Genomic DNA, 255,000 nt, shown 5'->3' with positions numbered 1-255,000 from the left:
ACACACACACACACAGACACACACACACACATGCCACCATAAATAGATAGAAATATGTGCAAACAGAAAACTGCAAAAATAAGTATGACATGCAGAATCCCATATCTATATCCAGCACAATGTGTACAAGTGCTGAAAGGTGCAATATATACACCTGTTACTATTTTTGTCTTTTAACATATTTGCTTTTGTATGAATGTATCTGCAAATGTAAGATTCAGGTCTGAAGAGTGATCATAAGATCCTTTCCATCCTTTTACTTTTCATATTGCCACTCAAATCTTAAATATGGTTGTTTAAGTTATGGTGCAAATACAGTATATCTGATGTAAGCTAACGCGTCCATTGCTAGAATCTGTAGAATCAGACTGGAATTCAGTGCAAAAAAAAAACGAAAAGAGAGGAATCCAACAAATAACCGTATATACAATTGCACATTGCGAATGAATTGAGTGCTAAAGGTGTAGTGTGTTGTATTTAGTGACATCTAGTGGTGAGGTTACAGATTGCAACCAACTGAATATCCTCCTCCTACCTTCCCCTCACCCCTCCCTTGCCAACAATATAGGCGGAGATACGGTGGCCTGAACTGGCCTTCAAGATAGCCAGTAGCTGCTTCTAAAATATCGTTGTCTACAACAGAATCTAGTAGCCAAGGGTCAAGTGAAAAGGTTTTTCAATATATCTATACACTTAAATAAGTTATTTAACATGTTCAACTACTACAGGTCATGGCTCACAAGTTATTAGTGATTATGACTATTGAACAACTATCTGAAATTAGAAATGCAACCTCTGTAGAGTCATTTATTATGGGCTGCTGAATCAACATGGCGGTCTCCATGGAAGGGTTCCTGGTCCCTAGATATTAAAGACCCATTCTAAGGTAACCAAAACACAATGCTTACTGTTTTAATGGGATTAAAACTACTTTAACACATACTTATGTGTAATAAATTCAGTTCCTGCTCAATCTGTTGCGCTAGATGCAACTTAATGCTACACACACTCTTAAACTTAAGGGGAAATCGAGTTGGAACATTTGAATGGTCAGTCAGACTAAATGGTTGAATACTTTTGACATACATTTGAATAGATGGCCTCAATAGAGCCTTCTTAAAACCTCCTATTCCATAGATAACAGATGAATGTGCGTCTTGAAGTATGTGCAGAAATGTACGGCAGGTTATTGTGGGTTCTTCGAATTAAAATTGTATTTAAGCGGCTGTAAACATTCTCTGTTCTTCTCAACCGATTGCGTAGTTTTAGTCATGAAATCAGACGTGCTTGTTTATGATTATTAATACAGGTTAATCCATAGTCTCTCTTATTTTATTAACAAGCGAAGATGTTCTAATTCTCATATTTTATGATGATAATTCCTTACCGTGAAACAGAAAGCAAAATAAATTGGTTCATGGTTGAAAATAAAAGATTCAGACTTGCGTGTTTGTGTGTGAGTGTGTGTGCATATGTGAGTGCAGTAGTGCATGCGTGCGCACGCACTGGATAGTATGATTAATAGTTTTTTTAAGTGTTATAAAGCACATTTATTAATTCTCTCATATCCAGAGCCCTCCGGCTATAACCAGTGTGTGTGTGTGTGTGTGTGTGTGTGTGTGTGTGTGTGTGTGTGTGTGTGTGTGTGTGTGTGTGTGTGTGTGTGTGTGCCTGAGTGAAAGTGAGAGAGGGAGAGGGGGAGAGAGAGAGAGAGAGAGAGAGAGAGAGAGAGAGAGAGAGAGAGAGAGAGAGAGAGAGAGAGAGAGAGAGAGAGAGAGAGAGAGAGAGAGAGAGAGAGAGAGAGAGAGAGAGAGAGAGAGAGAGAGAGAGAGAGGAGAGAGAGAGAGGAGAGAGAGAGAGAGAGAGAGAGAGAGAGAGAGAGAGGGAGAGAGGGAGGGAGAGAGAGATACACAGAGAGAGAGAGAGAGAGAGAGAGAGAGAGAGAGAGAGAGAGAGAGAGAGAGAGAGAGATACACAGAGAGAGAGAGAGAGGACATCCACCTTACTGAAGGAGGAGCTATGCCTCTGGCCTATGGCCTGCGACTATCATTCACACATATATCCTATCCCCCTCTCTTCCTCACAACCCCCCCCCCCCCCCCCCCCACACACACACACATCAGGGGCGGGTTATGGCGGCAGTGATGTGTCACTGGGTAGATAATGGCCAGCTAACAGGTCAGAGGGGCGGTCCAGGGCATTAGGGGACTGGTGGAAGTGGGTGAGGCAGCACTTTGGCTGATTGGTTAATGCCCTGTGGGATCTAGCGAGGGGAGGGGTCACTGAGACATGACATCATATCGTCTCAAGAGGGTCAAAAGAGGAACGGGGGAAGAAAATGAGAGACAGGCACTGAAAAGAGAAAGCGAGAGGCTGCAGCAGCTATTGGCTTCCTTGAAGTCCTCCAGGTAGGTGCGCCTTCTCAAGAACACCTCTTCCCCCCGGGGGTATAAAGCGTTTCCTTTGGTTGCTGGGGTTCCATTTGAAGTGAGCCTGTGAAGCCCTGGTGTTACATTTTCTTGGATGAATATGAGTCATATGAGCTGAATGAATATATGTCTATATCTATTGATTTATATCTCAAAGAACTGTTGAATTACTGAAAATTATACTGTAGAATTGATTGTATAATTTTATTCAACCTTTTATTTCGACTACTAAAGTGGAACCATACTGATACTAGGAAGAATCAAGGAGAGGAAAGTAGGAGAGACAGAAGTCTGATGGCTGTCTTACTGTCTTTCCATGGTTCCAGTCTGCTTCGGGTCTGTCTTTCTGTCTTTCCATGGTTCCAGTCTGCTTACCGTCTGTCTGTCTTTCCATGGTTACAGTCTGCTTACCGTCTGTCTGTCTTTCCATGGTTACAGTCTGCTTACTGTCTGTCTGTCCGTCCCTCTCCCACCTCTTTATCGTTTACTTTTGGATAAATTAGTTCTATGAACCAATCCGTTGACTTCCTCAGAGCAGTGGGCTGCCTCACACTTAACTGCTACACTTGATTGTGTCGTGATTAAAACCCACAATCCAATACTCATACAAATTACGAGAGGTCGAGAAGGACTAGGTTTGAATGATCAAGGCTTTATTGTCACCGCAGAGACTAACAACATCACCTGAGTTGGTTTGCAAAGAACTCTCGAACAATCTCGGAGCCCCGCGTTATGTCCTAGATTAGTGACCTCCCCTAAGATGTCCTTGGCCAATCACAATGCTCTAAACTACGGGCCCTCGGACGTTCACGCCCACGATATCCAAGATACATTTCATATAGCAATAAAAGCATTACGTACAAAGGTTTACATATTAAATATTAGTTACATTAAGTTACATATTATGCATTAGTTACATGAAGTTACATATTATGCATTAGTTACATGAAGTTACATATTATGCATTAGTTACATGAAGTTACATATTATGCATTAGTTACATGATGAAGTTACATATTATACATTAGTTATATGAAGTGAGGTCCTTCATTAAAATCCATTCATCGCCTTGTTTATTAACCTGATCTTAAATCACCATGACTTACCACATGGGTTTAGGACAGGGGTTCTCAAAGTTTGACAGCTGAGGGCCGATTTAGGAACCCAAAATTTGACTGAGGGGAACACCGTCAGCATCCTGGTGGTGAAAAAAAACATTGCACTGTGGACCTCTGGGAGTGAGGTCAAGTGGGGTCTAAATCACGAAACTGAGGTTCATCCTTTCAAAGTAATGTACAGTCCGATTTATTAATTTTTTTACTTACATCTGTATGTCATTGCGGGCCGCCAGGAATGTTTCTGCGGGCCGCCATTGGCCCGCGGGCCGCACTTTGAGAACCAATGGTTTAAGAGATGAGCCCTGTGAAAGCAATATTCATTTAAACAGTAACATATGTATTTGTAATAGTTAACAATGCCACTTTATTTGTCTGTGGTATACAATCATAATCCTAAAGTGTCTGATTTTAACCTCGCAAAGGATTATCTTAACTCTAATTTAAGCCTACAGAATATACATTCTAAACCTTCAGACGAGGAACCAGAGGACGGCGTTTCCTCCCACCGTGACGTCAGCCAGCTGTCCTTGAGGGGCCACTTATATGTAAACGAGGGACACAACTTTTGTAACTTTTTGTAAGTACTGACCAAGGAAAGCCAGGTAATATCAAGTGTTCAACATTTGGCTCCATTGTAAAGATATTTACCTTATATTCTTGTAGACCCTCATTACTTTCTACCACAATTGTTACCATAGGGTTAAGGTTGTACCCTGAGGAGACCCACATTAACTCAGGGGAACGGGCAACAACAGAGAAAGAGCCCAGAGGAAGGGCCTTGACTCTCAACCTCCTGTCCTGGTGGCAGTGGTGAGTCCAGCCGCTCTCTGATTCTACCTCAAGGTGGTATTCAGAAGGAAACAAGATATTGGATAGGGAAATTACACACCACAAATTCACAACTGAAGGTAAGAGGAAAAGGGGAAAAGCAATGTGGTATCCAGATGTAAGCCAATCAGTGAGACCCCTTGAAAAAGCACAAATGTTACCTTAAATATCATTCAGCCCCAAGGTTCACTACTGGTTCTATGACACAATCATTGTCAACGTTTCAATGCATGACCAACACTTTTTCAAGTAAAAGCAGCGTTTTACAATGCCTTGTGGGTTTTGGCCAAAAAAAATGGAAAGAGTCAGAAAGACCTGCTGATGTATAGCATAGGGTTTTAAAGTAATAACATATGGAGCAGCTAATGCATTAAATGATGATGATGATGATTGTTACATGGGTACACAATATCAAAGCTGTCATGCATATTGGTAATAAAGTGTTTATCAATTGTTATTTCCAGTCTTTTCTCCAACTCCCAAGGTGCCAAAGCGAAGACCTCCCGGGACCTGTTTATGAAGTTATGAGCCAGGAAGAGGCTTCACAATGTACCATGATGTATTGTTTATTTATTTTCTAATTTTCTAAGGTTGGTCTACCTTGGTGGGCAGCAGGGCAAGATGTTGCTATTTTGGATTGATTGAGTGAAGGACATAAAACCAAGAATAAATCTGCTGGATTATTTTTCTACCCAAAGACTCATCCTCATTAAACCCTCCAACCACATTATTCAGGCAACTCACAGCTGTATAGATGCACACCTCTCAAATTCAACTGCAAAGGAAGCTCGCTTACTTTTGTGGAAAATGGTGTTCTCAAAAAGTTGATGCCATCTGGAATCCACACAACACATTTGTGGTATGTAAAATGCGTTACGCGTCAGAAATGTGTTTCCAAGCCTGTTAAGAACACGAATGCACATACACACACACACACACACACACACACACACACACACACACACACACACACACACACACACACACACACACACACAGACACACACACACACACGCACACACACACACACACACACACACACACACACACACACACACACACACACACACACACGCGCACACAGACACACACACACACACACACACACACACACACACACACACACACACACACACACACACACACGCGCACACAGACACACACTGAGACCTAGTATATACATTATAGTAACATACAAGTATATATAATATAATAGCATACAAGTATATTAGTAGATAGTCTACTAGTATATACATTATTGTAGTTTATATAGTATTGTAGTATATGAGGAAATAGTATACTATTATATATAGTATACTAGTATACAGTATACTATTATATACAGTATCGTAGTATATATAGCATATTAGTATAACGTTTACTAGTATATATAGTATACTAGTATATATAGTATTGTAGTATATATATATTATTGTACTATAGAATAGTATTATGTGGTATACTAGCATATATAGCATACTAGTATATATAGTACTAGTATACATTATACTAGTATTTACAGTACAGTAGTATATATAGTATACTAGAATATACAGTACACTAGTATTTACATTACAGTAGTATATATACAGTAGTATACTAGAATATATAGTACACTAGTATATACAGTATAGTAGCATAATAGTATACTAGTAAAAATGGTGTACTAGTATACAGAGCACCCCGACTCTGGTACTCTCTCCCCCAACCTGTCCGCGACTCTCCCTCGCTTCCCAAACCTACCTCTTTACCCAGGCCTGTGACCCCCCCCGCCATTACCCGCCCTTACCCCTGTCTGCCATCACACTCCACCGTGCTTCTGTTCTCCGTTGGGCTGTCCTCTGCTTGTCCCCCTGATTGTCATCGCCCTCTTCGTGTTTCATGGGAGCATCTCTAGGTCACTGAAAAGCGCTATAGGCAATGAATGAATTATTATTGATTAATTAGTTTACAAGTATATATAGTATGGTAGTATATACAGTATAGTAGTATATATAGTTTAATATAATGCATAGTATACTAGCATATGTAGCATGGTAGCATATGTAGTATGGTAGTACATATAGTATGGTTGTATATATAGTATACTAGTATGTATAGTATACTATATGATATAGTAGTTTACATAGTATAGTTATATATATATTATGGTAGTATATATAGTATAGTAGTGCATAGTATACTAGAATATCTATTATAGTAGTATATATAGTACAGAAGTATATAGTAAAGTAGTATGCATAGAATATTAGTGCATATAGAATAGTAGTTTAAGCATAGTAGTATATAGTGGCACCGTCACACGGAGCTCTAACCCTCTGGAGGCTGGAGGCTGTAGATGATCGTATACACCTGGTGAAAAGGAGGATGCTGAAAATTCAGGGAAGTCATTCCTTTCTTCACCTTAACCCTGCCTGTCAATTCATTCTTTTTAAGAAATGTAATGCACACAGTTGGCGAAATACAATACAATACAATACAATACAATACAACTTTATTTATCCCACTAGGGGCAATTTGTTTGAGCAGCTTGCATACAGACACAGTAACATACAAACAACAAATACACATATAAATGATCCCTCAACAAATCTTAGGATTTTACCAACAAGAAATACATGTGTGTACGTGTGTGTGTGTTGATGAATCTGTGCACACACATCAGTGTGTGTGTGTGTGTGTGTGTGTGTGTGTGTGTGTGTGTGTGTGTGTGTGTGTGTGTGTGTGTGTGTGTGTGTTTGTGTGTGTGTTGATGAATCTGTGCACACACATCGGTGTGTGTGTGTGTGTGTGTGCGTGTGCGTGTGCGTGTGTGTGTGTGTGTGTGTGTGTGTTTGTGTGTGTGTGTTGATGAATCTGTGCACACACATCGGTGTGTGTGTGTGTGTGTGTGTGTGTGTGTGTGTGTGTGTGTGTGTGTGTGTGTGTGTGTTGATGAATCTGTGCACACACATCGGTGTGTGTGTGTGTGTGTGTGTGTGTGTGTGTGTGTGTGTGTGTGTGTGTGTTTGTGTGTGTGCGTGTGCGTGCGCGTGTGTTTGGATGACCTCCAGCGACCTCTAGGTGAAGAAACGCAGTCTTTGCCTCCCAGCTGCAGCTCAGCAGCCTCTCCTCTCCCGGGGGACGTTGGCCAGCAGAGACAGCTTAAATCCCAAGAGCCATCCCTCTCCAGCACTCTCTCCTCTCACTCGCACTCTCTCCCTCCACTCTCTCTCTCTTGGTCAAGTAAAACGTTTGTCAAGATGATTTTAAATATATCTATTTTATATCAGTCTTTATGAGGAAAGTGTATCGATAGTATATATATATTATTTTTTTAATATATATGTTTAGAGAGAGAGAGAGAGAGAGAGAGAGAGAGAGAGAGAGAGAGAGAGAGAGAGAGAGAGAGAGAGAGAGAGAGAAAATATAAATCAAAATAAAATACAACAATCAAATATATATTAATGTATATTATTGTTGCGTGTTCTTTCGTAAATATAGAATCTTTCATAATAGTAAAGTGGTCAGACGTACATAAGGTTTGTGTGCCACCTTGTGGCTGTTAGACGCAATAGGGCCAACATTGTTTTGTTCTATTGGAACCCCCTTGAACAAGATAATGTTAATGTTGTAATACAATTCCTTCTAGTGGAGTGTGTGTGTGTGTGTGTGTGTGTGTGTGTGTGTGTGTGTGTGTGTGTGTGTGTGTGTGTGTGTGTGTGTGTGTGTGTGTGTGTGTGTGTGTGTGTGTGTGTGTGTGCGTGCGTGCGTGCGTGCGTGTGTGTGTGTGTGTGTGTGTGTGTGCGTGTGATTGTGTGTGTGTGTGTGTGTGTGTGTGTGTGTGTGTGGTACAGGGTAAGGCTGCCTTAATCATCACCACACACAGAGGTCTCGGACACTGGAACATCCGCTCTGTGAAGAACTAACTATGCTATAAACCATTTCAAACAATGCATACAAGATGCCCAGTAAAAGCTACCAGGGTGGAGTGTGCCAGCCACGCTCCTATTGTGCAAACATGTCGCCCAATAAAGAAAATGTTCCTTTCACTTTCGGTTTCATCCATTCCAGTTATTGTTTTCTATTGAATTGGTTCTAGATTGTTTTCCTCTGGTCAATTATTATGGATTCCTAATGCTATGGAATAATGTAACTTTAGAAGTGTTTAATAATTAGATTCCCATGTAGTGCATATGAGTGAGTGATCCTTTGGAAAGTACTTCAGTAAAATCGACCTCAATTCGATTCAATTCAATTTTATTTGTATAGCCCTTAATCACCATTACAGTCTCAAAGGGCTTAACAGGCTAAATATTTATGACACCTCGGCCCTCAGTCTCTCTAGTGAGAAAGTAAAATATTTAACTCATCAATGCTCCTCACAGCCGAGGAGATCAAGTGAGTTTAAGCTGCCTAATTGGTTCCAGGGCTATTTGCTCTCTAAACAGCTCTGATTGCTTGATACAGCAATTTGGTTGGAGGGCTATGTGGGTATAAAAAAAAGTGCTACCATATGTGTTTGGTAGCGTATTTAATCTGTAGACTAATTGCCTCTGTCAAACGGTGCTCCCACAACAGAATCACCTTATTTTACACCACCACTCGCCCCACCCCATGTACATTGTAAGAATATGGGGAGCGTCTTTGGATACTGTATTATAACGTCTTTATTGGAGATTACAGGGGTACAGTATGTGTATTTTACACCAATACTCGGTAGCAGTGGCAGACTCGGGGGGGGGGCAGGGGGGGCAACCGCACCCCCCCGTGCCTTCATGGTTGAAAAAGTGCCCTCAAGAGTGGCGAATACGAGAGAAAGTGCCTTATTGGCTGCCCTTTAGATGTGAAAAAAATTATTGGGTGCCCTCTGGTGCCCCTTCATACAATAAATGATGATGACGATGAGCCCTCTAGAACAAGACAATTCGATAACGTGCCTCAATGAGTGCCCTCTTAATGCCCTTACAGTGCCTCCATGGCTGAAAAAAAAGTGCCCTCTAGAGTGTTGAATACGAGATAAAGTGCCGATGCATCATAGCTTTTTGCACGCTGGTTGCGCCCCATGTTGTGCAGAATGTGCCCTTTTTATTTTTACACATTCATACCGCTCACATGCACCGCCGGAACGGTATTGAACTCTTGCGGGACAATTACATCATATACATTATCTGAAGTTGGACCTTTGAACTGTGAACTCACTCACATCTATGCTGGAAAGAAACAAAGAACTTTGAAATAGAATCCTGATTGTATTGTTGTATTGCTATTGCTATGGTTGAATTGATTTGTAATTGTATATTGCAGAGTGTATAGCAAGCGTGAGTAAGAGTGTGATTCGGCATTAGGCCACCAATATTGAATGGGTATACTGTAATAGTTATTTGAGTAAATATTAGGATTAGGTCCACTGAATTGTTTTTATCTATTTATTATATTTAATATTAGTCAATATCTTATTTAATACTGAAACGTTTTTATATTATATTTAATATATTTAATTATTGTTTTTATCAATTTCATCTCATCTCATTTTCTTCCGCTTATCCGGGGTCGGGTCGCGGGGGGAGCAGCTCAAGCAGGGGGCCCCAGACTTCCCTTTCCCGGGCCACATTGACCAACTCTGACGGGGGGATCCCGAGGCGTTCCCTGGCCAGTGTTGAGATATAATCTCTCCACCTAGTCCTGGGTCTTCCCCGAGGTCTCCTCCCCACTGGACGTGCCTGAAACACCTCCCAAGGAAGGCGCCCAGTGGGCATCCTTACCAGATGCCCGAACCACCTCAGCTGACTCCTTTCTAAGTAAAGGAGCAGCGGCTCTAATCCGAGTTCCTCACGGATGGCTGAGCTTCTCACCCTATCCCTAAGGGAGACGCCAACCACCCTTCTGAGAAAACTCATCTCGGCCGCTTGTACCCGCGATCTCGTCCTTTCGGTCATCACCCAGCCCTCATGACCATAGGTGAGGATAGGAACGAAGATCGACCGGTAGATCGAGAGCTTTGCCTTGCGGCTCAGCTCTCTTTTCGTTACAACGGTGCGGTAAAGCAAACGCAATACCGCCCCCGCTGCTCCGATTCTCCGGCCAATCTCACGTTCCATAGTACCCTCACTCGCGAAACAGACCCCGAGGTACTTGAACTCCTTCACTTGGGCTAAGGACTCATTTCCTACCCGGAGTAAGCAATCCATCGGTTTCCTGCTAAGAGTCATGGCCTCAGATTTAGCGGTGCTGATCCTCATCCCAGCCGCTTCACACTCGGCCGCCAGCCGATCCAGTGAGTGCTGAAGGTCACAGGCCGATGATCCCATGAGGACCACATCATCTGCAAAAAGCAGTGACGAGATCCTCAGACCACCGAACTGCAACCCCTCCCCACCACGACTACGCCTCGATATCCTGTCCATGTATATCACAAACAGGATTGGTGACAAGGCGCAGCCCTGGCGGAGCCCAGCACCCACCGAGAACGAAACTGACTGGCTGCCGAGGACGCGAACACAGCTCTCGCTTTGGGAGTACAGGGATTGGATGGCCCTGAGGATAGGCCCCCTTATCCCATACTCCCGCAGCACCTCCCACAGTTTCTCCCGGGGGACCCGGTCATACGCCTTCTCCAGATCCACAAAACACATGTAGACCGGATGGGCATACTCCCAGGCCCCCTCCAGGATCCTTGCGAGAGTGAAGAGCTGGTCCGTAGTTCCACGTCCGGGGCGAAAACCGCATTGTTCCTCTTCAATCTGAGGTTCGACGATCGGCCGAACCCTCCTTTCCAGCACCTTGGAGTAGACTTTACCAGGGAGGCTGAGAAGTGTGATACCCTGGTAATTGGCACACACTCTCTGGTCCCCCTTTTTGAACAGGGGAACCACCACCCCGGTTTGCCACTCCTTTGGCACTGTACCCGACTCCCACGCGATGTTGAATAGGCGTGTCAACCATGACAGCCCCTCAACACCCAGAGCCTTTAGGATTTCTGGCTGGATCTCATCAATCCCTGGGGCTTTGCCACTGCGGAGATGTTTGACTACCTCAGTGACCTCCACCAGGGAAATTGACGACGAAACACCATCAACCTCGAGCTCTGCCTCCAACATAGAGGGCGTGTTATTCGGATTCAGGAGTTCCTCAAAGTGTTCCTTCCAACGTCCGACGACCTCCTCAGTTGAGGTCAACAGAGTCCCATCCTTACTGTACACAGCTTGGACGGTTCCCCGTTTCCCCCTCCTGAGGTGCCGGATAGTCTTCCAGAAACACTTTGGTGCCGACCGAAAGTCCTTCTCCATGGCCTCTCCGAACTTCTCCCACACCCGCTGCTTAGCCTCCGACACGGCATTAGCTGCAGCCCTTCGGGCCTGTCGGTACCCTGCAACCAAGTCAGGAGTCCTCCAGGATATCATATCCCGGAAGGCCTCCTTCTTCAATCGGACGGCTTCCCTGACCACCGGTGTCCACCACGGTGTCCGAGGGTTACCGCCCCTTGAGGAGCCTAAGACCCTGAGGCCACAGCTAGCCACCGCAGCTTCAGCAATGGAGGCTTTGAACACCGCCCACTCCGGCTCAATGCCCCCAACCTCCACAGGAATGCTAGAAAAACTCCGCCGGAGGTGTGAGTTGAAGATACCTAGGACGGGGGCCTCCTCCAGACGTTCCCAGTTCACCCGCACTACGCGTTTGGGCTTACCAGGTCTATCCGGAAATTTCCCCCATTCCCTGATCCAACTCACAACCAGATGGTGGTCGGTTGACAGTTCCGCCCCTCTCTTTACCCGAGTGTCCAAAACATGCGGCCTCAGATCAGATGACACGATCACAAAATCGATCATTGATCTTCGGCCTAGGGTACTCTGGTACCAGGTACACTTATGAGCACCCTTATGTTCGAACATGGTGTTTGTTATGGATAATCCATGACTAGCACAGAAGTCCAATAACAAACGACCGCTCGGGTTTAGATCAGGGAGGCCGTTCCTCCCCACCACGCCTCTCCAGGTGTCTCCATCGTTGCCCACGTGGGCGTTGAAGTCACCCAGCAGAACTACGGAGTCCCCTACTGGAGCCCCATACAGGACTCCATTCAGGGTCTCCAAGAAGGCCGAGTACTCTGAGCTGCTGTTTGGTGCATACGCACAAACAACAGTCAGAGTTTTCCCCCCTACAACCCTTAGGCGCAGGGAGGCGACCCTCTCGTCTACCGGGGTAAACTCCAACACCGCGGCGCTCAGCCGGGGATTTATGAGTATCCCCACACCCGCCCGGCGCCTCACGCCCTTGGCAACTCCGGAGAAGAATAGAGTCCAACCCTTATCCAGGAGTACGGTACCAGAGCTGAGACTGTGCGTGGAGGTAAGCCCCACCAGATCTAACTGATAGCGCTCCACCTCCCTCACAAGCTCCGGTTCCTTTCCCCACAGCGAGGTGACGTTCCACGTCCCCAGAGCCAGCTTCTGCCGCCCGGGTCTGGTCCGTCGAGACCCCTGACCTTCGCTGCCACCCATGTGGCTGCGCACCCGACCCCAACGGGTCTTCCCACAGGTGGTGGGCCCATGAGATGAAGAGAGGGGGGGTGCCACGTAGTTTGTTCGGGCTTTGCCCGACCGGGCTCCGTGGCAAACCCGGCCACCAGTTTTTATCAATTTATTTTATTTAATAAGAAGAACAAATTCCCTGTGAACAGCCTTTTGATTCAGTCAACAATAGTATATCAAGTCAAAGAAGTGTCAAGTCACCGCACACTGGTATAAGCTGATTAGCTGATTTATTTTATTTGAACGACGCGTTTCGCTGTTGCTTCGTCAGGTTCACTCTTCAAATTCACATGACACCGACAGGTGATATAGGTGATTTACAGGGTCAGATGACCTCACCAATTACATTTACATTTAGGGCATTGAGCAGATTAGCGCAAGACACCACCAAATCAACACTCCAATCCCACATACAATACAGTAAAAGGCTCACACATCACAAATAAAAAATTTCACATATAATACATAACACATCCAAGGTTCACATATCAATAACAATGTTTAAAATTAAGCACATATACGTTGAAGCTTTCACAAGGATAGGCTATACTTAAATATCATGGCCACATATCATAAATAACAATGTGCAAATGAAGATGCTCAAACACCAGGAGATTTAAACTTTCACAAGAATCCTGTGATTCATTGAGGCCATTGGGTTCCACTGTGTTTAAGTAATTTATCCAGTAGGCCTCTCACTTTAAAACTTTTTTAATCAAGTTGCCCCCTTGTGGGCTGGGTAGCACTCACTCAATGCCAATGAATTATAGGGAGGTTGCTGGTCTATGGCTATTTTTTTTTTTGTAATGTCTGGCAATGGCATACTCCATATTGCCTTTTCTTATTGCCCCTTTATGTTCTGCAATTCTCAGTTTTAAATTCCGTTTGGTTTGACCGATGTATATCAACCCACACGGGCATTTAAGCACGTATACCACATGTGTCGATAGACCATTAATGAATTATTGTGTGTGGGTGACTAAGTGTTTTTGTGTCAAATGTATGGGTACAATGTGCACATTTCCCAAATCTATAATTTCCGTACACTTGTTGAGCAAGCCAATTAGTCTTTGGGGTTTCCATGTATGTAGAGCTCACCACCATATCCCTAATATTCTTTCCTCTTTTAAAACATAAGCAAGGTTTTAGTGATGATACATGATTAAGACTTGGGTCACATCCTAACTTTCCAATGCTTATTGACAATTTGTTTGACCTGCTTTGGTGCAGTGGAGTATTGAGACACAAAAGTCACTCTACTTTCTGAGTGTTTAGGTGTAGGGTTTAGTAGTCATTTTCTGTCTCTTTTGTAGGCCTTTTCAACTGCTTGGTCAATTATTGTTTCCTCATACCCCCTTTGTCTTAAACGTTGGGACATTTCATGTACTTTAATTGCATAATCTTTTTTATTGCTATCCTTCTTAGTCTGACAAACTTACCATGAAAAAGAACATGAAATTAAAGTAGATGAAATGTCCCAACGTTTGAGACAAAGAGAGTATGATTAACCCATCAACCCCGTATTGCTAAGCGACGTCAACGTCATTGGCGAACCTATTTCTCCTCTGATCAAGACTATCAATGGTTACAAATAAATTGTGAAAAGACACAACTTGTGAAGTTATTTTTTCGATTTGGCAAGTCGTGTAATAAGCGGGATAATGCCTCAGGTCCTGTCGGGGCTTATTTTCCCGATAATGACTATAAATATTATCCCTTACTTAACGTCAATATTACTTTAGTTGTAATTAAAATATTATGCTTAAGAGACCAGAGACCCCTCAGAGACCCCACAGATAGGCTATTTGAGTTTGCTGCTTTCATGGGAGCCAGACCTCTCTCTATGGGAGCTTAGCTCCCACTGGCTCCCACCTAACTCGATTCTGGGAATTTCAAGACCGAATCGACCGCGTCTGCGTGTTTGGGGATGTTGGATGTTATAGGTAGACCTAACCCCTTCACTGGCACAAAACATTCTTGAGAGGAAAATAAATGAAATAAAATATATGTGCGTTCTCTGTAAGAAACCATGGCCTGTGCTTCATGCAACTGCCATTAAAAATATTCCTCCTGAAACTGATGACATTTTTGTGTTTCTGGATGTGCCTTTTCACGGATTCTCCTTTCCCCATGTCATAGTTAAATCACTAGTCCATGTTCTCGATTTTCTTTTGCCTAGCTTTCAGATTGTTTCATATTCTTTCTTTCAGGAGTACCCCCTGCAGTAGTCAAAGTCAAAGTAACCCCATAAGAACCACAGGTCTATCTTATCCATGTTTCACGAAGGAATAGTCACTTGAAGTCTTTAGACTTATGTTGAAAACGCAACCTCATCTATAGCAAGATACTTCTGGGCTGTCTGGCTTTGCAAAGGGATGAAGCTATGCGATGCGGGGGGCACCATATCGCCATGGGAACTTAATATTGACTAACTAACCAACCCAGCAACTCAGAAGAAGATCGCCCTCTGTCGGCTCCCTCTTTTATTACAGCACTTGTTACTTCTTTGTTTTCGCCCGGAAACATCGTGCGGACAAGTTGTGGCTAACTTCCTGTTTTCATAATCCACTTGTGGAGCAGTATAACAGATGGTGAGGCAAAGTCGGCAAGGGGTTAAAATGTGATCAACGGACGCGTGTGGAAACCAAATTAATCGTGTTTGCAAAAAAGAAAATATAACATGTCTGGGTTTAGGGAAGCGGTGTTTGTCGGCACATCTATCGCACTTACAGGCGGACTTGGTTATGTAATATGGACGTACCTGAGCTCGGGATACAAGCAGCCGAGACAAAAGGAAGATCCCGGTCTTCAAACGTCAAAGCCTGAAGCAGTAGACTCCATTGCCAAAACAGAACCCTCCACTGTGACTGCAGAGGCAGGGCAAGCCCAGAAAACTTCGGTACCCGAGGTACAGTATGCATGTCCTGTGGTGTTGTAGAATAGCACACCTCCTTGACTACGATTGACGCTCTCCTTTTCTGTGCGTCGACTTCTCTTGCTCCATTCTTATTGCAGCATTTTTTAATTTTTGTGACCAATTCATTTTTGAACTGAAAACAACATGCATGTGATTTGGACAACATACTTAAAGCAGGCATGAACAATATGCTCAATGTACATCAAATAAGGTGATACATGGATGCATGCATGCATACTTTTATCTGCTTGTACTGTGTATGTCATTGTGTGCTACTGCTAAACAAATGCCTTTTTATCACAAACTCTATAAATTAAATCTTATTTCTACAGACCTTAATCACAGTTATTCTAAAACCCTCATATTGAGACCCATACGAGGGTTAATAACAGACTAAGTAATAAACATTGAATCATTTTTAAATAATTGAGTTAAGAAAAATAAACGTTGTCTATGGTGATGATGTGCTGGCCGGTTAGCATTCTGGTAACCATGAGGGGAGTACAGTCACAGACTCAGTCACCACAAAAAATCAGGCATCCAGTCAGTCACCGCAAAAGACCAGTCGCAGTCGCCACAACACGCAAAAAAAAAAACGGAATTCTGAATGGAAAAGATGCAAGATAGAACAAATGGCCAAAAACAAAGGGAGTGATTAGCAAGAAAATAGCAGAGCAAAATAGTAAAGTAAATAATGCCGTACCATGCCTCCTTGAGTTCATCAGTCTTTTCTATTTCCCTCACTCAGTCCAAACCGGGCCAGAAGGCTAGCAACCAGGTCCTGGTACTGGGACTGGACGGGTCCGGGAAGACCAGCCTGCTCCACTGCTTCTCCACGGGCGGTCTGGAACAGGACGTGGTGCCCACCGAGGGCTTCAACGCCGTCTCCATCAACCGAGAAGACCTGCAGATCGAGTTCCTCGAGAGTAAAGCTCCACTCTGAACTCATGAAATTATATATGTAAATAGATGGACTCTGACTTCCTTTATGATTGTATTGTCCTCCAGGGAGGAAGTTAGGAACAGCAGATAAAAATACACAACAAAGCATCAATGCCTGTAGTTATCAGGAGTGGTATCATTATGTTTTCCTCATTCTTCTATGACTCCAATAAGTTGACAGCTCCAAGACGTTTTTGTTCAGAGAACGTATTGCTACAAACATTTCATGAATTAATGCTTCCGATATGAATAAATGACATTTCAACGAGGACCTTTCACCGACGCTTTTCCTGCAAAAACGTGCAGCCAAAAAAAATTGCAAACTCTGCAATTCGCATCTCTCCCTCTCTTCTAGCCCGTGCGTAAAGCACAGCTTATGGCGGTCGATATTGTTCTGCACACAATCCATTTCAGGCGGACTAGTCCCCTTAAGACGGTTCCCTCCCCCACATTTTGTCAACAGAACGATATATGGCATAGTTGGATAATTATATATATATATGTGTGTGTGTGTGTGTTTGTGTGTGTGTATATATATATATATATATATATATATATTACACACACACACACACATAAACACTTCTCAAAGAAGTCAACGACTTTATGAGTGATTAGTAGAATTGTTCCGGGGCATAAGTGCTGATGAATCTTTTTGTGACGCTGGGACATTTCCGTTGTGCAGTCGGAGGGAAGGAGAACTTGCGTCCCTACTGGCAGAAGTACCTGGGCAGGGCGGCGGTGCTGGTGTTCGTGGTGGACTCATCCCGGCGCGACCTCTTCCCCACGGCCAAGACACACCTGCACGAGCTGGTGGCCCGAGACCCGCTGCTGCCCCTAGTGGTGCTGGCCAACAAACAGGTGAGAGGAGGGGGGGGGGGGGGGGGGTTCAAATAAAGGTCAGTGAAGAGCAGGTATGGTCAGGCTGATCTGTCCACGATCTGGTTGGACGATGCCAGTGTGATGTCACTGTAGGGGTTGCTGATGGAACGGCCGATCGACTTCGCACCCGTTCTTCCTCATGTCCCCGAGGCAAAACCCCCCCGGCTCGGGTCTCTGACCGGCTGGTGGGGTCCCCCCTCTCGTGCACAGGACCTGGCGGGGGCGTGCAGCATCACAGACCTCCACGAGGCCCTGGAGCTGTGCCGGGTCGGGGACCAGCGGAAGATGTTCCTCATCGGGACGTACGTCCAGAAGGGCGAGGTGGAGCTGAACTCCGGGGCCGAGGACGCGCGCGACCTCATCTTCCAGATGGTCTGTGGGGTGTGATGACGGCGACGGCGGATTGGTACCGGGATTTTGTCCTAAGGGCGCCGTTTGCGATTGTGTGTTTCTTTCGTTGCTTTGTTATCCGCAGTTTATTTTGCACTGGTTAGTTTGTGGTCTTTTGTGTCAGTGGTTTTTCGCCCAGGTGACTCAGGCTGTGGCATTTCAATTTAAAACATGACCGTGTTTTTATACATGGAATCAGATGAGACACAATCAAAGACCGGCACATACAAACACCAATGTTCTTGTTTTAAACTACTTGACTGTATTTGCGTTTGTTTTGTTTTTTACGAGTGTTTATGATGGTAGTTCAGGGTTTGGTAGATGTGTACTACTTCACCTCTTTGCGGTTTCTATGCTTTCTGGCAGACCGAACCAGGTAAAATTGCTTCACTATTGACCTTGTAAAGTAATTTTGCTCTGGGAAAAGTGTGTCATTGTCACCAGAGGTTTATTATTACTTTATTTATAAAAGGCATCGCAAATATTTTGGGGAAAAATAATTTGACTGACTTCTTTATAATTTGAGCTGAACATGTGGATTGTGGATAAGAGAGCTTTTATTGTAAAACACTCAACAGTAGCGGCGCCAAAGAATTATGATTGTGGGAGCTAAAGGGGGGAGGGGGGTAGATTGTTTATAGCAGGTGCTAATATATTTTGAGGCAAACAAATAATGCTAAAAACTACAATACGATACGAAAGCACCAATCAAATCACAAACAGCAACGGTCATCATTTACAAATGAAAAATATGACTTCATAGTCAGAATTGTTACATATAGGGCAGTCCGATATCTTCATGTATATATGTTAGATTGTTGTGGCGATCACGGCCGTGGTCGCCAAGTGCCGCAAAGGATCCTGGGAGTTGTGTGTGGTGTGTTCACATAAAGGCAACTCGCAGGGTCGTTCAGAGTGGGGGCCACGAGAGTTGCAAACTCCTGTAACTTGGGCACCCGTATGGTCATTCCCGTGCTGCTCCCCACATTACTTAAAAACGTTCATATTTTCGTCACAAAATTACTGAGGTTTTTTGGAGGGGTGGGTTTGAGGGGTTCAGCCTTTATAAGGGGGAGCTTATTTTTTTACAGTACTATCCATTTAGATGTGTCTTAGATACAGCCCTCCTCAGTCTATGGCAGTTTGAAATGAGAAACTACATTTTCTGTATTTTTATAGCAAAACATAGTTGAGCCAAAGTTACAGACTTTATATGGTTTACTCACCAACTAGAAAAGGTCATATTGAGTGTCACGTTTTTAAACAGGTGTTTCTACTTATTGTGTCTTTTCAATTCTTATCATTCGCATTTGAAATGATCATATTTGTAAAATGAAAATGGCTTTTATTTTGGTAAGATTGAGGTTAAACACAAGGTCAGCCTTTATAAATGCATATCTTTCTCATATACCAGCTTTGTAAATGTCAGGATTTTGATTGTTGTGGTATAATTTCATTGAATATATTTTAAAAAAAAAAGTGTAGACCCCAATGTTATGTATAAATCCCAAACAAACTTTAAAGAACAAATCAACTGTATAACTTTAACGGTTTAAATTATCAACCCACAGTTTTAGCATATCAGTAATGTATTTTTTTACTAAAATAAAAGGCTGAAGACACTAGGTTGAATGTGTTGTATGTATTCTAACCTTACAGTATAGTCGCAACTCGTCCACCTCCGCCTGTTCCAACTGTTAGGGCCTGTACGTTTGAAGTTCAAGTAGGCCATTTTGAGTAACCAAACAAAGATATCCCAGCCCTGACTTCAGGTCTCCCTCCAATCAGTCCCCTTGTAGAGCGCATCAATCACTATTTGAACAGCTCTGGTTACCCAAGTAAATGTCCCATTCATTTTTTTTTTTTTCATTGACATTTCAGAAAATCGTTAAAAAAGCGTTTTAAGCCTGTAACCTGGTCAATCATCAATCTGGTTAGTCATGACCATTCAACATTTGATCCGGGCAAAATAAAAAATGGAAAACGGAAAAAAGGCAAAGGTACAACTTGTACCTTTGTTCTTGTAGGCCTACAGTCTTTTACCATACAAAACTACGTTGGACGCAGCTGGTCCCTACTGCAGGCAGTAATTTGGAGAAAAAGAAATCCATCTGTGAGTGCTTCAACCTCTGCGAAACTGGCTTGAAGATAGTTGATGGATAAATGGTGAAATTCCCAGAATAACTTCAGTGTTAAAGGAACACAAAGGAAGGTGGAATTTTGTTGAAGGAGGGCTGGAGCAGCGAGCAAAGCTAATCACAGACATCCTCCAAGGAATGACATGCCTCTCTTCACTCCTCTCAAATTTCTATAGAAGAAATAACAATATAATCTGAATGATTGTTTATACATTTAAATGTCTTCTTTAATACGCAGGTGAATCAAAAGGCCAGACAAACTGTGTCTGATCCTGTTCATCCCCTTTTCAACAAATTCAGCCCCCGAGACGCAGAGCAGCTAAAGCAACCCAGAACGTCTACAAAGTATTTTATACCAGATCCATTAACATTTCCATGTCTGTTGTTGCTGTCCGTACTGTGGATGCTGTGTTGTGTACTGTGGATTATTCTATTGAATTTATTGTGATTTACTTATTTTAACTAGCCTGAGAAAATACATTTCCAAATTTGTAGACGTGGTGTGGAGTAGTAGTTATGTAGGACTTCTTGAAATATTAGTAGCCTATAATGATTCTAATAGGCCTACTATCATACAGCCTAATTTAATTAGACTAATATCTAGATGCTAATTGGCACATTAGTCATATTTTTGTCATAGAATCGCTCCCTTCTATAAAAAACATCCACTTGTACACCCAACCCGACATGGACGTGTAACTTGAGTTATCACTTCCCGTCCGACCAGTGGTGAGGGAAGAGGTCGGGAGTCTGTGAGACGCAGCGAGTGGCTTGGGTTTCCGACTCGACTCACGGGTCTACGCCGAGGGATTAGTTACCTCAGGCCGACGTTACTCTGACGCTGACAGAAGTATCAGTTGTCGACACCAGTTTCTGTCAGCTCGCTTCTCCACTTGAGTCAACATGGTGTCTGCGTCTGGCAATGGTAAGTGTTTTCTTTAAGAGCCGATTGGTCACTTTTTTCTAAGAGGAAGCAACAAATGTTTCCATCTGTTTTTTTAGGGATGCAAGGAACATTCTCACCTTCAAACAGGTAAACATCTTTGTGTGTGTGGCTTTAACCTTACATCTGATTTGCAAATAAATAATCATGAACTTGTAAATAATCAGCGGTTCCATAGTTAGTGTTGTTTGTTTAATGGCTGTAGTATATTATTCTGTGTCCTAGAATCTTGGAGTTGGCCTGCCACAAATGTTCCAAAACAGTTTTTGTTACAACACCTTGGTACGTATATCTAAAAAAGAAACTATTTATCTTGTCTGATAACAATACATTTTGAATCATATTGGAAAAGAACAGGTAGACAATCAAATATGTCTTTGTTTGTTGTTTTTGCCATTTCATATGACTCCCTAAAATATTACAAAATAAGCCTATATTGGAATGGTGTTTAGGTCTGAGTACTAGTAGTGGTAGAAATACATTATTTTTTTAGCAATTGGTGTGAACCCCTTGTGTGAACGGATGTCTGGCGTCACGTACACAGATTTCAGCAAAACAATCTGAATAGTACGAGGGGAACAGAAGGACCATTCTTCTGATAAAGGAGAATTACCCTGTAAATGAATACTTTGTTTTTCTTTCTGTTTCTGTAATAAAAACGGTTCATTTTATTGGCCAGTGAGAAGCTCACCTGGGGAAACCAGGAGCCGATATGGCCTATCTGTCGCTCTTCACTGACCGCGCTTCCTTCCAGAAGAACACAACGCTTGGCCCGGCCGAAGAGAGATCTCACAGCAGGGGGCCCCGACTACAACAGGTAACCCCCCAGTAACCCACACACGCTATTATTGATGAGCTATTAGCGAACCGTGACTCAGCACCTTTTTGTGGACCTCGGCCCGCTGGTCCAAGACGTCCCGAATTGGCAATGCCACGCCCAGCTACAGATCAGCTAAGGTTCCTACATTGTAACTACAAACAACAATAACATTTTGGTCGGGTGTTTGACTCCCAAACAAAAGGTGCGGGGTTTGATCCCCAGTGTCAACAGCTTAACCGGGAGGCGTTCCTGAGCAAGCTCACACATTCCTGCTCATAAATGACATGTATCTGAATTCATCGTTAGTTGCTTTGGATTAAAAAAAAGTCAGTTGTAAATTTTTTTTTTGAAATGTGGTCACTGGTCACCATATGTACATCCCCATCTCCTGTGCTTCCATCTGCACAGGAAGAGACCTCGACTGATAGATGAGCCTATTCCTGGATGGAAAATTAAAAGCGCAGCAGCACACAACATAATTGAATCAGAATGGCAAACTGGAAGCATTACTCCTTAAACAGTGCTTTAATTTGTGTCTCCATAATAATAATAATAATGATATTAATAAATATAACCGCAAGTGGTGATTAACGGGGTCCGAGCAAAATTAAAAGTCAAGGACACACTGATGGAAGATATATAAATATAACATAATTGTCATATTTAAGGAAAGATGCTCCACTTATAAACCTGAACTGCAGCCACATTCACATGGTCAAAATGTCTATTGATAAGCACACACCATCAAGAAAACTCCAAGCACACATTTCACAAGAGAATTAAGGGCGTTCTTAAAATAGCACAAATTTGAAAATGTGCACTTTTAATGGTATCCACCTAATGATAGCCATATGGTAGTTATACAATAACAAAATGGTCATATAGGCCAAATAGATTGAGACTGGACGTTTGGCTTTTCTATGAAATTGTGGGAAAAGTAAACATTTTTAGAGCAGAAGACAAGGGTGAAAAAGATGCATCTGATTTTAGAGAGTAATATTCTGAAAGAATTTTGAGTCCAGGTCGATCTGTTGAAGAGAAATAAGCCTAATTTATGATATTTTACAATAGCGCCACCTTTGGGTGCAGTACCCAAAGGTGCTTCGCTGCTCAGACCCCGAATAATGTCTAACTCCTCTCTCCCTCCTCCTGGATACATGAACGCCATCTTTACGACAACTTCATCTCAGGCATGATGTCTTCTGTTCCAATGCACACTCACACACGTGTCACTAACGCAAGTGTGTGTGTGTGTGTGTGTGTGTGTGTGTGTGTGTGTGTGTGTCCGTCCTGCAGAAGAGAGGAAGGGAGCTTCTGGAGGAAGACTCCCCCACTATGTCCTTCCTCCAAGAGGTCCCAGGCTGAGCTGGTCACCCGTCTGTCAGCCCGTCGCCCGCGGCTCAACACCTCCGAGGAGCCAGGGTAACCACGCGCTTACCAGTCCGGGACCCTAACCCAACCACGTCTAGCAAACCGTCAGGCCCAACTACAGCCAGATAACCTCAAGCTATTGGATTATTTACAGGACCGTGGTCCGGTTTTTGTGCCTTGAATGTGAGCTGGATCCGGTTCATTGCAATAGATAGGTTGGTAGTCATTCATGTAGTCAGCTAATTTATCATTTGGCAAAACAAGGGAAAACTCAAGGGAAAACTGGTCTGTGTGTGTGTGTGTGTGTGTGTGTGTGTGTGTGTGTGTGTGTGTGTGTGTGTGTGCGTGTGCGTGCGTGCGTATCCTGCTGTTGTGGACAGACGACAAGCTGTTCAAGCTGTTGAAAAAACCACCATGGGCTTGCTCTCTTCCTTTCCTTAATGTATGCACACAAAAATTCAGAAAAAAGGAAGTTAAAGTAGCACAGAAAACAAAGACCTCTTGTTAGGGCTGATAGGTTACAAAGTGTGGTCAATACAATATACATGTTACATCTGAATGGTTAAATCCACAATCAGACGACCCCTTCAGAGGTGAGGGGGGGTTGGGTTGTTGGTGATAGTGTTGTATGTATTGTCAAATGTATTGCTTCTGGTTTACGATTTTTCTTTAATCTGTGTTCTGATTGGTCCAGCACACTTTACGGCCACACCCCGGAATGCGGGCCCACCTGTCCTGTGTGGCACGTGGACCTCCGGATCAGAAACCCCAAACTGTCCCCCCGCCTCCTGGAACTCTCCAGGCCCAAGACCAGCCACCTTCACGTCCAGAGCAAGAGGCAGCTGGGGGCCCCAAACGCACAGGTAGGCCCCTAGACCACAGGTAGGGCCCTAGACCACAGGTAGGGCCCCTAGACCACAGGTAGGGCCCCTAGACCACAGGTAGGCCCCGAGACCACAGGTAGGCCCCTAGACCACAGGTAGACCCCTAGACCACAGGTAGGCCCCTAGACCACAGGTAGGGCCCCTAGACCACAGGTAGGCCCCGAGACCACAGGTAGGGCCCCTAGACCACAGGTAGGCCCCTAGACCACAGGTAGGGCTCTCTAACACAGGTAGGCCCCTAGACCACAGGTAGGGCTCTCTAACACAGGTAGGCCCCTATGACAGGTTTGGACCCTAGTAGACAGATAGGGTTACATAAAACCAGCTGTAAGTTAGATCAGAGTTAGATCACAATCACTGAGTTATCGGACAAAGTAAGGAGTGAGTGAATAAAGCGAGCACTTAATTATATCTCAGCTTTTCGGCTTAGCTCAGGAGGTAGAGCGTCTTGTAACCGAAAGGTTGCTAGTTCGATCCCCAGCTCCTCCTAGCTGAGTGTCGATGTGTCCCTGAGCAAGACACTTCACCCTAACTGCTCCTGACGAGCTGGCTGTCGCCTTGCATGGTTGACTCTGCCGTCGGTGTGTCAATGTGTGTATTAACCGATGTAAGTCGCTTTGGATAAAAGCGTCTGCTAAATGCCCTGATTGTAATACCTTAAAGGTTTAAAATATTTGTTTTGAGGGTGACAATTTAATTTCTCCTTCCCGCCCCATATTTGATTCTCCAAACAAACTGTTGTGCACTGATGGCCCTCGATGCATGAAGCTTGATTTGAGTGGCCCTTGTCCCCCAGGTCTGGGAGAAGGGGACCCCAGAGACCTCCAGAGCACGGACCAAGTCCCCCCGGCTGGAGCATCTGTCTCTGCCCCGGCTGAGGCGCAGCCAGGTCTGCTACCAGCCAGGCCCACCCGAGGAGCCCATCCGCACGGTAAGAGACCTGGTGTGGACGTTACTTATCTCTAGTCACTCGTTCATTTACCCAGAATACCTTGAACATATCTTTTTTTTTGGGAGAGCTCTGTATGCTTTTTGGCTGATGATTTTAATCATTTTATGTTATGGTTTTATGTATAGGCCTATACTTTTTTTTTAAACATACTTTTTGTTGTTATGGAGCCTTTCTGTTAAGCACTTTTAAATGTTATGCAACATTTCTTGTGTTAAGGGGCTATATAACCTACTTACTTACAGTCACAAGATTAATTTGTAATTAATAAGTATAATTTATTATAGAACTCAGAGCATTATCTGTTATACTTTAGTATTATGTCTCTGTTCCAAACTATATATACTGCAGTATTGTGTGTAGTTATTGTAGTATGTGAATTCACTGGATTATCTGTATACACTGTATCATTATATCTTTAACATTTTCTGGGTATACTGTAGTATTATGTGTAATTGCTGTAGTATTATCTTTCTATGCTCTAGTCCTTTGCATAATGCTTCAGTATAATCTTGATATACTGTAGCATTGTGTATATACTGTAGTATTATGTATAATGGATGGTGTTGTCCACCAGGTTTCCATGGCAGCACGGAGGGCTAAAGCTTCCCCTCGCATCGAGCGGCTGGCGACGCCCAAGCAACTCTCTGACGGGTACGCCCCCCCTCCATGAACACCCCTGGAGTCCAGATACCCGGCCTGACCCCCACGTACACAAACCTAGCCCCAAGGCTACATGTCAAGTAGCTGATTAGTAAACCAAAATACAGTGTTTGTTATGCTGAGGCAATGTTTTTTTTTGTCTTTGGGTTTGATAATTATCTTTCTGGTCACTTATATTGATTATCTGTGAACTGCAGACCGAAGCAATACAAATGATTCCTGTTCCTGTTCGAAAGATAGTTTTCAAGCATTAAGCTTCTACCGGGAGTAAACCGGATATGTAGCAAGCACTTAGTCTCTAGCCATATAAACGGGGTTCCCCGCACTCAAACGGCCGCTATATAACAATTAGGGCTTTTAAAATTAGTGTGCGATATTAACGCGGTAACGCAATCTTAGTTTAATTTGATTTATAAAAATGTATGCGTTAATGCACATTCTCTTTTTTTCCTTCTTTTTTGGTTCCACTTTAATTTGAATAACACGTAAGTGACTGCCTGATTACAATTTCCAAATTTGTGGTGTTATTTATTTGAATTTAACTACATTTGTAGTAACTGTTGGTTTACAATTCCCAAATCGGTGGTTTTCCGTAAATTTCATATTCAACCCACAGTGAGTCAATAAAACTCCCTCAGGATCACTTGGTCCATTTTTAGCTTATTAAATACATTTGGTATGAATGATAATAATCTAAGTTAACTGACCAATACTATGCGTTTATTCCCTATTTAAAACGCTAATAGACTGGTTGAAGTCGTAAAAAACGGTGGGTGTGAGGCAGGTAAGAAATTAAACTGATACTGAAAAAAGTATAAATGCTATATAAATGCTTTTTGATTGAAGATACAAGTGTGTTCATTTGTTAAAAGTTTTAATGAAGGTTAACGGTTAAAAAATGAAGTAACAAAGTCTGAAGTAGTTGAAATGGCGTGCACGTAGACCCAAGGTGATGCGACAGCACCTGCCCTTTGACCCCTGCTCCAATCAAGTGTCTGTCTCTATAGCTCTGGCCTGCATTAATGGATACATTTTGTAGCTTTTAAAGCTTTTAGCTTTTTATAGCTGCAAGGAGTACAGGGTTCAACCGTTCAAAGCGGGATGTTTTTGGCGGGTGATGAGCCGCGGTGGCAGTCAAAAAGTCGAAGTCAGCTTTAAGGTCAATTAAAACAAATGTACAAGACAAATAGAAGAACCAACACTGTGTTAGTCTCTGACCCGCAGTGCATTAAGCATGAAATAAAATTGGTCAACGAAATAAAATAAGATAAGTAATATTTACAATAATAAATTCAAAAAGGTCTGTTTAGTGCAGAAGAAGAGCAGAGGGTTCAGGGATCATGGGGGCAGATGGGAGGGGGTTTCACATCCCAGAGTCCGTGGGGGCAGAGGGGAAGGAAGGAGGGAAAGAGAGGGGAGAGAGTTGAGCTTCCGAACAGCCTGTTGGGGAAAACAAATGGATCCCAGTCTGGTGGAGCCGGCGAGGAGGAGGGCTCCCGTCTCCCAGGTGGCTGGAGGCGGTGTAGGGGTGTGAGGGCTGGCTGGCGTCACCCACAATGCTGGTGGCTTTGCGGCCGAGTTGGGTTCCGTCGATTTCCAGGAGGGAGGGGAGTAGGACACCGATGATCTGACCGGTATCATCGATAATATTACTTATCTTATTTTATTTCACTGGGCGCTGCAGGGTCTCGACGTTGGATGCAGTGCAGTCCGTATTATTCAGTTTGCAGTTGGCACTATTTCACAATCTGTCTTTTCTTCCCACATAATTGTAAACCAAGCAGCAGGGCCACACTAAGTTTGCTCAAGGAATCATCAGGCGGCCTGTTCATATTTACAGGACCTTCACGAGACCTTTCAAAGATTACAATCTAAAAGGACGTAGAGGGGATGGTGGAGATCTGATCTATTCATGGCATACCAAGACATAAGGCGAAACAGTACCCTGCTGATGAACCCAATCTGGGATTCAATTTAGCGATCAATGACCTGGGATTACCGAGTAGGGTAGACAGTTAGTTGAGGGAGGAAAGGAAAGAGAAAGGAAGGAAGGAAAGAGGAATGAAGGATGAATAGATTGATTGATGGGTGAATTGGCTCCTGGGAGGAAGATAAGGAAGGAAAGAAGAAACACAGAAGGTTAGATTGAGGGAATACTGAAGGAAGGAATGAGGGAGGGAAGTAAAATAATGAATGGAACGGAGGGAAGAAGGTCAGAAATAAGGTTAATGAAGGAAAGGACTTGAGGGTTCCCTCTCATCTTTTTCAAACAGACGCCCAACGTATATCCTTAACTTCTCTGACTCTCAGGCATCATTAATTGAAATCAATGAATTCATTAAATATGAGTCACTTCGACCTCTCCCAAAGTTATGGGATAAGTTAACTTTATTCTTTCTTGCCAGGAACTTGTCCAGGACACGTGGTCCGGGAAGTGGACCACCACAGTAGCTGTGAAACATCCAGAGGGACAGATTTCTCTCTGTCACACAGAGTCTGCCTAGCAACACACAATACAAGCCTCCATTCACAGTCCACACTTTGGCCCGGCGCTCTGATTGGCTCCAACACAGAGCGCACAGACGAGCCTTGTTCCTCACTTCAACCGGAGAGACGTTGAATGAAGACACTTGTAATTCACTGACTTCTGTCTGTGTGAGGCTCACATACGCCGGCATGCAGGCAAGCATCACATTAACACACACACACACACACACACACACACACACACACACACACACACACACACACACACACACACACACACACACACACACACACACACATACATACAATATTATTTCTAGAATGTGTACATACATTTGTGTGTGTGTGTGTGTGTGTGTGTGTAAATATATATATAAATATATGTAGGTGGGGGTGGTGACGGGGATAGTGACGATCATAGTGGGGGTTGGGCCACTGCTGTTCAAAGAGCTGGGAGTTCCATTTAATGGACAGACAGGATGTTGAAACTATGGCAGGCATGAAAACAGCTTTCTGTGTCAACACGCTGGTTTACTGCGGAACCCGGCAGGGACAGGGCTATCATCTGCTCCCAACAGAGAGTTCGGTAACCGTGGGTGTGTGTTTGTGTTTGTGTGTGTGTTTCCCACTCTAAGCAAACGTTTATAGAACAATAAACAATTATTCTCTTTTTCTCAGGGGAGGAGGAAAATGCCCATTGGCCCAAAAACCCAAGACTATGAGTTCTGTTTATTATTCCTATTTATTCTGATAATGGAGCTAATCAATTTTCTTAATTTATTTGAATTAGTCAAGAAAATTGTATTAGTATAGCAATTAGTCAGTTACAGTCTCAACAAGCTTAACTTCATTATGGAACTCCCCCTGACCCTGAGTCCACCAGTGTAAGCCACCAGACACACAGATTCATATCTATGCACACAAAAAAACACACACATACACAACCACACACACACACACACACACACACACACACACACACACAGTATGTCCAACCCTTCCCGCCATTGTGACCAACATCCGGTCTATATTTTTCGGCCCATTCAGACGTATCTTCAGAGTAACAAGGCAAAAGACAGTCCTTTTCGACGTAGAATAATAAGAATAATATTAATCATGTTTATTAATGTCAGCAAATAAGGTATTTATGTGTTGGCAACGAAAAACAACTAAGACAACTAAAGCACACTTCACATTCCCGTAAGCTAAAATAGCTTCATAGATATGGAGACAGGAGGGGAGGTGAAAGGGGAGGAGGAAGAGGAGGAGGAGGAGGAGGAGGAGGGGGGGGGGGAGTAGGACGAGGAGGAGGAGGGGGGGGGAGTAGGACGAGGAGGAGGAGGACGAGGACGAGGAGCAGGAGGGGGAGAGGGGGAGGAGGAGGAGGAGGAGGAGGGGAGTAGGACGAGGAGGAGGAGGAGGAGGGGGGGAGGAGGAGGAGGAGGAGGAGGGGAGGAGGAGGAGGGGGTGAGGAGGAGGAGGAGGAGGGGGGGGGAGGAGGAGGGGAGGGGGAGGAGGAGAAGGAGGAGAGAGGAGAAGGAGGAGAAGGAGGAGGAGGAGGGGAGGAGGAGGAGGAGGGGGGGGAGGAGGAGGACGAGAAGAGGAGGAGGAAGAGGAGGAGGAGAGGAGGAAGAGGAGGAGGAGAGGAGGAGCAGGAGGAGGAGGACGAGAAGAGGAGGAGGAGGGGGAGGAGGAGGGGGAGGAGGAGGAGGAGGGGGGACTAGTCTCAGAGCGTCGGTTCTCCTGCAGCAGGTCTACGAGGAGCTGATTGGTGCTGACCAGGTCCTCGCGGTTCTCTAACCCCGTCCCCTTCGGACAGCCACACCCTCGCCCCCTCAGTCGTTTACGGAGCCCAGCTCCGCCGGCAGTCCCTCGGCTTGGCGCCACAGAGCATTACGCCACCGGAACCATTTCTACAATAGAGAGAACATTTGAATATGTTGATTCATAGAGATTCATCAAAGTAAAAGTGACAATTAAAAATACATTGTTATCAGATGGGTTTATTCTTTGTAGACGGTGGTGACGCTCAGGTTACGAGGATTTTGTCTCCCAAATCATCCTACTAGTCTAAACCCGGGTGCACGGGGCGTGTCCCCATCGTTTGCTTCGTCTTTGTTTTGATCCGCTGGGGGCGGAGATCTGTAAGCGTGTAATTGGCCGACAGTGAAAACTAACTCAAAAAAGCACTAGTAAATTCAACTTCTGCTGCAGGCGCTGTGAAGAAAAGCCTTTATCAGAAAGAACCTCCTGTCCCGGACACCAATGTTCCTAAAAAGTGTCATAAAGGTTTGAAATAAACACTTGGAAGACACTTTTTTAGCGATGACAATGTATGAGGATATGGTCATCTTAGTCCTGGCACGGTTCAAAGACAGATACCAAAACCTGAGTGAGGTCATTGTTTTTAGCAGCGACCATATCCGACGGCCGTGACATCTATATTCCTGAGAACCAGCTCAGGTGGGGCAGCTCAGCTGTTTTGTCAGCGCTGGACTTTTGTAAACATCCATAGAGAGAGAGAGAGAGAGATACTACCAGACCTGGAGGCAGCAGAGAACTCGAGACCCACAAGGTTCTGTTTATTCATGATGTCACTGTGACCCGAACTCAACACAACATTGCAGCGGTCTAACATCATGCTACACAGCGACGTCCAAACGGATGACACAAGCGTCTTGTTGTATTTTGTGGGTCCCTCCCTGAATCGCCACAACGACGGTAACAGAGGTGACATCGTACCCCCAAACTGCCGGACTGCAGGTCCATCCACTGAATGACAGACTGACCGACTAGCCGGCTGACTGAATTGCTGATTGACTGACTGGCTGGCTGTCCAAATGACTGACGGTGGGGTTTTGGCAGGAGCATCCGAGCAGTCTGTGTTTTTAAGCAGTGGAAAATGAAGTGATTTCTTTCAGTGAAGAAACGGATTCTGAACTTTGGACCCCAGGATCAAAACACTGCGCCCCATTCTGTGGTTTATTCTGTGGTTCGGTCTGGTTCAGTATTGCCTCATATCTTCCCTGCATAATGCAGTTCTAAACACATTGCTCTTGTTAATCGGTTCTGCATAATGATTTGATACATATCTTATTGCTGGAGATTAGAGAGGGAGAGAGGGAGAGAGGGAGAGAGAGAGAGAGAGAGAGAGAGAGAGAGAGAGAGAGAGAGAGAGAGAGAGAGAGAGAGAGAGAGAGAGAGAGAGAGAGAGAGAGAGAGAGAGAGATTTTCACTCTTTAACAAACAGTATCTATATGAAACATAACAAAACATGATGACAGCGGGTGTGTTTGTGTGTGTCACGTAAATTAACGGATGTGAACTATCCCTACTTCTCACGCACCGCAACATGGGTGACAAATGTGGGTAGGGAAAAGTGACAAAACCAATTGCGAGTTACACGAAATATTCTAATTTGATCGAGAGAGAGGGGTTTGAGGGCAGCCAAACCAATATTCTACATTCAGATTATGTTTTGAGTAAAACAACAACAATGATTATGTTATCAATTTGCCTCATGTTTTTTTTTTTACGATTTTTATTAACATTAGGATTCTATTGAGGTAAGGGAGAGAGAGCAGCAGGTATAACTGGTTTGTTGGTGAAACCAGCTTAGGGCCTATTGGTTTGTTATATTAATATTAATAATACGTCTCTCTCACGCTCTCTCTTGCCATTCCTTTCTGTCTGTCTGTCTGTCTGTCTCTCTCTCAGCAACCAGAAGATGAATTTGCAAGTCAAATGTTTAGCTTACTTTTCGTGATGTAATCTCATCGCAACAGTTCAGCGATGCTTCTGGGCAAGTCGGGGCAGATAAAGCCTAACCAGCGATCAAGCTGAAAATAGCCAACCAGAGGTTTAACTAGATGGTTGGCCTGATTGGTTGGCCTTTACACATGAAATATTAAAATCATAAAATCACCATTCTTAAAGATGCGCAAATAAGTCGTTTTTCCTCTGCATGTCGTTCACACATGACGAAAACAACACTGGTTCAATCCAACATAATTCACAATATATGTCCAGGATAGACAATCTGGAAAAAAGTTTATTAATTTAATGAAGTAAAATTTGTTTCCTAACAAGTGGCTCCCCATTTCTAAGTGTTAATCATTTGTCTCGGGGCTGCCAGGGCATTCTTGCAAGCTTGACTTCCTTCGACGTCTTGTCTCTTAACATTTACAGACATCTGCCACCTCTGTACATCCAGTAGGGTATTTTTCGATATGCACGCTTCCGTTTAGCGCCGAACTGCAGAATGGGTCAAGTAGAGGTGAAGTGGTGATAAAGCGTGACAATTGTAGCTGCACATCTGCTTTCAAACAGGCGTCGTCTGTTTACAAAGGGCAAAAATAATTTCCAACTTTCCTACGATTCAGAATACCACAGATAAGGAGAGATGGTTTGGAGAGTTCATCACCAGAGCGAACAATTAACTTGTTAACCCATCATTTGTATAGTAGGGCCGACACTAAAACGAGGATGCGGTCCTGTCTCTAGTTTTAAAACGGCTCATTTCAGGCTACAGCTGATAATTGCAACAGGTTTCGTCAGTTGAGACTTTGTAGCTTCACGTAAGAAGCTACAAAGTTATTGTCTCTGCTCACACATGGCCAAAAAATGCTCCTCTTGAATTGACAAAAATGGACTACATTTATCATCATGTGTGTGTAGATCTTTCGCCACATTGTTTCCCCTATTAGCCTCATTTGGGAATGGATAGTGCAGGCGGAAAACAGCCCAGCCTTGAAAACGATTGTAGGCTATTCCAAAAGTATGGACAATTAATTGTAGGCCTACGCACATTGATCAGTTCAATATTAGGCTAACCGCGAATCAAGTAGCCCACATCTGATGACCACATGGTGTGTTAATACACAGATGATGTCATTGTCTTATCTGGGGTCCAGCAGGTTAATGACGTGGAGATTCCAGTGGCAGGTCTGGTATAGGTTTAAAAAAGTTGAACTTGTGGGGGGGTTAATGAATAGTGGAGGCGCGTTGATCCAGAATGAAACTGATATCGCACAGCAAGTGGCCAAAATCCACACACGCAGGATCGATCATGCGAGGACGTTTGATAAAGCTGTTTAGTGAGACCAAAGTCGGTGGTTAAAGCCGAGAGCATCCAATCAGATACTCACTTGCGTCTCCTCCTCCGTTAATCCACACTCGGCTGCGATCAACATGAACGTTGTCTCGTCGGGATGTCTACTGACTGTAGCAAAATTATGCTCCAAGATCCGGATCTGATCATCTGCCAACTGCATACTTTCAATCGTCCGAGATGCCATGTCTATCTTCAAAATAATCGACCCGAGATGAACGTTGGTCGCTGCTGTCAGGAGAGCGATGCAGTGCTGGGCGGCGGAGTTCCCGAGTGAGAAAATAGTTTATAACATCAGCTGGTGAACTGAACTCTTACACGCCTGGGTGGGAATGAGAACCTCTCAGCTCCGTGTGAATGTTATCCTGCTGTCTACACAGAGAGGAGGAGGAGGAGGAGAGCGAGCGAGCGAGCGAGCGAGAGAGCGAGAGAAGCCTTCCTCCTTCAAGTAGGCTTTACACTCATACACGAGTTGACTTGGACAATGTAAACTTCTCGTCGTAGGAGATTAAGCCGACTTTATGCTCGAATTATAATATTTCGTGTAACTCGCAATTGGTTTAGTCACTTTTTCCTACACACTTTCGTCACCCATGTTACGGTGCGTGATAACTGAGGGTTCACACCCATTTACGTGTGACACACGCACACACACACACACACACACACACACACACACACACACACACACACACACACACACACACACACACACACACACACACACACACACACACACACACACACACACACACACACACACCCCCAGGTGTCATATCTCTCTCTCTCTCTCTCTCTCTCTCTCTCTCTCTCTCTCTCTCTCTCTCTCTCTCTCTCTCTCTCTCTCTCTCTCTCTCTCTCTCTCTCTCTCTCTCTCTCTCTCTCTCTCTCTCGAACTGAGTCACCATGACAACATCTTACCCCCCCACACACCCTGAGTCGATGCCTCATTTTCCGCGACCTTGAACCCAACCCCTAGATATGAGTTGTACTTCCAAAACAAAGATTTTCTGTGTTTACTGTAGAAATAAACAACGATATATCTGCCTTTAACATGATTTATGTTTGTTAACTTCATGTAGAGGTTGACTGTAATCTACACTTAACATTTATAGGTTAAAAGACAATAAAAAGGAATGTGTGATTCTAACAATAAAACATTTGAGTTAATTAGATGTAACCCATTAACAACATAACATATGTCTAATATATATCTTCTCTGCGTGTTATTGGTTCTTGTGCTGAATGACCAAGAGCATTTTATAATTAACACTTCAACGCTTCACTTCATAATCAAAGAGGCGTTTGTCTCCTAAAGTGTAGCTGATGAGCCAAAATTGACCAGATTGAGTTCCTTTCAACCATAGGTGTATCCAGACGATCAGGTCATCTTTATCCCTCCAATGAGAATAGTTACTGAGGTGCTGCGGACCGGCAGGTTAATACTGCCACCAGTTTGGTGCAGGTGTTGTGTTCAAACCCTCTGTCACTGCTTTAATCTAGAATACTTTGTGTTGCTTCTACCTAAATTTGCGGGACTCAAAGCTGGTTATTCTTTCCATCCACCAGCATAGCGCCAGTGGTTTAGGTGGCCAATTCTTTCAAGCAGGCGTTCTTCGTTGCAACTCGAGCTCATTACACTGTCATTTTAACAATGACGTAAATGTACACTATGCATTTGCGTCCGCACCTTAGCTAGCCTTTTCTGTTATATGCGTCTGTTGTTTCAGGTTGTGGACGGTCCTGTCCTGTCTATTATTACTTCTTTAATGAAGCAGCTCGTCCATGTCCAACTCCTTTGTACCTGACCCGGGACTCCTGTTTGATTGTTTCTCTCATTCTGATGAATCAGGGGTCAGTTTGGAAGGCGAGCGTCCGTGGCCCGTAGCCACATACAGATGCTTTGTGTATCCAAAACTCCCAGAATCCTCTAGTAAACAAACAGAGAGACTGCTGAGTCAACACACGCACACACACATGCACGGATGCAGATACAAAGCATCTGTTTACATCAGACACAAAAAAGCCAGCGAGGGAGAAGGAACACTTATTATTTATTTGTTTATTCAATTTTGTATATTTAACAATGTTAGCATTATTATTTCCTTCTATGTCTGAATTACTTATCTGCTCTGGCATTGTAAATGCTTTTGTCCATGAAATTGTATTTGTTCATTAGTTAATTTTACTTTCGATTCTTTTCGGTTCTTATTTTCTGTTCAATTCAATCTTATCTCTTATAATCCCTCGATCTAAACATAGAGTTGCTGCATGTGGATCTAGGTAGGAAGGATCCGACGGCATTACAACTGTACCTGACGGGTTGGTCATGTGACTTCCATCATTTCTTTACAAGCTGTATGAGGTTGACATTACGACACTCTGTAATGTGGAAAAACCTGTGTGGGTCGTTTCACACATAATTACAGACAGAGGAGACCCACAAGAGGACGCACACACACACACACACACACACACACACACACACACACACACACACACACACACACACACACACACACACCCACACACACACACACACACACACACACACACACACACCCACACCCACACACACACACAAAGATCACCTGACCTCTCCCTCCCACATACACATCGCATGCACATAAACTTCTGATAAACTTTGCTTGACGCTGTGTGTGTGTGTGTGTGTGTGTGTGTGTGTGTGTGTGTGTGTGTGTGTGTGTGTGTGTGTGTGTGTGTGTGTGTGTGTGTGTGTGTGTGTGTGTGTGTGTGTGTGTGTGTGTGAGTGAGTAAGACGCCAACGACATATGTGTATGATTGTGTTTGTATCGTAGCTTGTTGAGCAACAGACAAGACCAACAAGACCTCAAAAAGCCATTTAAAGACCGGTTAATCTGTCAGAACATTCCAGGATGGAATGCCAACATGTGGAGTGTTCAGAGGCATTGTCCTGGATCGTAGCTAGGGGAGAGTTTGGACAGAGGTGGACCATTCCTCCTCTAAGGCGATCCAGGCATCGGCAAGGCATGAAACTAACTGTGTTGAATTCAAAAAATGAATAGAAACGTCTGAGTACTACAAAAAAAAAATAACAAGCTGCAATATTGAGTAATCTAACGATTAAGCACTTCTCAAGCAATTCTCGTCGGTCAAAGCACCTTTACATTTTGCCCCTGCATTGAAATTCCAATTCATATACACACACGGGCACAGGCACAGACACGCACACACACCCCAGCGGGAGTACAACCGTACGAGGTAGCAACCAGCTTGACGGGACCAGATAGGAGGTTGTGTTCCTCGACCACGTTATGCCCCATTTCCACTGCAGTTAGTTTTCCAAGGGTTCCTCTAGTCCTCGAGGGCCAATAGAGACACACCCCGACTGAGCTCCATCCTCGCCCACAACACGCTGAAGACAAAGCCTGGCGTCTGAGTCACCTGGCCAGGGGCTATTCACTCATACTTAGAGCCATCGTTCCTACCGCTGCACTCCTCTGAGCCTCAGCTTTCATACGGCATATCGTTTGTGTATGCCGTGACGGCCTGCCGTGAATAAGATTGTTTAAGCATTGTTGTTAGCATGTATCTTCTACCGGGATAGTAAACCGCATATGTAGCAAGCACCTAGCCATATAAACGGGGGTCACCACAGACAAACGCCCGTTATATAACAATCATATTTTCAATAGGTTAATCATTTTAGCACCAGTAACAAGAAATAACGTAACCGTTTAAGCTTGACATTGTGTTTCTAGGTTAAATATTGACGTTGTTTGGGCTCTGCGACGTCCGCAATGGTTAGCTTTTGTGATAGCCATGCTCGGTGGCGAAGAAGCGGTCTTATGTGTCGATTTGGTTTTTTTGTGTCGAGGTAGTGGAAGTGTCAGAGAATGGGACTTCTATTATAAAAATATATATCAAAAAACTTGTTGCTTTATTCTACAATGTTGTCAAGTGTGTGTCAAGATGGCGAGCTTGATATTATTAACTTTAGCACTACAGGTGCTGAGCCACATAATGGCCAACGTGGGCCAGTGCTACTATGATTGACAGCTGGCCCACCCTATCAGAAGTGCCCGGCATTAACTTGAAATTCAAGGAACGAAAAAATAGCCCATATTATAATGTGATACAAAATTGTGCGAGATGAATTTTGTTCCAATTAAGTATCATTATCTTACCAATATTTACAGAAATGCTATTTTGTTGTGTCCACAATCGCTGGAATTTCAAGCGAATTCTGTTATGCATGATCGCCTGAGTCTGAAAGAGGCTTCCCCTTGTGACCGCCATGTTTCTGTTCTGCTGATTCATCCTTAACCATGGCCAGTCTCTACTTGTTGTGGAAGTACCGAGACGTCAGGGAAACCAACGCGGTCGTTTAGGATTCATAACATCATCCGTGTTCACTCCGGGAGATCTCTTTCTCCTCCATGTCGCGGTACGATCAGGACATCAGGAAGTCAAGGCCAAAGTTCCTTTCCCTCAATTCCTTCTCAACCATGGATGCGTGCATGTCGTGCCTTAAATTCCCCCCGGGGATGAATATTTATCATTTATCAAAGAAGCCTATAATCATTTGCCATTAATCGTCTGATCTGCGATGTCATTACGATGTAAAATATATATTAAAAAAAATTGATTGAACCCCTTCCATGCTGGAACTGGATGACTACAGCCCTGTTTGGAGAACATTTGCTGAACTTACATATGCCTGAGCCAGACTGAAGTCTCTTTTCCCATTTAAAGGTTAGACTCAGACACTGGGGAATGAAACCAAGAACCTCATGGCTGGGAGTCGAACACCCAAGGCACAAGCCTGTCCTGCCCTTTGTGATGGAACCCTGGCTGTTGAACTAAGCTTCTCGTCCTGGCTGTCGCTGAGTTGAAATGAAGTATTTGAGATGCTAGAAGCACAAACCCGCTGAGCGTCACTCCTAAAGTCTCCACCTGGTCAGAGACCGCTGCTAACACCGAGCTATGGGCCTTGGCCACCCAGTGCTAGTCCTAGTTCTATAGACTAGCTTGGGGATGTATGCAATCACTCCCCCATCCAGCAATTTACTTTCTGGATGTGGGAAGTGAATGCATTCAGATTCCCACATGAATACCCCCACTCAGCTAGTTCAGCTTGCATTAGTAAATGGCTTTGGTGTATTTCCTTGAACAGGAAATGCTAAAACGTGTACTTTGGCCAGCTACGGAAGTCTAGACTTAGAGCTAATGTCTATTTCCAGAAATACTTCAAGGACCCCACCAACCACAAGCAGTCTGAGCAGGAGTTTGAGCAGCTATGTTGTGGGTAGTAGGAAAGGAAGGAAGCGTTAAGTAACCGTCCTTTTGCATCCGTATGACGTCAAACAATGGCATCCGCTTCAGAAGGGATGTACTCGGAACAGAGAACAGGGAGCCGCGGGCCTATCACAACAGTCCTCGCTGAAACGCCGCCGCTGTTTTGACGGACAGCCGTTAAGGGAGCAGGAAGCTCCGCTGGACTCCATAAACCAGACCTATGAAAGCCGGGCTTTGTCTTCCCTCAGCGGCGGCAAAAACAATCAACTGACATTGACTGATTTATTTGTTGGATGTTTACGTGTCATGTTGGATGAAATCAATGGCTTGCCTTACAAACATGTATTAACTGTACATCCCTTTATGTTATAATAATAATCTCCAACTTAATCTTTAAAACCGATGAGGCTACGAGAGAACAAGGAAATATGCAGTGTAAGAGCTCAATTAAACAGCCTACTTTAAAACCCACAGGATAATACAATAACAGACTGACTACCGAGCAGCCATGGGAGTTAGCCAATAGGCTCATTGCCTGCAGTCTGTTTACCAGCTGTTCAGCCAATGGCAACACTTCATTTTCCCTCCCATTTGAAGTGGCTCCACATGTGTTTTAACTTCAGCGTTGCAGAAGCTGGAAGAGAGGCGCCCGACCCACACACACACACACACACACACACACACACACACACACACACACACACACACACACACACACACACACACACACACACACACACACACACACATTCTCTCCCTCTGACGGTTGAAAACAGGAGTGGGTGGGGTCGGATGGCAAACGTATTTACAGAAAGCAACACACTATGTCTCTCCATGCCTTGCATGACGGAGGCATGCAAAGACAACCGCAGGAAGCGCACATGAGGGAACAAAACAGCCTGATGTATTCATGCATTGTGTTAAGTGAGATTTACGTTTGCGGTAGCACAGAAAAAAAAAATAGAAAGGAGAGCTATTCACCGTGGATATGTGAGGTAGAGTAGGGTTTTAAACCAGCCACTGAGGTTTGAACCCCAATGCGTAATTAAAGTTCCTGGAAGAGGATAGGGGTCTGCTTTAGGAAGTCATAACACCACAACCACATGAAACCGAGCCTCGTCTGGCGCTTTTGTAGCGGGGTTAGAGGTTTCTGAATCTGGGCTGGTTTAGTCTGATCCCAGAAAGGAGAAACACAAGTTCCTTTTCTGGCAGGGAGCTAGATTCTTTCCCTTCACCAACTACAAGAGTAATTATTCCTCTGTTTTCACTGTCAACCCCAAAAATCAGTAGGATATCAATCGCAGGGGTTCAAAAAAGTTTTGGTATGTATTTTTTTATTATCATGGAATGTATACTATATAGAGAGAACAAGGACTACTGAAACAAAGAATTTTCTACTGCAGTATAGTTCTTTGCTAGCCTGTAGCGCTATGCTGTTAGCCTAGCAAGCTCCACCAACTAACACCCTGGAAACTGGAAATATTAGATTTCTATGATGCATAAAAAATTTCAACCCGGTATTATCACGCGACCTCATGCTCATGAAAATGACTCGATTGAATCGTGTCCCAGAGCACGATTGTCAGTCTTTTTTCGTGCTACACAGGACGAAATGTAAACCCATAGCAACCACGATAGCAACCTTGACAGTCACATGACGTGGACGCAGACCCGTTGAAAAGAATTAGCCCAAAAAACGTAGGCATGTCACATGTTATACTACATTCTGGTGCGAGACGTGGGTGTAAGGGACGTGGTTAGGTTCAGTTCTGCTACAAAAATCGGAAAAATCAGGTTGTTGTTGTTTTGATGTATCCATAACTAAAGGGTTGACTTCCCCCCCCCCCCCCCCCACACACACGCACACCTTCTGAGAATCTCCAGATTGAAATGCATTGGTTTAATTGTTGTTTAATTGTTCTCTGACTTTTCTCTGAAAAGTCAGAGAAACGCTCCCAATCAAAATGCATGGGTTTTCGGGCTAATTCTGTGTGTTATTCCATTGAGGTGAGTGTGTATGTATGCATATATGAATATATAAACTGTACCGACAGCGAAATGTAAACGTGTGTGTGTTTCATAGTCTATTGAGGTGAGTGTGTGTGTGGGATTGTGAGTCCAGTGAGTTGTGTTTGTGTGTTAGTCCAGTGTGTGCATGCATTGGGGTATGAGTTAAGGTGGGTTTGTATTGAGGATCGTGTGTGTAGGGTCTGGTAACACTCTGCTAAATTCTGCTAACCTTGTCATTCTGATACCAATTGGCCACTCTGCACTCTGGCCAGCTGTACTTTACTGACTTGCTCAGGCAGCACTGTAGACCAATTTCTGTGGAAGGTCAACCAAATGATCCCAGATATATAGCCTTACACAGTTTGGAGGCTGAAGCATATATACATCCCCCTAGTGGCCGTATCGGTTTGATCGGTGGCTAAACCTTCTAGAATCTTGGTGGAAAACATGGCAACTGGATGTAAATGTATTCTAAATGCTACCTGCATGGTGAAATAGATTCATTACTAAAAACTATTCATAGTGTAGTCATGGCTTCCAAACATTCTAGAGGGATGTCACATACAGTTGATCATTATGGCTGCTAGGTGAATAGGGTCTATTGATGTGAGACTGTATATATGCTTTATGCGAGTAAGAGACCTACTGAATAGTGGCTATGGTGTTCGAATCCCAGCCAAAAGGTATTGGTATGAATGCCAATGCGGTCTAACTGATGCCACTTACCAGCACCTGCTAAATGACATTTTAATTAAAAAAAAGCACTGCAAGACACCTTGGATTAAAGCATCTGCTAAATGAATAAAATAGTAAAGATACTCACAGCCGGAGAGAGAGAGAGAGAGAGAGAGAGAGAGAGAGAGAGAGAGAGAGAGAGAGAGAGAGAGAGAGAGAGAGAGAGAGAGAGAGAGAGAGAGAGAGAGAGAGAGAATTGAGTATTGGAGAACATCTTGCATACTTCTGTACACACAATTTTGGATATGTTGAAAGTGGGCAAAAGTTCACAGAACGAATCCCACATCCACACCCCACTACATGTTTACCAGCATAGCCTACGATCGATTCACCTCAACCTTTACTATAAAGAGCAGACAACAAGCTGCTAGTCTAGGCCCAGGCTTGTTGAGGGCGAGGCTACCAGAGGCTAAACTAGGCACGTGCTACCAGAGACTAGTCTGTGCCCAGTCTAGTAGAGGCTGCTGTAGGCTTGTCTAGGCAAAGGCAACGTGAAGCTAGTCAAAGCAGACTAGTGCAGGTGACTAGAAGCTAGTATAGGCCAAGGATACCAGGGGCTAGTCTAGGCTAAGATTACCAGAGGATTATTCAGGCCCAGGCTAGTAGAAGTTAGTCTAGGCCCAGGCTACCCATGCATCTATTCTCACTGGGAGTAGAAGCTATCTACTTATGGAGAATAGCCCTAGCACTGTATTGTGACAATTTGTTTAAAGACTGGACGCCTCAGTGCAGAGTAAAATGGCTACTCCTTTAAATAACTGAAATGTGAGAACTACATGCATAAAGCCATACTGAGAGGTCAGAGGTATTTAAGTGAAAGGGAATGAGGTTGAGACAACTATGCACCGGACATGTGTCGCGTCATTAATGTTCATGTGTGACTTCACTTTATTGGCAAACCCAACCCTTTTTCCAGCTTGTAAAGTTGAATTTGGAAAAACTCGAACTTGAAATTCCATTGCTTCTGAAATGTAATGCAGCAAAACAAATAGGCCTGACAACAAATCCCAAATATGACTAAAATAAACCCAAGACATCCCACAAACATGGGCCTAATATCTGCAAAAATGTCAGGAATGTGCTAATGTAACCCTCCTCCTCCTCCTCCTCCTCCTCCTCCTCCTTCTCCTCCTCCTCCTCCTTCTCCTCCTCCTTCTCCTCCTCCTCGCGGGGGCAGCAGCTCAAGCCGGGGGCCGCAGACTTCCCTTCTTCCGGGAAACATTGACCAGCTCTGACGGGGGGATCCCGAAGCGTGCTCCGGCCAGTATTAAGATCCTAATCTCTCCACCTAGTCCTGGGTCTTCCCCGGGTCTCCTCCCCCCCCCCCCCCCCCCCCCCTCCGAGGTACTTGAACTCCTTCACTTGGCCTAAGGACTCATTTCCTACCCGGAGTAGGCAATCCACTGGTTTCCTGCTAAGAGTAATGGCCTCGGAATTAACCGTGCCGATCCTCATCCCAGCCGCTTCGCACTCGGCTGCAGGCCGATCCAGTGCCATCATGACCACATCATCTGCAAGAAGCAGTGATGAGATCCTCCGACCAGCGGACTGCAACCCCCCCCACCATGACGACTACGCCTAGGTGACAAAGCGACAGGCCAACACCCACCGGGAACCAAACGGACTTGCTGCGGAGAACACGAACACAGCTCTTGCTTTGGGAGTACAGAGATTGGATGGCCCTGAGGAGCGATCCCCTCACCCCATAGTCCCGGAAAACCATCCCAGTTTCTCCGGGGATACCGGTCACAGGCCTTCTCCAGATCCACAAAACACCTGCAGACCTGATGGGCGTTCTCCAAGGCTCCCTCCAGGATCCTTGCAAGAGCGAAAGGCTGGTCCATATTTCAGGGACTATTTCTCTTTCTTGATTTTTCATTGGGGTCTTGGTGAACCATTCTGAGTCCGGCCCCTCACCTGAGACCACTCGGCCATGGGCGACCCTGCCAGGAGCACAAGGCTACAGGCAACACAGCCCTTACGTTCACAGGGACACGCAAACCTCTCCACCACGATAAGGTGATGGTACCAGGAGAGCACTTCATTTAACAAGAAAGGTTCCCACTGCAGACTTAATAAGTTTAAATTACAAATCAACAAAAATATAGAATTTTTTTTTAGAATTTTGTATAAGGCCAATTAGGGCATCAATAAAGGAATCCGTCAAGTAATTAATTTCTCTCTTTTATTTATTAAGCTTATTTCATAAATTATCTCACATAAAAGTTCCTTTTCGATAGTTACAAAGTGGGCTTTTTTATGTAGCGCCTGGAAAAATAAACAAAAGACAAAACAAATGAAGGTTGACTGAAGGTCGCGGGAAAAGCAGATTGATCCCAATAAAAAGTTAGCTTAGCAGCCGTGTGTCAACGTCATGCTAGCAGCAAATAAAAACAGTTACATAAACGGGGGTTGTTCTTAAAAGCACATGCTAAAAATATTACTGTAGAAGGAATGCTAACTTTAATTCTCCAGTGTATTCAAAACAACAAATTCAAACAAGGAAAAGGAGGGAAAAAGTACTTACAAATAAAAAGGTGAACAGTTCTAGCTACAAGGGAGGCTCAACAAAACAAAACAAAACTCAAATTGTTGGGAATGGCATTTCTTGTTGCTTGGCTCTCCCGGTTACTGCCGGGATTAGCATGAATAGCAACATGAGGCTAACGGTAGCTGAGAAACAGCAAACTGGTGGAGGAGTTTTGACACTGCGCCTAGGAAACAATCGGATCTAACTAGATCCAATCCGTTCTGGGCCAGGCGTACTGGTTCCTTGCCTGGTGTTCTACGTTTCCCTCTCCAGCATCGTCACGCCACCTCCTTGCTGACCACTTAGAGCAGAGGACATCATCCATCCATTTGTGATTCTCAAAAGGGGTAACCCACAGTGTTTCGACACCCACCGCCGACAGCATTATTGGCCAGGGTTGTGACGTTGGTATGCATGGCTGGCGGCTGCTTCTCTCTGTGGTCCCAAGGAGGGGGCAAAATCTTGATCCCATTCTTCGTCCTGTTCCAGGGGGCCGGGACTTCCTGTCTTCACCAGGAGGACCTACTTGGACATCTGCTGCAGGAGATTCTGGAGGAACTCGTGGTACGACAGGCCCATCTCCGAGCGGTCCTCCACCATGTTCTGGAAGAAGTCTAACTTAGCAGAAGTGTCCTCCCTACAGAGACACAAACACACCAGGCATTACAGGGAGACTAGCTTAGATGGGTCTCATTCATCATGGCAACATGGTTGGTCTGAACCAATGGTTCCCAAACTTTGTACCGTCATATACTCCCCGTGACAATTTACATCCTACCGAGATCCCCCAGGTACATGGATAGCTCACAAACAAGTTTTTGTTCTTAATTCTGCTGCATAAACAAAAGCGAACACGCGTGTACGTACTGTGGCGTCCGGCCCCCAGAACAATAGGGTTCAGTTATTGAAGGCTGGTACATTCCTAATCGCTTGCTGCCGGCCATGCCCATACATGGTCGTCTTCCTCTGCCACCAAGCGGCGAGGTTCCTGCTCCAGCTGCTCCTCGTTTGGATAACGAGGGGACGGCGGTTAAAAGGCAACAGCACGCCGCTGAAGGCCTGTGCCACAGCAGGGAGCCCTACAGAGAGCACGCTGGCCTCGAGCGACGACGTTGGAAGAGAGGCGTACGTAGTAGGAGACGACGGGGGCATCCACTCGCTTGGCTTTCTTTTTGCCCCCTCATCCAGAGGAGGTTGCCTTCACCGTTTGGACTACATTTGCTGTCGTTTTGACCCCTTTTCCCTGGGAGGATTAATAAAACCTTGTGGACTTCATTCCTTCGGTTCTGGAGCTTGTTAATCATCCGGTTTAGCCACGTGAGCACCGCCCGTCCCGGGGGTGTGCCACAGTACACATGTACAGGGGGAAATAATTAGCTTGGTTTTGTTTATCAATGACCAAGAGCAAGCCGTGCAGATCTAGACCGAGTGCTGTCACACCGGATTGCATTCTTTTATTTTTGGGTACTGAGCCTTCAGTCAGCCACAGCCCTGTCTGGGAAGGTAATCGCTGATTCATTTAGCGAACCCCCGAGATCAATCCACGTACCCCCCTGGGGGAAAGGGTACCCCACCTTGACAGCCGTTGGTCTAGACAAATTATCCAGATTCCGTAATGTACCAAGTTAACCAATAGATGGTTCTAAGTATTAGCATATTATTTATCAAAAATGTCCTGCTATTTGCTGCAATTTTAGCCCAGATTAGCTACACACCAGGCCGCCATAAGATTACACTGCTAGCATGCTAGTCAACGTTAGTAAAGCCCGAGACCGTCAGAATGAAAGTCTGCAGCGCTGCAGTGCAGATTGCGGTGTTGTTGCACAATAACAACAACAGCAGTTAAAATGCGGTCGCTATCCGTCAAACCGAGTCCATCCTAACAATGTCACGCGACCCGGCTGCAGATTTTCACATTCCAGGTCCTGGCAGCTAAACGCTAATTGGGGGCACTTAGCTCCCCGTCTGTACACCAGTGCTCCACAAAGGCTGGGCTGTGTTCTCTCTCTCTAGCTTTGGGTCGGGACCTCAAGTGGGTTGTCCTGTCGTCATTTGGTTCTGCATGTGCCTTCATCAAAAGCAATTACAAATTCTTTGTATTGTAAAAGCTCCCCAGGTATATGAACAGACCAATTATCACCTAAGGATTTGGGTACATTTGTATATTATCTAAGCTCTAAATTAAGTAATTACAAGAAAGCTATGCTAAAAGGTTACCTTTTTAGTACCTCTAAATTAATCAAGACTTTAATTAATTTAGAAATGTAAAAGTATCGTCTCCTGGTCTGACAGGAAGGGATTATAGTCCCTAAACTAGATTATCCAAACATCTATTGATGTCACCGGCAGCAGTGGACGAAGTCAAAACGATCCGTGGTTTTTTTCTGACAAAACAGATCGGTCGGGGACGTCAGGTTTTGTTTTACAGTTCATTACATTTCAGAAAGAGCAGACCGCCGTTTGTGACTCACTCCCAAATAAAACAGCCCCCACAGACAGGAAAGCCAACCGAGCTGCTCCAGTGACTCCTAGCCTAGAAGGTTCTGGGTCCCACTCCCACTCCCACGTGCACCGTCCACCACCTCTTTCAGCAAGAGGCAAAGTGTAAGTCGTTCCGGATAAAGCGTATGATTGATGACCACAGAGAACCTCGCAGCGTAGAGGAGCGATGTCGAGGGGCACGCGGGTCTCACCTGACGACGTAGAACAGGCAGCTGAACGCCCGGTTGTCCTGAAGCCAATCGAGGAACGCCCTCACCCTCTCCGAGAGCTTGGTCTCCAGCTCCGGGATGTCCGTCTGAGATTCAGGAGAAACTAACCTTATTCATACAGCGCTTAGCGTGCAAAATAGTACCGACAGAGAGCTTTACAAAGGAATTAACACAACTTAAACTGAAAATGTACAAGTAAGTGATTATAAGAAAGCTATAAATTAGGTAATTACAAGAAAGCTATGCTAAAAGGTTACCTTTTTGCAAAGTACCTCGAAATTAATCAAGACTTTCATTAATTTAGAAATGTAAAAGTATCGTCTCTTGGTCTGACAGGAAGGGATTACAGTCCCTAAACGCCGTCTCAGTAGGATGAAGGACGACAGCGCTCAACGTATCCTACTTATTGCTAGAAACAAGAGGTCCGGATCCCTGGAGGAAACTCATCCAGAGCCAGGCTCTGGGCTCTGCGGTCGAAGGAGGAACAGGCACCAGGGCTGGCATGGTAACTACGGAGGTGGTTTAGGTTCCCAGCCCGTGGACCCAGATATGTTGTTACTATGCATGACCTTCTTACTTTCCCACCACGGTTAGGGGGGAGGGAGAGGGGGGGGTTTTGGTGGGGAATTTAAAACAGCTATTCCAGCGGGGTAAATAGGAGAAGAGAAGATAGGTGGAGGGAAGAGGATGCAGGGTTTGAGAAGGATGAGGAGAGATGTTGAGGCGGAGGCGTTCTAGAGGCCCGGGGAGGTCAAAGTTTAGGGGTACTCACCATATTAGGAGGTATGGAGGCATAGTTGGGACACCCCAGGACATCTCTGATGAATATCTCATTCACACACTTCCCGACCCAAAGGTACAACACCTGCAGAGAGACAAGAGAGGGAGCGCGTCAGAATGAAGGCATGTGCGACAGAATGCCCCGTCACCCGGGTTGAGCCATCAACTTAAACCGAATCGTTTGGAGGCTGGCGATGTTATGGGTCAGTCTTTCGCTCTACTGGACCAGTCCCTCCCACCCCATTGTTTGATAGCCTGGGATTCCAAAGCTGCTGATAACAGGTCACAGGTTACCTATAACGGGCAATTTGAGTCAATATTGACATCTTATAGTATTAATTAAATTGATCCGGTTCCAAATCTCGACTTTAAAGTAAATTGAAAACAGGATATCACCCACTATCACTTTAAACAAAAAAAAAAAATGTTTTTGGTTCTTTTTGGCGTTGCTTTGACATCAGTGGGGGGGGGGGGGTGTCTTACGCTGCCACAGTCCAGTAGGAAGGCTCCGTCTCGGCTCAGCCTCTCCGCTGAGAGGTGTTGCAGGCGGGGCTGGGGGACCACCGTGTCGTTGAGGTGCAGGGACCCCTGCAGAGAGGAGGGGGCACAGCGCCGTTAACCCCTGAGCACGACCAGGCTGACACTGTTCACCGTCTAGCTCCCGTCTGAACAGCGGGGGGCCGACGGCGAGCGTTAAGGAGCCGGTGGGGTTAGGGGGGCTGCTCACCGACGCCTAGAGGTAGACCAGGACATCGGGGAGCGAACTGAAACCAAACCACCCCTAGATCTCCTAAACTATAATCACTATAATAACCTTTATTGTGCATTAATCGTAGGGGTCTGAGGCGGTGGGGGTGTGGAAGGCGGGCGGTACCTGGTCAGAGATGGTGTCCATGCGGTACATGTCGGGGTAAACCATGCGCATCATCTGCTGCAGCGGCTGGGTCTTGAACTCACACATGGCGAAGACGCGCTCGTCCAGACGCGTGCTGGTGCCAGTCCGCAGCGCTTTCTGTTGGCAGACACAGACTCAGTGTCTCTCCCTCTGTCTGCCTCTCTCCATCTCTTCCTCCTCTCTCTCTCTCTCTCTCTCTCTCTCTCTCTCTCTCTCTCTCTCTCTCTCTCTCTCTCTCTCTCTCTCCCTGCCCCTCTCTCCCTCCCCCACTCGCTCTCTCTCTCTCTCTCTCTCTCTCCCTGCCCCCCTCTCTCTCTCTCTCTCTCTCTCTCTCTCTCTCTCTCTCTCTCTCTCTCTCTCTCTCTCTCTCTCTCTCTCTCTCTCTCTCTCTCTCTCTCTCTCTCTGTCTCCCTCCCCCACTCGCTCTCTCTCTCTCTCTCCCTCCCTCTCCCCCTCTCTCTCTCTCTCTCTCTCCCTCTCTCTCTCTCCCTCCCTCTCCCCCTCTCTCTCTCCCTCTCTCTCTCTCTCTCTCTCTCTCCCTCCCTCTCCCCCTCTCTCTCCCTCTCTCTCCCTCCCCCTCCCTCTCTCCCTCTCATAACGGGAGCTTTTAACGGCAGCTGTTTCAAAAAGGGAGAAGTGTGTTTTACTGAATCCACAGCAGTGAAGAAAAACGAGTCTGCCGTTAGAAAACACAGACACACCCTGAGTAAACTGAATACACACGTATGGACAACGCGGCTTATGGACCGTATGACCGAAACATAAATATGTGTGAGTTTCCAGTTATGGGTGTGGTGTACTTTGTGAGTGTGTGGTTAAGTTTAGGGTGCGGTTCATTGGCTTAAGAGGTACAAATGTCTAAAAATAAATATATTGTGGCTTATTGTATGCAGATATATATCTAATGCCGCTTTTCCACTGCATGGTACCGACTCGACTCGACTCGACTCGACTCGACTCGACTCAGCTCGCATTTTTTGCGTTTCCACCGCGAAAACATGGTATCTGGTACCTGAAGTGGCTGCTTTTTCTAGTACCGCCTCGCTCTAGGTTCCAAGCGAGCTGAGCCGATGCTAAAAGGTGACGTCGGCAGACGGCCGGCGACTGATTGGCCAGAGAGTGTGACGAAGTCACGAGAGCGACATGGCAACCATGCTGGTAACAGCCATAGCAGCGCCGCAGCCAACATATTCCACTTCTTCAACATGCCAGCTAATAATACGAACACGAATACCATCGCATCGATGTCCTCCATTGTTGTTATGTGGGTTCTGTCCATGTGTGGGTTGCGTAGGTCTTGTTTGCGTCGCGTACAAAAATACGTCACGGCCCTTTCGCGCAGCCGACCCCGCCCACGTCCAGGACGTACTATTTGCGGTGGAAAAGGACCCGTGCTGCTACCGTGTCGAGTCGTGTCGAGTCGTGTCGTGTCGAGTCGAGCTACATGTGCGGTGGAAAAGCGGCATAAAAGGCCCGTGCAGCATCAGCACCTGTTTGAGCAGGGCCAGGATGTAGAGGGGGAAGAGGCGCAGGTTGTCGGGGGCGATGAGCCCGTGCTGCTGCAGGGTGGACACCGTGTTGCGGTACACGCCCAGGCCGTCCACCACCGCGTTGAGCAGGGCGTCGCGGGCGTCCCCCAGACTGGACGACACGGAGCGGTCGATGGCTGGAGGAAGACAATGACACCAGACCACCGTCATGACCAGGGCTAAAGGTATAGTTTAGTACAGGTTATGAAATAGCCTTTGGGTTGGGAGACATTGCTGGCTTAGGAGTTGCAAATATTGATATATTTGATGCTCATGTCTTTGAAGGGTAAAGGGCCCTTAAATAGAATAAGAACGGACTGCCTAATGATCCGTATCAATGAGCAAACAGATACTAACTACTTGAATTTCAGATGGTATAGAATTAACCACGTCAAAACATCGATTTTTAAAACACAATAGTGAGGATAACAAATGCTCCAATGAAAATGTTAACTATGTTCCAGGCGTCTGTAAATAATAAATTGAATGATTCAGTTTCACAGACTGTCACAACCAATTCCATTCAGACTGACCCATGTTGGCCAGCAGGCAGGTTATGGCCTGGACATCAGCCCCAGCGAAGACGTCACTCAGCTGGCTGACTACTGGCAGACACAGAGTGTGCACCCGGATCCGCCTCTTGCCTGCACACAGTAGGGGGAGAATCACGTTGGTTTGCAGTATGTACATGCATGAGTTTTAATTTATGTGGTTGTGTTGAATAATTAAGGAATGAATTAATAAATGAATGAAATGAATGCATGTAGTATGCGTACATTGGTGTATGTATCTGTATATTTGTGTATGCATCTATGGGCGTTGGGGATTTGAATAACTCCATTTGTCATGGTTGAATAATCAGTGGGTGGTATGAACGGATAATCGATTATTCGAATGTGTGCCGACATTCACAAAGGCAGCCATGGATCATCGGCAAGAAATCACTTTATCTTAAACGCAAAAAAAAAAAACTATCTGCTAAGAAGTTCCAGTCAAATTGTCTGTTCAGCCTACAAAACGAGAGCAGGTAAATTGTGAAAAATTAATTCAACTGTAATCAGACAACGCGGTTACATGCTATAGACCCTAGAGTATCTGTGGTATAAAGGCTGGGACGAATTACACATAACGTTAGTTCTCTGGCTCATTGCTGAGCAAACTAGAATACCTCCCGTTGCCAAGTCGTAGCTAATGTCCGTCCTATTTACTGGAGGAGTGAACAACGTTTCCGTTGCATAAGAACCTTACGGGAGGGTAGTGATTGTTCCAGGTATCAGTCAAACCCTCAGGCGTTACCAGGGTAACTAAGTTATGGCTTGTGAAGAACTTGAAAATATAAATGAATGGTCTTAATTTATTTTCTTTGGCAAGTGACCGTGGTTTAAGCGGGATAATGCCCTTCAAGGTGACCATTATCAGGAATCAGTGGACTTCGTGGAGGCAACCGTTATCGTCGTCCATTAATTCCTCATAATGGACAACTCGTTAGTTCCGTCCGTTAATTCTTGTTTATTTGAACGGGAAAAAAAGGTTACCGGTCCAAATGTTAAAAATCGGCTTTGACCCTCGGGAACGAATAACCGAATAATCTAATATTCTGACCCATCCCTTATGGGCATGTATCGAGCGTGTATTCTTGTGTACCCCTAAAGGTGTTCAGCAGTGCAGCCTGGGTATGTGTATCTAAACGTGTGTATCTAACATGGTGTGTTGGCGGTGTACCTTTGCTGGAGGTGTACAGCAGGGCAGCCTGGAAGCAGGCCAGCGAGGAGTCGACCAGGGAGTCGTCGATGGACATCTGGACGGCGAAGGCAGAGTCCGGGTTCACGTTGGCCAGGGAGAGCAGGTCTGTGGAGCGCACGAAGAAGTTCCCGTGGAACGTGTGGATGGACAAGCCTGAGGAGGAGAAAGGTTGTTAGAGATCAACGAGCGCTTTTAAACCAGTGCGTTTAGACACAAACTAATAATCTATCTTAATCTGGTACGTTCAGTCACGTAAACAATAGGCCTATCCCCAACTGAGAATTTAAACTAGCGCCAATCCATCCAGACTATTGGATGTTTCCGCTATGCCGTTCGCACAATTTACACATTATACTTCTTATCTACAGTTTTAAAGTTCTATTGATTGGAGACATTTTGAAACGCAAGACGTATGACGATCTATCGACAGAAGGGATGCAGCCTGATGGCTTTGCTAGGAAGCACACTCCTTCTCAGCAGGTGGACACCACAGAACACACTAGGAAGGCTGTTTGGGGCTTTACTTTGCAACGTCGGATCACTGTCATCGCTGAAACCCTACACAGCCTCCAGTCTGAAACCATCTGTTCAGAATGCATCTTGGCCCGTGAAATGAAATGACTGAATATAGCAGATTGCCTAATTTATAAATGTTATATACTTGCATGATTCTAGCACTTTCTGGGTTTTATTTTTATGGTTTAATGCACTTGTAAGCATTCTTAGTTTCTTTGGACAAAAGGATCAGCAAAATAAATGTAATACAGAGTGTTGGACATATCTGTTGATTGTCCAAATCTTTCAAATTACAAAAAAAAGATTTTCACACTAAATATATTTTTTTTTATTGAGGCTTATTTTAATTAAACACCACCGCAGTGCTATGTCGTTTTAAATTTCATCTAGATATTGACATCAAGGTGTTCCTGCTCATAACTGTAAAAACACTGAGAAGCCAGCCGGTGAACGCTGGCAAACCAGCCGGTAAACGCTGGTAAACTAACCTATAATAGTTTCAACAACAATGAAACATCGGGAGACTATAATAAAGATGAAACCTGGGGAGACTAATAATGGGGAGACTAAGGACAATGAAACCTGGGGCTGTGCCTCGGACCTCGAGTTACAATCCCACAGCTAGTGTGAGACGTAATGTGAGGTGATGCGGAAGGAACATATATTTTAGACAAATGTATCTGCAACACAATACATAGACGTCTTTAAAATAACGTTTTTTTTTATGTTTCAAACAAATAATCGTACACGTTGCACATCTAAGGGAATTGGTTTATTCCGACGGCATAATGTGGTAGAGAAGCGTATGGCGTTGCCTTCCAATATACCGGCCCAGCCCATGACCGTTCCGAGGGGGATTGCATTTTCAAAGCAGGTTAGCCAAGCAACAGCTTTTCAATGCCTCAATACATAATCAATAGGCAGCGTCAGACAGAAAGATAAACAGACGGGCTTTTTCTGATTAAAAAAATACACTGAATCCAAACTACCAGCCTCCGACCTTTCACCCCTTGACCCCTGACCCCGGGTACCTTTGGTGCAGCGTATCCTCATGACGGCCTCGAAGCCGATCTTGCGGCTGAGGTAGCGGTCCAGGTCCTTCCGGAACTTGTCCCGCTGGGCGGGGTTGTGCACGTGGTGGTAAGACGGGTAGTAGAAGATACTGCCCGCCGAGTACTTGGACACGCACGCTGCGGAGGGCAAGAGAAGAGGAGATAACATTAGGACATGGTTTAGTCAAAGTAAAGGCTGCTTTCAGGCCATTCCAGTTATAAAAGGTAGAAAAGAGTTCATAACAAGGGGTAACGCTTTTATTAAGGTCCTTGTAACAAGCCTTCGTTAATAGGTAATAAGAACATTGTATGCTTATTAACATTGCTTTTTGTTAAGACGATCTATAAGTATTAATAACATAGTAAACATGTTTATCATGAGCTTATAAGACTCTTTGAAGCACGTTTAAGAAACTTGTTAACTACTTATTGATAATAAAAGTTAGGAAAAAAAAAAGGCAGCCCTTCGGGTGACAGCGCCTCCTACAGGCCGATTGCATCGCTCGACGTTAACCGGAAATTACTTTCTAAAATACTGTCTGGAGGCTCCAAGACCCATTGCGTCGTAGTTCTTGCAATAATATATAAGGAGGCTCCTAAATCGTATACAGAATAGTTCAGACCAAAGCTAAGCACGCAGAATGAAGCAGTACTCGTAGTGAGTCTGACGGTGCACCTTTAAGACAGTGAGAACATACGTTGAGACGGTAAGAGATACACGGTGTGTGTGCGTGTGTCTCACCCAGGGTGGCCAGGTCAGCGTACTGGGAGCTGAGCAGGAAGAGGTCCACGGCGATCTGCTGCCCGGAGCAGTCCAGGGCCAACTTCTTATAGAAGTCAGTAGCTGGTCCGAGGTGCTGAACCCCCTGAACACACAGAGGTAAGACACTGAGGTGAACGCAGCATCTTAACCCTCTAAACTACGCTTAGCCGACTATCTGTATCTTGACAGTGGAGAGCAAAGGGTATAGAGTGTGTAAAGCTGGCGGCTATACGCGTTTACATCCCCTTTCACTCATGCAACCCATGCCAACCCATGCCAGAAACAGCCTAGGGGCAAGGCCGGTACCGTAACGCCAGCGAACCCGTTCCGCTTATTCCCCTGTATAAGCCGCAACGTTACTGGGAAAATTGCCGGCACATTCGCGTGCGAACAAATGCTGCACGACGTGGGGTAGTCTGGCCTCTGTCGGGGTACCTTGCTGGAGGAGCGCTGGTTGGGGTCCTCTCTGGACGGCAGCAGCCCGGCCCCGAGGGAGGGCAGCTGGGTCTGGAAGACGGAGATGCGCCCCCCCGTGGGGGACATGAGCTGGTGGGCCGCCTGCAGCGCGGGGCCCAGCGCGCTGTGGGTCACCCGGCTGTCCCTGAACATGGAGGGCAAGGCGCCCAGCAGGTCCTTCACCAGCTGGGGGGGGGGGGGAAGAAGAAGAGGCGAGGAAGAGGAGGAGATGAGGAGGAGATGAGGACCAATAGGAAGAGGTTGAGGAGAGAAAGGAGGAGGGGGGGGAAGGATGAGGAGAGCTATGAGTAATGCATCAAAGTAAGCATGAAATAAGCTTCTATGACAAGTATGTATACTTGTCATAAGTATACTTTATAGGTGTGTATGCGCTCCGCGCGCACACACTTATAAAGTAGAAGCGCGTTTTCACCAAAATTACCCACAACTTTTGGTCCCAGATATTTGAAGGGCCATAAAGGTTTGTCTGTGTTTCCACCGCTCTCTAAAGACCCGTGAAGATTGGGCAAATTAGGGTCATTTTACATCAGGCACATAACGGATAAAGGACATGGATAAGACAGACATGAGAGAAAAATCTGACCAACAAAAAAGAAATGGTCCCCCCCATTGAAACGCATATCCAAAAATGTTGTAGTTCCTGGGTAAAGTTTCTGTGGCATAACATAGAACCATGCATTAATCACAAAACACCCATCTTAATACGTGTTGCGACAGTACGGTGCAGTGATCATGATTGACAACACGAATTGATACGGCATGTATTGACTGATAAACAAGTCGATTGTGTCCGCAGTCTGCACCTCCAAGCTGTCCTTCAGGTTCACCATGAGGCTGTCGTGAGACGGAATGAAGATATCTGCAACATTAAAAAACATATAGACAAAATCAACACACGTCCAATCCGAGTTCCCTCACTGCGAATATAGTAGGTGGAACAGCAGCAGAGAAGGAAGGCATAACAGTGGCCATAACAAATAGGAAACAAGAGATTTTTAGGGTCTTTGTGGTTCTGGGTGAGGCCCGAGATTTTGAGACTTTAATTCAATAAAAGTTTTGACTTTGTTTTTGTTCTGCAGCAGACATCTGGTGTTCAACGCCCCCTGGCGTTGTAGAGGTGAAGGTTTGGGGAAGAGGATATATGGGATCAAGCAGTTCTACTATGTCATGGCAGATCGTCTAGGGGGCGACAGCATAGAGCCTGGGCCAGAAAGTAACGAATTAGCTGCGCCTGGTTACATTTAAGGAGGAGGAGAAACTAATAACCTTGAGTGGCTGAGGCTTTGAGAAGTGGATTTAATACGTTTATTCCTGCAGCAGCCAGGCTTACAAGGGGTTGATTTGAAACCTTTGACAAATTACCTTTGTTTTCTAGCAAAGATTTTTAACCTAGATTTGGAGTTGGCTATAAAATCGGACATTATTAATCTGAAGTTCGATTTTTGAGGTCATGTGGTCGTACCGTCAATGTCTGAGACCACCAGCATCTGGGGCTGGGAGAGACCCTGCTGCAGGTTGTAGAAGTGGACCGTGCTGTCGAACGTCAGGAAGCCCACCCGCATGCGCGTGTCTCCTGGCAACCTGGCGCCAAACACACACAAAAATGTAACTCACACCTAAAACATATTGGGAAAAATGTCCTTTGAAAAACTCCAGCCACTGATTTCCAGAACCACCGAGTGGCATTGGACAGTAAGTACGTCAATCAAACGGTCGTACTGCACTCCCCCTCCCCTTCCCTGGCTTCCCGCGCGTGACCCCTTCGTGCACGTACTCAAAGCTCGGTAGCTACTGGAGCTAGCTAACTAGCTCATCGACATTTGGACCTAGCACTAGAAGACAACCCTAAACTCCAACCTAGCTAGCCTGTCTCGCTCTCGTGTTCGCGCTCGTGCGTGATTGCGCGTCCAACTACTTGGAATGGTAGGACCATTTGAGTTGTGTATTTTCAAAATCTGCTGGCGTTTCGCAAATCCCATACCCAACCTTTAAGTGTACACTGTGTTATTGAGTCTACACAGACACGAAGCAAAAGTAAGCAAACAATCAACCACGATGAGAGCTCGCCTGCCCTCAGACTTTAGATATGATTCTAAAGACTGATTTGTGTGTCTAGTCTATGGATAAATCTAAAATGTTAAAATCAAAGCAAGACTATTGGATCGAGGTCACAGGAAACTCTTCTACATAGTGATGTCCCAATACCACTTTTTCACTTCCGATATGGCAGTTTTACTCTTGGCATCTTATCTGATCGTAAACTTGACACTCACTTATCCAGGTTGTCGAGCAGGGAGTCGCAGAAGTGCTGGAGGTAGCCGGCCTCCACGGCGTTGTGAGACACGTCCAGCACAAACAGGTAGACGGCAGGCTGGGGGGGACGCAGCTGGGACACACAGAACCAGAGCAGCGTCACATTGTGCTGAACACATTAAACAAGATTAAGATTGACCGCATTAGGTGTGCACACAAAGAAACTGATGTGACGGCCCTGAGCAGTCCTGCTTCTGCTGGCCTCTGTTCTCCTTCCAGGGAGGCTGACTGCCTGGCCCCTCCAACCTCATTGAGGGGTCCAATGTGGGCTCGCTCTCTCCCACCTGATAGGCTTCTGCCTGCCTGGGGCCCAACTGGGTTCGTTTGGGCTTTGGGTTCCGTTCCTCTAGCTTTTGTTGCTTAGTCTTAGTTTGGCTTAACGTTTTGTTTCATATCACTCAAACACCTCGGTACTACAGATTTATTGTTTTCAGTTGTTTAAAGTGAGTTATTAAATACATTTAGCTGCCATTGAACAGTCTGTGTGGACCTCCCTTCTTGGTTGTGCTCTTAAACGAGCGAAACACAACAGACTTTACGCAACGTGACATAACGTAACGTTGAAGAGCCAGTTCAACGTTAGTTTCTTTTTTTAAATGGAGATTTGTCCTATATGATCGTCAACATAGTAATCTATGAAAAAGTCCCACATTTTTAGAAAATGTCTATTTTCCAAAATGTTTATGTCGACGTGTGTAGCACCAAATTATGTGTCAACACCGGGTCACATTAAGATCTTATGAAATCTGACCACGTAGAATCAGATAAAGACATGAAAACATGAAATCAGATTAAACCAATGCATGTCTCTGTGTATGCACAAACACTTTGGAATAGAACCAATGCACAAATGTAAGCATGTTTACTGGATGTTCACAATACGTACATGCTATCTACTGGACAACCTACACCTTGACACAATCACTCCAACACAGCTATTAAAAAGAGGAGAGGAAAGAGAGCAGAATCAGAGCGGTGAAGAGAACAGGAAAGAGGAAAGAGGCGCGGAAAGTGAGGTGACGAGAAAGGAGAAGAGAGGAGAGGAGACAGGAGAGGAGAGGGTACCAACCATGTAGTCTGAAGAGGCGATGAACTCCACCGTGGCGTTCTGAACCTCTGGTCTCTTGTGGGGTTCACCATAAGACCTGGTCACCGGGTTATACATGAACTCATCTGGGACTGGAGAGAGGGAGAGGGGAGATTTATCTTTAGAGATCATCCATCGCAGAGATTTTTATTATTAGTATTTACAATATTAATAATCAATATGGAAAGCGAATGGGGCAAAAACGCTAAAAATCAACCACTCCAAAACGTAACACCTGAGAGTTGTCTAATTAATTTTTGCATAGTAAAGGACGGAGGTGTGCAAAATGTTTGGTACCGCTCTGACCACAGGGGGCACTATAACCGTGCTCTTACCATCATTGACCCGGTAACAAAGGTTACATTTCCACCGCCGCTGGTCCAGAAACGACACAAAGGGATTGATGTACGTCCGACACGACCGGCAGCGCACGATGGTGTTCGACGTGATCACCGGCAACTGCTGCGAGAGAGAGCAAAGGTCATGCGATTCATGATTTTAAGATTCAGTTTTAACACATTGCTCCATATACATTTATTCAACATTTAGTATTTTCGTGGATTCAATAGTTTTCTACCTCAAATAAAAGATGCAGACAATTTGGTAGAACTCCAGGGAACATAGTCTTAGCCGTCTTCTTTGAAAAGAAAAAACCCTAGGGCAGGGGTCACCAACCTTTCCAACATGCAGTGCCAGTTTGACATTTTCTCGTTAATGAGTGTGCCTTAAGCAACAATATATTAAATATTAAGCTGAATTATGACACAGCGAACAAAAACATTTCCAGAAGACCTGGAATTGTATAATGTTTTTTTTGGTTGTTATATTTGCAACATGGGATTACAAATTTTAATTACATATGTCCCATCTTAAAACACCACTTTCAGAAACTCATTAAAAAACATATTTGCACTGTGAGAAAAGTAAAATACGAGGATATATGAGAATGTTGGAACCATCCACATCATATCTTTAAGACATGTACAGCTTTGCAAAACCATGCATACAGGCCACTTGCAACAATATTTTAAATATCTTCTTCTCTATTACTCACAACATAGGTTTAGGCTACATACTATTAATTGATCCCATTTCAGAACACTGCTTCAGTAACTCATTTAAACATATTTGCACTGGGAGTAAATGCCCCCATAAAGTGCAAAATAAAGTGCAAAAAACAGAATAAAGTGCAAAAAAATAAAAAATCGGTAGAAACAACAATGCTGCTGCATTGTTTTTTTTTCTCAAGTGTGCCAATGATTATGCTGCCAGGTGCCAGTGGTGGCACGCGTGCCTAGGATTGCCGACCGTTGCTCCAGGGCAAACCTCACAGTGCGCTGCACCAGTTTGACTTTGACTGGCAGACTCGTGCAGGTGCAAATTTCCTTTCTTTTTTACTTTCTGGAGAATCATATTTAATCCTTTGTTTACTAGTTATGCATATTTGTCTACATTGTACCTTGATGTGTTTGTATTTACTTTATGTTCTATCCTTACATTGCACTTTTCATCAGAACACTCACAGAGAACGACCCTCTTGGCCAGGTCATTCTCGTAAAAGAGATTTTAACCTCAATGAACTTCCACCTGGTTAAATAAAAGATTGACGATGATGTTTTCCCCCAGAGGTTAATAAAGTGCCCAGAGTCTGAACCCAGTCTTAGGTATAATGTGTTGGGTCTCCCCTGTGGCTCCGGGATGCACGGGTGTGGGACCAGGTCCAGGTCCGGTCTTACCTGCAGGTCTCTGAAGGGGTGGAGCAGTAGACCCAGGGGGAGGCGGGCCTTGTTGAGCAGGGCCTGGGTCTGGGGGATGCTGCTCAGCGTGCAGCGGAAGGTCCTGGGAGTGGAGAGGAGGGTCAAGGGTTAAAGAACCCCTCAGGAGGTCATCACCCAGCTCAAAGGTACTGGGAGTGGAGAGGAGGGTCAAGGGTTAAAGAACCCTTCAGGAGGTCATCACCCAGCTCAAAGGTACTGGGAGAGGAGAGGAGGGTCAAGGGTTAAAGAACCCCTCAGGAGGTCATCACCCAGCTCAAAGGTACTGGGAGTGGAGAGGAGGGTCAAGGGTTAAAGAACCCCTCAGGAGGTCATCACCCAGCTCAAAGGTACTGGGAGAGGAGAGGAGGGTCAAGGGTTAAAGAACCCCTCAGGAGGTCATCACCCAGCTCAAAGGTACTGGGAGAGGAGAGGAGGGTCAAGGGTTAAAGAACCCCTCAGGAGGTCATCACCCAGCTCAAAGGTACTGGGAGAGGAGAGGAGGGTCAAGGGTTAAAGAACCCCTCAGGAGGTCATCACCCAGCTCAAAGGTACTGGGAGAGGAGAGGAGGGTCAAGGGTTAAAGAACCCCTCAGGAGGTCATCACCCAGCACAAAGGTACTGGGAGTGGAGAGGAGGGTCAAGGGTTAAAGAACCCTTCAGGAGGTCATCACCCAGCTCAAAGGTACTGGGAGAGGAGAGGAGGGTCAAGGGTTAAAGAACCCCTCAGGAGGTCATCACCCAGCTCAAAGGTACTGGGAGAGGAGGGTCAAGGGTTAAAGAACCCCTCAGGAGGTCATCACCCAGCTCAAAGGTACTGGGAGAGGAGAGGAGGGTCAAGGGTTAAAGAACCCCTCAGGAGGTCATCACCCAGCTCAAAGGTACTGGGAGAGGAGAGGAGGGTCAAGGGTTAAAGAACCCCTCAGGAGGTCATCACCCAGCTCAAAGGTACTGGGAGAGGAGAGGAGGGTCAAGGGTTAAAGAACCCCTCAGGAGGTCATCACCCAGCTCAAAGGTCCTGGGAGAGGAGAGGAGGGTCAAGGGTTAAAGAACCCCTCAGGAGGTCATCACCCAGCTCAAAGGTACTGGGAGAGGAGAGGGTCAAGGGTTAAAGAACCCCTCAGGAGGTCATCACCCAGCTCAAAGGTACTGGGAGAGGAGAGGAGGGTCAAGGGTTAAAGAACCCCTCAGGAGGTCATCACCCAGCTCAAAGGTACTGGAAGAGGAGAGGAGGGTCAAGGGTTAAAGAACCCCTCAGGAGGTCATCACCCAGCTCAAAGGTACTGGGAGAGGAGAGGAGGGTCAAGGGTTAAAGAACCCCTCAGGAGGTCATCACCCAGCTCAAAGGTACTGGGAGAGGAGAGGAGGGTCAAGGGTTAAAGAACCCCTCAGGAGGTCATCACCCAGCTCAAAGGTACTGGGAGAGGAGAGGAGGGTCAAGGGTTAAAGAACCCCTCAGGAGGTCATCACCCAGCTCAAAGGTACTGGGTGCTATCCTCAATGTCCACACTCTACCTTAGGGCTGGGCGATTCATCAAAATTCGATCTCGATTTCGATTTTAGCGTCAAACGATCACAAAATTAACATAATCGAGTTTTCAATAATTATTATTTTCTTTTTATAGGAAGTGCAGAACAGCTGGATACATATCTGTACATTATTTTAGATTTGAACATTTTCTTTTGGACCATTTTGTGCACTTTTTTAAGGGGAAATTTCTAAGTTCTCAGTTACAAAATGTTTTTGAGAGAGACACGCTGAATAAACAAACTCCCAAAATAATCGTCTGAATAATCGTGAATTCAATATTGACCAAAATAATCGTGATTATGATTTTTTCCATAATCGAGCAGCCCTACTCTACCTGTAGGCGTCCTTAAAGAAGTTGCCCCAAACCCTTACCTGCACCTTTATGACATGCATGTATGGCTTCGGGTATGCACTACAACGTATGCGTAAAATAGAAAAACTAAGGTAACACAATGTCCATTTCATATTTAGTAAGTGAACACATGGTAACGCCCTGGTAGTAGTCAGAAACCTCCCATGGACATCAACGTCAGGGATGTTTCAGACTAATGTCGGCCATCGCCTTTGAACCGTGCTTTGTCCCGCTGAACGGCTCTGGCCGTGCCGTGGAGGGCGCAGTACTCACTGAGGGCTGCAGTTGACCTTCCTCAGGTCCGGGCTGAGGTTGGGCTCCGGGGCCTCCAGGGGCCGATCAGGAAGCACGGAGTGCTCATGAAGCAGGTTGACCGGCATCAGGGCCTCCAGCTCCAGCTCCGGCACACCGCTGAGGCCGCCCAGGGCCGCCGACAGGGTGGACATGTTGGGGAAGGGCTAGGGGACGAGAGGGACCCAACCAGGTCAGGGACAATCGTGGTGTAAACACTAAAAACTAACACACACCAATATATGCTTTGTAACATGTAAAAAGAGTGCATTTTTATATTTAATTGTGATAAATAAGATTAACAACATATTAGCAGGGGGAAATACATCACTAATATACGCTTTGCAAGTGGCATTTAGTAATTTGAGGTGTTCCAAAGCTTGTAGTGAAATGATTCACACAATACACCCGTCGCTCTGATCATCAGAACATATACCATATTCAGCTAAGGGCCCGTGTCCACGCAGCGCAAGTGTCTTTTTTCAATCGCTCCAAAAGACAAGCTCCTAATTTAAGACCACTCCACCTTTTTCGTGCGGCCACTCTCAGAGCTTAGGGTGGAAACTATCTAAACTTTGAGAGCCGTTGGTGTCTTCACTGCCGCTCCTTTTTCCCAGGCAGCCAATAATATATTAGACGGGCTCGTCGCCCTTGTAAACAAGGAAATGAAGGATATGTAAAACATAGATTACAAAGAGGTAACCACACGACGCTAGTCTGTCATCCAACGGCGGCGAGTGATGTGATGTTATGTTCTCACCCGGGCGGGGGTGGACTCACCTGAGCGTACTGCTGGGGCTGCTGCTGCCCGTACAGATCATGGGAGGGGGAGGAGTCACCGTGGGAGGCTGGGCCCTGCTGATAGGCTGGCTGCATGCCAGGGTAACCATAGTTATTGTAGGGGGGGCTGTGATTGGGCATGTCACCGGAGGGGGCTATCGAGTCTGGATGAGGGCCCAAGAGAGAAACAACAGAAGAAATAATTGATGTTTATTACGTGGATTCTGAAATGTAGAGAAACTGTGTAACAGTACGACGATAAGTAGTTTATATGAATGTAACAGTGGTGAGTGTACCTGGATAACTGCCCCCCTCCAGACAGTCGAAGTTGTTGGGAACAGGAGAGGCACTGCCTGTAGTAGAGGAGGACGTATCGCCTCCTAAGCGAGCGAGAGAGATGGTCCATCAGAGAGGACGGCGAAACGGAGAGAAAAGAAGGAACTTGAACGACCCGAATAATAACATTGTGAAGATGAGGTTTTACAACACATTGACAGAGAATGACGGTAGATTAATGTAAGCATTTAGCACGAGGCTAACTAACTAGTGTGTGCCAGGCGAGAAATAACCTTTGACCTAGTGGAATAAAAAGCTAAAACGATGGTGCAAACACACAGAGCAATAACTCAATGAACTAAGGCAGCGTAATCATCTCAGAGCGAATTGGCTGGGTCATGGTACAATCCTATCCTGCTAATCCCATTGGTACCTGGGTCCAGGATGATCTGGGAGGGACAGGGGGACGCGGAATTATCAAATCCTACCATGGCCACGCCAATATCCCGAAAACACACGCCTGCCACTATTTCTGATCACACGTCACCCCTATCTTTGATTCTACAGTCTATAGACGACCACACTTTTACTGGCTTGATATTACCTGCTATGGTTGGGGTTAGGGTTAGGGGTGGGGTTAGGATTGTTTTGTGACGCTCTCGAATGCTCACAGCGAGGGTACCGTAGAGTTCTAAAGCAGTTGAGTTGAGTTGCATGCAAGCCGGCCAATCACAGACAGAGTAGGGCGGGTCTTGGCGTGGCCGCAGTAGGATTCGGATATACGCCGGGGAGACAGGGTTAAAGATGAGGGACCTACTTATCTCTTCCCCTTTTACCTCCCATTTTATGGAGACACAAACACACAAACAGTCTTGGGGCTTAAACAAACTTAATCTGAGATGTGAAAGGAACTGGGTACCGAGAGAAATCACCGGGGAACAATGCTATTTACAGCGTAGCGCTTTGGGAGTTGGAAACAACATGCCAGCTCTGAACAGGATAGCCCCAACGGGACTCAGAGCATCTTGCTCTGGGGAGCGGGACAGGGCTAAGACGAGCACATCTATTGTTACATCAGATGCTAATTAAGAGTCAACTACCAGGGGGGGATTCTGCCATGGGTGACAAAAACAGCCTAAGGCTACGTTTACATGATGACGGTCTGAACAGAAGTCGCAAAAGTGGCATCGCGTCTTCACTTTTGATTCCGCGTTTAGACAAGCGTTTTCGGGGGGGACATCTGCGTGCATACGGTGACACAAAAGTGTGTGGATTTCGATATGGTATGCATGTCAGGTGGCTAGGTGGTGCTGTGATACACTATCACACAGCACCGCCATGTCTGAGCGCATGCGTAGAATCTTCCTTCTTCTCTTATCTGCGCCGCGAAAACCAAAACATGATTACAGATCCTTCTCTGTTCGTAGAATAACTATGTTCATATCCTGTACATTTCGTGGAAAGACTCCTGTAAGATTATTAGAGCTGCCAGAGCAGCTTGTCGGTCCGACGCATGGAAATAATCCAACATGTTTGTTTATTTCCTTGTACTGGCACATGTATGTGACGTAAACGCGTACGCAACGTGAGCAGATCTGAGCAGAGTTTTGCGTCTTGGCAGTGTAGACGGAAACGCTACGGCGGAGCGTATTCAAGTTTTCCCCTCTGGAGGGTGGTTTCAGATTTTTGCGTTTTCAGGCCCAAAAACACCGTCACCGTCTAAACGAAAGGCTCTTCCAATAAAATATTTGGTCGTTTTTACCCGCAAGCGTCCTCGTGTAAACATGGCCTTAGTAGGATATGGAGGGGGAGGGGAGAAGGAGGTTTGAAAGCTACAGCAGACCTGCTTCCTCATCCTCATCTTCATCGTCGTCCTCCTCCTCCTCAGAGCTGGAATCTGAGGGACCTGTAGCAGGGCTGGGTTCACATGCCAGGCTCCCGCTTCTGTTAGCATCATAGCCATAGTGCATTCCTGTTGGGAGGAGGGGTACAACAGTCAAGGTTAGAGGGCAGGAGAGACGCGACCAGCTGTAGTCGTGTGTGTGTGTGTGTGTGTGTGTGTGTGTGTGTGTGTGTGTGTGTGTGTGTGTGTGTGTGTCGTTAGTCCCTTTGGTTCAAAGTGTCAGTCTAACGACTAAATCTATCTAATCCACAGACTTTTTAATCACTTAAGGTAAAAAAGGTCTGTCCCACAGCCATCCACTAGCAAGTAAAAGCCGTCATTAGAACCAGACAATCATCACAACATCACTAAGGGTATGTGTCAAGGCCTCCCACTGCTATACTCAACACACCAACATTTGCATCTTGGTTGGTGGTGGAAGCAGGTTTTCCCAGTCAACATCTTTTGCCAGAGAAGAAAGAAAATAATTAAAAAAACTCTGTTTAAATGATACATAAAAGCCTGTCAGTGATATTCAGACCTACTATATGAAGCAGTGCTAACAGTAAGAAAAAACCCAATCGCAACCATTAGAATTTTGAATGTGAAATTACAATTAAAATAAAAAATAAAAAAAGTAATGTACAATAATTTCAGTGTCAGGCGCATTTGTGGCACATCTCGCATTCAACTACGCTCAAACACAACAGTACTTTTTTTTTTTAATTACAGTATTTAAAATTCCAGCTAAAAGAGCATTCACTGGCTCTTTAAATTGACAAGCTAACCTTATCTACCGCATAATTACTTCTATGAAACAGGCTGCTTACAGAGTGGAAGTGGAGCTAGCAGTTTGCGCGAGCAAACGAGCGGCACGAGAAGGTCTAGCAGCATCAGCGGAGTTGAGCAGACAGAGGGCGAAGTCATGGCCCACTCTACTCTGCCTCACATCTGCTAGTACTCGTTGATACCTTGGATGACAGATCAACAATAACGTCCGTCCGTCTGTTCCCCAAAAGTTTGATGGAAGATGAGTTCAAATCAGGGTGAACGTGGTGATTTAATTAATTTAGCTTTAAGTAATATCTAGCAATCATGTTGCTGGCGGTGTGGATTTGCATGGACCTGTAGACGTGCGGTACATAGAAGGGGTCTATACTGGAAAAAACCTGACCAGTGGAACCACAACAAACATGTAAAGCTGACATTAATCTTTGATCAAGAAGAGGATTGATGACTAAAACGATAGCATCGTCTTCCCATCGTCAGTATCCCTCCTTGGCCAAAAGCAAACTCTGCCAGCACTTTCCCGTAGCCGGTGGGAAGACTGGCCAAAATACCCTGTCCAGACACCAACGTCCTTAGAAAAAGTGTTTATAAAAGGTTTAAAATGTTTAGACTGGCCACTGTAAGAATAGATATGCTCAAACCCTTCTCCTGAATACTCTCGCACATTCAAACTAGTTCATCTTCACAAGAATATGTAACAAAACAAGAAATACTGCATTACTCCAACCGTCTGGTTTCAAGGCCAAGGCACTGTGAAAGAAGTTCAGCTATACCATTTATTAACTTCTCGATCCACGAACAGAAATAGGCTAGCAATACCATTCAGTTTGACCTTACAGCGTTACAGAGTTGAACCTCTTGCTTTACCTTGCTGGTGCCTCGGGGAGGAGTGGGCTGAGGTGGTGGTGGGTCCCGACGGGGGTCTGTCTCCGTCTGCCGTCATGTTACCGTAGGGGACCCCTTGGTAGGGGTCATAGAGGGCAGCTGCGTGGTTGTTTTGGTCATAGTGACGTTGGTGCGACGTGGGTTGGTCTGCTAAAGACGTAGAATCACAAACTACCGTAAGTCAATCAAATTATTAGGTTACGAAATTGTTCCAAGTCTTAATTTAGTCTTAACTTTAACAAGACGCTTTTATTCAAAGTGAATTGCAAAGAATTTTGAAACACGTAATAAGTAAGCCAGTGCGGGTGAGGGTATCTGGTTCTAGCACACCTACAGATGGGGTTCATACATCGGGCTTCAAACACAGAACCCGCTCTTCTAAGAGCCCTCCAACAGTCAAACACCCTTACCATCGACCGTTGACCTTGGGTGTCTTGAAAGGCGCCTCTAAATTAAATGTATTATTATTATTATTATTTACCACTAAGAGTATCCAATATGACGCAAATCTAAATCAACACCATGGCTACCGTCAGAACAACCCCCAACGATGCACCTGGGTTCAGGCGTTCAAGGGGTAGTATTCACCTGGGTGATGCGCCGTCCCGTTGTAAGCTGGGGACGTCTGATTGGTGGTCGGCGCCCCGCAGAACTGCTGCACTGCTGTCGTGGAGAACGCGGGGGGCAGCGAGCTAGTGTCGGCTGGCGCCTGGGGATGCTGATGTAGCGGCGCCCCCACCAGCGTGGGCACAACCCCGGGAGGCTGGCAGGGAGACTGGGACGACCGCAGGGTGCCATACTGGCTGCTGCCCGGGGCCGAGGGGTACGATACAATCGGGTAGAGGGGAGCTCCCACGCCGTTGACTGGTGGCTGATTGGTCTGCTGTCGCTGTTGTTGTTGTTGTTGTTGTTGTTGTTGATGGGGCAGTTGATGCTGCAGTTGCTGTGCTTGGGGGGCGTGGTACGTCTGCTGTCCGTAGTACGCGTCAGGTGTGCAGTACAGGGCCTGCTGAGGTGGTGGGTCGTACAGAGCGTTCGTAGGCAGCGCGGGGATGCACTGCTGGGCAGCAGCAGCAGATGGATGGGGCGGTCGGACGGCTGGGGGTGCTACAGTTGGCGGTGGGTGGTGTTGAGGGAGGTGGGGTTGGAGGTGCTGGTTGTTTTGCTGGTGAAAGTAGTTGGTAGTGTGGCCAGTGTTAGTGAGGGCTTTGGAGGGAGGGGGTCCGCTGTGAGTTTGATGCAGGGGTGGGTGCGGATACGGACTGGTCGGTGGGTACATAGCCGGGTATGACTGCTCCGTACCTGAGGAATAACAAATGGAAAGACTCAGTTATCCTATGGGGGTCTACATACAAAACATATCCAAGGAAATCTAAAGCCCTCTAACTTTATTCACATTTCGCAAATGCAAACATGCATGGGAAACAAGATCTAAAAAAGTGCATCAAATAACCGTAAACTGAATGACAGAAATGCAAATGAAGCAATCAAATGACAGAAGATGGCATCGTTATGTATTCCATCGGGTAAAAATTATAATGAGCTCAAATAATGACAATAGTATTACCATCACACTGAAGGCACGGGTTATGTCATAAATAAAACACATAAGCGGAGTGAAGGGATGCTAACTAACGCTACATTAAGAGAAGCTATGTTAGTAATACTGTAATAAACGCAATAACAAAACAGACATAGAAAATGTCTGATGTGAGTGCTATGTTAACCAACATATAATGAGAACCATAATCGCATGATGCGCAGTGTGTCAAGGCACCTTGCAGGCTAACAATTAGGCTAGCTACATCATCTATGCCTGACCGGAGCTAGCACGCATTAAGCCCGCTAGCAAGCAATTAAGATGCTATCTGGCATTAGTTTCTTTTAACGCTAAACAGAGCTTTAATGCTATGCTAACGTTAGCAAAGCATTAAAGCTCCGTGTGAGTGTATACTTCTGCCAAAGGCTGTCTTCCTGAATTCATAACAAAATATTGGATGTATTGTATTATATCAATAACCGTTATATCATACAACCAGGACTTGGAAACATATAGCAAGACAATTCACAAAGGAACAAAACAATATTTGTGGATGAAAAACTGGTCAATTTAAAGTTATTTAGCTTATCAGCTAATCGCTATCAAGGCGGCCTGGTTTACCATTCCGGTAAGCGGGCGCAGCGGCGGCTGAGCTCGGCGTTGAGTTCTGGTTGTAGCCGGCGGAGGTGGAGGTGTTCCGGTTCGTAAAACCCGGAGCAGACATAACGCTCGGTGCTCCTTTCCTTATGGCCGCAGGGGTGAATACGAATACATGAGAAACTGCTAAATAATTATTGATTCTCCACAAAAATAATCCGGTTGTCGATGTGTGGGAGTCTTGATTCTGGGGTTATCCTCTTATCGGAAGCGGCTCCGGCTGTGGGCTTGCCCCGGTTGAGGATGATGATGGACTCTTCTTCTCGCTGGGATCCAAGTTGTTGTCACTCCCCCCTGCGGATCTTACAATAGCTTGCCAAATAGGGCTTTAAAGTACTTATTTTTGAGCTGTTTAAATGCCTTCAAAGGGTAAATTATCTTTTATTTGTACCCAAACTTAATGACTAAGTTAAACATCAACTAAAGGGATGAGGATATAGAGTAAATTGTCCATCTTTATTTTTCTTTTGGTTTAGGCTATTTGTCACTAAATAATTAATTCTTGTCTCCCATGTTGTGGGAATATCCTTTGAAGCGGTTTATGAAGTTAGCAGAATAGTTGTTCTCACCAAGCAGGGAGAACAAATGTTTATGCATTTGTGTATTTTAGAATTTCACATATTGTACAATAAAGCTTTCATTTTTACTGCCATCATCACCAAACAGTATGGACTTCATCGCGATGCCCGAGCCCTAGATTGTGTCATAAATGTTTTTTCCAAGAAAAAACAAAATAATGATTTAATGTTTATGTTCAAATGAATAACAGTGCAAAAAAATAGGATTATGTTAGTTAAGTCACATTTTCCCAATTAACCACAGAGACAATTTCATAGTTTCATGAGCAAAGGTTGTTTATTAAATGTGTGTAGTCAATGTAATAACAATAATAATAAATTTCTTCATAGACCTCAAAAAAAAATATTATGCAGTTCAGATTTGTAATTTGGCATTTTCTTTTTCTATTTTTGTTTGTTTCGGTCCACATGACCCACAGTCTCGGATCATTTTGCTCGCTCGCTGGTGAGCAATGCCCTGATGGTGACGACCTCCTCCTCATAGCGCATCCTGGGGAATTCTGGGCCGTCGGTCGGTGCACTCACACTTCTCCTTGAGCACGGCGGGACCTATTGCGCAAGACTCCTCCCCCTTTGGCGGGACCTTGCTCTGGCACGCGGAGCAGCAGGCCGTGCGCCCCACGCCCCTGCATGCTGGGCAGGACAAGACCAGCTGGCAGCAGAACCGGGTGGCACACAGCTGGTACTGGTCCCATGGAGCGCCGCAGTACCTGCACTCTGGACACGGGGCAGAAACATGGAGGGAGAGGGGATTCATGTCACAACACTGGCCGAAAGGCCTGCTTTATGGAAGAGACGGGATCAGAAACTTGCGATTGACGTTGATAAGGTTATACATACCAACATAAAGCTATGAATAAAGCTATCTATTTAAGATCCATAAAATAAATCTATGCAAAATATCTATTGAAGGACATCAAACAGGTGCCAATACATTTATCTACTTATACATAATATCCCATTGTAAAGTACTTAAGTACTTAATAAAAAAATGTCCTTCCCGATACCGATTACGACACCTGAATTTGGGTATCGGCCGATACAGAGTAAAAAAAAATGTGGGGATATACTGTACATTATTACAGCTGTATACTACTAACGTATGGATATACCGTTACAGCATCTAGCATTGCAACTACTAATAGTTCTTATTGAAGTGTTCTCTTACGATGACAGGAATGTATAGTCGGTTCACATACTGTCAATTTTTTTTACTAATTGTAAGTAGCTTTGGATAAAAGCCTCTGCATTTTACCGAGTATCGGAGCCATTTACGATCCTGGAAGGTATTGGAACAAGTCTATTTCTTTCAAACTAGGTTTTTGGGATCGGTGATATGATACAACACACAACATATTGTAGCTTTTCAGATATTTTCCTCGACCCTACGAACACTACAGGGTTCTCAGTACAGCCCTCATGTCCTCACTGACCTGAGAGGATGTCAGCGTTGGAAGAAATAGCGTATCTTCCGTCGAAGACAAACAGCTTTCCTCGATAGAAGCCGTCCGGGAAGCGCTCCAGATACTTGTGGATGCCTCCTTTTAGCTGGTAAACCTCTTTACACACTTCCTGAACATACCACAAGACAAACAACATCTTCTGCTATAAACAGAAGCAGCCAGAATATATTTTCTCCAGCAGTAATAATAATAAATAATAATTTGAATAATACTCAAATGAAAGCAAAAAAATGTGGGAAAAAGCCTTTATTTTACCACCTCATGTGATGTTTATTATCATTATTACAAGCCATTTTTAAATCTTCTCTCTAGTGAAAGGAGAAGAGAGCGTGCCCATCCAGATCTATGATAGATAGAGTAACCTAACATTTGGAACAGTCCACTGTGTAGGTACATCTACATTTCAAATGAGCTTATAAAGGATAATAAACATCCCAGCTGCTCGTTAAAAGAGCGCCTTCTTAACACGAGTGCACGTACCTTGGAGAGGAGATATGCGGAAGCCCTCTCACAGCGGATACCCCCGGTGCAATACATCAGGACCTTCTTGTCCCGGAACAGGTCCAGGTTCTGGTCAACGTATTCTGGGAAGTAACTGAACTTCCGGATGTTGGGAGCCAGGCATTGACTGAACTGGCCCTAGGATTAGAAGGAAGTGAAAACAGATCATTTATTACTAGTACTACTCCTATTATTACTCTTTTTTTCAATTCTGTAATTTGGGATCCATTTCTTTTCATTCTTTTCTTCCCTTTACGACTGGGAAACATAACTTTAGCCTAACTGTACTAATTCAGTTAATTGTTATAGATTTGCAGAAAAAGGATGTGTGAACAAAGATGTAACACACACACCATATCCAGTGGAGACAGAAGAAACAGGAAAACTTTGTCATTAACAGAATATAAAAGAGCTGAGACGTTACGTACGATTTTGCTCTCATAGAAGTTTCGACAGTCGAGGAGCACGGTGTCCTGAGAAGACTCTCCTTCAGAGAGGAGCGATTCTACTTCCTGGTGGAACTCCTCGGGGTTCAGATGAGTTCCTGACAGACACAAACATCCACTCTGGGACACTTTATTTTAATCATAAAGGGTAGGTTTTTATTTAAGCCCATCTGAGAAAAACTGCGTGTCTTGTTCAAATAATAATATACACATTAAGGAGACAAATAGACAAAAAATGATAGGAGTGCCTTCACCAATCAAACACATCCAGGTAAGACAATTAACTCTCAACACCCCTGACCTTAAAGTCACAATGTGGAACATTTAAACTAGCTCGTAACTTAAAATAACCTGGATATATCTGTCATCAATACTGATCGATGGTTGTCAATGTCAATATTATCAATTAAATCACATCCTAAAACTTATATATTCTAAAAATAAAAAAAGCTGGCCTTGTGTATATCTCTCTTTATTTTCAGGAATCTTACTATTGTCACTCAAACAAATAGTAATAGTAAGATTCCAGTTAGAGTTGAACCCAGTTAGAGTGAACAAAACCAAACCATCAAGACTACTTGTATATAGGGCCTATCATTTGTTGCTACACCCCTGCTTGGAATATTTGGATTTCTTAACTATAAAAGGACACACAACGATACTGTGGTACCGTTATTTGCATAAGGATTGTTGCCAGTGATATTAGCATGAGGCTACCTGCCAGCTGATAGGAGATGACATCGGGGTGGACTCCCATGGGAACAATCTCCTCGTATACCCCCACCCTTAGGTCTGAGAAACACTCTGCTCCACCATCACTAGACTGGAGAGCCCACACACACACACACACACACACACACACACACACACACACACACACACACACACACACACACACACACACACACACACACACACACACACACACACACACACACACACACACACACACAAACTCTCTGTTTATCGTCCATATAAAAAGAGTGTTTCTAATGATTCCAGAATTGCTAATAATATAAATAAACACTACTGGGAGAAAACACAAGACTCTTTGGATCAGAGATGCTCCGATATAAATATATATAAATACACACACATACTGACAGTTTTCTGCAAATTAGATGAAAGCTTTTGGATCTTTAATCATAGTGAACGTTAAAGTATGATGGATCCAATCGATAATCATACGGTCATAGAAACCATAACTATCCTTTTTTAATATTGTATTACATTATTTGATTATTTGACAATTACGACATAACATCAGGCTAATCAATTATGATATGTTGTAAAGTGATTATAAATCAACGATCAGTCAATGTCTGATTGTGAACCAAGCCTCACCATGCTGTCTGAGCTGTGACTGCATTGGTTTTGGGATCTCCATCTCACCTTAAAGTCGTCCTCTTCCATTGAGTTGAAAAGCGCATGGGCGCACATGGTCTTAATGTAGATGTCAGTTGCCAAGACGCTCCCACCAACTGTTCCGTTAATGCCTTCCGTCGACACCCGTACCTGAAAAATAAAAATAAATGACAATATGATAAATATATACAGCCGTTACCTTGATGTATATCAATAAAGCTTCATTTTAATTGCAAATTGCAAAACTCCAAAACAAAGTGCTTAACAAGGGAAAACGCATAATTTTTTTTTTTCTTCTATTTAATCAGAAGATTTTTTTTTCACTTACTATTTTGACAATTAGGCAATTTTGACAATTTTCCCACAGCCTGCGTTCCCACATTTCTAAGACTTCTTATTACTAAGATTTTCTCAAAATGAAACCCTATGGTCCCACATTTCTAGGACATTTTCAAAATTAGGTCGTGTTCCTTATATTTCCTTTCAATCTTGCCCTAACCTCCCACAAGATTTTTGGGATTATAGTAAATTAATGATTAATTTTTTCCACAATATTTGGTGAAAAGCAAAGCAGACAGGGTTAGGGTTAGGGCTAACCCTAGCTCAATTCCGACAAGATGTTGTGGCTCAAGCGGGGCAGGATCCAACGGTGCCAGTGAAATGTGGGAACATAGAGCTGTGAGAATATAGGGCTGTGAGAATATAGGAACGCTCCCGACGGATTGTGATGTCGTCCATTCATCTGCCAAAACAGAGGCCAAGAGACCCTAAACATTGCCAAACTGTAGGTCTTGTTCCTCACCTGATAGGAACGATGAGGAGTAGGAAGTAGTTCTACGTATTTACCTTGCCAGTTAGATGAAGCTTCTCACACAGAGCCTTTTGCCAGGCGCAGATGTTGTACGGGTCGTCCACCCGAAAGTAACGGTAATAGAGGAGGACTTTACCAGGGCCCCTGACGAGCAGATGGATGTTACAACAACATACATACTCTAAATTGCACAACACAGAAAGAGAGTAAAGTAAAAGCATGATTGTTACTTTTGAAGCTCTTCCAGTGTTAGGTAACTAGTATCAGGCAGCCATGAAGAGATTTCCACTGCTTCTTGATTGTGATCTCTGGGAAGCGGTCTTTCGCATTTTTTATCCTCCAGCTGGCTCAACAAACGCTGAAATGTAACCTCTGTGAGCTGTTGGACTTCGTTTTCGTGGGTTCTGGCCACATGCTTATGAACAGAAGATGGTTCCCAGAAGGTTTGATCACAACAGTACCAAACTGGTTGTGAGATCGAATCCCCAATACTGGCATTTCGTTTTGACGTCACATATGACGAAAAAGCCTGCAAAAACACATACTTTATTAATCTGGAAGTATGGAAACCTGCGTCTCTGATTGCGTTTTGATTTACTCACTTGTCTTCTGCAGAAGGTGTTCAACTTTCTAAGTGTGGTAGAAAGTTGGGGCTTCTCTTGTCTTGATTCATTCCGTGTGAATGTTTCCAATTCTAAATCAGCGAAAAATTCGTCTGAGGCCATCAGACACTTTTAATAGCACCAAATCTCCTATTTAAAATACTATTGTTTTAATGTAATACACAGGTTCTGTCAGCTTGGCAGGTTACGCGCTACCTGTTGGATATATACACTCGTTTCAGAAGTATATTTTCTGTGATTCATAAAAATACTCATCAAGACAAAACTATGCGGAATCGGTAAATAAAATCTTGATGTTTAGTTTTAGAAAGCCAGCAATCCCCTGCATCTGTATGAACATCGGAAGACAAAATACGGCGGACCGGCAGCTACAGCCGCCTGACCCCCCGCTACACCGGATGTGCATCACTTGAATTCGACCGCTATTATTTTCTGCAACGGCGACTGAAACATCTAGAAGCCTTAAAAGTTGGTTACGCATTTTGCAAATTATTCCCTTTTGCACCAGTCGCTCAAAATCTGTTAGCATAACGGCATTAGGAAAATGTCAAGGAGACGACACAGTGACGAGAGTGATGGTAAGTAGATGTTAGTACACCATTTGATTTGATGCTGGGCTAAACAGCGGTGGCTAGCTAGCGTGCAAACGCTAAGCATTGAATGGTAGCAGCGTAGCATGTGTGCTATATTTAGCAAATCCAAATATTGGAAGAAGCCGTGGAAATTTCAAATCGTCCCATATAATGCGCACGTGTTGGGTCTATTGCATGCTTCCTGTTATTGACTGAACTTGACTGACAGCATTTAGCCTTATCTCCAGTGACTTAGCCTAGCCGCTAGCCTGTGGCAAAGCCGTGTGGATAACCATGGGGGTGTGACTCAAACAATGATGCGAGTGGTACCGTTTTAATTAAAAGTTAATGTCATAGGCAAGTGGAATTTATATATCCATCGGCCTTATTTTGATCACTGAAAGCAACGAATATACATTTGAAGTGGAGACAAGCGGCTAAGAAGACATTCTTTCTTAGTCTTATCTGAATGTATTTAATGTTGATATTAGGGCTGCAACAACGAATCGATAAAAATCGATTACTATAAGCGTTGGCTACGAATTTGGTCATCGATTCGTTGAGTCGCGCGATTAATACGTCACTCGTAGGCGCGGCACTGTTTACAGCCAGCCGCCGACAGTTTCATGGTTCATGTACACCCACAGCGAGCTTTAGTCTGAGCGACCACAGCTTGTATTTTGGTCATATCTTAACATCAGACTGTAGGCCTACATAAAAGTGTTGTACCTTCACTGTCTTTGGGTTAAAAAAAAAACTCCTTCAACTCAGTATCCGTCTAGTCCAACCAAAAACTCTTGACAGCTGCTGCTGCAGACGGGCTCGGAGTCGGCACCGCGTGCATCTACAGTCATTCAATGCAGCGGTAGTGATAATACAACCGGACGGTGTAGAAAGTCCCGTCAGTTAAAAATAGTGATCCAGTTTTTAAATCCATGTTAAAATCGGCAGGATATAGAGCTAGTTAGCTTAAAAAAAAGTAGCAAATAGTGTCAAATGTGATGTGTTCAGGTCGGCTCAGTAATATGATTGATGTGTTCAAATGCACAAAAGAAAATTGAGATTTTGGTGAAAACTTGTTTTCCCAGCAATATAAAAGATAGTAAAGATGGAATTATCACCTGTTTAACGTCCTATCTTGAGCTATGATCATCTTATCAGCAATTAAAGCAATAATAGTTATATTTCAACAAAATAATAGGTAAAGGAGTCTCGAATATGGCATCAATATCAATAAAAATTAACGATCGCCTGTCAGAGAGAAACTAAGATGATTTCATTTATTTTTAACCGTTAGTATTTACCAGTTAAAGATCTTATCGGTTAACCATGGACCTCCCCTATATACTGTGTATATATCTATTTATATAAATGTATATCATCCCAGTTATGTTTTTTTATTTCTTTTCATTTAATATTAGTTTTAATAGTTCCGGGACGTTGGAGCAATAACCTGGTGTTTTTACACTTCAGTCTGCACTGTGAATTTAAAGTAATGTTCATTTTTTTAATAAAAATGCGGCAATTACAAATGTTTCTTTTTTTTATCAGATTCATCGATTAATCTATCATTAAAATAATCGTTAGTTGATATAGCTTTCCCACCTCGTTTCTATATAGTATTACTTAAAGCAGTTTTCTTATTTTATACATTTTATGTGCTCGAACGATTCTTGCACCATTTTGGACAGGGATGTCCCGATGCCACTTTACATCTGACTGATACAGCAGCTTTGGCTTATTTCCGTTACCGATTGTTCTGCCCTCTACCCCCAGCGCTGTGCCAGGGTCGACAGATAGTTAAACTCCTTTCCAACAAACCATGCAGACGCCACTTTCCAGTTCACTCTTATGGTGTGACTGTCTGTGATGAAGTAGGGTAAAACAATGTTTTCAATGGCTAACTTGTAGCTAGAGAAGTACCACAGAGAAGACGAGTGCGAAGCACCTTGCTTGATCCAGTGTATAACGGTAATGGATGGTAGATCAGATGGCATCAGTGAACCATTAAAAAAACGAATGTTCTATTACATTTATGAGCACAGGGGAAACATACATGTAACAGGACACCGATATCAGTCCGTTACACGGGAAAATAAACCTCCAGAAACCCCAAATCCCGGCTGGACAGTTGACTCGTTGCCCACACTGCATAAGATTCGTGACCATGGTGCCTCAGTGGCAATGTTTTTAAAAAAATGTATGAGTTTTGCGGAGACTGGTGAGCGATTCTGCGGTCCTGACATCGGCAGGGAGCTCGTTCCACCACTGAGGTCCCAAAACAGAGAAAGTTAAAATGTAGTTCAAATGACTCCGTAGTCCGCACGCAATTGGATAGTCCTTCAACCAATCAGATTAACGATCCGGATGACGTATTATGCCGATTGACGGAGAAAATACCGTGACCATTTAAGTTTAGCATTGTGTTTCTGGGTTAAATATTGACATTGTTAGGCTCCGAAACGTCCGTAATGGTTTAGTTTTTTCTGAGTTTTGCCGATCACAAAAGCTGTGATCCACTCTAGCCCAAGCTAGCGCACGTGACGTCAACACGCTCTAGCCTCAACAGAAGACCAATTGAAAATATAGAAAGCAAATTTTTTATTTCGGCTGTTGCACTTTTTTCTTCTTCAGGGTTGAAATGTTTGCCACTTACATTTAATTAAGCCAAGTGTTAAACAGGTAGCTTAATGCAATGGCTCTCATGCGAATGCCACTAATTGGCCTCTCGTTTTTATCGATGACTGGCTGCGGGCATCAGATCATATATTTTTCTCCTCTCCAATATCCGATCCAGCGTACTGTGTCATTATCTGCCCGATGCCGCGGTTCGGATCGGGACATCCTAAATTTTGGTTATATTTTTATTGTTCAATGTATATGCCAATTTTTGTCCATACATTGTTCAATGTATGGCCAACAAATGGTGGCTATGAACAATATTGCACCCTCTACGGTCATTCTCCTTATGTTTGGATGTCTTTTGTTACACAAAAAAAATCATGTTTGTCGTGCATGAACTTTTTGTCAACAATTCTGTGAAGTGTTCAATCACTTCAGAAAACTTTGAACATTGAAGGCCTTTGATTCGTTGACCGAATGTTGAAGTATCTTTTTGTACTGTCAACCAAAGGCATGCCGGTACAAAGAGGATTACCCAAGCTGTCCATAGAGGTGCAATATTGCTGAGTTAGCGCCATTAAATACAAACAACTTTATGGTTTGTATTTTCAGGTATAGGGGACTCCATGGTGGGAATTGTGACTAAAATGTGTAATGTCTAGTAATGTGAATTGGTCTATTGTTGCTGCTTGCAGCTGGCCACTCGTTCTCACATGGGAGAGTACATTTCACGTCAAGTTATTGCTCTTTTAAACGGATACTCCTGATAATGTCACCGTTCTAAGTTTGATTTGGTTCCGCCTCATTATCAATCTCCTCGCCCCTTCATGTAGGAGGCCAGGCCCACAAGAGGAGGAGAACATCGGAGCCCACTGAGATTGAAGACCGCCTGGAGTCGTTGATATGTCGTGTGGGAGAGAAGGTATTTCCCGATATGTGACCCAACGCTCTCTACAGTAATGCTGGGTCACTGGGTCACACAGTGATCCCGTTAAAAACAGTGATTTACAATATGTTTTGCCTGCTGTGATGCATCTTTTGCCCATTATCCTCATTGCTGGCCCTGCTTTGACACGCATGCTAGAGGCAAAATTTCCAATACAGAACAAGACTGCTGGTGACATGTTTTACAGCACATGACTAACTAGAAACATGTATTTTACAGGTGTGTTCGTCCTTTTATAGGACGATCAGATACGTATCTAGATACATGTGCTACATACGATACAGGGATGTTGTATTTTAACATGGAACGATTAGATGTTCCTAAGATCCGGTGCGTTTTGATCAGATATGATTCAATCCGATAGATGCGGTTAATATTCGTTCAATGTTTCTATTAATTAAAATAAGCCTTCTATGAAAGAGCCATTGCCTCCTTTCAAATAGATATATGGTATAGTAAGTAAGTAAGTAAGTAACACTTATTTATAAGGCACATTTAAAAACAGTTTTCACTGGCCAAAGTGCCGTACATGGTGCAAAAAAGGCATGTAAAAGAACACATACCACATACATAGACAGTACATGAAAACATAAAACTAACAACAGATCACAAAAGGGGACGAAAGGCCAGGGAGAAGAGGTGTGTTTTGAGCCTAGAATTTAAGATGGTGACGGAAGGATTGAAGGCGGCAGTTCGTTCCAAAAAGATTTATTGACAGATGACGGATTATTCGATTCTCTTTAAGGCCATGCACGTTCGGATAAGTGACACGGTGCGTTCGAGTAGCAAAACTGGTATGAATCCGATCTCGCTGTCCCATGTAAACGCACTGAAGGTTGCCGTGTCTGATGTGCGGGTCCCCCCCTCCCACAGAGCACCTCCTCCCTGGAGAGCAACCTGGAGGGGCTGGCGGGCGTCCTGGAGGCGGACCTCCCCAACTACAAGAACAAGATCCTGCGCATCTTGTGTGCTGTGTACGTTCGTGAAATGGCTTTTTATGAGTGCTTTGAATGCATCTCATTCATATTCTTTCCGTAGTTTAACTTGTAGTTCATTCATAAAAAAAATTGTTTTGTCAATTCCGTGTTCCCTTTCCTTCAAAGTCGTAGTCCTTATATTGGACTGATCCTATATATTTGTGTTCCAGTGCTCGAACCCTACCAGAGAAGCTGTCTGTGTATACTACGCTAGTGGGCCTCCTCAACGCGAGGAACTACAACTTTGGCGGCGAGTTTGTGGAAGCCATGATCAGACAACTCAAGGAAACGTTGAAAAACAATTTCTACAATGAAGCACTTTACCTGGTCAGTTGTGTGTGTCACGGGGAGCATCACTGGTTACTCCCGAAAGTATCGAAGTACACGAAGTACATTGTGCCGACATGTATCGAACATGTCGGCACAAAGTATTTCAGCAAACACCTACCTGTAGGCATTATTCTGCTGAATGCCCTAACCCCTTTCTGCTACTTAATGTAAAACATCTTGGATGGACGAGTTGAATACATATGAACTAATGTCTGTGTAATTGTTTGTATTCATATTTTGTAGCTACTTGATATTATCCTTTGATTGTAGCGTTGAATCCAATTGTCTGTTAAAATGTTAACGTCTATTCTCAGGTGCGTTTTCTGTCCGACCTGGTGAACTGTCATGTGATCGCGGCTCCCTCCATGGTGGCCATGTTTGAGAACTTCATCAGCGTGACGCAGGAGGACGACGTCCCTCAGGTAGAGCAGGGGCGCATACGTACCGAGGACAGAGTGATGGGTGCTGTGTTTAGGAAGCGGCCATCCAAAGCCATTTGAGACTTTCTTTCACATTCTTTCATGTTGAAAGAATGTGACTCTTCCAGAGTTAAACTTTATTTTGGCAGGATAGTCTAGTCGTGAGGGGGTTTGACTCAAAGCCAAAATGTTCTGGGTTCAATCCTGATGTTTGCATTTCTGTTGGCCTAAAACCCATCTCTGGCTGTTCAAAACGTAAGAACTTAAAGGTGTCCGACATAGACGTTAGTGCTTTAGGCTCCTCCCCTCCTGCAGTATAAAGGTTGTTCTGTGGGACCCTTTTGTGTTCTCAGGTGCGGTCGGATTGGTTCGTGCACGTTGTTCTTTCCTGTCTGCCCTGGGTGGGGAAGGAGCTCTACGAGAAGAAGGACGTCGAGATGGACCGCCTCCTCAGCCAGATCGAAGGATACCTCAAGTACGGTCCTTCGAGTGTTTTTAAAACGACCAACTTGAAATTAGAATGTAAAGACGACCTCACATGAAAGGCTTTGTTTCAAAGTGTGTCTGTAAGAAGTGATTTGAGGGAGGGTGTTGGAGCCTGGCCACGGCCTCATGGTTGTTTCCTCTGCAGGAGGCGGTCAAAGACCCACCTGCCCATGCTCCAGGTGTGGACGGCAGAGAAGCCCCACCCCCAGGAGGAGGTGAGGGAACACACGGCTCCTCCACCTGTCCCACGTCCATGTTGACCTGTCCCACGTCCATGTTGATCTGTCCCACGTCCATGTTGACCTGTCCCACGTCCATGTTGACCTGTCCCACGTCCATGCTGATCTGTCCCATGTCCATGTTGATCTGTCCCACGTCCATGTTGATCTGTCCCACGTCCATGCTGATCTGTCCCACGTCCATGTTGATCTGTCCCACGTCCATGCTGATCTGTCCCATGTCCACAGCCGATCAAGTGTCGTCCTCTCTTTTGTTGAAATCGTACCTTCTGTGATAAAGGTTTTTACTGTCATTTTAAGTAAATGTCCTGATGTGTTACCCTAGTTAAGACGACAATTCAGTTGATATTCAGGTGTAGAAGAGGATACATTTCCATACTTTATTAATCCCATGGGGAATTTAATGTTTATTAAAACTCGGATTATGAACTCTGCATGTTGTGATCCCGTCGTGCCAGGAGCAGCTGGCTGCCATGCAGTGCAGTGCCCCCTAGTGGTTTGATGACGAACCGTTTGGTTCGCTGTACGACTGAAGTCTGATTTGACCCTGGCTCTTCCAGTACCTGGACTGTCTGTGGGCCCAGATCCAGAAGCTGAAGAAGGATCGCTGGCAGGAACGCCACATCCTGCGGCCCTACATCGCCTTCGACAGCGTCCTGTGTGAGGCGCTGCAGCACAACCTGCCCCCCTTTACCCCGCCGGGGCACCTGCCCGACACCCAGTACCCCATGCCCCGGGTCATCTTCCGCATGTTTGACTACACGGATGCCCCAGAGGTAGGAGACAATAGCCCCCCTCGGCTCAATGTTGCGTGTTTGCTTATAGTGTCCTCGCTGTGCACGTGGGAAGGCCCTCAAATTACGGCCTTTCACATCCTCTCATATACACAAACTATGTATAATATACATCACATATCAAACCACCTCACTGTGATCACATCTCCTCAAAGAGGCCAAATACCATCACCAGCAAACTTTTCTTCTAGTTACAACAAATTATGTCTTCCCTTTGTTATTCTTGTCATCAAAGTTGTGTTTGATTCCACGAAACCACTAGCAAGTGATGGTCTACTCATTTAAAAAAATTGCTTTAGCTAATGGAGGGTTTCACAGGAAATCTGTAAATTGCCTTAAATTAGGACGGGTCTTTATCTCCCTCTGGTGGCAGTATGGTGCAATGGTTTGATATAGGGGTCAACGTTAAACAATAGGTACTCACGATATTCACCTGTTTGTGTCTCATCATGTTGATATTGTACTTTATGCATCGGCTTGGATCAGATTAATTGCTTTTATTTTTAGGCTTTAGGGCTTTTGGTCAATTGTTTGGTTACAGACCTGCACATTGGTCAAATCCATGGTGCTACTTTCATAAAGACGTTATCCATTATTTTCGATGGGCGAGGGACATTAGCAGACCAATTAGTTTGTATATGTGATTAATAGGCTATATTGTTTTAGAAATGAAATATGAATGTAATACTCAACACTCCGCACCTTGTGATATAATAATTGTGTGCTATAATGGAGGATACAGACTTGTAGGACTGGAGGTGAAACTCTGTCTGGCACGTTGCTCTGTGGCTCGTCTGGTGTGAACCGCTTAACATTGAAGCTCTGCTGTAACGGAGTCTAAGAGTGGATCTGAAACCCCACTGACCTCCTTCAAACAGTACTTATTTAGAGTCGAGTAGGAAGTTAATCATGAGATAAGGGGACGTATTTTTAAAAAGAAAATCCCATCGATGGGTCGCAGAGTTGGTTGTGTGAGTGTATTAATCAGAAATGCCTCGATACTGCCTCTGTGGTCTGTTAGTGAACAGGGCAGTGGAGTGAGAGCACTGTGGGTTGAGAAAATGAACTGATGCTAGACAGCAATCAATTCTACACTCACCATTTAAGCATAGGTAGTAAGTACACCACAAGATCACATGTACTGTTCAATAGTTACGCTAGCTTTCTGAATCAAATGTCCTCAATGAAAGTGTTTTACCTTTGACTCACTCCCTGAACCCGTCTTGGTGCCCAGGGTCCAGTGATGCCCGGGAGCCACTCCGTGGAGCGCTTTGTGATCGAGGAGAACCTGCACAACATCATCAAGTCTCACTGGAGGGAGAGGAAGTCATGGTGGGACTCCCTGACTCAGAGCTGTGTATATGCTCACAGAAATACCTTTTGTAGCATGCTCAGTTCAGTGATAAGACTGTATACTTTTGGGGTTTTGAAGTATGATTACATGCCAGATGTAGCTCCTCACATTAGTAATTGTTGCAAAGAATTGATTGTGGGTTTTTGGGGGTATATTGACATTGGATATTATATTTAATGACAAACAGGTTCGGCTCTGTCCTAACCAAACATAAATAAAATATAGTGGATGTTGAATATTAACTCAAATACTTTTCTGAGTTGTGATTGGTCGATGTAACTTCATAAACGTTGCCTTCTTTCTCCCCTCAGTGCGGCTCAGTTACTCAGCTACCCTGGGAAGAACAAGATCCCTCTGAACTACCACATCGTGGAGGTACGCTGGTCTCCATCACGACCGTGACCTAAGGGATACTGCGGCCTTAAGATACAGATTGAATTATCCATCGCACAAAACTTTGGGCGGAATTACAGGAAGAATGAATAAGAATATACTAGTTGTGTCTGCTTTACATTTGATAAGTCACCACCCCCCACCCCTCCCTCAGGTGATCTTTGGAGAGCTGTTCCAGCTTCCCTGCGCCCCCCACCTGGACGTCATGTACACCACGCTGCTCATTGAGCTCTGCAAGCTGCAACCTGGATCTCTGCCTCAAGTCGTATCCTCGCTCCATTCTGACGGGGAAGGGTTCGCACGGGGAGAGGGCTAGATAACGGCGGATGGGAATTCATTCATCCCAGACGGGAAACTTGGGAATCTTATTCAGTTTACTATAGAAATGGTGGACAACTAGGGAACGACAAAGGAAAAGTTAGCATTACTCAAATATAATGTTAATACAATCATTTATAAATGGCAAAGTAAAGTAATCCCAATTGATGACTTGTGGAGTATATAGCTTTTGTAGGCAAGCTGATCAGTTAAGCTTCAGCGTAACCTACCGAGTTGCTAGATAAATAGCCATTCAGTCCTGTTATGTCTGATGTTAATATAAATGTAAGGTCCCCTATGGGTACTTCTGGGTGTCTTCTCTGACGTTTGACCTTGACAGTTTCCTTCCAGCTGGCCCAAGCCACTGAGATGCTGTACATGAGACTGGACACCATGAACACCACCTGCATAGATAGGTGAGGCCTGGCTTTAAACATGAGGTTAAAGGATTTCAAATTGGCTTTTTTTCGCATGGAGGAGGCTGTGCGACCTTTGCTCATATCAATGAATTTGTTTTTCAGACTGATCAACTGGTTTTCGCACCATTTGAGTAACTTCCAATTCCGATGGAGCTGGGACGACTGGTAATCAATACGTTTAATGAATACCAGAGTTATAATGTTTAGAACTCTACAGGCGTTGATAATCATGTAGTGTGTGTGTATAAGGGCTCTAGGGATAAATGAGTTGCTCTTGAATCTGCTCACCCGTTCCCCTCTTTAGGGCAGACTGTTTGACGCTGGATGCGGAGAAACCCAAACCAAAGTTTGTCAAGGAAGTTCTTGAGAAGAGCATGAGGTAAGGAAGCATTAGGAGACTTTTTATTGCCTTTTCATTCAAATTGTTCTGGTATAACTGATCTGACTATTTAGTCATGTAGCAGACCCTTTTTACCAAATGCTACTTGAAGTGTAATTCAGACGAAAATGGAGCCGAGGGTCTTTTCGAATTCAGGACCCTTGTTCTCGTTGATCAACCAGTGTAGGGCTTGCCCGGTGCCACGCTTACAGCCCAAGTGGCTTACATTGCATTGGGGTCTGTGTCTTACCAGTAGCTCCGTGTTTACAGGAAGTCCATACAAGTCGAATAGCGAATGCTTCGGAGTTCAGTTCAAGGAGGAAAGTTGTGGAATTTATAATTCCATGGAAAAGTCCCATGTTAAACTCCAATAATTGTTCTTGCACAACTTGTTTATTACATGCAACCGATTGTTATGCTCTCGACAGCATAACAATCCAGCTATGCCACAACGGCTGGAAACAACCTATTACTGTGCGCTCCCAAGTTAATGGCGTCCGTAAATAATATTATTTACGGACGCCATTAACGTTGGAGCGCACATAACAGGCGGCAACAAATGTAGCTTAAAGGATATTTTGCCTGTAACTTGCACATGCAGCTCCATTAATTTCCGTGTCAACTCTCGCTAGATATTGTCACAAACAGCCAAGTATCAAGAGGGGAGATTGTTGAGTTAAATGAGTTGGCGCCTCTATTATATTATTGACGGTAGCCATTTACGTGGTCGAGCAGTGATGTGGTGTTTCCAGCCGTTTTGGCGAAGCTGGATTGTAACGCTGTCGAGAGCTTAGATTAAATGGATTAAACAGGTTGTAGAAGAACAATTATTGGAGTTTAACAAGCATATCCATGGAATTATAAATTCCAACCCTTGAACTAAACTCCGGTGCATTCGGTAATCTACTTCCTGTAAACATGGACCTACTGGTAAGACTTGTAAAACCGACTTTTTAAATAAACTTCCTATACACTAAGTCGTTGATTCATTGTTTTATGTGAAGGGACCCTAGGCTTATTTTATGTTTTCATGCCGACAAAGACCCTGGGTTCAATTGTCGCTGGAATTACACCAAAGCTAATTCAGATAGAGGTCATTAAGGAGCAGCTATGGGGACAGACATGTACGTCGTTCTCTAGTAGGACAGCAGGTATTCAGGGGATCTGGTGCATTGAACCCGTAAGCTTTCAGCTGAGAGACAAAACCCCGTAGCCTTCCAGCGGCTGCCAGTGACTAATAAAGCGCAAGGCGGTGTTCCGTGAGGTCCTCATATTGCTTTGTGTCGTGCAGGCTGTCCTACCACCAGAGGATAGTGGACATCGTCCCCGCGGGTTTCACGCCCCTAATCCCGGCCGAGCCATCCTTCTTCTACAAATACGGAGAGGAGTCTGGCGGTAAGCTGAACGCACCCCTTGAATAGCAAACTAGCGCTTAAAGCCCAACTATACATTGAAATGAATGCAGAAAAAAGTGTGAGCTTGGTGTGTGTCTTAAGATATCAAATCCAACGCCCAGACTCTGTCTATGTCTCTCAATCTGTCTCTGTCTGTCTGGCGTAGCTTCGTTACCGGGATACCAAACCTCCGTCACCGTGGGCAACGCCATCAAGAACCGGGCGTCCAACGAGGAGATCCTGGCGATCCTGAAGGACATGCCCAAACCCAACCAGGAGGAGGACGACGGTGAGCCAGTTATATCAGATCCCTGCAAACCCTTTCACCGATGGGGAACTCATGTTGACCTAGGCTACGTGTCACTTCCTCTCTTTTTAAACCCACGCCCAATGCAGAAAAACACCCATGCAAATGTGCATTTATTCTAAGAGAATATCATGTGTTCTTGAGGTTTGTGGTCCTATCTTTTTCCGGAACCCCATCCACAAAGCCAAACAGTGATTGCTGAAACAGCATCTAATGGTCAATGGTCCGTTTGTCCTTCTGTGTACTGATTTCTGTGTTTTCTTCTCCCTCTCTCTCTGCCGTGGTGGTTCGTCTAGACGAGGGTGAGAGCTTCAACCCTCTGAAAACGGAGGTGTTTTTGCAGACGCTGCTCCACTTGGCCGCCAAGTCCTTCAGCCACTCCTTCAGTGCCCTCGCCAAGTAGGTCGACCGTCGAGTGACCAAACTACTCAGAGACTAAAGTAGGATGCTAACGGCCTTCTTCAGAAAACTTTCAGAGCCACTCTCTAGACGAGCATTGAATCGATGTTTAATGAGAACATGAACACGGGAGGATTTACCGGAATCCGACAAAGGGCTTCTGTACATTTATTATGTTGGTTACACTGGTCATAGAGAGTTGGTGAATCCTTTATATTTAAGTATGTTACTATGTATATATTGTAACTACGTTATTTCTTTCGGCGTCAAAACTGCTCTTAGGTTGGGCCTGTTCTCTGTTGGATATTGGTTCCACCAGGCTGCGGTCTAACGCGTGTCGTGGTTCTGCCCTCCAGGTTCCATGAGATTCTGAAGGTGCTGACTGATAGCGATGAGGGGAAGTTACACATCCTCAGGGTGGTGTATGAGGTGTGGCGGAACCATCCCCAGGTACTGACCCGGTGCATGTCGTGTTTCACCTGCCATGTTGTCTGCAAGAACCGCCTGTTCTTCTTCCGTCTCCCCTCCCCACTCCACGTGAATGTGCTTTTTCACTTCCTGCTCTGTTCCAGATGATCTCGGTGCTGGTAGACAAGATGATCCGCACCCAGATCGTGGACTGTGCTGCAGTCGCCAACTGGCTCTTCTCCCAAGACATGGCCCACGAATTCACCAGGTAGGCCACGCCATTTAACCCTTTAACATGGCCCACGAATTCACCAGGTAGGCCACGCCATTTAACCCTTTAACATGGCCCACGAATTCACCAGGTAGGCCACGCCATTTAACCCTTTAACATGGCCCACGAATTCACCAGGTAGGCCACGCCATTTAACCCTTTAACATGGCCCACGAATTCACCAGGTAGGCCACGCCATTTAAGCCTTTAACATGGCCCACGAATTCACCAGGTAGGCCACGCCATTTAACACTTTAACATGGCCCACGAATTCACCAGGTAGGCCACGCCATTTAACCCTTTAACATGGCCCACGAATTCACCAGGTAGGCCACGCCATTTAACACTTTAACAGACATGGCCCACGAATTCACCAGGTAGGCCACGCCATTTAAGCCTTTAACATGGCCCACGAATTCACCAGGTAGGCCACGCCATTTAACCCTTTAACATGGCCCACGAATTCACCAGGTAGGCCACGCCATTTAACACTTTAACATGGCCCACGAATTCACCAGGTAGGCCACGCCATTTAACCCTTTAACATGGCCCACGAATTCACCAGGTAGGCCACGCCATTTAACACTTTAACAGACATGGCCCACGAATTCACCAGGTAGGCCACGCCATTTAACACTTTAACAGACATGGCCCACGAATTCACCAGGTAGGCCACGCCATTTAACACTTTAACAGACATGGCCCACGAATTCACCAGGTAGGCCACGCCATTTAACACTTTAACAGACATGGCCCACGAATTCACCAGGTAGGCCACGCCATTTAACACTTTAACAGACATGGCCCACGAATTCACCAGGTAGGCCACGCCATTTAACACTTTAACAGACATGGCCCACGAATTCACCAGGTAGGCCACGCCATTTAACCCTTTAACAGACATGGCCCACGAATTCACCAGGTAGGCCACGCCATTTAACACTTTAACAGACATGGCCCACGAATTCACCAGGTAGGCCACGCCATTTAACACTTTAACAGACATGGCCCACGAATTCACCAGGTAGGCCACGCCATTTAACACTTTAACAGACATGGCCCACAAATTCACCAGGTAGGCCACGCCATTTAACACTTTAACATGGAAAATATCTACAAGGTGTTGTAGCATAAAATATAATGCAAAAACAAGCTTTTTGAAAGCTTTGCACGTTTTTACCTTTTTAATGTTTTCTTTATGTACTTTGTCAATATGATTAGGTGAGTGCTGCATGCAGCGCTCACCCTATTTTTCTTCTTAGGTTTTATTCTGTCTTTATTATTCTCTACAAACTTTGGGACCTATCTCCTTCCACAATTATTCACCTACACACCCACACTTTAAAAATGTTCAGCGCCATAAGAAAGCTCAGACTCTAAGGAGTCCAAACGAATAAGCCTCATCGTTTGGTGCTTTTATTTCAATGAACTGGGTGTGATGGAATCAGGTGTTGGCTTTTCCTTCTTCAGCTTCCATACCGTAGTCGGGAAGCACTGGGATATATTTTATTCTCCAGGGTAGGAGAGTCCCTGTGGTTCCGGAGCAAAACCCCATCAGTTCACTCGTAACAAGAACATGGACCAAACTCTACGTGCTAACACGTAGAATTGGGTCTTCTTAAGATGATAGTTCTAAAACGTTATTTGCTTCAATGGCCTACCCTACGTTGTTGCTCTACCTTCAGGTTCTACATCTGGGAGATCCTGCACTCGACCATCCGCAAGATGAACAAACACGTCCAGAAGATCCAGAAGGAGCTCGAGGAGGTCAAAGCCCGGCTGGACAAGCAGCAGAACAAGAAGGTTGGGAAGGCAGCCATGTTGGTGGATTATGTTGGTGGTTATCCTGGTTGAGTTACAGTGACATTCATGGTCGCATTGTTCTTCTGGATTTAAAAGCGGCCGTAGCTTCTGAAAGAATGTACAGTATACATCAGGGCGAAGCACGGCCTGCTTTGTCTTTCTTGCTGTTTTTTGGTTAATTTATGAAAGATTAGTTAAGGAGGTTTGCATTGTGTATATATGTACAGTATCTCACAAAAGTGAGTACGCTCGTAAATATTTTATTAAATCTATTCATGGGTCAACACTGAAGAAATGACACTTTGATGCAATGTAAAGTAGTCAGTGTACAGCTTGTATTGTACTGTCCCTTCAGAATATGGTGGATGTTGGAGACCTTCCGTTTCAGGACGCTCAATAGGGTTTAGGTCTGGAGGCATGTTCAGCCAGTCCATCACCTTTACCCTCAGCTTCTTCAGCAAGGCAGGGGTGGTCTTGGAGGTGTGTTTGGGGTCGTTATCTGCCTCTGAGCGTGCTGAGCGTCACACCCGGAGGTTGTCTCTGTGGCGTGGAAGAGGGTTCCAGTGTGACGGGTGTACTCGCGTTTGTGCGACACTGTATAACGCGCGTCGATGCATTTAGAGTAACCGACACAAGCGCCGATGTCGCTCCACGCGTCGTCCGTCCCTCTCAGAGCTCTAATGGTGCGTGCTTCTGTCTTACCAGCGGGACAGCGGGGATGAAGAGGACATGGAGAAGAACAGCGAGGACGAGGAGGGGCAGCTGGAGGAGCAGATCGAGAGGCTTCAGGAGAAGGTGGAGTCGGCCCAGAGCGAACAGAAGAACCTCTTCCTCGTCATATTCCAGGTAGCTAGCCCCACCCAAACACCCCCGTTCACCGTGACGTCCCTCAGCCCTACCCCCACCAACCCAGTCAGACCCCCGGTGTTTTAAAAGTATTCTAAAAGCGTGCGGATTTCAGTTTTGTTCAGAAAGTACATTGATGCATATGGTCTCAAAGTGCGCTGATTTAAGTGCAGTGTGCTCCCTGTGTGCATGTCGTTGTGTAGCGCTTCATCATGATGCTGACGGAGCACCTGGTCCGCTGTGAGACGGGCAGCGTGGACATCAACACGCCCTGGTACAAGACGTGCACCGAGAGACTGCAGCAGATCTTCCTCATGGTAACACCAACACACCACCACTATGTAGCTCGACAAAATGGAACTACCCCGATGTATTTAGACCGGGGATGTGAATATCTACCTTTTTTTTTTTTCATGGTCTAATAATCAGAGGGTAGTACGAACGAATAATCATATATTCAACATTCACAAAGGCATCCATGGATCATTGGCCTTAAATCACTTCATATCTTAGATAATATATGGCTGGGCAAAGATTAAAAGTTTAATCGCATAGTATTGGTGAATTAACTTGTGATGAATCACACTTTTAAAATTATATTTTAAATCCACTCCAATTGAGGTTGAATGAGATTATCAAATGGAATGACAGATAATCATTCATACCAAATGTAATTGAATGTAAGTGGAACTAAAATCAAAAAAGATTTCTGATGCGAATGTTGACATTCTCTGGGCATTTTGTATTAATCGCGTTAAAGTAAGTAATTTACGCGTCAACTTGCCCTGACATAATATTTATGCTTGTTTATATAGTTTTTCCTGTGTGTGATTAAGAATAAAAAAAACTAGAAAATGCATTTTCTTGCAGAAAATGTGATGCTGTGGTGCAAAGTGAAGCTGAATATATGTTTTAATAAAGCCACAGTAAACGGCGTAAAGACATGTGGCATCGAATGGCTTGAATCAAGTGAAACAATTGAACAGAAAAATAGTTAAACAAATTGTGTGTGTGTGTGTGTGTGTGTGTGTGTGTGTGTGTGTGTGTGTGTGTGTGTGTGTGTGTGTGTGTGTGTGTGTGTGTGTGTGTGTGTGTGTGTGTGTGTGTGTGTGTGTGTGTGTGTGTGTAAGCTCACAAAATGATGAGGCTTGGAGTCACAGCTTTCATATGACAATATATCTTCTGTAGATGGCATCATTTAAAAAAAGAAATGTTAAGCATTGTTGTTGGCATTAAGCTTCTACCAGAAGTACTGGATATGTTGGTTGCCCTATAAACGGGGGTCCCTACACAAACGGCCGATATATAACAATCATACTTCCAATCGATTTTAATAGTTTTAGTGCCAGTGAAACAAGAAATGTAGAACCAGTGGATAAAAGACTTTCACCGTGGATTCAGTTGGTTAATGACTGTAATCAGCTGATACGGGTCGAGTACTGATCTGTGGTCTCTCCCGTCATCAGCACCACGTGACCATCCAGCCCTACGTAGGGACCCTGGAGAACCTGTTGTTCACAGCCGAGCTGGACCCACACATCCTGGCCGTGTACCAGCAGTTCTGTGCCCTGCAGCTCTGAGGCGCACCACACACACACCAGCTCTTGCATCAAGATTCTCATCATAACATTTGATTTTTATTTTTATACTTTGTTTGCTATGGAGTAGCTGACTGCATAGTAGCCTGTTGTTTAGGACATTTTCTTTGAAAGAGTACAAACAGGAAATGTGAAAAAGCGATTTTTCTGTAGTGTTTTAGTTTTTGGTCCCTTTGTTTCTTTTTACCATATACTCTTAGTCCTGTGAGTGTTTTAACCCGTCGCTCACTGAGCCTGACTGACAAAGGAGATGGCTTTAGATTGACTCAAAACCCTCTACTTTTTATATGTATTTTATGTAAACTGGGAAAATATTAAAGCTCTTTGGAGTCTTCACATGACTTTTTTTATGTGTTTGACTGCTATCCTGCACATTGCAGAACACACACTTTCTCTACTATACAGATTAATCCTGCTACTGATAGGTAGATATTTTTTGCAGTTCTTTCATAGCAGCATAAATTGCGGGGGATTTTTTTTATTTTTTTATAATGTTAAAGTAATAAGGTTCAAACGGATTCATATGTTGATTCTGTGGTCCTAAATCCACAAGAAATCCTTATACATTGTGATTTGTCTTTAAACATTGCTACTTTGATGCATCTGTGCGATTTTAGAGTTAAGAGGGCAGGAAAGAGTGAAAGCAAGGAAAACATTTTCAGTAGAAATAGAAATAAACCAGGGGCCTCATTAATCAACCATGAGTAGAAAAGGCTCTAAATTCTCTCTGAAATTTAGTTTGTGCAAAAGCAAGTACAAAATTATCATCAAACGTGTGCAAGGCAACCGTTCGCACATCAGTAAGTAATCAGTCTTGATACATTCCAACTGTTCTTAAAGGAGAACTCCGGCGATTTTTAACCCCGTTATTGTTTTCCTCAGGGCCGGGTTGGGCCATGTTGTGGGAAGCTAAAAAACGGACAAATTAATTCAACCAGGGCAGATATCTGCACTGGCTGCCGGTGCTACGGAATAGCTATAACGCTAACCTATGGGGGCAAGCTCTTTATCCGCTTTTGGGGCTTCTAAACACATTCAGAAAACCATTCCAAGACCCTTTGTAACACGAGTTGGTTCCTTACGAGACACAACCGTGCTCGTTTAACTCAAATAGTGTGGCGAAATATATATATATATATGTATATCAGAACGGATGCGCTCCCAGCACTAGACATTGGCTGTGTATCCACGCGCATTGTTCCGCTATCGGCAAGTAAAGGCTTTCTGGATATGTAATCTGCGGTGAGTGTTTACATACAAAAACAAAGTATATACTGTTTCGCCACACTTTGAGTTCAATTATTGAATAAGGAGCCAATAATTCGATTTTCTTGAGTGTCATGTAAACGCACTGACTCATTGCGTTTACATGACGGTCAAGAAAATCAAATTGTCAAATTAGTTTAAGCTATGGAATAGTCTTATGTGGAATCACAAGGTATGATAAGACATGGAAATGTATAAAAAAGTAGCAATGATGAAATGTAATCTTTCACAATATTTTGATTTCTTTATTCATTAAGATAAAAATAACATAGTATGACATTTAAACAGTATGATAGGATACTATTTTTTATTTTCCCTATAAGGGCATGACACTCAATCAACCAAGAGTACAAAGTTATCCGAGTATTTGTCCTACTACAGCCATCATAGGAGTACAGTATCGAGATTAGAAAGAGTTTTCATTTGACAATGTACAGAGTAGTAGTACAATGCCACATTAAACAACTATCAATGTGAGGTTGAAACAGTTTGGTCCTAATTGCAGTATAGTGATGACACAAGAGGGAAGAGTTTTAAATGGCCTGTAACTAATCACACCTGGTGGAGGAATATGCTCTTTGATGATATATGACATGACATTGATGGTACATGATCCATGGTAATATTCACTTCCAAGTGTACTTCTTTTTGTAATTATATTACTTTATTTAGTTATAAATTAGCCAGAGTTAGCTGCAAATGCTAATTTCCATCTGTTGGCCCAAGCCAGGTCATAAAAAGCACCCTAAAATACAAAAAACGATAAAAGATCAAATTGTAATTTAAATTAAATACATAAACCAACCCTCAAACAGACGCAGACATTGTACACCTCACACTACACCCTCCACATATTTAGCAACACACAGTAAGGATACAGTATGAATACAGAAAGAAAATAATGGAAATTATATTCATGGATTTAAGCCTTTGGTCTATGGTTTTATACCAACATTTTGGGTTTGTTTTTCAAAGTTGTATGCTCGTTACATTCCCTTATTTCATTGGGCTGACTCTTCCAATAATTGTTGGGTCTGATTGAGATGGCTGTGTGTCCAATCTGGCTTCGTCTTTACTGTACTATGCAGTCCCCTCTGATGGTTGCTCTGGTTACTCTATTGCCCTTATCCGTTTTATGAACTGGCACAGTGGTGGTGGAGCAAGCTCACCAAGTACCTTAAAGATGAGACAGGCATCCGAGAAATTATATACGATATAGACAAAGGCCCTCCTGTCTGGTAAACAGGCAGATTTCCCAATTCAATCTTTTAATATTAAGTGGTTTGGGATGTGTGAATTCTGCAACCTGGTCTCACAGGAATCCGTGAAATGACTACGGACGAATAACTTGAAATCCGTGGACACATCACGGAAACACGCCGATTTCCGTGATGTGGCCACGGAATTCGCTCCAATGCAAGTTAATGACGCTGATGTTCCGTGGCTCACACACGGATCCCCGTTTCAACGAGCGAAACACTTAAATTGTCCTTGTGTGCACGGAACACAGATTCCCGTTTCAATCTGTGTGTGTGCTCCCGTTTCAATCTGTGTGTGCCACATTTGACCACAGCGGGGGCTTAACTCAAAATCCGTGGTGGTCTGACGGAATCACTTCAATTGTCCGTGATGTGGCCACGGAATTTGCTCCAATGCAAGTAAATGACACTGTTATTCCGTGGCTCACACACGGATATCGGCGTGTTTCCGTGATGTGGCCACGGATTTCGAGTTAAGCGTCCGACCGTAGTCATTTCACGGATTCCTGTGAGACCAAGTTGGAATTCTGCTATTAGCATAAAAAAATAGAAAATTAGAATTCTTGACCTGTTAAAAGTTTCATAGAAAATAAGAAAAACACTTGAAATAACATGTTCATAGGAATGAAGCACACAACACATCATACAGGAGCCGTACATACAGCCAGAAGATGACATAACAGTAGATTTACTATCAGAGAGATAGAAAACAAATCTTCCTCTGCCATTGACCTTCATGTCCCATTGCCTCATCCCAGATGTACCAAACTGTTCTGTTCATGGGAAAACAGTTACATTATTATACATTATTCAGGGACAGTTCAGATTATGTACCATTTAAGACTTCTTGGATTTCTGTTGTACATCATCTCATGTTCTGACAGTAGTTGAAGACGGGTGCAGGGATGAAGACGTGATCCGAGGTAAGGATGAATTGCGCAAAATGTGCCTCAGGTGAAGAAGGAGAAGTCCAGACAACGCACCACAGGCACTGCACCTGGCTGATAAAAACAAGCTTCTGGCCTCATTTTAGCGAATTATCCTCCTTGATGCAATTTGGTTGGTTCGGAACCCTAAAACTGAATAGATTTAAACCAATACTCATACACTTGGCAGGAAGTCAGTCCCTGAAGGCCCATTTAAAAGAACTATGTACTATCAGTTGAACAACTTCAAGTAAAATCATATACAGTGTATTTACTTGGCTTTGGCGTTTCAAAGTGGCATGAAGAAACAAACCTTCTTGGTCCACGTTCTTGGTCTTTGTTCCGTGTATTTTCTCCAGTCCTAGAACCTTTGTCCCTGTGCTGCTCATGGCTCCGACAGTCCACAGCCGTAGTTCTCTGATTCTTAAAGTTTCACTGTGGCTCTTGGTCACAAAGTTGGCTGGTCTTTCCCTGGATCTAGTTCTTCATTTTCTTTTGTCCCAATGCTGGGTTCTAGTGTTCCCTGACACACGGCCTGGCTAATGGTGTCTATGCAGTCCGCCTTGAAGCTGGGCCGGCCACTCTGGGCTGCCTTGGCCTCAGCCAGGATCCTGCGGTACGGGGAGTTGAAGATGATGATGAAGAGGCAGCTCAGCGCTGCAAACACACCTGCCATCACCAGAACAGACACTGCCAAGAGAGAAAGACATTGGGGTATTGTCATAGCCTGGCATTGCGAGACGACTTGCAAACTGAAACTAGAAAATGCGTTTCCTGCAGAAAATGCAGTCAGTGCTGTTTTAGTGAAGCCACATAGTTTAAGACGTAAAATGTGGAATGGCTTAAATGAAGTGAAAAGATTGGAACAGAGTTCAAACGTCTAAATCAACATGGTCTCACAGGAATCCGTGAAATGACTACGGTCGGACGCTTAACTCGAAATCCGTGGCCACATCACGGAAACACGCCGATAACCGTGTGTGAGCCACGGAATATATTTACTTGCATATTTACATATTTACTTGCATTGGAGCAAATTCCGTGGCCACATCACAGACAATTTAAGTGATTCCGTCAGACCACCACGGATTTTGAGTTAAGCCCCCGCTGTGGTCAAATGTGGCACACACAGATTGAAACGGGAATCTGTGTGTGTGCCACGGAATATCATTGTCATTTACTTGCATTGGAGCAACTTCCGTGGACACAAGGACAATTTAAGTGTTTCAGTGAGACCACCCCGGGTTTTGAGTTAAGCGTTATTCGTCCGTAGTCATTTCACGGATTCCTGTGAGACCAGGTTGGTCTAAATGGAGTAAATGAATGGTTGGAAACACATTAAATGAAGAGTTAGTGATAAAGTTTGAATACATTTTTGTGTGTGCGTGTGCGTGTACGGAAGTAAAGATCCCAGAAAGAGCTTCTGGGTTTAAACGCCCAGAATCTTTGGGCTGGACTCGTAGACAGCATCCTTATCCCCTTCGATGCAAGTGAATTGGATAAAAGGGCCTGCTGAATGACTGAACAGTAAACTAGTGAATGATCCGTACCCCTCCAGCTGAGTGCGGGGTCTCCCCCGATAGAGCAGGTGGAGAAGGGGGAGTCCGCCAGAGGCCTGGTCAACGCCTGCAGTGCCACCATCAGGACGACTGACTGCACCTGTCTGCAAACAGAATGAGGAGAGTGAGCCGGTCGCTACTAGAATCTTCTTTTTTTTTTGCTGCTTTTTATGCACGGTAGAGTGGCCGTTTGTGCACGGTACCCTGATATGAAGATGAGGCCCGTGGACGTGGCCTCGCCGACCGGATAGGTGCACTCCACACACAGCTCCATGGCAATGGGGTAGATCGCGAAACCAAACAGACCGAAGAGGGAGCAGGCAGCCGCCACAGCCACTTCCTGCTGACGCATCTGAGAGACCTGAGAGACGGAAAGGTAGAGAGAGACAGACGGGGAGAGAGAGAGACAAAGACAGACTTAAAGTGCTTTGCTCTCTCCAATGACCTGAGATTAACCACTACTAATCCACCTAAATGTAACTATCTTCGGTTGAATATACCTGAGCTTAACCATCTCCAACTTAATAAACTTCAACCTAACCGCCTCTAATCGACTACCTAAACCCTTTCCAATCCATCCGCTGACCACTGGAATACGCCACAAAACGTTGTTTGCATCCCACTTGTATGACACGTCAATGCCCGGCAGTTGACACGCAGTGACAACAGAGACCGACTCACCACAGCGAAGGCGATGCAGGCCAGCGCGCTGAGCGCCATGTTGACCTTGGTGACCTCCGTGAACATCTTGGTCTTGTCCACAAAAAGGCCCAGGACCCCCGCGCCGACCACACCGAACACGATGAAGAGAGAACCGCACAGCCCTGCGAAGAACTGCCACACACACACCACGGCGCGTCTACAGGTCAGGCTTCAAAATAAGAGCTTGCCTCCCTGGAACTAAAACATCTCCATTCATGCCCCACACATTGTGTTTTTATAGTTCAGGCTTGGAAATAAGAGTTAGCCTCTTTGGGACTTCATCGTTTTCACGTTGGCAATTGGCTTGATTTGCATATCTGAAAGAGTGTGGTAGTATCGTTGACGCAGGGCTTTGGAATAATGAATGCTGCCATCAAATCTGGCAGATAAAAAGGAAATCTAGCCTACGATATATTTAGATTCACCAAGTGCTAGAATTGGTCTGTAACCTTGCACATCTTATTATAATAATCATTACGTCAACATTTTATGAATACAAAAAGAGGTGCATTTTCTGTTTATTTCAAGGTGTCACGACAAACATCATCTGGTAATGACATCCAGGTTATTATTATTATTATTATTATTATTATAAGACAACCCAAACATGAAAACTTGTCAAAAACCGAATAACTCCATATAGTCACACGGTCACTTTACCACTTTCGGCATCAAAGCAGTTTATGCGTGGGTGTTTCGTCAAGTTGTAGCCAATGCATCAAATCCAAATGGTCTGACCGTATGGGTTGAGATTTGAAAGTTGTTCATCATCACAAATGGTGCATGCATAACAAGTTCCATGCATATTGAGCCTTCCTAGTGGCAACGGCAGACTGATGAAATGCTGAACTTCCAGGCCTTGTTATAGCGCCACCTGTGTGTTATTCTGTCCCATCTTTTGATTCCCTTACAAATTGCCCGAGTTCTACAAGCCTGCCCATTTTTATAACCATAAAGAGCCAGAGATTTAGGTTCAAAATAATAATAATATTAACGATTACAATAGGGTTCCTACGTTTTTCGTAGGACCCCTAATAATAATAACGAAATAATAATAATATATAATAATAATAATAATAATAATAATAATAATAATAACGAAATAATACTAAATAATAATAACGAAATAATAATAATATATAATAATAAATAATAATAATAATAATAACGAAATCTTAATCCGTTCTCGCCTTTTAAAAGGTCTTTTCCATATTCCTGAGGACACATCATAATGGGCTTTGAAGCGTTCTTACGTTGCTGTAGCCACGCACGCACAGGATCTGTTCCAGCAGGGAGGAGAAGCAGGTAAAGACGGCGATACCACAGCCGAAGCACACCAACAGTACTAGGTAGGGCCGGTTTCTCAATAGCTGGGAGAAAACAGAGCAGACAGAGATCAGAGAACCACAGTGACCTCAAGGACATGTAGGGTCAGTTCCCTGGTAGTAGGGTCAGTTAAAGAACAATAAAGACTTTAAGTAGACTTACTGCCAAATTCCTGCCTTCTTTTCGCTTGCTTCCGTCAATCTTTTGGTCCGTTCATAGGTTGTCTATATAACCTATAATCGCCTGCCTGCCTGCCTACGTTTAGGTCTTTATTTTTCATTTGTCCCTCCATTTCTCTTCTGCTGTACCTCTCTGTTTCTCTCTTTACAAGTTTGAGGCTCTGCCTGTCTCTATACCTCTCTCTCTATCCATCCGTCCGTCTCGATACAAGTCTGTCTCTCTATCCGTCTATCTCTCCACTTACCTGTTTGAGGTTCTGTATGAGAGGTCCTGAGTAGTGTTTACCAGTTGGAGGTCCTTTCTGGAGGGTTCTGAGGTGTGTTTACCAGTTGGAGGTCCTGTCTGGAGGGTTCTGAGGTGTGTTTACCAGTTGGAGGTCCTGTCTGACAGGTTCTGAGGTGTTTACCAGTTTGAGGCGCTGTTTGAAGGGTTCTGAGGTGTGTTTACCAGTTGGAGGCCCTGGAGGAATGGTTTGGAGGCATGCTTACCAGTTTGAGGCCCTGGATGAAAGGCTCAGAGGTGGAAGACTCTGCGCTGGCAGAGGGGGGCGTAGGGGGTCCACTACTCCTTAAACCCACAGTTGCCAGGAAACAGACCAGGCATGCTGGGATAGCATACACCAGCATCTAGGGGAGAAATAATAATGAATGTACGATGGCGAACGATGGTCATCATTGCATAGTTAATCATCATGCCCTGCCACTATGTCCAATATTTTTTTAATCCTTGCTAGAGTAAATTCTTAAACAGGAGTGTATTGCCATAGGGTTTGTTGGCGCTTAAGTAAGAGTGGACCAGTTGTAGGTTTATTAGTTAAAAGTTAAATGTCTCCAACTTTATTGTCATCAAGTATTGTTCTCCACACTCTTATACACTAGAACATATTGGTACCGGGTGTATTGGTACATACCTTGGTACCAATACTGTCAACTGGGTAACTCACCAGAAGAGGGATTCTGTCGTTGGTAGTGACAATCAAAGGTGAGAGAATGTTAGCAAACAGCAGCCCGACAGGATTGGCTGAAAAGGGAACCAGGGGGAACAAGATTGGCGGAAATGGTGACTGTGTCTCAAAATATCTCTCACGTTCGGTCCGATTTCACTTCCCTTTTTTTTGTGCCGCAATAAAGATCTAAGTATTTTAGTACAACAGAGAGGAAATAGAAGGCCTTGTTATGGAAATTTGAGCTGCTAAATTCTGCTGACTTAAGGGATGATTATGGTTCCACGTCGACGCAACGCAAGGGGGTTTAGGGACCCCTTACGTCCTTACGGACCCTCCTTGCGTCCACTGCAAGGGCCTGACGTGCACCTCCCAAATATTGTAACATTGTTGTTACAGCATGGGCTGTGATTGGTCCGCCATCTCACACCTGACGCAGAACCAAAACAGGTTCACGACTGCGTCAAAGCGTTTGCGTGGTCCTTGTGTTGCATTGACCTGGAACCATAATCACTCCTATAATCAAATGCATGTGAACACATAGATGATTCTGTTATATAGTGGCATGGTAGGCCAAACCAGATAGTACACTTTACTTGAGACTCCCTTTCCATTTAATACACTAAGTACTGTTCTTTAAAAGGGATGGAATTGTTTTTTGCTATTGTGATATCGGTCCATATATTTCGGATAGGCTAATCCTTACACCATTCTAAAGAAAGACTAAAAGACGTAATCATTTACACATGGAGGCGATCATGTTGGCAGTGGCCCGTTGGTTCTCCGAGAACCAAAGGGCGGCCATCTTGGTGGGCGCGAAGATGACCAGGGGCTGAGCGATGGCGCAGAGCGTCTGTCCCGACATCACCAGGGGGTACGGGTCGCTCAGACCCAGGCTCTCAAAGGTGCCGAACAACCTCAACAGCGCCCCGAGCATGTTGAGCCATGAGCCAAGGATCAGCTGTATACACAGTGGTCACATCACAGGCGTTACAAGCACTCATACTATTGATTCATCCAGACGAAAACCAACAGGTTTGTAAAGACCAACACCATAGGTCTGTCGGGACTCACACACTCACGTGGGCTGCTTGGGTCGGCTAAGCTCAGGAGGCAGAGCAGTTGCCTTGTAACCGAAAGGTTGCTAGTTCGATCCCCAGCTCTATCTATCTGAGTGTTGACGTGTCCCTGAGCAAGACACTTAACCCTAACTGCTCCTGACGAGCTGGCTGTCGCCTTGCATGGTTGACTCTGCCGTCGGTGTGTCAATGTGTGTATTAACTGATGTAAGTCGAGTTGGATAAAAGCGTCTGCTAAATGCCCTGATTGTAATTGTAAACACACAACGAGCTTGTAAGGATAACTCCCACCACGGTGGATCAAGACTAAAACAACTGGTTTGTAAGGACTCACGCTACAGATTTAATATGACTCACACCACAGGTTGTTAAAGATTAACCTCCACAGGTGGAAAAAAGGGGAAAAGTGTAGCAGGTAGAGTGTTCAGTGTTCTCCCAGCCAAACCTGGGTTCCGGGTTTGATCCCCAATGTCCCATCCTTGAGCAAGGTGCCCTAACTACATACTCTTTAAGGAGATGTTGGTGTTGAGGCCAGGTGGGCTCAGTCCAGCTACACATCATGCATCGGAAATGCCCTTTGTTTTTACCGTGATGCGCAGGCCCAGGCTGTCTATCATCCAGGTGGTCCCGAAGCTGAGGGGGATGGCCACCACCATGTAGACCAGGGACAGCCAGTTGACCTGGTCCAGAGTGGCATGCAGGTACTGGGCGGACTGGTCGGCAACCGGGGCGAAGGTCAGCCATAGCTGGTAGAAAAGAGGAGAGTGTTTCAGCGAGTCAAACCGAGCGGTAAATGTTCTACTAATCAGTGTGTGGGTGTGTGTGTTGGTGCCTAAATGTTTCTCTCGGGATAAAGAGAATATATTGCAGCCGGTTACAATATTCAACAGTTTTAAAGCCTTTATCCCGAGAGAAACATTTGAGAGTATTGTTGGAAAGGCTAGCGTGACCCACCGAACTGATGGCGACATACGAAGAATGTGTGTCACATGACTCTGGCTTGAAAACAGCATACAAAGCTCCCCTACAATAGCTTCATACCCCAAAATAGATATATCCACACCACTTGAGATGCAGCGACATGGAACCGGAGGAGCGTGTGAAAGAACAATGTGTGTGAAATAAAGAGTAGACGATGATATCATGAAGTAACCGTCTACAAATGTAGCATGCCTTTGGAAGATACATTGATCTCAACACATCTTCAGAAGTAAGGTTTAGACATTCGAGTTGGCCTGGTTTAGGGATTCAATTCTACATTAACACAATATTTAAAGAAGATTTTCTCATTTCGATCCCAAACTAACAAATAGAATAGTGGAACTCTGAATAGATTCAAAATCAGGTTATGGGCGGTTGAACTGCACAACGTGTATGTGATAGTGACACACACAGTTATTTTGCTGAAATTCGGGGGCCATATGAAAGAATTGATTGTGTACAGGAATAATTCTCGATCGGCTTCGACGCCGAGACAGAATGCGACCACTGTCCGCACCCAGACGACGTTTTACCTCTGCTCCATCCGAAATACACAAGCGGGGCTTTATTACTGTAAACCCTCAATCGTGTTAAACATTTACACTTCTTCCTGGTTTTTTAAAGTTTAACTTTTGTTCTGCATATGAAGCAGTCGTATTTGATGTAATATAATGCAATATAGGCCAAGACCATTTACCATCGAAGATTATTAAATGTTTTGACATATTGTGAAAGTCATGTCCAAGTTTTGGCGATGGATTTAAAGTGCATCATATCATTGTATTCTACATAGTTGCATCACTTTGAATGTAAAATGCAACAAAATGTAGTAGTTTGATGTGTGTGTTTTGACGCACTCGAGGTTAACGCACACACCGCAGACTAGTAACTTGTAAAATATTGACAAAATAAGTAGGCCTACTACACCTTTAATTACACCTAAAGTGTTAACCAACTTGCCGTAGCCCTACAACGAGTTTACCTGTCAGAATAAGAGAGCAGAAACCTGTCAAGCGCAAGGATTCTTTTATAACATTTTCTTTGAGCTTTGATAAGCATGTAATACCTTCACTTTGTTGTTAAAAATAATAACATGTCTTAACCCTTAAACAATTTACTAAATCTAAATCTTTCTTTATTGTTGTCTAGTACAGTAGCCCACATAGCCTATGCAAGTTTATCGTCCATTCTAGGCCTATTGTATTGTATCGCGTAATAGTATTGCATGGCATTGTAATGTATTGACTTGCCTTTGCATATTAATTTTTCTAATACTCCCGGATTTAAAGTCGTGGATAAAAAAGAATTGTCATGTATTGTAGAATATAATATAGGCCTACATACAGTTATTGTCAAGCTTGGCAGATCCTTCGTTATTCTGATTCATTGCCATATTTTTGAAAGGCTTACTTACTGCAGCGTTTGAACTGTTGAGAAGACACAACACCAACAGAACGAACCATCGTCTCTTGTATACTTTAAATATCGACCTTGTTATCAGCTCTCTTGTAGGCTTAATGTTACCAGAGACATTGTCGTTTGGGTCGTTCAGAAATTCTCCTTCATAGTCCATGATTCCGCTCCTTACATAGGAAAAAACAATAGCGAAGCAGTCGATCTTCGGGTAGCTAAAGACACACCGTAGGACAATGGAAACTTGAAAGCGATCATTGCAAATAGGTTTTCTTTTTCACAGCACTGTTGGTTTTTGTTTTGGAGTCCGCCTCTGGACAACTTGTCGGGTGGGTATGGTAGAACTCGTTCGACCACAACATCCGAGGGTAATTTTCCCATCCAAGGGTCCGAACGTACAGTGGGAGGTACGTCCATCCGCTGCTAACAAATCAGGGATCCAAACAGTACAGCGGGAGGTATCTCTCTCCATTACCAACCAATCCGTAACCCGAATAGTACAGGCGGCGGCGTCACTAAGACGTAGCCTGTACATTCGGACTCTTGGATGGTGTGTGAAGCTATGAAGCCGGTATGACGGCTTCCCAGATGGGAGAGGCATGGGTCTGTCCAGGAATATTAACCCCTTCCCCTTTAAGTTTTTTCAACTGTTGATCATTTTAGTCCTTAACAACTAACTCAGAACAAATGACTAGTGTGTTTCAAGCAAATCGATACTTTATTTTTCCTATAGGCCTATTATTTCCAATGATTTAGCTCGTCTGTATAAACTAAATTGCCTTGGCCTAATGATATATCCCAGACACTGTAATATGCCACATTCTGGTCTGATTAGAACATCTGTGGCTGTTTGGTTGAATCTTGGTTTTTTAGAAACAATACATCCATCAAACACATTTTTATCTCGCAGTGTGAACAGTCTCTCAGATGGATGAATGAATGAGACTCCATAAACACAGTCATGTTGGGCTGATGCACTCATTCACACACCTCCCCCTCCACCTCCAACGCGCATGCTCCGTACCGCTCCATGAGTGCTGTTTCGGCCTCTTTCGGGACTGGCCGTACATTTTCGCCTCTTTGTTTTACTGATAGTGGATTTAACTCGGATTCGACCCAATATCCAGCGGGCTGTACTGTACCCAAACAGGTTAGTTGCTTTAACTTACCACGGTATTTGTACGTGCCCGCTATATTTCCTCTATCGGTGATTTATGGCCGTGTTAGGCATTGTTCCTCTTCATTTTGCGTGTGTTTTCCGCTGGCTTGTAGGAGCATGATATACGTGCTGGGTTATGTGCCAGAGTGGTGGGTGTATGGCGGCGCCGGGCCCTTCAGTTGTACACCGGGATTCTTTTCGGAGGAAAAGTGCATTATAAGCGGCTTTGTTACTGGTCGTGATCCACGAGGCTCCACGGTACCAGAGAAACGGCTCCCATGGTCGTCTCGCCGCCTGTCTGTCATAAATAATGATTCTGTTCTTCTGGGGGCGACACAGCAGCTCCTTCCAGTCGTCTGGAAGGTTCTTGAGGGGGGGGAGAGAAAAAACACGGTCCACCATTAGCATAACCCCATTCTTCTGGCGTGCAAAGTTCAGGGGCTTGCTTACTGCCAAGAGGGGGTCTTTGGTCTGCTCAAATCGGGAGGGGGAACACAAAGTTGGTGCATATTTTAGGGTGGATGTCGCCCTTCGGCAGACTGCAGCAAGCCGTGACACAGTAAGCAAGGGGAATGTAGGCTACATACCCAGCCAACAAGTATGTTCCTCTTTGATAAATGTGTTTGCGTTGGGAGACCGTAATTATGAGCGAGGTGCAGGACAACATTTCAACTGTATTTTAAACGATGGGCAATCAAATGTGGCACGAGTGTTGGAACAAGAGTGCGAAACATCCACTTCCATGTCTGCAGTCTGCCTGCACGCTTCTCAAGATGCATGCAACTTTTCTTTGTAAGCAGCACCTGGCTCCCGTCTGCAGACTTAAGATCACTTGATGGCAACTCGGATACTTTGTATTCGTGTTCTGTAAAATGTATTTCAAATCATAAACATTTTTACTCAAGTGGCATACACGGGCAGCATCCAGGTGAACCTAACAACAACAATGTCTGTGAATAAACGTATGCAATGTCTGCTAGTCTGTATAAGTCCCCTTCCGAATATATTAATTTGTCTCGCATGGCTTTCTAACATCAGTCTGCCAAGCAGAGTTCCCTGTACTGTTTTAAATTAAGTGTGGAAAAAACTCCTTAGTTGGGCTCATCATCTGTGTGTTATGAGGTGCGTTATAAGGTGTAAAGGCTCTGTCAACATGAGGCTCGGGTTGTTCAATATAGGAGTGAAACTGTGGTTAATGATGCGAAAGGAACAATTTATTCCACCCCCCCACCCCCCCTTATCTGTCTTTTTTTTTTTTTTTTTTCGTGTTTTCCACTTCACCAGCCTGGTAGGTTCATATTAAGGACAGAGTGGTTTGTAGCAACAGCTAGCTTGGTTTAGCTTCATTCAAGAAATCGTATGAATGCCACCAGGGAAATAATAACAAGTTAATGTCGATATTTGTTTCTCTCTTCCAGCAAGTCCAGTTTGTTTCAAATTGGCTGGTAAGTTTAGCTGTTACAACACTTAAAACCAACCGCTTTGACTAAATGGAGATTAATATTGAAAGAGCGTGAATGATTCTGCAGAGAATCAGTTTGGCATCCAAGTCCAATTGGTGTTGTATATGTTTGTGACAAGCGTTTCCCTCCGGTTCACAAGCCCATTGTTTTCTCAGAAGTTTCAGAAATTTTAATCAAGGCCATACCTTGATTAATACCATAAGGCCATACCTTTTTTTTTTTTTGTAATTGAGCTTTAAACTTTACATTTCTATTCTCAGGCCCCATTGTGGAAGCTGTTTATTCAATTATATTCATTTCTTTCATACGAATACCTGGAAGACGTTTACAATTTGCTGCCTCCTGAACACCTCTTGTCAAAGTATTGACATTTAATAATGGATGGTTAAGGACATTATATATCGCTTCAACATACTGTAATGTTGGTGTAGGACTGCATTACACTACTGTAAGAAGTATTTAATTTCAGTCATGTTAGATTGGAAGTATTGTATACAGTACTGTTATGTAACAGATATGATATTTATCAATTATTGAATGCATCACACTTAAATTCTATTATGCTAAAGAGTAGGCATATATCATTAAGCATGTAATATGTATCGCTTTTTGACTTTGGTTTCAGATACAGCCTCATTGTATTCACAATTACAAAGCATTGGCAGTATTGGATAGTTGCCCTACTATCGATCTACTCGACTATCGAGTCCATTGGCCTTATTCTCCTATAGCGGTCATCTTCTGGGGAAGGAAACTGAATGTGTACATTTCGCATTCAGTTCCCACCACCCAGTTAGTGTTTTGAAGCTAACTATTGTGTAGTAGTTTTTGTGTTTTCGGGCACCCAAAAACGCTGGATCATTCTGGACCGCCGGCCCAAACGCACAAGACTTATGCGTTTTCACCAAAAAATCGGTTCCGTTTGGACGGGACCTGATAGTCAGTTGAACCAAGCTTGCTGTCAATTCATGGCTGATACTCTGGGCTCTTTTAGTTCCGTCCCCTGCCAGTAAGGATATAAGGATATATTATTTTATTGCATGTATTCAGTTGTCACAGTACAAAGATTTTGACCGCGATAGGATACGTGCCTAAATCTCTATACCATGGCAAACAAAATCAGGAGCGCAGGCCTACACAATGGTGTATTGAGTAGTTTGTGTTCAGTCACTGCTACTACTATTTAGAGCACTACTAGCTTCATCACCGTGAAGTGCAATACCATTTTAGTTTATGTGCTTTCTTGTTTTTTGATCATGAATGTTTTTTATAACATTTAATTAGATTATGTAAATAATAGGTAATAAGGCTCATTCTTCTTAATTCACCGGTACTAATAAAATGGGGTACTTTCGAAAGGGCAGGATATTGTGATATGGTTCCAGTATTGGAATACCCTGCACCAATAATTGCATGGAATATCGAACTGGCGTGAACTTTTTTTGTGTTTCATCATCATCATGATCTTGTAAAAGAGCCTCATATATTTTGTAGAATGCAATATGCAAACTGCAAAGACAATTTTTTAATGTTATTTCTTTGGTGGATTTGTTAACTGGAGATCAGCAAGATTCGTATTTATTTTTCTTTTACAATTCAATAGTTAATTAAAGATGTTAAATCAATTCATGCATCAATTCATCTCGACATATAGGCCTGGCCTAAAAGAAAGAGCAGTTTATATGTTGACTGCTTCCAATGTTGTATTGGTCATAACATAGAATAATTTATTGCTTGTGTTTAGTGAATAATACAGAACATATGGAACTTTAAAAAACTTTGGAAAAATGTTATACTAAATCGCAATCACAATACTGAGCAAAATAATCGCAATAAGATTATTTCCCCAATCTTTCAGCACTAATATGAACTTGTTTACTGTAATCCATCAAAATCAAAAGGTCACTTTTTTGTAGAGAACCCCAGATAGATCCTCAAGTATCGTGAACATCAAGCAGGGCTGGATAAGTGAATGTTAAGTTCCATATGATTGTATATAATTCCATATTTTCCACGAGTAGCCATCATTAATAGCGTTAGCCAGTGTAGCACAGCGGATCACAGCGGATCATGCTAATGCTGTTTGTTTTGTGGCCTTATCGTAAAGAACTCGCTACCAGGTGGGCTTCTGAAACGGTTTGACTCGCTTTGAAACACACACACAGACTAACTAACACACTCGCACTCAAGCAAACATTTTATTACAGCAGAGAACAAAGGACGGGAGGAATGCCTTTTTAGTTTTCAGAATCTCGCGTTTCCATCCTTCGGTTCGGTGGTGGCTCGGTCCGCATATATTGGCGTTAGCCCTGCCAAAAGTCGGGCATGGTCCCCAAATAAGCGCGCTGAGCCACTCCTATTTTCGGTACCCCTCCGTTGGTTACCAAGCAGTCTGAAAGGGTGACGAAAGGGTGGAGCTCACCACGCCGTCCTTTGACTGCTCGACAGAATCCTCACGTCCGTGCGACTGGGATTAAAAACAAACTATTTCTGGACAACGGCGAAAGCCTCATTTATTGAAGTAAATGTCCCGCAAACGTTTGGCGTTCTTCTTGGACGTCCTCCAATCGTTTCTCTTTGTTTAATTTGTCACGTTCTTCCTTTTCCTGGAACGTATTAGCAGGCTACACTGAAGAACTGCAGAAGTTACCTTTGCTGTTGGGAATTAATTACCATTGAGCTCTTTCAAAGGATTTTGTGTTAAGTGTGTGTGTGTGTGTGTGGGCGGGTGTGTGTGTGTGTGTGTACCTGTGGCATGGAGGTGGTTCTTGCAGGCGGAAACGGGGGGGAGACTGAAAGCCGGACAGGGAAACCTCCTTCACCATGGGAGAGGGCATGAGGGCCACAGTGGGCCAGGAGCTCAATAAGGATGACGCTCCTCTAGGAAAAGGGACATACCGTGTCAGATGTACTGTGTTAGGTACATATGTACTGTGTTTTAAGAGATAATGTATTACTAACTTGATATTATGAACATGATCGAGCACAGCAGTAAACATCTGATTCAGCGACAAGGTCAAACCAATAGTGTATTAGTCATAAGATGATATGGAATGTTCTGGCATCACAGCAGAAAGCACAGGACAGTGTAAAATGGCAATACGTAAATACGGAGCATATCAATATGTATTTTAAATTTGATATATTTAGGACCCACGTTTTGGATGAGACCTAACGCCACGGTCCTGACTCCCTGTGGTCACACACGATCCTATGTCCCTCATCGGAAGAGCAAGGGTGCTCAGCTCACCCAGGTGACGTGCTCCCGTTATCGCCCTATCCTCCCGCGGTCTCTAGTTTGACAGTTTGACTCCTCACCTCTCCACTGTGACAGCCAGTGTGTGATAGGGCTTTGACTCCGAACTTCAATCAAAATTCGAATGAATATTAGGCAGCCCTTAATATTCGAACCTGTTATGGGCAGGCCAAGAGGGAGAGACGTCGGAGAACCCGACAGTCTATTCATAATATTGTAATGACCACGGAAGAGGCAGTGAATGAAGTATTGATTAGACAGCGATTTATTAGAAACCTAATAAATCGTTGGAACACGCAAGACCGGTAACCATAGCAACGCCGGTAAACAAACCTCGCGAAGCCCAATCCAGGTCTTACTGAAGGCATTGAATGGTCAAAATATTATTAATAAATATTTGAATATTAATATTAATAAACAAACAAACTTCGAATATGATTTTTGGGCAAAAGTCAAAGCCCTAGTGTGTGATGGGCATGCATCGCCCAGGTGGGGGATACCCACTGGTCAGTGGATGGACAGTGGTGTCCCCCATCAGACACCATTTCAATTGTGAAGTGCTTTGAGAACCTTGATTTATAATAATGATGAAATCAGATGGGCCGTTGCTTCAGCTTCTGCTCTGTGGATGAACACTTCCTTTTTAAAAGGGAGCAGTGAGAGTGTAGAAGCTAAATTATTTAATGGATAAGGTTGAAGTGAATAAGTGGCCCAGAGATAGCAGTTAAAGAATCCTAAACTGACCCACGTACAGGAAGGGAAAACGTATGCAACCCAACACGGGTTGTTGAAGAATCAAAGCTCCACTTGAACTTGGGTCTTTACTGATTTCACAGTGGCAACATTTTTGTACTGCCCATGAGCATGTCACCGAACTGCTCCGTACTCCAAACTCTTGATAGTTAGGTTAAAGGTCCTATCGCCACCAGGTGTGAGTGTGATTAGCCTTACAAGCCGTTTTGAAAATCTGGCCCTTATGACATCACAAGTGGGCATGACCACCTAGGTGTGTGCCGGATAACGGCTAGTAAGGCTAATCACACTCACACCTGGTGGCGTGTCATGGGACCTTTTAAAATGAACCAGTGTTAGACTACCCAGTCCTGAAGTAAGGATATGCCTCTTTTCCACCGACAGTACCAGCTCAACTCGCCACGACTTAACGTGGCACGACTTGGTTTGGTTCCAGGTGTGTTAACATCTAGAATAAAGTTCCTCCTCAACGTGGGCGGGTCGTCATAGCACGCATGCGCGAAACTGCAGTGACGTTAGGGCTGGGCTATTAATCAAATTTTGATCGCAACTTCGATTTTAGCTTCTAACAATCAGAAAATTAACATAATCGACTTGGACACGATATAGATAACAGCTGGACACGTATCTGCATATCATTTTAGATTGGAACATTTTCTTTTTGACCATTTTGTGTATTCTTTTTAGGCGAAGTTTCAAAGTTCTCAGTTAGAACGTTTTTTTGTGGAGAGACATGGTGAATAAATGCACGTTTTCAAACTCAAAAATAATCGTTTGAATAATCTTGATTTCAATATTGACCAAATAATTGTGATTATGATTTTCCCAAACAGACAGGGCTACACACTGGATATTCTCCACCACTGTCACGGTCCACGGCGTGTTCTTGCTCGCTGATCCTGCCGTGTTCAATAAGCATTCACTATTGTTGACTGAAAGCTGATGCTAGTATTTAAAGATGCCGGGTGTCGGGTTAGGGTCAGGCTCATCATGTCTCGTCCGGTGGCGTCACTCTCTGGCCAATCAGTGGTCCCTAACCCAGGCTTTGAGCGCAATATACCTTGCTAACCCACAAATCGAGGCTCGTAGTGCAGGGCACTGGACTGTATGTTGTATAGAGCACGGAGGCTTGATTTGCGTCCTCCGCCTCGTCTTCTTGTTTTGGTGGAGAGACAGTGCCCCATATAGGCCTCAAATATATACTACAGCGTTTATACAGCTATATGCGTTTTCCATCATTACGGAAAAAAATCCTGAAACGCTGCCAAGGAAAACGGGGGAAAAGAGTGTTTTCATCAGTGTGGACAGGGCAACACATCCGGATGGTTTCGGATTTCAGGACTTTATAATGTGAGTGTCGAAATGCCCAGCATGTTGGGATGGCAACTATTTCAAGAAGTAGAATAACTAGTAGTTATTCTAGTGAGTGAGTGAGTGTCGTAGAGCATCTTCTTCCCCACTGAAGCACAATGACAGCTGTGGTATCTTTTATAAGCTGATTATTATTATTATATTTTTTTGAGTAAAATTCTGCAGTGTTTGACCAAACAACGGACAAGGCGCGTGGGAAGGTATATTGGCGCGGTGGGCTTCGGTCAGATGGCGAATGTTATGTTAATGTTAATGTTTGTTCACTTAAGGGCTCTTTATGGTTCCAGGATGACGCAACTCAAGGGGGTTACGGACCCCTTACGTCCTTGCAGACCCTCCTAGCGTCCACCACAAGGGCCGGACGTGCACCTCCCCAAAAATTTTAAATTTGCGTCGAGGCCACAAAGCCGCAAGTGCCGTGATTGGTCCGCTAACCACATCATTTCCGGCAACACACTTTGTTTGTAAAAAATCAATGGCAAAACATGTAACTTTTGCCTTCATAGCCGTAACCTTTGTCTTTACTTGCTAGTATCCATAAAAAAATGTGTTTTGTGTTCGGTCATCATAGACTTGGACAGAATGGACAACGACGACCAACTAACTACCTATCTTCTGTTTTTGTTGCACAATGTTTGAGTCGTAGTCAGCTGTTAAGTTGCTAGAATCCATACCATATCAAGATCAAAACTTCTAGTTGTAGACCAAGTGATTGTGATTTGTCAAGTAACGGCATGCACAGACAAAGACCAACTATTTGTTCTCTTTTTACCACGGACATGCATAGCCACACGTAAACCAGAGTCATAAAGGTTCACGAATACGTCGGAGCAACTGCGTGGTCATTGCGTTGCAAATAAACAAGGAGAGGATAATTTAAATAAAGTGAATTTATTGCATAAGAAATTCAGAACTTTGCAAAACATGGCACATCATGAACACAGTAGAGCTGTCAATCTTGTCAGACGTGAGAAAAGTATTTTGTTTTCACATGCGGGTAGGCCAAGGCGAGAAGGGTGAGATTTGCTTACGTAAGTGTATGTTTTGGAGATAAATGTTGTCATAAATGCATGACAGAGATGAAAACATGGATTCCTTAGATATTTTGTCTGAATGTTCTGTGAAATACTCCAGATAGATTCATTATTCAAATCTCTTTCTGGTCCAACGACATTGGACCAGTGATCGTAAAGATGACAGCAGTATTTCCTGTAAACCATTAGTGTTTTATGGTTTCTTTTATAGATGTATCACTGTTGTGAAGAGAGTTAAGTAGCCAGGACTGAAACACAGGAAGATATTATCGAGCAGCATTGAGCTTGGCGAGGCTAGTATACTATGTTTTGCGTATCTATCTTTTCCCATTAATGGAGAACCACAAAACACTGCCAGGTGCCTGTAGACCGTCTTTGTAGTGGTTTATTGTCGTGTTGCAAGAAGGAGGCCCGTGGTTGAATGATAAGCAGTCTGTGTTGTAGTTTCCTTTAACGATAACTTGTTTCCTTTGAAGTGTTGTTCATGCCTGCTTTTGGCTAGTTTTCAAGGCCTGATATCACTGAGTTCTCGTGTGACTTCTGACCTCTACTGAGACCGAACTACTGGGGTGTAACCATCAATCTTTCAGTTATTCTAATGTGTTCAAACCTCAATGTATTCAGTTTACCTGTGGGCATCCTTCTGCTTGAATTTCCTGTAAGGCCTAAAAAATAAAAAAAGTTTGGTTCCTGTTGGTTGTCAGTTGAGGTCATCGGTAGGTAGGGAATTTATTTTATTTTTTTATTTTATTTTTTCCAGCGGCAGCGAATGATGGGTAGGTTGTTTTCATTTAAAAACAAGAAAATTCGCTCATCCCGGTACAGAATGAAGAGGTGCTGTACCAAAACGTAATATAGTTTGCATAAAAAAATAATATAGTTTGCTTTATTTTATTTTTATAAAGCTCATAAAATAATTTGGGTCGCACATAAATTGACGGGGTCGGTCGGAAACCGGAACCAAACAAATTTTTTTTTTTGCCTAAGCCGCTTCAAATACTTAAAAATCTATCTATTATGGGTGCAATCATTCTATAAGTCAATTCAAGAATCTCTTTAGTCTAACCTTTTTCCAACCGTTCGTCTCAGATCTTCAAATCTTGGATCGTTCTTTCCGGGAGTAATTCCGAGAGTGACTGAATTTCATTGATTAGATGTCGTGACCTCGACTGTCTGATTATCCCCAACCGCATACCGACCTGCTTTGGATGAGAACCCTTCTTGCGTTGCCCCCTGGATACTGGACAAAGTGACTGATTACGGTTTGTGGACACTGAGGAGGTAGTTGACCTTCCCCCTCTCGATGTAAATACCCCTTAATGAATGACCATTGACTTTGAACTGCTCGGTGTTGTGTGGTTTCTTTTTCAACTTGGCTTGGAAACCCCACACCCATGAGCCTGCTACAACATGAAGTAACAATAGCTGCCTTCACACATGCGCGCAAGTCCTGATATTCTCAGGATGGGCCGTGTGTTTGAACAACATATCCTGTCATTGGTATCCTGAAAATCTCCTGAAAAAAGACTACCCCTGAGGGAGTATTTTCTCAGTTGGAAATTTAAATGACCTTATATGTGATTGAGGAGTAGAAAGTCGTGAATTCTCACACCACTTGAGTTGGCATGTCGTTGATGCTTCGGTCTGCTTTTGCATTTCATTGTGAGGCACACTAATTGATAATCAGTGTGTTGCCTTGTGTTCGCTGAAATGGTTACAAATATTTTAATAATAATGAAAGTACACATCTTACAATAAATGACAATACATGAGTTCACAGCTGCACGAGTATCTAGATTTTTTTTTAATTATTATTTACAACAGTTAGCTGAACATTATAGGGTCCCGGCCTTCCACTCCCTGTTTTCTCAGTTAAACACAGAAATCGACTACATTTGTCCCAGTGTTTTGTATGGGAAATGAAGCAAAAAAGACAATCTCTTTCTCTGGTAACATACTCGTTCGCGACGCCTTTCTTCTTTGTTTTTTCATCTCTCTAACTCATGCTCCAATCTATCATCGATCGATGCTTCGGATGTTGTGAATGCAACGAAATATATGATGCAGTGTTTCCCATACATAGACCATTGTGTGGCGCGGCGCCACAGAATCAACATCGAGCGCCACGAATTGATTCTGTCTTTTTTTTTGTTTAATTATTATTATTTTTTTTTATATATATATTTTTTTAATAACGCGATTTGGAAATCTAAAAATCGTTCCGTCCATTCATCTCTGCATAGCACTCGTTCTCCCTGTCATTCTCACTCACACACACACACACACACACACACACACACACACACACACACACACACACACACACACACACACACACACACACACACACACACACACACACACACACACACACACACACACACACACACACACACACACACACACACACGGAGCGAGAACGACGATGCTAACACATGAACCCACCGATGTCACCGATGGCGTATATATATATATGATACTACCCCCCCCGCACCACCACACATTGGTCCTTGGTCGTTGCAGTAACATTTAAGATGATCAGGTAGTCTCCGTGCTATCTGCGGTCACAGCAAAATGAACGAGAGGGACAGCGTTGGACCTTGTCCTCCACCTTTTCGCCGCATTTGTTTATCAGGACATTCAACCCTTAGGTTGATTCACACTTAATGCTTTATATGCGGACATCGATGTCGTCCCCACAGTGGAATCAACGGGGGGTGTAGGGGGCCGGGCTTGCAAGGGGAGGAATATGAAGTAGGGTCGAGGTTCGCAAGAGGCGAACCTTATAATAATAATAATAATATATATATATAAAAAAATTCACAGCACAATGCGGCAGCAAAATCATTACTACCGATTTTTTTTTGTTTTGGGCATTTCCTCCCAGTGCAATTATGTTTCAATTAGTTACAGAAAGCATTTTTCTGAAATGGGATCAATTAATAGTTTATAAACCTATGTTGTGAGTAATGGAGAAGAAAATATTTAAAATATTGTTGCAAGTGGCCTGTATGCATCGCCTTCACATGGTTTTGCAAAGCTGTACATGTCTTAAAGATCTTGATGTGTATGGTTCCAATATTCTCGTTTATTACATTTCTCACAGTGCAAATATGTTTTTGAATGAGTTTCTGAAAATGGTGTTTTAAGATGGGACATATGTAATTATAATTTGTAAGCCTATGTTGCAAATATAACAACAAAAAAAACATTTAAAATGTTGATGCATGATTCTGGACTATATGAAAATAGTACAATTCCAGGTCTTCTGGAAATGTTTTTAGACGCTTCGTCATAATTCAGCTTAATTTTTTATATATTGTTGCTTAAGGCACCCTCATTAACGAGAAAATGTCAAACTGGCACTGCATGTTGAAAAGGTTGCTGACCACTGGGTTAGAGGATAGGGAGAGGGAGGAACCTTCAGTGATATGGGTTAAGAGGAGAGAGAGCGGGCACGTTCCTCAGTGACATGGGTTAGAGGAGAGCGAGAGGGGGGGTATTCAGTAACATGGTTAAGCGACAAGTTCAAGAGACGGGGAGAAACTTCCGATAAAGGGATATCCGATTCAGTTACATGTTGGATATTGCATTTGTCAAATTATTTGAAAAAAACGTTATTCTTGTCTTCTACGTTTGGTGTTCTTATTCTTCTAGCTCCTCACCCCTGTTTACTGGCGTACACAGCTCATAGAAAGTTAGATAACTGAAAATGCATTGCGGTATACCAGGATAAGCTACAAATCAATACCTACCTGACTGTTACCTGTTGAGAATGAATAAGAATAAAAAACTATAATTGTTCACACATAATATGGGTATTTATAAAAACATAGGCTTTTCTCTGCGTGTTGGCCTCCTGTCCACACCCAAAAAGAGCTTGTTACACTGAAAACAAAACTTTTGTGTATTCGTGTTTTTTTTTTTTGATATACGCTTGGCAATCTTTGTTTCACACATTGATCACCCGCCAAAAACCTGCAAACAATGGTATCCTACTGGTGTGTTTATGTGTGACAAGTACTGTTTAATTTCATATTTAAGTCAATCTAGCATTACTTAATCATTACACCGCCATGTGGTGTTGTTGTAGGGCTGGGCGATATGGGCCAAAATTAATATCTCGATATTTTTTTACTATATCTCGATACACGATATATATCTCGATATATTTTGAATCTCCTCTAGAGCACATCATCAATGCTCGATTCAACCATGTCTGGCATAATGTTACGTCAGTAATAATTCTAGTATTCCTGAAATATAAATCTGCATGTAGATTACATGAAACAACATATTGTTTAAACTCATCAGTGCTTTGTATTGGAACAATTTAGAACTTGCACATAAGAAAAGGAAAATCACAGCAAGTTAGATTTACCAACACAGCATTTATTCAAACCGTTAATTATTTATGAACTGTTTGCATAATAATTATTCTATATACACTGCCAGACGACGGATCCAATGCTATTCTTTTTCAAAACCAAATCTTCAGTTTCCATCCTTTTTTCTCTCACGCTGTTCTCACTCACCGCCTTCCAGACTACGTCACACACGCGCGTCCATGAGAATCTCGTGGACTCGCAATGGGCGGGGGGAGTGAGTGTGTTTAGAGAGCCACCGGAAATAGCGAGAGAAGGGAACGCTGTGCGTTAAACAAACCCCGAGAAGCCCAATCCCTATGAGAGCTCCCCACGCTACGGCCATCAGGAGGCACACAGAGCTTTTGGCCGTGATATTATATAAACAATTATATTATATTATTATATATAGAGCTCCGGGAGTCGCAAACGGCAACAATCACTTTCTCCTCCGTGCTGCAGTTCACCCAGGACTGCACTGCACCGAGTTTGACGGTTGAACGCTGGTTGGCTGTTACGTTACACATGTCACTCAGTGGCCACGCTGTTGAACGCTGATTGGCAGATACGCGTCTCTACGTTCACTTTGTATGAGATCTTGTCGCCCCGTCGCGTGAAAGCACAACGAGTATGCCGGCGGCGGCAAAAAGAAACATTGCGTGCCAATTTATATTCGATGTTCGCGATAGGGGCATTTTATACATCCCCTGGAGAACATCTCGCGATACATCGCATATATTCGATATATCGCCCAGCCCTATGTTGTTGTATTCGCCACTCAAGTAGAAGCCCATCAATTTGCTTCTACCTATAAAGTGAGGAAACTCAGGCCCTGTCAACACGGACGAAAACGATATTTTCCCTTCCGTTTTTCTTGCCAGCGTTCCAGGAACTTCTCTAATGACTGACTCATTGCAAAAACGCATTGGCTGCAGAAACGCTGTGGTACATATTCAAGGCCTCTATGTGGCGCCGTTTCTCCTTCCAAAGAAAAAGAAGGCAGAGCAGGCGCATCAAGCCTATGCGCTGTATACAAACGTATACAACAACCAAACCACTTTCTTAACTTCCCTCGAGTCCACTAGTCAAAGATAGCCTTCAGGAACAGCTGCTAAATGCAGCGGTGGTTAACCTTATCCAAGCCACTAATACGCCTATTTGGACATTAATTCCTCCGCAAAAATTAAATCCATGCTTTAGGCATTACAAAGGAGATTAAATTGGAATTTTTCTCGTAAACTGTTCAATCAAATTTACACTTGCCGGGTGACTTACTTGCGGTCCCCAGAAGCTGCAGTGTCGAGTGTGATGTTGTTTGGATGAGTTGTTCTTGAGAAAGCTGCAAGCAGCTAGCCTGGCTACTGCCAGACCATGCTCAATCGTTGATTGCACATTGGTCTGCAAAATTCAATGTATGAATTTGTTGTAAGTGTTAACATCCTTCGCATCTTTCCCAGTCTTCGTTTCATGCGACTGCATCAACTTCTCTCACATGATCAGCTGCTTGCGGTTTTCACGGTAGCTCCAGCTAGTGTTTATCGCTGTGTTGTCTCTGTTGAGGAGACAACGCAGCAACACCTCTACCCAAGTCCCGCCCCTGGAACTGCGGAGCCGACTAATCGCATTTACATCAAAATGAAACCGCCAATATGTGTAGAGGGAGGGTAAATTGGGGTGCAAACTCAGGCTGGTATATTACCTCGGTCAGAAAACGAAAATGAAAAAATCTGAACAAACTCGTCTTCGAGATGGACGTGTTCTAACGCATTTTTAGTCAATGAAATGTAACACAACAGTATATATTTGACCATTTCCTTTTTGAAAAATGCCTAGAATCAAGTATCCAACGAGTAACACTAATTATTCCCGCTCGCTCTCCTTGCTTGACCGTGATCTAGCATCTAGATCGATTGCTCTTCCTATGGTCCCCGGATGTTAACACTGAATTTCCTACATTAAATTTTGCAGCTCAGGCATGTTGAATTTGGGGACGTTTAATTTTTTAAAGGTGAATTTTATACATTGAACATGGAAAATTAAAGGTGAAAATTATTAATTGAAAATTTGAAGAGTTAAATTCAGAGGCAAAATAACCTGATAAGTTATTTCAATACTTAATTATTCTGTTTTTATGTGAGCATTAAAGGACCACTATGTTTTATTTTTTTCTTGAAACACTTGTTCTGGGAGTGTTTGCTGATGGCCGATTCAGATAAGGACGACGTTAAGAGAGGCAGCATAAAGCCTGCATGCATAATGCCTGCCTGAACATTGTCATCGGCCTAGATTTTAAAGGTCCCAGGCAATGAAAATATCACTTTAGTAGGTTTTCTAACTTAAAGGTCCCATATGCCACCAGGTGTGGTGTGATTAGCAGTGACAAGCCGTTTTGGAAGTCTGCCCCTTATGACATCACAGGTGGGCGTGTTTACCCTTGTACTTTTTACCCTTGATGGATGGGTTACAGGGGTTTTTCTAGAAAAAAAAAGTAGCAGGGAGCAGACCCCTGCGCAAAGCCGAGGGAGCAACGCTCCCGAGGCGGGGGATGGTGTGGAAGGGGGGTCTCCCCCTTCCACGGCGCGAAGCCTTTGAAAAAATAATGATTAAATGGTACATTCTGAGGCTATCTTAGAGAGAAATTCTAGCTCTTGTGGTCATCCTGAAAAACTAAAATACTATCAACTTTTGGTAGACTTGTACAACTTTACCCTGTAAATAAACACGACAAATTTCAAAAATATTGGCTAAACTTTTATTAAGTAGGACAAATCACAACAGCAGCCGTCTGTTCCTGAGACTGCCCCAACGGCTCACTGCCTTGTCAAAATCAAATTGATCAATTGCAGGCCCCTCAATACTGATCCTGAGGAGGTGGTTCAGGGTAGCGTTAGTCATGGTAGACCTCCTGTGCCATGCCTCTATGGAACAAGTTTTGGGGCTCTAGAGTCAATAATGGCGACGCTATAGAAATGTTACTATTGTTGTCGTTTTCAGTTTTGCACTTTGCAGACGGTCCCTAAGCTCGCGGCTGAAAGCCGACTGCTCGTAGAAGCCAATGCAATTCACCGTTCGCTAAAGACGGCTCGTTTGGATGAAAACTATGTTGTAGCTGGTTCTCTGGGTTACTACACTTTTATTGGGCTAATTCGGCCGTGCAGCTGCCATTTAGTTCCCTGCTACGGGTTCCCTGGTAACCGGGAACCCGTAGCTTTGTGCAGAGAGAACTGGAATGGTCTTGTATACTTGCTTAGCATCTTAGCGCCTAGACCAAAAACCCATTCAAATACATAGTAGCTAGCTAGCTAGCTGCTAATAACTTTAACGTTAGCATGTCGACTCGGTCTGGGAAACTCCAATTCGGATCGGAATATTTTTGGAGTAATTATAAGTTATTTGAGGATCAGACACATTGTCAGGTGGTGGTGTTGGGATATTTTCGCGGAGAAAAGATCGTTTTGAGAAATAGTGTATGTTGTACAGCAGCATGTAAGTACAGATCCAAGTCTGACAGGTTCAGTCGACATTTCGGTAGGATGGCGCACGCCGGGAGTATCGGGGCGCAGCGCCCCTGTTCCCTTGTTTAGAAAAAACCCTGGGTTAGCTGTAAAACCGAATTGCTCCTCGGGGAATAATAGAGGAATCGGAATTTGGCTTTGACTCCCTGAATTCCAGATTGAACCGCGACATGGAGGAGAAAGGGATTGTTGCGCAGGATGTCTCCCAGCTTTCTCCTCAATGTCATGGTTCATTCTGGGTATGTATTAGATATAGAGCTCCAGGTTTCAAACCGGAGCACCCAGAGTGTTCTAGAATATATACAGAACACGGCCAAAAGCTGTGTGCTCCTCCGGATGATATTATGAATCCAAGCCATTGTGATACTAGAGCTGGCCCGAATCATTTGAATATTCGAATACTCGTTCGGAAAATTTAGATTCGAAGCTTAAATCAGTATTCGGAGCTCCGTTCTTTTTTTCACGTACGTGACGTTACCAGAGCGAGGGAGGCAAACTATCAGCGACACCAAGCAGAGAAGCAAGAGAGGTGGAGGAAGAATATATATCTTGTTTCCCTTTACTTTATAACGGAACATTAGCGGGATCTCGGGAGGAAAAGAAATGCTTAGCGAAATGCTAACCTTGGCTTAGTTGTTTGTTTACGTTCGCTGTACAGCGCCGCGCCAATCAACTGTGACTAGCTTGCTGCAGAGCGTGAGTGTCTTGGGAATACCCGGTCAATATAATGGATTACGGACACATAAGACAATCAATATTCGGTATTTGTTATGGATTTATTGTACAAATTCCCTGAAAAGATGCACGTTCCAGAATGAATTGAAAAGCTCCCGTAAGGGCGGAGATGGCAGAGGACAGCTGATTTGGAACGGAACAACAGATGTTCGCTTCCACGGGGAAAAACGAAGGAACTCCCACTTACTTAGGCCTACTAATTAACGTTCAAAATCTATTAAATCTTCAACAAAATATGCAGATACTGTCGAAATCGGTTCCAGGGAGTATATACGGATTTATTAATGTGCAGGGTTTCCCCCAGCACTATCTTGTTAAGGCGGCCGCCTTAACAAGACTAGGGCCCCGCCTTGACTACCAATGTAAAAAAATAAATAAATAAATAAAATAAATAAATGGCATTCGTAATACTGTTTACAACATTAGTCGTGCCAATAAAGTTTTTTGAGTGTAATTGAGACGGGGACATCTGGTGGTTGAATATATTGTTGCATAGTCTATCATAGTCACCTGTAAATCTACCGCCAGTGCGGTGAGGTCAGTGAGTGGGTAGGCACTGAGTTCTGAAAGCCAGATTTCTCTAAACCTATATATTGTTAAATCAAAAACAATAAACAACAAACAGGCACGCACGGCCGATTTCAAATAAGTTCCTCCCTTTCACACACACACACACACACACACACACACACACACACACACACACACACACACACACACACACACACACACACACACACACACACACACACACACACACACACACGCGGGACGTATATGAAATGTCACGACGGTGACTTCAGGTTTGCCCGTAGCCTACTGTAGTTTGGACTAAATGATTAAACATCGCATCCATCGACTTAACGGACCCCTCCCTCACACCGAGGGCCGAAAAATCTGCATGTTTGCACAACATTTGTACCTACTGTTGTTTATTTATATGGAAATAAACAGTCGTTTATTTCATTCATGCGTACTGGCATCTTTGAGCAAAATACCCCCAAAATTTTTCGGCCAACAACACCGCCGACTGCTTACCACCTTGACTGAGACATTTACTGGGGGAAACACTGATGTGGTTTTTCTGGAACGAGTATTCGAATATTTGCTCGGAAAAACCAAACGGCCTGAAAAATGGCATTCGGGCCAGCCCTCTGCGATCCACTGTAAACACGAGCGTATGGTACCGTGGGCGCAAGCTGCTCAGGGCCACACCCCCACCCTCCACCTTGACCCGCTTCTAAAAAGCGGCAAGTTTGTGGAGAGCTCATTGTGGGACTGGCTTGTAGTGGCTGTATTTCTGCATAAAGGATGAATTTCTTGAACTTCTTCAAATGCTTTATTAGGGGCCCACTATCAACTATATAAAAGCATCCATAAAATAGCATGCCATTGACCTTTAAAAGGTCAACCTTTTGAGCAGGTATAGTTTAGCAGAAGTCCAGATTTTCCCTGGACACAGCTTTTACTTTAAATTAACAATACAACAATTCTCCGTAATAAAATACTACTTGACTTATTCATTTCTATTAATCGCTAAGATCTAAGACTAATAGTTTCTGTATTACAGAGAACATGCTGCTGTGTGTGTTTGTCTGTAGGCCTTTTTACACTGCCAAGGAGGTTTTGTTCGCAGCTCGGCATGCCCGGCAATTTCACAGTTTTCCGGCAATTTCACAGTTTTCCCTGTGTGAAATCGAGGGGGTAAAATCCCTGTTAGTCTAGACGTCTTAATAATAATTTACATACCCCCAAATTTTAATTATTTTATGAATGAAGACACCATCATGCAGGAATAAGTGTAGGCTTCAAACACGAGTAACTATTTGCAAGTGCAGAAAACATTGTTTCCCACCGGAACCACGGAGCGTCTTATCGAATTCACATCAAATGAAACTGCCAACGTGTGTAGGGTCCGGGAGGGTAAATCGGGGTGCTAGCTCAAGCAGGCAATTTACCTCGGGCACTCGGGCAGTGTAAACGCGCGGACCATGCCGGGAAAAAGGTGTGCATAAGACGGGCATATTTGGCAGGGTAAAAACATGTGCAATCCTAGCCAAACTTCCTCTTTCAATCAACCCACTGGGTCTCCGCCGGCACTTCCCATTGTCATTGTGCATCTATGAGCTTCTGCTATACCAGAGTTGGTCTCATTATCTCTTTACTCTGTAGTTAGTCTAGTATGCGTCCATAAAGCATGCCGATAACATGCTAAGAACCCACAGTCTTTGCCTCCCCAAGACATCAACCGCAACAGCATCGGTGGTAGCATGTCTGCCCTGGCATGAGAAATATAGCTTTACGTTGAGATGAACATCATTACTCGCAGCACGCAGCTAAGAACCCAGACTTCCCATGTTCGGCGATAATGGCATTCCTGTTCTGCTTTCTGATTGGCTCTTGCCGCGCGTGTCCTTAAAAGTCCCCCTCACACACCCTGCACACGAACAAGCTCATTTTACAGTCTGGTAGACGGCTTGGCTGACCCTGGTGTGTGTGTGTGTGTGTGTGTGTGTGTGTGTGTGTGTGTGTGTGTGTGTGTGTGTGTGTGTGTGTGTGTGTGTGTGTGTGTGTGTGTGTGTGTGTGTGTGTGTGTGTGTGTGTGTGTGTGTGTGTGTGTGTGTGTGTGTGTGTGGTAGTGAAGATGTCTGTACCCTATACACTGCAGAGTGTGTGTGCACTTGTGCATGCAGCCTCTATAACGTGTGTGTGTGTGAGAGACAGACAGACAGACACCACTGTTATTTTTTTCACTACTGTTGTTCCCATCATTACCTCGCGCTCAGAGAGGCTGGCTGTTTCCACAAGTCCTGGATTCTTCAGACAAACAACACACACACTTCTCACAACAGAACCTTTGCCGTGACAGAATTCCTCTTCATTCGGGCGCCAGGTCACGGTAGTTACCACGTCGGGTTGTGCTAAAGCAGGACATACTGGGAGCTGTGGGAATGAGGTGTAGCTTTAGTTACTAGAAACAAGCAAGGGCAAAGCAAGATTCTATTCAGAATTGTTTACAGATCAGTTTGATGTAATAATAATAATAATAATACATTTCATTTAGAGGCGCCTTTCAAGACACCCAAGGTCACCTGACCATGTAAGCAGCCTTTTCTATTCGTACAGTCCAAGAATACTTATTCTCCCCCAAAGAACTCTTCTTAATAACACAGATTATTCTAACAATGTTCCTTCCATCTTCCCTCCTCTCCCCCCTCCCTCCCTCCCTGTCTTCCCCCCCTTCCCTCCCTCCCTCCCTCCCCCCCCCCCCATTCTCTCTCCAGGTGCTGAGGAGGGGTGTTCCATGATGAGGAGCTAGCGGTAAACGACGTCGGCCACGTCAGCAGTGCACATCAACAGGAACGCTAGTGGTCGCCACGACAACCGCAGTGTCCACATGGCGGCGCTAGGGGTGAGTGTGACCCCTGACCTTTTTCCCGCCTTTCTCTTTTGTTGGTAATAGGTGTCGTTGAAACTTTTATGTAATTTTTTGTAAATTAATTAATTTGATCAACATAAATGCATTTATTATTTTGATTGTTTGAATCAGTGAATTAGGCAAATACACCCTTTTTGATACTTGGAGCTTCAGAAATTGAACCATTTGGGGGTTCCTCATTATTATACTAAATGCAAGCTCTTAGGGCTCTGGTGATAATTTAGATTTATTTTATCAAGTGATTAATCATAAACAACGGGCATAACCAGGGGTCGGCAACCTTTTGGATGTCCGGCCACTTACCAATTTTTACAAAATATTCCTATACCCCGTAGCAGTTATTCTTTTCATAACATGCATTAACTTATTTATTTCATTAATGCTGCTGTTCGCTTACCGTCTAGAGCGTCAATACCAAAATATCTTCTGATTAAAGAGTTCTCTCTGCTTCCCTACCATTTGGGGGCTTCAGAGGTTGTAACGGCAAATATCTTCTTGATATCAACCCTCTCACCTCAAAATGATCAGTAAATATTGTTGCGACTTCCTCCACTTTTCGGCTTTAAACAAACTAGTTCCTTGCATATCACTGCGTTCTCTCAGCCTGATGGTGTAATGCCTAGTTTCCACCGAGCGGTTCGGTACGGTTACGGCTCGCGTTCCCACTGCCGACAGTACCCTTATGGTAGGACGCGGATGGCGTTTAAGCCGGATGGCGACAGCCGTGGCAGCTACGTAAGCATTGCGACATCATAGCAGCGTGACAGAGTGTAGCCTGCTACTATATTCACTGAGAAAGAAGAAAGCAACACATTAAACAAAGGGCAACATTGGAATACGTCCAAGAAGGACGGCAAACTTCTGTGCGACATTTTCTTTAATAAACAAAGCTTTCGCCGTTGTCCAAAAATTACCTCGGGGGGAGCTCTGTGTTTTCTTTGTTTTCACCCCGCTGTCGCACAAAAGTGACTGTTCTATTGACCAATCAACCGCCGGCGTGTGTAGCTCCACCTTTTCGGCACCCTTTCAGACCGCTCGGCACCCCAACGGACGAGTAGCGAAAAATAAGTACGGCTCAGCCCGCTTATTTAGGGACCCTGCCCAACTTTTGGCGGTGCAGACGCCAACGTAAGGCATAAGCTCTAGCATGTCTGCTGACAATAGGGAGGAAGTGAAGGTGGTAGACTCGCAAATTATGCACGGCTGTGTGTGTGCTGTTATAAGTAATTATGTCGTTTGAGTATAGTGAATTATTTTAACATTATTTCTAAATGTGTTATTATTTTATCCAGGTTTGTAATTACTCAATTACATAACAAATAGATTAATTTTGATATTGCTCATGCCCGTGTAATGGCATTGTTATGGCACCTTGCGTGCTCGTTTTGGCAGCATTGCAATAGGGTGCCGACCCCGATAATCATGAGTTGCAGCCCTTGTGCGATGTAGTAACTAACAGACACAGGACAGTCGTTGTGACTTAGCGGTTGCTCTTTAGCTGGTGGTTAGTCATGACCTCCATACCTTATTATTTTGGCTGCCTATTTACCAGCTAACATGCTAACGGAACACCCTCCCTCGTGTGTGTGTGTGTGTGTGTGTGTGTGTGTGTGTGTGTGTGTGTGTGTGTGTGTGTGTGTGTGTGTGTGTGTGTGTGTGTGTGTGTGTGTGTGTGTGTGTGTGTGTGTGTGTGTGTGTGTTTAGAACCCCGACATGCTGACCAGGAAGATCAAGTTGTGGGATATCAACGCCCACATCACCTGTCGGCTGTGTGAGGGATACCTGATCGATGCTACCACGGTTACGGAGTGTTTACACACCTGTGAGTCTGAGTCACACACGCACAATGCCAAAATCTATCCATCATGTTAAAAATCTCTGTATACCAACACACTTGTGATACTACGGTGCATCCTCGCTCTAGCTTTCTCGCTTTTGCTTATTCTGTCTGTCTGTCTCTCTCTCTGCCAGTTTATTTCTCTTGATCTCTTCAAAACTTCCCTCAATTTTTCTGCTGCTGCATGTTCCCCCACAACGGCATAAAATACGCGCTAATGCCCAGCAGTGCCACAACATTCCACTAGAGAGCGCTGTAGGCCAACACCTTGTCTGAATGAGAAACCGCCAGATTATGTTTTTAGATGAGGAGATTCTCGTCACGTCGGTGCAGTTCCCATGATAGTTCAACTGAGCTCAACACACAAGTATCTAGCGCTGCTCAGGCTAGCCAGACAAGCTTCATGAATACTAAGTGTACAAGCACGCTAGCATACTATAATAACAATAATTTTAGGTGGCAAATCGAATGATTAACATTTTTATTGTAAAGCCATGATCTAAATATCTGGCTTGTGCCTGAAGAGTACTTTATTATATAGGAGGAGTACTTTATTAATCCCAGATGGTATATAATAAATTTTATTTGGTTATATTAAATCATGTGTATCAAAACTGCTGTAAAAATATCTGTTTGGAGTTGACTGTGCCTGACTTGGGAGGGGTTGTGTGGTTTCCAAATCTGCACCATTCTGCTCTTTTCTGCTCTCACTGTTTCCAACTCTCATACCTTCAGCAGATTAAAGACATATGAGACACAAACGTATGACATATGTTTGTGTGGTTATGCATGATGTAGTCTGCAGGAGCTGTCTCGTGAAGTACCTGGAGGAGAACAACACGTGTCCGACCTGTAGAATCGTGATTCACCAAAGTCACCCGCTGCAGTACATAGGGTAATAATAATAATAATACATTTAATTTAGAGGCGCCTTTGAAGACACCCAAGGTCACCTTACAGAGCATATAGTCATCATTCAAAACTATGTAAAACAGACTAGGAATAAAAGGAAAACAGAGGTTAAACATGAAGAATAATAATAATTAATAACACTCAAAGACGCCTAAAGTGAAGGGGGGACCTCACTAACCACCACCAATATGTAGCACCCACTTGGGTGATGCACGGCAGCCAATCGGTGCCAGAACGCTCACTACACACCAGCTTGAGGTGGAGAGTTAGGGATGAGGTGGAGAGTGAGGGAATAGAACATTTACACACACACACACACACACACACACACACACACACACACACACACACACACACACACACACACACACACACTGCCGAAACTCTTTGATATTCAATCCCTAATATGTTTTTAATGAGATATAATTTCATAAGTAATATAAGTAAGAACCTAGTAAAAACTCCACTTGTAGTGGCTTTCTACTTCTGTACACTAGGGGGGTGTGGCTGACCACGAATTATCCATTTAGGCAGCACGATGGGTCTGCTTATGTTTACCTCTCTCTTTTTTTACCCACTTTATTTATCTTATTCACTGTAATGCATATGTTCTACATGTTCATAAACTAATAATCAGAAGCTTACCCCTGCTGTTATTCTCTTTCAGACATGACAGAACAATGCAAGACATTGTATACAAGCTCGTCCCAGGATTGCAAGAGGGTAGGGGACACTCACTCACTCACTCACTCACTCACTCACTCACTCACTCACTCACTCACTCACTCACTCACTCACTCACTCTCTCTCACTCAACTTTGCAAAGAGCCCTCTGACTATAGTTCAAAGGGGTCTTCTCTGTCTCTGTTTGTATAGCGGAGATGAAGAAGCAGAGAGACTTCTATCAGAAGTTGGGGATGGAGGTTCCTGGGGACATCAAAGGAGAGCTGTGCAACATGAAAACCCCCCTGGACCAACGGAATGGTAAAACCCCACCCACTCACACCCTATCACAGCACACGGCTAGCTGCGTCTGGTGGCTGCACGCTATTCCTGCTACATCCAGCTAGCTCTGTGTGGTTACGTCATGCTACATCGGCTCAAATAAGTAAAGGCTAAAGTACACTACTCCGACTCTGTAACCACAGAGAGCCCTCGAGCTTTCCAAGTTCTCTGTCGGGATGTTGGATAAGCAATGCAATTCGCCGCCCGATCAGTAGAGGTTCCTACGCAAGACTGGCCTAATCAAATGACGGCAATGGTCGGTACGGTCGTTGGTCGTTGTGCTCCCGGGTCACGGTGAACAATGACGACGAGAGAGAAAGGCCCAATCCCATTTCTACCCCTTCCCCTTCCCCTTACCCCTTCCCCTTGTTTTGAAGGGGGAAGGGGTAAGGGGTAAGGGGTAGAAATGGGATTGGGCCAAACACTGCTTTGCGAGTTGGAGCTGATAAATATTGAAAACATACGATAGAACATTCAAAGTACAACCGGTCACTGAGCCAACTCTTCCGACAATGGCGGTACTGCTGTTGTGAGATGAGTCAAACTGGGAAAGTGATTCTGGTAATTATGTTGTTAGAGGACCAATCACAGCCCATCTCCGTCCGTATCGGTTGCCTCGACGGATAGTTAAAAAATTATTGGGTGCGCACGTAGAGCTACGAAGAGGGTCTCGAACAGGGTCTCCGACGACGGAGAAGGCTCTCCGTGTCTACGGGCAGCACTTTGAGGAGCAGTAAAAAAAAACAGCCTTAAGCATCATGCTATACCTGCTTAAGCTAAGCTATGTGCTAAAGCTTGCTATGTGAGTTAGCGTCATGCTACAACCCCTAAACCAAGCTAGCTGTGTGACTTCGATGCGCTTAACTAATAATTGACAAGAGCAGAGCTCAGCCAGACTGCTGAGGATAGTGGCACAAGTAAAGGAGGAGGAGGAGATCAACCAATCAGAGAGGGGCTGGCCTGCTAGTGGTGCTTGATGGCCCGGCTGCTGTAGGGGTCCACCAGGGAGGGGGGGCAGAATGTGTGCCCAGAGGTTGTTTACGCTGCCGGGGCCAATCGCTATTTGAACCCCCCCCTCTTTAGCTCTGGTAATCAAGACTGGCGACTGGAGGCTCCAGGTTATTCTGTAGCTGACCGACTCGCTCGCACACTCACCCACACGCAGGAACGCTCATACGCATGCACTTAGGCATGCGCACATAACCCAGGGATGCACACGGGTGAACAGACATTGTTGAACTCGCAACCAAGGCATGCACATGGTGGAACACAAATACAGTCGCGCTCTCTCTCATATGGCTCACCCCAGAAACTCCTGTTATGAGTCAACATCTGAAAGCGTGGAGAGAAGGGAGGGAGATAAACAGACCGTAAGGGGCAGACGGAGCCAGTATACACAGAGAGACGGCGGGAGCGTGTGAGGCAGTATACACGGAGAGCAGATGGCAGGGAGAAAAGAGTACTGGCTGTTCCATACATCTCTGTCCCGCCAGCTGGGCGACAGGTGCTTTCTTGACTGTCGCTCATTGGCGAACCAAACGAGCACAGAGGACTGAGCGAGGGAGTCTGAGTCTCCACTTGAAGAGCCACGATCCCATTCCACGTGCCGTAGCCCCGGGGTCTATTCCTGGAACCCGGGAGCCCTCAAGGTTGCTTTGAGGGGACCCAAAGCCCATCCTGTCCACTCCGGGTCGGCCATCAGCCGGCCACTCTCCGGGGACAATCAGCGCCGTGCTAATGGCAGAGAAGGCCTAGCCCCCCTCTCTTCTCAATCCCCTCACAATCCGGGCCAGATTCTGTTTGTATGCGTCCGTAGGGTTTGATACGTAGACGTTTTTCCTTTTGAGTTGCTTTTATTTCTTGTCTGTTATTTTAACCCTGACCTATTAAAAGAGTCCAAAAGTAAGACGATGGGTATCGTCTCTGGGGAAGGATGGGGTACTGCATGTCTTGTTGCTGATTGTCGAGGGTCTAGGACCTGAAAGGACTCTTTCGTCTGGTGATGATGGGCGCCAATCAGAAAACGTCAACTGCTTCTATAAGCTGTTATTGTTTCGTGCCTGTAAAAATTGCCCTTACTGCTAGACTTTAGAAACGTTAAGTGGTTCCTGTTGTCTCGAGAGTGGAACTAATGTTGCGTATCTAATTATAAAGAGCCACTGGAAAATATGGTAAGAACAGCTCCTCTTAGGGTAGGTGCTACAAAAGCAAACCCTGACTAACTTATGTTTGGCCAGGATTGTAAACCAGCAGCAGTTTAATTTGAGTTTCTCCCTTATGGGGGATTAGCTTTGGTTTTTCCTCACACAAGCGTCCCAATAGGCAAACCAAATTATTCAAATGCATTGGAGTAATTGTTTCCAAAATGCTTTGCATAAACATTTGTTATTAACTTGCATCGTCAAGAAACCCAAATGGTTTGCCCAAAATAAATTACCTTTTCTTCGAGTCATCAAAGAAATGAAACACTAATTAATAGAACACGAAGAAATGAATCTAGATTTTGAAGAGGCACTTGTGGATTTGAACCACGAGGAAGGCAGAGTGTGTGCGAGTGTGTTTGTGTATGGGGTGACTACTTTTTTGGGTTTGATGGCTGTTGAAACCTTGAAATCTGTAGATCCCAAATCTCTAGAAAGCTCTTTTCATCACTTCAAAACCGGTTGAGATCTGTGCTTGAACGCTCTGTTTGGTGAAATGGGCGGTGTTCTGGTTATTTTGGAGACATCACTCCTCTCCTAGGTTGATCAGTGACATGAGAGAGAAATACAAGCCGGTTCCTCTTTTAAGTTTAATGTTCGTCTGACTGTGATTATCTGTCTCGTGCTAGCTCTCTCCAAACCTCTCTCCCACCCTCTATCCCGCCGTTCTCTCCATCTCCCTCTTTCTTTCTTTCTTTCTTTCTTTCTTTCTTTCTTTCTTTCTTTCTATCTTTCTTTCTTTCTTTCTTTCTTTCTTTTCTTTATCTCCATCTGTCCATCCTCCTCATTATCTACCCTCTTCCCTCTCTGATGAATAGAGAGCTAGTCCTCTGGAAGTAAGGGAGAAGGAAGACACCAAGGAGAGAGATAGAAGGACATATTTTCATGTCTTGCCGCAGGTATCCTCACCGAAGGAGGAGTGAGAATAAAGATTTCTTTCAACACCCTTGCACGGTGTAATGCCCGTCGTGTGTGATTCCTGATGATTTTTGCTGGAATACAGACACCGGCTGTTAAATCACAGAGGGACGGACACTCTCTAACCGGCTATCAGAAGAACCTCGTAGCCCCAGCATTTAATTGATTAGCCACACAGAGTAATAACAGATGGCAGACCGCCTTTTTCTGTCAGAACAGAGCAGGATTTCTCCCCGCATTGAACCAATAAGCACCTCTTATAATGGCTTATGTTGTTTGGTCCATGTGGACTCGATGGCACCGAAAGACAATCACGTTGGTTCACTGTTAGAGTTTCGGTCGAACAACATCTGAACAAGTCTTTGATCATGTATTACGCACCGATTTATTAGTGTGTGTGTGTGTGTGTGTGTGTGTGTGTGTGTGTGTGTGTGTGTGTGTGTGTGTGTGTGTGTGTGTGTGTGTGTGTGTGTGTGTGTGTGTGTGTGTGTGTGTGTGTGTGTGTGTGTGTGTGTGTGTGTGTGTGTGTGTGTGTTGACATACATAATGTTCTCACACACTTATCATCAACATCCCGTTAGCATGCTAGGGTCCCTCATCCCATTTTTAATTTTTTTTAACCAGGTGACGCAAAATCAGAGGAGACGACAAATAAGGAGGCCGGGGAAGAGAAACCAGAGGAGGACAACGACTATCACCGTAGCGACGAACAGGTATGGCGCCACCAATCGGCTGCATTCAACCATGCTAGCAGCACACGGCAGGCCTTCTAGGGACGGGATGCTTGCAGGTTTGATCCCCATCAAAATGTGAGTCCTAACGTCTCCTGATGAACTGCTGTTTGCTTTGGGGGAAGCCATTCATGTTTTTTCAACAATTTCTCTCGGTTCTCATTTAGGTAAATTCTCCTTTTTGGAAAGTTGCAGCTTGTGTTTCTTTATATTTGAATTGATGTCGTCCCATCCACCAGTAAGCCCCAACCCCACAGTTACTAAAGAAACCGTTTTGAACCAATAGGAAGCAAGACAAGTTGACTTCAAATGACCAAACAGACTCTTTAAACCTTTCTTTTTGTTACATTTTATCACTTCATTTCCAAACCGAAGGTAAAGAACAAGATTGTTGTTATTTTTCGGTTGTTAAAATTGCGATGCGTCGTAGCTTTTGGTAATTGCATTGGAACAACCAGGTCTATAACGTAGATAAAGTCTTATCTAGCAACTGTTAGCAATATTCTTATTAGGGGGTGATCTGCGGATTAGATTTGAATTCAAATGTCGATGATCCTGCAGAGCTGTAGGCCAAATGGCTCTCTGGCCTTCCGACGTGCTTTTAGAATAAAAAGCGCTCCCTGGAAGAAGCTGTCAACAGCAGCCAATCGGCTCGCTTCCTGCCCTCAGGGATAGACATCAGTGTCTGGTGGGGGTCGAAGGTCATTCAGCCGCCCTCTGAAACGGGTTCAGAATACATAATGGCCCCACTGCAGCCGGAAGAATGACAGGGAGGGAGAAGGCGTGGGGAAGGCTGAGGCCTGGTGCATAGCGATGTGAGCGACGCATGTTGTTGACCACACTGAAGGACAATAAGTAGGAGAGGATCACGAGGTGGGAGAAGAAGACGAAAAGCTGAAAAGTACTGAGATGAGTTAAATTCCTCGACGGGGAGAAGAATTGACTCGGATTAGACAGACTGGATGTAATCGATATGTGGAGGAGAGACGAGGTAATGAGGAGGAGTTGGTGGGAGAGAGGAGGAGTTGGTGGGAGAGAGGAGGAGATGGTGAGAGAGAGGAGGAGATGGTGAGAGAGAGGAGGAGATGGTGGGAGAGAGGAGGAGATGGTGAGAGAGAGGAGGAGATGGTGAGAGAGAGGAGGAGATGGTGAGAGAGAGGAGGAGATGGTGAGAGAGAGGAGGAGATGGTGAGAGAGAGGAGGAGATGGTGAGAGAGAGGAGGAGATGGTGAGAGAGAGGAGGAGATGGTGAGAGAGAGGAGGAGATGGTGAGAGAGAGGAGGAGATGGTTGCGGCTGGTTGGTTAGACCATGGAGCCCACTCTACACGCATTCATGCTATGCAAGTTAGTGCACGTGCACTTCCCTTGGTAACGGATTGGGTAGTCTACATAACTCTCGACCTACCTGCGCACACTGCCAGTGCGCTCATTGTGCATGACTGGGGTGTACCCACGACGCGCTCAGCAGACCTAGAAGGATGGCCCAAAGGGAGAGGTTGGGTGTTTAAAGAAGTAAAACTCACTCTGGCGGGTTTCTCCGAGTTGCCTACCCTAGCTTTGATTGCCATGTGTGAATGTGGGTGGTAATATGTTGCCGAGTATGCTGATGCAATTCACACACATCGAGTGAGCGAGAGCAAGTGAGAGAGAGAGAGGAACAAGGGCCTAGAGAGACAGACGGAGGAAGATGAGTGGTTGCGGGTGAGAGAAAGACAAATGGAGAGAGAGGGTTGAGTGATAGACGGAGAGGGGTGAGACGGAGAGAGAGAAATACATGGGGGTGGGGGAGGAAGAGAGGAGGGGGGGTTTCAGAGAGATGGAGAGAAAGAGAGGGAAGCTGGGAAAGATGCATAGAGAACAGCCAGGAGAAGGTGAAAGACGCCAAGGTCATAGCAAAATCACCAACCTGCTCTGCCGTTTCCGTGGTAACGCATTCTGAAATACCCCAGAGATATGTGAATAGTTTTGTGTCACAGTCGTGTATAGGGAATACTTTACATTGGAATATTTCAATCCTTTATGATCACACACACACACACACACACACACACACACACACACACACACACACACACACACACACACACACACACACACACACACACACACACACACACACACACACACACACACACACACACTATGGCCTTTGTTGAGAGATCATACAATCAGACACACGTTCATGCTGTAATTTACCCCTTACCATCTTCCTGTGGTGTCCGTTACAACATTTCCATTTTGTAGTTATTTTCTCCAGTCTGGCAGTCCACAAACCCAGTGTGGTCCACTCGTTCTCCATGACTGGAGAGACCCCCACCGTTCTGCATTACGCTACAAAGCTTTTATCGACATTAAGACATTAATACACAGCAATCTACGGAGCGGTGAATATACACATCGCCTGTGATGTCATGCTGTATGCATTCAAAGGGTCGTCCGTGCGGCTCAACATGCATGAGTTTGATCAGGGTCCTAGAGAGTTTGCGTTTGTCACTGCTTATTCCTCAAGTATTGAGTTCTGTGTGTGTGTGTGTGTGTGTGTGTGTGTGTGTGTGTGTGTGTGTGTGTGTGTGTGTGTGTGTGTGTGTGTGTGTGTAGGTGAGCATCTGTCTGGAGTGTAACAGCAGTAAGCTGCGGGGCCTGAAGAGGAAGTGGATCCGCTGCTCGGCTCAGGCCACCGTCCTGCACCTCAAGAAGTTCATCGCCAAGAAGCTCAACCTCACCTCCTTCAACGAGGTACAGCGCCCCATGGTGGCCGCGCGGCACACCACACGCTTCAGGGGTTCCGCATGCTGCTTTCCCGTTCGCTAGGGTCCACCTAAGTCCCAATCGAGCTGCAGCAAGGTGTCCTCACCCCTACCTGCTCCTTAACGACATGTGTCTCACTGTTTTGGATACATGCGTCTGCTACGAAGGACAAATTAATCCAATTTGAAACGAAAAACAGACTCTTTCACTCATACAGACGTCAAATTCAAGATCAGTTCACACACAAAGCACACACGGATACACACCCTTAGAACCACCACCGGCACCACATACACCCAAGCCTCGGTAGTGTGTTCGACCCAGTAACATTCTGTCATGTCTCTGTCAAAACGGCACACTTGTGTGTGTGTTTTTGCGCGAATAGCTCTGTTTGTGTGATGGTCAGTGTGTATCCAGTGTCTTCCTGAGCCCACCCTTCTTTCTTCCTCCTCTGTCCTTCTCTTCCTCTCGTCCACCACTGTCTCCTTCCTTCTCTTTCAATCTACCTCTGTTATTTATTCCTCTCTCCCCCTTTCTATTCACCCTCCGTCTTCACCTCAAGGTAGTGTTAGACCCCCTTTCTGTCTTTCTCTTACTTACTTAACCTCATCCAACTATAATTACACACTAAACACTATCATGTCTTTATGTCCCTAATTTACCTATTTCCTCTGTTAGTCTTTAGCAGTCATTTTTGGATACTCTTGGATATTCTTACACATCTTTAAGGACCAGGCAGGAATGCAGGGCGTCTCGCTCAAGGACGTCTTCGTGAAGACTAAGGACATCCGGGACTGAATCCAGAGCCTTTTCGGGCCCACTACTGGTTGAATAATGATGTTTTTGTGTCTCTCTCAGCTGGACATTTTATGCAACGAGGAGATCCTGGGCAAGGACCACACTTTGAAATTTGTTGTTGTGACAAGATGGAGATTTAAGGTACTGATCGATCACATGTTTTATTCATTGATCCGTCGCTCGAGAGCCAGGCCGCAGCGATAATGATTCACTTAGCCACTCCGGTGTGAGGGGAATATTGATCTGTTCCACACCGTGAGAAAGGGGTTCCAGTAAAATGTTAACAGTGAATATAAATTATTATTTTATGTCATAGATTTGACATTACTATGCCAAATTATAATATGTGGTGTTTATTTACTTGCCTCTAGACCTCGAATAGCCTTGAGTTCTATACGATGCGTTTAAACGAGTGAAAAGCCCCTCGACATTTTGCTTGGTATTCTTGACCCCGTTAAAAACAATTTTATTCTATTTCTCTTTTGAGCCGAATTACAAACATGAGGTGAAGTTCGCACTTTGAGCTTTGTACCGAAATACTAAGTTACTCTTGTATGTGTTTGTTGATCATTTTGTAGCAGTGTACCAAGACAAATTCCTTGTGTGTTCATTCCTAATGTTTTAACTTACTAACTACTGCTACGTTGTCTGTAGATGTGCGTGTATAGATATGTATTCACATTTATAAGCAGGGTGGTGTCAAACTTCATATATTATCTTTTAGCAAACTGACAACTTAAGCTAACAGACAAATCGGTGTAAAGTGTGTAAAAATATACCAGTACCTATTTTTCGGCACTCCTCCATGCGGTTCTGAAAGTGTGGAGCTACACACACCGTCCGTTGATTGGTCTACAGAATTGTCACTTCCGTGCAACAGGCGATTTTTAATTAGCAGATGCAATGCAATCTTTTTTTAATTAATTCAGAACACTTTGTTGTATTTGTTTAGACTCCTCTGCTTTGCGTCAGGGTCCTGCATCACCACCCCAGGGTTTATTGTCCAATATTAATATTCAGAGAAAGATAACCAATTGTTTGTGACAATAACGCCCTAAACAGGAGGTATACTGGGATTGATCATTTCAGAGCCATGCTGACACTCCTTTTCCATTTATTTCCCCAGAAATCTCCGCTCCTTCTCCACTACAGACCGAAGATGGACCTCCTGTAGCCAGAACTCCCGACTCTTTGGTTTGGTTTCTGTTGTCTTTTTTACCGTGTTTTGTTTTGTGTCGGACAGCGGGGGTCTCGGTAGGACCGTTTTGCTCGCCCTCTGTGTCACGTGTCGCCGATGGGATAGTTTTTCTTTTTGTACTGAGAAACCCGCGGGGAGAGAGAGACCGACCGTGGTGCGAGAATCCACACCAGCAGAACTAGAGCTGAATGAGGCTTAATCGACAGGACGAACTAACACACAACGCCCACCTCCAGCACACAATGCTCCCTGGAAGCTCCTGGAACTAAGATCAACTTTTTTTTTTTTTTTTTATTATTGTGCGTTCGCTACGTCCTAAATATGTGAACGGAAAAAAAGAATTCCCGCTGGAAAAAGAGCATATATTTATACTTTTGTACAGACGAGAAACATGGAGCCGTGAATATATTGGTGCTCTGTTTACACACAAACCACAAACAAACAAACAAACAAACAATGCGATGTCGTTGAGGGGGGTTTGGGGGAGTAACCCATGTTTTTCTTTTTATTTGTACTATTCTTTTCGACCTACTTCCTGGTGAAACATTGGATGGGAAGGAGGATGTTTTTGATACAAGGTAGGTTGCTTCCCAAATAACTGTAGTCCCATCAGAGCATCGATAAAGTTATATCCAAGATGTAATTTTTCTTAAGTTGTTTATCAAACCATGTTTCTGTTTTCGTTTATTTTATTTACTTTTGGGTTCTTCAGATTGTCAAATTGTGAATAGGCTGACTTTTTTGTGTAGTAATTTATGTTCTATATATAGATATTGTACATAAAATGTCATTACAAGAGTGCGAGAGAGAGAGACAGAGAGAGACAGAGAGAGAGACTTTAGACTGTTAAAAGATGGGATTCCAGAAGTGCTATCTATATGTTGGGCCTCATGTATGTAGTCTGGCTTTACAAATAGGTTCACAAAGACCCGCTATCCGTATCAGAATATATAAATCTACATCTTTATTTTGTCTGAAGAAGGCACAAAAAATGTTTATCAAATCCTCCATTCTATGTGTATTCGGGGCCTTCGTATGCTTTTATTTTGGTAAATTGCTGTTATGTCTGGTTTTCAGCTAGAACCAGAAATCCAACCTTCAGTACCCCACATTCATCCATCCCTCCCAACTCAAATACTATTTCATTCAACATGCTGTTACTTTTTAAATACGGTACAACAGAAAAGTGCATCAAACTGTCATAAAAAATTCCCCGGAAAACGCTTGGAGAAATGTCAGGGCCTTAGTCGAAGAATGGGATCATGTTCTTAGAAATTATTATTTTATTAATCTACATTTCTTAATAACTAATCCATCTGCTGTCAAACAATCAAAAACATCTCTGGGACACAGAAAATATATAGCTGACGCTATTGCTAGAAGCTTATTATTAGCTTGCTTCTTCTCGAAGATACTGGTCTTATCGCGACGGAAACTGGTTCCGTCCACCAACTTCCCACTTTGCAAATTTAAGGCAAAAATGATACATTGGGATTATTAGCATATTAGGTGTTAATGTGAAAAATATGATTCAAAGAAATTTATAATAACCCTTCAAAATACCAATTTACGAACAAAATAAGATGTTTCACAGGGGACTGAGTCATTTTTCAATAGTTTTGATGCACAATTGTATAACAAAAATTATGGCTGTTTTGTCATTTGGTGCTGATGTGTGTATGTTGTACCCTGGAAAGATTCCTCAACTGTCGGACTTTAACTGTGACCTCAGCAAAGCCATTGAAGTAGATCTTGAGCTTTCTGAGTAATTTCCACCCTGTTTCCACACCAATGCCCAACTTCTCTGATAACCAACCCTTCAACTGGCCATTTTAACTTGTGTTATACAATGGCCATTCCCACCATTTCCCTTGCTATGATCTTAACCACCCTCCGATCATCGCTTTCTCATTCAAAACTGGAAGCATCACCATCCCCCACCATATCCCATAATGTGGTCAACCCCACCCTATTCCCTTCTGTGATCCCCGTCGACCCTCACCCTATCTGATAATGTAGTCCTCCCCACCCGACTCTCTTCTATGATCACCCGACACACTATCCCTTAGTCTGGTTACTACCACGCTATTCCTAACACACACCTCCCTAATCTGGTCAGCACTACCCTGTTTACTACTCTGATCACCAACACCCACCACCCTAATCACTACTGTGATCACCATCGACCCCCAACCTATCCCAGAATGTGGTCATCACCTCCCTATTCCCTATTGAGGTCCTCTCCAGCCTTAACCCTGGCCATTCAGATGGTGTTATTGTCGTTTCAACCAATGTATCGTTGGTGCCATGCCGTAATTCCGACGCCTCATTGTTCCGACGTCTCAATGGTCCGAAATATTTCCCATTAGATCGACATGCCACTATGCCGACGGTTCAATGTTACGAAAACGGAGCCCATTGTTCCGAAGGGCCGTTTGTCCGATAAGTCAAACAAGAGGCGCATTAGGCCGACGGTTCAATATGCCCGAATAGGCCTACATATAAAGAGTTTTATACCTCTCTCCCTCTCTCTCTCTAAGCACCAAATTACAACCTAGACCTACATATCACGTTCACGATGAATTTTGGAGAGCAAAGTGACAAGAGAGAGAGCGAGAGAGAGTCTTTATATGTAGGCCAATTCGGCATATTGAACCGTCGGCCTAATGCGCCTCCTTTTTGAAAAGTCGGACAAACGGCCCTTCGGACCAATGGGTTCCGTTTTCGTAACATTGAAGCGTCGGCATAGTGGCATGACGATCTAATTGGAAATATTTCGGAACCATTGAGGCGTCAGAACAATGTGTAGGTGTAGGAATTACGGGCAGGCCCCATATTGATTCAGTGGAAGTTTCATTCATTTTTCCTTCTACAACAACCTACATGTTTGATTTGAGTGGGAACGGAAAGTTTTGCCTCGGTCACCAAGGCAACCGACCTGTTGTGGTAAAGCCCACATTCTCCATCGATTCACTGTGTCTTTGTTTGAGGTGCTTCTGTGAGGTGAAATAAGTTGTTTGATATGTTTCAGGTGCTAACGGTGTATTAACTCTCTCCTGAGACACAACAGAATCTATAACAGGAAGACTATGGAACATCATTGGCTGTTTGATCTTTATGAAAGAAAATTGTGTGAATCCTATCAAATACCTTGTGATTATTGTCATGACCAGCTTGACCAAAACGCTTTTTGTTTTTGTTTGTAATATTTTCAGGAGAATAATAACCCTAACCATAATTATTAATTCATTATTGTTTATTATTCACCTTATTTGGTTATCTTGAGATCCCGGCTTGCATATAATCTAATCCTAGGTTTCCAATTCTAAATTAGCAGGAAATGTGTTGGTTACACAGTTAAAACGGCCCATCTAATGACAATAAGGCAATCTCATGGTAGATTCACATAGTTCCCATGACAACCCCTTATTGTCCTGTCCACTATTCTCATTGTGTTAATTTGGCAGCGTTTTAACCTACAATGTGTACAATCCCCCCCCCCCCCCCCCCCCCAGCGCTGGAGAATAATCCAACCAACCCAAAAGATCTCTCAATGTTTAACTCCTCTGACCTTTGTCTAAGCCATGCCATGGTTTGACAGTGATTCATCAGCTCCTTCTAATTTAAGACCTTGGGCATAACAGATTTACCAAAGGCCTGCAGAAAAAACCATGATGCATTAAAATGTTTGGTACATGAACATCACACAGCATCATGGTCAGACATCGGGGTATTCGTTCAGAATACACCTGAACACACAAAAGCTGCAGCCGTTGAGATGGCGACCCTTACTCACCAACATCCCCAACAGTCACGTTATGTGTTGGCATGACGCCGGAGTGTTTGCATATTCAGGTCACTTTTTTTTTTTTAAGTATCATGTTTTTCTTTTCTTTTTTTATGCGTTTTCAAGAGTCGTGTTTTTCGGGGGCGTTGCCACGGTGATCTTGAAGCTGGGCGACTGGGAGGAGCTTCTCGTCTGTTCCTTTCCCATGGTGCTTAACTATGGTGCTAACATCTTCTGACCTGATACTTTTCTAAATACTCTAGTCAAATTTATTCAGGGAGAGAAAATGTGAGTCTTTGTGAAGTAACTACATTAAAAGCAGGTACTGCACAAATGTTTTATTTAAAATGCATTGTGGAACCCGACTAAGTGGTCTTGAACAGTATGGGTGCTTTGAGGTGTAGGTGTGTGTTCAAGTAGTTCCTGTAGGCGCTAGGTCACAGCATTTCAAGTAGAAAGGCAGTGGCATGTGGGCTTCACGGGTTGCTGCACACGGTTATCTGAAGTGTGTGTGTGTGTGTGTGTGTGTGTGTGTGTGTGTGTGTGTGTGTGTGTGTGTGTGTGTGTGTGTGTGTGTGTGTGTGTGTGTGTGTGTGTGTGTGTGTGTGTGTGTGTGTGTGTGTGTGTGTGTGTGTCAACAAAACAGAAATGTGGGTTAGCAGAGGTCAGCTCGACAGTACGACGGAACTAAAACTCCGGAAGTCCATCTTGGAGCTTGCGCTTTAAAGATATCTGCACTACTCTGCAATACAGTACATAACTATTGGCCTTCGCAACAAACTGTGTTGCAGGCTAGCCTCTAGGCAATGTAAGCATGCAGACACATGTTCTCTGTAGAGAGGAAAGCTGTAAGTCATGTACTACACTAATCTACGCAAACTTTATAGTGTTTTGAGACTGATTTGCCCCCCTCCCCAGCGATCTATATTCTGGCACGCCCCCATGAGCCATAACAGACGACCTCTGTAAATTTGTCCACTTTAGTATTATTTATTGAGGCTGTAAAATATTCCGATATTGTGTTTTGTTTAAAAACATATTTCTTTCCCATGTGTTTATTTTGTTGTATACTTTATTCTCTCCATCAAACTTCATTGTATTTTGAAACGGGCCACTGTACTCATGCACATGTTCTTTTGAAATTTTGGAATTTATAACAAAATACAGCTCATGTTATTTTTCCTGTTTTCTTGTTCGTGCTCTCATCTAAATTTTTCAGTGCAACAACCACACATAAAAGGTTTGCTAATATTTGAATCGAGGGAAAAGCGAAACACAAAATACTTCTCTTCAATCTGGCAGTGTTCATTTGTATTTACAAAGATTCTATTTTGAATAATGTGCAATATGTGTTTCTCAGACAGTTCCTGATTTCACTGTACAGCTCAAACTGTTTTATTTCCAGTCGATTCCTCAGGTCACACACACTGCCTTCAGTTAGGCAACCAGGGAATCTCAGAATTTACACTAATGCATCGCAAACACAAAACGACTGGACTTTACTACGCTTTCCGTCTCTTATTTCGGGTTCTTATGACAGTTTTTCCTTTCAGACTTTGTTTGTTTCTTGTTTTTGTTATCGTTCCTTTTTCTTGGTGAATGCAGGCACTTATTCAGGTGTCCATTTTCCTTTCCCGCCTTTTTTTTTATGAATGTTATTTATTGCACATGTAATGAAATGTTCCTTTCATTGCCACATATAAGTCAAGGAGCTTGGGTTCGAGACCGGGGTTGAAATTTCTTACGTAGAAAAATTTCTGAGGCTTTTGTCAAAACCTAAGTGTGTATTTCATCAATAAATGCCTTTTTAAAAGTGTTATCAGTGCTCTGTTGTTTCGTGTTGGGTGTGTACTTTCAAACCTTTACTTGGTCAAAACTGAGAAACAAAGGCGATTTCTGTGGTTGCTGTATTTACATGCATTGTCAAATGGATACATATTCGCAGCGAATGTTAATTTTGTTTAAGTGTTATCTTATGGAATTATTCACAGCAGCAGTTGGCTCCATACTGGTAACAACGTTCAGTAACTGCATAACACACGTAACTCTCCCTCAAAGTACCACCCTCCTGCTGTTGAGCAAGGCACTTTAATGTCACTCAAAGACAGTCGAAACCACGACACACTATACAAAAGGGGTCTGTGTTCATCTGGAAATTGACATTTGGTTGTTTGCATAGGCTGCTGAATACGTTTTTTTGAGTATACTCACTGCGATGCGTAGGCTTCTCGTTTAATGAAGCCGAGAGTTGCTTATCATCCCCTGGTCCGTGTATTCCCTGCCTGAGCGGTCATGCAAATGCAAATAATAGCATTTCTGCAGGTCTTGCAACCAGTTTGTCAGGAAATATATAGAGCTAGACGCAATAGTTGACTTGCACCAAATGTGTAACACTGAGCATTTAAAGTGGTACGGCAATCCTAATTCACAATACTGGAGAGTTTTCTCCCCCCCCCCCCCCCCCCCTCCAACTTCTGTTGTGGCAGAACTACTACCATAAACTGGATTACAAGTTCTGCAATAACATAGGACTGCTGGATCCCAGATGAACAGACCCCCCGATGTGTCACCTGGATCTGGTCACAAACGGACCATATTGCCTCTGTGAACACACCCCTTAAGGGTGTGGTGGGTGTAAGGGATGGAGGGGGCCATGGTGTGAAATGAGCCACAACATGGCCCCATTCTCCATCGCAGGGCTCATTAATTACGGGAAGGATGATGTATGCCAGAAGTCCTGCTGTGTTTCCTCTTTTCACAACACGACGACACTTGTTTCCTTCGTACCTGTGTTCCTCACATACTCGTGTGTGTGTGTGTGTGTGTGTGTGTGTGTGTGTGTGTGTGTGTGTGTGTGTGTGTGTGTGTGTGTGTGTGTGTGTGTGTGTGTGTGTGTGTGTGTGTGTGTGCGCGTGCCTATGTATCTGTGTTTTTACACTATGCATATTCCCAGAGCTTTACGATTCCATTATTTACCGCATGACTCTGACTGACAGGTTTAAGCTATGTGTAGGCATTTGTGAGTTTGGATAAAAGCATCCGTCAATAGAATCTAACCCTACCTTGAGCAAGATGCCAGAACCCACCTGCAGCTTAATGACATGTACCTAAATTCAATGTTGCATAGGATAAAGGCATCTGATAAATGATTAAGAGTTGATAATTATGAAACAGGCTTGGAAGCCCAACTCTGCATGATGTGACCCAGAAAGCACGATTCCATTCTCCTTGCGATTCCATGGTGGACACTCGTGTGTGTGTGTGTGTGTGTGTGTGTTTGTCTGTGTGTTAGGCAGCAGGGGTGCGTTTCCCAAAACGCCCAAAAATGTCATGAAGTTAGCATTTTGACAGCTTATTACTAAGCCCAGTTGTACTATGCAGCAGCCGAAGTACGAGTGTTTCCCAAAAATCTCCACCATAGCAATACGTAGCTGACCTCTTCGTTGATTAGCTGCGTACTTATCATCTATAAATGGTGTTTTCTGAAGGTGGAGTTCGGAGTTGCTCGGAGGCATTCAATCATCCACAGGTGGAAGCCTCACAAACTTGGATATTTAGACTACATGCTTGTTATATAGTCGTGGTTAATATTCGCCAACTTGATTGTGTCTAGCCTACCTATCCTTTGTATTAACATTAGAAACAATTTCGGAAGTAATTGTTTGTTTGGAAAAAACGTCAGATGAATTGTTAATAACACTGGTGGCTTGATCACCATAGGCTCTATCTATGCAATACAATATAGGTGCTGCAAACGGTTGATACCTTTATGGAAAAAGGATAATTCAAACAATGAATTCTACACTATTCTCTGGTAGTGTGAAGTAAGTAAAAAAAATACTTTTCTCCCCATTGTCGTGCAAGAGTCAAATGGCTGAGTGGTTAGGGCACTTGGCCAGGGAGTAACAGGTTTTGATGTTTTTTTTCCACCGGTTCAAGCCCTGCCAGATGCGTCTTGTTTCCTTAGTTCTAATGATAGATTTTTGATGCTTAAAGTCTGCCGATCTAACGACGGTTGTAGCCGTCCCCAGATGACGGGAAACCTTGCTGCGCCCTGGTGTAGCGGCAGCTGCCAAAGGGCGTGATAAAGGTGGTCAGACGACGATCCGACACACGCAGGGGCACGCTATGGTAACCGTTCCAGGCGTCCGTGACGGTTTTCCAGGTGTCCCCCTGGGATGCGATGTGCGAGGTGGAATGGGGATTCAGTGGCGAAGGTTTCACGTTGGCAGAACTTGTTGAGAGGTCCACGGTCCTGCGGGGGGAGCCGTCGTGCTTCCTTGTGACTACCATACGATGGCACCATGTCACTGGCTCGCCGTATGGCACACGTTCAATGACTCCCAGGGCTTCGTCCCGAAGGAGGTCGTCGTGGACTCTTTGCTGCCAGTGCAGAGGCACAATGGCCGCAGTGTGGCATGCCTTTGGCGTGGCTGCTGGGTCCACGTACACCTCGACGGGTGGCCCCTCTATGCAAGGCAAAGCTTGATGAGGGCAAGTGTTGAATGTAGATGAGGCGTATCTCTCTAGTAGCCAATCCCTCATCCGACCGTTGTTCTCCGGTGTGCAGGGGAACGGCATCGCCTGAGGCCGTGGTGGAGGGGCTGTACGCTCGGGGCATGAGCACTGAGCGTCCTGGGGGATTACTTTGGTCTTCGCAGCCACTGTAGGCAGACCTCGTAGCGTTCACATACAAGGGCCTGATCGGTGTGTCACGAGCGACGGGGCCATTCTCGTCTCTGGTCCTTCTCGAATGTTACTCGATGGGAAGTCTGCAGGGAAGAGGCCGAGGCTAAGCAACGACTCGTAGGAGAGGTGCATTGACCGAACCGAGCTGCTCACGTACACCATCGAGCGGCAGGACGTAACACCACTGTCGCTGGGGGCTGTTGAGAGCCTAGCGAAGAATGCTCCCTCAATGGCTATGGGGGAGCGGTTGGCGGCCGACTAACAGGACGCAGGTCATCATGCGAGAATCCGCAGGCGAGGAACTCCTCTAGGGACCAAAGATCAGATTGTGCGCCAGTGTCTGCAATGGCGGATATGTTCACTTCATTGTCCGAGCCTCGGTGGCTGATGCTGTCCCGCGGTCTGACTGACCTGTCATCCGAGATGGTGATTAAGACTCGGGGGTGGTCTCTTAGCTTGGCCCGCCTCCATTCACCCCTGGAGAAATGATGGTGCCCGAGCCTGATGGGTGTGGGACTACTGACATTGCTGTGTGTCGCCCGAGTGCGGCGAAGGCCCCCGTAGCGTCGGCCAGGGCGTACTCTGAGTTGAACCGATGAAATCTGGGAGATCGGCACCGATTCCGTGGCAGCCTGCTGACTGTTGGTTGACGGCTGTTGTCACCTCTTCTGTCGGCGGGCCCTATAGCAGCCGACACAAATCTGGTGAGGCTTGGTATTCCAACCGCCAGATCCCTCCGTGAAGACCTTAAAGGTGCTTTTACAGCCCGGGCACGAGGCTTACCTAGCCCTGTCTGTTGGGGCTGGGGTCGTGGCGGAGCTCGGGCTCTGAATTTTCTGTGGGCACTGGAATGATGACATGGCTGACAGGGTGGACGACGGGAGAGCATTGCGGGCCACTTCCTTGCTTTCGACGACTGCAATTACATCGTTCACTGGTCTTCGTCAGAATGTCAGGCATCCCCAGTGTCTCACGACGTATGTGTGAGTCATAAATCCCGTTGATTAGAACATCACGGATGATGTGGTCGGTATAGTCTACATCCTTGCCACACTCGCATACCGCAATATAGGCACATAGCTCCGCCTTCCCCCGCACCCTGGCGGTGAAGGCACGGAATCATCACGTTCCTGGTGCAACTGAAGCAGCTCTGTGCGCAGGACACATGTGGCAACCGGAATGACGGCTAGTGAACGCATGGCAGCGATCCGACAGGGGTCCGGAGGGGATGTTGGGATTGGCTTTCAACATGCTGTCTCCGAGTTCAGGCCCAGTGCACTGAATCACGGACTTGTCCGTGAAATAACTGGAAAGGGGCGTGGGCAGCTCCGATGCCTGAGCCGATGCGAAAGACATCCCAGCGATGGATGAACACGTTCCAGTCCTCTTTGTTACGCCAACATCAGCCTTAGGCCAATCAAGTTTCGGGATATGTGGAGTCGGGATTTGGGCAGGCGGGTTCAGATGGACAAGTCTGTGATTCGGAGCTTCCTATGTAGGTGAAAAGCTTTTTTGGGGGAACACTTTCCTATTAACTGTTGAGTCCCTAAGAGGTAGGTTTCTAAGGAAGTTGGCAACTATGCTTTTGTGAAACGAACACCAGAACAGGAGTTCATCTGAAGGAAATAACTGCTGTGAACGGGTGTGTTATACATTTAATGCTCAAATTAATCATTGCTCTTGACTTGAAAAGGGGTGTACTACAGCAGATTGATTTCTGTAGTACACCCCATTTTGAGAACCTTTTGAGGGAAATTGTTATTCTTATTTCATTACTCACGCTTGGAAAGAAGTTCTAGAAAAGGTCAGGAGGATTTGGAAACTGTAAAGTGTTAATTATTGGTTATACTTTCTAACATTGATAAGAACCATCTTCAATCGGTGTAAATTAGTGAATGTTAATAATTTTTTCTTTATCTCCATCCAATGTCTCTGAAATTAGATTAGAGTCCATAAATCAAAAATGTAACTCCAAGCCTACAGAGGAATGGCGTTCGTCCCTGCTGGGTTCTCTGGTTGACTAACAAGATACTTTTTCCTCGTTAGTCCCTGGTGGTATAATACATGAACATAAATGCAGCTTGTTTTTCAGAGTTTGATGATGGTGTTCGAGTGCTAACATGTCTTTCTGAACGCCCACATGTTTCACACATTGCGTCCTTCTGGCAGTGTTAACTCTCTCACTACTACAGTTGTCCTGAGCAACATGTCGTGGTATCTTTTAATTGGAATGGATAACTCAAACCTGTCAATGCAGTCCATTAACAAAATAAAAAGATGAACCAATCTGCCCTAGGTTTATGATTAATGTTTCCATCTGTGAATCCGTCTCTTAAATCACAGGCTAAACGCACCTATATTTAAACATGCATGCACGCACACACGTGCGCAAATACATATTCCGACAGACTGTGGAAAACTTAACTAGCACGAAAGACCCTCATGCACACGCGCAGGTAAGCATCCACCCACCCACACATACCTTGAGGCCAAGGGGGAAAGATCCATTTGTTGTGGTGCCAATTTGCAGTGTGCTAGAGTGTTGTTTAGCAGGGGACTAAAGATGTTCAACCTCCCTGTAGAGAGGAACCACTCTGGAGTTGGTTCTTTGGTTATCTTCCCTGCCTGGCGACATTAGCCCAGCGGTAGCTAGCATCAAGCTGCACAGGGCCCATTGAAGAATCACAGCTATTTTTCTTATTTACCATGTGTGCTCACTTGCTCGTTATTAAATGTATGTTTTGAAATATTGACTTGATATAACGTTAAGTTTTAATGACACACCTTTAAACTATAGGCTATCATGTTTATTTCTTTATTTTTATTGACATCTTTTTATTCGATTCTAAATGACACACTTAGTCATCTGGTAAGGTAACAAGACAATCATATCGAAATCTGATCCGATTTACTCCTGTTCTGTTGTCATTTATTTAGAGAGAAAGCAGCTATTCACAAGCACAGCCCTCTTTTGTCAAAGATCTCACTTGTTTAGTTGTTGGTGTAGATCTAGCTCTGCAGTTGCTGTGGTGCTGCTGCTATTAAAATAGACCCTGTGTGTCTGAATAGAAGGTGATGATGTAATTACCTCCTTGCTTCCTGGGCGAGTAGAAATTTCTGGAACAGCCTCCGGGAGCTTTTATTGTGAAATAATCCCATTAAATAATCAATCGGAGAACAGCGTGTGGTAAATGTACATTGATTATCAAAAGGAAAGGTAATTTGTTTGATTACCTCGTATTGTTGGGAGAGGTGCAGGTAGTTAGAGGGTCCTTTGTCCTCTTTAAGTGCCATAAAGCAAAGCAATTCCGTTCCCTAGAGTCTCTACCTGCTGGCAAATGCTAGAGCAAAACATTATTTTCATTGCACACAGCAATACTAATAATAAGTATAATCAATTATTGACGTGTTTGTGTGTGCCTGTGGTTGTGTGCTCGTTCATGTATTGTGGCAACCCGGCCCGGTGAGCGAACCACCTCCTCCCAAACAGGACACAACTTTGAGGGGAAAAGCCAAAAAAGGCCTGTTTAGTCCAGAACATGACAAAGTCTCTCAAAACACAGATAACGTAAAAACCCGGGAGGCATCAACGGTCCCCTCCTTCGTGGGTGGACTCCCGTCACCCACGAGGACCGGTCTCTCCGTGCAGGTGCTCCAGGGCTAGTAGAGCCCCGAATGAGTGGAGAAGCGGGCTATTGAAGCTGCTTCTCCACCTGTTCCTCAGGTGCTCTTCATCTTCTTGATTGGCAACGGCCGGGTGGCCACAGTATGTGCCTGCATGCACGTTCTTGCATGTTACAACGATAACAATTCCCCTGCATTTCTTTCTGTTTAATGCTAAGGTCCAGACCCTGAGGTATCGGTGGCCTTAGATAACTGAGCACTAGCTAACCGCTAATGAGACTAGTGTCTGCATGAAGCACCTGGCGAGCGTTAGTCTCCACTCTGTCTAGTCTCCACTCTGTCTAGTCTCCACTCTGTCTAGTCTCCACTCTGTCTAGTCTCCACTCTGTCTAGTCTCCACTCTGTCTAGTCTCCACTCTGTCTAGTCTCCACTCTGTCTGGTCTCCACTCTGTCTGGTCTCCACTCTGTCTAATCTCCACTCTGTCTAGTCTCCACTCTGTCTAGTCTCCACTCTGTCTAGTCTCCACTCTGTCTGGTCTCCACTCTGTCTAGTCTCCACTCTGTCTAGTCTCCACTCTGTCTGGTCTCCACTCTGTCTGGTCTCCACTCTGTCTAATCTCCACTCTGTCTAGTCTCCACTCTGTCTAGTCTCCACTCTGTCTGGTCTCCACTCTGTCTGGTCTCCACTCTGTCTAATCTCCACTCTGTCTAGTCTCCACTCTGTCTAGTCTCCACTCTGTCTAGTCTCCACTCTGTCTAGTCTCCACTCTGTCTAGTCTCCACTCTGTCTAGTCTCCACTCTGTCTGGTCTCCACTCTGTCTGGTCTCCACTCTGTCTGGTCTCCACTCTGTCTGGTCTCCACTCTGTCTGGTCTCCACTCTGTCTGGTCTCCACTCTGTCTGGTCTCCACTCTGTCTGGTCTCCACTCTGTCTCGTCTCCACTCTGTCTGGTCTCCACTCTGTCTGGTCTCCACTCTGTCTGGTCTCCACTCTGTCTAGTCTCCACTCTGTCTGGTCTCCACTCTGTCTAGTCTCCACTCTGTCTGGTCTCCACTCTGTCTGGTCTCCACTCTGTCTCGTCTCCACTCTGTCTGGTCTCCACTCTGTCTAGTCTCCACTCTTGATTCGATGGTATTGATTGTTGCATTCCGAACATTCAATACCAATATCATATTCTCTCGAGAATAGGGGGTTCCTTCGGAGTGAGGAGGGCTGGGCTCCTTTCGCGTGACCCCTCCAACTCCGCAGATTGTTCCTCTATGTTGACGAGACCTCAATGTTTTGGTTCATCTCTGGTAGAGACTATCGTTCCCTTTTGCCAAACGACTCCTCATCGACCCGCATCGCTCTCGCTCTCTCTCACCCTCTGTTGTCTCTCGCCTTCTCTCTCTCTCTCTCTCTCTCCCTTCATTTCTATCCGTCCTCCACTCCTCTCTCTCTCCATATCTCTCTCACTTTTGCTCCGCCTCTCTCCTTCCCTCCCGTCCACTCTCGCTCTCTCCTTTGTCTCTCCCACCGCCCTTCTCCCTTTGTCTCACCGACTCCCTCTCTTTCTGTCCCTCTTCCTCTCTCTCATACCTGGAGGCTGCCCGCTACTCCCTAGCTCTTTGGTTGTTTCCGCCAGGCAACAATATAGACATTTAGTTTTCTTCCTGAAAGCTGGCTGCCGATTGGCTGTGGAGTCCGGTGAAGTGTCAGAACCTGGTGGAAGACAATCTCCTCGGTGTCGGATTGCATCAGCTGGGATTGGTATGACACTGTACCAAACGGGGTGCTCTGCAGGACTTCATGTGCTGGCCACCAGTGGTCTGTCTTTTAGTGGTTACACACACTAAGCTAGATCAGCAATGAATAAAGCCTGTTATCCCGTTGCAATGATGATTCAAAAACACCACATAAAAAAAAAGTCTCGCTAAATCACAGCATGTTCCATCGATTTTATGTAATGATTTGGTATTTATTGATTTATAAACATACATGACGTTTCCACTGCAGTAGGTTGAATGTATATGTGGAAAACCACATGCCTCTACATTATACACACAAAAAATGTGGTTTCAAATATTAATCTATGTACACAATTACATTAAAAAGTTTCTGTACACAATTCACTTAAGCCAGTTCTCTCAATGTTGAGTGATTGATCACATGTCAGTGACTTGGTATGCTGATTGGACAGCTAGACAGGATTCAATCATTCCTCTTCCTTTCTAATCAAATGTCTCGTTGAGGGCTGTATCTCAGGAAACAGCTGTCAGGCTCTAGCCAACCCCACATTCACCACTCAGGTTACATGGTTGAGCATTTGAGCGTTCATGTCAGGCATTAATATGCACTTGTCTGAGCAGAATGGTTAGAAAGTGCACTCAGGAAAGCATTCAAGAAAACACAAATGTACACACTATGAACTGTTCAGGCTTATCAACACGCACACACACGTACACTTTTTTTTGCTTGGTTTGACAAGGATACACATTTAGAAATTAATAAAACGATTGTGTATTTAAATATTTACATTTACCAATTAACTGTAAATTACTAAAGCAAAGTTATAAAACAAAAGTCAAGAAGGCACGAAGATTTCACAGAACGTTTTCAGGATGCTCGCAGCCTCGAAGAGGTAACCAGTGAAGATGTTATGGCAGTTTATTACCTCCAAACACATTGGGATTGACAGCGCGTTTTTGAGATTGACAGTGTTGCTTTGTGTGTGTGTGCGTCTGTGTTTGAGGGGGGGGGGGGGGGGGACGAATTAAAGTTCAAGTTCAAGTTGGCAGACAACACTTGCACTATGTTCAATATTCATGCCTAATATTTAGTATTTTACAACATTCATACCAATGAATTCCATAGGATAGTAGTTCTATCCAAACAAAATGATCGAGGGTTGATTCAGGATCATTCATTCATTGAGTTGACGCGTTGGCTTCCTGTTGTTGTTGATGTTCCTTCCTGTTGTTGTTGATGTTCCTTCCTGTTGAGAGATTTGTAATTTTCTCTTAGACTTGATGTGTCTTCCCGTTCGGTGCATGGGACCTCAAAGCTTGAAAGCAACAGTTCCTCCCCTCTCCTTCTTTGATACAATGAGAGCCCCCTCTGCCATCTCAATCAAGCCTCCTCCTCTTCCTCTTCTCCTCCATCTCTCCTTGATTCCTCCATTCCTCCTCTCCTACATTTCTATTCCTCACCGCTATCTCTCCTCCACCATTTTTCCTTCTCCTCCCCCATCCCTCCTCCTCCATCTTTCTTCCTCCTTCATCTCCCCATTTCCTCCTCTTCTTCCTCCTCCTCCTCTTCCTCTGCCTCCTCTAGGGATTGGCTTGGCTCCCGTTGGGTTTGGCTTGGCTCTTTCTTCAAAAGTGCCACTGCATTGGCACTCTTGAAGGAAGCCCGCCTGATAAACATAGGAAGCGATGTAGAGTGAAGAGCGGCACGTTAGGGACAATTTAGATTTCTATCAGTGTGTTCCTGCAAACGGAAGCACGTCGCTATTTAGAGACGGCAATGTCTGTCTCCAGCACCTGTGGGCATTCAAACTTGAAGGCATTCCCATCTCTGAGATTGACTCAATGCTTTGCATCCAATAAACGATATACGACTATTTATTCTAATTAAGGGCTTTCTCATAGATAAAGCTGTGAATGATTTGTGATTGGATTTGTTTTGTGGTTGTGCCGTTAAAGTCATCTGCATGATATTGTTTTGAGACTAAACACAGCTTGCAAAGCTGTCAGGCGACCTATGACCCTGGCAGTGTACACTCTGTTTAGGTTGTATACTGTACAGTGTGGGTTTTACGAGACCATATACAGTAGGTTGTATAAACCAGTGCAATGTAAAACTACAGTATATGTAGCACTAATAGACAGTATATTTTGTACTATCCAGTATAAGTGAGTAGAGTGCTTTGACTTATACTAAGTTTGATAAGAAACATTATAAAATTTGTGTTATTTAAACATCTTTTTTGGAGAGGGCGGTGAGGTAAATAATAACTTAACTTTCGTTCCATGTTATTTTTTACTCATTCAGTTCCCTATAAACACCATTCGCTTTGCCAGAGTTGCATAGCAACTGATCTCAAACCGTCAAATACAGGTGGAACCATCTTCCTTTTTTTCCGATTCCTTCACTTTCAACTGGACAAAAAAAACTCTGCTTCCTGTTTGATGTCCATTTCCTGAAGACTAGCAGGCAGAATTAACAATGATGCAGACGCTGCAGTCTCATTAGCAGTTAGCTAGTGCTCAGTTATTTAAGGCCACAGATACCTCAGGGTCTGGACCTTAGCATTAAACAGAAAGAAATGCAGGGGAATTGTTATTGACTGTGGGGGGGATGGGTTTCAGTTCTACTGCACACGTTGTGCAAATTTGTGTAGTTAATGTGTATAGTTTTTGTTGACACACAACATACATTTAACAGACATTTAAAAACATTCCGGCTACCATCCCAACTTCTTTACTGCAAACTCCAAAAAAAAGAATAAGATAAACTGATAAAAAAAACACGGCTTGAATCTCTTATCTCCTCCTGTATCTCTCAATCTCTCAGACAGAAAGGGCCACCACAAACCAACCGACAAAAAACAAACAATCAACTGAACTAATTTATAAACTGTTCACCTAACTGACCAACTTACTGATGAGCTACATAAACAAGCAACCGATTCACTAACCGACCAACCAACTTTAGAGCAACCATCAAACGTTCCTAAAGATAACCTCTGCTTTGTCTCATGGCTGGCTGATGCCTGCAGTCTTGTTTTCTTGTATTACTGTAATTATGTGATCTGGGTCTTCTCTCAAGTCCATCTCTTTGTCACTTTGTTCCACCGGGGTCTTTATACACGGATGGGGAACACACAGCAGACTTACAATTACACCACCATGATCACCACCACAGAGTCTGTCTGACAGTCAGTCTTAGCGGGCCCTATAATAGAACTGTTGCGTCCAGTGAATTAAGCTTTATCGACAGGATTAGTCACGTTAGATGAGACCAGTAGTTGAGATATGGCGTTGTAGCTAAAATGAAAGACAAACGAGAATATTTAAGGCGGGGGTCTTTAACCCCCCCCCCCCCCCCCCCCCCCCCCCCCTGGAACACAAAATACATTTTCAGCGTGTCAGTGGTACTCAATGACTCACTCAGAAAAACCTTAGTGCAATTAGTGATTCTTTCGTTTTGATGAAAGAACACACGATTTTGTTGTGTGGGAAAGGTTTAAATCGGCATTCATTCAAAGGACAAATGACTTTGCATTGGTCATGGGACTTTATCTACACCTAAGCAGACCCACTTTTTTCGTGCCACGCAGAACGAAATGTGAACCAATGCATTTTGAAAGGGAGTGTTTCTCTGACATTTGCGACGTGAAATGCCTATGTTTTTTTGGCCTAATCCTTTCAATGGGCCTGCGTCCATGTCACTTGACTGCTGACTGCAAAAACAAGCAAGAAGAGGTCGGACATATTCTCAATAGAAAATGCAATATGTTGATATCGATTATACATTAAAACGGAATTTGCCTTTTTTTTTTCAAATTTATTGTTTACGATGTTTAGTTAGTCACCTGCTCGTTTTCACCTGCTTGGGAATGAGAGAGAGAGAGAGAGAGAGAGAGAGAGAGAGAGAGAGAGAGAGAGAGAGAGAGAGAGAGAGAGAGAGAGAGAGAGAGAGAGAGAGAGAGAGAGAGAGAGAGAGAGAGAGAGAGAGAGAGAGAGAGAGAGAGAGAGAGAGAGAGAGAGAGAGAGAGAGAGAGAGAGAGAGAGAGAGAGAGAGAGCGCGCCCGCCCCCCGGTTGGAAGAAAACAGCCAGGAGAAGGTGAAAGACACCAAGGTCATAGCAAAATCCCATCAGCCAATCACCAACCTGCTCTGCCGTTTCCGTGGTAACACATTCTGAAATACCCCAGAGAGATGTGAATAGTTTTATGTCATGGTCGTGTATAGGGAATATTTTACATTTGAATATTTCAATCCTTAACATACATTCTAATTAAATTTGTCTTGTTAATCACGTCTGGATTATGATAACACACACACACACACATTAGGGCCTTTGTTGAGAGATCATACAATCAGACACACGTTTATGCTGTAATTTACCCCTGACCATCTTCCTGTGGTGTCTGTTACAACATTTCCATTTCGTAGTTATTTTCTCCAGTCTGGCAGTCCACAAACCCAGTGTGGTCCACTCGTTCTCCATGACTGGAGACCCCCACCGTTCTGCATTACGCTACAAAGCTTTTACCGACATTAAGACATTAATACACAGCAATCTACGGAGTGAGAGAGAGGGAAAGAGAGAGGGAGAGAGAGAGAAAGGGAGGCTTCAGAAGGGGTGTGCGCAGATAGTAAAGTGCACCCTTGTTATGTATGTGTCAAAACAACAAATGCATTAAACGGTAAATGTAGTGTATAAGGGATACTCTGATTTCCCCGTTTTTTTCAGTAGACCTCAAAAATATTTTGTGCTCATGCTCACGTAGAAAGTAATCTATTGAGTCGTGTTCCAGAGCACGATTGTCTGACTTTATTCGTACTGCACCGAACGAAATGTAAACCCATGCATTTTTCTTGATAAGATACATTTTTGTCTAAGTTTGGTGAATTTAAGTCTTAAGTTTGGTACCAAATTAGTCTGCTGCGAAGTGGAACATCAGTCATTCGATTCATCAGATACATCATTAACTTTTCAGATTCATCTTCTGGTGATTTATCACCCAATTTCGGTGTTTCACCTTCATTCACTTTAGAAAATTGAGTCCTTTGAACTAACCAAGAGCGTGAAAACCTTAATTAGAAAAAATGTGGGTGAGGGAAATCAAAGCTTGTCCGACTCCTCCTTGAGAAAAGTCTCTTGTGGAACACCAGACGTTATTTCCTGGGCTTTTGTGTCCAACGGGAGGCTAGAGGCGGAGATGTTCTTCAAATGGTTCACTGAGAATGAGATGCTTTAAGTATCCTTGACAATATACCTCCGATGGACTTAACGTCACCACGCTTTGCATTCTTAGCGTTTCTGCTGAATTACCCGTTTGCCTCACGGGGGTTTCCTGTCACAAGAGGAATGGAGACGCCCAAAGAGAGGAGAGCCAGTGTATGTAGAGAGGAAGAAAGGTTCTCATTAAAAATATGCTGAATAGTTTCCACCGCAGGGAAGAGGGTCAGCTGCATATCTATTCACCATGTTTTTTGGCCTGACAAAAATGCTAAATGGAATCCTGACGCATCTCGTCTCTATTCTTTTTAAAAGGAAAAACAAAATAAAGCCCAAAAATAATATGCTTGGCATGAAACACCCCCAGTCAATCGGAGGTCCAGAGTTTGATTAAATGTTTTTCAGGAGATCATAATCGGGTCTCCATCGTTGGATATTGTCTGAGCAGAGATGAGGTGCTTGGCTGGTCGTTGCAACGCTTCACAAGGACGAGCGAAAGGGTTGCTGTGAGGTTGACGCCTGCTGAGGAGGCGTGCGTCAGCTCCTTCGCTCCTGCAGCTGGGTGCACGTCAAACACACCCTTGGACGCACGCTCCTCTCCTCTCAACACCTTGATTTGGACGGGGTTCAGGGGTTCAGGGGTTGCTTCGGCAGCTGGAGGAGGGGAAACAGGTGAAGATGTACAGCAGACACCGGAGGAATGTAGGGCTCTGCATGCTGATTTGCATAAGATAGAGGATCTTGGCGTTGAACCTTTGATGTGCCCCCCCCTCCTCCACTTGCCTTCCATAATTCCCCGCCTCTGCCTTTAATTCTGTTTCTGTAAGACTCGTTTGCATTTGCCCCCATAAGAAACACAACCTTGGGTTGTGTCTGTTATTCCATATTTTAAAGCTGATGACATACAATATGATAAGATATTAAATAAGATGAAAAGTCGTAGAACTGTAGAATAGTAGTAGAAAAGTTAAGTTATAATTTAATTGAGTTGGGTAGATCAGAAACATTTGCCACATCGATCCCTCAGCATCTAGTAGGTAATCTGATGAATGTTGCCAACTAGCTTCCATGCTTATTCTACTGAATCTACGGTAATGGTGTGTGGTGGTTTCGGTCCTCGCCAAATAAAATGGAATGTATTAATACAATAGAAACAGATGCACGAGGCCTCTGTGTCTTCTCACTTATTTTGTCCTAAGTATAGCTTAATTAAACCGAGCTAGGAATTTCACAGCTTCAGGACTGGTTTTCTAATTTGAACAGAAATAAGAGCGCAAGATTGCCGTAGAAATCTTTTTCATGACTTTAATGACGTCTACAATGGCCATTGTATCAAATCATTGGCGTGAAGAAGGACATTTCTCCAGTGAGGGAAACCTGTTATTTGTGCTAGGGCCCTTAGAAAGAGCATCAAGGGCAATCAAACTCACAACTCTTTGCAACATCCCACTTATAAGACTTGCGAGAAGTTAAGCGTCGGCGCAACGCGTCTTTCAGCTCGTCATTATTTTACCCAGGTGGTAAAAGCACATTTCTACTCTGCTACTACTTGTTCCTCCTGTGGAGTTGAAGTGTGCGATGTGTTGCGTTTTATGAGGGGCCGCCTTATGAGGGACATAATTCCTACTTGGTCTTCCACAAACTATTATTATCTCGCATATACACCACTATACTCGTACACACACACACACACACACACTATTATACTCCTTTTGTTTGTCCGTAGTGTGTGAGGGAGCATATAGTTGGGTATGTGAGAAAGCATAGTAGTGTATGTGCGAGAGTATAGTAGTGTGTGAGAGAGCATATACAGTAGTTGGGTATGTGATATATTTTGGTAGTGTATCTGAGAGAGTATAGCCTTTTTATTTAAACAACACGTATATAACAATTAACTTTCTTAATGTAACATTTAATAACAAATAATTGGAACATTGTCAACAGATTTGAACAGAGTGAATAATATTTAAGTATAGCAAAATGAATAAATAAATAACCAAAGATTTCTCTTTTCTGTAACAAAATAATAATAACAAAAATAAATGGTATTTAACGCCATTGAACAAAGGATTCAAAACACCATGTCAATGAAGTTATCCTAATACAACGTAAATTAAATAGCTCCCTTTCCTTCTGAGGTAGCAGACTTGAACTTGTGCTGTAAACCAAAAAACAATGAACAGCTTCCTTCACCAAACCTGAAGGAATTGGATTGGGTTTAAGAGATTAAAAAAATAAAATAAATGAAGAACAGCATCATGTCCACGTTGTCTGGTGAGAGGCCTGCTCTGTGTGCTGTGACAATGTCCCCGTCCCCCAGCGGAGAACACTCTCTCCCTGGGGGACAGGTGTGGCTGGGACTCCTAGACAACGTTCAGCCAACTTGGCTAAACGTTGTCCTTGTCCTTCCACCACACGAGTGGGTTCGACTCCACTGAGGGGCTCTGCACTGATCGGTAATGTTGTACCTCCTCTTCCACCGCCTGAGAGAAAGGCTTGGATGGTGTTCCATGTTCTGTTGGAAATAAGTCTCCAAACAGTGCAGCCGTTGGTGCTTTTTGGAGGAGGAGGACTGGCACTGGCACTGGCACTGGCTCTGGCACTGGCACTGGTACCGTCACTGGCTCTGGCTCTGGCACCGTCACTGGCTCTGGCTCTGGCACTGGTACCGTCACTGGCTCTGGCTCTGGCACTGGCACTGGCTCTGGCTCTGGCTCTGGCTCTGGTACCGTCACTGGCACTGGCTCTGGCACTGGCTCTGGTACTGCTGCTGGAGGCCGCCTCTGATTCCTCCTCTGTCTCCTCGCTGGAAGTCTGGGCCTGAGACAAACACACAATTGAAACATAATGTTGTCAGATCAAATTAACATCAAAGTAACAGATTGAATCCAGTAATGCAAGATAAGATTACAGTATAGCCAGTTTAATAAAGTCACGCATTATCATATGACTATGTGCATTTCAATTATAGGCCTAGCCTAACTGGTTTAAACAGCACTTTATTGAAATTAATTATATCAATATTAAAAGTTAACTAGATAATGCATTTCCTGCAGAAAATGCGGTGAGTGCTGTAGTACAAAGTGAGGTTGAAAATATGTTTTAATAAAGCCACATAGATGAAGACATAAAGAAACGTTAAATGGCTTAAATCAAGCGAAGGGATTTGAATAAAAGTTCAAAAGTCTAAATGGAGCAAACAATCTAAACATGCACACCATTTAAGAAAAAGTTAATGGTTGGAAACAAATAAAGTGACAGCGGAATGAAAAGCGCAAAGCATTGCTAAAAATGCAGAAATGTAAAAGGTCAAATGTAGTGTGTGTGTGTGTGTGTGTGTGTGTGTGTGTGTGTGTGTGTGTGTGTGTGTGTGTGTGTGTGTGTGTGTGTGTGTGTGTGTGTGTGTGTGTGTGTGTGTGTGTGTGTGTGTGTGTGTGTCTCAAGAGAATAGCCAGCCGATGTGTGATCAAAAGTAGCCCAATTCAGCGGGAAAAAACGCCCAATCTTTCAACGCTGCTGAACGTCCTCACGCTCCAGCATCAACGTAAATCAATGAGACCAACTGAAAACGAAGCCGGTATGAAACTAAAACTGTTATTCTGAATAAAGTTTAAATGATATCGAAATTCCGTTTGGATATTATTGAAGATACAAGTGTGTACATTTGTTCAATGGATTGAACAATGGTAAACGGTAGAAATTGGACCAAGTTACGATGTCTTGAGTAATTTAAGTGTCAGAATGGGCAGACGGCTTCAATGGGACCAACTGTAGAATATGACGGTTTGAATCTAAAACTGTGATTCTGATGAAAGTAAATTATATCGTAATTCCGTTTAGATATTATTGAAGATACAAGTGTGTAGATTTGTTAAATGGTTTGAACAATTATTTTTTGTTACGTCAGTTGAAGTACCAGAGGCCGGCTCTGCCGTCCTCCCATTGACTCCCATGTTAAAAAAAAAAGATAATAGACTATCTTATCTTGAATGGAGTCTCTAGGTGAAGAATTGAGGAAGGAGATAGGTCCCAAAGTTTGTAGAGAATAATAAAGAAAGAAAGAATGAATAAAACTTATGAAGAACAATAGTTGAGCGCTGCATGCAGCACTCACCTAAATACCTGAACAGTCTGTGAACAGTCTTCCGGAATTCTCTTAGTCAAGGTACTTGCACACTGCCGCGCGGCAACTGGCCTTACGCCTGATTTCCACCGGGGACGTACGCGCCGTGGAACGGCTGCGAACTCTGCCCTGCGTCCATTTCCACCGGGCGCGTAACGGCAGTGTAGCGCTGCCTTGCGAGCCAGCCGTATTCACACGAGATCACGAGATAATCCTTATTTTATGTTGCTCCACTTCGACAATCAGTCTCTCGTCGTCCATGTTGCCGACCCTCTGAGACCCTTTGATTGATGGACTGCTGACCTGGTGCCACCGGTCATGACGTAATAATGTTGATGTGAAGTTACATGAGCTGAGTATTGTGTTTTATTTTGAAATTTGACCGGATGCTCTATGGCTTTTACTTTTTCACTTCCTGTCCGGCTCGATCTGCTCTGTTGAAATTGACGCGGTTCAGCAACGGCTCGCGTCACAAATAGAAGTGCTACGGAATGATAGCGCTGCGGCACGGCACGCCGCTCCTGGGACGCTGCTGAGACGTTCCGCAGCGCGCCCGGTGGAAATGGTTTCATTGAGTGGCAGCGGTCAGCAGCGGTGACCGCGCCGCTTACGTCCCCGGTGGAAATCAGGCGTTATAACTGCTCGCCGCCGGAGGGTTCAGCGCGGCGGTGTGAAGGGCCAGGCGTTTTCAATAGCGGCGGCTGCTGCTGCTGCTGCTGCCGAAAGTTTCAACACGGGGAAAGCTGAGCGGTAGGACAAAATCTGTGCGCGTTCACGTGGGCGGCAACCGCTTCCTGGTATACAGCCTCTTTTGAAACCGCCTCCCCTCTGCCGCCCTTCCCACATTGAAATGAATGAAAATTGTGGCTTTGGTGGCCTCATCCAGGAAAGGTAGGGATTTGAACCGAGGGTCAAGTGCAGTGCTCGCATGGAGAAACTCAGTTAGTGCCCTATCTAGGGTTCATGCTAGACTTTTTCTTGGACGGACAAATGTCAGACACTATTCCAGAATATCGGACATTTGTAATATCTTCCGGACGTTATTCACTAATAATTAAATAATCACCAAAAGTCCACATTTAAACGACAAACGATACAAACTAAGTTGCTAGAATAAATGCCATTTATTAAATTAGCCTAGGTAAAAAAACATAACAGCCATTCTCGGCAAAAATGGTAAACGGGTAAAAAATAATTAATTCGATAATTGGAATTCTTGCAGGCTACTTTCGGCGCAACTTCATGGAATGGAAGTGCTCCGCTGCTCGCGAAAAGTTGAAGTCTTTCAACCCCGGCCCAAGGCTCGATATGCGCATCAGCCTCGTCACCTTTTCCTCAGCTAGGCGGTTTCTGATAGATGTTTTAATCCTGTTTTGGAGAGAAAAGCCTCGTTCCGCAGGAACGGTTTGGCCAGCATTTGCCCAGTCGGGAAAGATTTGTGCGTTCACACCAAACGCGACGGGGCGACAAGATCCCATACAAAGTGAACGTAGAGACGCGTATCGGGCGAATTTTTCGCGAGCGAAAACCGGCGACAAGTTTTGTCGCGCCACACTTTCGCCGTGCACAGGCAAGCGCGTTCAAGAGGATTTGTGCCGCGACAAATTCGCTCAAGTTTAAATATTTCAACTGATGCGAATTTCGCGTGATGACAGCCAATCAGCGTTCAATAGCGTGGGCACTGCGTGACATGTGTATGCATGTGCGGGTGCACTGCGCGCGTTCATGAATGCACGTTCGTGTTTGCCTCCCTGGTGAGCTCGGCCAGGAACCGCTACTGGTTTTCATATGCTACTGATTAATTCATACATAAATGCGAACTTCTTTCTTTTTTTTTTTCTTAGACATGTGGGCCGTTTACATTTTATCATACCGGCCATGCGTGCGTGCAATTGGCCAATGTCCGGCTATAGCCGGCTAACGTGAACACTGGCCCTATCTGTATCTGGGTAGCGGTCCTTAAAATCAGTTGCAATGGCAGTTTTGATTTCTTTAACTATTGCTGAGTCAGAGCCGCTGTGCTTCATTGAGGCCAGGATTCTGTGTTTCTGATTCTGTGGGAGTATCATTGATATCGTCGGCATCTGATCCGTGCTCATGAGGGTAGTGATCGTTTTGAGGGGTTTGAGCACCTGGACGACGTCCTCTGCAAGTTTAACGTCAGTATCAAAGAGAGTGACGATGTCCTTTATATTTTTCTTCACACTCCTGTCTGTGAAGGCTGAGAAAACGGCAGCCTGCTCGAGTTCCACCTAGTAGAAACATCCTGGACCAGCTTGTGTGAGGGCAACTTCAGCATCTTCTGCTTGTCCTTTAACACAGCTGCAGCTGTTGGGCTCTTGTGAAAAAAAGTGACAACTTTTCTGAGTAGTCGGGACATCTGGTTAACGGCCATTCCTCTCTGCGCACCTAGATCGACAGTGTGGGCAAAGCACCGAATATGTGGGGAAAATCCGGCTGCTACGACAGCATTGGCAAAATCTCTTGAGTTGTCAGTTGTCACGAGAACGGGGACGTCTGATCTGGTGATTTTCCATTCTGCCATAGCCTGTCTCAGGATTTCGGTCAAATGCTCACTTGTGTGACTCTCAAACACTGCCCGTGTTTGAAGGAAAGGGTTTGCGATTTGCCATTGGTCCGTGATATAATGTGCAGTTATGCTTAAATAACAGTCCGTGGCACGGGTCGTCCACCCATCAGTGGTGATTGCGATGGAGTCAGTGCTTCTCAATTCTTCCTCTAACCTACATTTTGCTTCTTTGAGGAGTTGTGGAAGCACATTTTGAGAGAAATGTGCCCGGCTTGGCAGTTCATAAGGGGGCTCGAGCAGATTTAGTAAATTTCTGAATCCCTCGTTCTCGACCACAGAAAAGGGGCGCATATCCAGAGCCATAAATAGTCCAATTGCCCTTGTTATCTTTTGTGCTCGTTCCGAATTAATTGGCAACTTTGTTTGGAATACATTTGTCAGAGTAGACTGCTGTTGCTGGGGTTTCTTGGCTCCACTTAAGTTAATTCCGGGATGGTGCCTTTGGATGTGCATTTGCATAGGAAGTGTTCCTCGTCACTTGAGGAAGCGTTTTAAAACACTTACGAAAAATGGTACGGGTCTTGTCGAAAAGAAGATTGCCATCCTTTTTTTCAACCGGGTAGCCGAAATGCTGCCATACTGCTGACCTAAATGTGCTCGGAGGCAGTGGCGGACTCAGACTGTTTGAAGGGCATGGGCGAAAAATAAAAAGGGCATATTCTACATGGGGCCAATCCAGCGTGCAAAAAGCTATGGAGCATCATGTATGGCACTTTCTCTCGTATTCAACACTCTAGAGGGCACTTTTTTTCAACCACGGAGGCACTGTAAGGGCATTAAGAGGGCACTCATTGAGGCACGTTATCGAAGGCAGACCAGAGGGCACCCAATCTTTTTTTTCAAATGTAAAGGGCCAACACAGTCTCACGGAAATATGTGACACTGTCACGTCATTTAATCTATTAATTCGTGATCTGGGACACGTAATTTAAATTTTTTCGTGCCAAAAGCACAAATTTCTAACATTATGACAGCTTTTGGACACCCATTTCTACTTTCACCTTTGATTCTGAGAAATGGTGACATTTCACGGATATATTTAATGCGCTGCTCTGTAGGCAAACCGAGACGGAAAAAAAGGTAGCTGCTTCATCTCTTCTTTTTAGAATGAGTTTGATATTTGTGCTTTTGGCACGAAAAAATTTAAATTACGTGTCCCAGATCACGAATAAATAGATTAAATGACGTGACATGACAGTGTCACGTATTTCCATGAGACTGGGTTGAAAGGGCAGCCAATAAGGCACTTTCTCTCGCATTCGCCACTCTTGAGGGCGCGGTCGCCCGGTTGTTGAGCTAACGTGCGTGCGTGCGTTTTTTTTAACGTGCGTGTGTGCGTGCGTGCGACGTCAGCGAGTGAGAGGACAAGCGAGGAGAGCGAGCGGTAGCATGTGTGTGTGTCATGGTCCGCTCCTGATTTTCCCGTTCACCTGCCTGCCACGCTGATCTCACCTCATTAGCTCAACCACCTTCGCCTGTGCTCCCTCTATATCAATCCTCTCTCTCTAAGCAATCTCTGCCGGATCGTCTCTTGACGCTCACAGAGCTTTCCTGCAACTCCAGAACTGTTTCTCTAACGCTGATCATCGGTGCGATCCGTAAACCTTTGGACTGCCCTGTCGCCATTGTCAGTCTGTGCACTTGGGTTCTGCCTAACCACCCCGTTAAAGAGTGTCGCGATTTCGGTTCGATACGCATATCGTTACTAAGTGTAACTACAGCTAAGGCAGCATCCTACCGAACTATAGTGAAATAAAGTACAGGCTTGTGTGGGGGAGAGGGAGAAGGCGGGGTGTGAGGGCAAGATTGCTGATTGGCTACCTGATGTGAGAGTTTAAAATGTTTCATTTATTCATTTTTACCAGAAGAACACGTCATTGAGACTAAACATCTCTTCAAGTGACCTGGCCAAGGCAGGCAGCAGTAGCCTACAGTCACACATGGCCTACACACAAAACATAAAAATGAAACAACTAAGGCCACGTTTATACGTAGCAGGGTATTTATATAAACGAATATTTCCCCCCCTCCGTTTTCAAAAATAACATTGTGCACACATCGTTTTAAAAAAAGTTGTCGTTTACATCAAAACGCATAAATACGCCGTTGAGCGCCATTATAACTATGCCAAACCTATGGGCGGCAGTGTAGGGAGAAGGATAAAGCTATGCAAGCCAATCAGAATCCTCAGAATCAACAACAACGAATAACACGAGCGTCTTCCTGTAACAAACAAACTGTAAACACGGGGCGCTCATATGACGTTAAGCATTTCCTGGCGCATAATGTGACGCTTCAGAACCTAAAACCCCGTTTCTCCCCGTTGACACGACAACACATAACCGGCGTCTTCAGAAATCTCCACCTTGCCGGAGTTTTTAGAAATGATAGTTTTCTGTGACAAAAACTGCGTTCTCGTGTAAATGAGAGGCCAAACCTTGTGGAAATATCTGCGTTTTCCCTTCGTGTAAACGGGGCCTTAAACAGTCGGCAGGGTGGAGGGGGGATATTAATATCGCAAGTCATTTCAGGAGGCTCAAGGAGGAGAGATATATTACGTTTGAGCATGTGTGTGCAGTGTGTGTCTGCGCATGCTTGCGTGTGCGTGCGTGCGTGCTGTGTGTGAGCTGCGGACTGCTTTGCACATGCGCACTTGACCAAGTGTGCAGTAACTTGTCCGAAAGGCCTGCTACTATATAGTAGTAAGATAAGATGTCAATATTTCACATTTTTGCAGAAGACCTCCTCAAAAACTCATTCAATTTGAACAGGAGCATTTCTTTACGTGCTCCACAGAACGAAACGAGAGAGAGAGAGCGACTTTTGACTTTTTCCTTGTTAAGTCAAACCAAAAGGAACAAAAAATAAAAACATTGTCTTAAAACTGGAAAGAGATTCCATCAGTGGAGTCCACTGGGCATATGACACCACCAATGCACCCCCGCTGGTTGAAACACAACAACTCAGTCATTTTATAGTATGCAAAATCAGCTGCCACCCTGGTCCTGACCATGACTTTAAACACCCCCACTAAATCCTTCCCATTGCCCTCCTCCTTCTCAGGCTTGTGGGTTTTATAGATGGCTAGCTTTGCCTGACCAAGAAGGAAATTTGCCAGTGTACATTTTCCTTTCTCTCCCTAATGTACCGCACTGAAAATACAAGTTTCCCCAACCATGACTGCAGAAAAAATAGGGATTTGCTGCATATGTGATAGAGTGACTTTCGGTCTACTGAGGCAAAAACTAAATCAGTAAGACCATTAAAGGTCAGCAGGTGTCCCTCTCCTCTAGATACCCACTTAGGAGATATCAGAAGATCAGGGAAAACCACCCGTTCTTGTATTCCAGCTACCACGCTGCTTGCTGCAGCACTGGGACTGGTCGGGAGCGAGACTCTGAGCCTGTCCAACAGGTCAGCCACCCGGCGCAGTGTTACGCGGCTCAAACGTAACAAAGAAACGGGGCAGGAGACAGCGCGAACAATCAACATTTCTTCATTTAATTGCGTGAAAAGCATGAATCAAAACAGATCTTGACAATCATAGTGCAAAGCACAAATCAAATCTCCCGCCCGCCGTCTCTCCAGGCCAGGCCCACTTTTATCCGGTTCACGGGAAAAACACCCCGTACGCAGGCACACCCCCATCCTGGAACATGTGGGTCCAGGCCTATGAGAGCAAGGCAGACAAAACAAGTAGCACACATACAACGACAACTGAAAGGCCAATGTGGCCGTAACACCCAGAGACCTCAGTCCAGTCTGGGCACTGACCTCCACTGCCAACTTCCACCTTCCGTTCCCACGGCCTAGCAGGTGACCCAACTTGGTCGTGCCTGCTCCCGTGAAAGCCGAGATCAAGCTATCCCCGACTCTCTCCTGGGTGGGCATGAGAAAATAAAAAAAGGGGGCTCTACTGTAACATAATGTTCATCTGGTTTTCTAGAGACAGTTAGTATATTGCATGCTTCCAGGACATATTTATAGAAAAAAGGGAGTTGAAACCCTTGTATCCATCGATTGTCTGTCCAGGGGAAAAGCCCCAAAGGAAACCCAAAGCACACTGTCGGGCGCATAGAGGAGACAATGGGCCGTCTGTAGTCTCATAGAAGCGACCTTACTTGCTTGGTGAATCAGTCCTTGCCCTCTTTCAGCTACTGGCAGGCACAAAACCCCCGGGGCCAGCCAATGATACCCATCCCAAAATAAATGTACAAAGTCTTCTGGAGACTACAGAGGAGGGAGACAGGGGGGTCAACCACCAGCACCCGCCCTGCACACGAGAGCTGTGGTAATATCCACCTCTACCGTTGCACTTAACTGCTATTTTCTCTTTCATTCCCTCCCAGTTCTTATCCATATATGCAACAGTTCCTAGATGTACCCCCAAAAACTTAAAACCATCCAAATTCCAGACACAACGTTGTGGCAATACCGGTGATGTTGAGTCCTGCCTGTCTCCAATTAAAAAGGAAGAACATTTCTCCCAGTTGATCTTAGCAGATGCAGCTCTTTGGTAGGTTTGTAAAACCTGAGAGAGCACCTTCACATCCTCCTGCGACTGCAGAATCACAGTTACATCATCCGCATAGGCTGTAAGTGTCACGGTAGGGGCCTGTGGAATCCCTGGCGAAGCGATGGTGCCCAGGCGTGCCCTCAGCATTACAAGGAGAGGTTCAATAGAGATAGCATAAAGAAGCCCAGAGAGGCCACACCCCTGCCGTATTCCTCTGGAAACAGAGAAAGGTCTGGTGAGTGAGCTGTTTATTTTAAGGATGCTAAAAATGTCTTTATATAGCAGCTTGATGAGGCCTAGGAAAACTGGACCAAACCCAAAAGCCTCCAAAGTCCTAAACAGAAAGCCGTGGTCGACCCGATCAAAAGCCTTCTCCTGGTCTAAGGAGAGAAGGCCCAGGTTCAGCTTATGATAGGCAGCTGTGGTTATGATGTCACGAGCCAGAAACAGGTTATCAAAAATCAATCGATTTGGAATGCATTATGTTTGATCACCATGGACCACTGACCAGCCTACTACAGCCTTTAACCTATTGGTGAGTGCTCTGGAGAAGATCTTTGTGTCCACGCATAGGAGAGAGACAGGGCGCCAATTTTTGAAGTATCGGGCTCTCACTAGTGGGCTCTCACTAGTGCCCCCTCCCCCCTGTCCTCCAGAAGTCTCCCGAGTTGCAACTTATTCTGATTTAAACAGCTCTCAAACCCTGCCATATCCCTACCACTGGCCTTAGCAGATATAAATAAGATCTCTTGCTCGAGATCTTCACGTTTTGTCTTTGCTGTGTGAATTTGCTGTGTATTGTTGACCAAACAATCTGATCTGGACTTCCCCACGGTCCCACCACTGTGTTAGGGACTTGTGTCGTGCTTCCTCCACTCTTCAGGTCTCCCAAAAAAAGGGGAAAGAACTCACAAACCCCTGATCTTGAAGGAGCCTAATGTTAAAACGCCAGTATGGGCTTTTCGGCTTATATAGTGCTCGGGGTTCGTTTGGATCGCCTGACGTGGCCGTCCCACGTCGCCGCGAATTGTTTGTTTGCAGCAGAACTGCTGCTGGCGATGCGCCAAAACGGTCAAAAGCGCCCTTTTTTTTAACAATGTTACTCTTGGTTTTTTTCTACACCTACTTTTTTATAGACTTCCAAAACAAGTTAAGACTGGCCATGGTTGAAAATAAATTGGCAGATCAGAATAATTAGCAGTCATAAGAGGAAACTGCTAATTTTGCCGCCTGAGTCGCAAACTCAGGCGGCCACGCTAACAAGCGACCAAATTACTTTTTGGTGTGAACGCAGCATAACAGAATCGCTGGAAATTTCAGAGTGTAATGACAGCGCAGTATTTTGAGCGCCAGAAGCTACCGCTTCTTCTGTCAGCCAATCAGGAACTGATGAATCAAACTCACCTCCGCTTCAGTCAAACTGTCCCGCACACATTACAATACTCTCTCACAAACAAGTCAAGTTTTATTTATGCATCCCATTTCATACACAGAAAGGTGGCCCAATTTGTTTAACATAGGCATGAAAAAAATCACATAGATTAAAATATCATATCAATAATTTAAATAAAACGAAAACATGGAAATTAATTAATAAAACACAATACACAAAATGAAAAAATGAAATACAACACCCAACACAAGTAAGAAAAATATTCTAATGGAGCACAGGTGCAATAGTGGGTTAGTGAAATGCATCTCCAAACAGTTTGGTTTTTAATCTGGTTTTAACAATGGAGATGGTGGGAGAAATCTTGATATCTAGGGGTAGCAATATATCATTATTAAATTATTCTCTCTGGCACACACTACTATATTCTCTCACATAAACAACTATACTCTCTCTCACACACTACTATTCTCTCCCCAACACACTATTTTATTCTCTTGCATAAATAACTATACTCTCTCACATACTCTACTATACTCTCTCACGTACACTACTATACTCTTGCATATATAGATGTGTATATGCAAGTTTACAATAGTGTGTGTAAGGCCAAGCATGAATTATGTCCAAGGCGGCCCCTCATATAATTTCTCTCCTTTCCTAGTTGCACAATTGACCTATTCAGAGATGGCAGGCGCATGATAAGGTTCAGAGGTAGATTTGGCGCGCATTGCCTGTTGTTTCGGTGAGTGGCAGAGAATGTGCCTTCATCACATGTCATCCAGAGGGCCTCTGGGAGAGAGGCTGCAAGCTATTTATAGATCAAGATGCCATCTATTCAAAAAGGGAAAGAGGGCTGGAGGGATTGAAAGTGACACTCTCTGTTTTTTGCAACAAATAATCATATTCATTATGTAAATCGCAAAATATGTATTCAGCCACATTCAACTTTAATGTCAACCTAAAATGTATTAAATATCAGTGCACATTTTGGGCACTTACCCTAAGTGAGCTTACTACCCCCAGAATAATGCACCCACATTTTCTTCATAGACGAAACTTGAAACCTGACCCTTCTGTGCTGACCACGAAGCCAGCATGAAAGCTAGGCAAAATGTCATCGTTTGAAAATTGAGAGTTATCTTGTTTAAAGTTATTCGTGAATTGGAAGGATTTTGTCTTAGCAGCAAGTAATAGATCTGAGAAAATTTGTGTTTTCCCCCGGGAACAGCGAAGCCAAAGTTTTGAGAGGAACAAGTTTCTCTTGATGGGAAAGAAACTTCACTTCAGAGAGAGAGAGAGAGAGAGAGAGGGGGGGGGGGGGGGGGGCAGTGGGAAAGAGAGAGAGAGAATGAGAGAGAAATGTTGAGTTATTGGTTGTGTCATCTTGTTGATTGGGCATATGGTTTGGTAATTGCACTCTCCTTTCATGTCGGCTGTTTGGATTGTAGACATATAGGAGGATTCCTCTGGCTGGAATGAACACACCCACACTCACTACCTCTCCCATTCGCCCTCGTTTTATCCTCACATTGCATCCTGCATCCTCTCCCCTGTCCTGTCTCCACCTAACCCTCCACTCATCTCTTTGTGCATAACCTCACTCCCCCCTACACCCACTTTCACCTTCTCTCCCTCATGTCCTTCCTCTCTTCCGCTCCCGTCTCTTCTCTCACCTGACATGTAAAACAGACCTAAGATCCATCCCCTGGCCACTCATAACGCCATTGGTTAAGATCAGTGCACAGGTATTATTGCCGATGTTTCTGTGATGTTGAGCTGATGTCTAGCATACAACTGCATCCGATTCAGGATCAGATGCAGTTGATCCTGTTTTTCAACGTGAGAATACTGCGGACCAGTGTAGCAATGACCTGTTGCAGCGGGCCAGTGGGTGAGGGGTTTCCACGCTACCAAGTTGAACACATATTATGACACAACACACAGCAGTTCCAGTGCAGAATGGTTTATTTCCCGAGTAAATGAAAACCAGGGTGGGAAAAGGGTCATCCACCTCCTATGTGTTCCAGTCCGTCCAACACCTTCTCTCTCTCTCTCTCTCTCTCTCTCTCTCTCTCTCTCTCTCTCTCTCTCTCTCTCTCTCTCTCTCTCTCTCTCTCTCTCTCTCTCTCTCTCTCTCTCTCTCTCTCTCTCTCTCTCTCTCTCTCTCTCTCTCTCTCTCTCTCTCTCTCTCTCTCTCTCTCTCTCTCTCTCTCTCTCTCTCTCTCTCTCTCTCTCTCAGGGCGATCACACAGATCCTGCCTGTCCTCTGCTAGCCCTAGCTCCTCTTCCAACTCCAACCTCCCCCGTCTGTCGTTTGCTACCTCCTTTAAGCCCCAGCACCCCTGCTTAATGATCCCCAGGCTCGCCTCGTTAGAGGGAGGAAGTCCATATATGGCTTGGGGGTGGAGCCAGCAGGTTGCCAGACCTGCCCCTCCCCTCACTCCTCCCTGGCGTCTGCCGCACTATATTTAATTATATGCTTATAGTCGTTAAAGTGGTTAGCTGTTGTTAGGGATACCAACAATTTTAGAACATAATAGAGTTTCGGGTTTCATATGCATGATCTGAAAATAATGGTAGTCTGTTTCATGGCGATTTGGGCAGAATTTCCATGATCTTTCTTTATGTTGCAGACCGCTTTTTTTGTGGCAACATGCGAATTGAGCAGGGCTCTCTGATATTAGATAGCCGAGTATGATGGTTACCCTTGAAAGACGCATGAGGCAGTGACGCAGAGAAAATGACATATTTTGCTGTATTTAATATAAGTTTTGGTTGTATCTGGAGCTATCCGAAATAATGTGTTTCTCATGTGGCTGCTAGGTTTCAAGCCAAGCACTATGTTGTGGTTTTTGTTTACAATTCAGAGATGGAGCTTCCATGCTGCAGCCCACTCTGAGAAGGTGGTGGTTTAGTTCTTTGTTGTGTTGATGGTCAGACTTATATGCTTTATGCCTATATGCAAATAGCACTACCAGTATAATAATGTAACCAAGCATAACCATTAACAATTTTTATTGTGCCACCAAGCAAAAAGTGGTTCTGCAAATACATCTTCGACTGCATTGACGTCAAAACTTTTTGATAGGCATAGTCTTAAACATTCCATCCCCTGCAATCCATCTTCTGTAAAAAAAACAGAAACTCAGACGTAAAAATAACCTTGTGTGGTATGTTTCATTTCTCATCTCTGACGCGAGACCTCCACGAATCATTACCCCTCGCACAGAAATAGGTCAGGGCTGTCATTTCACTTTCTCAGAGTTCACCTACATGTTAGCAGCAGCGATCATGAACACTGCCTTAGCAACAGTCATCATTAATGCCATAATGAAAATTCTTGCTCCATCTGCCCCTGACTGTCCGCCTGCTCCATTCGTCGGCTCTGGAAAGGGCCAGGTTGCAGATTGCCAGCTAAACATGTATCTGCAGAGTCCGTCATGAAAACCTGGGATGTCCTTGTTTCCCGATCCCTTTGCAGTCTTATACCTCATATGAACCCACCGCCACCACTCCATGCCGCCAGATGGATGGGATCAAAGGGAATATTTACAACACTCTAGTGGTTACCATATGGACCTGAAGTGAATCTGATGGTTTGTGTGTTTTGCTTTCCTCCTCTTCTCCTCCCTACTCTGTTGTCGCCCAACGAGTGTTCTATGCGTCGAGTTCCAAGATGGTCAATGATATTAAAGGGGGGGGGGGGGCATAAACGCACTACCGATTTTGGGAGATGGTTCTTCTTAAACAGAGAGTAGTAGCAGTAATGTAGTTATGAGATGCATATAATTATGGAGCAGGAAGAGGTTAGAATTTTGCTCAGGGATGCTTTGGCCGTTTTGCCGTTTGTGGAGGCCATTTGGAATTATAACTGCTCCTTTCACGAGCGTGGGGATAATTCCTAATCTCTTCTCTAGCTGATAGGGTCGTTAGTGATGAAAGAGAAGCTGATGGTATTAATAACCTTTCAGAGCTCCCATTTTGCAGCGCAGATGTATTAGGAACCTCATCTGAACAGATAGCACGTCTCACCAAAGTTCACCTCAGAGGTCTGTCTGCAAGCCAGCCGGTAACGAGAGCCCCCACAGGTCATCCGCATTGTCTTGTCAACAGGAGAAGCAACATCCATTCTCACTCTTTTTCTTTTTCTCTGCGTCTTCACTGGTCTCGGTCGCCGAACCGAGACCACCTCTCTGGCTGGGTCTCGTTCCGACAGTTTGGTCCGCACCAAAGCTCGACGGTTTGTGTTCACACCAGCCCAAAATGTCCGCACCAGCGATATTTTTGGTTTGGTTCGAACCAAACAAGGCAGGTGTGAATACGCCCTTGATAACGTTTACGCCTCACACACACAGACATGCACGTGCACTCCGTCTGCCGGGACACAGCAGCAGAAAATGTATGTTTGGTACATGAGCTAAAAAAAAAATCAACCCTGAAAATAGTCATGCATAAAATTTTTGACTAATGTTCGACCATCATGAAACAAATCTCCACTGGCGCGGAGGTTTGAGTGACAGGTCTGATGGCCCTCCCTCGCCCCTAATTACTATTGGACAGGCAAGCATTGAGACCATCAATGAGACCAACTGGAAATATACGAAGCGGGTATGAAATTCAACTTAAACTGTAATTCCGGTGAAAATTTAACCCAGGATCCTTTTGGGCATGTGAACCCATCAAATAAGCCCTCCGGATACTTTTTCATTAAATTCAAGCATAGAGTTTGACCGGCGCAATGTTTGGCTTCCATGTTATTGGCTAGGGGCACAGGGAACGCTTCCAAATCTGCATTTTTTAACGACTAATATAGCTCAAAATAGCACCAAGCCTCTGCAGTAGCATGATTAGGGTCCCTACACATCAAAAAAAAGCATCAACAACTTAGTTAGCGTAGCGGGTGTTTATTAAAAAATACTTTTCTCCAAGTCTGTGCCTCACCAGTTGGAAGTTGATTACCGGCTACCGTAAATTATTGGTTAAAAAATGCAGATTTTGAAGCTCTCGCTGTGCCCCTAGTCAATAACATGGAAGCCAAACATTGCGCCGGGCAAACTCTATACTCGATTTTCAATGAAAAATGTATCTTGAGGCTTTTTGATTGTTTTACATGCCAAAACATAAGACCCTGGCTTAAATTTCCGCGGGAATTACACTTTAAATTGTGATTCTGAAAAAAGTATGAATGATATTGAAATTCTGTTTCGATACAGTCGAAGATACAAGTAGATGAGCGCTTAGAAGAACAATAGGGTGAGCCTGAAACACAGTCAGACTTCTTGTAAAGATTTACTCTTGTTAAGGTTAGAGCTCATTAAGACTAATGCCGTAGTTGGTAAAGATTACCTGACCTGGGCAGCTACAACAATTGGTTTAACACACACACACACACACACACACACACACACACACACACACACACACACACACACACACACACACACACACACACACACACACACATTATTTGCACCATTATCTCATCTCTAATCTATTCGCCTTGACACTAATCTATTCATCCCACAGAAAAATAAATCGACTCTCCAATTATATTTTTATAATTAAAGACATTATTCTTAAATCTGAAAATGTATGTGATGCAGGAATAATTTTTGCATTGATGATTTATTCTCAGGACAGTTGCTGTAGATATATTGTATTTATGAGGCAAAAAAAATACAACATTTCTTCAGCTGAAGACGATAATTTTTTCTTTGACTCTAACTGGTCTCGAACGGTCTCTACATAGAGAGCTGCAACAGAGATCCTCATGCAGAAGTCTCCCCTGGCCGTTGGTCCAGTCAAGGTCCACGCATGGCCTCGGGTATGTGCCTGGATCATGTGAACGGGAAGGGACATGTGATCGGACGATGAGGTCAGGGTAAATACCAGACGATAACCCTGATGTTGCCCTAGAGCAGGGATTGTTCCATCAACATGAAAAAGCATCGAGGGAAATATGAGAGAGTCAGAGAGCAACAGAGGAAGAGAGAAAGGGGCATCCAGGGAAATACAATAGGGAGAAAGGGACAGAGGCTTGATGAGAGAGGGATAAAGAGGTATATTAATAGCCAAGCCGGTTCGACAGGGATTCAAAATGTACTTACAAGCTTAGCAACGCTTCACTATCTAATAAGATAATCTCAATTGATATGTCGTGCACGTGTGTGGGTCGTGCACGCTAAAGGACAGGCGTGTGGCTGAGGGCAGCCGTGGCCACTCTTTGGTGTTGCTACGATCAGTTCGCCTCATCTCATTCTTCTGCAATCAGTCTCTCACCAGCTGTGTGTGTGTGTGTGTTTGTGGCAGAGTGGTAAATGAACTGTCCCTGGGTCAGAAACAGGGACACAATGGCCTCTCAGGCATTTAACCAGCAGCATGATATACAAACCCCCCACAACGACGGTGATGAAATCTATTGTTGATCCTAGATGCCGGGACATGGTGGTTTGATGGTGTGTTATTAGCAAGAGAGGGAAGGGAAGGCAAGGCAAGGCAGACTCAAAGTGCTTCACATACAAACATTGTCATACAATCAAATAAAATGATAGATAAGTGAAAGAAAACATATGCAAAGAAATGAGTAAAATAGAAAGTTAAAAAGGCATTTTAGGATTAAAATAGAAAATAAAGGCAAAGTTAGAAAAGCTTTTTAGAAAGTGCAATGTATTTTAGATTTAGAAGAAAGCTAAAGCAAACATAAAAGTCTTCAGTCTTGTTTTAAAGGTGCTCAGAGTTGGGGCAAGTCTTAAATCCTCAGGGAGTTTATTCCAGCTATTTGTTGCATAGTAACTAAACCCTGCTTTCCCATGTTTCATGTTTACTCTGGGGATAATTAACAGATTGGTCTCAGAGGATCTTAGTGTTCTAGAAGGCTGATGTAGTGGAAGCATATCAGTTCAATATTTTGGGCCTAAACCATGTAGGGATTTATAGGTTAGCAACATGATTTTAAAATCATTCTCTGACCTACAGGAAGCCAATGTAACGATTTAAGAATTGGTGTAGCCTAATATGTTCAAATGTTTGTTTTGGGAGACCTGTTAGGAGACCATTGCAGTAATCAAGCTTACTATAGTGTTAAGGCATGTACAAGTTTTTGTAAGTCTTCGGTGGACATGAGCCCTCTAAGTCTTGCTACATTTTTAAGGTGATAATATGCCGATTTTGTAACTGATTTGATGTGACCGTCGAAATGTAAATCTGAATCCATGATAACCCCTAGATTTCAGGGAAAGAATTACGGAGCATGCTTTGGAGGGAGCGCCATCTGTTTAGTTTAGTGGCCAGTGGAGAGAGAGGGAGGGGCTTAAGATAAAGTGATATCCAACATTGTTGCATGTTAGCCTGGTCCTATCAGACTCTCGTACTTCATTTCCCAACTAGCATACCGCAGACCCAGACCTAGCACTGAAGGGAAATCTAAATTGAGCGGAAGTACTTAGGTGGGCGGAGCCAGGCTAGTTTCATGTTACTACAGTTTGTCAAATAATTTTGCAAAAAAAAGCCATATAATATTCTATCTGTCTATTGTTGTTGTTCTACTTCTTGCGTCGGGGACTGTTAACCGATGTACACAGCTCACATGAAGTAAGGGATCAGAAATGGTGGAAGACAGTAGTTCATTACACTCATTAGCCTCCTCCAGCCTTGATAATACCAGAGAAGGCTGGCAGCTGGTGTCACCGGGTATGGCAGATTATAATCCTGCTAAAATCCTCCTAATGTCTTGAATGTTTGACATGAACGCCAGCCAGAGAGGCTTACTCTTCCTCCGCTCAATAAGAAACACATCACGGCTTTGGGTGACAACAAGGAATATGATGCACTATGAGTATAATTTATAATTATGTCGCCGTGCTTTTATCTTACAGCCGGTGTTCTTGAATCTCCTAAAAGAGGGAAATGTATGGTTTGATTTAAATTAGATGAACTAAGATTTAACTAAATAAGTCAAAAGTTTTGAGCTTTGAAAGAATTTTGTCGGTTACCAGCTGCTTGTACAATTATACAAATGCAGCACAACAATGATAGATACAAATTTATGCTGATAAAACAAAACTATTCGTCCCATCTGAAACATTGGGCTTAGAAAAAATAAGATTGAAGGACACATTTAAGATGACATCACTTAAGATCTAGATTCTTCAAAATATTGTTCAAAGTGTATGGTTTTTATCAAAAGTTTGACATCTGTCTATAGAGCTAGCTGGTAACGATCATTAGAGCACGAACAGTGTGAACTTTACGGGCACATTTTACAACACTGCACGTATCATGCTCATAATTGCTGCAGACGTAGCAATTAGCAAGCACTTGCGACTTGTATTGCTTGCAAGGTGGTGATTATCGTATAGGAGGATGAGCACAAAGGTGTCAGCAGTTCGCAGGAAATGATGCTTCAAACCACACACGGCCTCGCTTCTAATCAGGGAACAGAGACAGAGGGGTGAAGAGGGGGGCCATAAAGAGTCTGAGAGGGGTTTGGGATGCAGAGGGGAAGAGAGACGGAGGAAAGGCTGTAGCCAAGGTTGAGAAATTTGTGAGGTCCAAATGTTTCTTATTTTAATGGAGCTTATTTACTTTATTTCTGGACGAGAAAAATTCATGCCAAAATGACACCTACTACCACAACCCAAGCTATACACTTGAAGATATGAGGACATGATATGAGATAGGAGGACACAAACTCATCTCTATAATTATCTATAATTAAAACCATACGGAGGGACTTGTTAACAAACATACTTTTATTAAAACTGCAAAATTCTCTCCGTTCTCTCTGTTCTCCTCCTCTCTGTTCTTCTGTCTCAACTGCTCTATTTTCTCCCCTCCGTCGTCATGGTCAAAATTTTCCGTGGTTTCTTCTTGTTTAGGTTTTCTTTTTACAATAAATAAATCTAGCGTATTCTCCCGTTATCTTTTTGGCATTCTTCTTCTCAGTCTGGCCTGTCTCTCAACATGTTACTGTTCATGATACTCTTGTTAATGTTAAGATACTTTACTAAGGGTTTGAATGAGTTCATGTTATTATTATGAAAAAATAGCAAGGGAGATACAATGATAGATAAAACCAAATATAAGGAAAAACCACACGTCGAGGGTCTGCTATATATGCTATAGCCATATAACATTTTAAATAATCAAACATTTTTTCATTGTATTTTTCTATAGTTATATGAAAGGACAGGCACTTCTTAAGCCAAATCCTTCTATAAATGTACAAATATTAATTACAGAATTTAATTTGAGAACACCAGCCTGGCCTGTCTCTTTGCTAGTTAACTAGTTAGTTAGCTCTCATAGCCTCGATCCAGCTACCCTTCCTTGAGCTTTGCACTCAGTTTGAATAAGTGAAAGGCTGCTTACTTTATAAACATTGATGCTCTAGTCTAGTTAATGCTGGCTTTTAGAGGTAGGGGAGATAGGATAGACCGGACGTTTCAGCTCCCGATTATATAGTTATATATAATTTCATTTATTTGATTTGTTTGTATGATTTTTTTTTTTTATTGTTATTATTTTTGGGAAATAATGACAGAGGTCCAGACCTCGGTGACCTCATAGCTTGCTACGGCCACGGACGGAGGGAGTTGCCGAGATAGAGAAAGTAACTGAGAGAAGATGGGAAAGACGGGGAGGAGGAAACGAGGGAGGGGAGAGAATGTAGAAAAGAGAAACATGAGAGAGAAAGCAAAACAGAGGGAGTTTTAAAGATGGAGGGAAGAGGAGGAAGAGAAAGAGAGTTGAGATGAAATAGTGAGCAATAGATAGTGCTAACTATTGAACAGATTGTGCTGCATGGACGCCATACCCAGTCCTAATGCTTTTCTTCAAATCCACTGAACTGAAATGCCCTATCTCATCTCTGTATACAGGGGCTGTTAGAGTCAGGGAGACGAGTTGGAGTATATGAGATGGCACATGACGGTGAAATTATAGGCTTTCAACGTCCGCACCATTCACATGTGACCTCCTGCTCGCTCTCCCATAATGCACCTGTGAGAGGAGAATGAGTAATGGAAACAGGATGCTTGCCCAATCTCTTACATTAATTTGCAGACATCAAATTTCATACTCTATACTGACAAGCTTTCTGTCTCTGTTTGTCTTGGGTTATGTGTGTGGGGATGTTTCTGTGTGTGTGTAGGTGGTATACAAATCGAAAGTGCTAAAGTTGTATATTGACATAGTGGCTAGTGGAGCTCTGTACACTCTCTCTGTTCACTGTTTATCATCTGAGCCGGGGAGACTGGACGGGGAAACAGAGCCAGGGCCAACTGCAAAAACAAACTCACCACTGTCATCGTAACGCAACGGTTTAACAGTGAGAATTTAACACCAAAATAAAAGCAACAGCATCATCACTCTTTCTCAGAGCACTCTCTCTCTAGAAGTATTTTTACGGACTAAGCAAAATAGGTCATAAGGTAATTTGAAGTCAATGTAGTAAATAGTTAAGTACATCTAAAGTTGTCGTATTGTAGAAGTTTAAAGCGTAAAACATACCAATTGGAAGCGTCACGCTGCAGTGTCAACAGGAAGACCCAGGCATGCAAACTTGTTACCTTGGCGAAAAAGCACTTTTATATGCTGTGCAATAGGACAGTGGCGCAAATTTTCTTGTGCGATCATTAGGAGTTTAGCTGTTATTGATTTACTAGGCACTAATCTTAGCTTTCTAGGATTATTCTGGGTTAGGGTTAAACATGAAATAAATACTAAGAATCAAAATGAGAGAGGGCATGTGCTTGTTGGCCTCTTGCGAAACAAACATTAAATATCTTAGAGTTTATTGTTAAAACGTTCTAAGCGATAATCTTCATATATAATGTCGAAATAGCAAATGAAATTGAAATACTTGAGAATTAGAAATTAATTAAAAGGTCTAGTTAATAAATGTAACAATGGAAAACTACGTCTAGGTCTAGAAAAAAATATATTTATTATTAAAATATAAACAATAATAATTTCGAGCAAAGTATATCCCAGCCTTCCAAAACAAAATCTTGTTTTAGGGTAAATGATAACGTTGGTTAAATTATTTGGGAAAGAACAGCTGAACGATGCATCTGCAAACACCGTACAGCAAACACATATTTTCTTGACACAGACATCATGTACAAGCCCATAACTTTTAGGATTGATGAGTATTTGTTTGTGAGAATACATAGTGTTACCGCAAATGAGTGTTTAAAAGAATGAATGAATGCGGGTGATGTTTGGCGTGCAGTTCAACAATATGTGTGCACCCATCTGTTTAAACACACGCAAACTTAACACGTAATGCCTAATACAGTCAATGGCAATCTATATTAATGGAGGGACATATGCAAATGATGAACACAAGTCGATAACGATAATGTATACAATACTGGTAACAAATGACGTTTGTTAATGTATTGCCGCATATCATTAAATACTCACCTTTGTGGCAACAGGACTGCATATCATGGGCTATGTGTTAAGTTCTCTTTCACTCAGTGTTTCTGAAGTTGTAGAGGAAAACGCTATTCCACGTGTGAATTAGGCCTATTATTTGGCCATAAACTGAGCCATTTGAAGTTTGAAATGACTTTTGATCATCATCATGCATCTGTCTCAGCGGAGACTGAAAACGCGCTGTCAAAATATCAACTGGTTCAAATACGCTGGCTCCTAAAGGAGATGGGAGATGGCACACTGGGAGATGGTTTAATAATAATTAGGTAATCGTGGATCTCTCCGAAAACTAATATTGAAACAAAATATTACAGGAAATGCAAAAAATATTTTAAACCCCATTGATCTCATGGTTAATTTATGTATTATTATGTTTTAAATAATATTTATTTATTTATTTTTCGGAAATTCCTCTGTGTAACACTCAATAGCAAATCACCTCCACAGTTTAAGAACCACTGCTCTAGAGAATGGCCCATACAACCAGATAGAACCAATCACAACCAAATAGAACCAAATAGTCCCTGACATAGAACAAGACAAGACAACATAAACCCCACAGGGTACCAGACAATAACCAATAAAACCAGAATGTACCAAATATATCCAGATAGAACCAATTGAACCATTCAATAACTTTAATTATACCATGGTCTGGGGGAATACTCGATTCTGATTGGCTACAGGGTGTCCATTAATCCCTGAAATATGGGCACCTACTAAGTAGTTCCATTCAAATTGTCCGTTCAGCCGTCAAAACGTGAGCAGGTAAATTGTGATTGTCGGACACATCTAGGGCCTCCGCGTGGTCCATTAATACCTGATAATGGACGCCTCGTCGGGCATTATCCCTTGCATAATGAATGGTTGATAAATGCACCCTTATTGTGTTATCCAAAAAATTACTGCACACATAATTCTCAGGACTCTGTCTGACGTAAACCTCGCACAGCAGTATTCCAATGGTGTGAAAGTGAAGGGGGCTGTTAATAACCCTTTGGCATTTCAACAGTGATCATTGTGGTGGTTGTAGGTATTTAGAACTTTGGTGAAAAGTGAATTGTTGTTATTGATTGCTTTCCCCTAATCTGTCAACATTGAGCAGGGAGTCTGACCTTTCATTTGTTTTCCTCGGACAATAACACGATGGCTGATGTCAAACGTGGGACAAAAGAATCTCGGGGCACGTTGTTGCTGGGAAGAAAGTTATATGGAACAGGTTGGCACAGAGACTAATTGTGTGTGACACATACTAATGGCCGTCGGTGTTGTTCTGTGTTCAGCTGGACTAAGAGCTGAGAGATGAAGTGGATTCTGTTGGACAAGAGGAAGTCATTAAGCTGTTGTGTGAGCGCCACAGCCACACTCTCTGTCGAGCCTGAGCCAAAATGGCTGCTTCTCTAATTACTCCCTCCCTCTTCTCCCCAACCCACTTTGTAATGAACCCCCACAGAGAGGGGTTTATGTGTATCAATCTGCACGTTTGTACACTTACAACTGCTGGACTGCTCGTTTGAATGTGTAAAAAAGACATTAAGATGTGAATCTAAAAAACATTGCTAGTAGAGGCATGAGTTAGTTACACCATGGTGTTAAACAGAATTCTCCTAGAGATGTTTCAACGGCGCAGAACCCTGCAGAGCCAAACCAGCATGTATGTACAAATATTTCAATATGTTTCCTGGATAATTTCTCCAACTCCTTCCGTATTTCACTCTCTCAGCCTTGTAAAGGCAATAAACAAACAGGAACCGTATTGAGGTGAAAGAATTGGTGATTAATCCTCGGGTGGTCGAACCCGTCTTCATCTCCCTCCAAGGAAGCTCAGAGGAGGTGGATGAGTTTCCATCTGTTACCTCCTCTACCCTTCAGAGATCATAGGACCTCATTTAGGACTTAAAGACTAATAGTGCTGGAAGCAAAGTATGAGTGGTTAGGTTAAGGTGATATTCAGAATAAGATAGAGAAGGAGTTAAGGTAAGGCAAAGCTGGATGGAGTAATATAGGTAGCATAAGGTAGATAAGGTAAAGCTAAAGTGAGGTAAGATTGGAAATTAGATTACGGTTATATAATGTAAAATATATAATTTAAGCTAAAGTATAGCAAGATACGTAATGTAAGGTAGACAACCTAATAAGGTAAGATAAGGGGTAAGTTAAACAATTCTTATTCCTGTGAGTGTCAATGTTTTTATAAGGATGGTAAGGTTCAGCTGAAGGTGACTATGTGTAAAGCTTAATTTATTGTTATGCCGCACGTTACAAAAACCAGTAGCGAAACATGACTCTTAAACTTTGACACTCTGACCCCTTCAGCCATCGCGAAAAAAGCAAACCATTAGCTTACTGTGCCCTCCAGCTCTAAAAACAAAAATAAATATGCTAAGCTAGTCCAGCTTTAGCAATGCAACAAGCAAACAGCATGGAGACAGTGGCTGTTTCCCAATGTGAGGGCTGCAGTCTTGCTAGAAACTTCCTTGCGTGTCGCGTTTTATGGAGATGAGGCTAGAGTTCTGTCTAGAGTTTCGAACGACTTGCTAGTATGGAAGCGCTTCCGCTACTGCTCAAGTGGTAAGTATTTTAATAATCTAAATCGTAAATTGTTATTGGTGACAGTTGTTTGTTTAAACACAAGCTACGTACACATTAAAACAAATCAATCCATGCAAAATATAGCCTATCATTACGTTGCAAAAACGTTTTAAAAAAATCATACAGGTCTTGAAGCTTAATTTTGGCATTTACATGATAAATCAATAAAAAGCCATACAGCACAAAATATTTCCCTAATCTTTCAATTAACATAATTTGTGTAAAGTAATGTGTATTGCTTTCCATACGCCTTTTTAAATACCCCCGCAGAGCGTGTGAACGCAAAGGATTGTGGGTATTTTTGCTCGGTGAGGCTCCAGCGATGCATCCTTGAAAATTCTCGGAATTCTCAAAAACATTTGAGAGTGTTCCCATCATTGGAACAGTGCTTGGCGGATCTCTATGACGATGCGTCCTTAAAAGGGCGGCATTCTTCCTTCACATTGGGAAACAGCCAGTGACAGTTATCACCAAAACTAAAAACATCTATCTCTTAATCAATTCATTTGGCAACTCCTGCTTGCCCAAGAACACCAACCAGTTAATGAGGAATGTCTAAATGTCCCGGTTCCTCCTAACGTTCTCATTATGAGAAAGGACATCTCAGTGTTGTTCCCCCACATGTTTGAACGAATAGTAGCTTTCAGATCACCTGAAGCATTTTGATGGCGATGGGCTGACTTGGATGAACCTTCTAAATCTATCTTTGGCCCAGGACCTACTTTCTCAAAGTAAAAGCAATCCCAAAAGTAAAGCTTTTGCTCCTTGGTCACATACAACCCGATACAACATGATTTCGTCAGATTGATTCTAGATTTCTTTGATAGATGCGGGACTGAGGAACATTGTTGTACACAATGTAAGCACAGTTCACGTTGCAAACGAGTTCTGTGTAAAGTGTCCTTTACACAAACGTAATTGAAGATGTGTCACCTTAATACCGCACCTCAGTCATTTACTTATATCTAAAGATAAATGATTTAGCCGGCTTTTACTCCAAACAACAACGGCTCCAAACCATGCACCCTCGTTACCATAGCAACGTTAATTGTGGCAGCTGATCTGCCGTATATCGTTTAGTTTTTGCAGTAAACTAGGTTTTGTTGGCTAGGAAATATACAGATATTCCAAGGTGCCTTTTGAAGGCCACCACCAGTTAACACATTTTAGTTGTAATTAATAAGTTACTTTTGTAATCAATATGACAAGTTTATTTATTTTTTTATCCCTGTCTAGGGGCTAGTTTCATTACTCCGAGAGATGCGCACGGACAGACTTGTTAGAGACACATCTCATAACCTATTTGCAAAACACCAAGCTCATTGATTTAACGAGGCAGGTTTATTTGAAACAATTCATTAATTGATCATGTGTGAGAGGTCCTTCCTCATCCTAAGTGTGTATTGACTAGTGCAGGCTTCCTATTTATGTCTGGTGTACCCCTGCTGTCCACAAGCACCCTCTCCCCATATGGATAAGGAGAATTGTTGCCACGCCCCAGTTGTGGCGATGTAATTTTTATGAAATAGGGCATTTAAATATTCTACAATGATCAATTAGGAATTGCGGCCATACCATCCTGAACCTGCACGATCTCGTCTGATCTCGAATGCTAAGCAGGGTCGGGCCTGGTTGGTATTTGGATGGGAGACCGCCTGGGAATACCAGGTGGTGTCGGGTGGTGGCCAATAGGTGGCACTCTTCCCTCTGGCCCCTTCACTCATCATCCCCGGTGCAGTGACGGGGACACTGTGCTGTGGAAGGCGCCGTCCTTCGGAGGAGACGTAAAACCGAGGTCCTGACTCACTGTGGTCATAAAAGATCCCAGGACACTTTTCGCAAAGAGTAGGGGTTACCCCGGTGTCCTGGCCCAACCAGGCTCATTCAGTCTGGCCCCCTAATCATCCTCCTGTATAATTGGCTGACTCATTAATTCCCTCACTCTCCACCTCAAGCTGGTGTGTGGTGAGCGTTCTGACGCAGATTGGCTGCCGTGCATCACCCAGGTGGGTGCTGCACACTGGTGGTGGTGAGTTAGGTCCCCCCCTTCACTGTAAGCGTCTTTGGGTCATTGAAAAGCGCTAAATAAATATGATGAATTATTATTATTATTAGGATGCTGAAGCCCTAAAGGAAGGAATGCAATTATTAGGTGACTTCTGAGTTAAGGACAGTAAAGTAAGCTATAGACCTGGGGTCAAGACCTAGGGACTCGACAGTAAGATTCTGGGCGGGTGGTAGAGTGAATTCAGTGATGGCCTACAATTTAAAATAAAATAAAAAAATAAGCTAGGCCTGTATCAAGAAACATGCACCCACTGCAGCAACAACACAAGATGCTGCCCCCTGTCAAAAGGAGGATGGAAATATACAGCCTAGGTACTGCTAAGAGAATGAGAGTTTCTCACAGAGAATAGTGTAGACAAAGCAAATTTCTCACCAAATTCATTGTTTGAATTATCTTTTTTCCATGTACGTATTAACCGTATATTATATTGCATAGATAGTGCCTATGTAATGCAGGATCGATATCAACTAATTGCATTTTCTGCTGAGAATGTGTCCGACATCTTGTTTTGCAGATCACGTGACGTGGAAGCAGGCCCATTGAAAAGAGTAGGTCAAAAAAGGTAGGCATGTCCCATTTTCAGAGCCGTTATTGTCAAACCACTACGTTTCCTGCTGTGGACCAATGTAGTTATGATCAATTTTGGGACATGGTTAGTTTCCATTTTTTGTTTTTGAGGTCTGTTGCAAAAATCAGAAAAATCGTATTCTTGTTTTGACGCATACATAACTAGAGGGTGCGCTAACCCCGCCCCCCCCCCCCACCCCCCCAAGAAGTTGTCAGGCCCTCAAACAGCCCCCCTGCTGCGAGGGCTTGGCGTCCGTCACAGCAGGCGACGATTGTCATAAAGTTAGATAACAAAGCCCACCCATTTAGAGGGAAGATATGATTGGTAAATTGCACACGTCATTGGAAATTTGTCTCATTGAAATACTATTACTCAAACCTCTGTGAAATTATGGCGGGACCACCAATCACAGAGATGAATAGCATTTCCCTTTCCAACAACTGCAGAAACTCCAACAACATTCTGACAAAGGGATCTCTTTCATTTAACCCTTCGTAATCAAACACAAATTGAATAGGCAGGTTTGAAGGGTTTATTTCCTCAAACACTTTTGTTTGGATGTTGATTGCCAAATTATGAATTAATAAAATACAATTTGAATGCCTAGAATGTTTCAGGCACCTAGAGGGTCCTGACCGTTCCCCTGTGCCAAAAACATAAACGTAAGTACCAACGTAACGACCCTTGGAATAGCAATGGCACGTCGCTTCTCACGCAGAAATCCAATTAAACTTTTAGTGTGCTATGTAATGGGAACTTGTTGTTGTGATTCAATAGTACATAACATCACTCCCAAACTTTAAGGTGTCTTTAAGGACTGAAGTTTGGCTGTTGGCTTTCAGAGGGCATTCCTCAGAGCCTTAGCGTTTGCTGAGACACAGTTTACAAGAAATGTAGGAGTAAACAAACACACTCGCATATAGGAACACATACATGAGAGAGAGAGAGAGAGAGAGAGAGAGAGAGAATTTTGTGGAGTTACCGGGTTTCTCTGGGTAGGGTATATGGGGGAGTATTTGATGAATTGCTTTTGTTATTTTGAGAATGCTGCAGAGCCTTAAAAATCCAGCAAATTGTTATATTCCTCCTTCACTGATTCCTACTCGTCCACCCATTCATTCCTTCTGCTCTACTCCTTGCCGAAGGCATGCTGTTGCGTTCTCTGTATCAACAGATAATTACACATCTTCGCTTAATGGAGACTGCGAGCGAGATACACGCTGGATTCATTCATATCAAAGTCTTCCTGTTGACACTGCTGCATTGGAACCAGAAGAGCAAAAGCTGTGCTTTTTTAATTGTTGAAACAAACAACTAGCTACAGCAGAAGCTGTGCATTAAGCTGCTCTCTCTTCTTTCAAATGTTAAGCAACACAATATTTGAGTTCCTTGAATATAGATCAAATGCTTTGATCGTTTTAAAGCTTTTAGATTAAAGCAAACGAGTTCTGTCGTCCGTTACTGATGGGTGGTGAGGTGGAGGTTGACCCGAGGTCATAGGAGAGATCTTTAGAAACCTTGAGCCAGGCACAACTGCTAGTGTAGAGTGTGCTAGTGGTGATGCTAGTCATTCTGTACTAGTGGTGATGCTCGTGTGTAGGGATGTACTAGTTGCGGTACTAGTAGTGATGTTTGAGTGTACTTGGAGTGGTGCTAGTCTGTACTAGTAGTGATGTTTGAGTGTACTTGGAGTGGTGCTTGTGTGTACAAATGTGCTGGAAGTAATTCTAGTGTTAAGGGTTGTGCTAGTAGAGGTACTTTGTGTATAAGGATGAACTCCTTAATAGTGATGCTAGTGTGAAGGGAATGAAGGCAAATAGAGCGTGTCACTCTGTCTTCACAGCCTTGAATCGTGTGTGTGTGTGTGTGTGTGTGTGTGTGTGTGTGTGTGTGTGTGTGTGTGTGTGTGTGTGTGTGTGTGTGTGTGTGTGTGTGTGTGTGTGTGTGTGTGTGTGTGTGTGTGTGTGTGTGTGCGCGTGCGTGCGTGTTCCAGGTAATGGATGTTCCAGATGCTTGCTCTAGCACCTTATAAAGCCATCTGGGGCGTGTGTGTGTGTGTGTGGACCAATCAGGACAGAGCTGAGGGGCGGATGCTTGCACTAGGGAACACTAATGGAAAACTCCTCATGTGTTAAAAAGCAACACACACACACATACCCACACACACACACACATGCACAAAGTTTGTCACCGCGTAGCCGTGACGGGTACCAGCTGGACAGAGCCTCTGTCGCTTGAAACGTAACACTCACACAGATACGTACAAACACACATACATAAGGAAACTGTGTGTGTGTGTGTGTGTGTGTGTGTGTGTGTGTGTGTGTGTGTGTGTGTGTGTGTGTGTGTGTGTGTGTGTGTGTGTGTGTGTGTGTGTGTGTGTGTGTGTGTGTGTGATTGTTCCTCTCCTGACAGGTGCTTGGAGGAGTGTGATGAGAAACACTGTCCTCCAGCACCCATGGGTATGCGGCAGTCTGTGATGGATGGGAGGGACACCGGTCGTGGGTGCGAAGCCCAGCGAGGCTCTCCAAGCTGGGCATCATGATGGAGAGCTGGTGGTGGTGGTGGTGGTGGTGTTGCCGCACTGGAGGACAAAAGAGGAGCTTTAGATTCCTTAATAAAACATAAAAAAATGCATTTACTTTCCAGCTGGTCAGCAGTTTTCCTCTGAAGCGGTTACACAAATTCCAGCCATTAAATTATATTGATCGCAACACTGGGGAGAACTCAATCACTTCCTGTGCAGAAACCAAGACCTGAAAAATGTTAAATCATGTTATACCCCTCCCCGTTCAGTCCATTCTATGTTGGGGGCTTGTTAGTCTCATGAGTATCCTAATCCCAGTTTAAGTTTCTGAGTTAGTTCCCCATGTAAGTCTACCTTTGTAGGTGTTACCGGCCTGGCCTCAGTACCGGTTAACTGGGTTTATCCAACTTTGGAAGCAGATGATGGGAGATGCTCCCTTTGGCACTGGACATTATTGCTGTCTGTCGAGTGTTTTAGACAAAAAGAAGACAGTGTTGGTCCTCGGCCATCAACGACGGTAAGTAGATTGTCATAACACTCTGAGATAAGCCTCTGACCAACTGTTCTAGCGAACGGGTCCCGGCTGAGAGTGTCAGCCACTATGTTCTTGACCCATGCAATCTGCTTCAGATTGAAGGTGTATGGAGCGAGCTTGGCGATCCAGCACTGCTCGCAGGCATCGAATTTGGGCTTGTTCATTATATATGTGAGTGGATTGTTGTCCGTCCATACTTTGAACGAGCTGCCTTTTAGTCAATGGCTGAACCTTTCACGCACACTCCACTTCAACGCCAAAAACTCAAGCCTGTGAGCCAAATACCTCTTTTGTGAACCACTCGGGGTCTTGCTTGCAAAAGCAATGTGTCGTGCCTTACTTTCACCAATTGTCATCTGTGACAATACTGCACCGAGCCCATCCAAAGAAGCATCGATTGACAGGATCAGTGTGTGTGAGAAATCAGTGTGAGCAGAGTTCAGTAGACTCTCAGACTGACAAGGGCTTCGTCACATGCTGGATTCAAGTCATCAGATCTAAGTTTTCTGTATCTTAACTCTCACTTTTCCTTTTCTCTTCTGTCCAGCAGTGAGAGCAAAGAGTGGTTTAGCATAGAATATCATCCCCAAAAATGATTGATCCTCCGCACTGAGGACATGGAAGACATCCATCATCTTCCATGAGATCAGTTTTGGACATTTTGGATACGACTTTGACCTTTGCCAGATTCACAGCCCCCCCACTGCCGTTGATGATATGGCCTAAAAACTTGACAGACACTTGCATCAAATGACAATTCTTAGGACTTTAAAGATTGTGGTCTCGCAGCCGTTGAAAAACATTCTCCAGCCTCTGTAAGGCCTCCTCCTCAGTTGGCGCAAAGACGAGTAGGTCATCCAAGTAGCATAACAAGCTGCTGAAGTTGAGATCCCCAAATATACTCAACATCATGCGCATAAATAATACAGGACTATTGCACAGTCCCTGCGGCATCCGGTTGTACTCGTGTTGGCCTAGTGGCGTAGTGAAGGCAGTGTACTTCTTGTCCTCCTCAGCCATGGGGATGTTATAGAAACAAACCGGATGTCACATCCAGTGTGCTGAAAAAGGTATTTCCACCCAAAGCAGCCAGACAGTCTGATTGATGTGGGAGCGGGTGAGCAGCCTTTAGCGTGCTTGTTTTTCAGCCATCGAAAATCTGTGCAGATCCTCGAACTTATTTTTAACACCAATGAAGAAGCATAGTCACTCACCGACTTCCGAATTATCCCTTGTTCCTCCATCTCATCAACCTGAGGGTTGATGAGAATTGCATAAAGACCCTCATTGGCCTCCTTGAGCATACACTTGCTAAAAAAAAATCAGGCAGCAGTGAGTGGTGGCGCTCAACTCAACCTGAACAGGCGGCGCCGCTGAAGTTGACAGGTCAGCTGCAGCTGTTTGAACAATGAGCTGCCACAGGTCTAGCTGTAGTGAATCGACTTGGCTTGGAAAGTGACTCTTCCTTCAGCTCAATCTGAACGGTCGAAATGTTCTTGTATTTTACCAGCTGTCCACTTGTCTGGTGCTTTGAACCTTAACAATGCAGCGAGAGAGGGATCTGGACAATACTTCACAAACATCATGGTTACCTCTCGAGGGCGATCGTCATTGTGTCTGCCTTGTCTCGCTAAGCCCTACTCAGCTGCATCGACAGCCTTGTTAAGGCGGATCCAATCCTCGACTGGTCCTCTCCTGCTACAGGCACCATGCCATAGAAGTCGGCAAGGGACATACTTGAACATGTTATTTAATCGAAAATTTGTTAAAAAATAACCGTTATCAATTTTGGGTTCTCATGGGGCTTCAGTGATAGGTTGCTACCGAGGCTTATCACTCAGAGCTGAGTCAGTAATGTCTGGAATTGCTGAAAGCATTTCAGTGGGTCTACTGTTAGGTAATATACTATTAGATAGCCTGGTGGAGCTTAAGGCAGGTGAGCCCACATTACCTGGAGCTCTAACTGGAATATGACACAGCTCACTTATATATCTCCCCCTCCTAGAACTAAAACCAGAATCAAAATAGGGTACATTTTCCCCTTCCAATATTAAATGCCACTTTCTTCACTTTATACTTTATTCGGATCCAAACAAAAACTGAAAATGTCCTTTGACATAAGGCAATGAAAAGAGTGAAAGAAAAGAAATTGCAATAAAAAAAAATCCCACTAAAATGTCACTTCAATGCAAACTCAAACAACAAAAGAATACCTTGCAATGGCGTTCAGCAACATCCTGTGACCAAGCTGGTTCTGATCCACGATGGATCCGGGTCACGGCACCAATGTTACCGGCGCGGCCTCATCACCGGTAGTCTGCATTGTGTCTAACGTGTGAAGCAGACGATGGGAGACACTGGCTTTGGCACTGGACATTTATTGCTGTCTGCCAAGTTTTTTGGACAAAAAGAAAACGGTGTTCGTCATCCGCCAACAACGCCACTCTCGGTCAGATCCAAAGTCACTCACAATAATTAAACAGATTTACAAAATAAACTTCCAATCACAATAACTTCTGTGCAACAGACAACATACCTGTCCGGTGTTTGAGAAGACAAAACGAAAACAGTGTTGGTCATTCGGCATCAACAACGCTGAACACAAAGAAAAAATATACATATAATTATACGGCGCAGAGCAGGATGCAACATGGCGAATGCTAACGCAGATTCACATGGAAAGATAGCATGTTAGCCTGCTCACTAAAACACAAAAAATTATTAGCAAAAGTACACAGAAGAATATGAAGTCCAACTGCTAAAAAGCCAAACTAACACAATTAACCTGTCTAAACACGAGTTGCAACCATTTAAACAGTTTTCTATCCTAATACATGAATCGTGGTCTCCAAGCCCTGATTGAACGCGTCCTTGGACAATCCTGTTTCAGACTCTTTTAGAGAACTGCAGCGCTCGTCTGACTAATTGAATGAGCCACTAACGAACTGATGCATCGTAATTTAAGAGACACAGAGGCTCACACCTGAAGGCTTGTTATTGCCAAGCAGGTGCCTTGCCAGGGCTGTCATTAAGACCCCATCACTAAGTGCCGGCAACCCCCGGCCAACCCCCGGAAACTGGTCTGTCAGAATTCCATGGCAGCCAGATGGTTCTCCTGTGACAAAGAAGCTCTTGAGTGTGGCGGGGTTGATTGCACATAGAAACTCGATACTTGGAGGAGCCACAGCTGTTTTAACCTTCAGGATCATTCACCCTTAAATTAATCTTGTTTTAGTTGACTGTTTTCAGAAAGACACAAGGCTGAAGGTCAATATAAGAGGGAATTAAATGTATAATTTGAACTCTGCTTGCTTGTGTTTTCTAATGGAAATAAGACAATCTTTCTCGAGCTTGTTGACAAGCTTTCAACAATTCCTCTGCCTCATAGTGATCATCTACCAAAATCTTAAGATGAGTGTTAGTCTTGAACGTGTTCACACAGCGACCTGAACCAAGCAGTGCATCTTCCCAGCATACATATCGGCTTTCTCAAACCACAAACCCTACCACTGGGTCATTTTTAGTTCTGCTTTCCATCTCCACACCTATGTAGAATTTAAAATGCAAGTAATTTTAGTAATAAAATAGAAAATAAAGGCAAAGTTAAAATAGCATTTTAGATTTAACAGAAAGCTAAAGCAAACCTAAAAGTATTTAGTCTTGTTTTATAACTGGTTAGAGTTGGGGAAAGTCTTAAATCCTCTCCATCCTGCTATTTCAGCTTTTTGCTATTTGTTGCATAGTAACTAAATCCTGCTTTCCCATGTTTCGTGTTTACTCTGGGGATAATTAACAGATTGGTCTCAGAAGATCTTAGTGGTCTAGAAGGCTTATGTAGTGGAAGCATATCAGTTAGATATTTTGGCCCTAAACTGCAAAGGGATTTATAGGTTAGGGAAGCCAATGTAACGATATAAGAATTGGTGTAATGGTGTAATATGTATGCAAAATGATTGTTCTTTGTTAGAACTCTAGCAGCAGCATTCTGAACAAGCTGTAGTTGGCTTAGATTTTTTTTGGGAGAGCATTGCAGTTATCAAGCTTACTAGTGATAAAGGCATGTACAGTCTTTGGTGGACATGAGTCCTCTAAGTCTCCTCTACGTTTTTCAGGTGATAATATGCAGATTCTGTTACTGATTTGATGTGACATGCAAATCTGAATCCATTTTCGGATCGATATAACTAACCATTATATGTGGGAAGTAGCATGTCTTGATCTTCTTACCGGTTATATCCTTTATGGTTGAGTTTCCTACAACCAGAGTGTCTGGTTCATCTGCTTTCTGTGAGATGGGCCCTTGTTGGCTTGAGGGTGCGCAGCTCGCCTCCATGGCGACTGGTTCTTGCTCCGGCTCTGTCTGCACCCTCCATCCGGACGCATCCCTGGGTTCAGGGGTGAGCACAGTTGGCCGACGCATAAGCATCTTGCCTCTCTGGCGAGCTGCTTATAGCTATTATAATAGCTAACAGCATGATAAAGACTAGCATTGGCTGTAATTATTCCGAAAATTTGATATTTAATGAATGGCGGCAGCTAGTAAAATAACCATTGCCAAGAGATAGCAGAGGATCAAAACAGGACCGGCGAGTCGTTGGTCGCCATTCAGGATGAATGGTTCGAACTGAGGTTAAAGCTACACGCACTCATCCCACGTGCCTCAATTATAGCCTTTTGTTTGCTCTCCTGCTAAATGTTTCATGCAGCATTAAAAAAGAAAGCAATACTTGAATGGCAGGCTGTTGGGGAAATAACATATTGTTCTCTATGCGGCCGTCCACATTATAACAAATGCTGGCTTCCAGCTGACTGTGATAATATAATATAATATATGAGCTTGTTTGTACTTCATAAGTAGACACACTTTGGTTTTCTGTTCTGCTGCTAAATGTCTACTATGACGTAGTGGGAATAAATAGTGAGATGGACAATACAATAATGGGCTGGTCAGTGAAATAAAAAATGGCCCTCTATATGTCTGCACTATATGCACTGTACTGCTGTTCTGGGAATAACAGGGACAACATAACGGTGAGAGCAACCAGTGAAATATGACTGTTCGGGCGATATTTCAGAACAAGTGCTTGTGGCGTTTTGATAATACCTGCTCCGGCTCACTTTGCTGCTGTCATCCCTTCCCTGGAGGAGGCTATCAGAGGCGCTGGCCCGTTAGTGACAGAGTGGACTATCATTGTCTGTCGTATTGGGTTTTAATGACCCTCCTCACTTTGCATCTAGTAGTGCTCTCAGAAGGGTTCAGTGAGTGACATTGTCAAATTAACTTTATAAAGCACGGAATCAGCAGTAAGATAAAATAGATCAAAGGAGTTTGCATATCCTGTATGAGTCTCTGGGGGATTGATGGTACTTTTTGGAGAATCGCACCCTTGCGTCAATGTGTCTTTGTGGGGAGTGTCGAATGTCTGCTAGGGTGATGAGCGTCTATACGTGTGTGTCTGTATGTGTGACTCGTGTGGTGTATGTGTGTGACTTTGTATGTTTGGTGTGTGTGTGTGTGTGTGGAGGATGAGTATGTGTGCATGTGTGTGCGAGTGTGTCAAGGGTGGATGGGCCGGTGGATGGTTAGATTGACAGATGGATGGAGGGGTGTGTGTGTGGGTGGGAATGTCAGCAAGGGCACTAAAATCCCCCCAGGAGAGAATGAGGCCCCACTGCTCCCCTTCTCCGTTGTGACTGTCACCAGAACTCTCATTAGATAACAACACATTTCACCCGGTTGGATAGATTCAGCGTCGGCCCGAGGGGGGGGCAAGCGGGGGCTTAATCTCCCCCTAAAAAAGGCTGAGCCACCTCAAACCCCCGCTCCCAAATCCCCCAGCCATTTTTTGTGATGAGAAATATTCAGGGAAAAAATATGGTTTTATAATAATGTGGTGAGCAGCTCGAGAATATATATATATATTTTTTTTTTGCATCCATTTAGTTGCTCCATTGTGACTTAACACATACATGTAGCATTATTTGTCCATAGTGTACATTTTAGGACATTATATCACACACCACAAACAGAAAACCACAAACACATAGAAGACACAGACATAAAACATCACAGTCCCTTAACCTTCTCTTTGATCTAGAGATTGATTCAGTGTTGAGCATGTGAATTGATTGATGCACAAAAGAGTGTTTCGGTTTGATCTTGTTAAACTTGGGTACTCTGAATCTGCACTTTGATGGTAACAGTTTGTTTTCTTCATTTAAGACATGGCTACTGTTAGAGACGATGTTGTAAGCCAACCTTAACATGTTTTTATGATAGGCTGTTTCGTATATTGTCTGGAGGGGATGGCGAACAATTTTGGAGCCGATTTTTAATTGCAGTGACGATTTGGCTTTCAAGTTTGTAGACAGACTCTTATACCATACAATATTACAGTATTGTAAAATGCTCATTTTGACTGAGGTGAAGAATGAATGAAGAATTTGACTGCTCGCCCTAAAGGATCTGAGGCAGCAGAGAAAGTATATGCTCTGTTTTGTTCTCTTGCAGACAAAGTCTACATGGTCTTTCCAGGAAAACAGGTGATCTAACCATACTCCCAAATACTTGTAGGAGGAAACCTGCTTGATTGTTTCATTGTGGATTAGAATAGGGGTTCTGTCTAAATCAGGGGGTGACCCAAACACAAAAGAATTTCTTTGCATCAATCTTAAGAGCATTAAGGTCATTCCATTTTACCATTTTATGCTCCCCCTGTTGGTGTATCTTGGGGCAGATGGAATTATTCAGGAGAGACAGTACAACTGTGTCAGCAGAGTACTTTATAATAAATTGGTTAGGTGTTTCTGTAGTTCGAAATGTTTGCATTTGTTTCAACACAATTTTCACGGTGCATGGTAACGAGCATTAAAACAACTAAATAAAGACACCTTATCGGTCGAGACTCTCTCTCATTTGGATCCAAGGGCTGCATCACAGGGTCCCGTCCCTCCACTCCCCGTTTTGTCTCAGTTAAACACAGAAACGTAATACATTTGTCCCGGTGTTTGTTATATGTGCAATGAAAATAAGCTCTCTTATCCAGTAACGCATTAGTTTGCGACGCCCTTATTGTTCGTCCTTCCTTCTATTTTTCTCTTACTCATGCTCCAATCTTTCATCAATCTATGCTTCGGATTTTGTGGACGCAACGGAATACGATGCATCGTTTTTTGCGACGTTTAAGATGATCGCGATGAGTTCTGCCCGTTCTGCCTCCATTTTGTCAGTGACAGCAGCCGCACTTATCCCGCCTCTTGCGAACTTAGACCCTACGTCATATCTCGCCCCTTGCAAGCCCACCACCCTAAACCCCACATTGATTCTACTTACTGTATGTCTAAGAGAAAACGATGTCCGCATATAAAGCTTGAATCACCATCAAGTGTGAATCACCTATATATATAGGAAGACATCCGACTGACTTATATGTAACAAAACGGAACTCTAAATCATATTTTTCATTTGGGTAAGGGATGATGACCATTGCTGCTTGTTGTTTTATTTGATTGGTTGATTCGTATCATATTGTAGTGTGTAGCATTATTTGTGGCGTTAAAAATATATTTTCCCCGGCTATAAACAATCATAATTCTTTGGCGCCGCTACTTGGTAGGTGATGGAACCGGGTTTAATCTGTGATCTCTTGAAATCTATTTTAATGTGGTAAGCCGCCTGCTTTTATGTTGTAAGATATGAAATGATGCTGTTGCTATGGTGATGCTGGGCCCGCATGAATAAAATAAACATGCTAATCTGACATTCCAGTAACAATGCTAAGACGCTAACCGTGTTCCCTGTTAATCGCCTTACCTACCGATCAAAGAGAGAGGACAGAACAACGCTGCACACTTCCTGTCGCGCCATGGTTAACAATCCTCCTTGTATTTCACAATCCTGGCTTCCACTATCTTACATATATTTTTTTTAAATCTTTTTCATATTATTTCCCCCGAAAAAGTTTAATAATTGATGTAAAAGACATGAAATACCGAGCAAAGTTGTTGTTCACTTTATATTCAGAGTGCCTTAGGCAGCAGTTTCCCCTCCTGAAGCCTGGAGACTACTTCTTAATACAACTATGTATACAAGTATATTCTATATACATTTCTTCTTTCAATCTCAGAACTATTTCTAACTATATGTATAATTTGATGTGTTTAATAAGACAAGTTCAGCAACAATAACAACAGTATAACAGGGATAATATCATTGCGCCATATTCATTCATATTGTGCCTAATACAATAGATTCAAGCACCATTTTCAGAACAATTGCTTCAAATATTAAGATATACTATGTAAATGTATTCAGTAAGCACTCAGTAAGTACACCAGGATTTACATTTAGAATGTTGTTAGGTTGTAATAAAACAGCACAGCTGAGTTCAGTCCTTATTATGCAGATAGTCCTGGATCAAACCATAAGAGTACACTTTGATATGCACCTGTTTCCTTGATTCTGACCCAAGCTTTCCCCAGGAATAGCTTTAACCTCACCTCCCCTCCTAGGGTCACAACACAGACATCACACTTTAGACTCATTATCTGAGTCAGATATCAGACAAGCGCAAATCTGGGTGAACAGGGCTGTTCATTTCTTTTCACTTCACATTTGCTTCGATCGATCATGTTGCTTGAGGCAGTGATCTGTAAGTGATTAATCTCAGAAATCCGATTTAGGATTAATATCTAAAGTCTGATGGCAGACGAGATCAAATGTCGGTGAATGGAGCAGGTGGGATCGAGGCTCCATTTGCTTTGGCTTTAAAGTTATTTCGACCACACTGTTGCTGGGGGCAGGAAACATGATATAACAATTTATCTCTGATCCAGAAGAGGACTGATAACTAAAATCAGTGCCTTTTCTTCCCATTATCGGTTTATCTCCTTGAAAGACAGCTAACCAAAATTGGCCTGCATTAGTAAACAAAATGTATCCTTTAGCAGCTAAAAATATATTTCAGAAGAAGTGAATATATATATATATATATATATATCTCAGTGGCGGCTGGTGGTTTTTAAAGTGAGGGAGGAAGGACTGTGTGCTTGGTTGCCATTGACCTGCTTGCTCTGTTAAATAGCAGGGAGGAGGGATAGTTATGTGAATACGATTTAAACAAATCCACCAGTTGCTATGTTTGGCCATGTTTATTTTCAACTACTAAGAAAAATAAAGACCCAAGACCAAAAGTGATGCCATTTAAAATGCATAATTCACTGAATCATTCACTACCATCCTTTCCACAATATCAAACGTAACGGTCAGAGTAACAAACAATTAAAGATCAACGAGAACATTATTCACAACTAAGAAAAGACAAGACAATTAAGATTGAGGGACTTCATTTATAGATCAAGTCAATCCTCCTCACTGACAGATGTCAGTGACCTGGTCATACCAACCTGGATCTTTTAAGTGATTTCAGAATTACGGTGTGTGTAGCTCCACTTTTTTCGGCACCCTTTCCGACGATTTGGTAACCCAACAGAGGAGTGCCGAAAAATAGGTAGGCTCAGCACGGCGCCCATCGCGTTTATTTCGGGACCTTACCTAACTTTTGGCCGTGGAAACGCCAATACACGCAAACCGATTCTGTTCTTTTTAGCATGAAAAAAGTCGGACAATCATGCTCTGGGACACGATTCAAGAGATACCTTTTCGTGAGCACGAAATCGCGTGATACTGGGTTAAGTTTTAACCAGGTTTCACATAGGCCCAGAATATCTATACTATCATCAACAATTAGCTCCTGGACCAAGAGCGCTTGAGTTGAAAGCAATCCGAAGTTCATTAATAATTTTGAGCTCTTCAGATTTATTAATGTTACAGGGAGTCAGGTTGGAGCTTGGCATCGCAGCAACACAGTGAAAATGGCCTTTGCGAGATTCTGCAATTATGATTTCAATATTTTAAATGTCCCCAAATGTTTAGTAGGAACAAATGTCCCTTTCTCTGCAGATTTGAGTCATTAGAATTGTTTTGCATTGTATTTATTAAACCTTAAAGGGGACATATTATACCACCAGGTGTGAGTGTGATTAGCCATTACAAGCCGTTTTGAAAATGTGCAGCTTCTGACATCACAGGTGGGCGTGTCCACCTAGATGTGTGCTGGAGAGATCAGTCTACCAGCCTACCCAGTGGACTGTAGCAAACGTTGCTTATCTATCTGACATACATCTAGGTGGACACGCCCACCTGTGATGTCAGAAGCTGCACATTTTCAAAACGGCTTGTAATGGCTAATCACACTCACACCTGGTAGTATAATATGTCCCCTTTAAGTGTTTTCCTGTATCATCCAATAGGGCACACTGTGGTGCAAGATTAATTGTGTTTCATTATTAAGCATAGTGCTGTGAATATGTTGCTCTCTCAAGCATTAACACAGTAGTAGACATTTAAACACTTTGGGCATTTTCCTTCATGGTCATGTCATGGACATTCGGTTTAATGAATGTAATTGTGAAAAGCAATTATCAGGCATAGTTGAACTATAGAGATATCACATTAAGTAGATATAATGACCTAAATGGAGTGTCACGCCATCCGCCACGGCCGTCTAGCGGGGGCCTGAGTCTCTCTTCCTACGTTACCATTCATCTCCAGCGCTCTAGACACCTGCCGGCAATCTTCCTCAGCGCACAGTATTTTCAACTCCGGTTCTCCAGACAATCATCGCTAGATTGTTGTTTACACGTAACTGTCAGTACCTCCTCGCTGGCCCTCGTGTCTAGATTGTTTTGGTCATTGTGTTCCATCGCTCACGCTAACAATCTTCTCCCTGTGTACAGTCTGCTGACCGTACTATTGCCGAACCCTCGCCTGTCCGACAACCCTCCTCTGGCTGAAACCTAGCCTGTATGACTACCCGCCTGTTGCCGAACCCTCGCCTGTCCGACAACCCTCCTCTGGCTGAAACCTAGCCTGTATGACTACCCGCCTGTTGCCGAACCCTCGCCTGTCCGACTACCAGCCTTTTGTTATTTGTTGCCCTCAGTAAAACCCCTTATAATTGACTATATGTGTCTGTCTCTCTTGGTTTCGAGCATTTGGGTCCGCTCGTTCTACTTCCCCATAACATTGAGACTGTCACATCCGGCTATAAGCATTTGAGTAGCTGTCGTTAATAATTGTTTTACCTGTTTTGTACTGAGTTTCCCCTCAACTCAACTGGTTGGTACGATTCACAATTCGCTAGCCTGCAGTTAGCTAACCCTGATTTTAGATTTATGTCAAAGTGCCAACACAGTATTTTCTGATTGTTTGTGACTTTACAAATGAGCATTGTCTTCTCAAGCGTCCAAAAGCTGTCATGTGTCTGTGTGCTGGCTATGAGTAAGTGGTGCATGGTGCATCTCAGCTTTGACAGTACTGGACAAGCTTGGTTGGATATCAACAGCCTTACTGGCCTTACTACGTGCTGTTCGCCCGGTCCTCTATAATACTGTGAGGCTTTATCTTTCACTGGCAGAGCTTTTAAAGCCAGACATTGAGGTATTTACATGCAACCTTCAAAACCCTGCTCCCTTTCTGCCATACTGTTATATTTTCAAAATGAGGTTGTTCCTCCTTGAATTTGAAACGGTGGACACGTCAAGTGTTTTTAATTTATCTCTTCAGAGCGCCCTGGCTGTGACAGTGCTTTATGCATCTGAAGGTCTTTCATAAGAAAGATCACTTAATGGAAGGATCAGAAGAAAACTCCTTCGAAGACCTTATCAAAAGCCATGGTCCAGAAATAATGCCAGCATCTTGGATCACAGTTTTTCTCAACGCCTTTCTTTAACAGTAGTAATGATCACAATGAAAGTGACATTGTGACAGTATATAAAACACGACATTACCAACGGCAACCTTCTTCCATTCCTCAGGTTGCATCACAGAGTACTCGGAATGCTCTCACTGACAACCATGCAGAACAACGGTGCAATGAAGAGGTGGAGAGACAGAAGAAATCATTTGGTCAATTAACATACAGACGTCAATGACTCGGTATGTGTGATTTACTCTACATCCACCTCCTACTTTGTTACACCCCAGCTGTGATGGACATGTGGACATAACTGGTGTTAGGAACATGTATCGACAGATGATCCCCCAATTTGTGCAGTCTAACCTGTAGGCCTGAGTAGGATGAAACACCTGCTCCTGAATGGCACATGAATCATAACCTTTTTTGGATAACAGAATCTGTAAGCGCGTGGTATTTCCCAGGCTAGGTCTGAGTAACTGTGCTGTTAGCTTATTCCCTCACACTGCGCTTCCTCTTTGTATAATGAATGTATTTCCCCGGAATAATCTCTTTTATCTTTTACAAACACGAGCAAGCTACAGACGGTATCCGCTCTCTCTCCCCCTTTGTCCCTCCCTCTCTCCCTTGGTCTCCCCCATCTCTTTTATCTGCCTTCTGCTGAGACTGTATATCTTTCATTCCTCTCACTCTCTTTGCGTGATCCTCTCTCTCTCTCTCTCTCTCTCTCTCTCTCTCTCTCTCTCTCTCTCTCTCTCTCTCTCTCTCTCTCTCTCTCTCTCTCTCTCTCTCTCTCTCTCTCTCTCTCTCTCTCTCTCTCTCTCTCTCCTCTTCTAGCCTTATGTCTGATCCACTCTCAATTCAAGCTCTGCCCCCCAGCTCCTTCCATTCATTCTCCATGTTTCTACCATGCTCCCATCACTCCCTTTCTTGTCTGCCCTTCTTTCTCTCTCTCTCTCTCCTTACCCTACCCTCTTTCGCTCTCTCTCCATCTCTGTTCTACACAAAATCAACCTGTAAAATCAACCTGAAATCAACCTGTGTCTCCAACACCACACTCTCAGGGCTGGAATGTAAGAAAGGGAAAAAAGTGGAACGTGGTTCACTTAAGTGTGGAGAATAATTGCAGAATAAATGTAGCAGGGAGTGAAGTCCAATTTTGGCAAATGCATCGCGTCCATCGTAATGTGTGTGCGGGTGTGTGTGTGTTTTTGTGAGGTTGTCCGTATCATTCCTCTTCCTTGATGCAGAACACTTGTGACAATTAGTTTCGATTGTAACACAAAGCATCATGTCACTGCAGCTGTGTGTCAGCCTCCTCCCGCAGTTATAGCCGACATATTGTAAATGTTGGATCGCTCCCAATCACAGCCACTAGCCGCTGTTATGGAGAAGTCGGCGGCGCCCTTGAGCGTCTCCGCAGCACGCAGGCTGACCTGCGCTCCGGGAGAGCCTATTACCGGCAGACACTGAGCGACCACCAAACGGAAGGAACGGGGACCGTCTTGCTAGCCGACGGTTTGAAGCGGGGGGAATGGGCTGAGGGAGACGGCCCACGGATGGCTCCGTTCACGAAAGGAAAAACCCATCTAGACCCCAATTACTGGGCTATGTGCTCTGTGGGAGATGGGGGGGATGCAGGGGAGAGCGGGGCGCTGATAAGCACGGGCCCCGAGGGGCCCCGACCAGCGGCGTCTCGGCTCAGAGGGGCGCACGAGGCTGAACTAGTGACCCGTCAGTTACCAGAGTCTGTGTGTCGAGAATGCCCCAGTGTGTGTGTGTGTGTGTGTGCATAGGGGTGTGTGTGTGTGTGTGGGGTGTTTGTGCAAAGAGATTTGTGTGCTTACGTGCTTTTCACTGAGTCACACATGCTTGCTCATAGCTTGTGCATTACCTATTTCTATGATTCTAGTTCCTTTGGAATCTTTATTTTAAGCAGAGCCACAAACTGTTTCAACAATACTTTTGTTAAGAAAGATCTTGTGGCACCAAACCCACACTAGTTCAGTGTTAAACTTTAACACTGGAAGATTAACAGTTTTCAAAGTCACATTTTTCTAGCTGGCAACATGGCTGTATTTTTTCTTCTAACTCATACCTCAATCAATCAATCAATCGTTAAAATCGATCAATCGATCATTACATTTAAAGAACATATTTTAATTGTATTATTTCTATCTTTTTTTCTTTCTTCTTTATTATTCTCCACACAGTTTCTACCCAGGCTAGGACAGGTCTAATGTGCTTACGGTTTTTGTGAGAGTTAGCAGCCTAGCCACTGCATGTAAAGTAGAGAGAGTTACAATAGACGGGAGGAAAGTCAGAGAACTGTGGGTGGGAGTCCTCCGCCCTTCCAGGTGGGGCAGACTCTTCTGCGGCGGTCACGGTGTCTTAGGGTCCCTGAGGGGTGTGGTGGAGGCTGGGTGTGGAGACCTACCCGTCAGGCAGGCCAGTAGGCCCGGCCGCGTGGGGCCGTCCCACTCTGTGCCGTCGTCCTCTCTGGATCACCCTGCCAGAATCAGATTTGCGTCACAATGCTTCATGGGAAATGCCCCCTCTATAGAACAAACCAAATCCGAGGAAATTTGAGAAAACCCTGCGCACAGATTCTGAATCCGAGAGCACAGTTTACAAATCCTTTCACAGATTTACAAATTACTTTTTTTTTTTCATTGATCCCAGAGGGGCTCAGTGCTTTATCAAATACTACTTGTGAGGCGCTGCTTGTGATGGCGTGTGGTTGTTTCCTGCAAGTTTCGAGTTTTCCCGGAAGGCGGAGAAATTATCATTTTCTGATGATGAAGCTACAAATAGGCTACACGGTATTATTGGCTTTAAATCACTCCCCTTTTCATGAATTTGTTCATGAATTCACGTTGGAATGCTAAACGCTAACTAGCGATTAGCATCTGTTTGGCAAGAGTTAATATAAAACATGTTTCTTGCTAGCTAGAGATGACCATGCCATTTAGCAGGTTGACTTTACTGCATGCTGTCTCTGGCCAGAGGACCGGGAACTTTATCTTGAATTCTTTGGAAATGATGGATGAGGACGTAGGAGAGTGCTGCACAACAACTCCCCCCGTCCACATTTGTTGCGTACCGGTCGGGACTCGAGGCCACCCTCCGGTTGCCGGTCCAACTCCCAGTAGGCCACGGATGCCCCCCAATATGTGTAGGGTTCGAGAGGTGACATTTCGGTGCGACACTAAGACAGTATATGACCTCAGTCAGTGTACACTCGCGGACCATGCCGAGAATTCTTTTTAAATAAGACATGTTTGTCAATGTTAAAACACTTCATTCGTGTTTTATCTATTAACAACTGCTACTTATGAACGTGTAATATAGCCATGTTGGTGATACTAATAGACTGTTTTAATGCAATCCGTGTGGTGCAATGATCTGTTTTGAATGTGATTTTTAATTGGCCTACTTTCATCAATAGTTATTGTAGTGTGACATCTTCGTACGGTGTATGCCTTGTCATGAGACGGTTACTAGAAACTAATATTTGTCTCTTTCAACTGCAGATTTGTTTTTGCTTTGTTTGGTTCTATTTATAGCTATAACCCTGTCCCCTATCCCCCCGCATCCCCCTCCCCATGTCAAAATAAAACGATCCATCACAACACCCATGAGAACTGAGCAAGTGTTAAGAGAACCTGTTTATTCTCCTGTCGGCTCTTTTCCAGTATTTTCAATCAGCAGCATTTGTACAAGATGCAAGAAGGTTTTTTTAATCCTTCAGGCTTCATTGATTGTTGACAGTAGATGTTCTTTTGTAAACAGTAATTGCTTGAGTGTCATTCTATTTTATGATCACAGAATCCTGACTGACAAAAGCAAAAAGATAATTACCCCTTCATGTCTTCAAATTTGTGAGAGGTTGTTTGTGAGTGGTGCTAGATTATTTGCCATAATCTAAAAGGGAGGCAATGAGCCTTATTTACACAAGATCAGTTTTGGTAACATTTAAAACCAAGATGGAGTCAAGATGGCTGTGAAGTGAATGACCATAGTAAAACTACCCCTGCATGAGGTTCTTACATGTTACATGGCATAGTTTTACGAATATTGTCATTGTTGAAGGTGGGTAGTCGTCACTCATAATAAAAACCCCATTCATCACTTCCGCCAGCATCCAGGAAATAGACTTAAACTCCTGTACCCCCACTGATAAAAAAATGTTTTTGCCTTTCAGCAGAATCCCTGACTTGAGTTTGAGAAAACAAACTTCTCTCTGAAAATGTATTCACGGCTGCTATAGATAATATATTTTGCTGTATGTCTAACCCGTTTTTCCGGATTAAATAAACAGCATTATCAGATAACTAGAGGGATAATATCTCCTCTGCTCATCACCTCATCCTTAAGGTCGGTCACACTCTTGATAGTCAGCCGTGCAGCCCTGTCCGCTTCATGGATTAATCCAGTGGAAGTAACCCACGTACCATCCGTCAGAAAGATCGCATCCTGCAATTAATTGCTGAATTATAGTCTGAGGTTTCCATGGCTGTCAATCGGATGTCCGGAAGTTATTCCAGGCCATACAGAATAATTGGAATGCAAAACAGATGCCCTGTGAGACCAGAGTTTCCAGAGATAGAGTAAGAGAGTGAGTCTTGTCGTGGCAATCGTTAACCTTCACACATCCAGAGGTGATGCAAACTTCTCTCTCTGATGACCTTGATGTGTCAAGAGCGTTCAATGGGCAGGGAACTGGCAAATATCAATCCTCTACAGAGGAATTAAGCTCATAGCCCCGTTCAGCCCTGTGTCAGACTGATGGAACAATTGGAAGCGTTGAAGTGAGCAGGAGAAAAAGACTGGTTCATCAGGGTTTACTATCTTTCTCACTAGGATGAACCTCTCTGTCTGTTCCTCTCTGGTGGTATGGAATCTAGTGGAGAGATAGTTAGAGGGTTGTCCTTCAACACTGATAAAGCAGTCCATCCAAGACAGAGCTGGACTGCAGGCCAGCCAGTTTAACAGTTGTGCTGTTGTTACACTTGGTCTTTGATGCCTTTACATTCCGAAATCAGAACTCAACTTAGCCTAGTGAATGTGATTGGTATTATGAGATAACCAACACTGGCTTGTTTATATTATAGGACGTTTATGTTAGAGGACAGACATTGGGGTTCAAACTCTGAACCTTCCAGCTCTGACCCAAAAACCCTGAGCACTAGACAATGTTCCAAAAAAGTACAGTTAGTATTCCAGGAGTAAATGTGAGTAGCCTAGTAGATAAAATCACACTTGGCATTTGCAAAACACATCAATAAACCAGTGATCCTGAGGGCTGCGTGGAGATCAGAGTCTGCGAGAGTCCGCAAGTCCATAATAACGTTAATCTCCTTCCTGCATGGCGTCTTACAGAGCAATCTTCCTGTTCAAAGTATTTGCCATCCAACTTGGAGTGGACGTGTGTCTGGGTGTTGTAGAGGAGAAGTACAATTGCCTCCGCCCGCCTATATGCAGATTTCCACTAATCCATCAGCTAGGACCTCAGAGCTCTTCTGTAATCAGATTTACACTATGACAAGACATTCAGTGGCAACTCCCAGGAATAAGGAGAGATTTGTGCGCTGGTTCATGTCATCTTTCTTCATTTAAAAGAAGCTTTTGTCCAAACAGACTTATAAGTCAGAATAAAAGCAGCAATCAACATTAGATTGAATGCTAGAGTGTTGGAGTACATTTGCTAATTAAACCAGATAGTCATACAGATGAGCTGCTTTTTCCGATTTGCCTTTGACCTGGGCTGTAGCAGGCCGAGTCTCTGAGGGGGTTTAAATTATGCACAAATACAAATTGCAGCCAAGAGCTAAAGGAGCTATTGTCATTCCTCATCGTCCAAAGACCTCCATTTAATCAACCAGTTATTATATAATGGAATAATTAACATCCAATATCCTCAGAAGTCGCGCTGCTCGTCTCAGAGCATGTCGTTTGTAGAATAGAATGCAATAGGAGGATACAATAGGAGGGGAAAAGCATTAGGTATGGAAAGAAAAACGTGTAATATCTTCTTTTTTAATTTCTAGTTGTCTGTCTTCTGGCACGGTTGTACCAGTCTTGACAGAGGACCTTGATGAAACGATGGAGGCTTTGATCCAGCAGATTCCCACGAAGATGCTTGGGAAATCTCATTTAAGATGGACATGATCATGTCGCTTTCCTTCTCTCATGCAATCCTAGAACGTAGTCGATCGTACGTGGGTTCCACCCACTCTCTCCTCTTAACATCATGTGATCAAGTGAAGGGAACCTGGGAAGCACTGATACGATCAATACATCATGGTGGGCCAACTGGGGCTGATTCATTTCCACAGGTATCGGTCTGTACTGGAAGGCTTATTATTGGGTGAGGGGATCAGAGAGAAACAGAGAGATAGATAGATGGAGAATAGAAGGGAGGAGAGGATAGAGTGATACAGATTGGAAGAGATAGATAAAGATAGATAGAGAAAGATGGAGAACAGATGGGAAGAGAGGAATAGAGAGAGAGAAAGATGTAAAGAGAAAGATGGAGAACGGAGGGGAAGAAAGAGATATTGAGCGACAAAGGGTTTGTTGAAGATGGAGAAAAAAAGAATGAAGAGAGACTTATGCAGAGAGAAATAAAGAGAAGACAACGAACAGAATGGAAGAGTGAAAAGCGCGATTAAGAGAGATGGAGAACAGAAGGATAGCTGGGGCTCAGGACCAGCGTTAAATGCGAAAATCCGTCATTCAACTTTCCCCGAGGCCACTCCGGGTGTACGAGTAGGTGGAAGCACTGAGATGGTTTGACTTTTGAGCATTTGAGTATCGACTTCTTTATAGACAGGCCCCATTCCCTCTTCACCCAGCCCGATGCCCTGGGGAATAATGGATTCATTCTAGCAGTGGATGAGCTTCACTTTACCTTGCACTGCCTTCCAGAGGGATCTTTGGTTCTACTGGGAAGCTTGGCTTGTGCTGCCTCCTGCTCTGCAGTGCTAATGCTGTGCTAACGCTATTCAGCGCTAATGCTTTGCAGCGCTAATGCTATTCAGTGGTAATGCTCTGCCGCGCTAAGGCTACACCATAGGAATGATAGGTCGTGTTAGAGCTATGGAGAGTAGTGATTTGTAGCGGTAATGCTAACGAGCTATAAGGCTTTACCATAGTAATGCTATGCTGGGGTAATGCTCTGTAGATAGAGGCCTAAACCTAAGCCTGACCAGCATAAACAGAAGAGGAGAGAAACGGGGGCAGCCGTCATCAGGGAGAAGAGCGACGGAGGCGTACAACAGAGCCAGAAGGAATCATGTGACACGCTTCCATAACACTACAAATGCTTCGGTCTCCATGCTTGGGAATTTGACCATTAAAAACGTGTTGGTTAATGCCCTGCGTTCTAGTTGAGTGTGGTAGGAAATTATTAATTATTGAATAATATTAAATATATTGTGAGATTTAATGTTGGGGGGTTGGGTTTGTTGTTAATGTTTCAGTGCAGGCCAGCATCCCAGGCATCACAATAAATTAAGATGAATAGTGACTATAAAACTATGGTTTAGTGAAGTGGTGGAAGCAGACTCTGCCCTGACCATGTTTGCCAACACCCACAATGCTTAAATACTCACTCCTCTGGCCCGAGAGAGAGAGAGAGAGAGAGAGAGAGAGAGAGAGAGAGAGAGAGAGAGAGAGAGAGAGATCACATCTGTATTGCTACAAAGGCCTAGTTTGTTTGTGTGTTTCCTGGCTACGTAGCGCGAATCGTCTGGGTATTGCTTGGTTTCTGAATCCGACTGGTGAGTCCACCTGGTGGGGGCGGTGATGAGGAGCTAATGTGATGAGGAGCTAATGTGATGGGCGTTCATCAGCTGTTGATGAGTATTGGCGTTCGGCTGGCGGCATGCTGGATAGGATCGCTGCACGGACGTCCCGTGGGGCATCGCTATATATGAGTGTTTAACACTCCATTACAATCACAATCATTATGGATCACGAGCTGAACATGTTAAAGGGGCCTAAGAATAGGGCTGTTTCGCGGTGGTATGAGGCCATCATGGCGAATTTGTTTTAAATAAGCTGGTTGAACAGATACCTGAGTCGCCAGGTCACTTAGGACACCTTGGGGGGATAGCCATGTTTCATCTGAGTTGCTTATTACTGTACTTTTTGGTTGATTTAGTACCCGAGGTAGAGCTCAAAGTCTTGCTGGACACAGTTAAATGTGCATTTAATCCTATGCAATTATATTTCATGAAAGGTATGTTAATAATGTTAACACTGCAATGTAAGGACAATACATTTTGGTTCACCAAACTGTATGGTTATAAAAACCTTTTGACATGGTGCTGGTTCTGTGTTAAGAGAGAGAGAGATTATTATTTAAAATAATTATCATACAAGTCAATAGTCAAGCTTTTCCGGGTCCTTTTCTGGGTCATTTTCACAACAAGCCTGTAAGCACCACTCTCTTTTATTAGAAAATACTCATGCATGAAGGTTCCCCTTTATGATTCAGCTTGAGAAGGTTAGTCTGCAGTAAATTCAAAGAGCCTCTTCAAAATATCCTTTTCAACTCCCCTTAATCACCGGGTCACCGCCAGCATGATTATGCCGCAAAGCCACCGACTCCCGTCACCTAACAAGAAATAGCCGAACACTTCTGAGGCACAAGCTAACAATTTCAAAGATGCGTGCCCTCAAAAGCACTCTACTTTTCGAGCATAAACCACTTCTGTAGCCTGTAATCAATATCTGAACCTAATTAGGTCCCACGGACAAGTAATTGGCTTTCTGAACGCAAAGATCAAAACGAGCCGACGCCGGTTTGGTGCGAGAGAGATGGTAAGAGAATGAGAAAGAGAGGGAGAGGTTAGGTTAGGAAGAAAGAAAATTGGAAGAAATAGAGCGTAAGGTGGGAGGGAAGGGGGAGAAAATGAGATGGATAATAGAAAAACATGGGAACTTATGGTGAGTGGCCTAGTTTGATAAAAGATGGGGGGTTTCCTTGCTGCTGCTTCAATTAAGGGACTACAGTCTCTTATTTCAGAATAGCAGACTGCTCCTGTGCATAACAGAGCATTACACTGGAGGAACTAGATCATATCAATCCACAGAAGGTAAAGTAAATGTTGTTCTATTATCAATCAAATTGACATCGTCAGCTTTCCCCACTCCTGGGCCAGAAAAGTTACTCCATCATAAAATACCTTGGAAGAATTTTCTATGTTTTATTATTATTTATTACTTTTAGATTCATGGTTCATAACTGAACTGTCCTCAGTAAAGAAAGGAAAAAGAGAACAAGGAAACATATATAATATAGGTAAAAGCAACAAAGAGCTGGACTACATAGAAATCGACAAAACCAAAGAAAAGCTGACATGAAATTATCACTAAAGCCTGACGTGAATTATCAATGCCATAGGTATGACCTGAAAGTGTTTTAAAACAAGTTAACCGAAAAACAAGCTAGAACATGTCACCAGACTTCGACAGTTACAGGGTAGGAAACCTCAATCAAGTGCTGCGGTCATTTTATGCATCAGTTAAAAACGGTAAAGCTTACTAGATTGCCAGCTGTATAGCAATTTGGGTGGAAATATGTGGACACTGCCCGAAGCTTCACAGAATGAATCTGCTACCCTCAAATCAATCAACAGGGTATTTAAATCTGTAATTAGAAAACCTTTGGTGCTTTACCAAGCACCAAATGCCCATCTCAGCTAAAGAATAGAGGCTCAGTTAGGTTTTCCGAGGTGCTGTCTCCACCAATGTGAACGGACTGCAAAGTTTAGTTCGAGACACAGCTGCATCTGGTAAGACGAGGCAGAGAGGGCAATCAAGACTTGACAAGAGACTCTTAATTTAAATATGATGAGATCTCTCAAAGATCTTTTCAAAGATCAAAAAAAAAATGTACAGGGGCTGCATCTTCACTGAGCCTGACAAACCAAACTGTATTTATCCCTTTGCCCTTTTTATGCTAACCCAATCACTACTTGAGGAGCACAGCTGTCACACTCTTCTCTTGCCCTGGTCTTGACAGTAGAGAGATATTGCCTGTGATTGGGCACAGAGGTGAGGGCCGTATGAGGATATGATATGGATATGAAATGTGGAGCAAGATCCTGTCCTCCGAACCAGGTAATGGCAAAGGATCTCCGTTCCTAGTTGCTTATTGCTTAAGCGATAGTGATAGGCCTTAGTAGGCCTACCAGCTGTAACCAGTCTAGTACAAAAGGGGCGTCAACTGCAAAGCCCAGGCAATAAGGGAACATAGAAATTAATGAAATGACAGAAAGGTCAACATCAATATTCCCAAAGAAGTCCCATTTACTCTGTCTCACTTCACCAATAATGGGAATTTATTGTTTATTGGAGTTATAATGCTAAGTAGGACAATCCTTAAGGATTTAGCCGGTTTGGTATGACCCCAGGTTAATTGTTGACATTGTCTATGTCCAGAAATAAATTCCCCATGTTCTTTTGTTCAACTCATCCCCTAGTGTTATTCTGAAATTAGGCAGTCGAGGAGACAATGACATCAATTGTGATACAATGAATGGCCCCTCGCAATAGGGACGATTGCAAAACCTCGCAAAACCATCGATGATTTACTTCTCGACATAGACAATGTCAACAATTAACCAGGGGTATTACCGCCAAAATCCTTTCAGTAGGCTAAAGAGTTTAAGCTGCTATGGACACAGGTCCAACCATAGAATGCAAAGGAGAGGGTTTTTTTTGCGAACACAATATATATATTGTGTCCTTTTTAGTACTTTTTAGTGGTTATATATTTGGTCAAATTATTGTTTTCTTTAGTTAGTAACCATGTTATAAGCTACTCAGTATAATTCTAGACCCCTCTGCTTTGCTCAGGGGTCCTGCATCACCCAAAAGGGCCAATTTCAAATGCATCATCGGAGATGACCACCATACGAATCCTTCTAGCATCACCCTTCCATTCAGAGATCTTATTAACACCTTCAACCTTGCCCCAACCTCCATGTGCCTCAAAATGTGTGGCTTGGGGGTTATTTTCCATTAAAAGCAGATCAGGAGTGATGGAGCGAGGTGTAGATATTATAATGAGCTGGATAAAAAGACCTGGAGAGTATGGGTGTAAGAGAGAGAGAGTGAGGAAGCTGTGGTTTACAATTGCTTACGTTCTCTCTTTGGCAGTTAGCTGAAATAGTGAAACTGTGTGGTTTTGATTTCCCATGACGATAGGTGATGTTTAAACCCAAAAAACGGAAATCAAACATGAAACTTTATAGCATTATGTCTGAGGCATATTCAAACTGGTGTATGAACTGGTTTATGTCCACTAGAAGACAGACAAAGCCTGCCATCAGTGGGGGATCCATCAGGAGTCAGGACTGTATTCATGCCTCAGAATGCTCTGTGATTGCAGGTTGGCAGAGGAGAGCTGCGTGGTTGTGACAGCCGGTATTTTTAGAAAAGCGTTGGGGGACGTCCCGCTGAACCCCACCCCCTTCTCGCTGAGGCATATGGAAAACATACAATATTCATACGCCTCTCTGCATCTCCATCTTCCTCCTCCATTCCTGGAGAACGGGCTGTTTGTGATGTAGATGGCGTACCGTACGTTAACTAGGGTGGAAGGGAACACATGGCTGTGTTCGGTTTGTTGTTTGGTATAGATAACACCCTTAATATAACTTATTCTCTGTTTTCACAATCGTCATTGTTCACACTGACCCAATAGGTAGTAGGCTAGTGAAGCATCCTAATCAAGTTGCGAGATCAGCTTCGGTTGAAGGATACATCAATGTATCCTGCATAGTGAAGAAGTGCTTTGGCACCAACACCATGAACACTCCAAAAATAAACAAGATAACACTTTTCGCCTTGATTTATTGGTTTTTATTAGCGGTTTGTTTTTATTAGCGTGACGAGACCACCTTCCCCTAATATCCCGAGTTTCAGATCTCAATCATGGGATATTGCCCAATATCCCGAGATAGCGAACCCATCAAATTGCGCCATCTTAGGAAGTTCACATGTAGCATATACTAATTAATGATAAGCGGCAATACATGAACAAACATCGTTGGTTACCAGTATTGTATCAATTATTGTTATCGACTTGTGTTCATAATATGCATGCGTCCCCCCGTTAATATACATTGCTATGGACTGTATTGTGCGTTACGTGTTTAGTCTGCGTGTGTTTAAACAGATGAGTGCACACACGTACCAAGCATCGCCCGCATTCAATCATTCTTTTTAACACTCACTTGCGGTAAATCTATGTTTTCTCACAATCAAATACTCATCAATCCTAAAAATCATGGGCTTGTACACATGTTTGTGTCAAGAAAATATGTGTTTGCTGTACGATGTTTGCAGATGCATTGTTTAAAAAGTACAACTTCTTACCACTGTATCAGCTGTTCTTCCGCAAATAATTTAACCAACGTTATAATTTACCTTAAAACAAAAATTTTGTTTTGGAAGGCTGGGATATGGCCTACTTTGCTGAAGTTCATTATTGATATTATTATTATTTTAACGCATGGCATAGCCTTCTACAGTGTTCATTCATGCAGACCCTATGGAATTTTTTTTCAATTAGGCTAATCGTTTGCATGTTTGTGCTGTTCATAACCTACTGGTGTGTGAGCTTATGTTGCAGTTCCGACCTGCCATGGTACGTCAAAATAGCAACGGCAACTGCGCTAATCGCTAGTGCACTTAGCCCAGGTATTTTTCGGTCAGTTGCGCAGCTGCTTTTTTTTACGCCGGAACATGCCACTTCTTTTCGCCGACATTCCTCTCAAGTTTAGTGGCACGAGTTGACTGCTGGGGAAAATCAGCTTTGCGCCGGGTGCAAACTAGAATCCGTCGGCTCCGTATCTTGCGATCCGAAGTTCAGATTTTTTCTACTTTTCAGGCTGCGACGGATCCGTTAGCCAATCAGATCGTATTATGCAAATATATGTCCTGTGACCTTACTTGGACTCTGCCCAATGAAATCACCTTTGTGGTACAACCCGGGAAAGCGCATGGGTATGTTAAAAAAGCCGCCAGAGATTTAAAAATGGAGGACAAACTGATAATCGCTGAGGGTAATCGCCCTATACTTTACGACCAGTCGTTATACACATACACATGCACCAAGCACCGGGACCTGGCGTGGCGAGAGGTGTCACTGGAGGTGGGGGAAACTGGTAAAATAATGTTTCCGTTTATGAATGAAGAATGTATAGTTGCAATTGCTGAAACATGTTAAAACATATTTTACAAAGAAGGAAAAGAGTATGCCATGGGTATGCACTTTCTTTATACATATGAGGTTGGAAACAAAATCCCTGTAATTAATAACCATTCGATTTGGATCAATGCACGCAGGATCCAAAAACTTGCACCACCAGCTTTTAAGCTCCATGCTGGTCACAGCTACATCGAGTATATAGATTACATAGAGTAAAATAATAGATGTTATAGGGCATAGCACATGTACATGTCTTTTACAGAAAAGATAAGAATGAAGCAGATTGTATCGTTATCATGTATGGGGCTCTTCTGATTGGTCGTATTATTATCCAATTGCGTGCAGTGATATTTTCAAATGCATGCTTAGTGTCGCCCCTGGAGTTGGGCCATTTTCATTACTAATGCCAGACCCTACAGCTTTATAGATGTGGGTCTGGATTTCCAGGCTATCTTTCCTGCTGCTCCGCCTACACTTTACAGCGCGAACCCCTCCCATTACACCTCGCAGGTGGAGCGCTGGTTAATGAGGTAGAGGGGTCTGACTCTTCTAATCCTATCCAGGTCATGTTCCCTGGCTCTTTCTTTAAAACACCAGGAAGCTGAAAGTGACTCAGGGGAGGGTGGGATTTATAATAGGCCTGGTCCCTTGGAATTAGAGCGGCAGGCTACTGGGTTGCATCCTACATTATAGCGTCCTCTACTCATCTGTCTGGAGCCAATGGACTAGTCCATCTGAGCAGATTGGGGGTGAGGGTTTCCCAGGGCATAGGACCCCCAATTCAGTTTTGTTTCCACCCCCAACCTTTCCCACCACAGTCCCAGTCTTTGGACTGATGGCTCTGAGATGACGAAGCAGCTTCCCTCTCCACTTTTCATTCAAACGTCATTGAAATATTGTGATCAGCTCGTCTTGGTTTTGTCTGTCTCTCCCATTATATACTGCTTTATTAGGTGAGTGCTACATGCAGCGCTCAACTATTGTTCTTCTTAGGTTTTAGTCTTTCTTTCTTTCCTCTTTATTATTCTCTACAAACTTTTGGACCTATCTCCTTCCTCAATCTTTCACCTAGAGACTCCTAGAGATTTTTAAATGTTCAGAACAGCTTGGAATCGCGCGGTTCTTTTCAGATTTTTTAAATATTTTATACTTTTTAAGATATTCTTAAAAAGGCTGACCGGGTGAGGCAAGACCACCTCGGCGGAGCCGTCCTCTGGTACTTCAACAGTTAAAGACGTAACTAAATAAATGTTCAACTTTTATCTTTGTTCAAACCATTTAACAAATAAACACACTTCAATAATATCTAAACGGAATTTCTTTTCTTGTATAATTTCCGTTTGATTTAAGTAGTTTTTTCTAACAGGAAAATAAATAAAACAGACAAATCAAAAAAATAATAATAAAGAAAAAGAAAAAAAAAGGACGAGTGTATATGTTGTTCATTGTTTGATAAAATGCAGAAAATAATCAGTAATTTTATCGTATGTTCACACACACACACACGAGAAGGAAGAAGGAATTTTTGCTGTTTTACCGACCGGATACGGCAAGAGTCTGATCTATCAATTAGCTCTGTTAACCAAGCGTATGGGGCTCTTCTGATTGGTCGTATTGCTATCCAATTGCCCCCCCCCCCCTTCCTAGCAATGCTACAAGCTTTATTTCTCATAGCGCCTCATGAATGTATTTCCATACTTCATTGAATTGTTTTGTTTTGTTGATAACCTCAGACAATGTATTTTCGATGGTCAAATAATATTTCATTAGTTCTTTCCAGCTCTTAATGTAGGAGCCTCTGCTCCTTTCACGTTCTTTAAGATGAGCTTCTTGTAAACGAGTGAAGAAAACATAATCTGCCATCCCATCGTGTACCTCCCTCAGGATTCAGAAAAATACCACCCTCAAAAATACACAGCTCAGCTGAAAACTGCAGTTTTGTTTTACTAATACTTGATATCCATTCTTGGATTCAATTCCATCCTTTGTTCACTTTCATACAATGCCAAAAGGGGTGCATGAGGGGAGTCTAGAGAGCCACACTTCACACACTGGTCAGAGGAGTCTGAATAAAACGGATGTAATTCATGTCTAGTGCAGTATATTCTCGTCATCAATTTATATTGCGAAAAGATTTTCATTCAGAAAAACGAGGTGAGTAAAGAGTTTAATTGTGTGAAGAATTTTGGTGGAATTAAAGGTACTGTTTGGAAGATAAAGAGACATTTTGGTAACCACATCATTTTAAAAAGATTTATCCTTCCAATTTAATTTATGGGCAGGTCTGACCATTTGTTAAGACTAATTTTCAGTTCATTTAATAGAGAGATAAGGTTATCTTTGTATAATTGTGTTTTTTCAGGGCTTATGATGCAACCTAGGTATTTTAACTTTGAACTTTTTTCCATTGAAGGTTCTTTAAATCTTCTGGGATGCAAGCTCTTTTATTAATTTGCATCAAATCAGTTTTTTCAATATTCATTTTATAACCAGATCTTTTAGAGAACTCATCTATGATCTTCATTACCTTTGGAAGAGATGTTTTAATATTAGTTAAATATAACAATAAATCGTCAGCAAATAGACTCATTTCATATTTTTGTTTATCTACACTAATGCCGCCCACTTCTTCCCTTTGTCTAATTTTCTGAGCCAATTTTCTGAGCCAAGAGCCAATAAGGAGGGGGAGAACGAGCATTCTTGTCAAGTGCCTCCTTCTAACCTAAATATTTCAGATGAAGCCCCATTAACATAAACCTGTGATGTTGGTAGTTTATAAATCGTCTTTATCATGGTAATTATTTCATCAGGAAATCCAAATAATTCGAATACTTTAAAAAGATATGACCATTCTAAGAAAACGTATCATCTCTAAACATACTTTCCTGAGCTAATTAATTTGCTCCCTCCCGTGTGTAGCAATGGTCATGAATAATAACAATGTTTTCAACTTTAACAAAGCAATTGTGTACTTGCTCAGCCATATCATCATATTTTGATAAATAGTTTAAATAAATATAAGGGTATCAAGGAGAAAAAGGGAAAAGAGGAAAGAAGAGTGGAAGGAACAGTGGAGAAGATGCAGCAGCAGGCCTAACAGTAGGATGCAAATTGGTTAAAAAGGAGGAAAGGAAGAGGAGAGCAAAAAAAACAAAAATGCTATGTAATTCATTCACTGTTCCTCAAACATAGGCCTACAAGAGGATGCAGATTGGTTAAAGAATGAAAGCAGAAGAAACACAAAACAACTCCCCTCATAAATCATTCAAAATTCCTCGGAGTAAGATTTACCAATGCCCATAGCCTCTTTTTTTTCTCACGTTACCTCAGCATCCTCACGCATCCGCTGCGTCACCCACTCCTCCACACGTTCACATTCATACACCTAGCACACACTTCCATTCCCTCAACCCCCCCCCCCCCCCCCCAAGTAAACACAGCAATGACAAATAAAGTAAATCACTTTAGACCTAAAAAACAAACAAAGCAATTAGTCTACTTTAAAATAAAATTAGACCGGTTTACTTCATTACTTCCACACTTTATGCAAAAAAAGAAAAAAGGTCCGGAGTTGACTTATTCGCTTTTTACTTTAACCCACTATTGTCCTTTGAGTCATTTCTTCATCTTACGTGTACTCTAATGAAAGAGACGGGTGTTTCTTGCGGAGCTCCAGCAGGCCTCCTGTGTTGTGGCGTAGTTCATCGTAATCTCACGTCTTGCACTTGCAGAGCGGAAGGGAATCGGAGTTGGGTTTTAATATCCAGTCTGTGCAGTTCTCTCAGCGGCCTCTCTCTCTCTCTTTGTTGCGCGCCCTGATTTCTGCATTTTTAGCAATGCTTTGCGCTTTTCGTTCAGCTGTCACTTTATGTTTCCAACCATTTACATTTTCTTAAATGGTGTGCATGTTTACCTTGTTTAATCCATTTAGACTTTTGAACTTTTTGTTCAAACTCTTCACTTGATTTAAGCCATTTAACGTTTCTTTATGTCTTAATCTATGTGGCTTTATTAAAAACTATTTTCAACCTCACTTTGTACTACAGCACTGTCTGCACCGCATTGTCTGAAGGAAATTAATTTTCTAGTTATTATTATTATTATTATTATAAAATACTTCTGCAGGCAAAGAAAGAGACTGCATGGGGCTAAATCTGGACCAGTTTGGGCTCTGAACATGAAGGTTAATGAGATTGATTTCCGGCAGAAAGACCATTGTGCTTTATCTTCAACGAGAGTGAAGATAACAACAGGTTCCACGCCTGTTCTTATCTGTTCTCTCATTACTCCTTGGCAATAACAGGGCAGAAAGAAAACATAAAAAATGACATGATTTACCTTTCCAACAAGGTCTTGTATCAGGATGATACAGAAATAATGGCACCGGTTAGAAGAAGATACCTCAGCAGCTCTGTTTCTTGATAGATTAGATTAGATACAATTTTATTAATCCCCTGTAAGATTTCTTTTTTAATGATACAGGCGGCCCCTAACCTGTTCTGTTGCATGGTTGCCAATTGGGTGGAAAGCATTACATCAGACGTAATCAGACTTTGAGGTGACGTATTCCTTGGTTCAAAGAGCCAGCGTTCAGGGTTTTAGGTTATTTAATGTTATCATCCACAGATTCAGCAGAAACGGTTAGAAAGTTGTAATTTCCCTAACCTCCATATTTAAGCCTGATGTTTTTCTCATTTGCTGAAAAAAATATTATTTATTTTTGGCAATAAAAAGCTGAATCACATATCAGAAAAAAATGACCTTCAAGAGTAAAAAAGGTTTAGCTCTCGGATAATTATTAAGAACTGCACCTCAGGCTCATGCTCGCAAGCTTTTATGGAGCAGTAGGGTAAACATATCAAGGCCAAGATTAAACTACACTGAGCTAATCAATATTAACGAATATACCTAAAACCAAGGAGGAGTCCATCCATGCAATCGCTAATAGACTTATTGTGAATCAGTTTGATGTGTCTGTTTTTTTAGATATGCCAGACGGGAGGATTGGCATCACCCAGGACACTTAATGTTGGCCTGTTAAATGTTTTGTTTTTGCGAGTTATTTGTTCACGTTTTCATCAACACAATGCCAACTGTTCACAGCCCTTTCGCTTTATTGATGGTCAAAACTCTTTTGGAAGCAAAAAACAGCATATGATACACATCAATACAACTTCCAAACTATTCATTTTTGTTTTAATGTTTAACACGGGTTAAACAATGAAAGTGTTGAGTGTCCAAACAAAACAATTGACTGCAGAAAACGATGAGCAGTCATATGAAATCACTTTATTCTCAGAGAGTGCAGTGATTCCATTTTGCAGAATTTTTATTTTACAGACTAGAGTCTTTCTTTCTAAAGTGGCATGCAGTGAAGGTGGGGGCACAGTAACACACAACAACAGGGTCTAGTCTGCGCACAGTAAGCATGCATACACTTGTTCAACAAACAGGGAGATAGAGAGGGACAAGGGCGAGAAGAGTTTTTACAGTTTTTACAGTAATACAATTAATTAATACAAAAAAATATTATAACAATTTACCAGTAAAGTACCAACCACCAAAACACAGGAACAGGCATGACTGCATACAAGAGTAACAAACAAACAAACAAACAAACAAACAAACAAACAGACATAGAAGACAGATACAAGCTTCTTCTCAACGGGTTCAGGACACAAAGAGACAGATGCAGGTAAGACGGTCACAATCTATTCACAGCAAGGAGCATCTCTTTAATGGTCAGGCAGTATAATCATTGTAACATCACTGGGGTGTGACCGGCACAAATTAAATGACCTCCGACCAAACAGGCGACATGAACGTCACTAAAACCACTTTACTAGAGCGGCGTCCTTTTATGGGGCAAGATATGGATCTCGTTTGACTTGGGCAGTATTTTTGTGCGATCAATAGGCGTTTAGCTATTGATTGACTAGGCAGTAATCTTAGCGTTCTAGGGTTATTCTGGGCAAAATAATGAACATAAAATAAATACTACAAATCAAAATGAGAGAGGGCATGCGTTTGTTGGCCTCTTGCGAAACAAACATTAAATATCTTAGAGCTTATTTTTAAAACGTTCTAAGCGATAATCTTCATATAGAATGTCTAAATAGCAAATGAAATTGAAATACCTGAGAATTAGAAATAAATTAAAAAGGTCTAGTTAATAAATTTAACAATGGAACACTACGTCTAAGTCTAAAAAATCGATTCTTATCTTTGGCTTGATTGGATATATTATTCAGATTATTCATGGTTTGGATGCTGCTTATGCATGAATCGGATAAGATCAATTTTATTTGGTCTGAATCATTAGTGTGGTAGAAAATGTTGGCCATTTCTTTTAGCTAAATGTTAGCTAACACATCATCCTAGCACAGGTCGGAGGAAGGCAACAGTAACCAGCGACAAACTACTGCTATTTAAACTGCCAATATTAACAAGGAAATATGTTTTTACGAGCAGTTTACCTACAGGCATAGCACATTTGTGGAACAACTATTTCTGTAAATGGCAAGTAAGACGTTCTAACACAGCTATTTATCACATTACATAAGAATATAAGGTTATCTCATTCATGTTAATAATGCAGTTTATATATGCTGATTAATTTATTTGAGCTTCGTACAGGAGTATCTTTCTATCGTTTCTCCTAGGTGGCAGGCATTGTAGCTATTGATATGACTGATTTACTCATGTACGGAATCTATGTATAAACTATTGGAATCCCACTAGTACTTCTTCATCTGAACAACAGGGCAGTTAGTGGCCCTTGGTGTGGAATGTCGTAGATATTAGGAATGTTTTAAAAGACACTGTGGAATGATCACAAGAAAATAAGCAGACGGAAATAAGGCAGAACAACTTTGTCCTTGTCTGACAGCGTTTGACACTTTGCTTGTTTTTCAAAAATGTTCATACCTCTACCCTATAAATTAGCACATTGCGTTTATACGACATAAGGAGAACTACAATTGTCCTGTCATTTTCTTCTCTATGTAAACAAACAACCACAATGTAGTTGTACTGTGCTGAACATCGATTGTGACTATTCTTTTTTTTTTTACCGTGTGGCAAAAACATTTAAAACATTTGTTACGACATTCAACAAATCCCCCTCCATCATCCCTAAAAAAGCTGTTAATAAAACGTCACCATTGAGCGTTGGACGGCAACTCTGACATTGACTAACGCGCTGAGAAATCATTTAAAAACAGGTAACGATGAAGATTGTCTGTTATTGATTCAGGACTGCTGTCCCGTCAGTTAAACAATACACACAGAACAACTTCATGTCCTACAATATATTGCACCTTTGTCACTGTCTGTTTACATATAGTGTGTTGTGTTCACAACACAGTTGTGTTTCGTCCCAAAAATTAAAATCTTTGTAAATGTTTTTATAACAAAAAATGGAAAAACAAAGTCTTTTTACTGACAAATTTACTGAAAAAATACGCATGTCCTCATTAGCAAAAGCAGAGCTTTTAACATGTAAAACTGGACGTTTAAATGTTGTGTGGATTTAATATCAATAACAGATAAGTACAGCTATATTTCATAGTCATTTTATACAAATTTTGTGAAAGTGCGGTTCACGTATGGAGGAGAGATTGGCCTGCTGAACACGGCCAGTGAGACGTCAAATAAATTTGAAAACCAAAAAGTTATTGCCTCACATTTCACAATGTTTCGCTTGAAGAAAAAGTAACAAATCAAAATTACTGTTTTGTACTGCATGTAGCGCACTGTACTTCACGAATTGTAACAAATGCATGCTTAACAAAAATCTATAAAAATAGCAATAACAAGCTGAATCCTTGTTGACCGTCTTGCTTTACAATTGTGATTTTCCGGTAGCGAAAGCACAATGTCACAGTAAACTTTGCGATCAGACAGTAAAACAAAAGATTCCTCACAATGGACTGAACTGATAAAAAAGTTGCGAGTGTTTATGTACATTAGATGTATCAAATATTAGCAAGAACACAAGAGGAAATTTCAGAAAGAAACATTGAAATGATATGATACGTTTTTCAAAGTCTAAAATATGGCTTATTCTCATAATAATTTAGTAATACATTATACTAGCTTAAAACGCACATATACTCCTTTCTTTAATTATTTATTCATGGATTAATCTATTTTTTGCTATTTACAAAAATAAATGTGGAATGGTAGTTAATATGTAAATTTTGGAACTCCAGTATCAGACATGGACCAATCAGAGATCGGGCCATGTGGTTTGTCATGAAAATTACATGGACTGTGCGGAACTTAGATCTTTTAGAAAGGCTTAGTTCTAGCGATATCTTAGATCTTAGCGATATCGACAAAGATTCTCAGACAAAATTATACCAAAAAAAAAAATGAACACCACCACAGCCCAGATTACTATTTTGAACATTCAGGACAAAACTTGTTATGTCTCTCGATTTGGGGTCGCTAAGTACAGAGGTTAAGGGTCAGGGGTCAGGTGTGGTGCCATGGGTGTGGTCATCAGAAGGTAACAATCAGGTGTGTAACGCGGGGAACTCGTGGCGTTACTTCTTGTTGAACATATCCATGAGGGGCCCGGGGAGGAACTTCATGACCGTGTCCACGATGCTCTCCTCTTCCTCCTCTTCATCGCCACAGCCGGTAGGCACGGCCTTTTTGGGCCGGGTTAGACTCCCCTCTGAGGCCTGCTCCATAGCAGCTGCTGCCTCCGCCTCCTTTTCCTCCTTCTTCTTGATGCCATACTGCACACACACACACACACACACACACACACACACACACACACACACACACACACACACACACACACACACACACACACACACACACACACACACACATCCAGGTTTTCATTTGCCCTAGGATTAGACCTATTACATACTGCAAGCTGTACTGCAGTAGACACACACCCACCCATACACACACAGGTTTATATATGGAGGTGCTGCAACATTCTCACACTCATCGAAACAAAGCCATGTATGTGTATGTTTGTGTGTGTGTATAAGTCTCTGCTTTAGTGTGTGCGTGTGTTTTGAGTGGCACCGGGGAGTGTGTTTCCAGTGCTTGCTGTTATATTGAGTAGGTTATTATCCATACAGGGTTGATTACCTTTGAGACGGCTTTCATCTGGCTTCAATGCAGACAAACGCTGGTTGTCGGATATTAAACAACCAACTCTTAAGATTACCATTTGAGTCGTGCACGCACAGCTTGTGAAATTGTCCTGGTAGCGCCACATTGGAGCAAAGTGACATCATCTGGCACCAATTTAGGCCTATTAGAATACTAGCGACGGTAACCAGCAGGTCTTTCTCCAGATCTGACACTAGACATAGCAATAGCAGTGTAGCGAGCTATAGCAACGATAAAACATTTTATAAAGCATATGAAGTAGCTATCAAATAGATAGTAGGATATTCTGGTGGTTTAAATCCCAGACAAAAGGTTCTCAGTTTTATCTCCACTGTCCGCAACTGACTGTAGGATCTAAAAATTCCCTTAAAACTCGCTTTGGGGGTTGATAGCCTGGCTTTTGCAACAATGTGGTTCATCATCACTTTTTTGAGGATAAGCGAGGATGGTGTTGTCTTGGATTTCGCAGACACTGTAGCTCTAAGATGTCCAGGCGCTTTCGGAGAAGGGGTCCTCATGTCATGATGGGCTGCATGCTGGTCAGCTAAGACCCTGCACGTAAATGAGGAAGCCTCCTTGAGAGGCTTCAAACACACTGTGGTCTCCAGCAAACACTGCCACCCAGAACCTCTGGATGGGCTTCTGGGGGGTATATTTTCTGAAAGGGAGACGACTGCCCTCCGTATCTAATGGTCTGTAGGATTTCAAATGAAGTAAATTAAAGTGTAGTTCCGGCGAAAAATTGAACCCCTTTTTTTCGTTGATAATCGAGTATAGAGCTTGCCCAAAGTTGCCCGGAACAATGTGTCAGCCCAAATGGCTTTGACTTGTGTGGACTTCCTGGAAACATGGACCTACCGGTAAGGCACAGACTCGGAAAACAGTATTTTTTTTAAAAACTCCCGGTACGCTAACCAAGTTGTTGATGCTTAGTTCTATGTGCAGGGACCCTAATCATGCTAGTGCAGAGGTTTGGTTCTATTTTGAGAAATATTAGTGGTAAAAAAAGATCCTATTTGGAAGCGTTCGCAGTGCCCCTAGCCAATAACATGGAAGTCATTTGGGCTGTTACATTGCTCCGGGACACTTTCGGCAAGCTCCATACTTGATTATCAAAAAGTGTCTGGAGTGCTTATTTTATGGGTTTTCATGCCGAAAAGGACCCTGGTCAGGGACGCAGGAAGTGGGGTGCTCCGGGTGCTGCAGCACCCCCCTAGTGGACAACAGACGCAACTACAACACTTGAACTTAGGCAATGCCGCGTTTTTTTATTTTTTTTCTCCGTCATTCGATTACATACAGCACCCAGTGCCGCCGCTCTTATAACGTGCGCATCACGACTTCCTGCGTCCCTGACCCTGGTTTCATTTTTCGCCGGAATACACTTTAAGTCACATTCTACATAGAATGGTTTTGCACTCTGAGTAAAGATGTTATCAGCTAGAGGAGAGTCACTTTCAAGAGCGGGATGAACGGCTGAGTGAATAAGCAGAGCGATGTGTGTTGTAGGAACATGTATGTTCATGTTTTTGTTAATGTATGCACGTTTGTTTATATCTTTGTATGTGTGTGGGTGTGATGTGTTCTTATGTTTGAATGTGTGTGGGTGCGTGTGTGGGTGTGTGTGTTTCAGTCTGGTAAAATGACTTGAGCTTTGACAGAAAAAGAGAAAACACAAGCTATTGCGAGTAACTGAACCGATGTAAAACCGCTCTTTGGATGTTCCGCTGTAACGTCAACGCTCACTTGTTCACCTCTCATTAATAAACCCAGAGACTCTTGCTGTGGGAGCTAAGCCCTGTCTTAGTGGGGTTAGCTCTACTTAGTAAGTAGAGCTAGGTCAGTGGAGCTCTTGGAGAAGTGACGCCTCACATCCTCTGTCAATCAAAGTTTGGCAAAAACAAAGATGAGAAAAAAGCAATTTTGAGATTTGGGAACACACAATGGGAGCAAACACTATAGTGTTGTTGTGCCTCTGTTGGCTCGGCGAATCAAAGCTTACTGGTGGCGTCGATGAGATAAGCTACTGTCTGTTTTCAAAAGAGAACCTTCGGCTGACATCAAGGCGAGGCAGAGAGCCGCTGTGCAACAGGTCTTGAAGGCTATGAAGAATAATTACTACTTGCTCATATCCCGAAAGCTTTGTTCCAAAGTGACCTACAGTGAACTACATATACATGTCACTAAGGAGCAGATAGGAATTAGGCATCACCCTCAAAAATAGCATGCTGTGTGTTTAGTTCCTATGTATTTGTGGCGTTTTCTTTTTCCCCCTTTAGGTTTTTCCTTTCACTGACCTACATTTTAAGACTTCAAATATGGTCATTCTTCAGTCGGGGCTCGATTGATTTGTGGAGGCTTGCCAACGAGGGCAAAGCCACCAGTCAAAAGGCCTCATCAGTTCAACCTGGTTTACCGGATGCTCCATCAAGCTCATGCTTGTTTTAAACATGACCTTTTGAGGCCCTGCCTGTTAGCTGTGTTTTGGTGCTGTTTGTTACCACTGTGGCAATTGGTCACTTTTTGCTTTATTAGGTGCCATTAGGTGCCTTAACATATTTTGTTGTTGAAATTTTTGTTACAGGTCCCATGGCATGCTACTTTATGGATGCTTTTATATAGGTGTTAGTGGGCCCCTAATACAGTATTTGAAGACATTCAATAATTTCAGTCTTGGTGCAGAATTACAGCCACTACGAGTCAGCCCCACAATGAGCTTTCTACAAACGTGCCGTTTTTTTAGAGGCGGTAGTGTTTACAGCGGATGGCTCGGATTCATAATATCATCCGGAGGCGCACACAGCTTTTGGCCGTGCTCTGTAAATATTCTAGAACACTCCATATCTAAATAATATAATTTATTACACAGCTCTTCTCAATGCCGTGGAACGCTCCGTACACTTGCATGGGCCCTTCACAACTTCTGGCGGTGAATTATATTTGATAAACCACTGTTGCTAAGCATATAATGACCGCTGTCAAGGAAAGTGGATTTTTTGCCGTCTTGCGTATCACTCCGCAAATAGTCCGGTAACTTATCAACCCTAGCGCCTTATTTTCCGATAATGACAGGCGTTCTATGCATTATCCCTTGCATAATATATCGATATCTATATACTATATAATAATAATATATAATAATATAATATATAATACTTATAATATAAGTTTGTTGTTCGTCTTGAGGACCACGGGTAGGAATCACGTTCGCTGAGGACTGGGCCTTGATGATACACACTCTACCCACTTTGAACACGGACTGTGCGGTTCCACTTTGTGAACCACTTTGGCGCCCCTTTTACAGAATTGAGGCTCTTTGATCAATATGAATGACAAATAATGGTAATGTAAGTGTAAGCTGGTAGCTAGCTTGTGAAGCTACACTGTATATACCTGCAGTGATTATTGTTAAAGAAGGAGAGAATCTCTTGCAATGGTGGTTACGTTTTAAGATACCTGCCCCTTTAATTGCAGAAGAAGAGGTCCTGTTTGATTACCAAGTGGAAAATCCTTAGCATCATTCTTCTCTCTCTATACTCCCATTCTTGTCGTGTCGTTTAACTCGCCCCTAGCTCAACCCTGGGCCAATGCTACAGTAACAAGGAGAATTTGTATTAAAGAGAGACAGTCACGCTTCTTCAACTCCTCTCCAGTTGGAATAATTCCTGCTCCTCTCTTTTCCGGGGGATATTCTGTCATTCATCCATTGAAGCGCTACCAAAACAGTCCCAGAAAACCACTGGGGCGAAGAATTTGTGTCTGTGGATATCTTTGGGGCCATTTTTTAAAGTGTTTTGCACCAATGAGATCTTTGGTCCTGTCCAACTATTCTGGTACTTCATGCAGTAAAACATGCAGTAAAACATTTTGATCCTGATTTTTGAAATTGAACACATGGCTCGACCCCCACCTGATTCCAAGTTTTAACACTTGAATGCAACTTAAATAAGTATTGATCCGGCAGATGGCAGGAAGATAGGGAGAAATGGGAAGGAGACACAGATACTCTCATATCAGTGAAAGCTTGACTGCCTCTGCTCTGTGCATAAACGAAGCCTAGCCCACGATTTAGAGTGGATGTCTGATCCACATTTATTCATAGGTCAAGTGAGGCTGGGAACTAGCCGAAGGCAAGAAGAAATATTGTAGCCAAAAATGAAGGCCTTTCATTTTCAGTGTTGCTGTTGTTCCATAACTCACACTTTATATTTGTAAAGTAATCTCTTTTGGCAACCTAATACCTTGTAAGCTATTCAAATGTCAATGGTTGGTGTTTTCTTCATCTGCATCTTCCCCACAAATAACCTTTCCTTGATGTAAACCAGGATTCATAATTTATTATTGCATGTAAAAATGTATGTATCTAAGGGTTTTCTGTTTTTGTGTTTAGAGGTCTGGGTATTAGGTGCGTACCTTATCCCGGATCCCCTGTCGGACTCCCTCCCTCTCCGCCTCCATCTTGGAGTACTTGGCCTTCCTTTCCTCCTCCTGCTGTCTCAGCGCCTCCTGTCGCTCCTCTTCCTTCTTCTCCGCATCGGGGTCCTTCTCCTCCTCGCCCCCCAGCATCTTACCCATGTCCTTGGTGGCCCCTGTGGTCATAACACCAAACACAAGAGTGATTAATAGACAGGGTCTGAGCTAGGTCAAGCAGACGTTGTTGAACCGATGCGGTGAATCCAGTTAATCACACTTAATGACCGTCAAAGATCAACAACATGTCAGGTGACCTCGGCTCGGCCTCCTTGTCCCCATTCCTGAAGGAGCCTGTACTGTGAGTGTTTGATCACCTTTAACCCGGGCCGGGGATAGAAGGGGTCCAGCAACGGAGTACCAGAGATAACCATACAAGGCGTGAGGTTAAGATGAACTCAGAAGAGATGCTCCAAACAAACACTCCACTGATCTCTGCTGCTTTTGGAAACTGATAGCTTGTCGGTTTTACTCTTCATATGAATCTGCATACACATTACAAGCCCGCGTGGTATACTGATGTTTTGGTAGATTATGCCTGAATATAATACGCCCTAAATTCACAATCACTCTTGTTGACGTTTTCCTTTGTTTGGTTCTCAACAAATGTACGTTTTAGTAAAAACAGATCCATGACGATATCGCTCAGGTAATGCTTTGCTAATGCTAACTTACTATGCTCTGGCTAATAGGATGTGGAAGTCATCAAAGGTTAAATGCATGCGGCCCGCCAGCGCCCATTGGATGAATCAGCTCAACTGAGGTGGCTTTATGTACTTTAGTCTAAAAGAATCGGTTTGCTTTATTCATGCTTTTATTGACTTTTCAAATAATAAATGATAGTATTCACACATTAAAATTCTAAATGAACCACAGACATTTCTTGGGGTCACTCGGAGGGGGGCCAATGGCTGTCCTTCGGGAAGTGACAGCAGCAGAAAGCCTCACCCTGGCCCTGCCTTTGGCCCCGCCCAGGAAGGAACGAAGCCTGGAAGCATTTTTCAACTTTGAGTCCTTTCGGTCGAAGAAATCCAAGTGGGTTTAACTTAGCATGTTTTTGGATTGATCACCTTTAAAAATACCAAAGTCTCATCTCTTACTGGTGGACAAAGTGAGAATTGTGGGTGAAAAATGTTATAATAATATAGACGATGGGTGCTGCTTGGGCGAAGCTTCAGGTCTTTGCTGCAACTTGACTGCTAACATATAGTGGAGGGATTGGGAAAGAGTAATGCCTTGGTTTTATTTCTGAAATGCTCTGGCAATGTTAATGTTTAATCTATTCCCAAGCTTAATTGTGGCAAAACAAAGCTTGTTCCAAACTCGGCCCGAATCTTAAAACAAGGCAGCGCATGGAAATAATATAATCCAAAAGATTTGGCGACTAAAAAGTAATCTGTGTGGTGTTGAACTGGTCCAATTATAGTGCCTGGCCTGACTGGGGAGGCTGGTGTATTCATCAACAACTGGGACATCCCCCCCAGAGGAATTAGCCCTCATCTTCCACCTCGTCAGCTGGTGCAGGGTAAGGGCTGGGGACTCTGTCTGAGGGGCCAGGGCCCAGAGACCCCCACCCCCCCCCACAACTAGCCTCCATTGCCCCCTTCTGCCTCTCCAGAAATTGATTTTTAATGAGAACTGGGACCCCAGACTGAATCAGACTACCCTCACAGACACACCCACGCAGGCACGCACACACGCACGTACACGCACATACACACTAACAGACACACGCACAAAAATAGATGAGTGCTTTCACATGCACCCAAACATGCACACAGACACACACACAAGAACGCGCGCGCACACACACACACACACACGCCAAATCCAAAGCACACATATCAATGCATACACATGGACATATTTGAACACACGTGAACACAAACACACAAATGCTGATCCAACTACTACACTACTACTCACTGATCATCAGAGAGAGAGAGAGAGAGAGAGAGAGAGAGAGAGAGAGAGAGAGAGAGAGTCTGCTGAAGCCAGAGACTGGTGGGAGACACCCGTGCCCTTGAAGTGGTTGTCTTCGTTCCAGTACTTCCTGTGTGGATCAACCAAATGATCAGCCTAATACTGCACTGCACCGCGTCCACTTGCTGCTAATTAAACAGTGCGCGTCTTTGTGTTTCCCCTGGACGGTGTATGTAGTACTGTACATGTGATGTTAAAGGTTAAATCAAAGTGAGGTATTACTATACATTATGGTTAGTCATATCATGTTACCTGTACTTTGTACAGGTAACATGTCCTACTCTGTATTGTCTTCAAAGGGAATTATTATCAAATGTTCGGTACAACGTAATAATTGTGAACTGTGGTAGACCTGGGGGAACCATGTGGTACATTAACATCTGTGATACAGATAAGGATTTATATTTCAGAATGGCTTGATGAATGGCTCTCACTCATTAAATGTTTCACAAGGTTCCCTATGTTCTACTGACTACTACGGTAATACACTGTCCTCTAGCTCATTCCATGTTGTGAGATGTTCTTACACGGTTATGGGTTTAGTGAATGGATCCAAATTATTTCCTTTATACTCTTTAACAGGAAGGACGGAAACAGGAAGCAGAGTGGTAAAGGCATTACGACGCCGGCATTTCTCTGGCAGTTGACTGTTCATGCCTATAAGTTAGCGTAAGTAATTCTTTCAAACCATCATTGTGTTAAAAAATACCAATTAGCCCTGAAACCGACTTTTAGGAAAGAATCAGGAGACTCCCAAACATCCTTCTGTTGACTCAAGTCATAAGAGAGAACAGTAGAAATGTGCGTTTCTTACATGTCTCTGTCTGCCCGATAACTAATGAGCGTGTCGCTGTGGCTGGCTGGAATTTGTAGACCCCGATTTGGCCATGTCTCAGAGCGGGTAGATGCTCAGTGCTAACCTAACCTCGTCATTAACCCTGTGCGCCGCAGACAATGGGACATCCATTGGAGCCTACGGGGGTGTAGCACACGCGCACCCTGCCTCTGCAGTCAACACTGTTATCAGGCCGCCCAGCTACGCTCCCGCCGCCCACTCAATCAGAACAAAGACACGTAGACGGGCTCGCGTCACGCACACGTACACACAGACACATGCGCGCACGCCAGCGGGCTGGGATTATCACTGGATAGAATAGAGGTCGTCGGTTTCGGGTTGATGGCGAAATAAGCGGGAAAAATACCCCGCAACCTTGGAGGGCTAATCCCGATGCTAACAGCTAACCCCAGCGCTCGCGGCTAATTAACTTGATTGTGACAAAGTTGCTGTTTAGCATAAAGGGACACCTGAGGTACTAAATCTTCATAGACAAGAAGGATAGACTCTGAACCGGTTCAGCTCTTCAGAGGGTCTAAAGAGGTCTCTTCAGTAGGCCAGGCTTGGGCTGGGGTCACGATGCAACCCGGTATCACGTGATTTCGTGCTCATGCACACAAACGTTATCAATCTATTGAATCGTGTCCCAGATTACGATTGGCCGACTTTTTTAGTGCTACACAACGAAATGTAAACCAATGCATTCTGAATGGGAGCGTTCTCCGACAATTGACGTGCTCCACAAAACGAAACGAGAGAGAGAAAGAGAGAAAGGGAGGGACAGAGAGAGAGAAGCTTCAGAAGGGGTGAGCGCAGATAGTACAGTGCCCCCTCTAGTTATATATCTGTATATATTATTATCTAGTTATATATATGTCAACATTTCTGAATTGTAAGCAGACCTCCTCAAAAACGACCTTAATTGTCGGAGAACGCTCCCATTCAGAATGCATTGGTTTACATTTCGTTCTGTGCAGCATTAAAAAAGTCGGACAATCGTGATCTGGGACACGATGCGCACAGATTAACGTTTGTGCGCATGAGCACGAAATCGCGTGATACCGGGTTGCACGATGGGAGGTAGAGAGGGATGGGATAAAAGAGGAATGGAAGAAAATGGTAGAATGGAGGGGCAGAGAGATAGAATGGACGGCTAGGATAGTGAGATGGTACAGAGGGCTCGAGACAACGGTGAAACAGGGAACAAGTCAGAATAAATTCAAAGTCCGAGATGTGCCTTTGAGAGTGTGTCTGTGTGTGTCTTTGAATGTGTGTGCCCGCATGCATGTACAGTAGAGTTGTGTGGGTGTGTATTAATGTATGTATGTATGCATGTACGTATGTATGTATGTATGTAGATGGGTGGGGTGTGTTTATGGCTCTGCGTGTGTACCTCTTGTTTACGTGTGTTTGTTCGTGATGATTTGTGTGAGTATGTGGTTTGGTCAGTGGGTGGATAGTTTTTGTTGCATTGCAAGTGGTGTGTGTGAAGTGAAGTGTGTTTGTTCAATGTGTATATGTTTAGATTGGAGGTTGGGTGGTTGTGGTTGCTACTCTGTGGGTGTGTGCAAAGTGTGTGTGTGTGAGGGGGGGGACCTTAGGCTGAGAAGTCAGGTTGATGTTGTGTGTAGAAGCCTTCTGTTGCTCTCAATCTCTTTTTTTATTGTTTGAGTGGTCTGTGTGCAAGTGTGTAAGTGTATGAATAAACGATTTTGTGTGTGTGTGTCTGTGTGTGTGCTTGTGTGTGTGAGTAAGTGGATTGCAGCAATTGGTTGGGTTAATGTTTGTGTGTGTTTGAGTTGTCTCGAGAGGCAGGCCGAGAGTAAAAGAGATGATAACAGCGAGAGAGGCTGTGGGAGGTAAAGGAGAGGAAGAGAGATGGACTATAAACCAGATTAATCTAAATCGAGATTGGAAGGGCACAAGAACAACGGCGACAGCAAACAGGAAGAGAAAGGGTTGAGACGGAGAGATGAAAAGAGATGAAGGGATTAAAAGAAGGAAAAAGAGGGATGGAAGAGAATGAGGAAGGGAGGGAGAGAGGATTTTTTTTTTCGACCAGCTCAGTAGCCCTAGGAATCCTTCGTATCTATTTCCTCATCATTGTCATCGTCATCTGGCCTGCGTGCTGCACCACCCAACTCTTATCTCAACCTTCTCATCCAACTGCACCACTAACACCGACACCACCACAGGAGCCCCTCTACCACCACCACCACCACCTCCATCACCACCACCTCATCGACATGACAACCGCCCACTTCACCACCACCACCACCACCACCCACCCTAGCAACCGTGAGAGAGCAGAGATGGACGGAACGGGGGGCGTCCCTAAACGATATCTGAGTAAGGCAGTGAGGTGTATAGGTAATATTGTGCACCACAACCTTGAAGATTTCACGGAGCCCTTTAGAAAAAAAAAGCACAATGTTCCCTTCTCTGACATTCTGAGGTTATGAAAGTGAGGGCAATGTTTATTATTACACACCTCTCCTCCCTCATCAAAGGTCGTCTCGGGGCTTGATTCATTTCTGCTCCTACACAGTCTGGATGAAGTACAAAGAAACTTGGAGAGCCCTCCCTCCATTCGCCCACACGAGAGTTAACAAACATGAGAGTTAACAAACATGAGGGAGAGAGAGACGCAGAGAGAGAGAGACAGAAAGAGAGTGGAGGAGAGGGGGAGGGGGAGAGGTAAATATATATACATATAGAGGGACGGGTGGACGGACGGAGAGACCGAAAATAGATTCAGCAGCATGTATTCCCCGGATCTTTCTCCCAGGTCGACCTTGTGGCGGAGGGAGCGAGTGGAGAATCTAAAGTGGATGAATGATTAATGTCTGAGATGAGCCTCATCCGCCCTCGCTTGATGGTGATACATGGCATCACGCACGCAACTTCAACTCCCATTAATCGTGGCAGGGTTGACTGGCCTCCCCGGCCCGTCACCGTGGCGATGTGTAAACAGTGGTGAGACACACCCATCACTCTAGAGGCGGGCAGCCGGGTACCACAGAGAAGACACGATGTGGCAGCAAACGCCTCCTTTAGACTCGAACGATCCATTGACCCATCTGCCAATCCGTCCTTCTTCTTCCCACGTTAAAATGTATCGAGGTGAGGATGAATAACTCGTTCACTCTCACTGCTGTAATGCAGGGGAATGATATGTATGTTTTAAACAGGAGAATTCACGTCAACTGGTCGTCTCTTTCCCAGCAGATAAACATCCCGTCCACTGGAGCTGAGCTAACAGCTAGAGGCAGCTAGCGGCAGCTAGAGGCAGCTAGAGGCAGCTAGAGGCAGCTAGCGGCAGCTAGAGGCAGCTAGAGGCAGCTAGCGGCAGCTAGAGGCAGCTAGAGGCAGCTAGCGGCGCTGGCTGCGTGGCTGGCGGTCGCGTGCCAGCCATTTCAAAGCGGTGGCAGAGTTTCTTCACCAATTACCTTCCAGCCACTGGGCTCCACGTCAGTGAGGCGATTGAGCGGCAGAAACGACTACCTCCCACCAGGAGGAGGGGAGGGGAGGGGAGGGGAGGGGAGGGGAGAAGAGGCAGAGGAGAGGGGACGAGAGGAAGGAGAGAGGAGGAGAGAGGGGAAGAGGGATAGGCTTTGGTGGAGGGGAAAGAGGAAGGGTGAGGAGACGGGAACACAGAAGAGGAATATGATAAATGAGATAGGAGGATAGGAGATAAAGAACGAGCAACTGGAAGCGGCAGAGAAGGCATGTAGTTTCGTTCAAATCGTTGTTCATCAAAGTGACGTCCAACGCTGTCGGCCCATTTGCTCCATGCGCCGTTCCTCCTGCGTGGAGTCACCACAGCGCGACCAACGGTTTAGGAGCAGGCAGGACGTGACTACACTGGTGATACTCAGCAATATGACTCGAGTGACCTTTCCAGTGTTTGGTTGTGTTTTGAATACGTAAACTGTCAGGGTGGGTTTGCTGGGCCGCTCAGATGCCTGACAACCACTTTTAACAGACCAACCAGGTCCGACAACCGGGTGGAAATAGAGAGGAGGGACTACAGTCCCCTCCAAAAGTACTGGAACGGCAAGGCCAATTTCTTTGTTTTTGTTGTTCACTAAAGACATTTAAACGTAAATACAAGCAAATAAAAAAAAATTAAAGAGGTAAAATAAAATAAATAGATGAAAGTCTGAACTCTTGTCTCATACTCATCTTTTGATCTTAAAACCAAATGTCTTTAGTGAACATCAAAAACAAAGAAATTGGCCTTGCCTTTGCATTACTTTTGGAGGGGACTGTATGTGTTTTGTTATGATTCCTGTAGTCTGGCTGGACGGAAGTGGACAGCGTCTATTGCCTAGCGTCGGATTTGGCCGCGACCCCTCCCCTTCCGGTTGCTGGCGTTCCCGTATTGTGCTCCCCCTCAAACTCGGAAACTAGGCAGTATGGCGAGTTTTGAAGAGGACTTTGACGGCGCTGTAAAGTTGGCATGTTTGGCTTTTTCCGTCGAAAATTGCAAAGAACTGCTAAAGATTTGCTTACAGCATTTGCTGAGGAAGAAAGATGTTCTATTTTGCATGGACACCGCTGCTGCTTCCCGGGTTTAGCCCCGCCCTAGACGATTGTGATTGGTTTAAAGAAATAAAAACAGGCCCGCCCAGTTTCCCCACGGATAGACGGCTCGAGGTAGCGTGGCTCCAGACCATTCTACTTGCTGTAGTTTGGTCTGGCATTGCGAGACTATGATTCCTGTGACTCTGTTTCCTTGTCTGCAACAGAAGCATTTAATATACAGAAAATGAGTACGCTTATTGATTTGGTTAATGGTGAACTCAACTGTAAATTGTAATTAGCTAGTAAACAAAAGTTGGAAGAAAACAAACTTCCAATCTCTGAGAATAATTATCTATAATTTAGATTGGAAGTTTGTCATTAACTACCTAATGATTCCTAATTATCTTCGTAATATTTTTGCCAAAGGTTAATCTATCTCACCATATATAAGAATAATGCCATACGAAACGTACAAAATATACATACAAAACAAAATGATTGAAACAGTAGTGCTTGTTGAAGAGACTTTGTGTAGGATTTTACATGCATTTATATATATATGTATCTATTCATAAACTCCTTTTAATAACTGAGAAGTCACAGCAATGCAAGTGACTCCCAGCCCAATAGAAACAATTAACAAGCTCACACCGTGACCCCTGATATCTCAGTTTTTCTCAACAAGTCACTTGGAGGCAAAAAATGTAGAAAGTGAAACACTTCCCCTTTTAGGATCAAATTCAATCTCAACAGGTCGGTTGTGTCACCTCGATCTACAAGTCAGTATGTGCTTAGACAGTGAAGGTCTGCTTGTTGCAAAGGTGCCACACTGAGGTTCCTCTGAGTCCTCGTTTACTTTAGTTTAGATTATCGTTTGTGTTCACCGTGAATCAATTAAAATGTTGATTTTGATTCGATCCCAGCTCTGCAGCAGAACCTCCCACTGCATTTGCTTTCACGCCTCACGCCCGCCACCGTCTCCTCACAAGCACAGCAATCACATCCCTCTCTCTGCTGCTTTCTGAGCTTTCAGATCCTTAAAATGCAGCTGTGGCTTTCAGGGGATGTATCCTTTTGTGGATCGTCTTTGGCTGAAGCATGAGCAGGGGATTCAGTATATGTTGGATTAGAATATGCTACACGTGAACCTCTTAAAATGGTGCATTTTGATTGGTTCGCTATCTCAGGATATTGGGCAATATCTGATGGGACTCGGGATATTGTTTACGCGGTGTATTGTCACGCTTATAAAATCAAATAAACCTCTAATAAAAACAAAAAATACCGGCAGAAGGTGTTATCTTGTTTATTTTTGGAGCGTTCACGTGTAGTATATATTAAAACAATTATTCACTTCAGTGGGGATAGCCTCTAGGCTATTTCCAACTATTCACTTCGCCTTCGGCAAATAATTGTTCAATATTGGTTGGAAATATGCGTCTTACTCATCTAAAAATGTATTAACCCTTACACTGCTTGTAATGCTTTCGAAAACCCCATTCAAATAGACTCAAGTTAGCTGAAAGGCATAGGGAGATCTTGTGGATGGTATTTATTACACGACTAACGTTGCATATTACCTTGCTTCCATTAGTTAAGCAGGCCATTGCAGGGAAGGCTATAGGAGAAGTATGATCATCTCTCCAACAATCAGCTCCACGGGAATTGTAGATCATCATCCAAATCAAATCATCATCATCAAGCATCTTCAAAAATCAATAAGTCTGTAGTAACCCAAGGTAAATGGTAACCTGAATCAGATTCCAAAATGAAACAGGACCTTGGAAGATGCCGTCTTTCTATCTTTTAAGAAGATTGCAAGCACCAACACCACAGAACACTTACTGGTGCCTTCACAGAAAATGCATTTTCTTCAAGTAATCTCTTGTTCTGAGCTGTGCTGGGATCGGACAAACCAGCAGAAACCTTTGCACAATGGCAGCTAATCCCCTTGCTCATCCTAGCACTTCTGTTAGATCCTGGCGCTAGGCTATCATCATCCACTGGTAGAGAAATCTGCCCGGCCTCCTATTGGCGTCGGTTCGAGAGCGTCGCACAACGCATTAAGAATGTCCTTGCTGGCGCCCGGCAAGGGGGACCGTGCGTGGGCGAGCGTATAATCACGGTGTCACTCAGCGCCAAGGTTGTACCCTCATCATCCGTCGCGTCAAGGACGGTCTGATGTGAAAATAAATGGAAACCAGCGCTATTCATATACTCGCACACAAACGTTAACCGTTGGCACCGACATCCCCAGCGGGGGGTCTGGGTAGCACGGCGTATAAGAACGGATAGCCAAAAACAAAGACACACACACACAGAAAGAACTACAGACCAACAGAGTGCATGTTTTGGGGCGTGTGTGAGAGCTTGTTTCCGCTTGTGTCCTGGATAGGTGAGTGTGTGTGAAGCGGTCTAACAGCCCAGCCCAGAACACACACACAGTCCAACCAAAGCCCTGAGTCATGAGCGCTGCCGGCAGACAGCCGCAGAGTGACTGTGGGTGGGATTGTTCAGTATCGCCCCCCCCCCCCCTCTCGCTGTGAATCATCCACTCCTGCTAAATAACCGTTCCTCTCTCTGCTGCTAACCCATTCATTAGATCCATAAAACCCTTCCCAGAAGTTTACCCATAGAAATTGATAATGTATTGAATACATAGTTTATATTTGTTTTTTAATTTGATCTTTTTGTTGCTTTTGATCCTTTATCGCGTCTCCTCTTAACCAACTGCAGTAAACTTGCTGCTACGCTAGGCCATTGCTATGGCAGGGGGGCTGATTATGTGTATAATTATAATATGATGTAGGCTTGTGTTCAAGTTATCCGATTTAAGATTGATAATCCATAATGGTAAAAAAAATATTACAATTTTCTTCATCCACTGCACACTGGGTTCAAACCCGGAATCTTTCAGCTGGGAGTCGATAGTTACACCCTCGCTCTTACAATGTCCTCTCACCGGCCTTCTAGTCCTACAATGTTCATCCGTCACACACCCAGCCTCTCTCGGGTTTTTCCGGATGTGTGTTTTTTGGGGTAATAAAAGTCAGTGGAAGCCCAAGAAGGGGTTAGCTTTGGGTGACACTCAAGATATGCTCGAATGGTTGATAGGGTCTAATGCTTCTCTTGCTTCAGTCTCTTCCCTCTGCAAATAAGGAAAGAGAGGGAAGAATTCCATGAAATTAGTCGACATTTCTGAGGGAGGGTTAAATCGGGACGGATGAAGCGATAGAGAAAGAGGAATAAAATCGAAATAGTTAAATGGAGCGTGGAAAGATTAAAGAGGGAGCAGGAAGAAAAGTCAAGCAAAGACCCTTGAGATTCTGAAAGAGAAGAGAGGAAGCGAGGGAGTGTGATTGCAGACTTTAAAATGCTGAATCATTCATGAAAGTGTCCTGGCAGAAGGATGGGATACTTGCTGAATACCAATGGCATCCCTTTCCCCCTACTCTAAGAACCGGGACGGATCTCTCCGCGCGGAACATGCTTCAACTGACCTCCATCGTGTTTGTGTCTTTTTTTTATCGGTCGCAGTGTGGTAGCGACTAACGTCTCCCTAAATGCTTGGTAGCTTCAGAAAGTATTTTCTTAAGGTAAACCTTAGACTCTACTACTACTTTCTGCAAACACTCACGTCTCCTTGCCCCTCCTATAAACTCCTAAGCCTAAGGATATCATATCTCAAGGATGTAATCTAATGATGTATGGGATATACTTCCAAGGGACAATGGCACCTGGCTTGATCTAATTGAACGAAGGAATAAGCTTTGGCTTCAAACACGAGGCGGCTACATCCTGTTTTAATGAAAGCCTGTGATTTGTAAACCCTACCTCAATACCCTTGAGCAAGGCATTGAATCTTACACAGCCCTGGCACTCTTGCAGCCATGCCTAGGCTCAAAACTCCTCTAGCGGAGAGCGCAAACACACTTTGAAACACATACATTATCATCATTTGTTTAAAGGGGACCTATTATGCTTTTTCGACTTTTATGACCTATAAACGTTGTTATAATGATTGATAGTCATGCTTAACCATACCAAAGTGTCAAATAATGACGTACATGCATTTCGACGTATTCCCTGCTGACAGTCTGGGGTGGCTGTGCAGAGCGCTAAACACTCGGGACAGCGTTTGCGATTCACTTTGCACATTTCCGGGAGATCATCTACGCAGAGGCACTCCTGCCACGCCCCCATATGCCTGGTCAAATCTGCCCGCGCGCGCGCTTCAAGGAAGGTAACCAATCACAACGGAGTTGGGTTGGCAGGAGGGGGGCGAGGGGGCGGAGAAGGACGAAACCGAGTGTTGACAGAGAAGGCTGAAAGCGCCCAGATGAGAGGAAGAGTTTCCCGAAAATCGACATTGTTTTTTGTGCTGTGATTCATGTCAGGTTGCGCTATAGGAGTCATAAATAAGAAATTAAGACCAGAAAAGTAGTATAATCGGGTCTCTTTAAGGCTACGATGTCCAATGCTTTTATGCTGCCGAGGCATTGACAGCGCATCTAATTCAATTGCTAATTTCAACCGAGCATGGTACATTGTCAGGGTAAATCTCTCTTTTACTTTAAGCTTTTAAAGATTAAAGTTATAATATTGTAGCCTTCTCCAATGTGTCACCAACCAGCACTGGCGGCTGGCGACACAAATTGTTGGTGGGGCCTCCCTGAGAAAATGTTGAATTTGGTAGATTTGATTTCCTGTAATCTGGTGCTTTTTGGGGATGGCCACTACCTATTACCCATTACCTATGACCTACTATTCATTCTGATTCATAGCCTACATCCTGACTTGCAGGGCCTGGACAAGCTCACACTGAAACAGACCTACTTTATAGCCATTTCACCAGCAACTACTATTTGACCCTTTGTTGTTATTCTGATATCGAGGCAAATCATGATCACTGTCCTATAAGCGTCCATTATTTGTGAGTCTCAATGTCTATTTCAAATGCAGTTAGAAATATGGAAACAGTTGCTTCATTCTGTTTATATGCTACAGCCAGGCCGAAAGACTAAATCAATATGTAACTTACTTGCTCCTTTTAAGTATAACATTGCTTGGGGAGTCCAACTCCTCCACTGAAATGGGTGGAGAGTGCTTTTTTTTTTAGCTTTTTTTTACATATAATTCAAGAAATGCTATGCGATTCATCGCGATGAAACATTTTAATTGTTCGGCAGCCCTAATATACATATATATATATATATATATATATATATATATACAATACATTGGATCCATATATCCTGCCGTTCCTCGCAAGGCCTTCATCGGTCGGTGTGCTATGAGACATTGTATCAATGTAACTGACCTCCCATGTGGGCTCTTTGGTCAAGCTTAACCCAGTGGGCCTCTTATACTTGCATTGATTTTCTAGTTACACAATGGAAAAATCTTTGTGAAGCAGCCGCCATGGCCAACGAGGGCTCTGCAAAATTAGACGGCTTGATATATAGCGGTATTGACGCCCTGAAGGAAATGAACATTGCTGCTAATGTACATATATTCTAGATTGGACGAGATCAACTGACATGGTAACTGAAACAATGATGATTTCCAATATGGCGGGACACAGTTATTTATTTTTTTTTATTGTACATGGCAGCCAAAATATGTTTGAGCAATTCGTTAGAGTTTCACTTTTACTTGCCAATGTAAAAAAAGATTTGTTTGTCAAGTCTGTCTTTTAGGAAACAGAGAGGAATATTACCGTGACAATTTATTGCTGCTCTACAACAGAGTGGCTCGCATATCCATGTACGCCGTCCAAAGACCCTTTGTCTTGGTCGAGTGCTCGCAATTACAGGCCTGTGAGAACGGCGCCCTACAATTTCTTGGGCATCACAAATTGCTAATTATTTGGCGGGGTGCCATACATAAGAAGACAAAAACTCTCCGTGCAGACCTGCTCTCTGAGCGCATTACGACCTTCACACACACACACACACACACACACACACACACACACACACACACACACACACACACACACACACACACACACACACACACAGAGCGAAGAATACACATGAAAAAAAATATTTTATATGTGCATTTAGCAGACACTTTTATCCAAAAAGACTTACAAAAAGTACATTTGTCATAAGAAGTGAAACAATATATCGCTGTCACTACAGTAAAGATGTAGAACCAAGTGCAAGTACTAACAATCGTTAGGCTAACCCATTCCCCATATACAGCAGTGATAGATAGATAAATACAACATACAGTAAGTGCGTAAAAACGTACAACATACAATAGTGGGAGGGAGGGACTTACACATGCAAAGGCAAACACACACGCGTATATCAACACACAAACACACATTGACACACACACAAAGGATGAGCGATGCATGAGTGCACACCAGAGTTATCGATAACCCATTCATGCTACAAAATGAACAAACATCAAACACATATGCAAATAAACGCAAACCAAACTACTATACACTAAACAAATCACATGTCCAGATTAAATTGTATTAGTATTATTCTCCTGACTATAAATGTATGCAGTGAATGATTAACTGGTTCCGAGAGCGTGTTTGTAGATGCAGATGGCCATGCTTGTCCAATCGACCAGAATGGAATTTAGCTTTTTAGTATTTGTGAAAGAGTGACATGCCTCAGCTCGATACAAAAACAGACTCAGCCCTATAGTTACCGTACTCTAAACACTGGAGTTGACCCTGTTTAACTTTTGAATAATCGAGGGCAGTGACTCTCTGCAAGCCAGCCTTGCTGTTGGTCAAAATCTGCTCTTACTGAGTCATGACCACAACGATGATCTTGCTTTCATAGGTTTGCACAACACACGCACCCACACACACACACACACGCACACACACACACACACCTGATGTGTGACTTAATGCACCTGACAGATGCTGCTCATTCGGAAAAACATCCTGTTGATCCTCTTGGCCTTGAGGGCTGGTCGGCAGCTATGCTAACAGTAACACCAGCCCAGCGAGAAAAGGCTGTTTTGTGCCAGGCTGAGCAGGCGACCGGCGCTGTGGGCGCTGTCAGATGAAGAGGGGGTGCTTGTGTCGAAGAACCTTGAGATCCTGACTAAAGATCCTTGATTTTTGCAGCAGACCTCTAAAATGTTGAACTAACCACTTAAACCCAGTCTCACACTAGAATGTAGTAACTACGTTGGTCAACAGCGGAAAACGTAGCAGTTTTACATCTGAACATGTGCCTACGTTTTTTTTTTCGGGTCTGTGTCCAGGTCACGTGACTGTCAAGGTTGCTATGGAGATTTGGTAGTGACACGGGCAAAAACCTATTTGTGAAAGTACAACACGAGGTTCATAGATTTAACGAGGTAGGTTTATTTGAAACAATTCATTAATTTACCGTGTGTGAGAGGTCATTCCTCATCCTGAGTGTGTATTGACTTTCTGTTGATTGAAATGCTCATTGCAAGCATCCTATTTGTGTCTGGTGTGTCTGGGATCTTTCTCAGACCTACACCCTAGCCATCCAACATGCATATCTAACCCTAACCACCATAGCAACCTTGACAGTCACTTGACGTGGACGCAGGTCCATTGAAAAAATTTGTAGGAATGCCACGTTTTTAGAGCCGTCATTGTGCAACGACAACGTTTTACGCTATGGACCAACGTAGTTATGCTACATTCTGGCGTGAGATTGGGTTTAAGGGACGTGGTTAGTTTAGGGTCTTTCTATTGACTTTATACATTAATCAGGCATGAGTGATCCTATATTCTGGCAGACTAGTTTGACAGGCGACCATTTTGCATCTTACACCTTTAATCTACCAATCAAGTTTCCTCTGTTCTCTGATTCTTACTATTTCTTACAATACTATATATCTTATTATTAAAACATTAATATATATAAATATATATACAGTATATATATATATATATATTTATATACACATATGTAAATGCCTATTATTATTATTATTATTTGAAGACCAACCGGTTGAAACATTACTAGACCAAGGTATTACTAATAGCTGACTTTGACGAAAGTCCATGGTGTTACGTTAAATTCATCCATTTTGAAAAATAGCTATCTATTAGTTCTTAAATGTTTATTGACATAGTTTCCACTATATTCATAATTATTCCCTTCCTGGTATGGATTTGTTGCACAGTTCGATGAGGACTCGGAGACCGGATTAGTGCTTCTACTGTTTCGATTTGGTGAAGAAATACAGGAAGGTGTGTTGATAGAAAGAGGATAGGCAAGGTGTAATCACATGGTTCCTATAGTTCTCCCATTGTTTTTGTTGTTTTTTGGTGATTGCATCCCGACCACAAACGTCATTGATGAGAATGTTAGGGTGTCCTCTGACTAATCCCCCTGCTGGTGGATCAATATACCATCCCCCTCACCCCTTCGTTCAACTAGGGCCTTTAATCCTCATGTTTCACTTGGAGAAAAACCAACCCACGGAGGCCAGGCTCTACTTTCAGTCCTTCTAATGAGGTGCTGGTGCTTATTTCGGTGGGTGGCGGCCATGATGTTATTCTGGGTGGTCCTCAGTGAATGGTGAACCAAGGCATTGTGGGATACGAGGACGCCTGGGCTGATTTAGCTTGCCGTCTCTTCTGACGCCAGTGACACACTTAACTGTCCTCAAATGTGGAGCAGGCGAGGCTGTTGCCTCCACACTCACATCCGTAAACTAATTAGCCGGCTATTGTGCTTCTCCCCCATTGTCTGCGTTCCTCGGGAGAGATTCCACGCTTCCTCCGCCCCAATTTCCATAACTTGTCTTTCAGTGGTTTTGACATGCTGCTTGTTTCTACATTAGCCACACACAAGAGGCGGGACTTGCTTTGAGAAGAACAACTCTTCTCCAGACATAGAGAGGAGAGGAGAAGCAAGCTGACTGGCCCCGATATCACAGGGAAGTGGCGGAGGACATCTGCCCCTTTGTGTGTTAAAGGATACCAAACCGCCCTAAACCAACGTGATGTGGTTAAATCAGGGACGTATAATGGAAATTCTGTAAACAATGTGACGTCACAAAGAGACGTCACTACAGCAGGCCGGATGGAGTTTAATAAAGACTGTATATCGTCTCGTCGCCCATGTTGCATCAGATTGTCAGATATTGGTCGCTTCATTCATTGGAACAGCCGATTAGAAAGGTCCATCTTTAGGTCTGGATCTCTTAGGTGTAGATCTAGTGCCAGAGGTTGTCTGAACCTCAGGTTCAGACAAACTACAGACTTTTGAAAATAGGTACATGCAACAAATATGATTGGTAGCTTTGAGTCCACGGACACAAAACCTGAAGCCATTGATCGGCTATCCCATCGCGGTATACCAGGGATTGGCTATTAGATGGATGACTTATGCCACAAACGTTACACTCGGTGCAAAGCCAACATCAACTATGATTGAAGATAGATTGTTTCTGGTGTGTGTGCGTGCGTGAGCATCCTTGTTTGTGTGTGAGAGAGAGAAGTGACAGAAAATGTATTACTGCGTAAGATATGTCGCTATATACTATATTAAATAAATATAAATGACATTCGGAAACACTTAACAATATCGGTACATTAATAATTTATTTTTATTTAATTACCAGTTAACTAATGGTCTAGTAATCATGGTAACTGTTAACAATGATGTTCATGTTAACCAAGGTAATGGTGTTCATGTTAACTCAAATATTAATTTTTACATTATCTCATAGTTAGGGTAAGGATAAATCATTTCAAGAACTCCCTAACCTCTGCTAATGCTATATATTAATGCTTATTACTGCATTAACTAATGTTAATTATGGGTTAATACTGCATGTTGATCATTAATGGTTAATACAAAATGAATTAATGCTGTAAAGGGTTACTAAATATTCTCATTTCATATACATATTCCCAGATATTTTGTACACATGATGTGATCATGTAATCAACCTGGTAAAATGATGTAATTGCCTGTGTCGTGAATATCGACACATAACTTCTGGGGGTGTCCAGTTCCCTCCCTTCTGGAATCTCCCAGTGGCAGATGGCGTATGAGGCAGGGCCAGACACCCAGCGGTCAGCTCAGGCCATCACAGTTTCCTCCCCTCCTGACCAGGCCAAACCCAAGCAAAGCTCCACACCCATGCCACGGGTCAACCTTGACTCGGTCCACATAGCGCGCCACCTATCCCCGTGCCATCACCTCTCCAACTGCTTCCACCGTCAACCACAAAATGTCCACTGGGTTTCAAGGGGGAAGTTTGGAGAATAATTGATTATCGCATGACATCACGTGTATTTAATTCTAGCCAGAATCAAATCAGAATCAATGATTACGAGAGCTGATTTTAGTTTGACTATTAGATCGCTGATATCTATATATTTTTTTCCTAATGTCAAGGACATCGTCTGTCACTCTGGGAAGTATGCTTGAAACATTGTTCAATGGGTAAAGAAGACAGCTCTCGATGAGCTATTGAGATTAGGAAGCAAAAAGGGGGGGAAATATGACCTCAAACCAAACTCATCATCGTGGATATCATTCTGTCTGTCTGAAACAAGCCCAAAATATCAAATGTCTCTTAAACAAATCAAACGTAATCTGCAGTTAGATCAAAACAATGCCTAACTGGAGAGAATGTGGTCAGTAGAAGATGAATCAAACAGAGATTTTTTTTTCCAGTGATAAGGTGAACCTCACCGGAGTTGTGGTTTGAATTTGAGGACCCTACCATCGCTTACATGACGTCAACAGATCAGCGATGTTGCTCGGGCATCTTCCACCTTGGGCATGTCGTAGCTGGAGTCATAACATGGTGCTGGCAGCCTGGGTCCTTTTTTCTGCAATTTCTTGGTGCGACATATGAAGACCGTGCGACACCGTGTATGAACACCGTGCGACATATGAAGACACAGCAAGGTATTCCCCCTGCCTGCTGTCCGGAGACACAGGCCAAGGCCCCAACGCAGATCATACGTGGATACAAGCACAGCTTTGCTTCGTGTTCCTTTGTACTTGTGATGAATATTAAATAGCATCTTTAGTCATTTAGTTAGGAGACGCAAGTATACAAAGCGACTGACAGTAAATTCAGATGTAGGTCAGTATAAAGTATAAACACTCTTAAAGAATTTAATGTAAATAGATCTCAGACAATCTATCGCCTAATGAGGTAACAAAAGGTTATCGAGCCTTTTGCACACTGATGAAAGCCCTTGCAATTGCACTACTATGAATATTACAAACTGGTTTGTAGCATGGCTGCTGTTTGGCGAGAAGCGATAATTTTTTAATCTCTGATAAAAAATTATCACTTCTCGCCAAACTGCAGCCATGCTTGCTTTTCTGAGAGTGAAGCTGACTCTCAAGTTGTTGAAATACAGCCCTAAAAATGTTAATAACGTATCATCTCGACTATCGACGATCGCTAGGGGGCGCAATCGGACGATGGAAGCCGGTAGACGATGGCCCAACCCTACTGTCCAGGTCTATCATCACAATAAGCAGAGCTTAACTACATGATGATGCTTACTCCACTTAATCCATCAGAGCCTTTCTGATTAGGCTGTATTATATCTACGCTTAAGCTGCACTGTGATCACCACAGCAGAACAAGCCTCTGTCTGTGGCCCGGAATCTTTTTTAAATAGTAAGACTACTATTTAGCTGTCATACAGACATTTTTATCCAAAGCAACATACAGATGCATAACATTGAAGAACATTCATTTAGGATCTTGCTCAGGGATAGACGGTGGACATTGTTTGAACACAATTTTTCAGCTGGGAGACAAACAACCTAACTAACTAGACCACCCTGCCCCAGGAAATATACATCAGAGATTACTAATGCAAGGTGATTTTAGCGTTTCAATTGCAAAAGGACTATCCTGGTCTGCAGTTAGATCCATTTGAGGGGGATTTGCGAGGGTTTGGTTGATAAGATATTTAATCGAAATAGGAAAATAAGGAAAATAGAGATTTTGCGCCATAAAATTCAATATCACTGCGGTTGTGATTTGAATTTGTTGCTCCAAATCTGAAATGATGATGAGGTACAATCAACTCGTTCCAAATCAGTATTCATAACATGACCAGGGCAATATGGCTGGGCCCATATCCTAGCCCATAGGCACTGGGCTGGCAGCCCCAGTGGTCTGTGTTAGTTGGATGGCAGCAGGTGAAGGTGGAGAAGGGGAAACCATCCCCTGCTGGTTTCCCCTTCTCCACCTTCTCTGCCACAGAGAGGCTTTGATCTAGCAACTCAACCTTGGCCGTTCTTGACACACACACACACACACACATACAATTCCCTTCTGGTCCACACAAACACACACATACACACACACACACGCAAATTTTTTTTTTTGCTCTTAACGCATACAAATGTATACACTACAAACACACACACACACACACACACACACTTATACACACCCCATTCCCAATGCAAACGTCCCACCACCTAATGACATCGTACATCACATGGAGGAACTGGCTCTAATGAGACCACCTCCACCTGTGGCACAAAAATAATGGATGAGACTACAGCCACTGAGTATTGCAATTGCCAGACATAGTGTGTGTGTGTGTGTGTGTGTGTGTGTGTGTGTGTGTGTGTGTGTGGTTGGGTATGCGCTACGTACATAAATGTTCATGCTTGTGTTAGTCTGGCCGTGTGTGTGTGTGTTTGTATGGAAGTATAGCCGTCTCATCGCAAAAATGCATTGAAATCACGTATCTGAACTTTTTGCCTCTGAATTTAACTCTTTAAATTTTCTACTAATAATTTTGACCTTTGAATTTTCAATGTTCACAAATTCAAAATCAAATATTCAACTTTCAATTTGCAAAATTCTGATGCAAAATTCAATGCATAAAAATCAACTTAAATATATATTCAACGTCCCCAAATTCAACATGCCAAATTCAGCTGCAAAATTCAATGCATCGAATCCAGTGTTAACTTCCGGGGACCCAAGAAAGAGCAATCGATCCTAGAGGCTGGATTCAAGCAACCAGGAGAGCGAGCAGGAATAAGAGCGACACTCGTTGGATACCCGACTCTGATGCGGGAAGGCATTTGCAACGCAAGTTTTAGCCATGTCCAACGGCAACGGCTGTGAATATGGGTCTTTCTTTCTTGATACAAACGTTAATTCTATGCAACATTTTACACAGTAGCGTATAATAGGAAATTCTCAAAGGTAAATCAACGAAATAAAACACTGACTAGCTTTTTATGGGGAAAGAAGCAAAGGTGGTGGACCGTACTATATTCCCTGTCCATTGTATGGGGGGGGGGATCTTCTGTTTCATTTACTTTTTTGTTATAATACACACTTTTTTTTTAGTACATTAGTACACCGTTTATGAAATAAACGGTGTACTAATGGCTGTATGTGAAGTGTGTGTTTGCATGCAGCGTAAGGGTAATGTTAGTGGGTTAAGAACCCCATTTATTAGGGCAACAATTTAGGGCAATCCGAGGTCCCTTTGCCTTGGGGCGATCTGAAGCCCGCTACCCCCTGTGGAACGAGAGCCTTTCAACCATCCTAACTGGTGGTTGAAACGCGAGCCGTAACCTCGCTGGGCCAAAGCGCACCTTCACTACTGGGCCAGGGCGTGCTGGGCCGAAGCGCTCCGCCGGTGGAACCGCGCCATTAGTCTTCATGCATGTGCACATTTTGTGTTTGTGTGTATCTCTGTATATTTGTGTATGCATTTGTGTTTGGGATTCAGTTCATTTTATTCTCCCAATTTTATGTGCGCCTCAGTGTTTGAGTGTGTGTGCCGTGCGTTCACGTCGGGAGTTTAAGGCAATTTGAGACTGTCAGGGAACCACCTCCACCTCACCTGGTGGAACAGGTGATGACGTCTGAAGCCATGATGAGAGGCCCGCGGCCTGCCAAAGTGGCATACTGAAGGGGGTGACCACGTTGGCCAGCCATCAACAGAGTGCAGGGAGGATCGACTGTTCCCTGGCAGACAGACCTTGGCCTCAGCTCAGAGGATGAGACATGGCTTCCACCAAGCCTAGCGGGAGGGTACGATACAGCCAAGATGATCCAATACTGGGCCTCGCGTCACCAGGGTTATTTTAGGCAGCTGTGGTTCCGTCAAGTGATGCCAAAAAACTTTAAATCCACTTCACCCAGTTGGTTGGAGTGGTAAATGTTAAATGGTCCTCAGTTCAATTGAGATTTTCCATCCACTGTGGCCACTCATAGTACTTTGAGAGTTAATGCCTCAAAATTCACCCACCCAACCACTCTTCCACGCAAGCTTTGCGCACGCACACACAGTTCAATACCGACAGTGTTGGCAATTTGACAGCAGGAAGGAGGTAGGGTTGACTGCTTGCCTTGAACTCATAAAAACAACAAGTAGAGCATGCCTCATATACAAGACGGCAGTGTTACGACACAGTGAGAACCAATACGGTGCTAGATCATCTTCAGTGCACAAGTCCTTGCACACCTAATTCGGGATCAAGCAGTCCTATTATGTTACAGCAGAACTCCTGATCCATCAGCAAAAAAAAAAAGATTTAAGCCTTGTTTCTTGTTTTGTTAAGGAGAAAATGTCCTGAAGAGAACATTATCTGTATACGTAGCTTTCAGCAGGGTTTTTTGAAAGTGGCCAGTTTACATGTTGTTGATTTGGGACCTTTACACACACTTTTTAACTGTTTAATTTGCTGGCTGAGTTGTAGGCTAAATAGCCAATTTCGCACTTTCATGTCCCTGTTTAGAGCAACACGATTGGTCGAAACAATATGAAGACAGAAACGCCCCTTTCATCAAGTTTTGAGTTTGTCAGCCATCTCATTTTAGATTAGTAACCTTAAACCTTAAATCGTATTTGTGAGACTACTGCACACTAACCAGACAGCTAGAGTCACTGCATTATCAGAGTCCTATGTTTACCTTTCATCACTGAACAGTTGGAATGCTGCACAGCTGTATGGCTGGAGCAATAGTGGAGCCTTTGCAGTGCAATAGTCACTAAAGTGCTATTCACTGCTTAATTTGTGTCGAACCAAGCCTCTCTTAACTAGAAGTCGGTACTGGAACAACCAATGATGTTGCTAAAGTTTAGTATATTTAGTATATATTGCTAAGGTTTGACTGAAGCCAGGAGAGACGGTAATGATGGTTGATCTCCCAGACAGGCATTGTCCTTTAAGTTTGGAGGCATATTGGTCTTTGAAATCCCGCGAGAATTTAGTTGCTGCAGGATGTGAATGGTGGACACGAGTGAAAGCTAGAGAGAGCAAGTTTATTCTGTTGGACAACAGAAAGCCTAGCTTGGTGTTATAGAAAAGATTCAGGGAGTTGGGACTGCAATGACAGAAGGGAAATATCTAGCAACAATGCAACAACAGGATTTCAGAGTGAAACAGTGACAAACAGACCTGGATCAAGCGAAAGGAAACAATCAAGTTTATTTCATTATAGTGATCATTTCCATAATAATCAGGGCATGCCAGCAAGCAATATTAGAGAACGTACATTGACCGGCGTTATTGCCCCAAAAGATTACATTACAGCCCGTTTTTGCAGATCGTTGCTGCAGCGTTCTCATGCTGGTCCAATTTGTTTGTTTTTATTTAATTCAAATTTTTAATAAATTAGTCCCTTAGACCAAAATTATCGAAAATAAGTTTCCTTTAAGTGTATGACTTGAGTTACTTAGGTTATCTTTTTGGACGTGTGGATGTCTGTTATTTGTCATGACAGTGATGGCGATTATTATAACACTTTTAGCGTAGATTTGCATGGGGAACAGGGGACGTGTCCCCACCAATGTCAAATGACGACTGAATGTCCCCACCAATATTCCGGTTTAAACGAGAAAAAAAAAAGCACCTCATGCGGTACACAAAGGGTTTAATTCCCCCTTCGGCACCGCCTCCCAACATACGTCTTCATTTTTACACTGCCCAGCCGGTTCTGTCGCGGCTTCTCGTAGGAAAGTTCCTCTGCGTCTTTCTCGTATATTGCATCATCTCTCTCCTTCCGCGTTTAATGCGCCTGCATCACCTTCTCTCCCATGATGGTCAGCAGCTCGCGGTTATCACTGTCTTGTCTGGTTATCACTGGTTATCTCTTGCTTGCTACATCCTATATAATCCAGATAACCCAACAGACACACGCACGCACGCACGCACAACCAGGTCACTATTCAGCGCATGAATTTGAGGATAATAGTGTAATGGCAATTATAAAAACAACAATAGTAGGCTATACAATAGTATTGCGTAGACTTCAATAGAATGAACACATGCCCTTCTCCAGCTAGATCTACTCATGTTGACATCACTGCGTTGTCTCTGTCTAGACAACGCAGCAACACCTTTACCCAAGGTCAGGTTGGGGACAACTACATTTTATATTCTATTTAGACATAACATATTGTATAGAATGTATGTAGAATAAAACAATTCACATTTCCCCAGGCTGGTCTTTAAATGGATTTGCCCTTCTATTTGGAAGAAATTGGAAGGATTCATTCTTCTTACGAATATAATGTTCCATATCTTTGCTTCAGGGTGACCAGGAATTCTGGGAAATGGCAAAGAACTGTAATCTGCGCTTACAACATGCATGATTGAACCCAGAGTGAGAGATTCCTCACTGGGAGAGCTGCGGGGACGAAGGCTTGGAGCTGGCTCTGTGTGTGTTTCTGCCACTGTGCTGCCAGTGCATGCCGCTCACGTTCCACAGAGGATTTATTCACAATGCTCTCCCCTTCCCGCCCCCCTGTGCACCCTTTCATGCTGACAGTAGACATGATTGACAGTCCATTTCCGCCACTTGGGGAGTCCCTCAGCAGTCACGGCTCTCCGACAGACACGCACGCACACACGCACACGCACGTGCGCACACGCAACACAACCCAGCGGAAGTTGCACCACCTTTACTCCCAACCAAACTGCTGTTGCAAGGCAGAAAGGGGACGCTGGCGTGCCAATCCGCCATCATTGTTTCCCAATAGAGCGCACCAGCGTGCTTCTGGAAGTAAAAGTCATAGAGGTTTTGATTAAAAGCCATTATGTCGTAACCATCCGACGTATACTTACAACAAGAAGTTATATTGTTTTTAGAAAAACGTGTTATGTAATTTAACACTACACTACCCACAATCCTAAAGTGTAACACAATGTCTTTGATGGGTGGACCACGCAGTAACCATAACACGAGTTGTTGTTAGAGCTGTAGAGGAAACGAGCTGTACATGTGTAAAAATATGTTGATTAAGAACAGGGGTTGGCAACCCGAGGTTCAACTCCAGGTTCGGGCGCCTTGAGGCCCTAACTGAAAATTAATATTTACGGGATTAATTTTCCAATATTGTTGTAAACCAAAAGTCAACCATACATTATCAATTTGTTAAGAGACTATCCTCGGGCCTATGTTTTATTGCAATTGCATATATTCATTGCATGAACTCAAATTGTTGTTTATGCCTATGCAGGCTATTTAAATGCTAAAGTAGCTAAATAGCCTGTTACACAAGAATTATATGACCCCAGACAGCTATCCACACCCAAATTCTAACAAAAAATGGGCCTTTACAAAGAAAAGGTTGCCGAATCCCTGATATAGAATATTTGATCAAAATATAGGTAAAAATATATGATATAGCACCAGCAGTGCTAGTTAGTAATTTGGGTAGGATTAAAGCTAGGAATACATAATGTTGAATAAAACGTAACGGGAATACGAGATTGAATTCACTTGTATTAAAACTCAATCTTGCAACCACACTGTTTGGGAATTGGTAGAACTGAAATTGATGGACCTCCCAAAGAGGTGATTGCAGTCAGGAACAAATTAACGTACCATGTCGCTGACAACACTATATGAAACACTACACACACACACACACACACACACACACACACACACACACACACACACACACACACACACACACACACACACACACACACACACACACACACACTATGTGACAAAACCTTTATTAACAATATAAACAATAAAATAATGACAAATATAATAATGAGGTTATAAGATGCAAGAAACGTGCTACACCATTGGGTTGTAAACACTGAGAAAAAGTTTGCAATGCTTTATGGGATGAGTAGTTCCTTCACTCGTTCAGTGGTTTTCTGGATACGACTACCTTGAGGAATGATTGGCTTGGTTCCAGGCTTAAAACTCATATAACGATTTTACGAAAAGTGAATAGAGGAAAATAATTTCTTTTTGTGGTGGCGAAGAAATGATTGGAAGCTTAAAGGACAATCTGGGTCTTGGCAGGACATCATAACCGTCTCTCCTACAGCTTCACTAAAACTTCTGTTGCCAAGATTATTTGTCAAAAGGACTTTGTTGTGCCGATTTAGAGTGTAGTATTTAGAGTGATCGCACGATGAACGTAAAGATGGCAGTACCACTTTGGTCTCAGTGATAATACACATCAATGTTTCTCCAAACCCCCCTTCACAAAGTTCTGACACATCGATTCCAACAGAGGAAAGTGCTAAAAAAAAATTATTCTAAATGCTTCAGCAGAATCGGCACAAGTCCTTCATAAATGACATTGGTAATTGAGGCTTTAGGGAAGCCGATTGAGGCGGATAGGATGCCTTCATTACCCATACTGCTTTTTCTTTTTTAAGCTGCCCGTCGGAGTCATCACTGCCACAAGGAAACGTCTAGACAAATATCTTGATTCCTCCAGAACAGCAAGACTGCTGTATACTATATCTAATATAAACAGCTACATCATGCCTGTACACACACACACACACACACACACACACACACACACACACACACACACACACACACACACACACACACACACACACACACACACACACACACACATCTATCTATCTCTTCGCCCTTGGAAGAGAGAGAGAGAGTGTAAGAGATTGGTGGAGATACAGCAAAGGTAGATAGATGATGGATGGAGAGAAGAGATCAAGAGAGGAAAAAAAGAAAGGAGATGGAGAGATGAGTACACCAAGATAGTAGAGAACTGACGCACTCAAATCCAAAAACAAATTAACCCGCACATGAATACCAACACACCACACATACACACACACCAGGCATTAAGGTAATATGAATGGAAGAAGGTATGTTGATTATTGCAGAGATGGTGGCGGTGTGTGGTTAGGCTTTGACCTTTCCATTTCAGGAGCTTCTATTTAGTTAATTTGTGATTATTTTAGGCGGACCCCTGAACAGCCCTCAGAGGGCTCCAAGCCGCAGTTTGAGCACCCTAATTAGCAGCGCTGGGAGAGACAAGGATATACTCGTGTGTGTGTGTGTGTGTGTGTGTGTGTGTGTGTGTGTGTGTGTGTGTGTGAGAGAGAGAGAGAGAGAGAGAGAGAGAGAGAGAGAGAGAGAGAGAGAGAGAGAGAGAGAGAGAGAGAGAGAGAGAGAGAGAGAGAGAGAGAGAGAGAGAGAGAGAGAGAGAGAGAGAGAGAGAGAGAGAGAGAGAGAGAGAGAGAGAGTGTGTGTGTGAGTAGGTGAAAGGTTGTTTGAGTCTCTATGTGAGTGTGTGTTTGTGTGGGGATGTGTACGTGTGTGTGTGTGTACGTCTTTGTGGGGGAGGGGGGGGGGGTTGTGTGAGTGTGTGCAGGAATTCATGTGTGAGTGACACCTGCTGACCTTTATGTCATGCTTAAATGATATAGTAAATCTATCTCCTGTGTAGCAGAAAGACCTAGGCTGCATCCGAATACCTAGTACATACTATTTCTGTCCAGTGTCTACTACTTGACCATACTACACTTGACTGTGTAGTACGGTCTACAGGCATGCGTAGAACGCCGCCGAAACTCCACCGGATGTTTGGAGATGACGTATCTCCCCCCAGATGGCGGCAAAATTTACCTGTTTTCCGTCTTGTTATCGTTGCTATTAAATAAAAAAATGTCTCTTTCTACGCGAATGGCTCTTGAAATGGATATCTCTGCTAGAAGGCGTCGTCGTCGGTCATCTCGTAGAGCGACTTACCGGCAGGTTATGTTGTATATATGTGGACATTTGGTAAGTCATTTTTTTGGAATAATAATAATACATTTACAGTTATTTGTTACTCCGTGAAAAAGACGATTGAAGTTAATTTTTCCTTTTTTATTGAACACACACACACACACACACACACACACAAATAAAAAGCCGCTGTTGGTGGTGTCGGGTCAGCCATCTCTTCTTCGTTTGTTACCAGACTCGCATTGTGGGATAGCGTAGTGTGGTCCGTGGTTCACTTTGGCGGTAGTATGCATTCGGAAACGACTTCCGTACTACAGAATGCATACTAGAGTATTCGGACGCGCTAGATTTTTCGCATACTACAAAATGCATACTATATAGTATGCAAGTACGAGTATTCGGATGCAGCCCTAGACTTTGTCTATTTGACAGACTATCAACCACTGACTGGTGGAGAGAGTCGTTCATCAGCAGAGAGAGAGAGCGAGGGAGAGTTATATATCATCACAGCGAAAGAGAAAGAGAGCGGGAAGGAAAGGGAGAGAGGAAGGAGCGAGGAAAGAGTCTTTTATCAGAAGAGAAAGAGAACGAGATATGGGGCAAAAAGATGAGGAAGGAAAAGTGTGTGAGGGATGAAGGAAAGAGAGAGCTACAGGGCGGAAAGAGGGACAAATACAAGAAAAGGCGAATAGTGCGAGAAGGAAAAAGTCAGAAAGATTCAAATGAGGGATGGATAGAAAGAACGGATAAGGGAGGGAAATAGATTGAGACAATTACAGAGAGTAATAGATGGAAGAGAGCAAAGAGAGCGAGCGCAAAGAGGGAGAAAAAGAGAGAGAGAGAGTGAGATAGAAAGAGAATGAGAGGGAAAAAGGAGAGAGAGGGAGAGAAAGAGAGAGCGGGCGAGAGAGAGAACGAGAAAAAAAATAGAGAGAGAGAGAGAACACCCCAGAGCTAATCTAAAACACCAACTTATTACTCCTCGGAGAGGAAGAAAGAGAAGCAGCAGCGTGCCCGAGTCAGGATCTCC

The 255,000-nt window shown here is 43.7% G+C and overlaps 9 protein-coding genes, 1 long non-coding RNA gene and 1 pseudogene across 13 annotated transcripts; 5 read left to right on the top strand and 6 right to left on the bottom strand.

Moving 5' to 3' along the window:
• Window positions 1–15,395: 15,395 nt before the first annotated feature.
• Window positions 15,396–19,639, top strand: arl9 (ADP-ribosylation factor-like 9). The gene is made up of 4 exons (XM_060063874.1): window positions 15,396–15,794; window positions 16,552–16,729; window positions 17,431–17,606; window positions 17,838–19,639. The coding sequence occupies exons 1-4, from the start codon at window positions 15,567–15,569 to the stop codon at window positions 18,012–18,014; spliced, it is 759 nt and encodes a 252-aa protein (XP_059919857.1). The 5' UTR covers window positions 15,396–15,566; the 3' UTR covers window positions 18,015–19,639.
• Window positions 19,640–20,615: 976 nt separating this feature from the next.
• On the top strand, window positions 20,616–26,225 carry LOC132466609 (testicular haploid expressed gene protein-like). Its single transcript, XM_060063873.1, has 8 exons — window positions 20,616–21,080; window positions 21,158–21,188; window positions 21,324–21,380; window positions 21,778–21,915; window positions 23,215–23,340; window positions 23,984–24,152; window positions 24,970–25,104; window positions 25,700–26,225. The coding sequence occupies exons 1-8, from the start codon at window positions 21,059–21,061 to the stop codon at window positions 25,793–25,795; spliced, it is 774 nt and encodes a 257-aa protein (XP_059919856.1). The 5' UTR covers window positions 20,616–21,058; the 3' UTR covers window positions 25,796–26,225.
• On the bottom strand, window positions 25,890–27,414 carry LOC132466610 (uncharacterized). Its single transcript, XR_009527901.1, has 2 exons — window positions 26,271–27,414; window positions 25,890–26,226 (listed from the first exon to the last, which is right to left on the bottom strand). It is a non-coding gene; the product is annotated as an uncharacterized LOC132466610 (long non-coding RNA).
• Window positions 27,415–29,909: 2,495 nt separating this feature from the next.
• On the bottom strand, window positions 29,910–33,764 carry hopx (HOP homeobox). Its single transcript, XM_060063872.1, has 2 exons — window positions 33,420–33,764; window positions 29,910–30,185 (listed from the first exon to the last, which is right to left on the bottom strand). The coding sequence occupies exons 1-2, from the start codon at window positions 33,567–33,569 to the stop codon at window positions 30,108–30,110; spliced, it is 228 nt and encodes a 75-aa protein (XP_059919855.1). The 5' UTR covers window positions 33,570–33,764; the 3' UTR covers window positions 29,910–30,107.
• A 9,814-nt stretch (window positions 33,765–43,578) lies between these two features.
• Window positions 43,579–68,811, bottom strand: sec24b (SEC24 homolog B, COPII coat complex component). 3 transcript variants are annotated; one of them, XM_060063866.1, is made up of 24 exons: window positions 68,505–68,811; window positions 66,932–67,645; window positions 66,326–66,493; window positions 64,631–64,759; window positions 62,808–62,891; window positions 62,512–62,675; window positions 61,714–61,898; window positions 59,540–59,642; window positions 58,139–58,265; window positions 57,786–57,895; window positions 56,677–56,789; window positions 55,866–55,984; window positions 55,207–55,262; window positions 54,362–54,568; window positions 53,906–54,029; window positions 53,143–53,301; window positions 51,575–51,748; window positions 50,386–50,496; window positions 49,814–49,989; window positions 48,303–48,440; window positions 47,912–48,016; window positions 47,421–47,513; window positions 46,631–46,734; window positions 43,579–44,574 (listed from the first exon to the last, which is right to left on the bottom strand). In XM_060063866.1, exons 1-24 carry the CDS (start codon window positions 68,605–68,607, stop codon window positions 44,460–44,462), a joined length of 3,681 nt encoding a protein of 1,226 aa, XP_059919849.1. In that variant the 5' UTR covers window positions 68,608–68,811; the 3' UTR covers window positions 43,579–44,459. The 3 variants fall into 3 exon arrangements, with proteins under 3 accessions (XP_059919849.1, XP_059919851.1, XP_059919850.1); XM_060063868.1 differs by having other exon boundaries at window positions 58,139–58,262; XM_060063867.1 differs by having other exon boundaries at window positions 66,326–66,490.
• A 710-nt stretch (window positions 68,812–69,521) lies between these two features.
• Window positions 69,522–74,447, bottom strand: LOC132466607 (thiosulfate sulfurtransferase/rhodanese-like domain-containing protein 2). Its single transcript, XM_060063870.1, has 9 exons — window positions 74,307–74,447; window positions 73,935–74,233; window positions 73,740–73,848; window positions 72,921–73,043; window positions 72,246–72,351; window positions 71,511–71,626; window positions 71,062–71,220; window positions 70,552–70,690; window positions 69,522–69,835 (listed from the first exon to the last, which is right to left on the bottom strand). Exons 1-9 carry the CDS (start codon window positions 74,427–74,429, stop codon window positions 69,597–69,599), a joined length of 1,413 nt encoding a protein of 470 aa, XP_059919853.1. The 5' UTR covers window positions 74,430–74,447; the 3' UTR covers window positions 69,522–69,596.
• A 316-nt stretch (window positions 74,448–74,763) lies between these two features.
• On the top strand, window positions 74,764–91,942 carry LOC132466606 (nuclear cap-binding protein subunit 1). Its single transcript, XM_060063869.1, has 23 exons — window positions 74,764–74,905; window positions 78,355–78,443; window positions 79,341–79,441; window positions 79,615–79,771; window positions 80,089–80,196; window positions 80,547–80,668; window positions 80,825–80,894; window positions 81,479–81,694; window positions 82,947–83,044; window positions 83,378–83,441; window positions 83,614–83,724; window positions 84,129–84,193; window positions 84,299–84,361; window positions 84,501–84,575; window positions 85,867–85,970; window positions 86,136–86,258; window positions 86,573–86,675; window positions 87,032–87,125; window positions 87,248–87,351; window positions 89,040–89,157; window positions 89,863–90,003; window positions 90,207–90,320; window positions 91,470–91,942. Exons 1-23 carry the CDS (start codon window positions 74,872–74,874, stop codon window positions 91,581–91,583), a joined length of 2,388 nt encoding a protein of 795 aa, XP_059919852.1. The 5' UTR covers window positions 74,764–74,871; the 3' UTR covers window positions 91,584–91,942.
• Window positions 91,943–94,393: 2,451 nt separating this feature from the next.
• slc49a3 (solute carrier family 49 member 3) lies at window positions 94,394–103,653 on the bottom strand. 2 transcript variants are annotated; one of them, XM_060063876.1, is made up of 10 exons: window positions 103,237–103,653; window positions 101,429–101,587; window positions 100,507–100,723; window positions 99,763–99,839; window positions 99,308–99,445; window positions 98,567–98,683; window positions 97,293–97,445; window positions 96,815–96,972; window positions 96,603–96,715; window positions 94,394–95,663 (listed from the first exon to the last, which is right to left on the bottom strand). In XM_060063876.1, exons 1-10 carry the CDS (start codon window positions 103,393–103,395, stop codon window positions 95,602–95,604), a joined length of 1,353 nt encoding a protein of 450 aa, XP_059919859.1. In that variant the 5' UTR covers window positions 103,396–103,653; the 3' UTR covers window positions 94,394–95,601. The 2 variants fall into 2 exon arrangements, with proteins under 2 accessions (XP_059919859.1, XP_059919858.1); XM_060063875.1 differs by having other exon boundaries at window positions 94,395–95,742; window positions 103,237–103,640.
• Window positions 103,654–104,241: 588 nt separating this feature from the next.
• LOC132466613 (polycomb group RING finger protein 3) lies at window positions 104,242–137,898 on the top strand. Its single transcript, XM_060063877.1, has 10 exons — window positions 104,242–104,385; window positions 124,170–124,297; window positions 126,029–126,146; window positions 126,960–127,056; window positions 127,741–127,796; window positions 127,950–128,057; window positions 131,822–131,910; window positions 134,528–134,665; window positions 135,536–135,616; window positions 136,602–137,898. Exons 2-10 carry the CDS (start codon window positions 124,283–124,285, stop codon window positions 136,647–136,649), a joined length of 750 nt encoding a protein of 249 aa, XP_059919860.1. The 5' UTR covers window positions 104,242–104,385; window positions 124,170–124,282; the 3' UTR covers window positions 136,650–137,898.
• Window positions 137,899–183,940: 46,042 nt separating this feature from the next.
• Window positions 183,941–184,059, top strand: LOC132466652 (5S ribosomal RNA; annotated as a pseudogene).
• A 34,271-nt stretch (window positions 184,060–218,330) lies between these two features.
• LOC132466615 (complexin-1) lies at window positions 218,331–226,816 on the bottom strand. Its single transcript, XM_060063878.1, has 2 exons — window positions 226,616–226,816; window positions 218,331–221,808 (listed from the first exon to the last, which is right to left on the bottom strand). Exons 1-2 carry the CDS (start codon window positions 226,799–226,801, stop codon window positions 221,611–221,613), a joined length of 384 nt encoding a protein of 127 aa, XP_059919861.1. The 5' UTR covers window positions 226,802–226,816; the 3' UTR covers window positions 218,331–221,610.
• Window positions 226,817–255,000: the final 28,184 nt, after the last annotated feature.

Source organism: Gadus macrocephalus, chromosome 10 (genome assembly GCF_031168955.1).
Source record: "Gadus macrocephalus chromosome 10, ASM3116895v1".
In the NCBI taxonomy this organism is placed as follows: domain Eukaryota; kingdom Metazoa; phylum Chordata; class Actinopteri; order Gadiformes; family Gadidae; genus Gadus; species Gadus macrocephalus.
Note: the sequence above shows the minus strand (reverse complement) of the source record. Positions and strands in the feature narration are given on the sequence as shown.

Coding starts and splice junctions, on each gene's coding strand:
- arl9 (XM_060063874.1), top strand. CDS start 15,567: ATGTCTGGGTTTAGGGAAGCGGTGTTTGTCGGCACATCTATCGCACTT. Junction 15,795..16,551: donor AGAAAACTTCGGTACCCGAG/GTACAGTATGCA, acceptor TCCCTCACTCAG/TCCAAACCGGGCCAGAAGGC. Junction 16,730..17,430: donor GCAGATCGAGTTCCTCGAGA/GTAAAGCTCCAC, acceptor TCCGTTGTGCAG/TCGGAGGGAAGGAGAACTTG.
- LOC132466609 (XM_060063873.1), top strand. CDS start 21,059: ATGGTGTCTGCGTCTGGCAATG. Junction 21,916..23,214: donor GGGGGCCCCGACTACAACAG/GTAACCCCCCAG, acceptor TCCGTCCTGCAG/AAGAGAGGAAGGGAGCTTCT. Junction 25,105..25,699: donor CCGAGGAGCCCATCCGCACG/GTAAGAGACCTG, acceptor GTTGTCCACCAG/GTTTCCATGGCAGCACGGAG.
- hopx (XM_060063872.1), bottom strand. CDS start 33,569: ATGGCATCTCGGACGATTGAAAGTATGCAGTTGGCAGATGATCAGATC. Junction 30,186..33,419: donor TAACGGAGGAGGAGACGCAA/GTGAGTATCTGA, acceptor TCTCTATTGTAG/AAATGGTTCCGGTGGCGTAA.
- sec24b (XM_060063866.1), bottom strand. CDS start 68,607: ATGTCTGCTCCGGGTTTTACGAACCGGAACACCTCCACCTCCGCCGGC. Junction 66,494..66,931: donor CGGGACGGCGCATCACCCAG/GTGAATACTACC, acceptor CTACGTCTTTAG/CAGACCAACCCACGTCGCAC. Junction 46,735..47,420: donor CCTCCATACCTCCTAATATG/GTGAGTACCCCT, acceptor CCTGAATCTCAG/ACGGACATCCCGGAGCTGGA.
- LOC132466607 (XM_060063870.1), bottom strand. CDS start 74,429: ATGGCCTCAGACGAATTTTTCGCTGATTTAGAATTGGAAACATTCACA. Junction 73,044..73,739: donor AGCTTCATCTAACTGGCAAG/GTAAATACGTAG, acceptor TTTATTTTTCAG/GTACGGGTGTCGACGGAAGG. Junction 72,352..72,920: donor TGGAAGAGGACGACTTTAAG/GTGAGATGGAGA, acceptor TGGGCTCTCCAG/TCTAGTGATGGTGGAGCAGA.
- LOC132466606 (XM_060063869.1), top strand. CDS start 74,872: ATGTCAAGGAGACGACACAGTGACGAGAGTGATG. Junction 84,194..84,298: donor AACACCACCTGCATAGATAG/GTGAGGCCTGGC, acceptor TTTGTTTTTCAG/ACTGATCAACTGGTTTTCGC. Junction 87,126..87,247: donor TGTGGCGGAACCATCCCCAG/GTACTGACCCGG, acceptor GCTCTGTTCCAG/ATGATCTCGGTGCTGGTAGA.
- slc49a3 (XM_060063875.1), bottom strand. CDS start 103,395: ATGGACTATGAAGGAGAATTTCTGAACGACCCAAACGACAATGTCTCT. Junction 96,973..97,292: donor CCTGCATCGCCTTCGCTGTG/GTGAGTCGGTCT, acceptor TCCGTCTCTCAG/GTCTCTCAGATGCGTCAGCA. Junction 95,743..96,602: donor CCCCGCACTCAGCTGGAGGG/GTACGGATCATT, acceptor CTCTCTTGGCAG/TGTCTGTTCTGGTGATGGCA.
- LOC132466613 (XM_060063877.1), top strand. Junction 131,911..134,527: donor ATCACCGTAGCGACGAACAG/GTATGGCGCCAC, acceptor GTGTGTGTGTAG/GTGAGCATCTGTCTGGAGTG. Junction 135,617..136,601: donor TGACAAGATGGAGATTTAAG/GTACTGATCGAT, acceptor TTATTTCCCCAG/AAATCTCCGCTCCTTCTCCA.
- LOC132466615 (XM_060063878.1), bottom strand. CDS start 226,801: ATGACCACAGGGGCCACCAAGGACATGGGTAAGATGCTGGGGGGCGAG. Junction 221,809..226,615: donor GACAGGGGATCCGGGATAAG/GTACGCACCTAA, acceptor GTGTGTGTGCAG/TATGGCATCAAGAAGAAGGA.